The 281652-nt window shown below is 47.6% G+C and overlaps 13 protein-coding genes across 22 annotated transcripts; 6 read left to right on the forward strand and 7 right to left on the reverse strand.

Moving 5' to 3' along the window:
* Positions 1 to 8368: 8368 nt before the first annotated feature.
* On the forward strand, positions 8369 to 18577 carry FSCN1 (fascin actin-bundling protein 1). The gene is made up of 5 exons (XM_039560352.1): positions 8369 to 9263; positions 15874 to 16030; positions 16512 to 16633; positions 16891 to 17058; positions 17153 to 18577. Exons 1-5 carry the CDS (start codon positions 8441 to 8443, stop codon positions 17353 to 17355), a joined length of 1473 nt encoding a protein of 490 aa, XP_039416286.1. The 5' UTR covers positions 8369 to 8440; the 3' UTR covers positions 17356 to 18577.
* On the forward strand, positions 9270 to 15867 carry LOC120410796. The gene is given in 2 exon segments (XM_039560353.1): positions 9270 to 10559; positions 10561 to 15867. Coding segments are annotated over 2 exon segments (1137 nt in total). The 5' UTR covers positions 9270 to 10448; the 3' UTR covers positions 11587 to 15867.
* Positions 18578 to 20901: 2324 nt separating the features above from the next.
* Positions 20902 to 99003, reverse strand: RNF216 (ring finger protein 216). Of its 3 annotated transcripts, XM_039560345.1 has the most exons (19): positions 98897 to 98995; positions 98109 to 98220; positions 83888 to 83967; positions 83615 to 83743; positions 82376 to 82509; positions 80524 to 81387; positions 78900 to 78976; positions 75299 to 75401; positions 74277 to 74441; positions 73175 to 73289; positions 72754 to 72893; positions 71773 to 71823; positions 70671 to 70808; positions 69355 to 69503; positions 68830 to 68908; positions 35391 to 35488; positions 32840 to 33062; positions 24914 to 24983; positions 20902 to 24399 (listed from the first exon to the last, which is right to left on the reverse strand). In XM_039560345.1, the coding sequence occupies exons 4-19, from the start codon at positions 83679 to 83681 to the stop codon at positions 24080 to 24082; spliced, it is 2793 nt and encodes a 930-aa protein (XP_039416279.1). In that variant the 5' UTR covers positions 83682 to 83743; positions 83888 to 83967; positions 98109 to 98220; positions 98897 to 98995; the 3' UTR covers positions 20902 to 24079. The 3 variants fall into 3 exon arrangements, with proteins under 3 accessions (XP_039416279.1, XP_039416278.1, XP_039416280.1); XM_039560344.1 differs by lacking the exon at positions 83888 to 83967; XM_039560346.1 differs by lacking the exons at positions 83888 to 83967; positions 98109 to 98220 and having other exon boundaries at positions 98897 to 99003.
* Positions 99004 to 103552: 4549 nt separating this feature from the next.
* SMURF1 (SMAD specific E3 ubiquitin protein ligase 1) lies at positions 103553 to 145896 on the reverse strand. 4 transcript variants are annotated; one of them, XM_039560404.1, is made up of 18 exons: positions 145647 to 145896; positions 119546 to 119584; positions 119014 to 119122; positions 118065 to 118198; positions 117883 to 117948; positions 116977 to 117052; positions 116414 to 116652; positions 115565 to 115649; positions 113581 to 113727; positions 112271 to 112475; positions 111892 to 111995; positions 110340 to 110454; positions 109221 to 109399; positions 108271 to 108408; positions 107789 to 107909; positions 106136 to 106337; positions 105236 to 105311; positions 103553 to 104590 (listed from the first exon to the last, which is right to left on the reverse strand). In XM_039560404.1, exons 1-18 carry the CDS (start codon positions 145699 to 145701, stop codon positions 104491 to 104493), a joined length of 2190 nt encoding a protein of 729 aa, XP_039416338.1. In that variant the 5' UTR covers positions 145702 to 145896; the 3' UTR covers positions 103553 to 104490. The 4 variants fall into 4 exon arrangements, with proteins under 4 accessions (XP_039416338.1, XP_039416337.1, XP_039416336.1 ...); XM_039560403.1 differs by having other exon boundaries at positions 105236 to 105320; XM_039560402.1 differs by having other exon boundaries at positions 116414 to 116667.
* Positions 145897 to 149041: 3145 nt separating this feature from the next.
* KPNA7 (karyopherin subunit alpha 7) lies at positions 149042 to 156249 on the reverse strand. Its single transcript, XM_019281443.2, has 10 exons — positions 155662 to 156249; positions 154890 to 155027; positions 154298 to 154383; positions 153282 to 153550; positions 152701 to 152783; positions 151983 to 152246; positions 151391 to 151624; positions 150869 to 151051; positions 150274 to 150423; positions 149042 to 149253 (listed from the first exon to the last, which is right to left on the reverse strand). Exons 1-10 carry the CDS (start codon positions 155812 to 155814, stop codon positions 149173 to 149175), a joined length of 1641 nt encoding a protein of 546 aa, XP_019136988.2. The 5' UTR covers positions 155815 to 156249; the 3' UTR covers positions 149042 to 149172.
* Positions 156250 to 199291: 43042 nt separating this feature from the next.
* On the forward strand, positions 199292 to 214745 carry ARPC1A (actin related protein 2/3 complex subunit 1A). 2 transcript variants are annotated; one of them, XM_039560509.1, is made up of 10 exons: positions 199292 to 199430; positions 202667 to 202771; positions 203540 to 203644; positions 206110 to 206332; positions 208006 to 208113; positions 210995 to 211207; positions 211763 to 211838; positions 212016 to 212209; positions 213161 to 213251; positions 214350 to 214745. In XM_039560509.1, the coding sequence occupies exons 2-10, from the start codon at positions 202708 to 202710 to the stop codon at positions 214386 to 214388; spliced, it is 1113 nt and encodes a 370-aa protein (XP_039416443.1). In that variant the 5' UTR covers positions 199292 to 199430; positions 202667 to 202707; the 3' UTR covers positions 214389 to 214745. The 2 variants fall into 2 exon arrangements, with proteins under 2 accessions (XP_039416443.1, XP_039416442.1); XM_039560508.1 differs by having other exon boundaries at positions 202690 to 202771.
* Positions 214746 to 217502: 2757 nt separating this feature from the next.
* Positions 217503 to 224604, forward strand: ARPC1B (actin related protein 2/3 complex subunit 1B). The gene is made up of 10 exons (XM_039560597.1): positions 217503 to 217648; positions 220092 to 220165; positions 220866 to 220970; positions 221633 to 221855; positions 222163 to 222270; positions 222563 to 222769; positions 223305 to 223380; positions 223463 to 223659; positions 224066 to 224156; positions 224303 to 224604. Exons 2-10 carry the CDS (start codon positions 220102 to 220104, stop codon positions 224339 to 224341), a joined length of 1110 nt encoding a protein of 369 aa, XP_039416531.1. The 5' UTR covers positions 217503 to 217648; positions 220092 to 220101; the 3' UTR covers positions 224342 to 224604.
* A 1353-nt stretch (positions 224605 to 225957) lies between these two features.
* PDAP1 (PDGFA associated protein 1) lies at positions 225958 to 234349 on the reverse strand. The gene is made up of 6 exons (XM_039560122.1): positions 234252 to 234349; positions 230974 to 231065; positions 228996 to 229103; positions 228505 to 228626; positions 227451 to 227602; positions 225958 to 226800 (listed from the first exon to the last, which is right to left on the reverse strand). The coding sequence occupies exons 1-6, from the start codon at positions 234259 to 234261 to the stop codon at positions 226742 to 226744; spliced, it is 543 nt and encodes a 180-aa protein (XP_039416056.1). The 5' UTR covers positions 234262 to 234349; the 3' UTR covers positions 225958 to 226741.
* A 119-nt stretch (positions 234350 to 234468) lies between these two features.
* BUD31 (BUD31 homolog) lies at positions 234469 to 236690 on the forward strand. 3 transcript variants are annotated; one of them, XM_039560123.1, is made up of 5 exons: positions 234469 to 234570; positions 234976 to 235130; positions 235601 to 235723; positions 235950 to 236116; positions 236420 to 236690. In XM_039560123.1, exons 2-5 carry the CDS (start codon positions 235037 to 235039, stop codon positions 236468 to 236470), a joined length of 435 nt encoding a protein of 144 aa, XP_039416057.1. In that variant the 5' UTR covers positions 234469 to 234570; positions 234976 to 235036; the 3' UTR covers positions 236471 to 236690. The 3 variants fall into 3 exon arrangements, with proteins under 3 accessions (XP_039416057.1, XP_010390659.2, XP_010390660.2); XM_010392357.3 differs by lacking the exon at positions 234469 to 234570 and adding an exon at positions 234595 to 234876; XM_010392358.4 differs by lacking the exon at positions 234469 to 234570 and adding an exon at positions 234595 to 234853.
* Positions 236691 to 237125: 435 nt separating this feature from the next.
* Positions 237126 to 238156, reverse strand: LOC120410785 (pentatricopeptide repeat-containing protein 1, mitochondrial-like). Its single transcript, XM_039560125.1, has 3 exons — positions 237967 to 238156; positions 237679 to 237861; positions 237126 to 237459 (listed from the first exon to the last, which is right to left on the reverse strand). The coding sequence occupies exons 1-3, from the start codon at positions 238036 to 238038 to the stop codon at positions 237280 to 237282; spliced, it is 435 nt and encodes a 144-aa protein (XP_039416059.1). The 5' UTR covers positions 238039 to 238156; the 3' UTR covers positions 237126 to 237279.
* A 1311-nt stretch (positions 238157 to 239467) lies between these two features.
* Positions 239468 to 242014, reverse strand: LOC104684793 (pentatricopeptide repeat-containing protein 1, mitochondrial). Its single transcript, XM_010392359.3, has 4 exons — positions 241277 to 242014; positions 240600 to 240740; positions 240187 to 240405; positions 239468 to 239656 (listed from the first exon to the last, which is right to left on the reverse strand). Exons 1-4 carry the CDS (start codon positions 242012 to 242014, stop codon positions 239468 to 239470), a joined length of 1287 nt encoding a protein of 428 aa, XP_010390661.3.
* An 11-nt stretch (positions 242015 to 242025) lies between these two features.
* CPSF4 (cleavage and polyadenylation specific factor 4) lies at positions 242026 to 248871 on the forward strand. 2 transcript variants are annotated; one of them, XM_019281773.2, is made up of 8 exons: positions 242026 to 242301; positions 243243 to 243293; positions 243801 to 243953; positions 244723 to 244818; positions 244961 to 245054; positions 245752 to 245824; positions 246379 to 246471; positions 247657 to 248871. In XM_019281773.2, exons 1-8 carry the CDS (start codon positions 242199 to 242201, stop codon positions 247723 to 247725), a joined length of 732 nt encoding a protein of 243 aa, XP_019137318.2. In that variant the 5' UTR covers positions 242026 to 242198; the 3' UTR covers positions 247726 to 248871. The 2 variants fall into 2 exon arrangements, with proteins under 2 accessions (XP_019137318.2, XP_019137317.2); XM_019281772.2 differs by lacking the exon at positions 245752 to 245824.
* Positions 248872 to 249716: 845 nt separating this feature from the next.
* On the reverse strand, positions 249717 to 251461 carry ATP5MF (ATP synthase membrane subunit f). The gene is made up of 4 exons (XM_039560126.1): positions 251396 to 251461; positions 251199 to 251306; positions 250261 to 250377; positions 249717 to 249931 (listed from the first exon to the last, which is right to left on the reverse strand). The coding sequence occupies exons 1-4, from the start codon at positions 251409 to 251411 to the stop codon at positions 249903 to 249905; spliced, it is 270 nt and encodes an 89-aa protein (XP_039416060.1). The 5' UTR covers positions 251412 to 251461; the 3' UTR covers positions 249717 to 249902.
* Positions 251462 to 281652: the final 30191 nt, after the last annotated feature.

A 281652-nucleotide genomic window follows, 5' to 3' on the forward strand; every position in this document is an offset into this window, starting at 1 on the left:
CCACCGAGCCGGCCGTCCCGCTGCAGTGCGCAGCCGCGCTGCTGGGTGGTGCTGTTGGGATGCACACTGCGCGCAGCGCGGAGGGCACCGCGCACCGGCCCCGCGTGCACCCGCACCGCGCGCACCGGCCCCGCGCGCACCGGCCCCGCGCACCCGCACCGCGCGCACCCGCACCGCGCACCCGCACCGCGCGCACCCGCACCGCGCGCACCCGCACCGCGCGCACCGGCCCCGCGCGCACCGGCCCCGCGTGCACCCGCACCGCGCGCACCGGCACCGCGCGCACCGGCCCCGCGCACCCGCACCCCGCGCACCCGCACCCCGCGCACCCGCACCGCGCGCACCGGCCCCGCGCGCACCGGCCCCGCGCGCACCCGCACCCCGCGCACCCGCACCCCGCGCACCCGCACCGCGCGCGGCGGGACGCGGGACAGGGCACGCCGGGATCCGCGGTACGCCCGGGATCGTGCACACCAAAGTGAACGGAGCACATAGGATGGCGCATGCCCAGATGTACAGGGGATCGTGTACGCTGCGCACAGGATCAGGCAGCCATGAATCCACAAGGAACGTATGTCCTTAAGCTGCACGTGCCTGTCCCGGTATTTGTAAAAAAATCCTGTGCCAAGACAGGCTTGTTGAGCCCCGGAGTTCTGATTGTATCAACAACAAACAGAAAACTTGAGCAGATCAAGGAACCATCCCGATCTCCACCGGTTTCATTTGCATCTTAATACAAGCAGTCCCAATTCAGGAGACACTGAAAAGTCCAGTCCGGGTTTTCCCCCATTCCGTACGCCGGGAAAAATCCATTCCGGGTTTCCCCCCCCCTTCCATACACCGGGAAAAATCCATTCCGGGTTTTCCCCTCAGTCCATACACCGGGAAAAATCCATTCCGGGTTTTCCCCCCAGTCCATACACCGGGAAAAATCCATTCCGGGTTTTCCCCCCATTCCATACACCGGGAAAAATCCAGTCCGGGTTTTTCCCCCATTCCGTACTCTGCGAAAAATCCATTCCGGGTTTTTCCCCATTCCGTACTCCGGGAAAAATCCAGTCCGGGTTTTCCCCGTGCCGTGCTCCCTCCCCCTGCTTTTGCCCGATGATGAGAGCACAAATTGGGGCAATTTTTCTGTGCACGTGGGCTCACGGACACGGCACACAGGGTCATGGGCACCAAGATGCGCCCTGCCTGTGGGGTCACGCACACCAGTGCGCGTGCTGCACACAGGATCACGCACACCGCGTGTGAGAGCACGCACATGTGAGCCCCCCCAGCCCCAGCACCGGCCGCATGCCCAGAGCTGGGCCCCTGTGCCGAGGTTTTGGGTGTCAGGGCGGCGCCCGCATTCCTGCCGTCCCGCGGAACTCTCACAGCCAGCGTGGCCAGAGCTCCCCCAGCCCTGATCCCTCCTTGTGGTCATTCGCCCACGGACAAAGCCAGCCTGTCAGCACTGGGCGAGCAAAGGGAGCTGTGGGACAGCCGGAGATGAGGGGGTCAAAAGCCCCCCCCACCTCTCACTGCCACTGCTTTCACACCAGCAGCTTCCAAGTTTGCTGAGCTGGAGATCAGATCTGGCCCTTCTTTGCAGGGGACACAGGGAATCACGGAATCCATGCCCAATGGAATTACTCTCAACTCATCAAGGGGCTCCAGATTCTGGGACTTCCCCCCACCTTAGCCACCCCTCCTTGCAGATGCCACAGGAAGAACATCTTCAGCTTTCAGCCCAGATGTGGTTTTCCACAAATCAGATGGCAAGCACAGCTGGACTCCTGCTGCCGCAGTTTTTCCATGTGCAGAACTCCGTCCAGCCCCACTACAAGGATGCACAGGAAGCCCAGACACCGAAGGGAGATGGGCATGGATGTACATAAGGAGATATATGCAGGGCTGTGAGGACTCCTGGGCTGTCCAAGGGCCAATATCCTGGTCTGGGACAGCACTCCCTTCCCTCCTGCCTTCAAGCAGCCATTCCATCCCAGCAGGTCGGTTTGTGTCACTGGGACAAGCAGGGCTGGGGGCTGCAGACCCCCCTGTCCAAGGGGTTCTGCTGCTGGGAGAGTCTGCAATCCCATGAGAAAATGCAATGGGGAGCAAGGTACTGAGTCACCTGGGGACTCAGTTCAATTCCTTTCACCACTTCTCACATTTCTCAGTCCAGTGGCTCAACTATAGTCCCATTCCTCTCTGCATCCAATAAAAAAAAGAGAGGGACTACGGTGCCCCTGGACCAGCACCGACAGGAATCAAGAAGGGCCAGGTGGGAGGTGCAGGGCTAATCCCCAAAGGCCCCATTCCTAATCCTGACTAATGGACTCTTTTCACCATTGACAATGGAGTTATCCATCTGGAAGGGGATCTCTGGGCCCAGGAAGGCACAGCTGGTGGGGCCAGGGCTGGGCAGGGAGGTTTGACCCCTCCCCCCAGCCTGAAACTGCTGCTTCCAGCCCCTTCCCTGGCCAAAATCCCACCTTCCTCCTGCAGGCAAGGATGCACACTCTGCTGCTGCCCTGTAATGCCCCAATGTCTCCATCAAGGAGTCAAACAACTCCCTCACCTCCTCTCCAAGTCACAGGCTGTAAAAGCCCCCCCTGTCCCTCTCAGCCCTTTATAGGGATCCCACGGGACATCCCAGCTGGCTCCTATTACTGCTCCTATTACCAATACCTCATCCTTGAAGAGATGCTCCCCCTGCTCTGGGGGTGTTTGGGGGGAATCCCCTGGTCCTGCTGGGGCTTGACCTCAGTTTCTCTCCAGGCTGAGCTTCAGCCCCCTGACCCCACCAGAGGGGATTTGTGCACCTGTGGGTGCAGCCCCCGAGGGGGTCTTGGCACCAGTCCCCTGTGACAGCATCCTGCAATGTCCATGTCCCCTCTGAGTCCTGTGAGAAACTGGGGAGATGGCAAACACAAAACCACGAGCTGTCACCTCCTCCTCACCCCCTATCCACAGAGGCTTGATCAGAGTCTGCTCATCCCCGTTCCTGATGTCCCCCCTGCTGCACTCTGACTCATTTCCAAGCCTTCTCCATCCCTCTTACGTCCTCTTTGGGATGTGCTGTGCTCCATCTCAAGGTGAGGATGGAACCACAGCGTCGTGTTGGGTCCTGCCAGAGGTCGGGATCACCATCCCAGCCATGCTCAGACCAGATGCTGCAGATCCAGAGAGCAGCTGTCCCCTGGGAATTCAGGCAGTAAACGCCTGAACCTTCCCTGCCTTCCCTTCCTCTGCCCACCAAACCCTCTGGCAGTCCTGGATGAGGCTGTGAGCAGAGGCAGCATTGGACACAGTGCATGGACTGCAGTGGGAAACATGGATCCAGGCATGACCGAGTGAGGAAATCAGAGCAGAAAGGAGCTGTTGTCGCACGCTGAGTCACCTGCTCTGCCCGGCTGCCGACTGCCTGGGCCGGGCTATTTTGGAGCTGCGTGGGAGATGCTGATAACACACTTTCTTCTTCCCTGCAAACTCCTCTGTGCTGACTCTGCGCTGCAGCAGGGAATTAAAAGTGGGGACAGGCAACAGGGATGGCACTGGAGTCTTCCTCTGGGCCTCCTGCTTGAGGTTTCACAGCTACAAAAACCCGCAGAGCTCTCACATGCTCCGCTTGCAAACTGGGCAGCAAGGAATAAACATGTTCTAATTTTCTTTTTTCCTGTTTTTTTTTCTTCTTTTTTTTTTTTTTTAAAGGCTGGAAAGCATCCCTTGACAATTGATTATTTTGTCCCACAGAATGCCCTGTGTCTCTCATGTCCTGCTCCTGGGCACTTGCACAGGATTACAAGAGCCTTGTGTCCCAGCAGAGCCCCCGGGGACCAGGCAGGGCACAGGGTCCAGGACAAAGAGCATCATCCCCACTACAGAGGTTAATCACTGCTACACAAAAGGTCTTTTAAGCTTTCCTTCTCCTGCTGGATGAACCAAGCTCTGGCCTCCACCCCACCTCCGCAGGGTCCTTGGGGGAGACAGAGGAAGGGGCAGGTTTTCGCTTTAGTTTCTGGTAATGTGAAAACCACACCAGAAAACACCAGAAAATGAACTAGGGCGGGAAGAGAGGGACAAATTCCCAGTGCGGACTGTGTGCTCTCATCCACTTCCTTTCTTCATTTGCCAGTGTCCAACATCTAAACTGCTTGAAACAAGGTACTTCAAGCATTTCCATCCCTTTTTGCTCTCTGGATGCAATTAAATTATGCTAAGGGGATAAATCCAGCTAATAGAGCTGAGCAAGCCACATGACCAGTGCCATGACTGATCCTGATGTCCAGGAAACAGGAACTTGGCTGAGCCCCCATCACACTCCACCACTGTCCCTTGCTTCCCGAGCAAACCCCCTTGGGGCAGCATCCCATGGGAAAACATCCCTGGAGCTCGATCTGCCTCTCCAAGCCCCTCTCTTAGGGCTGCTCTTTGTTTTCCCTGGTGCTGCTGCGTTTTTTTTTTAAATACAGCCTAATACAATTTTAATGAGGCCGAGGCGCCTGCCAACTGTCGGGCGGGCCGTCGGAGAACCTCTGCAGAGCTGGCTGGTGGCATATGGCAGCGAGGCCGGGGCAGCCGGGCACCCCGGGGCGTCCCCGTGGCCCCCAGCAGCAGCAAGGGACAACTGGGGACCTGGGAAAATTCAGCCTCCAGCCAGGATGTTGAGTCTCCACCTGGGACTCGTAGTCCCTGATCTCTGGGTGGTTTTGGCAAAGCCCTTTATCCTGCTGGAGGACAGCTCGATGGCTGCATAAGGTCACCTCATCCTGCACAAGGGCTCCCGTTTTCACAAACCCCGTCCCACGTGGGATGGGCGTGGCTGAAGAGACGGTGACCACCAGCAGTGCATCCCTAATCTCTGCTGAACCACCCCTCCGTGGGGTGAGCGGGCATCTGCATTGTGGGGGGGCTTCCCAGGCCCTCCTTGGCCATCTCACAGCCACTGTCACCACCAAGTGGGACATCAAAACCCCCAGGATGGGCTTGTGTGTGCCATGGACACTGAACAGTGCGTGGGTGTCCCAGGGAAAACAGGTGACTGGTGTCCACTCTGCTGGGGGTGAAAACCGATGAGCAGCCCCCTCACAGTGAGGCCCCAAACTTGCTCCATCAAGGAAGGACAAGGAGGGCTTGGGCCAGGCTGGCGGCCGGGATGTGGCTTGAATCCAGGGGACAGATGTGTGCCAAGGGAGGGAGCAGCTTTGGACACCCTGTGCCACAACTGTGCCCAAGGGTCTGTGTACTCTGGAGGGCAGGAGGGGGACACACAGCCCAAAGCATCCCTGGCTGCTGTGCCCCGGGCTGGTGCTGCTGCCTCCACGCTGCCCCTTCACCTGGGGACATCTCCCACTGCCCTGGGATGGCTCCACTGCCCTCCTGGGAACACTCAGCTGGAACAACCCATTGCACCCTAAAACTCTTCGCCAGACACTGCCGTACCCTGCTTTTTCTGGCTCTGTCCCCTCTGAGCCCCTGTGCCTGCCCCTGGCACCGTGCCAGTGTGCCCTGCATCCCACCCTCCCTGCAGTGTGCAGCTCTGCCTTCCCAATATCGCAAGCTCAAATGAAAATCCCGGGATTGCTCACAAACGAAGCCTGGCTGCCACAAAAACTGTCCAGGCAAGCACGAAAATCTGAGGGTGTTTCTGTGCCTGAGGCAGGCAAGACAGGGGTCACTCCATGACCGGGACTCCTTTTCTCCTGGCTTTTCTCTTTTGGAGCTGGGATCTCTTTGAAGTCCCAGTGGATGAGTCCCACAGCCCCTACAAGAGGATGTGGCCACCTCATTCTGGAAAGCCCTTGTCATGGATGCCGTGTGCCAGGGATTGGGCCTCCTGCAGGAGCGGTGGTGGGAGGGCTGGGGGGATGACCTCAGAAGCATTTAGTCACGGTGGCTTGCAAAGATGATGGGAAATGCAACATACAGAGGGAAACCCAGCACCTTTCCTACCACTCCAGTGCGCCGGGACGCATGGATGCACTCGGGGAATGAGCTTTGGCTGCTGCACCCCCAAGTCAGGGGAGCACTGGGCACCCTTTGCCACCACAGTGACATGTGAGGAGGTCTCAGATGGTGTTTGGGGCTCTCCCATCCCCCAGGAGCACAGGGTGCAGGCAGGGTGGTTGCAGGCAGGGTGGGTGCCCACTCTGGAGGGACAAGATCTACTGAGCCAGGCAGTGCCATCCATCCAGGCAGTGCCATCCATCCACACAGTGCCACCATCCAGCAGTGTCACCCATCCATGCCACGCTGCTGGGCGGTGGGGAGAAAACAGGGTGGGTTTTTCTTTCTCTGCATAATTGCTTTTTTTTGTTGTCGTTGTTGCCGTTGTTGAGGAGAAAAGCTGTTTCTTTCCTGGCCTCATCACCATCTGCCCGTGGCGGCCGGGGAGGGCAGAGACCAGCAGCTGTGGGTCCGGGCAGCTGCTCAGCCTCACGGCCAGCTCTTAATGCAGGGGGCCTTTGAGCCAGAGCAGCAAAAGGGATTTACTGGATCTGCCTCACTGGAGCTTGGGGGGGACCTGTTTCCAACCCACTCAAGAGGCTGTGAGGTTGGCTCTGGTTGGCAATGGTCTGTCTGGACTTGCAGGGCTGGGCAGCAAGGATGAGCACAGAGCAGGGCTGGGCAGCAAGGGTAACCATAGAGCAGGTCTGGCCAAGACTTCCAGGAAAACAAAACCCATCCCAAGCTGGCAGGTTTGCCCTGGAGAGGTTGTGCCAGTGACCCCTGGGCAAGGGCGGGTGGTGCTGGCTGGGGGTGGAGCAGGGGCTCTAACCAGTACAGCCAGTGCAGAACCAGTGGAGCCTGAAGGGCCTTGGGACGTGGGGTGGGATGCCATCCTGCCTGGGGCTGATGAGCCTGGGGCAATTCTTTGTGCCAGCCCTGAGCACACACTGTTGTGCCCTCGAAGCCATGCCCACACTCAGCTCTTCACTTGTCCTGCTTCAGCTGGGACAGGCAGTTTAACTCCCTGATCCAGCTGAAAATCACCCCATCTGTCCTTCCCATCATCCCTCTTTCTCCAATTTTCTGATTCTGCACATCGCCCCAGCCAGCTCCCCCCAGTAAGCTCAGGGCTGTGCTTGAGCCAGCTTCAAATTGACCCCTGTGGCTGTGCTCCTGCTTATTGGTTTGTGTCCCTGTTACAGACACAAGAAGTGTCCCTGTCCCCAAGGAGCAGTGGGCAGCACCCTTGGGCAGCACAGGCAACCCTCTCCAGGCTGGACTCTTCCTGTCTCCAGGTCAGTCCTCCTGTAAGTGCCACCAGACCATGGCCTCACATGCACAGCAATGCTGCCCACCCACCCCCTGAGAAACAGCCTCAACATGCCCCTTTGTGCAGGAGTGCCCCTGTTTCTTCTTCTGGATTTGCTGAGGGAATTCAGTTCCCCAGGGCCAGGATGCTCCAGCCTCACTGGTGCCTGGCACAGGGCGCTGGGATGGCTCAGAGATGGCAGGAGGCCACAGCATCCGTCACCCTTCTCCCCATCTGTCCCACAGCCTTGTGGCATGGCCAACAACCCAGGAGGGACAGAGGGGTGCAGGGGGGTCTGACAATGTCTTGGAGCAGGATGGGGATGTGCAATCAGAGGGATTCTTGCAGTGCAGGAGAGGGACTTGCAGTTCAAATTGGTGTTGTGCAGTGCAAGGGGTGGTCTCATAATATGGGGGGTCCTGCAGTGCTTAGGGGGTCTTGCAATGTGTAGGACCCTGCAATTCAAGGAGGGGTCTTGTTTTACAGTGGGGGGTCTTGCTATGAGTGTTTGGGGGTTCTTCAATTCGAGGGGCCCCTTCCTGGAGGGATCTTTCCATGCTGGACTTGTGCTGGAGGAGGAGGTCCTGCAATTCATGGATGCTCCTGAAATGCATGGAGAAGTCTTGCCACGCCAAGGGGTCTTTCAGTGTATACAGGGTGGTCTTACATTTCAAGGGGACTCTTGCTGTGCTTGGAGCAGTCTTGTCATGAAGTGAGGACTTGCACTGTGTGGGGCCCCTGAAATGCAGGGAGGGGTCTTGCCATGCACTGGGGACTTGCGGGGGGGGGGGGGTGTCCCGTGATTCAAGGAGCCTCCTGAAATGCATGGAGGGATCCTGTTATACACTGGGAGTTTTGCAACGTGGGAGGATCCTGCAATTCATGAGGGCTTTTGTAATGCAGGGAAGGGTCCCCGCAAGCAGGGGAGTCCCGCGGGAGGGAAGTGGGGGTGATGTCCTGCGACTCGAGGGGGCTCTGGCTGCGCCTGGCGGGGTCCTGGCCTGCCTCGGGGCCCCGCGGCGATGCGGGGGGCGGGCGGGGGTCGCGGTGGGGGCGGCCCCGGCGGGCGGGGGGTGCGGGAGGCGGTGCCGCTGCCGCGGCGCTATAAAGGCGGCGGCGGCGGGGCGGGCGCGGCGGCGGCGGTCGGTGTCGTTCGCTCGGTGTCGGTCGCTCGGTGTCGGTCGGCGGCGGGGCAGGATGACGGCCAACGGGACGGCGGAGCCGGTGCAGATCCAGTTCGGGCTGATCAACTGCAGCAACCGGTACCTGACGGCGGAGGCGTTCGGGTTCAAGGTGAACGCCTCGGCCGCCAGCATGAAGAAGAAGCAGATCTGGACGCTGGAGCAGGACGGGGAGGACTCCAGCGCCGTCCTGCTCAAGAGCCACCTGGGCCGGTACCTGGCGGCCGACAAAGACGGGCGGGTGAGCTGCGACAGCGAGGAGCCGGGCCCCGACTGCCGGTTCCTGGTGCTGGCCCACGGCGACGGGCGGTGGTCGCTGCAGTCCGAGCCCCACCGCCGCTTCTTCGGCGGCACCGAGGACCGCCTCTCGTGTTTCGCTCCCGCCGTCTCTGCCGCCGAGAAGTGGAGCGTCCACCTGGCCATGCACCCCCAGGCCAACCTCTACAGCCTGGCCCGCAAGCGCTACGCGCACCTGGGGCCCCGCCGCGACGAGCTGGCCGTGGACCGCGACGTGCCGTGGGGCGTGGACGCGCTCATCACCCTCCTGTTCGTGGACCAGCGGTACAGCCTGCAGAGCTGCGACCACCGCCTGCTCCGCAGCGACGGCCGCCTGGTCCCCGCCGCCGAGCCCGGCACCGCTTTCACGCTGGAATTCCGCTGCGGAAAGGTGGCCTTTCGCGACGGGGAGGGCCGCTACCTGGCCCCCTCGGGGCCCAGCGGCACCCTCAAGGCGGGCAAGAGCGCCAAGGTGGGCAAGGACGAGCTCTTCGCCCTGGAGCAGAGCTGCCCGCAGGTCGTGCTGAGAGCCGGCAACGATAGGAATGTCTCCACCCGGCAAGGTACGAGGGGACGGGGACTGCGGGTGCGGGGAACGGGACACCTCGGCCGCCCGCCCCGGAGTCCAGGGGTGTATCCGCCTCGGGGTGCGCCCCTGCCTCCCTCGGGTATCAGCTTCCATCGGGCATCGCCCGCCCCCAGCAACCCCTTTCATCCCTCCGGCATCACTTCCCCTGCATCTCCTCAGAATCGCCGCCTCGGAGTGGCCCCCCCGCAGCACTGTCCCCCCCAACCCCCAACATCTGCTGCCTTCCTGCAGCAGCCACCCCACAGGCTGCCCCCTGCATTCCTCTGCCATCGCCCCCGTAGCGTCGTCCCCCCCCGCTCAAACCCCTTCTCACACCCCTCCCCTGGAGCCGCCATCTCCCCCGGGCACCCCCTGCACCCCTCAGCATGGCTGCCCGCGGTCCCTCCCCCAACGCCCCATCACGATCCCCCCGCATCCCTCCCACATCCCTTTCCCTTCCCCCTCCCGCATCCCTTCAGCATCGCCTGCCTGGGGGCCCCCATCCCTCCGGCACCCCCATCCCCGCACCATCGCCTCTGCAGGGCGCCCGGGGGGGGGCAGGGATGGCGAGGGGCCTGCCTTGGGGTGCAGGGATGGACGGGGAGGGGGCTGGGAGGGGGTGGATGGGGTCTTCCCTCGCCGTGAAGGAGGCAGGGCTGTTTCCCTCGCCTTCCTTCCTGTGGAGCTCATTGTTCGCCCAACAAAGCCTCCACCAACCTCCCCCTTGCCCGAGCACGGCTGAGCCATGTGCCCAGCGGAGCAGGGAGGCTGCGGGTCCCACCGGGGGCTCTGGTTCCCCTAGGGGCTGGAGTTCCCATGGGTCGGGGGCTGGGTGGCAGCGTTACATAAAGGGCTTTGCCAAAACACCCGCATCCTTCATCCACCCGCACAAAGGGAGCCGTCCCTCCGCACTCGCTGCACCGGCCCCGTCCCCTCCGCTCGCCGGAGGGGCCACGGTGCCACCCGCCTCGGGGACCCGGTCACATTCAGGGCTCCCCGGGCACGTGGCCGCCCGCTGCCCGCGGGTGCCCACCGAGCATCCCAGCCCCGCACCCAGGGGTCCGTGCTGGAAGATGGGGGGTCCCCGCTCTGCGATGCCGGCGGTGCCCGGTGTGTGCCGTGGGTGCCCCGGGGCTCATCGCCGGCGCGCCAGGTCAGGCCGGCGCACGCCGGGTGTGGGATGGGTACGAGCATGCAGCAAAGCCTGGAGGAACAGCGGGGAATTTTTTTTTGTGTGTATGTATTTCAAGGTTGCTGCTTAACCCTGATCCGTGCCCGGGCAGCTCCGTGCAGGGAGCTCCCTGCATTTCTCCTGTCCGAGGGCAAATCCTGCGCTGCAAAGCAGCCCCTTAAAAATCAATAATAAAATCTGCCAAGATGGGCAGTGGGGGTTGTTTTCCCAGGCATGGGGATTTGGGGAAGAGGAGGAGAGGATGGCGGGAGGCTGCCGCAGCGCCGTGGGGGAAGGGCTGCTGCAGCCCTTTGTCACCAGAGATGGGGAAACCAGATGTGGGGGGAGATGTGAGGGACGGAGTGGTGGCGGTGGGGGACCCCGTGGTGGGGGGGTGGCCCACGGAGCGGGTGGGAATGCTGCTGGCCGACCCTCCGCTTTGTCTAATTCGGAAGGGATGGGGGAGCAGGAAGGGGGGGAACAAATCTCCCCAGCAACAGAGGGCTCTGGGCTGTGCCCGGCCCCTTTCCAAGCAAAATACAGCGGGAAGGGCCGCGCTGGGGCTGCACATCCTCACTCGAGTCCGTTTTGGCTGGAGAAGCCGTTTCCACCCGGTTTATCCCTCCTGATGGCAGGGAAAGGCTGGGAGCTGCCGCTTTCTGGGGCTCATCCTCCCTTCTCCCATTGTGAAAGCGCCGTGTCCCAAGGTTGCCAAGAAGGCAGCAGAAACAGCCGTCGGAGGAAGCGGTTCCAGACAGCCCTTTCCCCGGCCGAGCTGATAAGGGCCATGCTGCTGGCAGATGCTCCCATGGTCACTGGGGATGGGGGATGTGGGATGCGGGCAGGGAGTGACTGTAGCTCGACACAGCCTCGTGGGAAAAGGCAGCTTGTTCCTGTGTGGAGTCAAGGAGGGAGCAGGGATGGCAGTGGCTGTCCCCCCTCTGCCCCATGGGAGGAGCAGAGATGGGTCCGTGGGGCTCTTCTGTGGTTCCCTTGGCTGGGATCCAGCTTTGGAACAGAATTGTCCCACCAGTGCCAGGTCAGCTCCTGGCTTGGAGTCTCCTCCCTGTCCCGGGGATGGCCGGTGTCAGCATCCCCTGCACACAGGGGACCACGCCACAAACACCCCCAGGGCAGGAAGGGATAACCCCAGGGGCTGGGGATATGCACCCCTCTTCTGCCTCCAGCCCTTCAGGACAGGATCCCCGGGCTCCCTGAGAGTTCCCATCTCCCCATCGCACCTCAAACGGAGCGGAGCCGGGTGCTGCCAGCAGCGAGCAGCCTCCTCCCCGCTTAATGGCTCCTTTCTAGCCCGGCTGCGGCAACAAAGGGCCCTTTGTGGGCGCGAGGGTCCCGGGGGCAGAGCGCTGGCGTCCTCCCCGCTGGGCCCCTGCCAGCCCCCCGCCCGCCCGAGGTGTGCCCCTGCCCCCCACCCGCATGGGGAGAGGATGGGCTGGCTCGGGAGTGAGGAATTCCAGGAAACGGGATCTGGGGAGGAGGGCGAGCGAGAGCAGCGGTGAAGGGAGCACGCCTGGACATGCCGCGTTGGCAGCGGGGAGCTCTGCCCTGGGGCCAGGAGCCCTCCCGGCATGGGCTGAGCCGGATTTCCCCCCCCCAGTTCATCGTGGTGCCACGGCAAGGCAGGGAGATGCGGCTCCAGGGCAGGGGGCAGGCTCGGATGCAGATTTTCCGTGCAGTGGCCTGCTGACACTTGGGGGATACCACAAAGCCACAGGAAATCCACAGGGAAGGAGGGGTGGGTTTTTCAGGAAGTTCATGTTTCACCCCTCCCCGTGACCCCTTCGCAGAGCTGCACCCCCAGCAGAGGAGCTGCTGGTTCCCCGTGCTCCAGGCTGTTGGATTTAGACAAAAACCTGTTTGGATTTCTGCGGGGGTGCAGTGTAAGCCCAGCTGAAGGGCAGGGAGGGGGCAGGAGGAGTCTCTGAGCACGTGTGCGGGTGCAGTGCTGGGTGGAGGTGCCAGAGCCCTGCAGGGAGCCCAGACCCGACCTGTGCTGGCAGTCCCATCCTGAAATCCTGCCCCGCTGCCCTGAGGGCCTGGGGACACTGCAGGGTGCTGCCGGCACTCCCGTGGAGGAATCCAGGCTCGGTTTTTTTGGACATAACCGTGGGGTTTTTGAAAGGAGAGTTGGAAGATGGGAAAGGTGCTCCTCTCCATGGAGCTCATCCCACTGGCTTCCCAGGATGGCTCATGGGAGATGTTCTGTCTGATTTGAGTGCACAGGGAAAGTTTTCTACATGCCTTGAATGCCCCCACGCTGTGTCTGCAGCCGCCCATGGTGTGGAGGTCAACACAGCTACAACAAAATCTGCTTCTTTAGAGGGAAGAGCTCAGCTCTGTGGGAAGTACAGGAAGGTGTGTGCCTGCTCTGGGATGGCCATAGGCCTCCTGGTACATCCACAGTCATGGCTGGAGAGCAGCCAAGGCTCCGGCATCAATCCTGCAAACCCACGAGCTTGGAAACCTCGGCAGCCGAGGACTCGGGGAGCCTTTTCCTGCTCTCTGAGGACCTCAAGCCCAGGGACTCGGCGTTAGAAAGCCCTGGGGAGACAACATGCCTCAGCCTTCCCAACCTCTGCGTTTTCCCCCAGATCCCTGTAGCAAAGCCACGTTGCAGACGGAGCTGGAGGACATCCCACGCTGGGAATTTTGGGGAGCACAGGCATACCTGCACCCCCCTCCCAAAGAGCCGCCATGTGCTCGCCCCCCTCCTGCCTCCAGCTGTAATTAGCAGCTTCGTCAAGGTCAGGAAGAGCAGTGCCAGCTCCAGACTGTAAATTTACCAAGAGCATTAATTAATCCATGATTGCAGTGGGAGCGGCTGCGGCTCCCTGCCACAGCCCGGGGCTGCCACAGCAGGGGGTGGCTGTGGGGACAGCCTGTCCTCCACCGCGGGGACATGGGGACATCTCTGTAGGACCCCGTGCTTCCTGCAGTTTCCCCCATCCCGCCCAGCTCCGAGCCCCCAACTTTCCCGCTCCAGCCCAGTTCCAGCCCTTTGAAGCCTCCTCCTGCCCCAGCCGTAGCCGCATTCCTTTGTGCTGAGTCGGTGTAACCCAACCCCGCGCTGCTTTTGAGGAGGGGGCGGTGGGAGACCCTCCTGCTGCCGGGTCCTTCCAGGCACCGGGGAAGCCAAAGCTCCGTGAAAGGTGAGGCTGGCAGAGAGGTGGAGGAGGCCGGTGGGTGCACTGTGCTCCGTGCTGGGGGTCTCTGGGGAGAGGGAATAGTGTTTGGAGGCTCCTGGCACTCCCTGTCCTGTCTCCAGCCTGGCCAGTCCTGCTCTGTGGCACACAGCATCCCCCTGGGCCCTGCAGGTCAGCGAGTTCTTCCCAGAAAAGTGCAGTGAGCGGAAGCACCACCCCCACTCCTCCCCCACAAACCACAGGGACCCACAGCTCTCGCAGGTTTGGGGGGCCCAGCGGTGCTGCCAGCCTTGAGGGATGGGCTGTGTCCCCCAGGGTCACCTCCCCACAGCCCAACCTCACTGTGAGCCCCTGCAGAGCCCCTCTCTCTGTTTTACAGCTCTGGATTGGGGCTGGAGCTGCCTGACGCCAGGATGCAAAATCAAAACCAAATGTTCCCACAACCGCCAGCTCAGCCCCCGGCAGTGCTGGGAGGCGGCGAGTGTGAGAGGGCTCTGGAGCCGAGGACGTGGCCAGTGGGGCTGGGCTGGTGGCCATCGGCACCCATTGGCCCCTGTGCTGCCCAAATACCCTGGGGAGAGAAGCACCAGGGTGGCTGAGTGTCCATCAGGAGAGTAATGGAATCACAGAATGGTTGGGTTGGGAGGGATCACGGGCAGGGACACCTTCCACTAGAATGGATTATTCCAAGCCCCATCCAACCTGACACTGATGAACCCTTCCAGGGATGGGAGCTGCAGAAGGCACTGGAGGGTGCCTGGAGAGAGGGGGGGGGATGCTGTGAGCAGAGTGGCAGCCATAGACCAGTTAGGATGTGGGAGATAAGATTATGGCCAACAAAACGAAGCCTTCAAAGCCTGATCCCTTTGGGAACAAAACCCGATCCTTTTGGGAAAGGTGAGAGATGGATATGCAAAGCAGAGGCTGCTCCTGGGCACTGGGATGGGGCCTGTTTGGAGACACAGATGGGTGATGTGGAGCCCCAGGGAGCTGTGTCTGCAGGACAGCTGGGTGCAGCTGGTGGGATGTCCTGGTGGCTTCCCAGAGCAGTGGGGCCACCAAAACTGCAGTCCCTGAAGCCCTTCCAGTGACTGTGTACAGCACTGAAATCCCAGCAGCCGAGAAACTGGATGCATTGTGGAGGTGTGAGGGGCTGAACACATGGCCAGCCGCCACCTCCTTCAGCTGCTCCTCATCAGACTCGTGCTCCAGAACCTTCCCCAGCTCCGCTTCCCTTCTCTGGACATGCTCCAGCACCTCCATGTCTTTACTTTAGTGAGGGGACCAGAACTAGACACAATGTGGACTTGAACCCTTTGCACTCGTGCAGCAGGGAAGGATGCAGGTGTGTTTGGCTCTGGAAAATTCATCCAGTTCCTCTGAACTCCCATTTCACTAAGCTCAGCAGTGGGGCTGAGCTCTGCTCTCCAGCTCCCTCCCCAAAACCCAGAGCTCCACCATTGGCTTTGGCTACAGCTTGTGGCTCGCATCCCCAAAGTGTTTTTAGGCTGAAATCCACCAGGCTGGAGAGCTCTGGAGCAGTTTTGGCCCCGCTAGCCCTGACTAAGCAGGTTTGCTCGGGCTCAGTGCCTGAGGTGGATGCACACATGGCTGGCGGTGGCCCAGGGCTGTGGCCAGTGGCCCCAGGACCAGCTGCATCCACCTCCAAGGGTAATGCTGTCTCTGGTCCCTTGGGCACAGGGATGGGCCATCCTGGCTGGCAGAGCTGGGGGACAGGCTGGTGCTGATGATTTTGGGGTGTCAGGGAAAGGCTTGGCTGCCCTAGGGCTTTCCTAAGCCTCCTGTCCCTGCACACCTCACTGCCCCAGCGAGACGTGACAATTGTGGATGAAAAACGGTGCCACGGTCCTTAAACACGCCATGAGCTGGGATTCATGGGTGCTGCAGCAGCCTCTGCTAATGGGTTGAGTAACCTGGCTGTCACCTTTGGGAAAAACTGTAGCCCTTTTCCTTATAAAACATCTACATTGGTCTTTGCTTCATTGTAATGGAGCTGCTGAGTCAGGAGTGGAAGCTCACGGCTGCCCAGCCCTTGTTTAGGGCCTTAACACCCAATATCCAAATGAAAACTTGGATTTGAACTCCAAATGCCAGAGGGGAGATCTGTGTGAGGGATTTGGGAGCCACCAAAGCTCACCCAGGAAGCAGGAGCCCCTCTCATTTGGGTTTCCTGGGCTGCCCTGCACCTGGACCTGCTGGAGGTGGGTTGTCGTCCCACCCCCCCATCTCCATCTGTCTCTGCTCTGTAGGGATGGACCTTTCAGCCAACCAGGACGAGGAGGGTGACCAGGAGACCTACCAGCTGGAGATCAACAAGGACACCAAGAAATGCGCCTTCCGGACCTACACCGGGAAGTACTGGACCCTCACCTCCAACGGGGGCATCCAGTCCACCGCCTCCACAAAGTGAGTCTCCTGTCCCCGGCAGCTCAGGGCAGTGCCTGGGCTTCAGAGAACCCTTTGCATCTCCCAGGGGAATTCAAGGGGGATTTTCCAGCGTGGGTGCTCACACCAAATGCTTCCCAGCAGAGGCAGTGCATTCCTGGGAAAGCCAGGGATGTGTCGGGGCTTGCCACCCACGATGCTCTGGAAGTCCCTGGGGCCACATAATCCTTCCCGGCTGGCTGGGGCTGTCGAAATGCTTTGCCCTGCAGTGCAACTCTGAGAGCCAGGCGGAAACCCCAGAAGTGCCTTTGGCTGCCTTGCCTGTCTCCTGCCTGTGGGGCGAGGGCTTCCCAGCAGGATGGCCACCACAACACGAGTCATCCTGCAAAAACAGATCGAATCGGGCTCTCCCGATCCAGCCGTGACCTTCCCAAGCCAGCAGGGTGGCAGTGGCAGGGTCCCTCTCTGTCACACCCCACTGACTGCCCTCTCTGCCCCACAGGAATGCGAGTTGCTACTTTGACATCGAGTGGTGCGACAAACGCATCACCCTGAAAGCTGCCAACGGCAAGTACGTGACAGCGAAGAAGAACGGGCAGCTGGCAGCCTCCATGGAGACAGCGGGTAAGGAACCCTTGGGCACACCACACCAGGACAGCAGGGGATGAAAAAAGCCTTCCCAGAGCCAGGCTCTTCTTCCAAGTGGTGTTCAGGCAATAAGTTCTCTTAGTGACTGATGTGCTGTGAGATGAGGGGACAGATGGGGTGGATGAGAAATGGGTGGGGGGCACAGCCCCTGCTCCTCACTGCTGCCTGCCAGCTTTGGGGTCTGGCTCTGTGCTCCCCCGGCTGCTCTCACAGCCCCTGTCCCCTCGGCGCAGGCGAGACGGAGCATTTCGTGATGAAGCTGATCAACAGACCCATCATTGTCCTGCGCGGCGAGCACGGCTTCATCGGCTGCCGCAAGGTCACCGGCACCCTGGACTCCAACCGCTCCTCCTACGATGTCTTCCAGCTGGAGTTCAACGACGGGGCCTACAACATCAAGGGTGAGTGCCCGGGGTGGCTGCAGGCTGGAGGGTGGTGGTGGCCTTTGGGGTCCCCATGCTGGCTCACGAGGCCACCGTGTCCCCTCTCCTGCAGATACCACTGGGAAGTACTGGATGGTGGGGAATGAGTCATCCGTCACCAGCAGCAGCGACACCCCTGTGGACTTCTTTTTTGAGTTCTGCGACTATAACAAAGTGGCCATCAAAATCAATGGCAAATACCTGAAGGGCGACCACGCTGGGGTGCTCAAGGCATCGGCTGACACCATCGACGCCTCCACCCTCTGGGAATATTAATGCACTTTAGGGTACCTCCCATTGCCAACTTCTCTTTCCCTTCCTGTCCTCTTTTCCTTTGGGTTCTGTTTCTCCTCTCTGTAACAGGATTTTCAGACTGGCTTGCCCTTCCCTCCTGCCATAGAGTTGGTGCGTTAAGTGGGAGGTGGGTGTCCATAAATCCCTGTAAGAACTGGAAAAGTGGTGGGGCTGCCTGCCTATAGCTTTGTAGAGGGGTCTGTCTCTATCCCCCCCATCCCTGCCTCCCTCCAGGTTTGCTGGGCTTGGAAACCTCTGTATTCCCCTCCTGGCCCCAAGCATCACCTTAGGTAGTTTACTTGCCTCTCCTCGATTTAAAAAAGGGAATAAGATCACCTCTGTGCTCGCTTCTGCCATATCAGCACTGGCACTGCCTCAGACTGTGCTGCCAGTGTCCCCCGGAGCATCCGTCCTGTCCTGCCCTGCTTCGACCAGGGGTGGAGTGATGCTGCTGGGCTCAGCTGGCTCCTCCTGGCCTGCCCCAGCAGCTTCTCTCCCCTCCTGGACTGTGGGGCAGGTTCATCCCCAGCTGAGCTGTAAGAGGTGACCTTGCATATCACAGCATCCCTGGGGATGGGGCTGGTGTGTGCCAGCACATCCCTGTGGAAGGGCCAGCAAGCTGCCCCTCCCCCAAACTCCTGGAAATGATTCTTTAGGGTGATCCTGTCTGGAAAGCCTCAGCCTTTCATCTCATGGAGCCCCGTGCTCCTCCTGTCCCTCCACCCCTCCTTGTGCTTCTGGCTCTGGAGGAACATCCCAGACCCTGATGGTGGGTCCAGCCTGCCCCGAGGCTGGTCCTGCTGCTGTGCCTGGAGGGGAGGGTGCGGGGGGACACAGAGCCAGCCCGTGCCAGGGTGGGGGCTTCATCCAGCCCATCTCCGGTGGGCTTCGGTCCCGGCAGGAGCCGGGCTGGCCGACGTGACTTCCCCGGGGCAGTGGCTGGAAGCATAAACTGCAGATTTTGGTTTACAGAATAGAAAAGTTCCTTAGCAAACTTTGCACAGTGATATTTGCTGAGTACCTTTGTTGTTGTTTTTCTCTCGTAAAATACTGGAACAGTGAAGTGAATCACTGAACACCTAATGCTGAATTAGGAAGCGCCCACTCCCGCGGGCACCCTGAGGGGGCAGCTCCCAGTCCCACCATCCCCAGGGCACCTGGGCTGGGCTCTCATGAATAGCAACCCTACTGGAAAAGGAAAAAAGAAAAAAAAGACCAAAACAGTATTTTTGTTAGTCTCTATTTATATATGCTCTCCATGGCACTGTGTGACCAGCTGTTGTCTGTACTAGGTCTGCATTAGAGTTTAACGCTGTCTGTAACGGGTGATGCTGTGTGTTCCTTAGGGTGTTGAAAGGCACTTTATCCTTTGGGGCCTTCCCAGGGCCGGTATCTGCTCCCTACAAACATACCAAGGAGCCTTTTCCCGCGTGGGCCCCCTCTGGAGAGGGGTAGTGCTGGTCCCACCCCACGCCAAGGGTGCTCTCGGCATCACTGCCGTGCCAAACCGGGGCCGGTCCCTACTGCCGGAGGCCAGGCAGGGGCTCATCAGCCTTAAAGCCATGAGGAGGGACTCCCCTCCACAGGAGCTTGGTGCTAAATTCAGCTGGGAGAGCGAGTGGCTGTCCCCAGGCAGGGGGACAACTCCAGGCGGGGGTCCCTCACGGGCACAGGGGAACCCGGCTGGGACTCTACCTCGGCTCTGTGCTCACATCCAGGGGTGCCCGTGCCCCCCGGCACCATGTGTCCCCCTGGGGACCAGGCTGCCCCTCGAAGGACCGAGTGTCTTGAAGCCCTGTGTGACCCTGTGACTTGACACACTCTCACTGGCCTTCACCCCCTCCCCGTGTCACCGCCTCCCCATCCCTGTCACGGTCCGAACCACGTAATTCCCGCTCTGGCTTCTCCCGTGTGACACTAGGTCAACATCTCTCCTGTTTCCTCTTACCGGGTGTCGTGACTCTCTGAAAACATCTCACTCTGAAAATTTAAGTTTTGGGTTTGTTCAGTTTTTTTTTATTATTATTATTTTTTTGTAAGTGCCATTTGTATAACTTAAAAAAAAAAATAGCTTCAAATGGAGAAAGATGACTTAAAAAAATAAAACCTGCATTCGGATTCAAACTGGTGTGTGGTCTGTTGGGGCTGCAATGGCCTTTTAATGAGGGAAGAGCCTGAGCGTGCAGAGTTGGGGTCGTGGAGCCTTTATCTGACAAAAGTTGAGCTGGTTCTGGAGGGTTGAGGAGCTGGTGGGGAAGGGAAAGGTGACCAAGATGCTCCAAAGAAGTGTAAAGGCAAAGGCACCTGGAGGCTGGGTCACTTCTGGAGATGCTCAGAGCAGCCTGAAGCCACCGAGCCCATGGGCACCTGGGGATGGCTGACCCATGGATGGGGCAGGACCACCTCAGCTGCAAACCAGCTGTGCCCCCACAGAGCTTTTTCTCTTGATTCAGGCATTTCATCTCCATAGGATGACCCAGGTGGGAGGGAAGAGCACTGGGATGGGAGGTCTGGGTGTATGGTTGGGTGGGGGTCAGCAGTCAGCCTGCTTTACTTGGGGATGTGGAAAAGGGAAAGATAAAGGACTAAAGTGGGGAGCGCAGCCCAACCCACGTCCTGCCAAAGGAGCCAGGATGTGCCCCCAGCCCTCTCAACAGCTGAAAGCAGCCCTGAAACTCAACCAACAGCACCTCCAGCACCTGCACCGAGAGCAGCCAGAGCTTCCCTGCCTGTCACCACCACAACCTGGCTGGGCACCGACAGGCTCCTGCCTGCCTTGAAAAATGTAAAGCTGTTTGGAAAAAGCAAAGTCTGGGAAAGGGGGGGCGCTCCCCCCAAGCACACATCCCAGGGGGACTGGGGGACAGCACTGCCTAGAGGGACCTTCACCATCAGATGGGGGAGGTTGAGCCCTGCAAGGGTCAAAGGAAGGAAGGAAGGATGCTCAAGTCCTGACTATAAACAGGGAGAAGTTGGGGCAGTGCAGGAAATGCTGAGCAGCTCCGATGGCCACGCTTGGCCTTGCTGTGACATCTGTGTGTGCATGAGCAAACCTGGCTGTGACACCAGACTGTGACACCCAGCCAGGGGAGCAGGCAGCTCTGCCAGCGGGTGCCCACCCAGGGAAGGGGCTCTGGAGCTGCAGAAGGACTCTCACCCTTCCCCCCTCTCCCCCAGCTGCCAACACACATTTCCTTTTCTCCCCTCAAGGCTGGATTCTGCATTTACCATCATTCACCACCACTCCAGCACGAGAGGAAATCCCCTCAGCCTTCCCCCCCCCATCCTAGTTCCCATTTAAAGGAGCAACTGGAAACCATTTTCTATCCCATCCAGTTTTTCCTCAGAAGCACATGGAACAGATTAAGCTGTTCCAGGAGGGTCAAATGGGTTTTTGCCTTACGACCTGGGGAGTTTTCACCGGCACAGGCTGGGATCTGGCCCCACTCCCTGGCATTTTCCCAGCACCAGGCTGGCACAGGCAGCAGATGGGAAGACAAGGTCTTGGCTGTAAGGAAAGCACACAGGTGAAAGCCAGAGTGCACAAATTTATTTACAAAAATTCAAATTACAATATAATACAGGAACTTTTTACACACAGAATATTAGAACTGTTTACTACCAGAATGTAAAGAAAAATATTTTTTGGTTTTTTTTCTCCTTTTTTTTTTTTTAATAAACCACCTATTTATTTTCAGCTATTGTTATACAAAGTTGCAGAACATGCACATCTTTACAGGTCTTTTTTTTTAATACAACGTTTTGCTAAGTGCAAATACTAAGTTTCTCTCTCCACCTTTAAGGCAAGTAAATGGGACACTGCAATTAGCTGTAAGAAGTACCTGTTATGGGATCAGCCTGGGCACAGCAACCTCCTTGTTGCCTTCAAAACCTTTTAACAAGCAGTTCCAAAGACTGGGCAGGAGGGAAAATGGGATGCAGGAGTTAAGAGACCAGGTCAAGGCTGGATTGGGTGGCTTGGTAAGTTTTGGGCTTTTTTTTTTTAAATAAATCAACACAGATTCAGAAACAATTTGAGATCTCCTGGGTTAGAGGGGAGAAGCAGCCATGTGCTTGGGCTGCAAATTTTTGGTGCAGTGGGTGTTTCCTTGGGGAGAGGAGCAGTGCTGGGAGTGCTGGGCAGGGTGCACCTGCACATCACAGACCAAGCACTGATTTATCTCCTCTTGGACACAAATAAGCCCTTGGCTTTGGTGGGGGACACAGGGAATCCTCTCTTCCCTCTATATCCTCCAGGCTCCTCCAGGGCCACAACAGCTGTGCCAGGGCAGCAGTGACCCCGATGGATCACGGTCACCAACCTCCCCTTGCCCCCTCTGCTGACACTTCTCCAGCCCCTCGCTCCACGTCCGCACTTCCCTCCACCAAGGCTCAGTTCTCCACGCCCACACATCCCTGGACATGCACAAAAAGATAGGACTGGACCACCATTTTTTGCTGGATGACCATCCTATTTCCTTCATAGTTTGGGCCACTGGTTCAGCAGCTGAGCTGTGCCCCGGCTGCTGCCCCCCCTCCACTGCCTGATCCTTCCTGCACTCACCGGGAAGGGCAAATACATGCCTTGGAGAGTCTGGAGGGCTCATCCAAACCAGCCCTTGAGCCCAGAAAATCTCACCTATTAAACAAACAGGATTCCATTTCCATAAGGGAAGCCACCACTGCTTCTTCTGACCTGGGTCTGTTTACTCAGCAGCTGTAACAAAGCCCTTCCTCCCCAAACCCTATGGGATTCCTGCTCCTGGCTGCAGGAATCGGGTGCTGCAAGGCAGGATTTAAACCTGGTCAAAGCCCAGCTGAGCAGCAAGTAATAAAGCTCCTGCAGCCCCCAGACTGCTGCCAGGAATAAACTAATTCAAAATAGAAAATTCCAGCAGCAAGGGAATAGCAGATGGTTATTAATGCTAGAGAGGCCACGGCACAGAGGAGCCAGAGTGCTCCACAGGGAACCTTCGACCCACAGGCAACAGGAAAAACACTCAGTTCCAAAAGGCATGGAAGTCCTCCTGTCTGGGAGACCTTCCTGGGGAGAACAGTCCCCAAATGCTGTCCCAGGCCCCTGTCCAGGAGCATCCCACCGATACCCTGTGTCCAGCGCTCCCTGCACACCCGAGGGGATCCGGGGTCCTGGAATGCTGCACGTGGGGCTTTGGCAGAAGCTGTGAGGTGGAGACAGGGAATTTTACCTGAAAAGAAAACAAATAAACCCACAAAACACCTGGATGCTGAAATACAGGGGGGAATAACAGGAGGGGGAAATGCACTCAGAGAGTTCCCAGCAGGACAGAACAGGATGAAGGCCAGAACAAAACATTTGGAGAACAACAACACAACTGGGCTGCTAAAAGCTAGCCCAACATTCCTGGGAAGAGGGGTTTTTTCCACTCCAACCATTTTCTTTTCTAGACAGGGCCTGTACCAGACAGCACAGCCCAAGGGCTGTGGAGAAAGGGCTTTGTGCCACCCTCCTCCCACAGCCCAGCACTGCACTCCCCACTTCTCACACGGAAGTTTTGCTTTTTCCCTCACTTCCTCAGCCCAGCAATACTCAAGTTTAACTTTTAACATGCTTTTCCAAAGCCAATTATGCTGACATACACATTTTCATGAGTTATTTGGTGCTGTGGAAGCAGCCGGCTTCCTGCAGCATGAGGCTACAGCTGCCCATTGGGTTGTGGGGGGTTTGGGTATGGGGGCTCCCAACTCGCTGCAGCTATGGGGAACATTCCCAATTTTCCTACCGCAGGACACATCACTGCCTACATGTCTATCTGGCTGTTTCCCAGGCAGCTTTTGCAATAAAGGGCACAGCTTTGGCTCCAGGTGGTTCCAGCAGCTGTCTGAGCACTGCCAGAAGCTGGGGGAGGTTTGGAACACCAGATGAGAACGGCAGGCAAAGGCCACATTTCAGAAGCTGAGGGGCACACACCTCTGGGGGGAAAAACGGAGCACTTCAAAGGGGGTGAGTTCAGTCCAGCCAAAGATTTGGATGCCCAAATCTCCTGCTACTTCCTAACACCCCCAGCCAGAACAGGGCTCTGGGCTTCCTACCAAGATCTTGGCAATAGGACAGCTGCTGCAGCCCCTCACTCTGCTTGGAGAGTGAGGAATACTAAAAATGCTACATTGACTTGCTTTTGAACAGTTAATTTCTGCTGGGAGGTGGCAGCAGGATACAGGGATGCTGGAGAACACAGGAACCCCGGCCCTGTGCCTCTCCACAGACAGGAGGGCTGGGGCAGCTGCCTTATGTTAACCTTGCTCCTGAAGGTCTTACTCGGATGCCAAGTGTCTCCTCCCTTCCCCCAAGACTCACTTTGCTGCTCTGGCCAGCAGGAAGGCAGGATTTTTGGAAATTCCCCAAGGAACAGCTGTATCCCTGTGATCCACAAAGTCTCACTTTTCCTCCCAACAGCTGCCTGAACAGGCTTTATCAAAACAAGCATCTGGATGCCCAGCACAGGGGGGAATTCCACCCCTGAGAAATGTAGCACCAAACCCTGTTGCAGCACAGGTTGAAATGTTGGATCACAAAGGTTTGGAGAAGCCCTAGAGAGGGTGCAGTGCAGGGACACGGAGTCCCCTGGCTGCTGGCTAAACCCCAGAGGGGCTGGAGTGGGGAAGGGGTGACGTTACGGGGTGGCTTTGCCCTGCAGTGCCTCTGCCAAGTGCTGCTGGGGGCAGGTCAGAACCGGTGCCGGGGCTGAGGGCCAAAGTGCATAGGCAGGTTGTGCTCCAGCTGCACGTTGATCTGGGGAAAGTCAAAGTTCACCCTCATGTTGGGCAGGGGGGGCACGTAGGGAGCGGGGATGGGGCCGATGTTGAGGGGGATGTTGTTGTACATGGGGCGCACGGGAGGGAGAGGGAACGGGGGGTGCACGAAGGGGTACGGGGGCATCCGGGGCTGGTGGAAGTTCTGAGGAACCGGTCTGGGGATGACTTCAATTCTCTGGATTTTCTCCACGGGCTTTTCCACGGGAGGGCCAATGCGCTTGAAGCTGTTCTCTGCACAGGGAGGAGAGCAAAGAACAGTCACCCCACAAACCAAACTCCCCAAGCTCAGTCCATGGTGTGACATTTGCCATCGGCATCCCCCATTCCCAGCACATTCCACAGCATCACTGCTGGCCCTTCCCTTGCTCCAGGAGCCACAGAACGCAGCGTGAGCTCTCCAGGCTGGCTCCTTTCACCAACACCATCCCACGAAGGGGAATATTTCCTTCAGTGGGATGTCAGGCAGCCCCTGTGCTCCCCAAGACACAGCTCAGAGGTTTTGCTGTCCCTCAGCCACTTTGCCAAGCAGAGAAGAGATATCCACAATAGCAGTGCCACATAAGAGCTGGACACAAATCTTGTGCCTGCTCACAATCCCAGCAGAAGTCTGTAGGCAACAGCACTTTAAAAACAGACCAGTTCCCAGGAGGAACAGAATCCAGTGAAGGTCCAGAGACCCATCAGTAGCTGGGAACCCTGTGCTGTCCCATCATCCATCCTCAGTCTGATCCTGACTGTGACTTACCCCCATTCTTCTTCCTTTGCTCCTCTTCAGCCTCCTTCTGAATCTCATGGATTATCTTCTCATCATCTTCCTAGAAATCAAGGAATACACCAAGAATCAGTGGGATAATTCCTGCTGCAGCAGCTTTCTGTTCTCTCAATGCTGCTTTTCTTTTCAGCACGTTTTCACGGGGAAAACCAAAAAAGATTAATTTGGCTGAATCATCTTCGTTTGGGGCTGGCCTAGATTTACCCAAAAGCAAAGCTGTGATGAGGGAACTGCAGCAGCACAAATAATCTGCACTCTATGGAGTATGACCAAGATGCTTGGATCAGCTTTCCAGGAAGATCAGCACTAAAATTCATTGACTTGATGGAAACCAGAGAACTGCGACCCAGCTCCACCCCTCTGAAGAGCTGTTAATCTTTTAAATGGCAATAGTCTATTAAATATTTACATTATACTAGCACTTGTAGAGTTTTTGACCCAACAGCTGGAATTAACACAACTTAAATCCTGGCTCTAGTAGCTAAATGGTGCCATTTAGATCTTATCTGTAACTCTGAGAAGGGCATAAATCGAAATATGTTTCTTTAATGTTTGCCTAGAGGTTATAGCAAGAATATTCAGAGCTGCTGCTCACTGAGAACACAAGGATAAGCCAGAAATTGAAATTGTTCTGCCTCTCATCAGCTTCAGTTCTCTTAACTCAAAAGAGCATCAGTGAGATCCAACGATGCAGTGAAGCCTCAGGTGAGTTTCTGCATGTCTGTGGGGATGAAACCAAATGTGGAGATTTCAGGGAGAGCAGCTAAACCTCCAGGACAGTGTTTGGAACCCCGAGCTCCAAAGTACCCCACAGGGCACAAGACTCTGCTTGTTTTAGTCACCCTAATTTCAGTACTGCCAAAACACAAATTTCTTCCTGAACACTCTTAACGTGAAAAATATCCCTTATTTTGAAGAGTGCTCTGGAACTAAATCCAAAATATGCTTCGTGCATGCAGCTACACTGGAAGCTTTTTAAGCTTCCCAGTCCCCAGCTGACAGTCCTGCACATGTAGAGCCTGGGAAGCTTGTGGAGAAGTCCCCTCCTCCACCACCAGATAAGGTTTCCCTGGGAGACTGAAGTTATCTTAATGTGCAGAAAGCCAAAAACTCAATACTTCCCTCCCTTTTATTATTCTGTGAGTCAATGGTTAAAATTAAGACTTTCCAGGACATGCCTTTTTTTTTTTCCTTTCCCAAGCAGGCTGCTTGCATGGACTGTTAATTACAGCCTATCTGTCTCCATAAAAGCTGCTGAAGAATGGCTCTTCTGAGCTTATATGGAATGCCTAACTACACCCCAAGTATCCATTTTCCCAGCTGGAAAACCACCTGGGCATGCTCCACAGGCAACCAAACATCCCCTGCTCTTTTGCTGCCCCAGCAGCACTCTCAAAGCTTGGTTTCAAAGTTTTAAGACTTCATTTGTTTTTCACTTCTCAGACTTTTTTTTTTTGGCAATGTTGTTGAAAATGGACACAGCCACCACACCCATTTTATTGCCACTTACTGGAAAAGATGCACCTGAAGGTTTATATGACAAGAAATATATTTCAAGCTCAGCTGAGCAAGATCACCTAGTACCTCCTTTCCTCACACAAAGGCATAAACCTCACCTTGAAGCCTAGAAATGTGGCCTTTAAGTTAACAAAATACTGTTACTTTAGTCTAAGTCTGTGATTACAGAGTAAACTCCTCCCTGAGAGGGTGGGGAGGCCCTGGCACAGGCTGCCCAGAGAAGCTGCGGCTGCTCCATCCCTCCAAGTGTCCAAGGCCAGGATGGGGCTTGGAGCAACCTGGGCTAGTGGAAGATGTCCCTGCCCATGGCAGGGGATGGAACAAGACGATCTTAAAAGTCCTTTCCAACAAAATCTATGATTAACCCTGTGAAATGGTGCTTCCCAGGGACACCCCCTTCCGGTCACCACTCCTGCTGCTGCAGCTCTGCTCAGTAGTGCACAAAACTGGACACATCAAACACAACTTTACCAGACCCTCCTGCAGCCAGGGCTGCTCCAGCCTCCCAGTTTAAACTGCAGCTGACCTCCCTCTCACGGGGCTGGACACATCCATCTGCCCCGGGGCTGGAGCCAGCTGCACTCGCCCGAGGTGATGCTGGATTCGATTACTGTGGCTCCCAGAGCGCCGGGGGAAACAGGGAACAGCAAACCCCATCTGCCAGACCTCCAAACTGACCCCTAGAGCTCCCTAGGACAACATAAAACCATCTCCCCAAAGTGCAGCAGCCACAGATCCCACTCAGCTTCAGCCCCCTGGGGATTTCAAGAGGAGCACAGCTCACAGCACACCCTGGATGCAAAAACCTGCCAGGAACAGACCTGGATCAGGATGATGAACTCCTGACTAGTTCTGAAACCACAAATCACAGCAGAGCCACAACAAACCACATCTCCAAGAACAGAACTTATCAGCCCTGTTGCTTCTCTGCTGATAAAAGTGTAATTTCCCATTTGAAGGTTAAGAAGTGCTTACACTTAATCCCACATACCAAGCCCTGGTTTGGAAATTTTTTTTGCACCATTGTCTGAAAGACGAGTATCCATTAATATCAAAAGAATAAAAACAACCTGCACAACAAGCACCTTCCTACTTAAGAGGCTGACATTAAATTTGGCAAGTGATGAATACACAGCACAGTTCAATACCTGCAGTATTTAGGAAAGACCCACATCCCAGATGGAACAAAAGAACTGATGATATGTAAACAGCAAGGTAATTTTTGGACGTTCTGAAAGAAAGCCGATGCTGCAAGTTCTGCCTAATACATATTGTGCAGGTCAGAAAAAAAACCCAAACCAAGAAGTCCTGGTGCTATTTTAGTGAATCTTGCAAAACACTTCTAATTCTTTGAGAGCAAAGGCTGTTTTTTAATACTATAGTAATTAGAGAGATGACAGATTCATCGAGGGGTAAAGCACCCACACCAAAAATTAAGATTTCATTAGCACACGTATGGCTGGTTTTGTGGTGAGAAACCTTTTAGCATCACATGGGGTGGAGGCTGCAGAAGGATTTCAAAAGCTTCTTGTGTCCGTTTCCCTGCGCGGGTTCAAGTCCCTTAATAAAGGATTAGATTATAATTTTAATGGCCTGTTCACAGGCTGTGTGGATTGAAGGCATTTATCTTGTCAAGTTAACAGTCATCTTCCTGTCAGCTGCCTTGCCTTCAGCAAGACAAAAAAAAAAAAAAAAAAAAAAAAAAAAAGAAATAAAGAAGAAAAAAGCAACCTCCCAACCCTAGGGGGGTGGGGGGGGGGTCTCAGCACTGGGCAGTTTTTTGAGCAAAGATGTAACTTGGCTTTTCTGCCAGAGAGGAAATGCAGGGCAACGCTACAACGTGGCCCTTCCCCACACTCTGCTGCATCACGGGAGAAGGGAGGTGGCCAAGTGGAAAATGCAAAGGATCTCTGAGATGCATTCACCCTTTTTATCTGCAGAAAGCAGACGTGGTCATTAACAGCAGCTGTGTTTTCAAGAGACAAAACAGGACCGAGCTTTGCCCCAGACCCAGCAGTGGGATGCTCTGTGCAGGAGCCATCCCATCCTGTAGCCAAGGAAAACAAATGCTCATCCCTGGCCAGTGTGGGAGCCTGCCCTTGCCATCCCCCAGCTGGGAAAGGATCTCGGCATTCTCCTTTCAGCCCTCTCCCATTGAATCCAGGGAATGCGGCGAGCACGGAGCCAATCACAGCAGAACGGATGGCTCGGCCGGCCTGTGGATGGATTAGCCAAGGAGCAGGGCTGGGTTGCTAAGAGAGGCACCTTTTCATGCCAGGGAGGCCTGTTACAACAATGCTGCTGCAGAGGAGCCTCACCCAGCATCCACACAGGGCCCTGCCACAAGCAGAAAGAGCTGCTGGAGAAACAAACTGCCCTTGGGAATGAGAAAACACAGCAGCAAAGGAGATAAAAGCTCAGCAAATCACACAGAGACAACCTCCCCCCAAATAAAACCTCCTCTGCCCAGAACAAAAGTGCCATCCAGGGAACTTTAGAAAGCTCTGTTTTTATCTCCTGCGCTTCTCGTTATCTTTAATTATTAAGTGTCACCGGGAAGCGGCTGCCACCTCCTGAAAAGAGGGAAAACAAGAATCCTGGTGACTATTTCTGGGCTCTGCAACCCCTCCCCTACTTTAGAAAGTGCTTCACCACCGTTGCCTCCCCCTTTCTGCCTCTTTACTGCTTTCTTTTTTCCACGTATGTGTGGCCGCAGCCGTTCCTAATAAACTTGAAATGATTTTTCACGACAGAGGCTTCCAAAGGACTAAGGGGTTTTGTTTCAAATCATTCCCAGATCAGCTGTGGAGAGCCTGAGCAAGAACAGGCATCGGCTGTCTCCAGCGTGCTCCTCCATGCAGCAGGAAGCAGGGATAAAAGCAGGCTGTGTTGTAACTGGAACAGGGCATCTGCAGTGCTGCAGGAAAAGGGGGGCCGGGATGGGGACGAAGCACACACTGGCGTTCAAGAAATGTAGAGTTATTTTAGCAACAGGCATTCCATATTGATGGCTTTCTGTGAATTCCCCGGATTAGCCATATGCTTATGATTGAGGCATTTTATAGCAGTCAAAAAAACCCCAAACCCACCACAAACCCCACATCCTAAATTTAGGGGGAGCTTCCCCCCCCCCTCCAAATCCTAAAGGCAGCACTGTGCACTTCATGCATTTCCTTGATGCATTTGAAGTTTTACACAGTCTTCTCTCAACATCATCTTTTTATAACACTGGAAGGAGGGATAATTGCAAACACCTCATGATGATTAGTCTGCTGCTTTGAACTTTAACGATGGGCCTTTGGGAGGGTTTTAAGAGTTTACTGAAAACATCTTAAAACTTTAAAGCCAAAAAAGCCCCTGTGCAATATTACTGATGGCCCAAAGATGAGTATTAAATTCAAAATAATACATTTGAGACCAGAACCTGGTTTACCAAAACAGCCGGAGTGCATTAACCATGTTGCATCCTGGGATTTCTAAGAACTGGATGAAATGCACACAAGCAGCCTTAGCTTTGCTACAGATATTTAGAAATCAGGGCAAACACAGCCCCTGCATCCCAGAGCCAATTCATAGAATCATAAAGTGTCCTGAGTTGGGAGGGATCCACAAGGATCATCAGTCCAACTCCTGGCCCTGCACAGACACCCCAACAATCCCACCCTGTGCCTCAGAGCATTGTCCAAACGCTCCTGGAGCTCTGGCAGCCTTGGGGCCGTGACCATTCCCAGGGGAGCCTGGTCAGTGCCTGACCACGCTCTGGGGGAAGAACCTTTTCCTGATATCCAACCTAAACCACCCTGACACAGCTCCAGCCATTCCCTCGGGTCCTGTCCCTGCTCACAGGGAGCAGAGACCGGAGCTGCCCCTGCGCTGCCCCTTGTGAGGAGCTGCAGCCCCGATGAGTCTCCCCTCAGTCTCCTCCAGCAGAACAAACCAAGTAGCCTCAACCACTCCTCATACAGCTTCCCCTCAAGGCCCTCCACCATCTCTTCTCTGAATGCTTTCTTTAAGCATTAAAGGATCCTTAAAGGAGCTTTATTCCCACTGCTCCTTCCTGAGCTTTGTCGCTGGCAATGTTGCATCAGCCCCTCCTGCAGAGCAGAGCCAGAGCCCATGTGGACTCTGGGACACGAGGATTTTTGGCCAAGCAGCTTCCTGGGAAGGGCTCCTGGAACCTCCTACAGGGGTGCAGAGCACCCGTTAGTTCCAGAAGAAATGCAGGGATTAAACAATTCCTGCCTAGCCCCCCTGGAAGCTGCTCACCACAGCCCAACTGCAGCTTGTCTCAGAGCCAGCAAATATTGCACCGATACTTTTAAATCGGACTCCAGCCTGATTACAGCTTAGGGACAAGATTTTAACTAACCTTTAATTATGGGAAATTTTGAAGCCTCTGCTTTACTCTCTCAAGATCATTTGAGACAGAGACTAACAGATGCTGCCATTCCTAGAGGACTGCCTTTAATTTGTTTTTAACCCAAGCTAATGAATAGGTTTACTTATACTTTCACAAGAATTGTTTCAGACTCAGAAAACATTAAACATTTGGAAAAGAACAAAGGTTCCCTATTTTAAAGAAACCTGAATTTTGCTGTAAATAATAGGGATTTAGATTCAAACCAGATCCTTCAAAGGTCATGCCTTGGATGGACATTATCCCTGGCAAAGGACAGAACACTACTGATGCAATGGTCTTTTGCTCTTTCAAATCTCCGTGTCAAGACTCAAATTCCTGTTCTGTCTTTACATCCACCAGGGTAACTCCTGTTTCCATGTCCCATATGAGAGCAAGATCACCGCAGAGGGGTTGGGTTGGTGTGCCTAAGCTCCTTATGAGGGAGGACTGTGCACACAGGTACCCACCATTTCAGCTTCAAGCCAACAGTTGAGTTTTGTGTTACTCTTGCACTGCAGCAAGGACAGTCACCCAGCTTCACCTCCCCAGCCCACCAGCACTCTACCATCCAAAAAATAATCAAATAATAAAAGAGCAGGCAGTGCCAGCTCTGTGCTGACAGTGGGAAATTTTTCTTTGCCACAACATTGGTTAATTAGAGAGGTGGAAAGGGCCTGGTGACAGTGGCCTCTTTGTGCTGCTTATTTATTTATTTATTTGAAAGTACAGTACGAGCTTTTTTTGAGAGGCCTCATGTTTTCTCTGGCTCTGAACAAGTGCCATCCCCCAGCACAATCAGCAGCCTGACGGGAACAACGGATGCCAGCGCTGCTGAGCCCTGAATTGCATCCTGCTGGAAAATGGGGAGGAGTGGGACAGGAATCCAGGAAACTCAGAACCAGGTGTCAGAAACGCTACAGGGGTGCCTGCATGGAGGTGTCTGTGTGTAGTTTAACAGCTCACATTGACAGGATAATGGAGGGAATAAAAGCAGGCAAGCAGAAGACTTGGAAGCTTATGCTGGTTGTGACATTGCTGGGAGATCCCCAAGAGTCTGGAGGTAGAAGGGAGAGATTTAGAGTAGCTTTTCCCTGGCTCTGTGCAGATGCAGGATTGTGCATATTCCCTGAAGAAAGGGGGGCTGGGAGCAGCCTGGAAAGCTGCAGAGACCCAAGACAAAGAACCACTAGGAAAAAGGAAGCTCAGGCAAGCCCTGGGAAGGCAGATCCACATTCATGTTGCTCTACAGCTTTGCTAAAATCAGGAAATTCAACTCCTGCTCCTTCCAACACTCCTGGATTTACAGTATTGAAGACCTCTATTTACAGAGATTTACTTGCTGCAGCAAGTTTTCCCAAGCCTGTCACAGATAGGAGCTGTATTAAATTACTACAGCTTCTCTCACAGCTCACTCCACGCTTCAGCTCTCCCTCTGCAGCTGTTGACAACAGCCCTGAGAATGGACCCAACTACAACTCTGGGCTTGCAGGCAGTTTTCTGATGGATGCATTTCTGTGACAGGATGCACAGCCAGCAGTCAGATCATCTGGGCATCAAAACCACAATTCCCCTTGCCTCCAGATGCCAAGCCATGCCAACACCATCTCAGCTGCAAAAGTAGGAATGAGTCCCAATAGTCCCAATGCTGGCTACTGTGCTTGGTGCCAGCACTTGCTCCCCACCAGCTCCTTCCACAAGCCTCGCTCTCCAGAACAGCACTCAGAGCACTTCCAGCCAAAGCCCTCATCTGACAGGAGCTGTTTTTCCCTAAAGCAACACCAGCTCCTTCCAAGCTGCGGTCAGATGTGACTCTGTGCTGTTGCAGGATCCCAGTGTGGTTTTTTAGCTGCCTTGGGAAAGGAAAAAAGTTGTGCTGGCTAAAACCATTTTCCCCCGGTGGAACGTGTGTATTTCAATGCACCGGTGTGGACGGTGATTGAAACTGGGGTGAGAATCATTCACAAAAATCCTTTGTTACTTACTGTGGGGTCTGTCCAGAGGGAGCACTTGGCACAGTCCTGGCAGGGTGCCCCAGGAGAGCGTGGGTGCTGGCAGAAGTGGTCGTAGCCATTGATGGCAGCCCGGCAGAGGTAGCACATCTGGGCGCCACAGCGGCACGACATGCGGTTACAGCCCTCCGACTTAATCAGGCCCGTCCCACACTTGTGGCATTTCCTAATCCGGGCAGCTGTCATCTTCTCCTCTCTGCAAGAAGAGGGAGAATTAGCAAAGGGGTCTTTGCACTCACCAGCATGTGGTAAAATTACTGTTACACTACCCCAGCGAGGCTTTAACCCCCTTCTCTTTCCTCTGACTCCATCCCCAAGTCCACCACTGTTCCAAGGAGATCTGGGCTCAGCTCCACTTGGAGCCAGCCCATGACAACTCAAGAACAAAATAAGTGAAAAAAGTCAATCACTGGCTGCATGCTGCAGCCCTGATCCTGGTTTCCATGAGAGCCAAAGCACCAGGCTCTGGCTTGGGAGGAATTTGAGATGCAAGTTCAAGGGCCAAAGGGCACATGGAAGCTTGAGTTGGCTGAAGGAAAATAAAGCCAAGGAAATAAAGTTCAGGAAAAGCAAACACTCGGCTGCCACCTCTAGCTTTTATGTTTGCCTGTTGCTCTGGCTACAAAGTTGCCATGACCATATATTTCTTTTCCAAGCCTGGCTGCTATGCTCCACATTTACTTGGTGTTTGTTAAATTTAAATCAGTAACTGAGAAACAATCACATTTCCCCACAGAGGCTTTTTCTTTTCTCTAAGATTCCCTACATATGTTTTCCAGAGGTTATTGCTTTAGGTTTAAGAGATGGGTTTTCATCTAACAGAGCACAAGTGGGAATCCAGGACAAAGCTCAATCCCTGCTCCCAAGGGACACCCTGGCAGTGACACACACTCCAGCGCAGGCTCAGCTCACAGCAAGACTATTTTGGCACAGAAATGAAGAAAAGCTCGGTCATTTAATTAAAAGACTTAAGAATATAAATTATCATCCTGAGGGCCAATTTTCTGACCACTGGAGATCACATTACACTTTAATTCACAACCTAGAAGTGAAATTTGATGACAGAAGAGCAGAGCCAGTGTGTTTTCATGGAGGGAAGCACAGTCCTCCTGGCACTGGGGAAGGATCATCCCTAGCCAGGCATCTCCACCCAGCTGCTTCAGTGCATCTGCAAAGTTCACATATGTTTGGGAGATGGCAGGGAGGTATTTTTGAGGACCACAGCAGCGAACCAGGCTACAGCACTGGCCCACAAACTGCTCCATCAGCACAGCCAGAGGAGCAGGGAGCAGTGAGGTGGGAACTTCCTGGCCTTGCAGACACCCAAGGTTCCCACACAGTTCTACACAGCACAACCTGCACCCAGGCATGTGGAGATGTGCTAAGAATAGACACAAAAACCCAACTTGAGAGTGACTTTCCTCGGAGCTGCAGCTGCTCTTCCCTCTGCCACTCAACAGGATGCTGTCAATGCAAATTTTTTTTTTGGAAACTTTGAGCAAGGCAGGAAGTTTGGCCTGAACTCCAGCTGTGCTTCCCTTTCCTTACGCAGGGCTTCAAAAGGAAGTTTTTATTGTATCAGGCAGTTATCTATCCACAGACACAATCTGCTGAACGTTTTGAAACTGGTATTTTTTTCCTTATTAGGGACACGACAACTCGTTCCTCCTCCCTCTCATCCCTCTTTCCTACAGGGAAAGGATCAGCGAAGAAAAGTCAAATCTGTAAAGATTTTGTTCTGAATTAGGGACTGTGGGATGAGCAAACAAGAGTCATTCAAATCCCAGTGGTGGAGCTTTCCAACCTCTACTCAAGCCAGACAGACTAAATCAGAGAGGAAAGGATTGGGCAGCATGTGCAAGTCCCACTTGGCTGCACCAGACATTTAGCTCCATGGATGAAAATTCCCTTGTTTCCTAAATGCAGAGGATTTTGTCATTTACTGTAGATAAGAGAGTAATCAAACTGCAAAAGATTTTAGGGTAACAGCCAGGATTTACATCTGCATATTTCAAAATGTGACTCCACTTTGTAACAATTCCTACAAACTGGTTAGAAACAGGCACAAGCTTCTGGAAGAAAACACATCCTCTCCCAAAAAGCACCAGCTGAGCAAACAGTGCAGGTCGCCACTCCAGATTTTCAAAGGGTAGTAACGACCTACTGTGACTCAATCCACTCTTCTGCCTCCATACACCACCTCCCTCCTCCCCCCAGCAATGCTAATGGGGGTTTCTCACCTCGGAGAAGGACCAGGTGCCAGCCTGCAGACACTGGGCCAGCCAGAGGAGCAGGCTGGGCTGGTGACAACTTTCCCACGTTCTCAAATTACCGGCTGGATTTGCTGCCAAGTATCTTTCACAGACAGAAATCCCATCCTGGGAGCTGTCTGACCCCTCAGCTCTGGCATCCCCAGGACCTTCCTGGGGAAGGTAGTGACAGCCAGCAGAAACTGAGGGACAATGTGCTGTGATTCCCAGTTCATCCACCTCCCTGTTTTCCCCGGCTGTGGAGCCTCACTTACATGGATGTCCTGTATTTGATGTCATCCTTCTCAGCCAGCTGCTCACAGGTGAGGTTCATGTGCTCCTTCCACAGCCCCTGGCACTTACGACAGGTTTCCTGATGAGGATAACAAACATTAAAGGAAGAAAAAAAAAAAAAAAAAAAAAGATCCAATACACCACTAACAGCTTCAAGAACTGTAAAAATTTCCCCATCAAGCTGCGGGTTCTCAGGCAAGGGTGGGGCTGGCAGTATGGTACAGTATCTACAGGTCTGTCCTCCACTGGAGGCCAAAGGCCACAGATAATGGAGCCAAGGGTCTTTCCAAAGCAAAAGAAAATGGATACAAAATGAATCTATAAATCCTAATTCACCTAAAACTCATGGGACAGCCACCAGGTTAACTGGTCACAATCCAGAGGAGACTGCAGTGGTGAAAATGTGGTGCCAAAGGACATCAAGTTCATCTTGGTTTCCTGACCAAAATCCTTCACCTTCATATAAAGGGCTATTGATGGAAACCTTGCAGTTACATCAAAACCTCAGCTTCACCAAGCGTACAAGCAAATATATATATAGTTTTGTAAAATCTCCCAAAATAAACAATTAAACAGCTGAAAAACAGAATGTGGACAAACATCCATAAAACTGAGGTGGAATGGTGGAGTATGAACAAATATTTACATACTGAATCAGAATATCTGGACTAAACTTAGAGCAAGCGGCTGAACTCTCTTGTTCTTGCAAACTTGTTAGCAACAAGGCTCTAATCCAGGACTGGTACAGCTGCATGGGGCAGGATTGGGAAGGGAGCTTGGACCGACACTGGGGACAGAGTTGCTTTTTTCGGTTGGCTGGCCAAAGAAAACAATTTTGTTTTGGGTCAAACAAGGGATTTTCCTTTAATTTGAGGAAGATTAAAAAACATCCAGATCAAACTTGAAAAAAGTACATGTTTTATGATCCAACTGTTTCATCTTCAGGATGGCTGGGGCTCAGGCTCTTAGATCCAACTTTCCCCCTGGCAGGAAAACCCATCTGGCTATGCAGCATCCTCTTCTCCTGAACAGCAGAAAAGGCCCCAAAAGATCTTTGCCCAGCCCTGGTCTCACTATCAGCAAAAGATGTCATCTGCAGAGACAGATCTTATTTGATTGCATTACCTTCATTTCATTTTAATGAAGAAATTGGATGTTTATGTGAGATACGATAGAAGAAAATGCTTCAAGATACACGTAGGCAGCAACACTCTTTTGATCGTGAATCAGACAAACAGGATGAAGGCCAAAGCTTCCAAGGAAGCCACCCTAGGAGGGGGATGCAAAATGGGGACTTGTTTGTATCTGTGCTCGCTGGGAGATGCCCAACTGCTCGTGCTTTCATCTGGAGAATGAAAGGCTCCTGGGCCTGGCTGGTGAGCCGGATGCGTTTGCAGACAGCGGGGAAAGGGCTGGAGCAAGCACGGAGCCAAGCGTGTGACTGCATCCCAAAAGCTCAGCAAAGGATTTTGTGATCACTCACCTTGCAAATGCACCCCTTGGCAGGCAGGCACTGGTTTTAAGGGGCAGTAAATGCCTCGCGTTCTATTGATTCTCATGAATCATTCATCACACCCTGTCTTTTCCCGCTAAAGCTGTTAAAACAGGCACCATTTTGTGTGTGCTTTTGGCAGGCCACATCTGGCTGTTGGCGGCACAGGAGGATCAGACTTGGAGCTGTTCACATACCTCCATGAGGACCCACCTTCCCCTCTATTCCCAACACACGGCCACATGCCATTCCGAGATCAAAAGTGCCTTAGGTTGGTTTTTTTTTTTTTTTTTTAATGTACACCAAGGGTTAAAAAGAGCCTTTGGAGCCCTGTTACACAGAACCACTTCCACATGCCAGCAACAGAGATTTAACAGCTTTTTGCCAGGAGGGTTGGCACACTTTCCAGCCAGGAGCCTGCTATTCCCAATTACTTAACTCCAGGAGCCTCCTCTGCTGCTGAAACGATGCCCTTCTGAAGCAGATGGTGCCACTTAGACCCTCGTCCCAGGTCATTCCCTTTTGCTCCTGCCTCCAGCCTGGTGGCTATTGGAAACAATGCTCCCCCCCCAGAGCCCAGGCTGCCGTTATTTGCCAAACAGTTGTCTCCTGCCCTCAGGAAAAGGGATTTCTGTGCAAGCAAGGAGGAAGGGAAGAGGCACGGCCATGTAGATTCCCGGGATGGCATGACAGGAGGTATCCGGTTCTCATGTGACAGCAGCACAGCGGGTGCCACTGCAGCTGTGCGCATTTCTGGCATCCCTTCCAAGTCGTGCTGTCCTCAAGGAGCTGCAAACCCACAGGCAGCTGTGCCTGTGCCAATGCACCCCATGAAGGGGACAGCCCCGTGGCTTCCCGACTCCCGAGTGTCACCTGGCACTGCCTCTAATTGAGCCACATCCTCTCCATGGGAGGCTTGGGAATATGCACCACACACCTGTCGTTAGCAGAACCTGTTGTAATTTTTCCCCTTATTCTACCCAAAACAATGGCACATTGTTGGATCCCTTCACACAGAACTGGGGAGGAAGCCCATGGTTCAGACAATGGCAACTGCTCCAGTACCACAACTGAGGTCACAGCCCTTGCCCAAGAAAAGTGACCTTTTTTAATTTCTACTGAGTCAAACTCGGCCCACTTGGCTGATAAGGGTTTTGCACATCTCACACAATGACAATTCTGAACTCTACAATTTCCACAAAGGGTTCTTTTACTTCAGAGCCAACCTTCGTTTGATAATGGAAGGTACCCTCCTGTGACCATATTAATTAACCTAAACAGGCTGTGCAATAGCTGATTTTTGCAACCAGCCAAGATTATTTCCATGGGAAGAACAGCACTTGGCACCAAGACTGGCTACAGCAATATAAGGCACCACCTAAATCCACACAAAGAGGGAACAAGTCCTTTCCAGCACTAAAATCATGTACTCCAAGTGTAGTGGCCAAAAAGCAACTTGGTCCACCAAAACAAAGATCCTTCCCAACTTCCTCAGCACTTGGTTCCTTAGCAAGCCCTGCTGTACTCAGGTAGGGGCACCTGTGTTTTAGCTTTAACAGTACTTCAGCTGAATGCATCATTTCTGGATGGTGTGAATTCCAGGTGTGAATTCCATGTGTTCTCCTCCCTTCTCCCAGCCCACTCCTCCTCACAGGCAGGTACAGCTAAGGCAGCTTACGCTTTAGGTGCTGAAGAAGCCTTGGCATCAGGAAACTGCTCCAAACCAGGCATGGAGACAGGAGATTAAGTATCTGCTGCCTGTTACATCTGCCCCAGCTTGGCAGGCAGCCTGGGACAGTCCATTACTGCCGCGCCGGGCCGAGGGAGGATGTGATGGAGAGGGTGTTTAATCGCACCCTGTAATCTCCTCACTGTACATCTGTTAGAGGCAGTGGCTCCGCTTCCTCTTGCTGCCCGCCAGGAAGCAGCCGGGATTAACACAAACATGTTTGGGTTCAGGAGGATCCTTTGTTCCCAGGGTCAGCAGTGGATGTGCAGCTTTCTGTGCTCAGGGCCAGCCTGGCCAAGGGTGGATGCTTTGCTTTTAGTGTGGGCAGCACAACCCTTCAACACCCTTGTTAATTGTCCCAGCACCTAATGAAGATGGCAGGGAGTGCGTTATGTGAATTTACCACCTTCCTCAGCACTTCTGCTGGTACTTCCAATAGATGCTACAGTTTTAAACACAGCCTAGAGTTTTTTTTCCTCACTCTATCATCAACTAAAAATAACTCCCTAAAGTCCATCCCACTCATCAGGGGGCAAAAATCCCAAGTAATCCAACTTTTCCTTGCCAGTCTCCACATTCTCTTGGCCACAGTCAGTGTTGTATGCACTGCTGGCAGTGTAACAGAAATCCCTTTTCCCGATTGCAACCTAAACAAATGCCACATGGACAAAAACATCAGATGATCCGCACAGATCCCAGTCCAACTGCCCACGGCATTCCCACGTGCCCCCTTGTGCCGTAGGAGTTTACACGGAGCCATTTACTGACTGAGCAAAACGCAGAGAGGGTGAGGGAAACTCGACTTAAACAACAACAGGCGATGGCCCTGGCTGTTGTCACTGCCCTCCGCTCCCAGTGGTGCCTCTGAGCCGGGCCCAGCGCTTCCCCCAGCTCTCCATATGCTGGGTAATTAAATCCTTGTGCCGCTGTGATTCCCTGCATCCCCCAGGAAGGGCGAGGCGCACACTCCAGCCAGCGGTCTCTCTGCTGATGGCACACGCGGGGATGTTGGCTGAGAGGGAGGTAAAGCAGCCTGGGACAGAGCCCCAGTGATTGATTCGCTGCTTCCTCCTGCTCTCTGACACCGCAACAGGCTGACCCCAGACAGGCTGAGTTTTACCCAAAAGCACATGTAAATGCAAGTGCCTCAGAACAGCACCTCAGGGCCAGTCCCTACTGCTGTGCTGCTTTAATTAAAGAGCTGCAATTCCCAACCAGATGAGTTAATGGGAAAACAAAGAACCACAGAATCTTCCTCTCCACAAAGTCTCACTGTCCATAAAGCTGCACTGACCTTAACTAAAAATGGATGCAGAAGTAGATGAATGAATACAACCTTTAAGCATGGATAAGCTGTCATGAACACACTCCTTCATGGCTGTTTCTGGGATTTCCTAGATGTTAAGCTGGGATAAAGAGGCTATAATCCAGCCCAAGACAATCCATTCGGGTGAGACCCTCCTTTAGAGATGTACAGACACCCAGCACGGGAAGGGGGCCCCCAACTCCATGGATCCCTGACTGCCCAGTGTAGGGAAACCTCCTTCCAGCGTGAATTGCTGTGGCAATATTCCAATCCTGGAGCCACACACAACAGGCATGATGGGCAGCAGGTACCAACCCCAAACACAAAATCCAGGCAGGGTGGAGAAAGGAATGCTGTGACTTGGATGGCTGATGGAGCAAGGGGCTGGGAGAACATCCGTGGGTTTGGAGCTCCCCCGGGAGCACAGCTGTTCCCCAGGCAGCGCTGCCGCTCAGCGGCGGCTGCTCACACGGCAGGGACAGAGAGCAGGAAGGGAAACCTGGGAAAAACTGAGGTTTCCTCTCCTGAGCACAGCCATGAGTCGTTTTGTGAGGGGAGAGGTCACAGGGAGAAATAAAGCAAAGGCACAAGCTTGGACTAGGCTGTAAGAATGTGCTGGGGTGTAAAAAGAGAGACTTAAAAGTGACCGGGAGTTAAAAGCTGGATAAAAGAAAACATGCATTTATATCCAACACCCAACAAGAACCATAGAACAGAATCATAGAATCATTAAGGTTGGAAAGGATTTCCATCAAGTCTAGTCTTTCAGAAGGGTGGTTAAAGCTTTGATATGGCCATATATTAAACTCCACAACAAAAAATGATGACCCAAACCAACATCTTCTGGTTTGCCTGTTCTTTTTAAATTGAGCATTATTTTAGTCCCTCCCCATCTCTAAGACACAGGACATACTCAATGCCCTTTTCCTCTCAGGCTGGTTCCCATGAAGGTTTGGGTCATCTGTGTCAAAATCCCAGAACCAGAAATATGTAGTAACTCCCCCTTCTTGCCTAAGTCAGTAGGACTATCTTGTATCTGTAAATTGGAAGTTTCTGAAACACACAGACCAAACCAAAATAAGCTTTTCTCTCCCCAAAGCTTGACTTTAAAAGGGAAGAACAGCTGCTGGTGTGGGTGAAGTGGTTAGAGACCTATGGAGCAAAAATATCTGCAGCTTCACACAAGAAGTGCTGCTCAGCATCACTATGACCCTGTGGCTGGCCACAGGTGGAAATAGCACTAGCACAAGAAATTGCTCCTTGATCTCACACTCAGGGTAACTAGAGTATGAGAAACAGTTCTTTCATGGAGAAAGGACATATTTAATTAGAACTTGAACAAAACTATGGGTTTTTTTTTATTCTCTGGAATGTTTATAAAGTAGGATGTTTGTTTCAAAGCTACTTTCTCTCAAGCTCCAGGGCTGTGAGAAATACATCAAAAGGTGCAGGCAGCAGGTTGGCTGCAGAAAAGAGCACTGGAGTATTTGCATCACACATTCATCGCACCAGGATGCCTTCCCCTGAGCTGAGCAACAAGTGTTTCTCACAAGCATAAGCTCTCCTCACCAAAATTAGGGTTTCTTTTCAAAAGCTCTGAGCAGGTTGGTATCACACACAGCAGCTCTCCAGCTCAGCACACTGAGAAATTTGGACACAGCCAGGGTGGACTGTGACATGCCCAGAGGTGGTCACCCACCAACCTGAGTCCACCTGCAGTGCAGGTAGAGGAAAACACTGCCTGGCCACTTTATAAAGCAGGTTAAATACAGCCTGGGACCTCACACTAAAGATGTTGGCTAAATCACTGCACCTGAGGTCGTATCACTCCTTCCCAGGGAAAAAGTTAAGAGAAACTCAGCACATGCTACTGGAAACACATCTGCAGCTGTCAAGCACAGCTTTGATATCTGTTGGACTGATTGCAGGTAACAGCTACTGCCTTCCCAGCCAAGGTAAATAATTAACTACCAGCAGAGGAGTTCAAAGCCTCAGCAGCTGTCCCTCCTGCTCTCCCCCAGTGCACATTCCCATAGAGCAGATCCAGGAGGTTATCCATGTAATCCTCTACACAATCTCACAGAAAAAGGGATGCTGCTTCCAGTGGCTGCGACACTAAGTGATAAAATCTGACTGTGGAACTGGCGGAAACAATAGAGACCTTGGGAGAGAAACGGATTTAGATTTCAAGACAAGCAGCTTGATTTTTAAAGGATAACTCCAGAAGGTCACGCCAGGGGTTGCACCCAAGGATGCCAAGAAGGTTAAGGCTAACAAAAGCAAGGTATCTTATTTGCAGAGGTACCTGCTAACGATGCATTGTGAGACTGAGAGGAGAAACAATTACTGAAGTTAATTTTGAAACTTCCCTCTTACACCACCACACGATAAACAAATTCCCCCATCACCCCACCCCAGACACAAACCCCTACCCTTTGAGTGGCAGAAACTGGAGAGAGCCTCTTCCAGACCTGTCCTATTTCTTTAGCGGTTTTCTCTCCCCCTACAGTTTCCCAGTTCTTATTGTAACACAAAAAGATCAGCAAGAAGAACTCTGTTAGAGATGTCCTCTCCTCCACCAAAAGTTGCATGGAGACCCAGGTTTACATAAAATACCTACAACCTTTTTTAAGGAATCTCTGAAATGTAACAATTTTGATGGTGATTTAACAGCATTAACACACTTTGTTTTCAATTTAGAGCCTTTTAAACTGCAATCTCTACCTACAAGAGAAGTTCACAGTCCAGATCATTACAACACCAGCAAGGGATGGGGGAAAGTGAACTGATGCTGGTAAATAGCTTTGGCCTGGGTACAAATCCACCCTCAGAAACTGGGCACGCACAGCTTGTGTTGCCTGGGAAATTAAACCCAAATGAGGGGAAATCCCCAAAGTAAGGTGTTCCTAGCTTTTAACAGGCCACAGTAAACCAAAAATAAATTAAAAAATGTTGGGGAACAGGCAAGGATCAAGAAAATAGAAAGCAAAGGGATACCTGGCCTCCTTGAAAACTCAGAAATTCAGATGATTTACTGCTTTAATGCCTGTGTGGTTTAGAGTTACTTCTTATCTGCTGCTCCCCACATGAGCACTGTGCAGACAGGACACATTTGCACCCCTGAACTGAACCGCAAGGCAGCCAGCCCTGTAACTGTAATATTTATAGCAACAATGTTCACCACAGAGGTATGAAAATGGCCCTGTGAACCGCTAACCTCCATCTTGCACCTTCACCAATGTGACACTGAGTCACCTGCAGCTCATTCACTGTGCTAAAACAAGGCAGTGGAGAAACCAGAACCCACGGCCCCACAGCAGCCTGCTGGAACTTCTAAAAAAGCCAAAACCACCAAGAAGTGTCACATGGTGAAAGAGTTCACACCTGAGCTCCACTACAGAAATGCACCGGATTTCTTCCTGTGGCATAAAAGCAATTATTTTGAAAAGGTACCTGAATCACAAGAGCAATAATAAGAATAACATATATCAAGCAAGTGAGGATACACCAAAACAAAGCAGAAAACTGATCAGGGAAATAGATGTGCCAACAACTTACTGATTCCTCTTCCACACCCCTGGGTGATGTTCCCATTCCCTCCCATACTTAAAGCACCCACCAGCTGGGCCTGGGTTTCTGTTGGTGCAGAAGTGGTGAAAAAACCCTCAAACCCACAATTTGTGGGTGGTTTTTAAAGTTCTGCTAAGGTTGTTTTGCCCTGCATGATGCAAAGTGAAGGCTGCAGGGAGCAAAGAGACACTGGGAAGGACCCACCAGCCCCACAAGGAGCAGGGCAGAAGGGATACAGTGACCCAAAGCCATTGAGCCAAGTGGCTGCTGACCCCCAGACCAGCCTAATCTTGACCAAAGCCAATCAAGCTGCCTTAACTCCCGTGGGGGGACGGGCAGGTTAATGGAGCCATGTCCTGCCAAACGATGGTAATTCAGGACACGTTTTGTCTTCTAAGTAGAGAAATTGTTTAACCTGTAATTTATTTTTCAGCTAAGTCATATAATCCCTTTCAATTCACTTTTTTATTAGTCGCGGAAAAAATGTGGGGCTTGGAAATGCTTTGGAGTAAGAGAAAAACCACCTCAGATCTGCAGACACTGAAGCTAAGCTGAGTTAGCAACTCCAAAGGGAGCCTCTGCACCTGCAGCAGCTCTGAACAACAGCTGGTAATGCAGCAAGACAAGCTGAGTTCCACACAGCCACATGAGACTGGGCAGGAGGCCTGGAACCCCTGCCAGGTTTGTGGGGTCCCAGAGCTGCGTGGGACATGGCCCTTCCCAACAGGAGTGAGATGGGAAGAGAACCCTGCAACCTTGGCATTGTGAAATCCCAAGCGAAAAGTTCCCTTTCTGCTAAGCTCGAAAACACCCATCGGAAAGACCGGTTCCCCTCTTCCCCTGCACAAGCACACAAGTTTAATTAAGCACGCTGTTCAACAATTTGCATGGCATGACTTGTCTACAAAACAGAGATGTTGCAAGCCTGTTATCTGTAAAAGCAGAAAACCCCTCAAAATCCCCAAAAAGCACAAGTCACCTCATCTCCAGGGATCCCTTTGAGACCCAGCTGATCCCCAAGCAGCAACAGTAGTTTCTGCCATGACCCAACTACAATGGCAAAACAAACTGGAATATTTCATGTTGTATTGCTGATGTCAATTCAGTTTTGAGAGGAGAATCCTGGCTGGTTCAGAGGGAAAGGCATCCTAACACCCCAGGCCACAGAGGAACAATGCTTCTGGTGCAGGACAGGGGTCCACTGGTCACTTTTACCTCACACAAACCATCTCCCTCCTCCTATTCCCATAGAGAAGGAAAAAATACAAGAACTGCAGGTACAGAGAGCTTTGGTACGGCTGGAGGTAGGTAAGGGTCAAAACTGGTGTTCTGGGGTTACATTATCCAAAGGGTGGATTATTCAGCTATGCTGTACATGCAGTTCCTCTGAAAGGATTAAGTCCAACACCCTCACAGGGATACAAGCCACAGACAAGAAAGCAGAGACACCCAAAGATTAAATCAACCATTTTAGCAGCACAAATGAAGTATTTAGACACAGACTGGTTTCGGCCATTTCCCCAGCCCCAGAGCAACTTCCAGATCCTGTTCTCATTTTCCCAGGATGTCTATTGTAAAGACAAGGAAAGGAAGGAAAAAAGAAAAAAAGCGTGATCACAAACACACCATCATTAAAAGAGTTGAAGAATATCCGGATGCTACTGAAAACCACTTCCAAACTGGTTCCCCAGTACATGGGGAAGCATTTAGCTCCAGCTGACCAGTTAGTGACCCCAGGGAAGAGGCTTTCCATGGCAGCAAACCCCACTGTCAGCCACTAAGGAATGGAAACACCTTTTTCCAAGAGAGAAGTCTCAACTGTACCCCTGCAACCGGACACTGTGATCTAGTGAGGGGTGGCTGGAATGAAACGGTTCCTGGGAGCATCACGAGAGACTCTCCTAACTAGCTACTATCGTTTTTTTGTCCTCATTTCAGAGCTCAAGTGCCACAAAAGAAGCAAAAATAAAGTGTCAGCCAATAGGTTCTGCATGGAAGAAACACGAGCTGCACCACTTAAAAAAGGCGCAGTTTAACTGAGTGCCAAACGAGCCATTTGCATTAACCTCGTGAAACAGGATATGAAGCACTTTTAGCAAGAAACAGGAGATTGACTTTACTAGAAAAATACTTTTAAGGTTCAAATTCATCAAACCATTTGTAGCCAGGGATGATTTGTAAAAGACATTATTGGCTGACAAAGCTGGCTTTTGGCTTTCCAAGCCATCAGCAATTACCACCCAGAGGAACATTGAGGGACACCAGTGCCAAGCATCAGGCACAGACATTAACTGGGGTAGAAAATGGCTCTTCAGGGTTCAGGAAGAAAACTACTCTGAGACATCCATAAGAAGCCAAGACATTACACTTGGTGTAAAGGAGACTGTAGAGAAGAAGTGTGTATTGTTCTCCTGTGCTTATCTAGACTCAGAGAATCAGAGTTATCTAAACTCAATCAGACACCGAAAACCATCTTGGGTTTGGACCAGATAAACCTCTCCCCATGAAATTACGGAGAGTCACAATTCCTAATTGCTGTCTTAAGCAACAAGACTCAAAAATCTATGGCACCCTTCAAACAAACAAACCCATCACCTCAGGGTCGATGTTGTAACTTAGTTTATTTTAGCCTAGAATTTACTATGTCGCAAATGCCATCCCCACCCGCTGGGATCTGGTAAGACCAGCCCCTTCCTCCTGCTCGACTTCTCTCTTCCACTTCTGACCCAGGATTTTATTGCAAAGGGAAACCAGAATTATTGGCCATAAAAGGAAAAGACCCATCTGTCACATTTCTGCGGAGGGGAGTCAACTAAGAGGAACTTCAGTGACTTCCTTAAAACTCCGGAAACACCAGAGGCCACTGCCGTCCCCCCTTATAAGGATTAAAGGGCTTTTCTCCCGCTTCCGTCAGGGATGCACGTGGGCACCGACACCAGACAGTGGAGGAGCACAGATGTCTCATTTTGAAGGAAGACAAAAGGGAAGGGAAAGAAAAAAAGCAGCAGAGAACAGGCAGTTTGGGGAGTTCAGCCCCAGGCTCCCATGCTCTGGGAGGGCACTGCAGATGCACCCTTTCCCTTGCTGACCCAATATGCTCCTTTGCATGCAATGCTACTGATGGATCTGCTCGAAAACAGTGCTTAACAAGCTGAAAATTTCATTTACATCAAGAATGCATTTGGCCTTTTAGTTGTGGCATGTTTATGTTTGCTTAACAAACCTCTGTTTCTTCCATTAGATACTATTCTGAATTCCTGACCTCAACTACAGGCAGGCTTAATCCAAAAGTAAGAGGAGTCAAAAGTTATTTCAGTCAGGAACATTAAATCAGCTTTATTTTTTTTTAAATGAAAAAGCATTCTTTTACATTTACACCACTAACCACAGCCACGCTTAAATTCACTCAACACAAAGATGAAGGCAAGATGCCCCTGCACTGACAATCGCTCACCAGCAGCACACTGGACCTTGTATTTCAGATATATCAACGAGAAAAGCTGACAGGACAACTTCATTTTTGTTTCACTTTCAAAATCACATAAAACAATGCAGCAGTATTGGGTGGAAACCACAAAACTGCTTATGAACCCAGAAGTAAAAGTTAACCTGAGCTTGTTTGTTAGGTCTGAACAGCACAATGGTGTTTGGGGAGAAAAGTCAGTGCGGTGCTCATAGGGCATCTTAAAATCCCAAAACATCACTTATTGTAGGGTTTGGGGTTTTTTTTTGGGGGGGGAGGGGGTGGGGGAAGTTTTTATTACTGAGGAAACTACATAGTTGGAACTTTATAATTTTAGGGTAAGCCAAGGAATCACTGCTTTGTAGTTGCAGTGGCTCCAAGTCTCTTCCTTACAGTGGTTCCCACATGCATGAATGGTGCATGCCCCCTTCCCAGCACCAGCCTCTTAAACCAAAAGAGTTCCAGTCAGAAAGGAACCAAACAATACTCAAGATGTTCTCTTCCCTTTTACACCAAAGGAAATACTGCTCTGTCCCACAGCAGACCTTAGAACAAACTGCTTCACTCTGGGCAAAGGCTCCCACTGATCTCCGGGAAGTCCTACTAGTAGAGCATATTCCAATATTTATCTTCGATTTCATTTATCCATGTTCAGGTACATGAGCTGAACCTTTGGTAACACATTCTACAACTCAGTACCTTTGTGAAAGGGTTTGGTGTGGTGGATTAAATGCTGCTCAGTAGCCAGAGAGAGACCCTCAACCCTCTCCTCTTTTTTTAAAAATATAAACATTCTTGCTTGACTTCCCAGCAGCACAAAGAGGATATATTATAACAGGAAACACAAAAACTTCACTTTTAGGTTTTGGCCACCAACGTAGAACCTCTTCCTTGGAAGAGCAGCTTTTCAGGGGTAGCTTAAAAAATACCTGAGCAGAGTCTCATTCCAGGACAGGAGAAAGTCCCCCTCCTCAAGGCACAGTAAACCACCAAAATAAATACAGGTCAGAGAAGCATCACCCAGCTCCAGGCTGCAAGCTTTCTTTGGGTGTATTGTTTAAAACAGTCTTGTTAAATCAGATCTTCACTACCTGCTGTTGGGCCACTTGGGTCCCACTGCTAAACCTGAGCCTGATGTTCCTTTGCCAGCAAGCCAGTGGCCTGTGTTACTTATCCCAACAACTTCCAGTGCCTATTTGTTTTATAAAGCAAAAACCTCAGCAGAGATCTTACTCAGAGGGGAAAAAAAAAAACCAACAAAAAACCCCCTAAGCAGGTATAACATCTGACTTTACTGTTCTTGAATGCAAAACCCCACAAGCCCTTTTTGACACGAGGCTCCTAAAAATAACTCATCTTTAAAAAAGTCCGGTTATTTTTATACAGTCACAAGAATCACTGGATTGCTTCTAATTATCCCATCCTTCCTTGGAATGTCTATTTGTGCTCAACACAACTGGCTGCGACACCAGCGGAATCATAACACCTCAAATTACAGGCAACTGGGTAAGTTTAGTTTCACCTTGTGAACAGTTTTGAGAGAGCAACAGTTAAAAAAAGCCCATTTTACTGTGGTCTTTGGAGTCTGTGTTAAAAAGGTGCCAGTTCAAAGTAGAAACAGATCTTATACTGGCCATGACTGCAAACAAAACCTGTCTCTAACAAGGATTCACAGCAGGATTAGAAATGTTCCACCTGAACAGGATCAGCAAGGAAATTCCTAAAAAGCCCCTACAGCAGGACTATTGGACTTCCCTGTCTTTCCTGTAAATACATCCTTACTGCCTCTGGCTTCCAGGGCACATTGACTTTGCTCCAGAGAGTGGTAACACAGAGGAATCTGCTCGAGGCACAACAGAAATATGGACAGTTGTCCATCTGCATGGTGCCTGACTGTACAGGCTGGCAGCTGGACCGTCATGGCAACCAGGCTATCACTGCACAGTCCCAGAGCCTCCCGTGGTGCAGTCAGCACTCAGCTGTTACTGGAACTCATTACTCCACGTCCAAATATTTGCATGGAAAACTTGCTGGACGCTTATTCATAGGAAGCCTGGCCCCTGCCTGATTTTCTTAATGCTCCTCAATACCCTGAGGGGAAGAGCATTTCCAGAATTAGTATCTACAGCCCCATCTTCTTCTCCCAAGCTGCATCTCAAAGCTAGAACTCACACCATATCATTCTGCTATTATTTAACACTGTTTTTTTCCCCCCACAGTCTTTCTGCTATTATTTCACACTATTTTTTTCTCCTTTAAAAATGTGATGCTTTTATCTGAAGAGTCATCCATTGCAATTTGTATTGTCATGGCAACAGGACTCCCTCCCCTGCCCAAAGCCCATCCCCAGGCTCATTGTGCTCATTACCAGACAGGCAGGCAGCACCCTGCATACAGATGAACCTCTCAACGTGGGCTGCTCTTGCTGCAGCTGGACCTGCTCAGCTCCTGCTATGGGGTTATGGTTGCACCAGAAGAAGGGAAGGAGTCTTGCTAAGTCAAATTTCCTCTATTCAAAGAAATAAGCTTTACTCAAGGCATTTTTGTAGCATGCACATTTTCATTGTGCTGATTAAAATGAAGAGACCCAGGTTCATAACCAGTCTGAGCAGTGCAATAAAAAAATAAGAATATTTAGTGCAGGTGTAAGAGGGTTTTGCTAAGGCAGCTTGGACATACTGATAAAGAAAAAGGGGAAGATCGCTCCACAAAGGAACACAGTCAAGAACAGGGCTCTGGAGCCCTCTTATGGCAGCTCGCTCTCAGCTCCCTCGCAGCAGAATTCCACGTACGCCTCACAGTGTCTGTGAGGACAAGGATGCAATGCCATTGAGACAGGGTGGGAAAGAACACCTTCTAGCTTTGACCACACAAATGTTAAAACCCCACACTTCCAGCTCCTCCAGTGGTCCTGCTCGGTGTGCAAAGACTGGACAAGCCCCATTTTTAAAGTGGGACAGAAGACACTGAGACCAACCTCCTCCAGAGCTAAAGTGCTGCTTCAGCAACAGAAGCACACAAGGAAAAAACCAAATTCACTGCTCCAGTGCTAACAGCTGCTCCACAGGGATGTCAGGCTGAGCAATGCCATGCAGGAAGGCCAGACGGGTTTCATATCAACCCTTTCTTGACTTCTCCACGTCAGTAAGTTCTGACAGAGCCACAGAGCTCAGTTCCAAAATCCCTACCTAGCAGCCACTCAGGGAGCACATGGCGAGGAGGGGGCTCACCTAACGTTGGGAAGAGCACAGCTGCTGGGCTCCGAAGGGGTTACAGAGATTCTACAGCAGGGAAATATTTATGGAGAAAAGATGCTGAGCTGTGCATGTTTCCCAGGCTGGAGATGGTTTTAATTTACCTCTTGCAAAGGCTGTGATTATTTGCTGCTGGTTTTTGTTGAAAGCAGCTATTCGAGGCTCACCTACTCCCTCTGGTGTCACAGCTCCGCAGCTGAGCCAGAACAAAACACTCCCCAAACCCACACAAACTACAAGGAATCCTGCTTTTTTCCCCCACTGGAAAAGAGGAAGCCATATTTATAAGCATTAGTGATTACCCTTCCCAGGCACAAAGCAGTCTTTGACTACAGCACGCTAAGGACAGTACAGACATCTCCTAGAGCTTAGAGCTACAGCCAGAAAGTTTCCTTCTCTTTTCTAGCTCTCCCCTTCAGAGACTGGTCTCTGCTGACTTTAGCTGAACTGCAGCATCCACCATGCTCCTCACTAGATTTTCCTACGTTGTTGGTCAGCATTGACGTGCCTGTGTTGAAGTATTAGTTTAGATCATTTTATGAGACATTTTAAAACTGGGAAAGTATCCTCACCATTACAACACTGGACTCAAGCACCCAATCCTCCTGGGACTAGCTGTACACTGGGGGAGGAAGCTGCATCTCACCAGCTTTCTCATACCACTCCATTAACGCCTTGAAACCTGCACAGCCCCACAGACAAAAGGGATCCAGTCTTTACCATGGTTAAAACTGCCACCTCCCAACCAGTGCTGCTTTCCCAGGCGTTTCCCAGATGCCAACCTGCTGCATGGTTCTTCTGCTTCTTTCTTCTCAAGCTGCTCCTCCTCTGCTTTGTCTTTTATGTTTCTTGTTTTCTTTCATTACTGAGCTGCCATACGATGCTGCTACAGCACCAAAACCAAACACAGCTCCTTACCCTCCCTTTTTCATTTGTAGCTGCTTCTCTCCCCATTCCACTTGGAAATCTTGCACCCTCTCCTGCATTGTCTGCCCCACACCTCTTCCCCAAGCTGGCAGCAGCTTACCCAGCCTGGCAGAATCCCCTCCTCAGCCCACATGAGCAAGGTTTCCAAGCTCTCCTCATAAAGCATCTACTCCACATTCTAGGATTAATACAGACCTTGAAGGGAACCATAAATATTTGCCTGGATTTTCTGTTAATCTTGCTCTGACATAGCTATTAGGATTACTGGAGTGTGGGTTGATAAGCAATGGGGTGAGTGCTGGAGTGTTTCGGGAGCTGACAGCAACATCTTGCTGTATTTCACTGATGTGGATGCCTTGGTGACCTGCACTAATCCACTTGGAAAATTACTAGGAGAGAACAAAGAGTCTTAAAATATGAAGCTGAGGGAGGTGGAGTGCTGCAAAGAGAAGTTTATTTCCAGACCAGCCTTTTCTAAATACATGCATAAACATCTGTATTCAGAGCTAAGTAGAGAATCACAGACAGAAATGAGCAGAGAATATCCCAGAGCAGGACCTCCCCACACACCCACATTCACATGCATTGGTCCAGCACGAGAGATCCAGGAGTGCTAATTTATAGCATGACCTTTCTCTCAGTACACACACACAAAAACAACTACCCTCAGCCTGAACAACAGCCATTTAACAAAGCACCATACAAAACAAAGACTGCTTTGCAGAGTTCAGGTCAAAAGCAGAGTTTTGGAAGCAGTGATAACCTACAGCTCTTTTCACACAGACCTCTTACACCTGAATATCAAAATGCTGCCCAGTTCCTCCACCAGCACAATTAGCATAAACCAGTGTAGTGTCAGTAGAAGTCCATCTAAACCTGTGCTGTTTGGAGGGCAAGGAGGAAGCTCCTTATGGATAGGGCAGGAATGCTGCTCCTCACACTGCTCTCTGTGGGCCAGGGACAGTCTGCACCATCACTGGTACTTTAACAGCTCTCTATAAATTCTTCTTTGAATTTGCACTGTGGCCTTTGAATCACATGTGTTCTGAGGTTGTCTCTCCCCTGGCAGCACTAATTAACACACCACAGGATTCCCAGGAGAGCGGTACCTACTGAATCCAGGCTCCCATTCCCCGCAGTTCCTCAGCTCCATGGCTGTCAGTCAGCCACATGTTCACACTTAGGCTGGCTCAGCCTGGCCAATCTAGCTGGATGACAGCTGGAAATGGTGGGGCTGCAGACTGTAATGACATTACAGCAATAGATTTCAACTCAGAATGAGCCAAAAGTGACCATTAAATAGGGTGTCCTGTAATAGCATCTATTCCCTTTATTCCATTTACAACTAAGTCTAAAGTCTCCCCCTTCCCAATCAGGATATCCAACTTGATCCAAAAGCTCCAAGATGACTCAAAGCACGGGTTGTCAGCCAGCTCTGCTTTTTAGACTTTTAATACTATCTTCTCATTATCTATTACATTTAAAATGTTACACACATCTCTGGAGGTGTACCCTGACAGACTCATCAAGTGATCTCAACATTTCTCCTTGAAGACTTAGCTTTAACATCTTACTGTCAGGCAGATTTCTAGACTGCAGAGAATAATTTGAAACTTCTTCTAAGGGTTTTCTACCTTCCTGTCAGTCTTGACTAAGAACCAGAACAAAACACTTGGTGTCACTAATGTCATAATATAAAGAAAATGTGATCTGACTCCATATGCCCAACATGTAAGTCCAAGGACTACAAGAGCTTTCCTGGTAATTGGCACTGCTTGCTTTCACTTTTCCATAGTGATGAGGTACTTCAGAAAAATGATCCAGTCCAAATTTTGGGATAGCATGTCATCAAACCCACGGAGAGCAGCAAGAAGGTTCACCGATACTGCAAAGGCACTCGGTGTAGAAAGCAATCTGGAGTAACACATGCAAGCAGATCACGGGAATTTTGCATATTCCTGACTAGCAGCTGTAATGATTCCATGTGGGAGACAAGTCAGAGGACTGTCAGAGGATCTCAGTCTGCTTTGGTACGGCTGTGCAGTTACACAATTCATTACACACAAGAACAGTCCACCCAATGCGCTGAGTAAATGCGTTTTAGTTTTACACAACCGAATCAGCCAGGCCAGCCTTTCCCCCACACCCTGGAGCTCCCCAGAGCCTCTAGGCTGTTTATCCAGTCTCACAGGCAAGGGAGAAATTAGAGAATGGTTGTGCAGGAACAGCAGGAGAGTGTGTATGTGCAGGCACACACAACACCCACACTAATACCAACACTCACTTTTGTAGATACTTCCTGGGTGCTGGAGATGGCAGATATCCCATTTCTCTTAAAAAAAAAACAACTGAAGAATAACCCCTGATTTCAGAATAACAGTTGATCGGTGTCTTAGCCATGGCAACTTGCCACCTATAAACGGATGCAGGCAAGGGATAACATGTCTCTTATTCAGCAGCTACTTCATTCCCATTTAACTTTCAGAGCTCACAGGAGGAAACAGAAAAGCCAACAGCTACAGCTAATGCACAGCAGCTCTCGCCTCATCAGGCCATCTCATTCCTGCTCACAGCTGGACCTTGAGGCTGCCCCTCGCAGCGACAGAGATTAGAGCCAACTGCAACATGAGAGCACTGCCACACACACAGCTGCTCCCAGGCATTTCCCCCTGGTATGAGCTGCCCTCATTGGGATTGAGATATCTGATTTATACCACACGTTCTAATTTATCTCCTTATGGAGGTAAGGCACAAGGAAAGTAATTGCAAGTGTCACAGCAATATGTGAGAGTTAAGTGTCAGACAAGGGACTTGATCCACATGTTTGGTGAGGACCCAGGCCTTCTACCTGGTCCTTAGGGGATTCCCTGCATTTTTCCATTACTTTTACTCATTTGCACACCTTAGGTTCACCATAGTGCTTGGACGAGGAAAAGGAAAGGAAATATATCACAGAATCGTTTGGGTTGGAAAGGACCTTAAAGCTCATCTCGTTGCACCCCCTGCCCTGGGCAGGGACACCTTCCACTATCCCAGGTTGGTCCAAGCCCCATCCAACCTGGCCTTGGACACTTCCAGGGATGGGGCAGCCACAGCTTCTCAGGGCAATTATAACTATACACAAGGCACTGCAGTGCTTGTTTTTAGAGATCGGGGTCAGCCTGGACTAGGGAAAGGGTGCTTTGCTTTCAGAGACCAGCTCAAACCAGCTGTGTTAAGCCTCCTGTGCCGAACACGGCCTAGTCTGGCAGATGGAGATGCTAAGTAAGACTCGTTAATCTGTTAGCACTTTCACCCACCCACCAAAATCCCAGTGGTCTGAAGTCATGGTTTTCTGACAAATCTAGAAATCTATAGCTTGTACAACAGCTGCAACCAGAATAAAGTTCCAGGAAGAAAAAAATGTTTCATTTAACTACATGGGTAGGTCAAAATTATTCAAGGGATCTCGGAGTAGAAGTAGTTTGTGTCTGAAAGTATCTGCATACTGGTTTGTGGTACAAAACTGGAGAAGGCAATTAATGACTCCTGCAAAGCACCTGTTCTTCACTCTGCACACCTGAAACACCACAAAGGGTTAAATGCACAAGATAATAAAACCCCCAGAAAAGGAGCTTTTCTTAAAAAACACCCCAGTTGTTACCTGTAGAGAGAACAGCTACAAAACCAACTCTTGTTCACATAACCTAATCTCATTATCCTCTACCCGAGACACAGAACAGTGAAGACCAAGGCTCCAAACAACAAATAAAGCTCAGAAGTTGGCAGGCCGTGTTGAGGGCTGCCTGGTGCTGTGCCTATCTCCATATCTAGAAAGGTTCAATGTGCTCATTCTGGGAGGCCAAGAAAAACTAAATATAGTAGCAGGCTACCAGCAAACACCCAACCTGGCACAGCTTCCAGCTACCTGAAAAATCCATCCCTCTCTCTGCAGCCACTCCAATAGCTGCGATCCTTTCCCTTGTTTGGGGAGAATGTGCTGTAAGGAGGCACTTTCAGGTTTTACTTACATGGATAATTGCACAAACAAACTAAGGGATGGAGGTAATGCAATAACAGCACGGATACTTCTCACTCAGGGGGATCATCTAGCTCTTTCAGATTGGGGTTTTTTATTAAGCCTGACGTCCGCTCGCAAATAGGAGGGAGCATCCTCCCCTCACGTGCCAGGAGCCAAGGCCTCGTACAGCAACTGCCTCTAAGAGCAGAGACACCATCCAAGAGCATCTGTTTTGTTTTAACCTCTGCCCTTAAAGGAGGACCCAGAAAGGAAAAAAACCCAAACCCTTTAAGCTGCAGACTGGCTTTGTTGATGTGTATGAGGCTTTCAATCAGAAAAAGCCTCGGGGAGAGCTGCTCACCTCTCGGCTTCTGAATGGCATCATGGATGTTGTGTTTCAAGCTGCAACCTTGAAGACAGACCCCAATTTTGACCAGGCTTTGAGATTTAGCTTAAAGGCATGCATGCTCCCTACACAAAAAATGAGGTCAAAGAAGCCTCTTTTGAAAAAATAAATAGAGCAATAAAGCATTCTTTCAGATTGGCTTCACAGGGGATAAATCACCGAGCAAATACAGCCATCTTATCTCGTTGGCAAATGGCACATTGCAGCATCCAGCTTCACGGGAAATGTGCTGCTTGGTCAGAGAGCAAACTGATTTCTCATTGTCTAGGAAAATGCTGCTCTTTACTTTTTACAAGACTTGTTTGTTTTTAAAAAAACCCCACATGATTTCTAAGCAGTGCCAAGCCTGCTTTGCCTCCTGCCTCTCGACGCTTTCCTGGATGCCTCAGGACTTCCTAGCAACCTCACAGCAGAAACACGATCCATCTCCTTTGACCAGGAGGACAACTTGTTTAAAATGGTATCCCAACAATATCCTGGCTGCCCTCCTGGCATTTCCCCCATGGATGAGATACAGCAACCATGGGATCCCATGAACAACAGAGTGACGGAGGTGAAGCAGGCAAGGCTCTCACAGCACATGGAGGTGAAACCTTTCCCAAACCTTCAATTATTAGCCTCTTTGTCCCTTCTAAAATCAAACACTGACACTAAGGACACCCAGTGAGGAACAAGAGCTCATGGGTGGTTACAGAACCATTGCTGGCTGTGGCATCCAGCAGCAGCAATGCCTGTTCAGCGTTGTGGCACTGATTTATGACAAGTGTACTTGCGTTTCCATTAGCCACAGCTCTCTCAGTTGACCCCTTGGCTTGGAGAAGCAGCCTCGACATTAAACTCCCATCAGCTTTCAGTCCTGCTGACCTCATCCCCAAAACTCGCTGCCATGTTTTACATCAGCCAGGGCCGATGCATTCCATTAACTCTCCCCGGGCTCGGGGAAACATCTGCTCTGTTTACACTGGTAGCAGCACAGAGACCACTTAAAGCATCACCTTTGCTCCCCCAGACCACAGTGGGAGGAGCAGCCACGCACGGGGCAGGCCCTGGACCTCCTGACCCCTCGCACTCCAACCTGGCCATTAGTTATTCAACAGGGCAGAGGTCACTTAAACCATCGAGGCACGGGAGAGATGTTGGGTAGCAGCAAAGAAGGTGGATTCCTCCAGGCCAGAAGTGCAGGTTTGAGTGGGGAATTCATGCTAACCCTAGCTGAAGATGAGCAGGCTGACTGGAAATAAGGATGGATGAAAGAATGTCAGAAAACGATTAAATTTTTTTAATCCTAATGGTTTTACAGACTGAAGCAGAGATTCAATGGATATGCATGGTTAATGGTCCATCTTAATCAAATGTGCATCTCCAAGATGCTGCTGAGTGCCAAAGCTACCTTCACATCCCTCCAGCTCCACAACCAGGGCAGGGGTCCCTGCAGGGTGGTTTGTCCCACATCAACAGGGAGGGACAGGATACCTTCCTGAAAGCAAAGCACAGTTCATCCAAAACAATCCTCCCAAAAGCACTCCAGGAACCACCATACACACCACAGCTTAGCAGCAGCCACCTGAGAGAGCCCGACAGCTCTGAAATACCTGCTCAGGCAGGGGATGCTTATCTTTCAGTGTATGTGCTGGAGGCTTAGGGCAAGTCTCCACCAGATCAAGGGGATGTTACTGCATGTTTTCCCAAGGATTTCTGACAGCTAAGACCTCCAAAAGGCAAACCCCAAACACTTGCTGCTGCTGTTGTTCCAGTGTTAGGTGTGCATTAAATTAACCCCTAATGCCTTCTGTTGCTGCTGGAAGCTTCCTTTACTATTAACCACCCAGCCAAGGCTACAGCTGCTAACAAGCCCATTAGGACACAAAAACATACAGCAGCCTTGGAATATCCAACAGCAACTGCCACAATAGAGGCAGAGCACACCACATACAGGGCATTCAGCAAGGACCATCAGCTTTTGTTACAATGAAGTCAGGAACAGGTTTTTCCCATCACTGATCATCTCACCAGCCCATGAATTTGCTGTACTTTAAATTTTTGCCCTTTGACAGAGCTTGGACTATGAACTTACACAAAAAGACCCTGACATTCACAGAGGGCTTAGACTATTCCAACACCCCAATAAACAGGCAACAAACCCCCAAACCACCCTTTAAAATTTTTTTAAGTTTGAAACTGCACACTAATGAAGCCTCGTTTGACTGGGGCTGTGCCATGCAATTCAGTTGACTTAACCCCACCAGTCCTGAATGCGATGACAGGTATTGGGGAGGGAAAAGAATAAAAACTGTATTTGCTCTTGATCTTCTGCAATACATTAGGGAAGAATAACAACCTGCACAAACACTCCCTGTTTTTCAGCTCATTCCCAGTGTCCAAAGTATCAGCAGGTCACAGCTTTGCCAATTCTACCACAAAGCTGAAACACTGACTTAAGAAAGGATTTTTATCTAGTCCCCTTTCAACCAAAAAGATGAAAATTCAGTCAAAGGGGAAGAAGCTGGCACTGAATGAGACAAACCAAATTGTCCCTTTCCGGTTCCTTAATTCACATGTTAGGGGACAACCACAGCTGGGAATTTCAATCTCTGGAGCAATTAAAGAAAATTAAATTCAGGGAATGGGGCCTTATGCACTCAAAGCTTCATTAACCCTCTTGCCTTTTAATTAAATACGTGCACATGAAATTTTGGACAGAGTAATTGCCTTACTGACAATGCTCAGTTTTAGTGGCAAATCAGTACTTGCCTTTTTTTAAAAAAAAAAAAAAAAAAAAAAGGACACTGGGATTGTAAACTCTAGACCTCTCCAGATTCACAATGGCTTTATTAAATAGGCAGTAATTTCTACTGTATCTCCAGCTCCCACTTCATGGGAATGTCTGCTCTCCCTCAAATGCACTAGCAAAGCTCTGCTTTGGGCTCGCTTCAAGATAACAGGCAGCCCCACCAACACCACAGATAAAACATGAGCCAGGATTTAAGAGCCCTACACTTATTATGATCAGTAAGAGAAATAAAGTTGGCGAGCTACAGCAGGATAGGTTTTAGAGCCCATGGAGAAGAGATTAGAGCAGCCAGCCTCTCTTTTAAATACTGCTCATCCTGACGAAAGGCTCAGGCAGGCGCCAAAGACGGTGTGTGACTAGGACAGTTTAAAGGATAATCTTTGAAAGGGGATATTGTCAATTCTGCCCAGCCTAAATATCAAGCTGGCTTTGTGTGAGTTACCATCTGACTCGTGAGGGAGTCACGCTGCTCCTGTGCTGGCCTCCCGCCTTCCTGGGAGTGTCAATGAAGCAGCCTTGAGCTCATGGGGATGCGCGACCGCCTGGCAGGGACCGAGCTCCGACTGTTTTGGTGCTTCCCCATACCCATTGAGAGCAGGGGCTCCCAGCTGATGCACGGGCAGGCAGTCACACATACTGGGACCAGCAGCACGGAGAGGGAAGACACACACACTCCCTTCGTTCTCTCCAAGGGACTTCTCGGGAATCTGCCACCTTGAGCCAGATATTTCACCCAGAGATATGCTCTCATCACTAGCAACCAAAGTTATGCCTCTGGGAGGGATTAGATTTCAGTCTGCCCATTTTCTCTGTGAGCATGTTTTTGGGAGAGGGACTTGTCTTTTGCCAGCACACACAGATCAATTCTGGGTTTGTATTTTACTGCTGACCTATGCATTTTAGCTGTTTTGACTATTCAATGCCGACGGTGTGCGTTTAGAGATGACCTTCTCTGACTGCCACTTACCATAAGAGTTGATACATTTTACAGTCAATGACACTCCCATTTTCACACGTACCCCCCTCTCAAGGGGAAAGCGAACACAACAGACAACCGTTCACACGAGGCCTCCAAGGAATGCCAGATTCCCAAGTGGATGCTTTGCCCAATTGAGTGAAGAGGCACAGCTCCATTAACCAGAAGCAGGCAATTCCTCATGCCCAATATTCACAGGTTAATTGCTGCATCCCTAAAATAATGTTCTGGTTTCATAGCAGCTGTATTCTCTCACATGGAGCAGAGTGAGCTGTTTGGTGCTGTAGGATGCCCTTGGTGCTGCCAAGGACAATCTGAATGCACCAAGCGTGACAGGCTCTTGCTGAATACAAAAATAAACGCAGCCACTTTGCTTCCTCAGCCTTTGACACCAGCAGGGGAAGGGGCTTCCTACTACAGCAACGAGGAGCACATGAATTTTGTGATGCTTGAAGTGATGCCATGCAGAACACAACCCATCACTCCATTTCTCTGCTGCTGGAAATTACAGGTCCATTAACCCTTCTCTGTGTGTGAGATGTTTCTCCCATCTGCACACAGCAAGTAAGCAAAGAGGATGTGCATGGTGAGTGTGCACAGGTGTGCTCCGGGGTGAAGGAGGCATTTCCAATGCAAACCTGCTCATATAAACAGTTCTGCTCTCCGGTTCTGATGCTATCATTTTATGATGACAACATTTCCTGACCCAGTTTCTATCTTGCTCCCCATTCCTCTCTACAAGTAATAATTAGTAATGTCAGTGTTCTGGCTGAATTGCTACAGTCCATTAATAATGCAAGAGCAGTAACAGAGAGAGGAGCAGAAGAAAAGAGGCTTGAAGGTTAAAAGCAACAAGAGAATGCATTTTGGGGGGCACTGGAAGAGGACAGGAGAAGAGGAGGAGAAATGCTGGCCTACTGAGATTATAAACCATACACTTCAAAACATATCATTCCTTTCAGGTGGAAGTGGTGCGTGAGTCAGTCATGGTTAATTAGAGGATAATATGCAAATAGGAATGACACACAGAGGTGATTTTTACTGAATTAGAAGTAAACTTGTGTTTCACCTTCCCTTTGCCCCTCTAAACTTGCTGCCCCACCACTTGGTGTTCCCTTTTCTCCGTTACTCATGTTTTGGAGGTCAATGGTATCCTGGGATCCCACACATGACACACACTGAAGTTTCCTCTCTGCAGAGAATTTCTGCAGAGACCAGCCTGTACCTGCCCCCCTACAGCCAAACCTTTAATGCCACTAATCCATCTGCTCCAGGCACACCTTAACCCCAGGCTCTGCTGAAGCTGTTTATGATATGTACTATGAACCTAAAATAGAGCTGGGTTTGAATAGGTAACCCAGCACATCCCTGGGCTTCCAAGGCCTGGGAATCTTCTCCAACTGACAGCAGCTCCCTTGACAGCGACAGCTTCACCCCCACCTAAGGCACACAATCCTCCCCATCCCACTGAATAAGCTGCTGGAACTGCATCCTTAACTGTATCACCTGGGAACTTGTTTCTTTCCTTTTATTTTCTCCTTCTGTTCCTGCTAAGTCCAGCATAGAACCAAAAGCAATAAAGGAGCTTCTAAGTTTGGTGATGATTCCTTGGCTGTTCTTATTGCTGAATGAAAACTCACATGAAGAGTGGAAGGGCTGAAGTGTCTCCTGCAAGCCAGGAAGGCAGCTTGTTTGGGTGGACTCTGGTCCAACATTGAAAAGCAGGGATCTTCTGAAGGAAGATTTTTAAGACAATTGAACTCACTCTGAAAGGTCTTCTCCTGGTTTTTGGCATTTACAGCTTCTTACATGGTACCAGGCCTTCTGTGACTTGATGATGTACAAACCAACACACATGCTCTTTCCTGAAATCACACATCACTCTCTCTCGAAATATATATTTCAATAAATCAAGCTTATCAATGTTATAATTTAACTGTAGCACAGCTCATTCTGACATTTCAGAAAACTACTCCAAAGTCCTTCAGCACAAAGGGCTCAGATGACTACCCAGAAAGCATAAAAAGCCAGCAGGTTCATTGAGATGAACTCATGGAAGAATGGCAAAGGAAGAAAAAAAAAAAAAGGAAAGATCAGCTTCAGAACTGCATGGTGTTCTGGGCCTTTCAAGTATCACTTCCTCTGTGGAGAGGAAGTGAAAGGAGCTGGAGGTTCTCAGATACAAACAGCTTCCCCTCCATGACAATGAGAGAAAATGATGGGTGTTTTTAAAAAGAAAAAAAAAAATAAAAAAGGAAAGCAGGCCAGCCCTGAACACACTGTGACCAAATTAGGAAATAAACTCCACTGACAGCCTCCAGAATGGCCATCGTCTGCAGCAGCCTTGTGTTAGCTCAGGAAGTCTGATGACTGTGTCATCTGCTGAAATCTGTTTATGTGCAAACAGAAAGGAGAAGCAAAACACCTCCCCACACTCCCTGCAGCAGGTTAGGCCATCTCAGGCTCTGGCCTGGAGGAGTCATCAGTGCCCTGACACAACGCTATTCCAAACCTCCGCTGCTGACTCACGCCCCTCCAAAGATACCTCTGCCCTGGAAGCACTAAGGTACAGCAAAATGAGGTGTAGGGGTTTTTTTGAGTGCATTTTTTAAGTGGTTAGCTGTGGTAGATGAAGCTGAGGTTAGAGATCAGTGATTACTACGACAGGAATGTGAGGGGGTGGAAAGAGAGGGAAGATACAGCTTCTTGAGTAAGGTCAGAACAATGTTTTTAATTTGGCTTGGTAACAACCTTTTCTCATCCCCTCCAATATCCATTTCCACTGCAGCAGCGAAATGATAACCCTGCTCCAACACTCTGCAAATACACTAGGCAGGGTTTTAAGCTTAAACTGCTGTGGAAGGGACCTGTACCCAGCTCACAGCAGTCCCAGGAACGCTCGGTGGCATTGCTACCTGTTATGGGGACAGACAAGTGACTGAGCAAAGTTGCTTCACTGTTTAAAAAACAAATTAATGGAGGAATCTGAGCTCTCTGGTCCATACAAAGATTTAGGGTTTTTCCCTGATGTTAGGGTGACCACATTACATTACTCCCACTCTTGTCTGCATGAGATGGAAGAAAACCTCATCCCTTTCATTTTCAAAAGGATTGAGGAGGAAAAGGCAATGCTGCCAGCTCATCTCAGCCTGCAGCAGGTCTCAGCCTCAGCCCGACTACAGCTTTCAGGGTCCTTCCAGCCCCAGGAATTTGGCTACGAGGCTACTCCACCAATTTTCCACATTCAAGGCAGCCAAGGGTCTTTCACACCCCACCCAGGATGCTCTTACCCAATTCCCCGTGGAATCCATCGCTCATCTCCAAAGACAGCCATCATAACCCAGAACTGACCATCACAGGCGTGCTGCTTCTATCAGTGTCCCCTTTGCCTAAATAGTTGTAGGCTCCCTGTGTCCAGGGGCAAAAGGCTAAACAAGATGCTGAAGCTTAAATTTCCATCTCCACATGAAGTTGTACTCAGTTTATTACTTCTGGACCTTTCCCCAGCAAAGGATAAAGCTACAAATGGAAGGTAGCACTGCTACCTCATATGGACCTGACACAGAGGCACTCACTGGTCAGTGAATAGCCTTTTCAACTGCCTCTTCACTGACTGGATATTGCTGTACACGGCAGAAAGCAAGCACAGGAGTAAGCTTTGTTGCTTGAAATTGCACTGACTTACACAGCCCATTTTTAAAGGGACTAGTCTGAGTTCCTGCTTTCAGCAGCTTTTTTTTTTTTCCCCTGCATGAGACAGATACCCCATTTAATCTGACCTCTTTCCTCAGGTCCATTTCCAGGCTGGGCCTCACCCTCTCCTCCTCTGTCAGACTCATTTATCAAGTGAAGCATTTCCACATACCACTGCATAAATAGACTTGACCTTGTTAAAGCAGCAGCAGCACCTGAGATCCCACTGATGGAGTCTCTCCAACCCCACAACAGCAATTAACTCAGCCCACTCCTACCCCTCTTTCCAGGTGGGGTATTCTCAGAGCTTCTACAGCCCCTTCCTACATGTCTCAAAGGGTGACAAGCTGGAAAACAGTGATTTGGTCTGATTATTGTGCCTCCTTCTCTGGAAAGGGGTGTTTAGGAGCAACTTACTGCTGGCACCACTCAATTCTTGTAACTGCCCCTGCCCAGTCCAAGCACACAGCAAGTCAAGATGTACGACGGTACCCCCAGCACATGGCTTTCCCTTGTTCCCCTTGCAGTTTCCTCCCAGGATAAGAAGCTTGCCCAGCATAAAGCTGGGGATGAGAAGATCTCCCGACTCTCAGCACCCCCCAAACAACACTGACCCTCCCCACCTCGATGGGATGGCCCACATGGTTTAGCGCACGTGCCCTTCCTCCACAGGACTGTACTTTTAAGGTTTTCTCTACCTCAAGCTCTCTCCTGTTATCTCCCTTTAGAACCCGGCAATAAAACCTACTGGGGTGTTATCGGCTGCCTACAATCACCTCAACTCCACCTTCGACCTTGGCCCCTCCTTCCGGCCCATCCCTTTACGGAGATAGGGAATGAGCCGCGCTCCGATAGCATCGCGCTCGCCCTGCCTGCGGCTCGGCACCGGCACCGCTGCTGCAGCCGAGCTTCAATGTCCTTTTATGGAAGAAAAATGAAAATCGCCTGCCCAGCCGTGGAGAGCCTGAGCCGGGCTGAGCCGAGCTGACAGACGGAAACTCGCCATTTGTTGTGGTTTTGGCACTGAGAGCGCCCAGCGGGGTCCCATGCGCGCTGCAAGTTTAAAAAGGGCGCAGCCGAGAGCTCTGGAGCAGGAGGTGTCAGGGATGCAGTGCTCAGGAGGAAGATGGCAGGGCCAGGAAAAGATGGCTTAGAGAGTTCTGCTGGCATGGACACGTGGGAGACAGGTCTCCAGATCAAAGTGGACACAGCCACGAGTGCTCCATTCCCAAGCCCTATCCCTGGAGGAGCCCTAAGCAACCTGGTCTAGTGGAAAGTGTCCCTGTCTATAGTGGAGGGAGAACATGAATGGTCTTTAAGGGCCCTTTCAACCCAAACCATTCTGTAATTCTATGAAGACATGTAGCAAGGTCATCCACACCACATTTCCTTTCCTTCTTTGTCCCAACAAATTTTCCTAAGAGACACAGAAGGACGGGATTTTAAGCACAGGACTTGGGACAGAAGGTCACTGCCACCAAGAAGAAATTAGAGAGGGGTTGGCCACAGCAAATGCTACCTTCAGCTCTGCTCTGCACTAAAGCTGTGGGGCTAAGCTCCAAGTAACCATCAAATCCAAATAAACAGGCTCAAGGAAAAACATACGGATAACAGCAATAAGAATGTCTGAACAGAGAATGAGATGGGGCCACGGGACTTTCAAAATGTTTGCACTGCTGTCAGGAAGCTGAATGAGACAGCAGACTTCAACAGCTGGGAAAACATGTTGCAAAACAAGGAGAATTAAGTAATTCTCCATATGTATATCCTACTCTGAGGCATTCTGGACAAGCTCAATTTCTCCAACCAGGACAATCTTTTTTTCCATGTTGCACATGCACCCTGCCAGCAACAAATCCCGATACAGTTTAAGCCTAAACCCACAGCACATCTGGAGTCGGGCAGGGCAGCTCTGGGCAGCATGGCCCAGCCTTTAGCACAGAAGTAATGGGCCCTGTGGTATGTGTTGGATGACATCCTTGGACAGCTATGTCATCCTGAACACATCCCCTGCTGCTGGGTGCTGGATTACACAAACACTTCCCCCTGCACTCTATAAAACACTCCTAACCGGATCATCGGTGCCTTGTTACCCACCTCTGAAACACAAGCAGCTGTGTGTGCCTTGCTGCACCAGGTACAGAGATCATGGGTGTCACAGTATCCCCCTCACCTCCTTCTGCAACTTCAGGTCTTGTTGATCAAGCAATAATTTATTTCAGCAAGACCACTCCTGTCAGAGCCATGCAAACCGCACAGCACGGCTCGCGCTTGTTACCAGCGCTGGCGGTGCCCTGCTAACAGCAGCCGTGTTCAGGCACAGCTCAGTGCAAGTTTAAACCTGTCTCACTTCCAACAGAAAATGAAGGCTAAAAGCAGCTGGGCGCATCTGTTCCTAGCCAGCACCTCCAAATCAATCCTGACATACAGAGCAGCTTAAAAAGGCGTGCCCTAAAATGCCAAGTCTTAGCGCTCCAAATTAAAACACGTGAGGATCGCTGGTGGCCAGAGAGCTTAAGCTGAAGATGAAAGGCAAAAGAGTGGAGATTTTATCCATGGGAGACAGGCACATCAATGCTCAAGGCAGCCCCCAAATCCACTGTGGATGCACAGGAATGGCAGCTGCCCAGGCTGAGGGCAATGCCATCCCACACCATGCAGCCACATGCCATCACCTCTTACACCCAGCCAGCACTGACCCAACTGGGTCCCATAAAGTAATAAAAATTCCATGCTATGGAGAGGAGTTTTAAGGAAAAGTCTTGGAAACGCAAGTCCCTGCAATGTGGCCTGGCTACGAAATGAGTGCTGGGGGTTTCAAGCTCTCTGCTGCTCCGTGCATGCATTATTTCCATGGCAACAGCAGCTTTCAGCTCCCCATCTCTTGCTGGCTGAAAGCCCTGCAGTGCTTTGTGCTGAGACTGCAAAGAAGGGAAACCATCTCCCTCTCCCACAACATGGCGCCAGGGACACGGCAGCAGCAGCTGGGAACAAAAGCCTTGTCTTCAGCATTGTGGGGTCTTGGGAGGAGGGAGGCTGAGCAGAGAGGATGGACTTCCTTTTCTGCTGGGAAAGAGCACTTCCCCCACCATGCAGAAGTGCACACTCACCTCCCAGCACTGCACAACTCAACCAGCCATGTGTGCCTTTCCTTGTTTCACCACAATTGCCAGTTTTGGGTTCCTCTGTAGCTCTGGGAGGAGAAATGTGCATCTTTAGAGATGAGAAACTTGAGCGCTGCTTCCATGCAGGGACCCCTCCAAGATGGAGGCTGAACAAGCCTGGCTCCATGTGCAGTCAGCAGCTTATTACAGAGCAAAACCTCAATACTCAGCCAAATCTGAGTGAAAGCTGCCTCTGCCCCAGCACCAGCTCAGACTGCACACACAGAGAACACACTGTAGGATGGCTCGGACATTTTTCCTTGGCTAACTAAGCTTTTCCTCCACCCTGCTGTTTGTCATATTAAGATTCAAGCCCTGGCCACCTTACCAGGAGCCAAACTTGACGCCACACAACTGGAGCCACAGTGGCCCTGGCAGATGGTGCCAGCTCATCTGCATGCTCCCCGTGCAGCTGGGCACTCACAGGAGGCAGGGCAGCTGCCTGACATACAGAGCAGCCACATTTTGGTCCCTTCAAGGTGCAAATGACTGAAACTACAGGTGATATGCACAAGCAGTGACCTGGGTATGTGTAGTGTTCTTACTGTTGAGCCCAGCACACAGCCAAAGTAAAGGCTTCCAGCTGGTTCACATCATTTGCTTTACAGCGTATCTGTAGCTGGCCCGAACACGAATGAAGCTCCCTGCAAGATTTAATGGAGAGCCTGAGGGTATCAACACAAACTCCCAAAGAAAGACAAAGGATGCAGGTGATGGAGCACAGGGATACAACAGGTCCACCATCTGGTCCTCTTCTCCCCGCCCTCAAAGAGCTCCGAGGTTTCGGGAGAGGCACATTTTGACCTTCCTCTTTCCAGACTTCCCCTTGCTTTAGGTTCAGCTGTGTGAGTGCAGTCCTTCCAACCAGGGAGAGACTCCTTCCAGCATCAGTCATCACCACCACTGAATCTGCCAGAGGCACTGCTAGCAAAGCCAATGCATCCTCTCCAACCTCTGTGGAGTTCCCTAGATTAGCCCTTTCCTCCCTTAGGGCAACCATTTCCTGCAAGCAAGAGAATTAACTGAAATTCTTCATTCTGGAGAGAGAGGAGATAGAGGGAGTATGAAGAACCACTGCAGATGATGCTGAGAGACACCACATCCTGCTATCCAAATTCCTCACCCTCAACTTCAAACCGTAAAGTCATTAAGGACTTCTAAGAAGAGCACAAAGCTACTCAGCAGATTTTCAGCTAATGAATCAACACGAGCTGTCCAGGAAAGCAGAAATCCAGCCCACTGGAATGCTGTAACCCCAGGGAGGGTGGAACAGGCAGTACGCTAGGAAGGAAATGAAACAGCAAAGCAGTAGGAAAGGAACGTTTCAGCACCAATCCCTCTTATCATGACTACTCTGCTGCATTACACATTTTAGGGAAAAAGCGACTTCAATTCATTTTGCCCATTGAAGGGTTCATGTTCTTCAAGCCCAAGTTCTGTTCTGTAGTGCTGACATATGTACATTTTGAAAACAACTCGGCTTTTGCAAAAACAGTTAGAAAAAAATTGAGATTTAAATGTGAATCAACATTGCCACCTAGTGCCTAGCAAACCTCCTTGCTCCAACGCTGGGACAATCCAGCGGCACCACATTCCCTTCCCAGCTGAGAAGGGTAGATGTTAACAAAACCTATCTGGAGGTCAGGATCTAAAATGGAATTGTGCATCTTTCATAAGCAGCTTTCTCCCCTCAAGAGTAAATTCAATTTTCACACCAGACTGCAGAGTTCAGCACTGGCAACTTCAACTTCTCCAGACAGCAGAATTTAACCTTCTATTAAACTTCTCAATACAGGCAAAAGGTGATACCACATCAATGCGAGAACCCAAAGTTCTGGCAGCTACAAGTGTAAGGTTAATGCCCTCAGGAGGAATTTCAGTGATTAGCAGGAATCTCAGATCTCATGAGAATTTACTGTTGTGGCTACAGTGATGCAAGAGGCCTTGTAGCTTCATGCCAAGCACTGATCCTGCCCTGCCGTGCTGGCACCAGAAGTAAGCAAGATCCTGCATCTGTTCACAAGACTGGGAAACATTCCTGTGCTTCTGTTTTTCCCCAGAACTGATGGGGCAGAAGCAGCAAGTTTTCCCCATTCCATCCCCCTACTTGGCCTGATGATTCTCATCAGGAACTGGGGAGAGCACAAAGATCTGCCCTTTGAATGGCTGACATTTCAGCCCACTCTTCCAACAAGTTTTTTTGTCACTTCCAACTGAACCTGTATTCAAGCTATCCCATAAAAGAAAAATGCAGATACCAATTCCCTCAAACATAGCATGTAAGGCTGCTCCAGCTCATTCTCCAGAAGTTTTATTAGATACAAGAGTAGAATTTGGTTTTGACCTACAAACACCCAGTGCCATGTTCAACCAGAACATTTCTGTATATGCAAGACAGCAACCTCTGGCACCCTTAGGCTTTTTAGCCAACACCTTCCAAGAAAAGACAGGACTCCTGCTTCTCTTTAATCAACAGTGCCCTGAAATTCACCTGTCCAGGAACCTAATCTTACAGAAGATCAGTAGGATCCAGCAAACACTTTGACTGCTGCCCTATGCAGATACTGCTGCTAGGAAGGATGAGCTGTCATCCCAGCTCTCCTGTCCAATACTCCAGAAGAGACCAAACGTGAAGTATCCCCTAATTACCTTTCTGCAGCGGGGATTGGGGCAGCTGAACCGCTTCACATCACTGTCCAGTAGAGCTGGGAAGTTACAGAAAGGACACCTGTAGCCCAAAACAAGATACCATTAATGCAGAGTGCCAAACATAGCTTTGCTGAAAGCTGATTTAGTCAAATAGCTGTGTGGAAGTTGCTAAGGCTGCCAACCCAATGCCTGTTGCCAGGATGTGCTGACTATTGCCTTTTTGCTCATATTTCTTCGATCACTTCCCTGTTTGCAATCAAAATATTATATGCTCAGCACTGCTTTTGACCATGTAATTTAGAGGATCAGCACAGAGCTGGCAAGCAAGTCTTGGGGGAGACAAGTCTATTGAATTTTAATCTGCTCCTAGTCAAAGGCAGAATAAAAACAGACCTGGGAAGGCAGAAGTCTGAATTTATAATCCAGCTCGTAAAAAGCTACCTATCTCAGAGTCAGCACAAACGTAGGGTTTCAGGGAACAATGTTCTAAAGCAGTAAATGCAGCATTCTTTGTGGGACACTCACCTGACGAGCTCATCTGCACAGGCAGCAGCCACCTCCTCCTCAGCTTTCCGCTCGTAGTATTTACAGAGGATGTTCTCTGGAAGCACTTTCTCCAGCTCACTGGTGGGGAAGGAACACGTGCAACTGCCTTCCATGCAGCTGAGCTCTGACTGGGGTTGGAAAGAGAGCTCAGGTTTAGTATGACACTAGCAAAAAGCAGCTCAGGATCCAGAACATTTTCAAGCAGATCAGTGCAGAGCCTTGCTCAGAGAAAGTAAGAGCTAAAGTCAGCAGATCTCAATGATTTGGGTCTTGTGAGTTTAAAAATCATCCAGTTCTAAACCCCTGCCATGGGCAGGGACACCTTCCACTATCCCAGGTTGGTCCAAGCCCTGTCCAGCTTGGCCTTGAACACTTCCAGGGATGAGACACCCCACAGCTTCTCTGGGTAACCTGGGCCAGTGCCTCATAACAAAAACATTTTTTCCAATCTCTCATCTAAATCTGTCTAAGATGACTGCCAGAGAATGGGTTTGCTATGGAAAGAACAAGCCTAATTAAACAAATCAGGCCTCAAACAAACACTGGGCAGGAAGATGCTGTTGCCAGCTGGGATCACAATTCACTCCAAGTCCACTGTGACCACATATTAGCCCTTTATTATTGTACAGTCTCTGCTGAGAACCAGCACTGACACGGTGCATTCTTTTCAATAAAGTCATATAAAATACAGCTGCCAGTTTATACATTTACACAAAATGGATCCCAGAGTACAACAGCATCCCACAGTTTGAGCATCATATCCTGAGGCAAAGGAGCACACACACTTCAGAGCAGATTAATGACTTGTTTATAGCTCAGCTAAGTACCAGGATAATTCCTAGCTACATCAGAGACTGAGGAGGTTAGTAGTGCCATAGAGGAACCAACCCCCAAATTAAGTTGGGATCACAGTGATATTATGAAGGACAAACACTCTTAGGTAGAAGACTGGCCATGTCAGAGATAAGTGTTCTTAATGAATAAGCCACTGGTTTATTTAGTAGAAAATAAAAGCAAACAAGTTATTCTGTTACTATGATCTTAAGAATCAAATTGCCAAGCATAGAGCAAACAAACAAACAAACAAAACACGTTAGTAACCCTGAAATCCTGTGCAAAGATCACATTGCGAGACTGATGGCGAGACTGACTTGGATTTCAGGACACCATTCCATTCAAATATTTCCTGGGAAGTGCAGTTACATCTGTTTTAAGCAACAACCCTACACAAACAGCAATGTCATCTCCCAACAGCAATTATCTATTTCCCCCTTGTCCAGTTGTGAAATCCTTACCTTCCCAGAGCCAAAAACTGCCTCCTGAGCATATTTAATTAGGCACTCCTTGCAGAACAAGTGACCATCTGCACACTGAGTCAACTCTTCAAAGGCAAACTCCCCGTAGCAGCAGCGGCACTCGATCATCTGCCCATCCTACAGCCACCAGAGGAACCAGCATCAAAACATCAATAGCTATAGCAACACACACACATACAACTGCAAGCCAGAAAAAATTGCCAGCATGAATCCTAAAAAACATCTAGAGTTATACACCATTCCATTAGATATTCTATTTGGTGGTCCAAATTCATTAAGTGCAACCAGAAACTCAGTTTTAAGTCACTTCATATCTACACGTCCTGCTTGACAGGTTCCAAAAAGCTACAGAACATGCAGTGATTAATAATTCTCAGCTCACAGGCAGAGCAGCATCTTGGGTTTGGGAAGCTGCAGTCACAGGGAAGCAGCTTGAGTGTACACACCACTCTCATGGGGAAAACCAAGATTCAGATCTGTTACCCTCTAAAGAACATTTACCATCTGTCTGGGCACCCTGTCTTTGACTCTTCACTGTGGAGGTGGAGAAGTTTGCCACTGCTAAAAAGTAAGCATAGCCCACTTTTCCAAAGTTTGAGGAGGAAATGAGCATTGAGACCAAAATGTAATACACAGCTGCTGAATTGTTCTCTACATTTTCTCTGAAGTGAACGCTGATTTTCAGGTTTCTAAAGAATTCTTTCTGCAAACAAGGAAGGCCTTCCCACTGGCCAAGCTCCAACAACAGTGGATCTGTTTTAAACAGCCATAATGGTGGGAGCAAGAGTAAACCTGATGCTATTCTATTGCAATGTTTGTTCTGAGCAATGAAGATACAAGCTGAATTACTACAGATCATTACATGCATCAATACTGTCTTGCTGGCCTCAGCTCCTGTCTACCTTTCCTAAAAGCCAGCCAACACACATTACACAGGTTTTGCCAGCTCAGCAAAAGCAGCAGAGTGAAATGCAGCTTCAGAAAAGCTCTGTTCTAGAGCTAAAAGGATCTGTGAAGTAGGAAGTGCAAAACAGTGTCTGTGCATAAGCTGAACTCAACTTATAATATTACAGATACTGACCTTCTGATATTGCTCCTCATTCATCTGCAGAGCCAGGAGGAAGTCTGCATGCTGCAAGAGAGACATGTGCATCTGTAATTACAGAATAGATGAAGAAATTTTCCAAACTCTCAGCTCATTTACATTATCTCAGGACTCACAAACCACTATAAAAGGCTCGCTGTCTGCTTGTAACATCACTCAGCCCATCCCTCCAATCCATTAAGCTATTTATGATTCAGCTAAAACAGATGGGAGAAGCAAAGGCAGCAAGAACAAAGAACCAAATTCTATACTGTGGAGGGCTGCTGGTTCAGATTTCCATGGGCAGAGATGATCTCACCCAATGGGCCCCTCCAGAGAACATGAGCTTTGTGTTTCAAAGGAGACCTTATCCATCTGCCTAAGAGACAAAGATCTTTAAGGAGCTACTTTAGAAAGAATTGTGGGCGCAGAGCTGTGAATTCAGTCTCTCCTCAGCCTAGGAGAGGAAGACAACACAGCAGTGGGTGTTGCAGGTTCTGCTTCAAAACACACAGGTCTCTGCTACAGGACAAACTGTTCTGGAGCCACAGGACTGCCAGCCTGGGAAGGCAGTGAGTGGACACACTGCCTTGGGCCTGGTCATTACTCACCACCAACACTGAGCTGCAATTACAAGCCCTAAAACAGCAGAGAAGCCTGCTAACAATTAGAGGAAAGAGTTAATTAGTGGAGTTTTCACCCCCTCATAGCAAAACACCCCATCCAGAATGGTGTTTGCACAAGCAGCAGCTGCATATTTAAGTAAATATGAAATTCTGTGCTTGGCTTCTTTCCTTTAAAATTGAGTTACTTGGGAAAAGACATATGCGTTAACAGGTAGGGAAGGGGAAAACACAGTTATTCAATATTTGGTTCAGCATTTGAATTTCTGTAAGAGACAGATTTTTCATGTTTAGGGCCAAAACCTCAACATTTGTTGAAGATTTGCACATGATCAAAGCAGCTCCTATCACTCACCTCTGCCATCTCTTTCACTTTCTGCTCATAGAATTCCTGCTCCAGTAGCACTGGTGGGAGAAGGGAGAGCTTGTCATAGGACCTCCAATGCCGTCTCTTGTTCTCCAGGAAGAACATGCGCTTCTCAATTTTCACATCCCCTGAAGCAGAAATAAAGGCTCAATAAAAAAGGGATGGAGCAGCCAGAACAAAGCTTAAATCCTTCCTCCACACACAACACCAGGTGCAGACTTTCAGCAGCTCACACAACACTTTACCAAGCAGAGGCACTAATGAAGAGCATCTCCAAAACAGATACCAGTGACAGAAACTCAGCTCTTTTGGGACCACATCCCTTTTAAGAGGAGTTTCTTTCTGCTGCAAGCCAGTTCTGCTTACAATAACGATGCAGAGAGCACCATACACACATCTTGGCATTTACCTTGCTCAAATTTGAAGTCTATGTATGAATATTGATTCATTTCTTTCCTCCTTTTTCGTTTCCCGCTGGTTTCAGGAGACAGCTCCTGCCACTTTTTGATAGCATCTGAAAAGGCCTAGAAAACAACATACAGGCTTAAATCCTGTGCCTGGAAGAAAGCAGGAGCACTCAATTCAAGCTGAAGCACAGTACAAGCATGGGCATAGGACTGATCCAAAACTGGAAAGCCAAACAGACCAAATAAAAGGAAATATGCATCTTTCCTTTGCTCACTTTGTTACTTTATGTACTCAAAGTAATTATTCCATAAAAACGAAATAGGTGAATGGTACTTCATAACAGCTCAGCTGTTAATATCAGAGTGGGCACCAGCTGTATTAAGCAGAGTTGGTTTGCCTTCTTTTTTTGTTGCTGGGTTTGGCTTTTTGTTTAAAAAGGTGAGATTCCAATACTCAGTGCTCAGTCAATCAAGTGAAGAGACAAGAAGTTTTGTTTTAGTTAAGTCCTGGAATAGTAAAGAATGAAGCTCAAGCAAGGGCATATTGGAGCAGATCTAAGTCAAAAACTTGAAGCCACACTAACATTCAGCTTGCTGATACTTAAAACAAGTGTCTTTGCATCTCCATGGCAGTGAAGCTCTTTTGTAATAAATACAGGACTCATGCCACAAGTCATAATAAGAACAAACAGGACAGCAATACTCAGGCTGCTTTTCAATTCCACGCAGCCAGTTAACCAGCAGCAGGAGTTAAATGTTTTAAGATTTAACTAAATGTCTAGGTTTTATTGGCAATTATACTGCACTTCAGTGGCGACGTACAGGAACACATCCCACTTTAATGCATCACCCACCATCAGCCAGCTCGTGTTTCCCCAGCTCCCCTATTAGGGAAAGTAAAAACTTCCTGCAGCATTCTGTCTGGCCAATAAATTTTGAAAATCTCTACTAAATGGATTAAAACTTCTTAAAAGGAAAGGAAGATTATTATAAAACCCATAACCACACAGCAGCAGGTGGTACAGTAAGGCCAAAGCCACCACAGTGGTCTCTGCAGACACGGGAGATAAGCCCAGGAAAGAAAACAGACTTGAACTGGAGCACCTTTCGTGTGATTGCATAGTGTCCCTTGAGCTCGTGCAGTGCCCACTTGATGTCCTGGCTGCTCAGCATTTTGAAGTCTGCCATGAGGAGATCAGCTGCCTGAATAAAGCACCGCTGGTCAAGGGGGGCAAGTTTGGAAAAGTCAAAGTAGTCCACTTTAGGCACCTAAGGAGAAAACGAAAAAGATTAAAAGGCTGCTATAAATACACACAGGAACACCACAAATGGCTCTCTCAGTGATCAGGACATTCTGCAAGACCACCCAAAACTCAGGTTATGTGTCACCCAGCTCTGAGCACCTTAGTACAGTGTGGCTGCAAAGCCTACTGGCCCAGGCACCTCTGCAGGTGATCTGCACAAGGTAAAATGTAGTTTAAAACCATTGTGTGTGGCTGCCTGAGACAGCAAGGAGAGAAAATATTTAGGTTACACTATGAAGAGTTAACAACTTTATTAGCTTGAGGTAGAAAGATACTTCCAAGAGTAGAAAGAGGTATTCAACATCTCTCAGGCCACAAAGAGCTATTTCAACATCCTCAAAGCAGCTCAGAGAGAATTTTTTGTTAAATGGATGTTTTAAAACACAAATAAAATCAAGCAGCTGTAGGGAGATTTGCAGTTAGGAGGCTGCAAGGCAATGCCTAAAGGCCTCACAAGAGATACCCGAGGGCCAAGGCTACTTCATGTGACAGAATAATTGTGGGATTCTTGTCTCAGTTATCAAAATGAACACTTGAGATGGGGCAGTGACAGGCAAGCAGGGCAGAGGGGCTCGCTGGAGGCAAAGGAGCAAACACTGCGCAGCTCTGGCACAGCCAAACAGGAAAGGCTTGGAAGTCATCTTGCAAGCAACTAATTATTGCTATTTAACACAGCCTTACACATACCCAGAGGCCTCTTGTGAGAGCAAGGCTCAGTCAAGCACTCTGCAAACACACACTAATCAAAGCAGACATCCCAAGGTCCACTCAGGCTGAACAGACTGCCCAGAGGCAGCAGGAGATGAAGATACTCTCACTTGCCTTTGTCTCATCTTGGCTGGCAAGCAGGCTGCTGCTGGGGTTTAAAACCACTCTGCCTTCCTTCTTTGGGTAATCTGGATTTTCCAGAAGGAAGTTACAAAGTCTGAAAAGATAAATATAGTTACTTCAGGGTTGGAGAGCTCAGGTTCATTTCTCGTTTGTCCAATTTTTAGTATCCTGTAATTATGAGGTCATAGTCAAAGCCTGCCCTGTAAGGACCAAAGGTGGTCCTAGGCTAGAGCAAGTAAATGACTGAGGATTAAGTAAAAAATAATCAGCTGTGTGGCTGCAGAAGGAAAAGCAAATAGGCTTGTCTTTCAACAATTAAATTTACATACATGAAGCTTGTATGGATGAGCTACTAATCATTTATGGAAAAAACAGTAGAAAAATCCCTACAAAACCCACGAAAGGGTGATGTCTTCCTGAACAAACTATTACTACAGATTCAGACTTGAATCAAAGCCTCCATTTTCAGTTTACCTTCACATTAAAGCAGCCAGAGCAAACTGGTTCAGTGGAAGGTGTCCCTGACCATGGCAGAGGGGCTGGAACTAGGTGACCTTTAATGGCCTTTCCAACCCAAACTATTCTGTGATTCCATGATTAAAGCAGAGACAAAAGCATGTTTAAGATGTGTGTCTACATCGAATACAAACTCTGAATACAGGTTTCATTGTAACAAAGCTTGCAATCACACCAGCATTACCCAAACTCCACTAGAAACTGGTCTGGTGAGAACAGCACTTAGAAAAGAATCACTAAAATTGATGAAAAATTGCCTAATAGCCTGTAAATGCAGCATACCTGAGGTCCTACCACAAACAGCCATAACTGTTAGGTAAATGTAGTTTAACGGAGTATTTTAGCTTAGAAAAGACTCAGCAAGGGGTTTCCAAATGCCCCATTGCTGGAGAGCCACAAACACTCCAGAAACCCTTCTGAAAGGGCAACCTGAATCAGGCTCCCACAGCTTTTTCTCAGCCCTCACCAAGCAGCTGTGCTGGCTGGAGCAAGTAACACAAGCTGTTCCTCAGTTTCCCCAGCTGCAGAATAAGATCCTTCTGAAAGCAGCCAGGACAAGCAATTAACATTTGTAAAACTATTGGAATGAGAAGGTGCTAGGCTGCAGCAAAGACATAATTGCAGCTAATTTACATTCCTGATGTCAGAAATCAGTCCCTAATTAAGAAATCTGAACTGGCTTGAAGCATTAACCCACTATCAAGGCACGATTACTTTAGCCCTGCTTTCACATTCAAAGCAGGGGCATTTCTTTTTGTTTAATCAGGTATTGACATATTGAGCCAGAAGCTTTTGACTGAGTGTGAATGCTCCAGCACACAAAAGCTGAATAGATGATACCCTGCTAAGAGGGGTCCCACATCTCATCTTTCACATCAGTTGAAAGTTTTAAGAAGATCATTTCACGGAAAACAACAAAATATCTTGGCACTGAGCATTTAATAGCTTCCAGCTCCCACCTCTGGCCATCCCTTTGGTAAAAGATAACTGTTTTAATCCAACAAAACAAACTTCAAGGAGCTCAGACCGTGGTTCTAAGAAAAGGGTTTCAGCTGGGGCACGGCCAGGGTACATTTGAACTATCCTGCATGTTGCCATTTCAACGCTGAGGATTTTGGGGGATGCTGACCTTCAGTGTGTGACAATTAGTTAAATGGGTCCCGGCGCACAGCACACCCACACTCACAGCACTGTTCATTAATATCTGCACCACAGGACACAGAGTTGGTTAAAAGCCTCATCCCTGCCCAAAACCAGCCACCCTTATTTATTATATTTCAAGCCTGATTTAGCTTGACACACCATGGAGATCAAAGAGACCCTGCCAGCGAGGCTGACCAGTGCTTTGACCCATTTGTTCTCACACAAAAGCTGCAGTGACAACTCAAAAGATAGTTTGGTTAAAGGAATAAAAATATGGAGAAGAAATCTTTATCATCCAGTAAGTGGGTAACGCACCGCTGAGCAGACACTGTAGCTGGCCTACAGGGAAGCCTGGAAGCACCTTTTCATCTCACTGGGTCTGTGGCACACAATGGGAGAGAAGAGATTTCGGGAGCAAAAAGGGAAGGAACACATTAAGACCGACAGAAGCCAATAGTGGGATTTAATTCCATCAGGCTTCTCTAAATCCCCACAGGACACAAACCCGAGTTTTTTCACACAGTCTGGGAGGGTCCTGCAGTCAGATGCACAACTTCAATAGCCCAACTGCTTGCAGGAATGGCTCTGTTTATCTTCTACATCCCCACCACAACCATCCACCTTGAGGTGCACCCAGTCCATGATGTGGGCACCCCAAAGCTGCTCCACCACTGCAGGGAAAGCACTTTTCAAAGTCCAGAAAGAAGTTCTAGTCTGTTGACTTTCTAATCAAGAAGCCTTTCTTTGGAGACCCGACTTCATAGCACAGGCAAACAGCAGAATAGGAAATCTATGCCCAGTGTATGGGATCATCCTTAGTTCCTGATCATTTAACTTATTTATGCCCCAATGACTAATTCTAAGCCTCACACACTTAAATGCTGCTTAATTAGTGCTCTAGTTAGCTGGAAAGGGCATTGGATTTAGACAAGTGAATACTCTGACAACCAACACCTATTCCTCATTCTTGTATCACACAGTAACCAGTTTGGACAAGCTGGAGATAACAGAGACAGTTGCAGAGAGAGAGAGAGAGGCCATCAAGCATCAGACATTAGTCACAAGTGATTTACTTCAAACCATCTCCTCTCGGTGCTGCTGGTGCCAGCACACGCAATGCTGCGCTGCCCAGCTCTACCCAGAAGGGCAGGGAGATGATGCCACTCAGCAATAAGGTTAATCACTTTTTTTTAAACTTTTGACTCCAACATGACTCCCAGAAATCTCCAGTATGATGAACATTAAGGTAGTCCTGAGCTGTTAATGCAGTTTGTAAAGCAAGTCCTCACATTGATTTTCCACTCCTTTTATTTCATTTTCTTGCTCATGTTTCTGCTCCGTTTGACCAAAATCAGTCCCTCAACACACCTCTAGAACCAATCCTACCAGCCCTTAAATGTCTTTGCTCTATTCTGTCACCCAAAAATGATGTGAGAGAATTCAAACAGCACCACTGCTACTTGAGCAGGTAAAGGTGATAAAAGTCAACATCATAACACTAAATAATGGACTCCAAGGCAGTGTTGGCTTTACCTGGAAGAATCCAAAACCCAGTGAAATGAAGGAAGGAATGATTTCTTCCAACTCAAAACTCACCAACTCACCTCCATACTATGTTTTACAGCAGTCATCTTAACACCTTAATCCTGACACTCTTTTTAAGAGCCCTAGTAATAGGTAACAAAATTATATGTAATTCTTTAAATAAGCAAATCATCTTAAAAGCAGAGAAGCTACAGCACAATAGAATTAGAAAGGACTTAAGAACAGCTCTATTAGAAGTACAAAAAGAAAGAATCTGTGCTCTTTGGCACTATCAAGGCAGTGCTGAGCCCCAGCCCAGATGTGATCCAGAGCAGTATCCCTGGCAGGTGGGGACATGGGAAAGTGCTGCAGTTTTATGACACACTGTAGTTCTTGGCTCTACACTTACACATTTAAGTCATAGCAGTTCTTGATGATGATTAATTCTTCAATATATTCCTTCTTCACATCTGGGAATCTTGCTTCCTAGAGGAGGAAAAGCTAAAGGTTATGTACGTATTAGAGGAGCTGTGTAACACACATAGCACCCAGGACAGGGATTTACAGGTAATTAACCAGCACAATCCTGAGACTTGGGGCAAAATGGTCAAGAGATCATTTATAGCCATCCAGCCTTGCTCCACAGGATGACTGCTAGCAGCTCTATCTCAAAGGAACAGTGAGGGTTGTGATGTGAAAAGCCAAGAGCACGTGGCCTAACGAGAGATTCAGGCTCTGTAGGAATGATCTACAACACAAGGAAAGTGAATGTTTACCTTCAGCATGCCCATCAAGGAGTTCCAGTTATGTGCTGAAATACAACATTCCAAAGCAAAAGGAAAAAAACCAACGAGTACACTCACCCAGTGAACCCAGACACACCAGAAATGAGACCAGAACAGACAACAAACCTTCACTAGCATTTCTGTGAAGGCTCTCCCAGTGTTTGCTGCTCTCTCTGGGGTTTCTGTACAAGCACTGCAACCAGTTGCAACCATGTGGTATTTTGTTTTGCAGGACTGGACTGGTCAGGGTTGTCAAGCAACCCTGACAATGCAAGAATAGCCTCTTACCCATCTCAAAGGCACTGATCAACAAGGTCTTACTCGGAAAGAACTGAATTATGTTAGATTGCTACTTAAAAAAATATTTTCCTCAACTCCACTTTTCCCAAGTAGAATTAGATACGTGATGTGGAAGGAAGACTTGGAGGGGATGGGGTGGTGGTAGAAGATACAGGCACATAAGAATATACTTGTTTGCAAGAAAAAATGTTCAATAAGACAGCAAGAGAGCCTTCCTCCCTGGCAATCAAGGGGAGGGGTGTGCAAACATTAGACACATGAATCATCCCATTTTTACTTAGCTTTGTTTATCATATATACACCATGCTGCCCAAGCTGCCGAATATACCAAAGGATAAGGAGTGTCCTCCCTGGGGGCTGTTGTTATAGCCAATGTCCCTCATGCTAAGCTTCACATATGGAGCACGTGGAGTTAACATACACAAGTCTTCATGCTGCGTATCTAGTTATTCCTTGGTGCTGCTGCTTGGAAATCCACACCACAAGGGCAACCACTACCCCTTGCCACCATGGTGGCCTTAACATGGGCACGGACCAAACTCCTTTAGGAGCTGAAAAGCAGCCCTGGCTCTCAGCCATGTCTCAAACTTCCCTACTCCTACTCCACCCTGTAGCATTCTGCCACTATTTGGTGTCTCAGCTTTGCTCATTTAGCTTTGTATCCAATCCTAAACCAGCTCTACAGCGTTGGGTTAGGAATCAACCAGATAAAACCAGAGTAGCAGATCCAAGAGGGCCTTTCAGGGAACAGACCCAGATTATTTCACCTCAAACCAACATTTTCCAAGACAGTTCATCACATGCTCCTCACCTGGTGCACGGCTGTCTCAGCCAAACAAAGAGGATTTGCAGCGGTGTGTTCTGAGCATGTGAAACTCTACACACCTTGAAAAACCTGTCTGAAAACACCATGCACACAGGAGGCAGAGGAGCCCTGGGAATACTTACTGTCTCTCTGATGAGCAGCGCAGTGAGGTCCTGCTCCTGCCCAGCAGCTCCCTGTTCTGGCACATCCCCTGAGCCAAGTTCGTGTGAGCCCTGTGCAGGGAAGGCGGGCCCCGGCTGCTCGTTGTCTCTCCCTGCCTGCTGACCCGATTCCTCAGGGGGATGTGCCGGCTGCGGGGAGGCACGGCCTGGAATCCCGTCCTGCTGCGGCTCTGGCCGGGGGAAGGCTGGCCCAGGAGCCTTCTCTCCATATGCCCTCAAAGATCCCGGGTCTGCCTCTGGCTGCCCTTGCTGGGGAGCACAACCCTTTGCTACAGCCTGTGGCTCATCTTCCAGTGGTGGGAAGTGCCGGGGTTCCAGCTGGCTGTTCTCCCGGATCTCCTCCTGCTCCATGGTAGTTTTAGCAGCTATTTCTTCAAGTTTCTGCTCTGGCTCCAAGTTCTCTCCTTGCCATTCCCGAGCTTCCATCTTTTCCTCCTGTTGAGGTGGAAGGTCTGCATTCTCCAGACTAATGGTTTCTGCATTATTAGCAGGCTGTGGACTCATCTTGATCAGTGGCAGCAAACTTGGGCCAGGCTCCTGGTTACTTGTAAGTTCAGAGCTGGGGCCATTCATCTCAGATGGTCCAGGCTGCTGGAGGGCAACGTCCACACTCTCATCCCTGCTTGGTCCAGCATTGCTCTTCTCCATGAGGTTATTCCCATCTCCCTCACAGCGCAGAGCTGAATCCTGCTTATCCTGCAGGTCTGTGCTCATCAAAGGCTCCACAGCACTTTTAGATCCTCCTTCTCCCACAGTGTTTGCCCCCTGCCATGGAGCAGCAGGTCTGATGACATTGGGACGCAGAGGCTGCTGTTGCTTTGGGGTCTGAAAAGGACACACACAGGAGAAAGTAGGAATTCTTGTCTGCATGTTAGAATCTTTGCTCCAGATACTTCTGCATCTAAGAAAACTTCTGATGGGAAACTGATAAACAGCCTGTTCAGCAAGCACAGATAAATAATAAAGCACAGAACTGCAACCCACATATCTGTGTCCTCAGCCTGTCCCCAGGTGATACAAGAACCTTTGGCAGAACTGGGGATGCACAGGACTTTCAAAATGGAATAATTTCCTAAGCTCACTTCAACTAAGCTAACCCACTTCCCTCCCAGTAAAACAGTCTGGGAAGGAACAACTAACTGATGACATATTTGTGTTCTCACCAATTTATTTAAACAGGCAGGAACCAAAGCTCAAAACATTAATCTCTGGCCTTGTTCTTGCCTCTGGCAGACAGACTGCTGTATGCCAACAGAGCCTGAGTGTTCTCTGCTGCTGTTTTCAACTAAGAAGCAGAAAGGTCAGCTTTGCAACCCATTTTCTCAGTGCTTCTGGTTAATTTAACAGTAAAGTGCAATATATTCTTAATACAAGACAAATATGAAATGCTACAAAAACATAAGTGCCTGCAACAGCCCAACATGAATACAAATAACAGAGGAATATAAAGCATACAAAGTACGCATATAAATCAAACAACGCATGGTTTGAAAACACCTTCAGTGGAAGATCAAGTCCTCTTGCAAAGCACTCCACCTTGCTGGATTCAGACAGACAACTTTATGGGAGCTACAACCTTCATCAAATAGAACTTAAACTACGCAGCGTAGTTTAACAGCCTGGTTCTCCCCTCCCATGCCCAAAATATGACTAAATTAAGCCAGAAAAATGCCATCATTTCACCATTATTTCAGACATCCTAAGTAGATTGCTGTAACCAGGCAGGACTCAAAGGAATGCATCAGGTATTTGCACAAGACTTGGCTATACAGGCCATGAATAAAGCACTGCAGCTACAAGAATGAAAACCTACCTCCGCTAAGATGACTACATCATCATCATCTTCCTCAGTCTGCTGCTTTTCTGGCATTTCCAGCAACAAAGGCAATTCTTCATCTGAGGAATCCGATATCATGATAAGACTTTCATCCCTGTGGTTTATCCAGTCTGCAGAACAGTGAGTAAAGTTAAAGTTAGCTGCTGGCTCAAGGTAAACAACTGGAATTACAGGGCACATATAGCACTGAAACATCTGAGAAAGCAATTTTCCCATTTGCACTGCAGGAAGAAGCATTCAGAGGTCACCAGTTCTTCTGCAAGGCATTGTTACAGCCACTCCTGTGTCCCTAAGCCTCCACCAAAACACCTGCACAGCTTCAGCTCATCACAACAGCACTGCAGGGACAGCCACTGACACTCACAAAGAATCTTCTACCCTGAACTCCAGCACAGTCAAGCTGCTGCAAAAGTTATTACAAACAAGGCATGTAGGGAATACTTCTCCAGAGAAATCCTGGACTTTCAGTATCTCAGGGACATTACATTTTCTTTGTCAATGTGCAGGGCATTCTAGCAGAGAGATAAGAGTCTCTGTGCAACTCATCCTCTTCTGAAAGAGTGGGACTTTGCAGGACTACCTTATGCAGGGCCGAGATAAGGCCTGTGGCTATTAGATGACAACCTTGTGCCTCAAGGTTTGTCAAGAATAAAATATAGATGCTAGTCAACACAGCTGCTGGAACACAGGAGAGATATTCGAGGCAGGAACAGAGGGTTTCTGTACTGCACAGAGAACATACAACTATGCTTTCCCTAAAATTAGACATGTTTCAGCTTATTTTTTAGCATGAGTGTTCATTTATCACCTTTCAGGCATAGAGAGAAAGCATCACTTTGAATGCCACTGTTGAGTGAGTGAATGGGTGCCAATGCATGCAGCCCTATGAGGGCACGAATTTAGGGGCAGCCTCTCTACTATGGGGTCCTCAGAAGGATGGATCCTCCTTGGATCTGCTGAAACACCTCTACACAGTGTTCCTAAGAAGTCAGCAATCTCCCTTGAGGCAGTACAACATGAGAAAGACAAGAGCCAAATATTTTGCATGCCTGCATAACATGTAAGAGTTTCTGTAGGTGGCTAAGTTAGTGTAACAGAGCAGTGTGTGACATGACAGAACAGACCTCCAGCAGCTCCCTAGAAGTTCTGTGAATCCTGCTGCTCAGGAGGAGTTTCACAAGAGTGTTTTGGAAACAGGCACAAATCAGTACTCACCCTTCCCTCTGTGATTGCTGAAGCTGTTCAAGTTAATCACTTCTTCATTCCCACCTCTCTCTGCCATTTTAAACAGCTGCACCCCAGAGTGTCAATGCCCCAGCATGGCAGTCAGGCTCACATGAGGAACTGGAAGATAAAATAAAACCACGAGGGAGTCAGGCAAACTCAGATTCACCCTAAAGGGGTTTTCCCAAGACTTAGCTGCTAGGGGTTCTCCTGGCTCTCCCAGCAGTCTCTCCACAGTATTTTTCTGTACACCTGTCTCAGTACCTGAAAGGAGATATGTTGTTATCTTGTGTTCCAAAAGTTACGGCAGTCGACTGAAGAGTGCAATCAGGCCTGAGAAATCTCTGGAGGAGACATGAGAATTCTTACAGCTATGCAACCACAGAAAAGGAAGAGAGATGCAATTCTATCCAAGCAGGACTCAAACCCTCCCAATAGGTGGATCTTCTCTTGTTTCCAACCAAAATCCAATGCACCAACGCACACAGTGGTGTCTCTGCCACCATCAGGTGGTGAGAAGGGCAAAATCCCCTTGCCTGCGCTGTCCCAGGGCATCCCCACATCAGCCTGCATCTCACACACCCCAGATGATGTCACTACAACCACCCCTGTTGCACTTAATGCCAGGGAAGTCACACACAGCCCTGAGGGGAACAGCCAACAGGGATACCACCACCCCAGCCTGAATTCCCTGCATGCTGCCAAGCTGAGGCACAACTTCAGAGCCACCAGAGATGCTCCAAGCTCACTTGCACAACCCCCACGTTATTGGCATGTCAGAAGGAAGCTGCACCCCAGGCAGGGCAGTGTCAGTGTGTGCTTTGTGCCTGCTCTGTGAACCAGCACAGGAACGAGTCACATTCCAGAGAGCACTTCCTTACCACCATCTGCTATTTTAAAGAAGAGATTTCCTTGATTTACAGCGAGGGTTTGGTACAAATTCCAGGAAACACCATCTGCTCTCACAGCAAAAGGAGAGCATGACAGGAATCAGGTGCCTTCACAGGACTGGGCTTTTTGGAACTAAACTTTGCTACCCCCACCTGTTCTCAGAGAGGCACAATTAATCGGCCAGAGGCTCCCAAACAGGATTAGGGGGCCAGAGGAATCACTGCAAACTAAACAGGAGGTTTCCATTTTATGCTCTGTCAGCTTATAGCTCTCAATTCCCACTATAACAGAGAGGCTGAACACATACAGGAACTCCAAGCAGAATTTGATCACTGGAAGGAGAAAGGAGGTTTTCTCATTGGAAAGTACTCTTACCACTCTCCTTATCACGGCACAGAGGAATCTGTACTATTAAATATTTACTGATGCAGTAGTTGGAAGAAAATGGTGGGTCTGCTATAAAATCCTGTTTGCTAGTACACGAGCAGTATAAATTCCCCCTCAGTAATTCTACTTAAACTCCTCTGCAGGGAACAGGATTTGCAGCTAGGACAGTAAAATGAAGAAATCAGTTCAGATGTACAAGATACAATAATAATATTTTAAATGTATCATTTAGCACTTTAAAAAGCCTAGCAGCATGGGCTCAGTGCCTGAAGGAACCTTCTTCAGAAGGAACCTCCAGCACAAAGATTTCAAGGTTTGGCTACAAACAGCCACACTCACCTGGTCCCTGCACTGCTGATGGTCCAAATTTGACTGGGAAATTGGGTGAGGGAACAGCAAGAGGCCTCTTCTAACTAGCATTACCACAAATATGCAACTATGCCTGTATTTGAGCCCTGATACCTCAGTAGCACATCCTATTTCCAGTAAGCAGCTCCGAGATTCTCATGGGCATACTGGTACTTTGAAAACACCTGAAAAGTAAGATTTTGGGGGTGTTTCCACTATGTTCTTCATTTTCTACCTTATAAGGAGAAATAAATCTTTCTTTATTTGCCAGAATGGCATGAAAGTGCTGTTCCAGCATCCCAGGCAGGTGCTGGAGCTGCAGCTCAGGAGTTGGGTCACTGTAAGTGCAAGCTTGTGGTGCAAACCCTGGCCTTTTTAAAAGGTCACATCCACATTATTACAGTTGTATTTTCCCTGGTACTCATGAATAGCAATCACCTAGTCCTGCATAGCACTTTTCCATCCTTAGCTGTCTGACTCCTTTAGCAAATAAAATCAATTCACACTTCTTGCCATTTAAAAGGTGGAGAAACAGAAGCAGGGATAGGCCCACCGTGGGCAAGGTCACTGAACAAACACGGCAAAGGATCGCTCTGAGACTGGCGGGGGAGGAACAAGGACATTTGTGAAAGCCACAAATCAGCCCTTGCAGCATCAAGTGGTGCAGACAGGGGCTGGACAGGTGTCTGCTCAGATCTGCTCCAAGCAAAGCTGAGTGGTTGGATATTTCTCCCCTCCAGGGACCCGTGGTGCATTAGCAGGGCTGGCTATATGAGGGTGGGGTGACACTGCAAATGCTCAGCACAGCCACCAAAAAAAAAAATCTTCTCCCAAATAGCTCAAATGGTGCTTTGTCCAATGCTGGTTAAATCCCAGCTGTTCACATCCAAGAATGATGGATAAGCCACAAGAATAAGGTGGTATTTTCTAGGGGCCACTCTGGTTTCTGTATGCATGCTTCAACATTCAGGAGTGAGAAGGAGGTACAGGGAATAACCTGAAATTAAATTTGGGATAGAAAAACTGTCTGCACTTCCATACAAGAAAGTGTGCACACATCACCAAAAGACTCAGTGTTTTAAAAGCAAGAATATAATAAATAGTATTAACTGTAATACACAGTCAAGGCAACAACAAAAAAACCCAAGCCTGGAAAGAACTGGCAATTCCTCCTACTTCAAAACAGACTGAATAAAAACCCCAAGCAGCTTAATAAAGCCCTGCTTTGAGGGTAAAAGCCAAGCTTCCACCAAGAGCTAGCAATTCATTTTGTCAATACTCAATACAGAGCTGAAGTTTAAACAAATATCCATAAGCATGGGCCAGTTCCATCTAGTGGCATGAATAAGACATTTATTCATGTTTATAGCACCAGGCTGCCAAGAATGTGAAGTAACAAGATCAAAGCCACCCTGGGGTCTTGCCCTACATAAACAACAATAAAAAAGCAAGGAAGACAGATGGAAAGAAGTTATTCCACACTACCTTAGTGATTTCAGTGCCTATCTACAGGCAAAGAATAAAGCTACCTACAAGCAAGCTCTAACATGCCCATCAGCTCTTCCACAATACAGCCAAGGATAGGAAACTAGAGCTGTTTGAATAGCAAAGCAGTCAGATGAACGTTTTGCAAGCTTTTTAGTTTTTCTTCTTTTCTTAAAAGGCTCCCACCTGCACTGCAACACATCAAGCTGGATTTGGGACTTGAATCCCTATAACAGTAGCCAGGTGACACAAAATTCTCATCATGACTTCTAAGACACCCACTGACTGTGCAGTGAAGACCCACCATGCTGTAGGATGTGGTCCCACCCAATTTCACCTCTATATTACTCCATATACTCATAACTCAGTCACAGAATATCCTGAGTTGGAAGGGACCCACAAGGATCAGAGTCCAACTCCTGGCCCTGCACAGGACGTCCCAACAATCCCACCCTGTGCCTGAGAGCATTGTCCAAATGCTCCTGGAGCTCTGGCAGCTTTGGGGCCGTGATCATTCCCAGGGGAGCCTGGGCAGTGCCCAACCACCCTCTGATACTGCACACCCACGTTGTTTCATTGTGCAGACAACAAAATCCTCCCCATCATGGTTTTTCCTACAGCAAATTGAGAGGAGAAGCAGCCATTAACAGATCTGCTACCAGGAAAACCAGAGTCCATCAGGGACTTGGGTTTAACAGTTCTCTGAACTGACAAGACCTCAGACTGACAGCTGAGGTCACAGGGACTTCCCGGACAAGCTCCTCAAACATGCAAAAATATCATCCACAATACCATTGCTTCCAACCACTACTATGAGGTAAGGGATCAGCTGCTACAAGGTGAAGCAGGTCTCAGGAGCACACAGAATGCTTACACAAGGATTTCCAAAACCCATTCAAAATCCTTTCAAACACCACATGACATATTTTTAGCTTAACCTAAAAATAGCCACCATTGGTGCTGTGCATATATTTAATTTCCTGATACATGAAGGCGTTTCTGGACTGCAGTAACTGGCACAGAACTCAAATCTGCTCCCTCCACCCCATATTTGTGCTGTGATGAGCATCTTCAGATGGTGCTGGAATTTAAACTGACAGTCAAGGGAAGACCCCCCCCCTTCTCAGCACAGTGTAATGTATTTTCCCCCCTCACTTACAGCATTTGAAATCTTGAACTCCCACATACTCAAGATGGGACTAGACTCAAAGTGCTCTTGTCTGGCTCCAGCTCAAGGCAACAGGACTAGACAGAAAGCAGGGGAGGTAGGAACTGAGATCCCAAATGAACAGGGGGGAGGGATAAAAAAAAAGAGCAACTTGAAAGAAACGTCAGCAACATCAAATCACTGTGTTTTAGCCTCTCCCCCACACAGAACACCACTGTTGCTCACCTACACTGACAGAAGAGCATCAACTCCCACTTTGTGCCTGCGGGCAGCAAACGTGTCTGCTGGTAGCCTGCGAGCAAGGTGAATTTCTGGCTCATTTCAAGCTCCTAAAACAAGCTACTTAAATAATGCAGGGCTTGTGACAACCAGCAAAATGAAAAGCTAAAAATTCAGTCCTTAAAAAAAATTTTAAAAGCATAGCAGAAAGGAAATAAACCAGACTGACTTACTGTCAAGCATTTCACTGAAACATTTCAAAGGGTTCATGATTTGCTGGGGGCTGCTCCTTGTAACAGGCACTGAGCAAAAGCAGGAGGAGTTTAGCAGTGGTTGATCGTGTTAAGCAGCATCATCCCAACTGAAAATTAGAAATCCCCTGATCATAAGCCCAACAAGAACTGCTGGACACAAACAAATCCTATTTGCTATGCACAAGGCAGCTACTGCCACTGCCTCACACCCTGCAAAGGGACAGAGCCAGAGGTCAACACGTGCGGCTGCAGCAGGGCTCCTGCCAGCAGGTTTGCACAGTTCCAAGCCTGGGAAAAGTGGAAAAAAACATTGATTCCAGCCCAAAAGCTTTACCCTGGCCTCTGAAGGCAGGAGTGTGTGGGCTGTGGCTCTCAGAAAAGACCACCTGGTTTCCAGCAGCACAACCTGCTACAGGTTTGTGGTGGCTGATGAACATACATTACAAGGGACAGAGAGTTTTCAGTAAGACAATTCCCTTGTACCACAAGAACCACTTCATGCTAGGGTGACCAAAAACGCTTCTCCCAGGAGGCAGTGTTCTGTTATGTTAATCTATCCCAGTTTGGATTCCCGGGTTGGCTGTCAGCCTCTACCCCCTAGTCACTCCCCCAGAGCTTCTCCATTGGTCCCCGTTCCCTGGTCCTGCCTTTTCCCTGCCCCCGGATAGAACTGTTAGCTTCGGGGTCATGTTGGTATTTGCCTCTGCAACCTTCGACAGTGCAGCAACAATAAATGCTCCTGGCAGAACACACACAAATGCCCTTCTCGACTCTTTGCTACCGACTGTAACACTGAACCCACCCGTGCGTCTGTGGGGGCACGCAGGACCCCACAGAGCCGGGCAGGGACAGCATTACAGGTTTGGCCAAAAGCTCCTCTCAGGAGCACAGACCTGGAGTAGACTTATGACAAGAGCATCCACACAGCTCTGCCACCAATTTTTGGACCCGTAGCATGTGCTGAAGAGAAACAGCAAACCAGAAGATAATTTAATAACAGAAACGGCTGATGAGTTATAAAGTATTCTTGAAGTGTTTCCCACATTAGCAGCTGGCTTGGTTTACCAAATTATTTTAAACATGTACACTCTCTGAGAAGGGGAAGACAGGATTCCTGAGATCTGAGAAAAATCAAGGAACAGAAGCTGAAGCGAACAATAAAGAGCCAGGTAACATTTCTGGGGCAGAAAGCCACAGAACTGGTTTCACCACACCAAAACATAAGACAATATAACACAAGAACTGTTTTGTGGCAAGTAAATCCAACCTGAATGTTCACCTCCCCTGACAGATAAGACACCCAACACACACAGTTCCAAAAGTATCCCACCAGAGAAGCCACTATTTCCAAAACCACACCAGCCTGCAACCGGCTCCAGCAGCTCCAGGGCAGGACATGAATAAGGATGGAAAAGAGGAATGAATCTGGCAGCAATCACAGCTTCCAGTTACCTCCCAAAAGTTCCCTGTTCCTCACCCTCTCTTACCCAAGGAGAAGAGCACCGAAGGGAATGATGTCCTTTCCTCCCAGGCTCAGCACTGGTAACTGCAGAGTCAGGAGTGTGACCAAGAGCACATCAGGAGATGCTCCAAAAAGAGAGGCTGCAGATTAACACAGGACAGGCTACATCTCTCTGTCACTGCTCCAGGCTAATGAAAATTGCTTACTCAGGAGCAATTAAGAGAGCAGATATTTAGGGATTACTTGGCTTCAAATCCCCAGCTAGATTTTTTCCCCATTTTCTAAGTCCACTCAGGACTTTACAGGAAATATCTTGGCTGTCTGTACATTACAAGACTTCTGATCAACCTTATTTGCAGTTCATTCCATCAAGGCCACAGTATCATAATTATTAATCATAACTGTTTGAAGTACCCAATCACAATTTTTATCTGAAACAGAAAGTACAAGAGGAAAAATGTGCCCCATTTTACCTAATTCACCTAACAGCTGGCCACATACATTGGCACCAGTTTTCTACCCCAAACCCACAAAGCATTTGCATTTCCCTAGCAAAATATCTGCTCTGTGAGCTACTCTCTAAAATGTAAGACTGTAAGCTCTAAAATGTAAGCTGTTTTGAAGCTGCATTCATTTTCCAAAACTGGGCAACTCAAAGAAAGTTTTTCATTCCTTTGAGCTATTCCCTGGTGACTGGCATCAAGGTCAACTGCTGGACACTTCAGTGTCTTCCCACAACCCCCATCAGTCCCTTTGCCAAATAACAAGGCTCCGTATCATCCCACCTCTCTGACCAGCACGAGACTCCTCGTTTTGATGCATGCAAAAATCCACTGTCTGCACAAGAGGTGAGAGGTAGAAAGCTTTGGATCTGTGATTTCCCACCCCCCCATCCAACTAAGTCCTGAAAAAAAAAATCTCAATCTACAACTTCTAGTTGGAAAGGAGAGTTAATGCCGTTACCTTGAGCAGCTCATTTTAAGAGTGAAGTGAAAATGAAGGCTTTGAGGGAAGAAGAGCCAACCCTGAACTTAGTTCCTGTAAAGGGCAGTACTCTGCCTGCCTCAGACTTCTGGCATGTGCAAGATCATCCAGTGTAATCCCTTAAATCCAAAACCTCCCTCCCACATCACAAACACAGGTGCCAGCTTGGCATTTCACGTTGATGCAACAATTCAGACACCAGCAGCTCAATGCTTGGCTAGAGACCTACACATAAACCCAGCCTTGCTCTGCTCACAGCCTATCTCCCCAACCATCATTTAAAAGAAGTGATTTGTTCTGATTTTGTGCTATAAGGGTGGGGATGAATGGAAGAGCATGTGAAACCACGTGATTTGCAGCTCTGTTGCTTCCGGAGTGAGTTTGACTTCTACTTTCTTTTCCCTGAACTCACATGTCCTTTCCCTTCCAGGTAAGGCCAGGGGCTGCTCTGAACAGCACCAAGATTCAGACACCAGTGGGTTTAAAGAGTGAGGCTCCACAAACCCCCAGGTGCTGCACATACCTGCCACAGCTCCACACAGCATTAATTGCAGCTGCCTTCTCTTTTCCATAAAGCCAGCAGCCACGTGGAAAAGAGCAGGAGAAATGCCCTGTGTGCCCCAGGATATACAGCAGAGTGCTCCTCTGGTACTTGTACTTTATAGATCCCTCCAGGAGAAACGACAGAGCATTTCCTCTCCAAATCCTTAGTAGTTTTCCTACCTTTTTTCTTTTCTTTTTTAAGGGATCCTGAATGCCACTTTAAAAAGCTTAACAGAACAAAGAAATCCAAGTGCAACCTTTTAAGTAGTTATCTAACAAGTTTGATGCACGTTTTCAGGAGCATTCAGGTTCCCATCTTAGCACTGTTTTCACTGGAGAGGAAACAGAAATAAGGGATTTAAGGTTGCTGGGACAGGCTATGGCACTGACATTCACACTGATGAGCAACCTGCAGCCTGCTCAGCTCACAGCCCTGTTTGCAGGGGCACTGACAGCAGGGAGAACCAGGCTGCACACAACCAGCAACCTGCTGTGAAAAGGAGCAGTGAGGGATAATTAAACCAAAACTAGAAGGGCTGCAAATCAGAAAGTCAGTTAGTTAGTAGCAGCCAGAGGACTTGAAAATCAGAAGGAACTGATAGGCTCTGATGGCATCCTGGATGTTGAGCAGCTGCCCATCAGACTGACTCTGGAAAACACCTAAGCTGCACTTGGGAAGCTGGGTTCCAGAAAAAATTACAAGCATAATGCACCACCAGGAAAAAATGTGGAAGGAAAGGGGGTATTTTTGTCTTTTATTTTAAATGTGACTTGAACTTATCACAAGAAACATTGCTTTCAAGCACAGCACACCTCACCTCATTCACAAAGCTGCTGACAACACAAAAGCTGAGACTTGACCTTGAGGGGGCCCACAAGGTGCAGCAGCCCACCTTGGCAAAAAAGAAGGTCTCTGTCAACCTGCACAGCACTTTCAGAACTATTGACTTAAATGCCTGCCACCAGCCCTTCCAGGAGTCAAACATCCCAGAGTGCGTGACTTCCAAAAAGAATGACTTCACAGGTCCCATATTCTGGTTACAACAGCCATGCCCTTTTTTAGGGTCACATTAAGCATATGCACTTGCCACAATTCCAAAGGTCAGTGGCCAGGAGCTGTGGCTTCATGTTCAGAAGGGTTTCACTGCAATACCTGGTAAGGATGGTCATGTTCCCATACCACAGCTTGCTTCCTCTTCTCACACTGAGCTCCTCCAGCATTTCTTACAGCTTTGAAAGGAAATGCCCTGGAAAATGTTTTTATAGGATTCAGTCAGATACCCTCCAGATAGCCACTTCCATGGTGGAATTGGGAGAACAGAATTAAGGCGGTAAAATAAACTCCAAGAAGGAGGAAGATCTTGAATTGCAGCCTAAGTTGACACTATGCAGGCACAGCTGATACCTGACTAATACTCAAACTACACGTGCTTCTAGTCCAAGATCAGGCACTGCCTTTGAGAGATGCTTTTACACAATCAATTAAGAGTTTAATATATACAAGAGTCAGTTTAGAGCCAGACTGGGCCAACAGGCCAAGCTCACAGTGATAAGCCTTAAATGGCTTTACCTACTGAGAGTAAAATACCAACAGAAACCTTGTAAGGCAGGCGCAACACCTGAGCAGCAAGTCCATGCTCTGCACCGATTTCTGCTGGAAAGAGTGAAAAATAAGCTGCCTCTTGCACCCAACAACTGCTGCAGGAGAAGCACTGTCATGGAAGAACTGCAATGACATCCTTACTGCTCCAGCACTGCAGATGACCAGTTACCAAAAGGTTTTCCAGCCAGCCTGCAACACCCTTTGTAAAACTGGGTTTAGTTTTGTTTACAGCCACGTGTAGCCTTGTGGCCAATTCCAGCCCAGCAAACTCTCAGCAGTGAAAATCCAGGGCAGCCTTCCAGGCTCATGACAGTTGTCCAGCCTGACTTCATCCATGTCACGTGGCAGTGGCCACTGTGGAGTTTGAGTATGTTAAAACAGCAGAAAAGCAAAGAGGCTGCATTTGAGGTAAGTACCACTGTATCAGAACAGAAAACAGTGAAATTCAGTTGTGGCTGGATTTAGAGATGCTCCACATCCAGCATGAGTCCCTTCTGAGACTACTGAAGTTCACAAATGAATGAATTATGAACTAAAAAGCAAGGAAAGAAGAGCTGCACATTAATTCTCCAGGTCCACAGTCCTGCAATTAATGAGACTGTTAGGTACCCACTAATCTCACCCCACAGCAAACAAACATTTCGCAGACACAGGACTACAAAAACCACCACAGCCAGGAGGTTACACAGGCTGCACCCAGAGCAGTTGCTACGGACAGACTGCTTCAGGCAGTGAATCCTGTGCCCACCCTTAGTCAACACACTTGTGTCCAACACTGGGTGAGTCCTCACAGTGGAACAGAAATCCTCTTCCTGGGTGTTGCAATATCAGACAGATTATTTAACCACCTGGGCTGGAGGGTCGGTAAGAACAGCCACAAGCTGCTAAATAAACACAAACACATTGAGCTGAGGAGCACTCTCCAGACACTGTGTCCAAGGCAGAGGTGCGTTCCAGCTGTTGTGAGCTGGTCTGTGCTAGTCCTGGCAGATCCAAGGGCACCTCCCAGCTGACACACAATGAAGCCTGCTCCACTACAAAAGGATTCTGCTTTAACAATCTACAGAGAGGGCATGAACTATTTACATTAGCCAAGTTACTGCTCCCAGGTCTTGCTCATCTGTAGCTGGAAATCCCAGCAGCACAGGAGGTATGAAAACACCCTACCCTGCTGGTTTCCTGAAAGGAAAAAAAAAGAGCTGCTTTTCCTGCCTCCCCATTATGCTGCTGCTGTCATCTCCTCAAATTGCATTTCAGCACATGACAGCAGAGCGGGGAGAGGAGGAAAGTCCTCAGCAGCACCATGGCTGTGCTGCAGGCAGCTGTCTGCACTGCTCTCCCTTCCCTCTGCCATCCCCCTGAAATGTCTTTGCCCAACAGAGCTTGTATTTGCCAGGGATACATGGGCCAGTCCTCCTTCCAAGACTGGCCTTCAAGGAAAAACGATCTGCAAGAAGCATCAGGGAGAGGTTTTCTTTCCCCCTCCATCACACGAAAATGCATCCTGTCTTTGGGATGGGATTTGGAAGCAGAAGTGTAAATCTGTTCCTCACTCTGTTTTTGCAAGGGCTGCAAAAAGCCAACCCCTGCCTGCCTTCCTCCAAGGAACAGCAGGAGCAGTGCCCACAGCTTGGTAAGAGCATGTCAGTCTGGATAAAGCAGTACAGGAGCCTTGTGCAAGGAGTGCTTTGGACAAAACGTATTACTTGAGGCCATTTTTCATCCTCATATTCCCCCAAAAAGAGATTCCAGCTAGCGCAGATCCTGACCACCTTGTACTGCAGAGCAGAACCATGTGATGCCTCTACAGATCCCATCCAAATGTTTCCCTGAATAATGCAAACAGTAGCTTGTCCTCCTTGCAGGGGAGAGCAGGCTGAGGGTGAGCAACACCACGCTTGGCCTCCAAGGCCAGCTGAAAACATTTCAGGTCACCCTGACACCCACACACACTCTCAGTTTTATTTCAGCTCATTAACTTTGCTTCTCATTACAAGGGGCAACCACAGCCTCCAAGACTCACCCTGGGAGTAGCTGGGCACCACCAGCATCAGCACAGGAGTGGGGCTCCCTAAAGCCAGCGAGAAAGCCACACATTTAATTTAAACTCCTGCTGACCTGGGTCAGAAATACTGTGAGGTGACATCGTGGCTTGGGGTAGCAGCTGCCCCACATTGAAATCTTTCCCTAAAGCCCAATGCTTTTCCCATTTAATCAGGCACTGACAGCTCCCCTCATGAACACAGGGAGGGAACCACAGTGGAGCTGGTAATTAGGAGAGAGGTGTCATTCAGAAGGAATATAATTTCCCATCCTCAGGAATTAAGCTTTCTCAAGGATCATTACGAATTTGAAACCACTGCAAGCCCTTAAGCACTGACCCAGAGGAAAAACATCACTCCTGAGACAGTCCAAAATAAACCTGAAATGCTATAAAAGTGACACGAAGGCTGCTGAGAATGAGATTATCCCAGCTCAGTGAGACATTCCTTATTATCTCTCATCTCAGTGCTTCGGCAAGGATAACTCATTCAAGCCACCAGGATGCTGCTAAGTGGCTTTTTCCCCCCCCTCTCTTTTTCCTGTTTTCTCTGCCTACCCCTCCCTGATTTCCCACTTGCAGTAACCTGCTTAAAAACAAAACCACTCTGGACTGATCTTGACCAGCCCCTTATTCAGCTCCATTTCAAACACAGGAACTCCCAGCCTGTACACAAATAACCTTATCTCCTGAGCTGCTACTGGGAGACAGCTGCTGTCCCCAGGCAGCTGTGTGCTTCACACCTTCTGCTGTATTTAAAAAGGCACCTATCCCACTGGGATAGAGCCTACTGAGAGTAATCCCAGTTACATGAAGCAGCTTGAAACTCCACCATCACTTCAGTAAACACACAGGCTTTGGAGACTATTAATGCCTCGTTTTTAAGTAGTTACAATGATGCCCAAATGCAGTAATTTAAAGGGAATCTTAAAATATATCCAGATCAAATCCATCTGCAAAAAAACCCAAAAAAAACAACCCCAAACTTCCAGTGAGAGGAATTAGTGGTGCAGCTCTGACTGTCCCAGAAAGAATGCAGCCAGTGGCAAGCCCCAGCACCGCCAGTGCTCAGACACAGTAAACCACTTGCAATGGCTTCAGAAAGATATAAATACAAATAAGACACCCATTCCAAATTAATGAATGGGAGCTTCTTCCAGCAGGCACAAAACAACACCCGAAGGGCTCCACATTACTTGCACTTGGGTTTGTGCTACTCCGGGTTGCTAATCAGCGCCTGGCCCCTGGGATATGCTTCCTGTCTCTCTCCAGCTGCGCCACAGGAATTGTGTGTTTGCCCCACCTATTTTTGCCACAGGACTTTTTAGTGATTTGTGTCCAATTTCAAAGCACAAGACTCGCCGGCGGCAGGAACGCCCACTGCATTCTCAGGCAGACAAAGCACTGGGCTACCCAGGAATTTCGACTTCCGAGGCAGCTCCTGAAACTCCAGCCCAGGAACAGGCCACCAGCCCCCTGCTGGAACCCAGACTGTACCTTCTCACCAGTAACACCTGCCCCAAGTGCTATTCTAGGAGCTGCTATTCCTGCCCTGACTGCCTGCAGGCAGGCCAACCAGAAGGAAAACATCCTAGGAAGCAAGAAAAAGAGATGGAAGAAAGCCTGTTACCACAATGCAGCACCTCCAAGCAGGCTGAATGTCTACAGATCTTCAGGAAATCTGTCTGAGTCCCTTCCCAAGTCTTGGTGTTCCAGGCACAAACTCCTGTCAAGATGATTGTTTATTAACATCCAGTCACACCATGAAGACACCCAGCACATGAAATCTATTAACGTGTTTACAGTTGCAGAAGGCCTGATGTAAGGCAGCAGAATTTTTGCACAGCATTCATCCTAGAAATTAAAAGCACATATTAAAGCTGTAAATCCCACAGTCCTGGAATTAAAAACTGCCCATGCAATCCTACTAGTCCTAAAGAAAATAGGTTCTATTACATGGTTTGAGCTGCACATTCCTACAGCCCTGTACCTGTTCAGGGATGTACCAGAACCTGCTCAAGATTTGGGTCTGCAGAATGATAGATCTCAGATTTCCTACCTCACCTTCCAAGTATGCTGCTGGAGGAAAAACCCTCATGCCATCCTCTCTGAAAGCAGCAAAGGCCAGTCTAAATGCCTGACGGGGGACACCTGCCTTTCCCTCCACTGCTACCACTGGAAAACAGCTCCAAAGTGCATCAGGTGGGTGAGCAGAGATTGTTAAGAAAGAGGAACCAACCTCCACAGAAACAGAATAAAGAAACAGAAATCTGCCCACAGGTCTTAGGACCAGGACTGGCTGTGCCTCTCAGCCACCAAGGCACTCAGTGATTGCCTCCAGAACTGCTGCCTGAAGCAAAGCAAGAGCCTGCTGTTCCACAGGGCAGGCAGGAAGCTGGGAAAGAAACACAAGAAGGAATGCTCTGAAAAGCACATGGACATCAAGCTTTAGTCCCTCAGCATTATACCTGGATGATGGAAATAAAAGTGCACAGCAGCAACATCAGCTTTCCTCTTTCAAAGCATCAGAGGTCTCAGGACAATGACCAAACTGTAAGAAACTGAACAGAAACCTCAACAACTAAACTTATTTGTAGGAAAACCACTGTTCTAAGTATCTGGCAGTAAGACTCTACAGTAAGGTATTGGAAGACACTCAAAGACAACGCTCCAGGTCATAAAGCACAGGTGAGATGAAAGGAAAAACCTCCCAGGCTGGACTCGCAGGTGCAAGCAGCCGTTATCCACCCAGGGTTCCAGCCAGCACAGCTGCAAAGACAGGGGACCCAGGAGGTGATGGCAACTCTTTACGCCAATCTACATTTTGCCCAGCCCAAAGCACTGCCCCGGGCGAGTTCACACTCATCTCTTCACACACACGCTGGAGTTCCCCACAGCTCTTCAGCCTCAGAAGACTTCGGTGGGATCCCGGCCTGCCTTCAACCATCTGGGGAACAAGGTCAGCTCCAGAAGCAGAAAAACCCATTACATAAACCCAGTGTACATTAACACTTCCAGGCTGTGCTCTGTCTGCCACGCGGAGCCGGCACTCGGATCAATAGCGAAGGGAAAGAGGAGGAGGAAGGGGAGTATCTCTTACACTGATCCCTCAGCTCCGAGGACAGCTGTGTTTGGGGTTTCTTTCCTGCAGCGGCTCCCACAGCAGATGCCTGAAATGTCGAGATGTCCCAACAGCACCGAGTGCTCCCACACTGAACAGGGGTCAGAAGAGAACAATCTTTTACCCTCCTCTCCCCACCAGCTCCGGCGCAGGGTTATCCCGCCTACAAACAGCATTAAGGAGCCCCCGGAGAGCAGCGCCTGTCCCCGGGTGCGGGGGGACACAGGGGTGGTACACGGAGGAGAAGGGACCCCCTGACCCCGGGGAGGGGGAGAAGGGACCGGCCCTAAGGGGATGGATGGGGGAGGGAAAGAACCCAGTCCTGAGGGAAGCTGGAGGGGGAGGGGGTGTCCCAGATCCTGAGGGAAAGCGAGGAGGAAGGACTCGGCCCTAAATCAAAGTGGAGGGGTACAGGGGGGACGGACACGGGAACGACGACACGGGGGACCCGTCCCTGAAGGGAAGCGCTGGGGGGGCGGGGGGGAACGACCCGTCCCTGCCGGGAAGAGAGAGAAGGACCAGCCATAAAGGGACGCGGGGGGAGAGGAACGGACGGAACGGACACCCGGCCCTGAGGGGACGCGGGGAGAGGAGAAGAACGACCCGTCCCTGAGGACAGGCCCCAGCCGGGAGAAGAGCCCGACCCCGCAGCGAGGGGTCCAGCGAGGCCCAGGGACTCCCCGGGGCGGCCCCTCTGTCCGTCTGGCGGCGGGGCTGCCCTGGCACCCACGGGCCCCGCGGGACGGAGGGGTCCCCCCGGCACTCACCGGCCCCGCGGGACGGAGGGGTCCCCCCGGCCCCGCTTCATTTAACCGCCGCTCCCGCCGCTTCCGCCCGGCCCGCGCCACGTGACCGCGCCGCCCCGCACCATAGAGAGCCAGCAAGGGAGAGACAGAGCGGCGCGGGGGGACGGGCGGGCCCGGCCCGGAGAACCTACCATAGAGAGAGGGGGCGGTCGGCCAGCGCCGCGCCACGCCCCCTGCCGGGCGGGCGGTGTTCCCGTGGGGAGGGGGCGGGTCCTGAGGGGGGGCGGGGGCAGGGGCTGCACGTGCGTGCGGTGCGGGGGCTGGGGGGGGGGGGCAGAACTTTTTGGGGTGCTCAGGAATGGGAGGGGCCGGGACCCCTGCACGGGACCCTTCCCGTCCCCCACAGCTCTGGGTACCCGTGGAGGTCAAGTGAGTGACAGGGAGACCCCAGGACACCGCGTTTCGCTCTCGGAAGCAGCTGGGGTCGTCCTGCAGTCATGGCAGAAAATTGAACTTGAGGGATTTAAGTGACTTGCCAAGCTGCCAGAAAAGGAGGCAGCCGATTCACTGAGCTCCGCAAGATTTCCTAAGAGAAATGGGAAAATTTAAATTGTGTTTTCGAGGGGTTCACGTCGTAGACAAGTCCTGGAGCAGCCCCTCTACAGCATAGCCCACCCACCGGAGCAGGGCGCAGGGATCCTCCTCTCTCAGCACCAAAATGAAAGCAGAAATCAGGGAAACGTCACAAAAAGTAGTTATTAGAGTAAACAGCAGTGCCAGTATTTAACAGGGCACTGAAGGACTGACACGATTTCCTGCTCCAAGTAATGAAATTGTTCAGTCCCTGCTGCTGGCTGACACGAGGGGCTGGTGACAGCAGCTCCCCAGCCATTTGTTCATATTGTGAAATTACTCAAAGAATAAAAAACAATTTATTTGTGCTCCTTCCTTTTTTAATTTTTTTTTTTAAACCAAATTATGGCCAGAGAAACCCCAGCTTCCAGCATCAGGGAGGGAAAGCACTGCTGCAGCACACACCAACACTGAGCACCATCCTCTGACTTGCTCCTGTCCTTCTCCACTTGCAAAAGAGCAGTAATTAGGGAAAAAAAAAATCAGGAAAGCAAGAATTCATCAACATGTGAATCTTTCTCCAGTTTTCATTAAGGGGGAGATTATAATTTCTTTCTGCAAATTGAGGGTTAGTAAAGTATCAGGACAAAATAATAAAGTAAGAAGGGAAAAAGATCAAGGGAATCAATCAGCTGAAGCAATGAATGAAGCAAAGTGTTCTCCCTGCAGAGGAGGACTTTCATCTGGGCAGTCCATATAGACCTCTTAAATTAGTTGCATTTCGATACTTTGTCCATTCTTTTCCTCTGATGCCCAAAAATATTTTAACAAACAAAACTGTGGCTACCAAGAGTTAAAGTTGTGAGTTTATTGCATATGTAACAAAAATGAACATGACCTCCTGGGTCCAGCCTACTATACAATCACTGTTTATTCCAGCTGGTTCCATAACCACATTAAATATAACTAGTATTTCTTTAAATACTTTGATTTAGACATAAAATGAAACATTAGTGTACAACTTTCACAAAATAAATCTGCAATAAAAACAGTGGGAAGAATAACAAGGATAGCAGCAATACTTAAACATGACATTACAAAATAATAAATTAAAAAAATACATTATAAAGTGGTTGAGGAACAACAATAACAACAAAAAAAAATTAACAGATTAAAACCAGATCCATACTGTGTTTCTGGGAACTTGCTGTGCCACACGGCCCTGAACCTGGGCACTGGCTCCAGAGGGCCCGGTGGCTGGATCAGTAATTTACAAAATCTGTTGGATTTTACAACCACCTCAACTTGAACTGAGGACAAACTGCTGAGCGAGCGCCAATCGCACCGTCTGGAGCTTCAAACAGCCTTTTTGGAGCAGGGTCTTGTCTAACATAATGCCCAAGTGAACACTCACACCCATCCAACAGTCTCGTTTCTTCCCGGTCGAACACACGAGCAGAGTGGTGGTTTCCTACATCCCTGAGCGTAGAGTATAGGCTGAGGAGCAGTATCAGGGCACTGCAGGGCTGTGCCGATGGATCAGCTGCGGGGTTTGCCGTTGGACAGGAACAACAGACACGCTGTACTTTGTATTTCCTTCAGGTCAGATCCAAGAGTATCCGCGCACAAGGTGGAACGTGGAATGACAAAATGAACACGGGACTCAATGGTATTCTTTGGGCAAGTTTGAGAAGTAACAACCAAGCTCAAGTGCTGGCAGACCGAGTGGGAATGGACACACAAATTCAGACAGCTGAGGTTATCCCAGACCTCTGAGAGCCACTGTTGGCATTTCGTCCTTTCCTGGCCTTGGAACTGGGCACAGGAACAAGCCACGGCTCCAAAGCCATCCTGCCTCGCTTCTTGCTGTTCCTCCATCCACCCAACCAGCTTTAAGGCCTGCCTCAAATGCATGTACAGAACAAGACAAAAAATGTCTTTGTCGTCACTGAAGTGGCACAAAATTGCAAAGACAACACGACGGGAGAGGTGGTGAAGCTGTTGAAAAGAGAACTGAAATAATTTAAAAGACAGTGCCCTATTCTCGTTACTGTCAGCACGGAGGAGGTACCTTGACAAGGGCTTTTAAATACAGCAAAAAACAGACGGACTTTTCAAAACAACAATCCTTGCCTATTCTTATTTTGTGCATTTAATAAAACACTGACCTAGCAAAGACATTAGGAACTATCTTATGTCAACTGGGTTGTTGACATAAAGCTACTTGACCTATAGATCTCCAAATCAGGGGCCTTTCCCTTCACCTTGCTTGGTTTGTACTGAGCCAGTTGTGCTGCAGGTGCGACAAGATTTTTATTAGGGGTGGGCTTTAGTATCTGGGTTTGGGTTTGGTTTATTTTTTTACACATTTTTAGTGAAAAATCCACATGAGACAGCATGCAAAGCTTTTGGGCAATAATCCATTTTGCATTTTTCCTATCTGACTGGTTTATTGCACATTCAAACATACTGAAAGGATTAAATACACTCTATGAACAGGTTTGACTTCGAAGCCATTTGGAAAATCCAGGGTTGTGGGGACTCTGCTACTCAGCCCGGGACCGTAGGGATGCTGTCTGCCAACTGTTGCACATCCCAACAACCAGAACTGCAGAAACTGGTCTCCAAGTGCCAAAAGATCCCTACAGAACATGGGGCTGAACATGCCTCTCCTGTACAGTCCTGCAGGATGAGCATCTTTAGCCACCCTGTGCAAATCTCACAATATGGTACAATTTTACACCTCCGATGCGACTCCTGACAACAAATCACAAGAATTATGGTCAATGGCAAAAAGAAAACCACAAACAAACAAAACAGAGAAAAATGCCAGGGTTTTGACAAGTGTCTACTTTCTGTCCTATCACAGTTTAAAGCTATTATCAAATTCAATTAAAAAAAAGACAAAATAGAAGTATTCCAGTAGACATCTCCTAAGGACAGTCTCTTACCCAGCTGAATTTCAATGCACTATTCTATAAACATCTGTTAAGTGTTTCAGTCATGAATCTCTCTAAAAATCAGGCTTCCAAAAGAAAAAAAAATCCTATACAATCAAGTCTGCTTAAAAGACATGTTTGATAGATAACTGGGTCCCTCTGAAGCCATGTTATTTGTTAAAATAGTCTCATCTTGGTGTGCAAACTGGAAAAATGTTAGTGATTCAGTGTCTTAGCTTACAATACGAGATGTAACCAAAAGTATGTATTCTATCACCATCTGTTAAAACCAGGTGGGGCAGGTGTTATGGTTCTTTGTCTCTTCTATGACACATCACTGATAACTCCCTCCGGAGGGATATCTTCTGCTAATGGGCCACCTAACCTCACTGCATGACTCATAAAATCACATCATCCCATTGTGAGATGTTCCGCCCAGGGGGGCAACCAAGCATTCCTGCCTGGATATAATCTGAAGTTTGGAACATCACAGGCAGCCCTGACCTACTGGATTCCCAGAGGACAAGAGCTACATAATCATCACTGGACCTTCAGAGGAAGACCAGACCCTTCTACAGGATCACAGCTTTGACAGAACCATAGGTACCACTTCAAAGAGGACTGCAGCCACCACTTAATCAGACTGCTCCCAGCACCCTGACCAACAGGGTGTCAGGTTGTATCCTGACTGTCAGGTTAAACCAGTGTTTCTGTATTATTGCCTTGTTATATATATTTATATATACTAGTAAAGAACTGTTATTCCTATTTCTCATATCTTTGCCTGAAAGCCCCTTAATTTCAAAATTATAATAATTTGGAGGGGAGGGGTTTACATTTTCCATTCCAAGGGAGGCTCCTGCCTTCCTTAGCAGACATCTGTCTTTCAAACCAAGACATTCAGGTATTGGATTTGCTTTTGTTTCCCCTGTGTTAGAGAACAAACCTTTTAATATTAGTTTCAGATATTGGAAAAAATAGCCTTATATGGCTCTCTGGAGAAATTTTCATCCCTATGGAACTGAAGGCATAAATTCTTCCAATAGCTTTCTGTAACATTGAGAATGTATTCCCTTTTTACCTCATCTCCAAATTTTACATTGTTCCCCTTTTACCCCAATCTCCAAATAAACCTTTCTCAAGGCCAAAAAATTTGAAGCAGGAGTTTGCTCTGTTAACTTGACTTTTAGTGATTTCCATGTGAGTCTTAGAATTTAAAGTCACACAAACACATCTTGGGTAAAACAGTGGCACAGAAATCACAGCTTTGGGATTGAATGGAATTTTATCCTGTCTCCTCCTCACAAGGCTTCTCTGCAAGGTACTTACATCTGAACAAACTATGGAAAGTAATTCTGCAAGAGGAAAGAATTGTTTTCATGTGCAAAACAAGTAGATTTCAGCCAGGAAAACCAAAAAGAAATCATACAATACCGTTTAAGCTGTCCCAGATTCCTTCACTTTTCTCAAGGTGGGCCACAGCTTCCACTGGGAGCTTCCTGCTAAGGCAGAACTTGGATTTCTTTACCTTTCAGTTAAGTGTTCATATGGAGGTATTTTCTGCTAGAAGTTTACTTTTTAAACAGATGTTTAAAATGTGCAATGCAAATTCTGGTGCCAGTCAGACACTCTGCACCTGCTGGACTCCACAAAGGCTCAAGCTTGATTTAAGACAGACTAACCAGGTGCACCTACCAGTTGCAAGTCCTCAGCAAATTAAGCTCATTCTCAAATACACTTTGATTCTCCTATTAAAAAAGCCCCACAGGTTGCTGACCCTATCACAATATGTGTTACAAATCTAGCAGAATATCCTGTGTAACCAAAGCCAAATGCTGAACTTGGCTGCATTTCATTTCAGGGAGGATGGAAGAAGAGGGAAGGGGTTATTGTAACAAAGGGGAGAAAATAGAGCTGGGAACCACCAAGAAAAGCCCCGACCCTCCCCCCCATATCCACCAGCGGTGGAAGGGAAACAGCCCCATCTCTAAGTTGTCAGAGTTCGGATGCTTCAGACAGCTTAGCAGGAAGTTCACAGCAAGCTTCTCCTAGCTTTTGATTTGGTGGTCCATGAGCTAGCATCTGTTTCCTTTGGTTGCTTTTTCACTCCACAGCAAACCCACACGTCTCTTCCACAGCTGTCAACAGCTTCTCATAAAGCTTCTCATATGACTCATAAGGCGGAATGTCGATCCGGTTAAAGCTGCAGGGAAAGTAACAGAACATTGATGGATCTGAAGTGCTTATTGGGGGAAAATTGTAAAGAAGCTACATATAGATAGAAATTGTAAAAACTCTCAGCTGCCTCATTGGCCAAAGCAGGCAAGAAGAAAAACAACTATTTCTACAGCAGGAATGCACAACTTAATAGGGCAGCGTTTGGCATGAAGAGGAGGAAGAGGCAGATGCAGGAGACTTGCAAATAAAAAGCAACACATCAGGCAGGCCCACTCCCTGCCCTGCCTGCAGACAGTCTGTGCTGCTGCTGACACCATTTCCTGCCTCTGATGGAGTGAGATTTCCGTGCAAGGGCTCAGGCTGTGCCTATACTGCACCAACAGCACGAGCTTCCAACATTTGACAACACTTCTTTGTAATAAAGAAATAAAGAAATAAACTTACAAATGTCTCACTACCCAGAATAATCACCTCTAGAATAGATGAAAACCACAGATAGTATAGAAGACAAATCAAGCTTTAAGAAAAGCAAATTCTTTTGCTGGCTGCAGACTGCAGATATGTCCAAGCTAACAGAGCACACTTGGAGTCATCCATGTGTATCACATGCCTAATCCCTACCCAGGACAAACAAGACAAAGGGAGAGGAAGCAGAGTGTTTCCATCTTACCAAGTGTGGGCTTTTGGAAGGTTGTCTGTGTTTGCATCTATTAAATGGATGGTAAACAGTCTGGGTCCTGCAGCGCCTGTAGAACCTTAGACAGACATTCTAGTTAATGCACTTCAACAAAACATCATTCACACACACATATTTTGCTGCTTATAAAAAGGCAAGAGAGGAAATTACACTTCCAGCTGCAAGCCTAAGTATGTCCTAGGCTAAATCTGTAGCGATATTACCAGCTGATGAAGGGATGGCAGAAGAGATAGAGCTGTTTGTGACAATCATTTTACAGACTGGTATTTTGGAAAGCTGCTAAATTTGATATTAATGAAGCTGCACCATCAAAAATGAAAATGCTTAAGTGCAAGAAGGTTTTCCTTGTAAAAGAGAACTAGTATTTTAATTCTGAACATCAATTTACTGTCAGCCAACAAATGCAATGTGATCAGGAGATCACAACAGCCAAGGACACTGCCATCTTTTTGATAAAAACCTGCAATTTTCAGAAATTTGCTCTAAAGCCTAATGGTTTGTTGCCAAACACTGAAGGGAATACAATTCTCACATAAAAAAGTTCTTTAGTCAGCCATTTATCTCCGTGCATGTTCACATGGAATGATTTGAACATCAGAGCAGAGAGCTGTAGGAGACTGACGAGCCAAAATTGACAGCAGTCAAAGCACTGCACAGTAACAGATGTACCAGCTTCCATCACTATCAGCAACAGCCAAAGTGCTCAGCAGCAGCTGAGCCGCTGACAAATGTAAAACTGCTCTCCGGCTCTAAAGTTTGCAAGTAATTGACTTATCCAGTAATATGCTGATATTTTACAAGGGGCCGGTAAATACCACACCACTTTTATCTCTTTCTCCAACCACAGATTAACTCAGCCTCCACATCAGTCACCTTGTAAAGCCTTGAAACCTTGAAGTGGGACACGCGTCGAGCCTGTCACAAACTGCAGCAGCCTTGCCCTTCTTTCTTCATCAAACGTTTCCACTGCTTGCCAGAACCACTTGACGATGTTGCTGTCAGCCATGCAGTGCTTTAGGCGGGTGTTGGACTTCCAGTCATTCAGGTCTATCTTATCCAGGCCTCCTATGATCAGCTGTTAAAAGATTGGAAAGTACTTTAAAGTCCAGCGTCATTTCACGTTTGCAGTTACAAAAACACATCCAACCACGTCACGAAGCCTGGCATTGTTTAGGTGCTTCACCCACCTTTTTGGTGTGAGGTAACATTCCAAAACAGTACAGAACTGGAAGTAAATCTCTCCAGTTTCACTGCAGTGAAACTGACCCCAAGCAGTGCTTTACCAGCATTAGAACTTTCACAAGCAACTAAGAGTCAGAAGCCCATGCAAGACTTGCTTTGTTAAATCTGTGCTCCCTGGAAGGTACAGCCTGTCTTTATGAGGGCACAGCACTGCTCTGGAATAAGGCATGTCCTCTGCTGTGGCACAGCATCATTGCCCTGCTGCAGGATTGTCCTATACCAGCCAATACCAGCTACAATGGAATCCTGCTCGGCTTATGGGAACATCTGAGTTGCTTTGTTGTTCCACAAAAAACTACAGAAACTTTTCATCTCTTTTTTCACCCCATTTGTGACAGTCTCTGACACAGACCAGACATATCACTTCAATCTCTTTTCCAGATGACACCAAGTTGCAAAATACTGTAAAAGGAAGTTGCTGCTGGCCATGCATTTAACCACCTCCTGTGGCAAAAACAAATAAATAGCACAGAGCAAACTTCACCCCTCAAAACACAACGTGTGTCATGTTCTAAATTTCCCATAATATTCCACACTGAGGATCCCATTTCTGAGAGCTGCCCTTTAGCAGCTGCCTTGTTGTGCCACCAAGACAGCACCCATTTACACTTGCTTACATCATTAGGGTAGTTGTGACTATTCTGACGTGGACAGTATTGAAATATTTAATGGATTTTTAATCTGCCTTTTTAAGCAAATGGAACGCAAGAACTTTGTGGGATTAATCAAAATGCATGACTGACTAGCACAAAGCTAGTGCTTTCAATACCACAAATGCTGAATATTCCACAGCTTGTCTTATTTTTTCTAAAACGTAAAACCAGAGGAAAAATTGCTCTTACAGGAATTATTTTAAGAGGTAGCCTTCTGCACCTCAGGATTTAACAAGAAGACAAATTAATTTCTTTTCTATATGCGCAACCCTTCTATTTCTGTAAACCAATCCTTGTGTGCACACAGAAACAGCCATGCATGAAAAGTCACTGGACAAAACAGATTCTGGGGTAAATAACTATTGCCAACAATTCCTCAAACTTGCAGTGTTTTCTCCTTCTCAGACCACCTGCCTTAAGCATTAGTCCTTGGATAGACACCATGGTGTATTTATCTTTCCTATTTAAGTAGCCTTCTCAATAATATCAACCCAAAGAATGTCTAGAATAAACCTAAAAAGGTTTGGTTAAACAAATCCTCAGCTTTCTGGTATGTAAAATGGAATTGCTTGTTTTGTTGACTGTGGATCAAACAAATGACAAAACAATAATCCATGTGGATAAAACATACCTCAAGTTCCTTCTGGTCAAAAGGCTTAAGGAGATGTTGAGGAATAAGTTCATTAAAACCTTTCTGCAGAGCTAGGAACTGCGCCTCTATTCCTCTCATGAACCGCCAGTTCACATACAACCTGTGGAGGAGGAAGGAAGAAGTCAGGGGTGATGAGCTGGACAGGACTGGGATTTTTACAGCAGACTTGGAAAATGCTGGTTTTACAGAGGACCTTGTTTTAACAGACACATTTTGTATTATGAAAGAAGTGCTTATCCATTCCTTTTTCCATCAACAGTTAACTATTGCACCATCAACAGAAAAAGAAAGTACCATTCAGAACTTCATCTTCCCAGGTCTTCCAGTGAAAACATTGATGTCATTTATGACTCAGGTGTTTCCACCCAAAAAAATTATTTCATTAGTTTCTCTATATACAAGAATTCAATTTACTACCCTCTTCCCACTACATTTAAAGGACATATTTCTGTTTGCAATACCTGACATATTCCTTCTTGTTCTCTTCTGTCACTGGAATATTCCTGCCATTTGGTTTGAGTTCATGCTGTAAAATCCTCCCAAAAGCGTTGTGTTCCACACAGAACGTATGGTCCAGAACTGGTGTGATATCGTTCTCTCTGCCAATGCACAGAGCATAAACTCAGTATTTTTGGTATTTTGTTAACTCTCAGTGGTGATGTTGACAGTTATTCGAACACCTAAGTAGTCTTCAGGCTAAACCTTAGTTACTACCTGCATTTCACACACTAGAGGAATATTGCCACCAATTTCTGTATGGTTTAGTTCATGTTGAAGAGCCTGATATGGGATATTCATCTAATTCTAGTAGAACTCAGGATACTGGATAAAACCCTATATACAGAAATACATACACACATAACATATACATATAGACCCAGCAAGAATCTGCTCTGCTGTCACGTATCTGTGAAGCACAGAAGAGACCACACATAGAGAACTTCATCATCAGTAACTTTAAATACAAATTCAAAACAGCATTTAGGAAAAGAAACTGAGATAATGCAAAGCAGTTCTGAAGAGTCCCAAAGCTACACTGAATGCTGGATCTTGTTCTGTAAGCATACGGAAGCCCAAATCACTCCCATTTATTTTCATTTTAATCAGAGTTGGGTTTCTTTTGAAGAAGGCTGTACTTCCCCTCAGAGCTCTGTCCTGAGTTTGAATTTTGATACTGTGATATTCTACCACACCCATGTGACCTTTAATGATTTAGTATTTTTATTGCAAGGAGAGTTTGCAATGAGAACTTTTCATCAAGTACCTTTGATACATTAAGAATAGTTTAATGACTTTGTACAGACTGCCACCATAAAGTTTTTTGCAAACTCTTTCTCTAAAGCATCTCACTATTGCCAACAAACTACCCCATTTTCTCTACAGCCAGACGATTGCTAAATTCAGTACTTACAAGATCCAGACTAAACTTTTGTGTAATTCTGGGTCAACAGATTCCAGATCGGAGAGCTGGATGGGTTTCCCCAGCAGCTGTTTGTAAAAGGGAACTGTGAACCCCCCGTTGATATAGTGTCCATGGAACACAGCCAAACCCATTATCCGACCAACAAAATGGAAATAAGACAAATGGTCCTGCAGGGAGAGACGAGAATCAGGCTTGGGAAGACACTGACATCTTGTGGCACCCTTGCTGGTTTGTTCAGTGTGAGTTACCTGCAACCCTCTGGGCAAGAGCAGCCACTGTTTTTCCTCACAAAATAACCAAAACCAAAGCATTTAATAATTAAAAACCTCAAAGAAGTCTCTGTGCATTACCTGATTAATAAATTGTATTCAAATCCTCTAGACCTCTGAAAGGGCAAAACTTGGAGAAAGAAAATCCCCATGAAACCTACAGAACCAAGAAGACGAGGATTCCAAACAAATTAGTTTATTCTTTGTTTAACCATCCAAGTGTATCTACTCTTGAGGAAGCAGTGTGCTTGTTTCCTTCATTTCTTTCATGTTCCTTTTAAACTAACTTTTGAAAACTGAGGTATAAGTCCTATGGTTGACATTCTTCCAATCCATCTCCCTCACCTTCCAGTGTAAATGTCAGGAAATGTCATGACAGGAAGAATTCCCTCTACTAATACAGAACTGCTGCTCCTTTTAGGGTCTGCATCAATACAAATCCTCCAGTAAGAAAAAAAGCAAGCACAGGAGCGTAGTGAGAAAGGGCAAGCAAGGGATACATCCCTGAAAGTCATGGGGTGGCACTGCTGGGAATGAAATGCTGTGTGCACAACCACCTGTGTTCACAGTGAAGATGAATTTCATCTGTCTTGTCTTCTCAGAATCACTGTGCAAACCAATCAGTACTGAGTCTCAAAGAAATCAGATATTTATCAAAGGATAACATGCTTTTAATTTCTGAACAAAACCCCTCTGCTTCATACTATGTCAATATAGGACAGTAACACTTCTTATTCTGATGTACCCTGGAGTTAGGCTCTTCTTGTGGAAGAACAGCTGTAAGAAACTGCAGAGGACATCTCTTAAGTAGGAATATTGCTGAGAAATTAGTACTTACAGGATTGATAGAAGAGTCTGGGTTGATTTGCAGCATGTAAATATTATCTGTGGAGTACTGGAAGAGTCCATAGTAGGGATTCAACATTTCATGGCATAGTAAATACAACCACTCTCTGCAAAAAAGAAAAAAAAAGAGTGCAATTTGCACTTAAGTTTTAGATAATACAATTATTGTGCTTGATCAGTTACAAAATACTTATTTCAAAATTAGACCATCTTGTGCTGCCCTCCCTTTGTAGACCAAAAAGGTGTGATTAAAACCCCACAGTGTCCTACTCCACTCAGGGCAGACTTGGTTTAGTTTAGAAGCACTGAATTAACATCAATTAGAGAAGCTACAGCAAGCTGTCAGACAATGCCCTCAACTAATTGAGTCTGAACAAGCCACACTTCCAAAAAAGTCCTGCCTTTGTACAGAGTTCAGCTATTTGGAGCCTACGAGATCTGCTTCTCTGCAACCTGTACAGTATAAGGAAATATTAAAAAAATCTGTTGATTAGAATCAGCTCAATCACTGGGGATCTTTAGAAAAGCTGTTTTTCTGCCAGCTCGGTGACTGCTTTCAGCAGAGGCCAGAATGAACAGAGACCAAGTGCATTAAAAGGAGGGGTTGGGTAAATTTTCTTGGTAACACACAAGGACAGGAGCAGAACTAGAGCTATTTGTGACCTCCCAAGTCACCATGATAAATACCCCTTTGTTGTTAAATTTGGACACCATTCCCAGGTCCAAAATATTCTGAGTGAACTATCAGTTGTAATGCTTAGAAGTGGAGCTGTACTGATGTGAGTCAGTTGCAACTAATGGGCAATTACGAAAGACATCAGGGCAACAGGATGTCAACAGTGGAGACACCCAAGGTTGCCTCGGATAAGGCAGCTCAGAATGTTCCAGCTTCTTTCCTTTGTCCAGGGATTGATCACTGAAAGATGCCTAAGTGGGGAGCTTCTGTGGATTTGAGAAATTTCTCTGTGAATTTACACAACTCTGAGCCACCACAAAGGTGAGCATTTTTTCAGTGATGCTACAATCAGCTCCTGAATTTCAGATCTGATGTGACCCACAGGGAATTATTGTCATTTTTAAGAGGGAGGCAAGTCCTCACTAAAATTTTAGCCTTTGTTTAGGATTAGTTCATCTCCACTCCTGCTCCAACAGATCACAGAACTCTCCTGAATGCGGCTGAGACATAACAAAAAGGAACCCCTACCCTCCTGCAATCCATTTGTGGGAAATCAGAGAAGTGTGTTTAACAAAACCATTCCTGTGATCTGGATGTGACTTCAGGGTCTATACACTCCCTGAGAGACCTCACAATTTGAGCTGATCACACTTTCATAACTTGTAGTGGCACAACTGTTAAATAACAAGCTTCCACTTTCCAACCTACCATAAAAAGAGTGAAGCTACACCCACTTGTCTATAAACTAGACCACAAATAATTAACGTATACCATTAACAGGTAACTTGAAAGGGAATGGTATCAACCATGGGGCACTTAAAGGACAACTTTACAGTTAAGAGGTGTCAGAAAACCCCCAAAATCTCACCTTGCTACTCCTCCATAGTCCAGGCCTTCCTCTCCTCGGAATTTCACCATAAGCCTCTTTTTCAAGTCCTTTGGCCTCATCTTCATTATCTGACGATAGGATTCCTGTATGTGCATTTGTACAATTAGATATCTTATTTCCTTCCTATAATTAAGGCTAATAAGATTTCTCTAATACTGTAAGATTTTTGCATTTCTGTAATACATACATTGTTACTGAACTATAGAAAACATGAGTCTGAGTGCTAATCTGAAGCAAATTCCAATGACTATTGTGTAATGTGGTGGGTGCTTGTGAAGCAAAGTTGTTATAATCACTGATCAGTTTTACTTTTCAGTGACAAAAGCTGCTGTAAGTAGTAAAAAAATCAATCCGATACCTCAAATATTTCCTCTCTGGATACTTCAATGCGACAGTGACCAGCCTGAGGTTGCTGAAGAGAGAGCTCGTGTCTAAGAACTTTCAACTTTTGTACCAAGTCTCTTTCATATCTCTGTGCAGGCAACTCCTCACCCTCTTCCAATGATCCCTCATTTGGAGCTGGCAGAGGCTGCTGGCTGGGCTCTTTTAGCTGGCATTGATGGCTTAGAGGAAAAAAGAACAATATTTATTCTGGACACATAACAATAAGGAATACGTAAAACAATGATGGAAGAAATTATTAAGCTTCTCTAAGAGGAACATGGAGTGAAATGTGTATTCAGCTGGGTACTTCTGTACCATCATTACACTAAATTCAAGGATGTAAGGAACACAGATACTTAAAGAGTTTCAGCATTTTTTAACTGTTATTATATGGCAAAGCACTGTGGAAGGCTCTGGAACATGATCACTGATTGCTGACTGAGCAGTAACTAAAGTTTGTGTGGTATTCTCCCACATGGAGACAACTTTCAGGAGTGCAACACTGAAAGAGACCTCTAATGGAACAAACAACAGCTTTATAAAGGGAACTGTCTAACAACTGCAACTGATTTTATTCCAGCTCCATGCAAAATGAGGCTGGGGACTCTTGACACAATAAAAATACTGCATCTGTGGTTGTTAAGAGAGAAAGATATACTTGCCCCAAATAGTTGCAGCTTCATACACTCAGTTATCCTTATCCATCAGTGCTTTATTCGGGTTGTGGAGCAATTATCTTTTAGATACAGAGATTACCCAGCTGGCTTCAAGCACAGGAAAAAGTCTGGTCTTGGGCACAAGCAGCACTGCCAGGCTGCTTCCAGGGTCAGTTCCATGACGATTCAGCTGCCTTTGTATGATGCAGAACTTGAGCTTACTAAATCTTGCTAAACCCAAACTGGCTGTGCACAGCACCAGTTGACCAGACTCCAGCTGGCTTTATGTTCCCATTGTCTGGAGCTCAAGGGAGTATGAAGTTAGTCCAGATCCAGCACAGCCAGCACAGAGCTAGAACTGCTCATCCAGACAGACATGAGCTGACTGCTGGGGAACCCCTGGCAGACCCTCTACCCCACACGCAGCAATTCCAGAACTGTGCAGAGCAGAGTAAAAACCCTTCCGAAGAGTCTCAGCAAAAAAACTTAAGATAAAACCAGCACTGAGAACCAATGCTTGGACCCTGACTACAGCACTGGCTGCATCTGTTCCCCAGTATCATTCAGGATTTCAGCCCCTCATGACTCCCAGACCTGACAGGAATTATTTATGAGGCAAAGCTCTTACTTCATGATGTGATGTAGTCGTGGATCTGTGAATTGTGTGGTTCTGTTGTTATGATCTACAAAATATATTCTTCCTGAAACTGTACTTCTGACTTCCCAGCCTGGAGGCAAAGGTCCCAGTTCATCACAATTCACACTGTTAAGGTCTCTAAAGTGAAAAACAAACAAGATGTTAATGCACATCACATCTGAAGCTAAGCAGCCAAACACTAATACACTTAAAAAAATTAAAATCACCTCTTTATTTAGGTTAAGGTTAGAATCCTGACTATTTGACTGAAAAAGCATTGAGATAAGGCTTTAGCAACACATTCACTCACCCCTTTCATCCTGGATAAAATTCAGGTATCACTCTAAGTGCTGCTAAAGGCAGTCACTAACTTCCAGGCAGTGTTTGAATTCAATACATAGAATGCATTTACACCTAAAAAGATTGAAAATACCTAAGGCTCCAGCCACCTAACAGAGGAAAACACTAAGAGTGGCAAGAAAAGGAAGAAAGGAAGGAAACCTGAAGGTTATTTTTTAGGCAGAAAACCCATTGTTAATTAAAGCATTCTTCAGACATTTGGCATGGATTCAGAGTTGAAGGCACCACTCTGTGCAATTCCTCACCTAAATCTAACCATGCAACATTTGTATAAATGAGTTAACTGAGAGGCTTTAGAAAGGTAGAAATGCTTTGAACACCGAAGATGCCTCAGTGTCACAGTGAGCATAAGCCAAGAGGACACACAGGCAGACAGACAAGCCCTTGCTAGGCTCCTTAAAGGAGATTATGGTTGGGACCATTTGCTGTGATCAGCTGTGCATCTGAAAGTCCTGCAGAGATCTGATTACAGCAGGTTCTAACCTACATCTTTGCCTCATGGCAAGGTTAGGCTTTTGCACCACAAGCTGGTAGCATGAAAGTCACCTTTAACTAAAATAGGTGTGACCTGTGACTCACAAGACACTGCTGCTCCTGAAACCCCGGTTCAAGGATTTGGGAAGAGAAGCAGCAGCACCTTTCATTAGGGTGACCAGCATCACTTGAAGAAGACACAAGGTTTTGGGCATGCAAGTCTGACATGACTGACACAAATGAACAATCACTGTCATTTCTTCTTCCAACAATACCAGCTAATCTAACATCAGCTGTTTTCTCTCTCTCTCAGCTTTATTTTTCATTTCCTTCCATACACTGAGCTTTTATCACCACTTTTGGCTGCACTACTTTATATCATTTTTCTAATATCCTGTATCACATCCCTCTATTATCCAGGCAGTGCAGCAGCTGAGAGTTACGAACTTCACTCTTGAATCTGGTGTGCAGGTGGCCCATGAAACAGCCCAGATTCAGAGCTGCTCAGGAAGAGCACCAGACCTTACTCACAAAGACCTGGATTAACTGCAGGTTAAGGTCTAAAGAGGCTTTACTAAATTAATCATGTGAAGGATTCAAATTTTCTAGCTGCAAATCACTGGCCTAAAGCATAAAAAACCTCAAACCATTTCAAGTTTAAAGATAACAAGTAATCTCTTTCAGTTATACATAACTGAGCACTAAATAAACAAAAGTTACAAGTTGAATAATCAAGAAACAATTATTTTAATAAAGTAGTCAGTTTTTTCTTCAATTTGCAGTCCAAATTGTTTTCATACAAAAAAAAATGTAGATAAGATTCAGAAATTCGTAGCTTCACCAAAAACAAAGTTACATCAACATTTTAGGAAGAATTTGTCAAACACGAGTTCCTGAAGGGCTACATATATTTTTGCTTTGTGTTTTACATGATTCACAAGTAAATAATTCTTTCTTTCAAAAAGAGTAACTCTTAATGTTTGGTGAAATGGTAACTAGAAACACCCCAAACTATTCCTCTGCTGGGAACTCTCCCTTTAAATTCAGACAGGCCATTTCATAGATTTTTGCTCTTATAAATCCAGCATCCTGCCACACATATACACATCAAACCCCCCGACTTTTAACTATAAATACATACCTTGGTATCCTTGGGTCGTGCCACGTGCTCACTCCAGTCTGTGTGTGCAAAAAATAAACCTGACCCTGTACCGTTGTTCTTTGCTCTATAAAAAAGGAAGGAAAATTATTTTAAATTACAAATCTTAAAAAAAATTCCAAATAAACAGTTTAAAGACATCAGAATATTTTCCTCCTAGGAGAAAGCACTGGAGCCATCACACTGATCTCTTGCAGCATGGCTTGTTTTGTCCTTGACAAAGTTACTCTGACTACACATTTCAACATTCTTTTGAAACTCACAGATCCATGCACCAGCATGTTTTAGTTCGTATTTTCATTGTTAGATTTTGAGACAATCCAAATCTCCAAACTAGATTTCTTTACTCCTAGATTTGGTGTGCTCTTTTCTGAGATTTAAATTCTCCTTAATCTCATCCTTCCTAATCTTCTGTACTATTGGTTTCTTTGTTGCTTTTATATATTTTCCTGATCTTTTCTCAAATGTGGGCTCAAACCTACACAACATGCCAAGGGGGAAGGAAAAAATAGCATTACTGCTCTAGTTTAAAGAGCTCTTTACATTCGTTCTCCCTAGATACACAGCCAAGATTAGCAGTGAATTTTCTGTAACAGCATCATACCACAACCTCATGTTTAATATACCATCAACCCCTCAGTGTATCCTGGCGTAGCCAGCTGCTAATTAGCCAATCTCAAACTCCCATCTGCACTTAGTTCCTTTTCCAAAATGCAACATGAGATGCACGTGGATGCTGCCTGTTCCAACACGCAAAACACCTCGATGTATTAAAAAGGGAGAATTTGGAAAAATGAACCCCTTTCAGTTTTACAGCTGTGGGTCACTCACCGTAGCCTTCAGGTAGCTCAGGTGACTGGTGGCCGTGGGGCCTGTTCTGAGGTGTCTGTACGTGAGCTCTGACCTCTGGCGTGCGGAGCCGCTGGGCCTGGAGCCTCTGGTCCTGGCTGGGAGACTCCAGGAAGCGGCAGCCGCCTCCTCCCGCCGCTCCCGTCGTGTCCGTGTACGGAGCCGGCTCCTCCATGAAGCAGCTCAGCGGCCTCCCCGGCCCAGAATCTTCATAAACCGTTCTGCAAATGGGGAAACTTCAAGAGTTTCCATCACAAGAGAAGTGAATGCAGAAATGACTGTTTCTCTCTCCCCACAACTTCAAGTAGTGCAACTTTTAACCCAAGAGGTGCCATTTTCTTAATGTTTTTATACCCACATTTCTCAGCACAGGTAACAAAAAAAAAAAAAAAATCAAGTCTTACCCAGTTTAGCCTATTTTCTTCAAGCAGTTGTCCAGTTACAACCTTACTACACGTCACATCGATACTTAAGTTTCTAATTAGTTACAGTCTTGCAACATATCAACCACTGTTCTAATTAAGTAAAAAGAAAACAGCCCTTACCCTTCATTTTCCAAAAGCCCTCTGCAGTCTACTACAGAACCTCCTGTGCCTATTCTGTCCCGAGTCTGTAAACTGACTGAAAGAAGAAAACACAAACTCAGGTCAATGAAAGAAAAACTGCATTCCTAAAAACAGCAACAAGCAAAAAAATCCACATTTATACAGGGTAAAATATTAAGGAAAGCACTATCCTACACACAAGAACACATCAATTACCAAAATTCCTTTTATTCTCTTAAAGCATTAATAATTTTTAAAAAGCTGAAGAGAAAACAGAGGGTCATCCCCTCAAAACTTGAGTTTATTTCTGTAAATATCAAACATGTCAGGTTCTACATCTGGGTTTCATGAGGATCCAGAAAGGGAAGTTGGAAAAAAATTGCTCACCACTAGATGTCATCGTAGGGCGAGAATTTGGAGTTTGCCAAATGTATTTATGTATCACTGAAAAGCTGGGGTTGGGTGGGGGCAGTAAAACGTGGGGTAAATTTGCTGTAAAATGAGCACGGCCTCATTGAAATTTGGAAATGGCTTGCCTGAGTCAAAGGTATCAAACCAGCAACTTGTAAAATGCCTTTTAACTCCTCCAGATCCTTTTCTAACACCTAAGGTTCTCTCTGCCTGTCACCTTGGCCAAATGCATCATTTCACAGTGACATTCACCCTTCCAGAGATGCAGTAGAAGCCTTGCCAGATGCATTCCCTGTTTTTAATGCTGTTTCCCGTCATCAACTGAGAGGAAACAAACTCCTGCATAGGAGTGCAATGAAAATTTTCAGGTTATGTAATTTAATCCCATTAAAATCAAAAGAAACAACACAGAACAGGCACAGAAGCAGCAACTAGAGGAGTTTTTCCCTATGGATATTTACCAAGCAGATGGAATTTAGCTGGGATCATTCTTACCCACTATTTGGCCTCGGACAGCATCGGTGTCTGTGGGGTTGAGTTTGCATAGATCCAAACGCTGGTCTGCAAAGGAGAATTGCAAAAATCAACCCTGGGAAGGGCTGGGTGGGAACACTATTCACTACTCAGGTACAGGGCATGGAGGGTTCCTGGTCACACCAGGGTGGAATTGCTCTTACATCCAGTATCTTTTAGCCTGCTGATGGCATTGGAGAGGAGTCGGACACACCCCAGGAAGCCAGCTCCCTGTTTCTTATGGATTTTTTTATGGTTCCATACACTGATGGTTATGGAATCTGTTTTCCCAACGTATCTAGAAAAATACATATTAAAAGACTAATTTTAGAAATAACAACCTCTTTTTACTTCACAGAACTGACGCTGTAATTGGTACAAATTCTGACACATTTTAGTACATCGGTCATGCCTCTTTATTATAAATACACAAGTGCTTATGCCCAAAATGCTGTTATTAATGAATTACTGCACAGTGATTTCACACAGCATGGGAAATTGATATTGCTGCAGCATGAATTTAACTACAGCCAGCCTCATTAAAAGCTAAGTAACAAGTCGATTAACGTACAAAACTTTAGAATTTATGGTTCTAATAATTTGAAGAAAATAAATCATTCCAACAAGGACAATTTTCTGTAAAAGCTGGATGGCACTGCTCCAGGAGAGCTCACTAAGCCCTTGTGCTGTGTACCTGCCACACAAATATCTACAGATTCAAACATCTAAAAGCAAAGTACCACTCTTTATTATTTCTTCTTGAAAAAAAATCAGTCTTCTGAGAAGGCAGGGTTAGATGGGATATTGGGAAGAAATTCTTCCCTGTGAGGGTGGGGCGGCCCTGGCACAGGTTGCCCAGAGAAGCTGTGGCTGTCCCATCCCTGGAAGCGCCCAAGGCCACGCTGGGAGCAACCTGATCTAGTGGAAGGTGTCCCTGGCAGGGAGTGGAACTGGATGATCTTTAAGGTTCCTTTCAACCAAACTGTCCTGAGATTCTAGGAAATGTGACTCTCTTGATAACACAAAATGAAGTTGCAGTGCCAACCCTGCACTATTTATTCACTAGATAAATCTCTAGAATACTGTTTACTTATGACCTTACAACCAACTCACAGATCATAATGCTGGTTCCATTTGGGGTCCAACGTGTTCTTCACAGTGTCAGTGGAATGGCACTGACCTGACCCATCCACAACTATTTTAGCAAATGGGTCAGGAAGTCCTGTGGAAAGAAAAAGGTGCTGTTGAACACAGTCCTTTGTTTTGCTACTTCCAAGACAATGCCATAGAAGCTCCCCCTCAAGAAAGGACAGCTGCCTTTATCCTAAAAGTATTTTAGTAAATCCTGTCTTTCAGGTGGATGCTCTTGGTACCCCCCAGCACAGAGCTGTGAACAGCAGCCTGCCTGTGGTTCCATCAGCCAGATTTTCAGCTGGAAATTTGTGAGCCCTCAGTGTTTCCAACCCTGAAGTCCACACAATCTACAGCTCAGAGTAATGTGTATTCCTGTAGTAATGCAGTGCTGCTCCGAGAAGGGAACCACAGAGCAAATGACACACACAGATGAGCCTCCACAGTAAAGCACCATCTCCAAATAAATCTGATTAATCCAGAGCAGAAAGTTACACAATTAGGACATACTTACTGAAGAAATCTTTCTTTGCGAGATTCTTGGCACATAATACTGCAAAACAAAAAAGTAGATAAAGAAATCTTAAAACAGTAAAAAAAAAAGCTTTCTGGTAATCATATCAGCTAAAATAATACCTGATCATGATTCATAAAAAAACCACCTAAATACTAAATGCGAGCATTGTTTTCTTTATATGGGATTGGAATATTTACATATAAATTTGGCTTTATATTTGCTGCTTTAATTCTATTGTTAGAACACACAGAAGATTTAATGAACATCCCTTAGCATTAAAACCTCCTAATTTTCTTTACTTCATGTTTACACAAATGCTAAACCAGATTTTTGTTGTTGTTTCAGAATCCATCCATTTTAGAACAAGGCTAAACATTTTCTGAAGAAAGAACAGTTCTGGGATTCCTGGAAGAGACCTCTTCATTAAGTCCCATCAAATGCAGTGCAACCTCCTGCTCCTTGCACACAAAGTAGGGGATACATGGTGAAACAAAGCATGGGAGGAATTCTGCAACAGCAGAAGCAATCTGTAAATACACAAAGGTTTGGGGATAAGTATGACAGGGCCTCACTCAGGAGAAAAAAAAATATGCTTGAAAAAAAACCTGCATCAAGATGTTTTCCTTTGAAATGGCCACAAATGAGACATCATTTCCCTCTCTCCAATTCTACTCACCAGCACAGCAGTTTAAGAAAAAATTAGATCAGGAAACTCGCATCAATCTCCATTTCTAACAGGTCTATTACCAGCTACAAGTCTAATTTTGCTTTTCCATAAGGACTGCTCAGTAGGATCTCAGCAATCCAAGTTGTTTAGTATCCATTAAACTCTTCTAACAGGCCAGGAAAAACAACTCCAGAGCCAAAGAGGAAAATATTAGAGCTCTAACTTATCTCAAACTAAGATCCAAGAGAGGAAGGTAACGATGAAAGACCTAATTACTTTTGAGGGAGTCTCTTTCCCCAGTGGGAAAAAAAGAGATCTTTCAGCAGGAGAATGCAGGCTCAGAAGATAATCAATGGCCTATTCCCCAGGTATGGACCATTTCCCCTTCTCATCTCCATCTCCCCTCCTTCCTGACTTAACTTCAGTCTCACTGTAATTCTATACTGGGGAAAGGGAAGGTGCAAAGGAACAAATACTTTTATTTATTTATTTTTATATACTTCTACTAGAATTCCACCTCTCAGTTCCAGAGAAACATTCCCTACCTAACACAAGCTGCAGAGTAAAAACTGTTTCACCTCCCCTGTCAAGCAAACAGACCAAAGAAATCCACTATTTAACCCAGAATCTTATGGAAAAAAATACACAAATCCTCCGTCTTAGTAATAATTAAAGCAGCCGCACCAGGAAAGTATTTTTAGAACGGATTAAAAATTACTTATTTCTTACACTGGCAAACTGTATAATCAGAGAAAGCTTCTCTCGTATTTTTTTTTTTTAAGCAGCTGACCAAAAAGAGAAGTGTGCAGGACTATGGCAATTCAATTTGAAACAACACAGGATTAGAGAATCACCATCCGCTGCTCTATGGAAGCACGAAAGAGCAACCTTTAATTTCCTCTTCCTGTTGTGAGTGTTTCAGAGGAAAAATGACCCAAAAAAGAGAGACTAAGTACAAATAAAATCAGAACCTGAGCATGCTAGTACCAGCCAAAAGGAATTCTGAAGTTCCTGTGAGATTTCAAAAATAAAATAACTCTACTTTGCCATCCCCAATTTTAAGAATAATTTATTGAGCTGGAGAAGGATGACATCTGTAACTTTCTGCATATGGTCTGTACATATAATTATTACCTTTATTCTATATTTCAGATGTGCTTTCAAAATAGCAGCATACATTTCTAAAGTTATTATTGAAGAATTATATATTTCATTTAACTCTTTTCCCTCTGCCCCAGCCTTTGTGTCTACAGTAGATGAGCACAGCTGCCAATTTTCCACTCACAGCCTGTGAAACCCTCAATTTTAGGTTGCAAAAATTATTACTCTTTCTTGTAAGAAAAATATTGGCACAAAAGCTAATAGCTGAAATAAACCTTTATGGAGCAATCTCCAAAATGAGGCTGCCCGAGATGGACCATTGGCTCTGTTCCACTATTTGCATGTTAAACCCACTAGAGCAAAAAATATTTGCAAGAGCTGTATCACTTAAAAGCCACAGATTTCTAAATTCCAGTAAAAAAACAGGTGGCAAAGGTCAGCAATGGGAGACTTGGATATGAAACCACGCCAGCAGCAGAGGAGACAGCCCCTCCCTGCTGTGCAAAGCTGGGAATGTGCCACATTTCCTTCTTAAACACATTGTCTCCAACAGGAGAGGACCTGATGGCTGCTACTATCAACCCAAAATTAATGGCCTTGGGTAGGTTTAGCTACAAAGGCTTTAAAAAGTTACTCATTTCATCCCTGGTTCAGAGGGGGTTTAGGAGAACGAGACAGACCCTAAACTGCAAACCTGGCACTGAGGTGCTCTTTGCCCAGGACTTGCCCAAATCCCCTCTTTGCCCATTTTCGCAAGTGCTTTTTCCTTTGGTTTTTCTTTCTTTTAAACAAGGAAGGCTCTGGGCTTGTCAGCAGGAGTGATCTCTGTGCATTTGTTGCAACATTACAAAAGGTACTAATTCTCCTGACTTGGGTATTTACATTCTGCCTCCTCAAAGTCAACCAACTTGTTTCAGCCTGACACAGGATTTGTTTATGCTCCGCTCCTGATTGTTGCACAGCTCTGAAGAACTTCTTTTTTTAATACAAGAGATCCCAAACAACACTGAAACAATGTCTTTACATCTAGATTATAATATTTATAAAGGGATGGGAATGTTTTTTTAAGTACCTGACATTACTGAGATAATTTCAAAGGCCAAATTAGCCAGCTGGGTCAAGTGCTAGTGTGAAAGCATATTTGGCAGGAGGTGAAGAAAGGATGAGCTTTAGACAAAGTCAGTATTCACCCTGGGGATGTAACTTGAGTGAGCTGAGAGGTTTCTCTGCCAGGCCCTGGTTGTCCACCCCGCTTCCAAACAGAAATGAATCATCTGTTGTGGTTCAGGAGGTGCCGCAGGAGCAGGACGGGTGTAGTGAGGAGAGCACGGAGTGGCACCAGTGTCTCAACAACCCAGCTGAGAATTGCATCAGAAAGCTGCTAATTCACCCCGAGACACCATCCTGCAGCAAGGGCAGCACTTGCAGGGAGGCACAGAAAAACAGTCTGGGAGAGGAACCATTTCAAACATTCCCAAGTAAACAGAGCCTGACTCTGCATCAGCACCAGATTTATTCCCATAAACCACAGAATGTCTCCATTTGGAAGGGACCCATAAGGATCACAGAGTCCAACTCCCAACATACCCCATCCCATAGCACACTGCTAAGATGCTACAAGTGTTTCCAGCTGCACAGTGTACAAACGACACAGTTTCCTGCAGGGAAAAAGTAAAGTAAATAAGGCAAGTGATGAAAATATTCCATAGGCCCAGCCTGTACGAATGCAAAACAGCAGGCAAATGTGCACCTGGGACAGCATTCATTCACACTTTGCAAGTTAAAGGTAGGAGCCTCCATGCTCAAATTAAGGACCTTTACATGTGGATATGATCTGAGCTAACCACGGCCTTCAATTTAGCATCCAAGTTAATTTTGGAGACAAGACAAACCAGCAATGTGTCCACATCTTCCTTAGGAAAGGCGGGTGGGGAGGAGGACACAGTGAACCGTGCTGGCAAATATACCTTTCGGCCATCTCTGGCCGTCCCTTGGATATGCCAGGTTAATTATTTATGCTTGCACAAACAGGCAGCCAGATTCCAGGATACATTTGTTTTACTTTGTGACAGAAGATAAACACAGGCCAGCAGGCTGATGGCGTAGAAAGGACTTCACTTAATATTTCCTTCTGTGTAGACCATCTTTAATTGTTAAGAGAGATGCAGCACAATCATTACAAGCACCACAGGCTGGTTGGTTTGTTCTAAGATAGAAGCAGAGAAGAACAATGAGGCTTTGGAAGAGAAAGTAATAAAGATCTTGACATAAAATGAAAGTAAAGTTACTGCACACAATTGGAAAATGAAAAAGGCTGCAAAGCAGGTCAAATTTGAGGCATCCAAGTAATGGAAATATCTCTGCTAATGCTTCAAAGTCTGCACAGGTTTTGACTTGTGAAGCTGGTAGGCTGTGTTGGAGGTGCCCCTGCAGGACAGTCCCCTGTGTGTGCCAGCTCACAGGGTGGTTTCCATAGCAGAAATCCCACCATTCTGAGTAACAGTTTTGGGAAGGCTACATGGCAAAAATAATATGCATTAAGTGGAAAAAAACCTCCCCCAAAATAGGAGAAAAAAGCAAACATCAGCTATTCACCACATGCTGCTCCAACACCCCAAAGCTCATGGCCCACAATTAAAATCTTTAGTGAATCTGTTATGTGAAATCATGTCTCGTCCAAACAGTTCCATGGATTTTGTGGAAAATACTCTGAATACCACAAGCCACCCCTTCTGAAACGCCCTGAGGAATGACTGCTTACAGTTGTGTTCTCTGCACATAACCTGAAATGAGACTTTACTGCAGATAAGGTCTGGTTTTATTTCTACTACCAGACAACCCGCTAAGGTTTTACATGTCTGGCTTTTTTAAGAGTGACAATCATTTATATGTGGTGGGGTACAAAAAAATGGGTTTATGGGAAAGGAAAGATGGCTGAAGTGTGTAAAAATGCAGCTTCTCTACAGCTAGCCACATCACTGAACTGAAATACACCACTTTATTCACAAAGTGCACTTTAAATTGTCACCACAAAGGCCAAGGTTTCTATTCTAGTAATTTTTTTGTTTGCTTTAGGAATACTTTTGGTCTTTCTCTTCATCTGCTTGAGACTGAAATGCATAAATCCAGACTGCTTTAACTTCTCTGTAACCGAACCCGAACTGCTGCAGCGCCTGCGAGCACAAAGAGATAAACAAACCCACAGCCTTCCCTTACATTTGCCAAATAAGCCAATTAGCTGTATGGAACTAATTTCATCCTGACATGCACCCTGAGTGGCCTTCACTAACGATCTCAGCATTGTGGTGCCAATGAGATTTGCAATCTGAGACACAAATCAACCAAAAACCCCCGAGACCCCTCCGACTTCAGGCCCTGCATTCATGCCCTGACACTGGAAGGCTCTGCCTGAACTCATGCTAAACCAGACCTTGACTACCAGATTAAAGCAAGGCTTCATTATAAAACCCTCAGTTCTCAAAGAGTCGCTAGAGTTGATACACGAAGCCTTTTTGTGGCCCTTTTGTGTAGGCTGCAGTAAAAATCAAAGCCTCTTTTCAAGGCATGATCTCCTCGTGGGTTGGAACTTGGCTTTGTGTAGCCAGTTGCAAACACTAGACAACTTTGAAGAGATCTTCAAAAAACCACACACCCAGAAAAAGCCATTTTTATTAGTCCATTAACATGTCATTAAAGTATCTACTTAGCCAGGAATCAAAATTCCATCCTACCTAAGCAGAAACCAGTCACGAATGAGAGGCAGTTCTCCTACTGCAAACAAAACCGAGTTGACAAAACACAAGAGTTTCATCTCCATTCCTAAGAATTACTCAAACTGAAAAATTCTCCAACAATAAGTCTTCACATACAACCAGCAAGAGCTGACTTAGCCCTCAATAATATAAATCATTGAAAAACGCAGCACAGGGCTATTGGAAGAACAAGACTCATTAAATACCCTGTTAACTGAGACTGTGCAATACAAGACCAGTAAAGCAAGTTTAAAAATTAACTGACTGAGATGTAAAACTTAGAGAAACACTGAAGAGTTATGGAATCAGCTGAAGAACTTTGCAGGGATAAAAAAGGGAGATCAATAGGAAGCTGAATTAATGCTGACATACAGAATATGAGAAAGGCACACAAATCAGAGGTGGGAATAAGCTTATCAATTATTCCTCATACCAACTTTTCTCTCTCTTATTCCCCCTCTGCTCACCCCTAACAAATACCCGACATAAAGGTTACCTCTCAGATTACATCTTTCATTAAATCCCAGCTATTGCCTCAGTTTTCTTACGACTTTGTGATGTCTCCCTCTAATCCAGGCCAAGACCCTTGTCATACTCTCCACACAGTTCCCTACTTCCTAGATAGACATAAACCCCAAGTATCCCCAATTGCTGGAGTCTTACAGACACACCCTCAGCTCTGAAAGCAGAAGCTGGCCATGGCGTTTATCTGTCCTATGTGCCACTCAAATTGTACTTCCATGGTTGCTTTTTTTTTTAAAGTTTACTTTTTAGGACAAACCTTTCATAGACTGCTGCATTACCACCTTCAGCTAATTGTTCTTCTTGGCCCTGCAGTGGTTGCTCAGCTGTAGGAAATACAGCCAGACATGCTGGGGCAAGAGCGAGACCCTCACTGGTGACACCTCCTCTGTCACTAAGATGCCCCTGAAGTTCTGTCTTCCCTCACATCCCTTCCAATTTCTCTTTGCTGACTGTCTCCAAACATGTCCAAAGCACAACCATTTTGTGTGAGAACTGGAATTTAAGAGCTAAGTCAGTTATTACTATCACCATTTTACAGCCATTCCCAAAAACACCCCATCAATTACACAGTTTTACCAGGAAATACATTAACAGAACATAAGGTCATTTATACCCACTGTATGGTTTCTAAAACTCAGTCCTCCTACCCCACCAATACATCTGCCAGGACCACAGCCAAGCAGGATAATAATTTTGTAAGGGGAGATTTCCCAAATTCAGTCAAGTTTTTGCTTTTTTAAAGTGTTCACAAATGGTCTCCTGATTCCCTGAAAACAAAGAATACACTCAGGCTTCAGCTACAGCATCAGCTTCTGTACGCACTAGTAAGATACAGGAATATCTGTAAAAACCTCAGAATTGCTGTTAAAAACACACAGAATAATATGCTGTTCTCAGGGCAAATACAACCTCTTAGGTGAGAGCTGAAGAAACAATTTCAATGAAAAAATTCCTGCTGGAAATACAAAATGGACTTTTCATTTACTCTACACTTCACTGTGCAAGTTGTAGTTGCTGGGATCAACACAGCTTTGGAATTCTTCCCTTATTCAATCTTTTGCATCTCTAACCACGTGCATTTGCATTGAATAATTCATATTTCCAAGCAAGTGGTGTCTATCCAGACAGACTTATCTGCATGCCTTGCACATTCTTGTGTTCACACTTTGGATCAGACACAACGTGAGCTGTGCGACATCATCACCAAAATAAAAGTTTAAAACACACCAGGAAACTATGTGGCTCAATTTTCCTAAATTGCATTAAAACTAAGGAATAAATTCATGCTGAAATCTCAATACTTCACTTTTATAGTTACCCAAGCACTGCAGAAGCATCTGGAAAAAAATTCCTAAAGCATGAAAAACACGTTCCTCCACCCACATGCACTCATAACTCGGATTCCAAACTGAATTTTACTAAGATCACAAAAAATATTTTGTACTTTTAACACCATGGAGGTTTCAAAGCATCTTTTTCAAATCCCTACAAATGTCAGCACCTAACAGGACCATGTTCTCATCCCAACATTGCTCACAACAGGTCCCAGGCGGAACTGAGGGTTGAGCTCAAGCCCAGTCCTAATCCCAGAGTCCCAGTAACAAAACGTCCTTTCTAGAAATCCTGTCCAAATGTTCAGAGGTATGAATTTGCTTCTCTGGAAAATGTGAGGTGAACAACAGCAAATTAAAAATCAAATACAGAAAATAAACCCTGAACATTCCAGATATTGCTGAGGCATAAATTAGGTATGAAATAGTTGACGCTCCTGTAGCGGAGAACAGTGCCTGTGCTCAGTCAGCATTTCAGGGAGGCGTGTTTCATTTAAGGTGTCTCTGATCTCCACTTTTGCAAGTTCAAGTTATAAAGCCTTGAACGCCTTATTTTCATTACCAAAAAGAAGCCTAGAAGGACTCTCGTGCAGCTGATCATTTGCTTACTAATTCAGTACATAAAAGGCTTTTCCAATAAATATTATGTTGAATATAAAACACAGAAATTTAGATTCTCCTTCTTTCCAGGTATTCTCTATGGGGCTACCCAGACCACTACTACAACTGTATGTTTTATAAGCAGTTTGTGAGATTCAAGTTACAAGTATGTTTCTCCACTAACAGCAGCTTTCTTCCCCCACAAAACACTGTCCAATTAATGGACTTCGAGCTTTTACAAGCCATTCATTTCCTAATTCCGTGAGGAAAACCTGCACAACTGCTCTCTGCTGGTTTATAACGGAGGAGAAAGTGCAGAACAAGAGACCAAAACCAGAATCAACACATTTGCGGGTGCTTAACTGAGCACTACAATTCGTAGAATGCACAAGCACTCACACCAATTAAACCAGACCCAGCCTTGGGGTCCTGTCCACGGAGCAAAACAGTTTTGAAATGTCAGGAACACAACACACAACTTTGTACTTTCTAACCCAGTACTATCTCCCGCTCAATATATAAATATTGCCTTGCCTCAGAATATCTGCTTGTTATGCAGAAAGCAGAAAGGAGTCCGACCTGCTGCTACAGAACATGTAAAACCTGTGAAAGAAGAAACCTTGGTACAGAAAATCTTGGCAAAGTCTGAGTAGATACAGCCAAGCAACAGTTCAAAAGAAACACTGAATTTTTGTCAAACAGTAAAAGGTCTACAACTTCCAAGCCAAAACGAAGCAGATTTCTCAGTTTAAGACATAAAACATATGTTTTGTATCTCTAAAGAGTGGCTGATATTTACATTCCTTCACATACAGGTAGTGTCAGTATTTCAACAAAGCAATTTGAATGTAAAGCACTATTGTAAAGAAGGAAAAAAATGTAATTTAACACATTCTCAATCTCAATTTAAAACTGAGATTTGTTTTTCCAGACAAAACCAGTATTTGACTTCTTTGATATCTTACTGCAATTAAATAAGGTATAAAATCAACTTTACAGGAACAAAGTTTCCAATGGGGGTATTTTAATAAACAGTACAAAATTAATGTCTGGTTTTCATCAAGTGCTAAGTAGATTGCTCAAAAGCAAGAACATTGTTATTTAAAAAATGAATGGCGTTAAGTTATGTGTAAGTTGTAAACTATTACTTCATCCCATGGGGGCTTAAATGTATCAGCAAAAGACTTGTAGTTAAACAATCCACACAACGTTGCCTTGGTGCTCAATATACAGCTTTGGCTCTGGACTGCTCAACTCAGTGTTAAACTGAAGCTTCCTTGTGAACCAAGAGCAGGAAGCTGGCAAGAGAATCACTTCAGTGACCCAGGAAGCTGCTGATGTTGAGATTAACTTCCAGCAAAATGAAGGGGGGAAAAACCCCCTGTTTTAAAAACACCGAAAATACAAACCAACAAATTTTGCCAGAGAAATTTTTACAAGTTGTAAATAAAAGTATAAAAACACTGATGACCACTGTGGTCACAATATTCAAGAATCCACGTTTCTTCATTCACATTGAAACACTGAATGAAGAATATTCAATTCAGAAATTCCACAGGAAAATTTAGCCTACAGGCTACTATGTACATAGAAAGAAGAAACCTTGGAACAGTGCACCGGGCCTAACTTGTTTCAGAATAACCCAGACTCATTTTGCATTTCTTTAATAACTGGAAATCTTGTAACAAGCAGTTGCTCAAAATCTATTGCAAAGAATAACACTTACCAAGCACCTCTTCTGGCACTTCTAACTTCAGTAACTGCTACCAGAACAAATTCCAGCAGGTACTGGATGACTTTTCAAGAGGCACAGTCAATACCCCAAATTTTTTTGTAAATAAATGAAAAGCATTCCTTCTTTCAAGTAAGGCATCAGCACCGTATGACTGCTTTACCACCACATACCTCAGGTTAACAAATGCCTCAGAAATTTTCCCTGATTTCCAGCACATCTCGCTGTTTTCCATGCTTGGATTTTAACTGAGGTATGCCGAGTACTTTTTGGCATGTTTGGATAGAAACATAAAAAGCCTCAAGTCTTGTCATGAAAAACTTTTCAAAGGCATGGGCCTTGCTGCCAAAGAAACTTTTTCATGCTCTTACAGCTTTTTCCTTCCTTACTCTCAGATCTGCTGTTTGCTTTGTGGTGAGGATGGTAACAAACACATGAGATGGAGCAGCTCTTTCTGAACTGACCCAGAGCGAGCTCTAACTTAGAAATCAAGGCAGTGAAAGTCCATATTCAGTGAAGAGGTAAGGGAGTAAAAAGGCCCAGAGCCATGAGTTCATTTTGTTCTAGGCTACTTAGAGAGTGGCCAGCCAAAAACGGAACCAGCTGGAATTCATTCTGAAGTACTTCTTTCTTCCCAGAGCTCCCTGGGCTGTCGTTATCAACCTGAGGATAACAAACATATGGATCATCAAGATGGAGTTGGTGCTGGAAAGAAGTGGCAGAGCCTAATGGCCCATAATAAATGAAGTCTTGATCCTAACTTGGATCTTAGTGCTGAGGTATGAATGCTTTTAATGTCTTAGGGGGAAAACTGCCCACACTAGATGGAATTAAACATTCCACTAACTTCTCTTCTTGATGGTTTCCTTGTTACCAGCTCTTGCACACATCTATTTTCATCTTCATTACCATTCCGTATTCAAATTATATCCATCAGATTCCAGATGATTCAAGAGGCATATGCAAAAAAATGGGAAAAATGACACCTTGACCATCCAGGTAAAATTTTAAAAAATAATTCAGGCTGATTAAGTGCTGAGCTACAGAATGGAACAACTACTTTAATTTTCTATACAGAAGCTAAAATAAAGGTGCAAAGTTTAAAAACAGGAAGATAGAAGAAAAATTGTGTTTGCCCAAATTAAATTCTTGGCATCATTTCTCATTTTGAATAAGGTACATTAGCTGTTTTACAATATTGTTTTTAACTCCTGGAAATCTTTCCAACCTCCAGCTTGTTTTGTGATTATTCAGCCCGTTATAATCCCTTTCAACATCTGCCCAAGAGGCTACAAATCTCTCTCCACTGTCTTTATGTCTATTTTTTCATTTGTTCACAGAACTCAGCTCAAACCCTTCTTGTTTACAAATGAAAAACCCAAGGAAGCCCCAAACACCCATGTTTGTGGAGGGCACCGATGCTAAAAGGTGAGCAGCCACCTGGACACCTGCCAGGGACTCAGCCCGTCTGGGCTTATTAGCCCGGGCCTTGTGCCAGCCCTGCTGAACCCAGGGGGAACGTGGGGAGGTGACAGCGGTGGCACTGGGGAAGGAGGGGGGCTGCAAGTGGATATGCAGGAATTAGGAAGCTGTGGCAGAGGCGAAGGAGAACGGGACAGAAACGAGGCTTGTTCCAAAAAAAGACTGCAATTACAGAGGTATTAATAGCTTTGTGAAGCCAAATTTTTACCATTCATTCACCTACTTTTGTTCTTTTATTAACCCCAGGACTGAATCATTGTTTCCTTCTACAGGACATTCGTCCAGCTGTCACAGGGAAAACATCCCTATGTAACAAACTTTCCAAGGAATTAGTATGAAAGCTTTTACGCAGAGGAAGAAAATCTGATTGAATAACCAGCCCCATTTAAAAACTACAATGAGAGAATGATGTGTAAGAGACTTTTTTTGGTGCAGCCATTGTTACAGGATAAGTCTTGTCTACAAGAAGCACGTAGATACACTCCCTCCAATCCACCTAATCACCTATTAGTCACACAAGTAAATCCCCAAAAGCACTTTGGCCCGGGCCATGCAAACGCTGGATGAACTGAGTTACATCAGTTCTCATCTGATTTCCTGGCAATGAGCTGCACGTGACTGCTGCTGTGCCTGAGGAAATGTGGGTCAATCCATGTGCATCCCGGTGCTGAATGTGCACGCTCTCGAGGGACATGCAGCTCTGTGACTCAGGAGCACCGGGCTGGCAGGAAGGAGATCAGTGCTTCTCCATGCTGGGGCATTCACACAGCACTGCTCATCCTCTGGAATGGGATCTCAGAGAGGTCCAGAACGCCCTCAGCAAAATACTCCATCCGAAATGTTCAAATGATGTAGAAGGCTGTCAGGCACATGGCACGGCGGCAGCCACTAAAAGGAAACGTCTTCCTTCAGAAGTAATTAATCACCCATCATGTTTGGGTACAAACAGCCAGATCTAACAGCCGTGTGTCTCTCAGCTGAGCAGCAGCGAGATGGACAGCCAAACACTGCTGCTGCTTTGGAGCTGGGGGCCTGCAGATGGAGCAGGATTCCTCCCAGGATATGCCCTAGCTGAATGTGGTTAACCAATAACCTCATGGTAGCACCCCCTTCTTCCAAACCTGATCTCCAATTAGTATCAAAGTTCAGCGGATCCCTGTTATATTCGTGTTATTGCTCTCTTACACAAGCAAAGCCACCCTCTTCACTTTAGGTATTTTAAGCAAAATGTCTCATTCTTGCATGACCTAAGGGAGGCACAAAACTGGGAGCTGAATGGCACCAAACAAGACTCCATGAAAAGAAGGCTTTTATTCTGAATAAAGCTGTATCAGCCTATGTGTTACTCCCTTGTTCTAATCATATAGGCCAGCATCTATTTAAACTGCCAAGCTAATGACTTCAAATTTGATCAATAGTCTCTGTTTATTCAGCCAAGTGCTACTGACAGTCACCAGGGATGAACAACAAAACAAACATACTGGTCAGAGCCAATCCCTGGTTGAGCAAGAAAATCCAATCCATGATGGCAAATACCCTTCGATTGGATCGGGAGGTGGGGAGGGAGGTCTGTCACCCACGGACATGGACACAGCCCCTCTCCTCTGTGCCTACAAAACATTTATCCACATTATTCTGCTAACAGCCAGCTCGTGAGCTGAGTGAACTCAAGCAGAATTAACATCACAGATACAGGGCGGCTCCAACTCTTATCGTGTGCCATTGTAGCTATGCTAAAATATTTCCATTTGTTGTCAGATTAACCATGGCAGGACATGACAACAACAAGAGGATGTCACTAAGCCTTTGGACCATAAGCAGTGACTTCCCTCGTTGTCACCTTATCCACTACAGAAGGAAATTTCCTTTGGAGAAGCTTCAAGAAGGACTCAAATCATCTTCTTGAAACCAGGACAAAAAAGTCCTTGACTGAATCCCCAGCCAAAGGATGCTAGGAATGTTTTAGTTGCAGACTGGCTGCAGAGAGCAAAAGAAAAATAGAGTTTAGAATGAAAACAGATAAGTAGAGCATGCGTAGCATTCTAGCACAGATTTTTCTTTCAAAACAAATAAACATTTTCATTGCAAAATCAGTTTCTCAACAGTGGCTTAACAACAATATATGTGGACCTTCCTCCCATGGGCAATTTTTAACAACTTGCAAGCTACTCACTAAAGGAACCTCCCTTTCAAATCCCAAGTGAATCCGCAGTCACAAAGACTGGGATCTGGGTGAAAATGTTTTAGTGCATTATTCCGACCAGGACGTTTGGTCATAATTTTCTCAACATTATACATTCATCACTTTGCCTGTCAACAGCACCTGTTTGCTATTTTCCTTGTACAAAATGTCAGGGTCCATTACATCAATAAATTACAATCCCACTATTGCTCTGAGATACCTTGATCAAAGGTATTACATAAATAAACTGGAGCTTGAAGGAAAAAATACGATGCCTCTTCCTATACAACCTTAATGCATATTCAGACACAGGATTTTATGCAAGTGACACCAGTCAGTCGCAGGATCCTGCAAAAAGAAATATGAAGAAAGTTCTCTTAAACAAAAAGTTCTTTATCAAACTACTATATTAGCACATCCAAAGCCCAGAATTTAATATCTAAAAAACCCAATACATGAGGACAGCTGGTTCACTCAAAGCCTAAGACATTTGCTTTCCACTTTAAATTGATTAAATAGATTGAATACATTACATTTCGCATGGATGGTTAACAGTGCTAATATTCCAGACAAAATGAAATGCTGTATGAGGAAAATTCTCACTAGGGCTACCTCCCCCTGGACATATTCCTTGCTCTAACAGTAATTTAGTATAACGGAGGCCTAACAATTTCACTGAACAAGATTACAAAAACAGCTCTTCACAGTTCATGGCACCGAAGCTCTCAGAAATATCTGTTTCTTCACTACCATCTCCACACAGGGAATGCACTTGAAAAACAGGCTGACACTTGCTTTGTGGGAATCATAAAATAACATAATGTTGGTTGCTTTGTTTTTATGAAGAAAGTGCTTCTTGTTTATCAAATAGTCGAGATATTAAAAGCCAGCCTTTTATTTGCATTCATATCACTGAGAGGACTCACACACCTCAGAATCAGATACTGTCCAAGCGCTGAATGACAAACTACTGATAAACCCAAAAGAGAGCAAATTTTAATAAAAAATTTTCACGAGAGAAGAACCTTTAAACACCATTTCACTCCTTACTCCAATAAGCTATGTGGCACTAATTTGAAGTGATAGTGCTGTTCTTTTAATTAAAAAATGCCAGTAGGAGGTTGATGCAGTGGCTGGTGCTAGAAGCGACGTGCTCGCAGGGCGCAGCTGAAGCTTTGTGTCAGGAATTAAGGCACAATTTCAGCTGGGTGAAAAGGCAAAACAAAACCCTTAAATCCAAACAAACATATAGGGAGTGTTATTACAGGTGCTTGATAAAGTCATCTGGATGTTTGCCTCAGAGAATGTTGTTAAATTCTGGGGAGGAAAAAAAAAAAAACCAACAAAACCCCCAAACACTCTCACTAGTTCATGAATTTTGGTTTACCTATAGGTGTGTGGGACTTAATTCATATATGTCCCTCCCCTTCCTACCTCAGAGCACCTCTCTCACTTTCCCAGGTTTCTCCTTCCACATCTCCTGCGCACACGGCTGGGACCAGGACCACTCTGCCAGACCAAGGGAGGGTGGATTTGCTCTCTCAACCTCCTCATCTCCATGAGTCTTGAGCCCTGGTATGCTTAATGTCGCTGCCTTTATCAAATTTGACTGAAGTCAGATGAAAAGCCAAAAATTAGTTAGAGGAGAATGACAGGTGAGATCCCTTTTCAGCCTGGTAATTTTTCAGTCTGGAAAAAAAGATTAAGCTTGTCCCACAAGTTTATCCATTAGCCTGATGGTCAAATAAGGCAGCACTTTGTCCTGAAATGTGTAGACAGCTTCCACATTCCAGGTTTCACTGCTGATTTGTGAAACACCAAAAGGCTAAAAAATTAATCTAGAAGAAATCCTCACTAAAGTATTTGCTGGATCATTTCCCCCTCTGTCTTGCAACATCTTAATTCCAACAGCCCAGAGGAGGCCAGCAACCACATCCAGGGCATAAAAGAAGAGCTCTAAATCGGCATCTGGGAACATGGCAATCCTTAAAACTGGTGGCTGCTCCTCCTGATACAGCCTCCCTGGGGAAGGAACATCCCAGAAACAAGCAGGACATTTTGCCTTTACTTGGCATATGGAGCAGCAAAGAGAAGTCAGTTTATCCAAAAGCTTCTGGTATATTTACTCACCACTCCTACAATGACTATTTCAATCACGTTTACACTACCAGCATCATCTCAAACATCACAGATAAATCTGTTTTCTTCGGCTGTTTCAAAGTCTGTTTTCTTTCTGCACACTTGTAGGATTTACATCCCAAGGCAATGAGAAAAAAACCTGTTACTACTTTCCAACTGGGCTTTATTTTCTTTTTGCTCCCCCCTTTCTATCAAAAATAGCTCTCATCTACGTTCTAGTTCAATTTGGAAGTAGCACATGCAGACTTGATAAGCATCCTGCAAAGGAAATGCCTTGAATTGCAGACTACTTACAACACATTTTCCCAAGCAACTTTTTATAAATCCCATTTGATGGCTGGTTTGCTAATTTCTATTGAAGCTTATCAAAACATTATTTGTAACAAGTCAAATTACTTCTGTAATTGCACAAATAAAAAAATTATAAAAGAAATGACTGTGACTGGCAGTCCAAGCCAAGCTGCTGGGTTATAGCGAAGTGTTATTTATCCTGTTACCAGACAGACCTGGAACTCCAAGGAGGTATTTAATTTGAAACTAGAGAACACAAACCAGAAAAGCACCTATTTACATGTTTCTTCTGTTTGCCAAAGTCTCCCTCTAGATCTCCTTCCAGGACTGGTGACAGCACAATTATTGGAGCTGATTCCATTACTCTCAGCAGATCCAGGGGTTACAGGCCAGTATCGGGCTGCCTGGCTGTCTCAGATACAGCTCGATAAATGAGCACAGACACATTAATTAATATGTCTTGAAAGAAGTCTATTAACATTAAATTCCCTAAAATTCTTGGAAAGAAGGAATAAAAGATGTAGGTGTTCCCATTATGGCACATTAGCTGTACACATAGCATACTATTTTTAGTTAATTATTGCCCAATATGCAGAAGTCACTCTTACAAAGAGCCAGACACTTATTCCTACAGCCTGGGCTTTTCCAGAGGCAAATTTAATGTTGAATTATTGAATGAATGACGAGATCTCTGGGAAAAGATGCAGAGGCAGAGATTTAAATCCAAGTGTGGTTACATCACAGAACTTGGTTATATCACACAATTACCAAGTTGTATAAAGTCATTAAAGCCTGAGTTCAGCACTGAAGCCCTTCTCTGACTCCAGAACATTCAGAGGCTGATGGACCATGCTGAGTTTCACAGCTGAACTGCTCTCTGGCACTTACTGGCTTCCCTAACTTCACTTCTGCCTTTTAACCTCATCTCACCTTATTTCGCCACTCATCTGTGCAACGGGGTCCTCAGCAGAAGTATTTTCACTCTGGTTAAAAACAATTTCAGGGATGGGTTAAATGCATCAGCCAATCACAGCATAAAAACGCTTTACGAAAGGGATAGCTGGGAGATGAAAAATTAGATACACAGCAATTCCCTGCCAATTCCAAAAGCCACAACATTTCAGGCATTATTTTATTTTTCACCAAGCCATTTCTGCTCTTTCTGATCTGCTCAGTAGGGTATTTACAGACACATGAGATATGAACATGCCCACTGCAGTACTTAATGTGGCCATTACCTGTCTGCAGATGTTTTTAAGAAAGAGCTACAAGAGACACTGCTTGGAATTCCCTGGAATATAAAGCACTGAAGTAAGTATCACTTCAAGAGCCCAGAAAATGTACCCAATTTCTCTTTCAAAGGCTGACATCAGACCTTTAGCTTACGCTCACCCACTCAACTGCAAACCCAAAGTTTACCAAATGTAACAGATTCTCTTGCTGTTAACATTAAAGAAGCCTTTCAACAACGAGGTATCTGCTAATTAGACTTACACCTGTAAAATACGACATTTTAAATCTGAGTTAAAGTGAAGTCCCCACATGCTTATAAAAATGTCTGCACATGGGAAAGGAACCAAAACACATCAGCTGCAAGGATGAAGAACAAGGATTCCCTGGAAAGTGCATCAATCACTGCAAGTCTGAATCAAATTGAAATTCCCCATTTTTCTAAATTCTGCACTTGTGCAGTCAAAAAATTATGTTAAAGCAAAAATACAATCCATACACCCAGTTCATTTTCAGTCTGGAGTTTTTGGGGTTTTTTTCCCTTTTGCTCTTCAGGAAAACAGAACACATGTATTTTTAAAGATGTTTCCTTTCCAATAAACTTTTCAGGTCATACACCCCATGTACTAAAGAATGTGAAAACACTGACCACTGGGATTGAATGTTCTGCTGTAATGTCCGGTTGGCTTTGGGGGTGCAACACAGACCAAATCTGGCAAGTGACGAAGAAAAGTCAGGGCCGTTAAAAAAGAAAGTCTGGACTGATGTGAGGAGTTGCCAAAATAAATAAATTATTTTCCAGTATAAATAAGAAAGGCAACTATCTTCAGAGTTTTAACCTCTATTTTCAGGAGAAAAATACAAAGGAGAGCTTTTAATATTGTCCTGGAAACATCAGGGAGATAACTTAGAAGCCTAGAATTTAACACATGCAAATTAAATTTGCTATTTTGTGACATAAACAAGATATGGAAACTTTAAACTGATAAATACATAACCATATTATTTTAGCCTAATTATTAGAGGAAATGGGCAGATATTTAAGGAAAATAAAACTGTGAACATATTAAAAGGTCAAAGAAAATGCTATTTTTCCTAATTCACTCATCCAAAAATACCATTTTACTCCAAATAATGAAAACTTTCTAGAAAGGTCTCATCAGCTTGAGGAAAAAAGACTGAATCCTATCAAAAAATACTTGTTTTTCTGCTACTGGTTACCTATGAAAGCAAAAACTCCTGCAAGAGAAGGATAATACCAGGTTACCTATGAAAGAAAAAGAAATAAATTTCATTTTCTTCAGCAGAGCTTCTTCATAACGGGTTGGGAAAGAAACATCCACCATTCAAAAAAACCAGCCATGGGTAAAACTGAACATTAGTGAGGACATTCAGGGACACTCAGCACTCCTGGAGTACAACAGGCAGTGTAGTGGTCAATAATCCTTGAAGTCGATAGTGTGGTTTAACACTGCCCTTCATTCCTAAACTGCTGTACAGCCTCAGGAATCAGGACCCCAAGGGTAAAATGGGAAGCTGTTACAAACATCCAGTTCCACAGGATTTTCCATCGTTTCTTACAGTTTAGGATTATGAGCTTAACCCATTTGAACTGCTCCATCACACAACAGCCAAGGCGCAGGGCCGGTGCTCACCAGGCAGCGCTGCCGGAGCCGCTGCTGTGCCAAGGACAATTCCCTCCGGCTGTGGCGAGGTGAGCACAGCTGGAACAGCTGCCTGCAGCACTGCGAGCTCACTGCAGGATTGTGCATTATTCTTCCATTACTCCCAAACAATAATGGATTGTTTTACACACAAACAGACGAACAAACCTTCCATTTAAATACTTTCTGTTAAATTGTATTAGTATGCGGAATAGTGCCCATATCCTCCCAAAAAAAACCCAGGGAAGAGGATTTTTCCAGGGGAGGGGAAGACGAGTAAAGCAGGCTCTGCCAGCTTTATCTATCGATGCTGGGAATTGGGTAGCCTTGGGGATTTTTGCCTGCTGTGCTTAGTGTCCTTGACAACAAGCCAGTTAGAATTTTGGCCTTTAACTTGACAAAAATGACTTACTGAAGAGGAAGGCATCAAGCTATTAGAGCCCTGTGGAGAGATTCTTTCTGAAACAGCATGGATGCTTACTCTGCCAATTCAACTAGAGCATCATCAGATTTATCATCTTATACCCCCAAATATTCACCACGTAGCTGACAGTTCACAAGAGAGTATGACAAAGAAAAAGTTTCATCATTTCTGCTGTGTTCTCCTATTATATTTTATGACTTTCCCAGACATGGAAAACTGTAAACTATCCCCAGGGATCCCCTCTCACAAATTACTGAATTTCCCCTTAAACATATGTGAAACAAAGTTTAAAAACATGTAGCATCTTAACGCTAATGGACGTACTGACTCACTTAGCAAAGATACACGCAGCTCTCTTCTTTTATTACATTAATACTTATATAAATAATTTTAAATTGCGATATACACACTTGCTGTGCCATTTAAGAAATCACTAATGTCTCTTCTGATTTTCTCTCCCAAAAAATGGCATGCACATACCTGAGCTTTTCAATGTTTAGCACCTTAGTCTAAATCCTAGAGGTAGACTTACACAGTGAAGCTGAATTTGCACTGAAGCACCTGAAGTGCGAGCACAGGTTTTCTTCTGCCAGCTTTCTCATGGCAGGTGACAAATTTTTGGCAATGAGGGTCAGCAGACCAGGAAGGAGATAACATCATGAGTTATTGCAGCAGTGTTGCAGGAACTCATTTGTAAGCACCTGGAACATCACGATGTGAGAGCAGCAGCTTCCTCACCACCAGCCATAATACAAGCGTTCCATGTCAACTACCTGCATGCTTAACTGCAGGTTTGCCAGCAGACATGGTAGAGAATGTGAAATGATCTAAAGGTGAAAACAGCTGGATGTGGATCAACCATGGTGCTGTCCTCACAAAGGTATCCTGGGATGGCAAAGCATGAACGACCATAGTAAGACCTCAGTGAAGACATTCCCCAAAAGCTGAGCGGATCCACAACACAACGGTTGTCAACCTCGAGACTCAAGATCGCATTGACTCCTTTCTGCCCCAACAGCTGTCGGTACAGGAAAGAAAAAACCATTTGCAGCAAGAGTTTATTTCACTCTGGAAGAATAAATCAGCATCTGCTTCCATGAAAAACATGAAAAATATCAAAACTTTCAGTGATATTCCAGACTTAAGTTCTTCTCATAGCAATACTTTGACTATATAATAACAGAAAAACGTAACAACAAAAAAGATTCCATTCCGAACTTAGGGAAAAAGATGGCAGATGGAACATCTCTTCCAGCCTTTTTTTTTTTTAATTTTTCTCTTTACGCAAGTCTTACATGAATTGCTCTGCTGGGTACAGACCTAAACTTCACACCCAGCCAACTGATTTAACCACAACTTGTCCAAACCACTCGGCTCTATCCCACTGCCTCCACCAAGACAGCCCAAACCAACACGGATGGCAGTGAGTAGCTGACTCAAGAACCATAAATAGCAGCAAGTAATCCAACCAGACTGATCCAGCTCCAAGCGTGGCAACTGGACTGGCTTCAAGGTGGGCAGCAATCCAGGTAAACCTCCAAAAACCACACACATGGATGGTACCTCCATGATGTACTTCTCCATTCTGTGAATCCATCAAGCAAACCTCCAGCCAGCTCAGAAACTGAAGGGGCTCACTGATCTTTACTTACAGTGGCAATTTTAGCAGCCTTGGGGCTGCCGTCAGTAAAGTTCCTCTACCCAGCACACAGAAAATCACGGTGTAAGAATAACTTCCTCACTGAGAAATTCCACACTGCTTGTATTTCCCAGAAATTGATGATTAATTGTGAAACACACACAGAAAGGATGATGCTACAAAATTTTAGAAATATTATAAAGCTGTTTCAAGAAATGGATGAGAAAACTGTTCTCAGACTGGTGGGCAGTATGGAATAAAAAAGAAATCATGAACTGCACAACCACATGCCAAATTGCATTTCTTTATATGAAGACATTCAATTTGACAAAAGAAAGTTTCAAGTCAGGAATAAAGTAGTTATTGTTTCTACTTTCCTCGCCTGAGGGGGATATTCAAACAAACTCGTTTTGGTGATTTAATTTACTTCCACCAGGACAATGGTGCTGGCACAGCTTTGACTTACTGGGAGAAGCAAAAAAGGAGACTTGGTCCCCATAGCCTGCCCAGAGGAAAAGGCTGCTCTTTGGATTCCCACTCTGGCAGCCCAAAAATGTCAGCTGGCCAACTGCAAAGGCTGTGCTCTCCACTTCCTCCTGTGAAAGCAAGATTTTATTTTTTTTTAATGTCCCCAGAGTTACATGCCCTGAGCCTCTTTGCCATCCCGATCCATAGGGCTCCGAACAGACACAAATTTGCCTTCAAGAAAATGCTGCTGCTTCCCAAGGCAAATGGGGATGTGAGGCAGAGGGAGATTAAGTGCCTCGCTCAGCATCACACAGGAAATCTGTGGCCAAGCTCCACGCTGAGCTCCAGCCCCGCGCTCCAATCACAGTCGGGCCTCTGCTCCCAGCAGACGTGGAGAAGAGAAAATCCTTACGAGAAGAAAATAACGAGACACGGATTTCGACACACTCCCAGACTACCACACTAAATAAATTTGGAGCTACCCAATTGCTGCTTCCCACCATGTCCCCCATGGCACAAAGCTGGCTCAAATATTAAATACCAACTGCAAGGGGGGCTGGGATGAGCAGCCAGCTCTTCCTGCCTTCCTGCCCCAGCACTCTTCACCTGGAACTGGTGGTCCTGATGCCCAACCACAAAGCTATAGCCAGCCCATGATGTATTTACCATGTCTGATTGAGAGATCCCTACACAGATTCATTGTTCCTGAACATGGGACAGGAAAGTGTCCAGGTCACCAATATTAGTGTTGCTATTGATCAGTCAGTTAACTCTGCTGCACTGATCGATACATTACTCATGAAAGGGAAGCAAAACATCCTGACATTTGGGACATGCTTTAGTCTGTGCCTTTGTAACAATCCTAAGTGAACATTGCTCTAATGACAACACAACATTTTATCTTCTACTTGAAGTCACTGTATTCTTTTATGGATTCTTTAAATTACAAACGCAGGAAGTCCCAAAGCCACCCATTTACCGGCTACCAAGTGGCCAGACTTCGTGGCTGGGGCTTCCCTAAACTGGCTGACTACACTGAGCTGCAAGTCTATGCAGGATACTGGTCTTTATCACTTCTTCCCTCTTCCCCTTTCTTTGCCACTGCTAAGCACAGCCACCTTCCCTACAGGAATCAAATTCGTCACCTACAAATCCCCTCTGGCTCTTCCCTCACCTCACAGCAACCACCTGCTTCATCATCGTCTTCCTCACTCTTCCCCGATGCTTTTAACACCACACTTTCTTACTCCTCACACCTGGGAGGATTCTCACTTCCATCCACTTTCCAAAACTGCCACCACAAGCAGCCCAGCACCTTCCCAGGCCAGGTTTTCCAAGGAGGATTTGAGGACTCTGAACCACAGCGAAAGGAGGTGTTTGGAGAAGATTATTTGGATCCTCCTGTTACACCAGCTCTGGCTTCTCTGCTAAAGAAACTGTTTTGCCATCAGTCCTCAACACGGCCATCTGACCATGGACGTGAGATCCTCCCCCTTCCTGCTCCAGCTAGGAAGTGATCCATAAAGTTTAACTTTCCTCAGTTCCATGATTGCCCCAGAAGCCAGCCAGCTTTTAACACCTCTGCTGAAAAAGCCAGAACCAATGAAACCAGAACCCAACTTGCAGCTTTTTTTGGTAGAAAAGTTCCATGTTTAGTCCATTTCTTCACGGCCTTTCCAGTTCCATCTGCAACCTTTGCCTACAAGCTACCTGGAACAGGGTGTCTCCGATACCCAGCACAATGAGACTGCAGTTTTCACCAGCACTTGTGGGTGATATAAGTGTGAGCAAGGCATGTGTAAGCCTTGGAGATGATGAACCCTTTGGAACTTCCCCAGGGAGCAGCAGCAAATAAAGGTTTCAGAGAAGCACATGGGTAAAAAAGGGACACGTGCTCCATGAAGGTCTCCTGGCCTGTGGATCGTGTTCCTCCTTGACCCAGCAGACCCCGAGCATATTTGGCAAGGACATGCACTCACAGGATCACTTTATTTTTCCATCCTTGTGTTGGCAATTCCGCCACTGCTGTGCTGCCCTGATGACAACACAGATAGGAAGAGACCACAGATTTAACAGGAAGTTTTCTCTTACTTTGCCTAGAACTGTTCCAAGGGGCAAGAGACAAGGCCAGAGGCCAGAGTATCTCTGGCTCTTGCATCACCAGATGGGGTGAAGGTTTTAGTGGAAATAAGAGGAGAAACTGAGATATGACAGGAAATTAGCATATTTGAGATCCACAGGCCACAAAGTCATTTTAACCTGTCATGCAACTCACTGTTATATTGAGGTTTTTAGTATTTCTGCACAGGATACATTATTTGCCATTTTACTTCATTACAATTTGCATCAGGCTAGGACTGACATCATTCTGTATAGGCTGGGAGATCACTTCTGGTAATCATGAGAAGATCAAGAACTTTTACATATATTCACATAAGTAACCCTGACACTCTGTTAACACAAATACCTTTCCAACAGATGAGGAAAAAAATTATGTCTTTTAAAAAATCACAAGAGATTCAACCACTCTTCCCTTCCCATTCACCCAGTGATGCTCACAGGCATCCTCAGCCTAAGTGGTATTTAGACTGCTATTTTCAGTACTGCAAAACTTAAATGGTGCCTAATCACAGGAAACACAATGCAGGTAGTAAATTATAACAAATGAGGTCCTCTGTCTTGATTTAAATGTGCTCAAATCTCCCAGTAGCCAAAGAGATGAGAAAACAACAGCCAGGCTGGCTGCAGCTATTTGAAACAGGTAAGTCAGCACCCCAGTCCCAGCCAAGCCAAGAACTTGGCATTGCCCAACAATTCCGGAGCTAAATCTCTCCCAGAGCAATTTATTTGTTGATTAAATACAGCAATTTTTGTCACACCACCCAGGTTTCCTGCTTGTAAAAACAGAAGATGTGTTTGAGCAAGCAGGAGATTTCTTCAATACAGTTAAAAAATGGGGAGTAATAAAAACTAAATCTACCAAGTTGCTCAATAAACTGAAACTTCAGTCTCTTCCAGGAAACATTCCCAGCTCGGAGAGAAGACTAGTGTATGCTAAAAGTAAAAAAGCATTTTGCTGCAGCATTCAGCCTTTAAAATTAAACCCAACAGCTTCTCTCTGTTATTTAAATGATCTCCTCCAGCTCAGAAGGGCTATGACCATGGCCTAAGTTACTTAACTCACATTTTTATTGACTGACTTGCATAAAAATAAGCCACATTAAGGACTGAGCTGACATTTGGTATACATCACCACAAAACTCATTTCAGATCAAACATAATTCATACAACCTAAAAATATTTCCAGCCTTCTCCCATCCAAGAAAAGGATTTTCAGATTTACATTATCCTCACAAACTTTGGTCTTCTGAAGCACAAGCAGTGCAGAATCAAAGGATTAAAAGAACACCAGGAGTTTTATTTTTTGATGATCTGCCTCTGAGTGTGCTTTGTGCCAGGAGCAAGTTAACCTGTAACTGCAGCTTAACCAGCACCGTTTTCTCATTATTTGCCAATGTTTTATGCACCCACACACAGAGGATCCCTCTCCAAGGATCAATTCCGGTCACCCAGAGCAGCACTGTGGCTGCTCCAGCCCAAGTGACCTTCAAGCATCCACCTGTTGCCTTGAAAGACTGGATTGGACCTTATTTTTTAATAATTCACACAGCAGCCTCAACAAGCAGAAACTGCATCTCTTCCCGTTAAAGAAGAAGGCTCGGCATTGACCGGAGCAGCTTCCAAAAGACTTAATCCAGATCTTTCAGGGTCCAACATAAATTGGTTTATCCATCCATGAACCCTCCAGAGGCCTCACACAGAGGCAGGACAGACACAGCTCTGGGTGTCACCTCCTGCACGGGGAAGGAACTTCCAGAGTTGAATGCCACGATGTGCCAGATGAGAGCAAGTTGTGAAGAAGGAGAGAAATTTTCAAAAAACCACGCTAAAAAAAACCCCAGCTAAAAGCAACTAAATGGGTATTTTCTCATTAGCAACTGATTTATCCTCCTCGGCACACAGAAGGTTGGGGGGGTTGTTAATTAAAGTGAAGTAAGGCAAATTATGAAAGGCTTTGCTGAAAGCCAGTCTGTGGGAGAGGTGGCCCTGGGAATTCTCCTGGGAAAGGTGGAGAGGAGACCCCATGAAGGGGTAGGGTGGTCTGATGGGATGGAAGGCGGGAGCACAGGGATACCCCCACGGGGGAGGGAACAGAGGAAACCCTGGGAAAGGGCTGGGAAGGGGGAAAGGTGTCACAGGGATGCCCACAGACAGGGAAGGTGCAGAAGAGACCCCAGGAAGGGGCTGGGAGGGGGGAAGGGGTGTCACAGGAACCCCCACACACTGGGAAGGTGCAGAAGAGACCCCACAAATGGGTAGAGTGCAGGGGAGAGTTATCAACAGGGACCCCCAATCGGGAAGCGTGCAGAAAGGACCCCATGAAGGGTCAGGGTGCTGGAATGGGTGGTGAGTGTCACCCTCCATGGGGGAAGGTGCAGGAAAGACCCCAGGAAGGTGCAGCGTGCCCTGACCTGCTGGAAAACGAGGAGGAGACAGTGACAAATCCCCGCTCTTCTCAAATTTATGTCACCCCAAGGGGGCTCAAGCACCCCACGCCGGAGGGGCGGGAAAAAATATAAATAAACAAAAGCGCAAAGAGGCTCCGTCGGGCCACAGAGGTGGAAGCGGAACAGAAAAACGGTGGATAAAAGTTAAGTAACGCTGGGAGCTCGGGCCCGGCCGCCCCTCCCCTCACAGCCAGGCCGGGGAGGGGGCGAAGGCGCCAGGGGAGGGGAGGGGAGGGGAGGGGACCCCGGGCCCAGCCGTGGATGTGCGGCCACACACACACAGTACCGCCGCCGCCCCGTTACCTGTGAGGCGGATCTTGATGCTGGATCCGTTCCGGCGGGTACCGGGATTCGACATCGCGCCTGGAGGAGGAGGAGAAGGAGGAGGCGGCGGCGGCGCCGAGCTCAACCGGCGGCCTCGCTCAGCCCCGCCATGCGAGCCCGCCCGCTCCTCACGATACCGGGGATCCCCGGGCCCGCGTTCCGGCGGCCGCCGCAGGCTCGGCGCCCTCTGTCCCCTCAGCCGCCGCCTCAGCCGCCGACGCGCCCGCCCGGCCCGGCCCGGCCGCGGGAGAACCGAGGCCGCGCCCCCGCCACGCCCCCGCGCACGGCGGAGGGCGGTGACGTCAGCGCGCAGAGCGGAGTGGCCGCGTCCGGACGCCATGAGGAGAAGGTCGGGGGAGGGAAGGGCGGGGGTGGCGCATGCCCAGGAGGACTCGGGGGAGCGCCCCCTGGCGAGGGGAAGAGGGTGGGGGAATAGGGGGGAATTAGGAATAGGGTGGGATGGGGGAATAGGAGCGAATAGGGGGGAATAGGGGGAATTAGGGAATAAGGGTGGGATGGGGGAATAGGAGCGAATAGGGGGAATAGGGGGAATAGGGGGAATTAGGGAATAGGGTGGGATGGGGAATAGGGGAATTAGGGAATAGGGGTGGGATGGGAGAATGGGGGAATAGGAGTGAATAGGGGGGAAGAGGGGGAATTAGGGAATAGGGGTGGGATGGGGGAATAGGGGGAATTAGGGAATATGGGTGGGATGGGGGAATGGGGGAATAGGAGCGAATGGGGGAATAAGGGGAATGGGGGTGCCTGGAAAGTGGCATAGGGGGGCATAGGGGTGGAATGGGGAATAGGGGTGGCTAGGGATGTCTGGGGGGGAAAAGGGGCGAATAGGGGGTGAGTAGGTGTTCTCAGGGGTGGAACGGGGGGGACATGCTGGGTAGCATGGGGCCGATGGGGTGCCTGGGGTTGGCATAGGGGTGAATAGGGGCTGTCACGGTGGAATGGAGGGTGTATGGGAGGGGACATGCTGGGAGACATGGAGGGAGCACAGAGGTGCCTGTAGGTGGCATTGTAGGTAGCACAGGGGTGTAGAGGGGTCTTAATTTGGGACAAACGGGCGACTACGGGCAGTGGGAGTGCCTTTTTCATCTCCAGAAATGCAGCAGCATCTTCTCACTCTGTAACTCCCTGATAGGAGAGTGCAGCCAGGTGGGGAATGGTCTCTTCTCCCAAGTAACAACACAAAGGAAACAGCCCCAAATTGTGCCAGAGTTGGATGTTAGGAACGATTACTTTGCTGAAGGAGTGGTCAAGCACTGACAGGGCTAGCTAGGGAGTCCCCACTCCTGAGAGTGTTCAAAGAAGGAGTAGAGGTGGCACTTAAGGGCTAGTGGGCTGATAGAGGCCAGTGGATGATCTTGGAGGTGTTTTCCAGCCTGAATGATCCTCCACCTGCTCTTCTGGGGCCACGACAGGGGAGGCTTTAATTAGAAAAATGGCTTTGTTGTGCAGCTCTGGAGGGAGGTTGAGCTGCCCTGAGGAAGCACAGCAGCATCTCACCCTCACTGGTGCCCCTGGGTGCCCCATCCCATCCCACTGGAAGAAGGGGATGCCTCCAATGCCCCAGAGCCAAAAGTGCCATGGTGGCTGGTGCCTGTGCCAGGAGAGCTGGGGCTGGCAGGGAGCAGGGGAGGGCAGCTCCCCTGGGCCAGGCAAGCAGCTGCCTGCAGGTCGCTCACACACCCACACAGCAGCCTTGGTGATCCTTCAGGCACTGGGCCCAGCTCTCCAGCTGCCAGGGAGACAGCAGGCACATCCCAACCCTCTGTTTGAGAGGGGCACACTGTCCTGGCCCCTGCCTTCAGGACAACATTTTATTTTAAGTTACAGACACAAGGATGGAAAGGAGCAGCTCTGGGCCCCTGGCTCTGTGTAACACCACCAACCACAGGTTTATGTTCACCACATGCAGGAAAAGGGGAAATCTTTTTGATTCTTTTCTCTTTTTATCCTGCTTTTTTCATCAGAGCAGCTGTAAGAGGCAGGCCTGCCTGGCCCTGGGAAAAGGCACCTGGGATGGTCCACACAGAACCACAACCCAAAATTAGGGCAGCAACCCAGGGCCCAGCTCTGTGGCTCTGTTTACTCTGAGGAAACAGATTCGTTTTACCCAGGGAAATGTGGCCCACAGAGCCCAGCCAGCACCAGCCCTGTTACTCCACCAGTCCCTGGTTCAGGTGCACGCTAAGGCAGTGCTGTATCGTGTTTTTAAGTCCACAGCCCTGGATGCAAGGAGCACTTTGCATTTCATCAGATCCCAGCATTTTAATAATAAATAAATGAGACTCAGCCCTGGTACCCACAACTGGGGCTGCACAGCTCCTCCCAGAGCATAGTTTCTATGCTACCAAAGCCCTGTTCCCTGGGTGGCCTACAGGAAAAAAATGCATAAATCCTCTGATGAACAGATCCAGGGCAGAGGAAGAGTCTCTGCTTCCTGAAGAGATGATTTTCCCTTCAGATTAAGCTGCCTGTCACACCACCTCCCACTGCACCTGTGGAAGAAAAGCCCTGAGCCCACCCAGGGTCATTTTGAAGAGTCAAACCCCCCAAAGCAGAGAGAGAAAGCCACTCCCTCACCCTGCCTTAAGCAAAGCTTTTGAGATGCTTCAAGACCTGGGGAGCAAAGGGTTGGAGAAGAGTCTGCTGGGAATTACCACCACTGCAAGGATGGAGCAGTAGCCAGCAGCTTGCTGTAAACCTACAGCACAAAAAACCTTTGGGCCATGTAATAAACTCCATCCTCACCTTCTGCTGGAGACCACAGTTGGAGGGCTTGGAGAGAAGAAGGACAAGAGCCAGGGACACACCATGGAAACTTGAAACACAGGTCCTTGGAATGAAAGAGCAGAGCCAGATCGATGGATGGCAAGAGGGAAGCTGCAGCAGACATGAATCATTGCTCCTGCACTGCCTCCAACAACTTTCTTTCCAAAGGGACCAGCATTTACTCAGCAGCTCCCACATGCACACCCCAATGCTTCCAAGTGAAGTGACACACAGCAAGGACACTGACCCACCTACCCCTGGCTCAGTTCCTTCTCTGCTGGAAGCACCTCCTTTCCCAGAGCAGTGAGGGTGCCTGCAGAAGGGTGAAACACTTCTCAAATAGTTTCAGAGCTATTTCAGCCACTCCAAGTCAAGCCTAGCAGTTTCAGCACATGGGTTTGGTGGTAGGATGGTGCTCTCCAGCAGTTTAATATACTTAGACGGAAGTTTTTACCCAGAAAATGTGCCCAGGGGCTCCAACACATTCCTTCAAGGCCTTAAGATACTATTGGAAAAAAAACCAAGCCCTATCATTTGCAAGAGCAGCTTAAAGGAGGGGGAAAATAATTAAAGGCAAGAGGCACAAAGCCAAAAGTGCAATTTATTGAAAAGTTTCAGAAGTAAAAAGGCTCAGCATCTCTGCTCCTCATGGTTTGGATGTCTGAGCTCTTCCAAGGCACCTCCACCCACCAGCTTAGAGCTGTGTCATGCTTCATCTTCAGAAGTTGAAGTCTTGCTTCTCCACTGAGAAATCATACAGCCCATCTTGGCCAGTCTGGGGCTCCAGGTCTGTATTCTCCTAGGAGGAGAATGATAGCAATCAGTCACAGGGTCTGCATTTGAATGATGCCTAACCTTTTTACAGCAGCTCTGTTTTAGTCTGGTTTTCAAAATGCAGCTGTTGAGCTCAGCTTGACTCTCACAGAACCCCTGGAGACCAGGCCAAGTGTTCCTGCTCCTTGCAGCACCCCAGAGCTGCAGTGTCCCTGCAGCCCACACACAAAAGCAGCCAAGCCTTTGGGCTCAGACACCATAGGAAGAAGAGGAAAAAAAAAGTGGCTGCAGTGGTAGGACTCACTAAAATTAAATGGCCTGCTTGGAACAGCAACAAGCCAGGACTGCTTAGGGAGATGTTCTCCTGGCATCCAGCCCCTCCAGCAGGAGCTGGTGTGGAGAATTTCCTCCACACCCACTTGCACGCCACAGACCCTGCTCTGGCAAAGGACTAAACCAGACCTTTGCCCCCTGCTGCAGCTCACACCCAAACTGAGCCACAGCTCCAAGGTCTGCCAGACCTCTAAGCCTCTTCCCTGATGTTTTCCCATCTGCAAGTCTAAGGCTAGGACTGAACATGACATCTGTGACAGTCATTGGACTCTTGCAGCTCCTAGCTGGTGTCCTATCTTCTTTTTCCATAGATTCCTTACCATGAGAAGGGTCAAGTAATCCAAATGCAACCTGAGCACTGTTATCAGCTGAGTAGGAGGCTGCCATTCATAGTGACAAGCCAGCTCAGCTCCGAAGGAGGAAACTTCTCCACATTTGGTATTCATATCAGTAACTGCAGTAGCTCCAGCTGATGCCAGTTTAAATTCCAGCAGCAAGATGCTATCAAGGCATCCATGTCTATTGTGCAGCTCCTTGGCTGACAACTTGGAGCTTCCACAGACCTTTAAAAGCAGCTGAAAGAAGCTGCAAGGACTTCTGGTCATGTGGAGGTCTCCTCCAAAAACCTCTTCCAGTATCCTTAAACTCTGTGCTTCATTCCAGTGCGTAAAGCTTCATATTTTCAGCTGAGAAGCAGCAAGGGCTCACATACCTCACCAGAAAAGTATTTCTCTATGATGTCCAGGGCAGCTCTGTAGACCATATCATTCTCATGGTTTTGCAAGTCTTCAATTTTCTCCAGACCACCAAGTTCTTCAACCAGCAGACACAACTTCTCTGTCTCTCCCAGCTTCTCAGCTGCCTGTAACATTGGAAAATCAGGCAGGAAAACAACCATCAGTAACAGGTCTGAGATGGTCTTTACTGTAATTACAACCCTGATCTACAAGTCAAAGGATCACAGTCCCTGAATTTATCAGGTCCCTACCCAATGCCAGGGATATGACTGGGGTGCCTGTGGAATACCAGTCCCTGCTGGGGACTGCCAACCAAACCAGTGAGCAGAGGATGAGGAGCAACACTTTGGGAACTTAATCTTGCCAAGCCCTTTAGACAACCTAAGGGTATCCAAGGACAATTTAGACAGTATGAAGTCTCTCTTACTCCAAAAATCAACAGTCATTGTTCTAACCACACAGTATGAGCATTTGGCTCAATCCTTGCTGCTCTTAGGGAGCAAGAAGTCAAAAAATAAGATCTTATCAGGATGAGATTAAAAAATAGCATCCAGGATGAACAGATCTCACCAGGAAGAGCTTTGAAATGGTCTCCAGGATAGTCAGGATGGTTTTGCTGTCTTTGGCCAAGAGCAGGTTGAGCAGAGGTTTGAGGATCCCAGAACGGACGAGTTCCACCACCTGATCCACCGTTCCTCCAGTCATGAAGTTGGCCACTACCCACACACCCTCCTTCTGAGCCTTGAAGTCACCCTGGAAAAGCAGCACAGCAAAGGCATTCCCAAGCTTTAGTATCCCTCTAGGATCAGTGTGAGGTGAGGATAACCATCTCCCTTACACTCAGCTTGGGCTGACCCCTTTCCCAGCCCTTTGGGTGATGCATGGACACATGGCAGAGCTGCCAAGAGCAGCTCCAGGATGTGTCTCCATGCAGGTTACTGACAAGTCAGGATGCTCAGGCTGTCCCAAGGATCTCAACAGCTCTGAAACAGCCTGCTCAGGTGGCTCTGGGGCTGAGTGCTTCACTAATGAGCCATCCCAGGCCACCTGAACCCCACATTCCTCCCGCAGGAGCACAGTGCCATCCCTTACCTTGTTGAGCAGCTCCACCAAAGGTGGCAATAAACCACAGGTGATGATCTGTTGGATCTGCTGGCAAGGCCCTGCTGCAATGTTGCTGAGGGTCCACGCTGCTTCCTTCTGGATCACTGGTTTCATGTGCCTCAGCAGCCGGGGCAGGACAGTCAGGACACCAGCGTCTATTGCTTCCTGGGTCTGCTGGTCCGTGCCTGTGACCACATTCCCGATGGCACGGAGAGCTGGAGTCTAGACAGAGATTAGAGGAGATGAGGAAAGTCCTTACCTTGAGGGATACATGTCAGAAAGCCCAGCAAGATCCCTCACTAAGTGCTTGATCCTTCACACAAGGAGGGCATTGTGGGTGATGGCTGTTTATTTACAGCCCCATCATTCCCCATTTGCTCTAAGCAGCTTGAGAGTCTCTATCCAGCCTCCAGCAACAGCAAGCAGAACAGAGCAGTGGCTTGACAAGCAGGCAGTCAATTCTGCAGGCTGAGGGGACAGCACACCACAGCTGCCACATAGAACAAGGGCATGTCCTTCCCTCTTCTCAGACATTTCTAACTAAGGGACCAGAGGGTGGAGATTGCTAATTGTCCCCTACCACAACATTCATATCTGGGCTGTCCATGAGCTCCACAAGCCTTGGGAGAATCCCTGTGTCCACCACAACTTGGATGCGATCATTGCAGCCATCAGTCAGGTAGGAAACAGCCCAGCAGGAGTCAGAGATGATTTCCTTGTCCTCATGCTGCAGGAGGAAGACAAGGACTGGCAGAATCTTCTTCACAGCATCCAAGGGAGGGCAGGGGTTCTTGTTCCTGCACAGGTTTGATAGTGTCCAGGTGATGTTCCTCAGGAACCCAACCTGAAACACAAAGCAGGTGTGAGATCCTCACTGCCCCCAAGAGTTTCTCAGTCCATGTTATCCTGTGAAGGTTCTCATACACCAGGGACAGAGAATAGTGGGGCAGGAACCATTGCAGAAGGGCAGAGAAACCACAAAGCAGCAGGAGGAAGTTTGAAGGGCAAGTTCAGCCCTTCCACATGCATATGCAAGCCTGCCTTGCACCAGTTTCATGTTATTCCTAGCCTGAGATAGTCAGAGCTGAGTAAGAAAGCCAAGAATGGAAGAAATCCCATTGACTTGGAGTGCCTGCTTGGCATCCCCAGCCTTGTGCATAGGCAGGGCCACAAAAGCAGTTTAGAGCAGGGTCTCATTCAATTATACAAAGAGTTTGTTGTGCACAAGGCAGCCAGTGGACTCACCCATCACCCAAGGGATTAAGAGCTGTTAAGTCAAGAAAGTGAAGGTTATTTACTGGAGTTGCAGGTGACACCAGAGCCAGCAAGGGAGGAATCACATTGCGAGCAATAAGAGCATCCCTGTAGAGAGGACCATCGCCTGGGCAGATAAAAAGGGTCAGTCATTGCATCTGCTTGAGTCACAAGACAGTGAACATCAAACAGCAATCAGACCTGCAGGGCCAGGGCTGGGTGACCCACCAGCCACACACCACTAGGCATTTCCAGATGGGAAAGATTTACTGGGCAGACTGGAGTGCCAGCAGGCCAACCAGGCATGACCCATTCTGTTCTCTCTATGGTGACATTAGTGGGTTAAACCACCCCAGCAGAACAGAGTCTTGCCCTTGGCTTTGGCCAAAATCATCTTGCAGAGCCAACATAGGATCTCAAAGGCTGCCAGGCCACACCAAGGGGATGAAGGGTTATGGGGTTCAATAGGGGCAGCAGCTTGGAGACAAAGCTGCAGGGACCGGAGCACCAATGCTTTATCTCCCCAACAGAATCACAGAATATTCCAAGTTGGAAGGGGCCCACAAGGATCATCAAGTCCCTGGCTCAGTCAGGGACCTCCAAATGCCCCTCCAGGTCCCCTCACCTGCAATGTTACCCAGGGCCCACACTGACTGCTCGCTGATGTGCATGTGTGGGGAGGACAGCAGGGAGATGAAGGCTGGGATGGCCCCTCCTTCCACCACGGCCCTGGTGTGCTCTGAGGTGCCAGAGGCGATGTTGGTCAGTGCCCAGGCTGCCTCAAACTGCAGGGCAGCGTTGTCAGCACGGCCCAGGAATTCCACCATCCTGGGGATGATCCCCAGCTCGATGATCTGATTGATGGGGGGGTCCTTGTGCCTGGACAGCAGCTTCCTGTAAGCGAGGACACAGCACAGCCAGCCATGAGGAACCCTGCATGGTGCCACCACAGCCCATAGGCCTGTGGCCAAACACAAGGTTGTGGCTTGCAGGGGAAGCACTGATGGTTCAGCATCCCACCACAACAAACCCTCAGCAGAAGGGCTGCCATAAAAAGGGAAGAGTCAGCTAAACATAATGAAGCAACAGCAGGGTGTCTGCTGGAAGTAAAGCCTAGACATCCTCACAGCCATACTCACTGGGGATGGTGCTGGTCCCAGATCACTGGTACAATAGCTGGAGCCAGCCAAGGAAGCACAAGCAGGGATGCAGCCTCTCCTGGACCCTCAGGAGACATCCCCTCTGCCAGGTGGGTGATGAAGGCACTCTATGATCCTTCATGTCCCCAACCCTTGTAGGGACAGCCCCTGCTCAGCTCTGACCCTTTACAGAGCCAGGCTCTCCCATCCTTATTCTGCCCAAACATTTGGCACTCAGTTTCTTGTGGGATCCAACGTGATCCCTGGCACAGCACAGGCACAGCAAGGAGGGGCACAGCCAACCCCCTGGTTGGGTTCACACAGGACTGTGAGCCAAGCACAGCACACAGGGCACAGAACAGGCACCAGCTGAGATTCCCACGGGCAGTTTGTGTTACCAGGCTCCTTCTCCCTTTCCCATCTCTCTAGAGATCTCCTCAAACAGGAACTTGCAGCCTTTTGCCCCCAGGCCCCAGCACAGCTCCAGCAGCTGGGTGCATACCTGGTGGCCTGGGTGGCGAGCAGCTGCAGCTCAGTGTCATCCCCATTCACAGCTTCCACGATCTCCTCCAAGGACGGCTGAATAATCTGTGTCACAAGGAATGATTCTGAGTCAGACGGGGAGCTGGGACTCCCTCCGGTTTAATCTCGGCAGTCAATCAGCTGTCTAGACCCGACTCAGTCACCACTTCATATCTAAGAGGTGTCTATTCTTTATGCAACACAGTTTCGAGATGAGGCAGAGGAAGAAAATCCACAAAAGCCTTCAAGGCAACTACTGCTTGTAATCAAGCACTGAGAGTCACTGACACCATAATGGGCCTTCGAGCTCAGTAATTACCCCTGGCTGTGCAGGAAGCCAGACAGGAGCAGCTCCCAGCAAGCCAGAGCACCAGCCTGTTCTACCTGCCATCAAGGGAGGCCAGCAGGACATCACCAAGAAAAATTGCACAGACAAAGACCAGGTAGTCTGAAACACTCCCCAGTACTGGGCATGGAGATCAGGAATGGCACCAACTACTTAACCCAGGCCACCCCAGCTGGAGTTGGTAGTGGCCCAAGGTGGGGATGATTCCAGCTGCACTGACACTCACCTCATATGCTCCACCTTGTCCCAGAGAAGGATTCTCCTCCTTCACATGAATGGAAATGTTCCTGCGCTTCAGGATCTGCTCATCCTTCTTGGCCTTTCTCAGCTCGATGCTCACCTCCACCCTCTGCCTCCGCAGGGTCTGGGGGGAAGAAGGGCACCATCCCACCCGTGTCTGCAGCGCCCCATTTCCCAGGGAGTTCATCCCCCACCATCTGCCCCACATTTCCCACGGGAGGAGTGCAGAGCCAGCACCTCCTCACTAAGGCCTGAAGGGTAATGTAGGAGATGGGATAGAGGAAACCTCTCCCTCCGTGCCTCCCAAGGACATGGGCTGCTGGATGAACCAGCAACCAGTGGGTGTTTTTAAAAGTTGATTTGCTGAACCTGAAAGGCAAACCTTCATCTCCTCTACTGGCTTAAATCAAGCTGACAGATCCCACATCTGACATCCCATACCAGCTCCAACTCCGCAGGGATAACTGCTGTGGAGAGCTCAGCAGGCTGGGGCTGAGCCATTTCCCTCCCAAAGCCACCCACCCAAAACTCACATCCTCCTTGCCTGTGCCACCACACTCCTTGCAGCCCAGCCAGCCCCACACCACATCACAAAAGCCACCCAAACATTCCAGCTGAAAGGATCCAGAGCCATTCCCCTGCTCCCTAACACAGGTAGATTTGGGACCATGAACCTTGAGAAGCCTCTCCATCAGCTCCTGCCAATGGTGGGCTCTGCTGGGGTCCCAAAGTGCTGGCACAGGCAGGTGGGTACTCACAGTTTCATCCTTGCCCTTGTTCTTGAACAACTTCATGTGCTGGCTGTGCTTCCTGACTGGCATCTTGGCAGAGTTGAGAGAGGTGCTGAACACCCTCGTGTGCTCTTGGGGGTCAGGACAGAGCGGCATCAGGTCACAGCTGCCCAGCAGCATCCCCTGCCAGCCACTGAGGGGGCTGGGACGCCCCACTCCCACCAGCAGCCTGGGCCACTCATTTCCACCCCACACTCCCAGCAAGGGAGACACTGGAGATCCCCTGCCCCAAGCAGGGCTTGGTAGGATCCTCACACACTTCAGCTGAGCCACTGAACTAAATACAAGCACAAACTACCACTTAATATCAGGCTACAGAAATTACAGCTGCTGCTGCAGTCCCAGGAGGAAACAAGACACAGACTCCCCACGGTCACAGGAACATCCACTTCCTCCAGCCCGGATCCTTGGGCTTTTACATTTCCTTTGACGCACAACCCAAGCCTAGCAAGGCCTCTTGCCTCCAAAAGGAGCAGCTCAAGGTCTGATTTAAGGACACACAACCACATCCAAGCCTCTCTCACTCTACCACAGAGCCCAGCCTGGCTTCCTCCACCAGCATCCCCAGCTAGGAAAGACACATGGTCATGTGCAGGGACATGAAGTGACCAAGGTCAGTTGATAAAAAAGAGTTCTGGAAACCCAGGAATTAGTACAGACTGCCAGGTGAACATGAAATAGGGACAGGTAAAAATAATTTCTAAGCACCTCCTGGTAAAAGCCAGAGATATACACACAAATAAACAAAGAACTGGCCTTCAGAAAGCTTTTGTCAGAAAAACAAGGCTTCCAGCCAGCATTAAGGGAGATATTTTCAGAGCAGACACCATCATGGGACCCCTAAATGCAGGTTGTGCATCAACACACTCAGGGGCTGATCCCACACAGATGGTGCCTCCTCTCCTCCCCTCCAGGCTTACAGCCAACACCTGCAGCTCAGAGCAGCCTCCAAGGGCTCCCTCACACCATTGCTTTAAGTTCAAGGTTTTGGTGTTTTTTTTCATCCTATCTCTCCCTGTTTCCTGTCCCAGTAACCAAGGCCAGGCAGCAGTAGCTCTTATCCCATCCATCCAGCTGCAGACCTCCTCCAGCTTCCAGAAGGACCAGGCTGAGCCACCTCTTGGCTCAATCCAACATCCCCCATAGCCTTAATCCCAACACTCAGACCTCAAGGGCTGCTCCAGCCTCCCCTCCTCTGTTCCCCCAACAGAGCCACACATCCCAAAAAGCCTCTTCTTTTGGGGAGCTTTCTCCACCACACCCACTGACCCCAGCCAAGCAGCAGACCCAGCATAGCCCCAAAGAGCCAGGAGGGCCTAGTCAGCAGCCTCATTGTGGGATAGATAAAAACCACCCAGTACCCCAAAGGGGAAGGGAAACACTTACCCCCAACTCTGCCTCATACCCCACCACCCTCCACTGCCTCTTTTATTTCCCCCATGGGGCCACGTACCCCCCAGCTCCCCTCCCTGATTGGCTCTTCCCAGGACAGCCCCTCGTTACCTGCACCTGCTCTGTCACCTGGATGCACTGGAGGAGGATGGATGGTGGTGGCTGCCTTCTTGTCTGGACTACCACTCACCCTCCAGATCTCTTCCATATGTTTATGCTTTGCCAGATTTGGCCTTGTTTCTTGGCCAAGACCCTTTGTGGGTCATGCCGGCCTGTAGCTGTACAGTGTCCTGGCCTGTGGGGGACAGTCTGGGCTCTGCCACTCCATCACTGTGCAGGGCACAGGCAGTCTGGGGGTGCCCCTTTTTTTTGTCTGGGTAGCTTGTGGGTGGTGCTGCAGGCCAGGAGAGCACCTCCTTTGGTCAGCAGGGCCCCGGACCACACAGCCAGGCAGCATCAGCTGCACAGAGGTTGCAAGTGAGCCAAGACTGGATTAAGCAACTTGGAGCATCGTCAGGCACTGAGCTGCTGGCTGGCACAGGAGGGAGGCGGCGAGGAGAGAAACCCAACAGGAATCCATTATCTCCATGAGTCCTTTAGCTTTTGGCCAGGAGCTGCTGTGTTCTGTGCCCATGGCAGTCTCCACCAGCTTCATTTATGGAGCCCTTGCCCCAGTCCTGCTCTTGCTGCTCTGGCCAACAGGGAGAGCAGCTCCCTGACGCCCAAATAACCACTGTGGCAGGGCTTGACTGCAGCACTGTGGGCAGTTTTGGGGACTCTGAGGTGCTGAAGACATCCTGGCTTGGCACCTGCTCCACACTATCACCCTTTTTAGCAAAGCCCCATAAAATCCTCTTGGTGTGTGCAGGGGTGCCAGCCTGGTCCAACCAACAGGGAAGGGAGGAGCAGTGTTTCCCAAATGGGTAGGGAGAGCAACAATTAAAATATTTAATTAAAACTTGACTTTAAACTACTTGACATCTTTTTCTACTAGGGAGATGGGGAGGAAAGACTCTGAGAGCTTCAGGAAGCTGATGCTGGGATGCCGATGGGAACAGCACTCACCACTGAGGTCTGCACCCTCCAGACCCCTGGGCCTCTGCACCTTCCAGCTGGGCACACAGAGCCATTCCAATCCAAATTTTAGGAATTCGGGGAACAACTTGTATTGCCCAGCATGGAAATACCTGTGGAGACATGCTGTGCAATACGCTGCTCTAAGTCCTGGATTCAAGTCCTGGGGTCACACCAGTTCTGCATTTCAAGGCAAATAAAATGAGTTGTACACAGCTTTATGTGGAAGGTGATAGGGGAGGTTTGAGAAAAAACCTTCAGATAAATCTGTTGTTTGTAGGCATTAAAAAGCCAGTTGTGCTAATCCTGGCTGCTGTGATTTTAAGCTTCAAGTGCCACTGGTTGCATTATCTTGTTTCTTGGCTGCTTGAGACATGAAAATTACATTTCAATTACTTTTTAATTCAACTTAATCTGGTGCAAAAGTTAGCGTGCACCCTCTAATTTTGTTTTCTGAGAGGTTTGTTTCCACTAATTCCTAATCAGCCAACACTAAATCAAAACAGGCCTGGCTCAAGCTGAAATAGATGAGTCCTTGCGACCTTGCCAAGCAATTTAATTAAATTGGCTTAAAATCATACCCCAAGGTAAGTGGGGGCAGCCTCTGGCACAGGCCAGCCCCCAGGTTTTGGTCCCCTGCCTGGAGAGCTCTCACCCAAGGTGCTGCAGGATGTGAATATGAAACAAAGCTGGGAGAAGTTCATGGTTATCCTGGGCTGCTCTTTTTCTCCCTGCTCCTTCCATTCCCTCTCCACCTGCCAAGCACAATCAGCCCCTTCCTGTTCAGTTCCCTGTCACCTCCAGCGCATGGAGGGAGAGGATGGGGAGAGAAAAACACATATAATGGATGAACATCCCCCTCCTTGTCCTTCACTCTAGTCCCTGATGTCATGAGAGGTGGCACTGCCACGCAATCGACCCCAGGAGCAGGCTGAGGATGAGGGGAGTGGATTTGAACCCATGCTGAGGACATGGAGAGATCAATATTTGCCAAATGGGGAAGTGAACAACCACTGGAGGAAAAAAAGTTTTGGGTTTCAGCATATAAGAAGGTATCACAGCTAATGGAGAGGAAAGGAGATAAAACCCTAAATCTACATGACAGTGTCCCCTGAGCTCAGCCTTGTGTGCTCAAGCTGAAAATCCACATTGTGACAGGTATGAGAAGCTATGGTTTCAGTATAGGGGTTTTTTTGAGGCTGTTGTCCCCCACTCTGTCACCCTTCACCCCACCACTGCACCTCAGTGAAGCTCTGACTGGGGTAGATTTGAAAACACCAATTTTAAGCCCTGAGAGAAAAGCCCTGGTTTCCCCTCCTGTGTTTTTCATGTTTCTTGCATAGATTTATCCTCACTGCATGTGGAGAAAGGTACTGGACAAGAAAGGTGTCAGCGTGTGGCGTCTCTGTGGCGGGGTGAGATGAGGCAGGAACATCCTGGGATCCATCCTGGGGTGCTGGATCCAACCACAGCAGCTGGTTGGATCAACCCCTCTGTGAGAGGAGAGCCTCAGCTGGCAGAGGGGAAGCAGAGGCAGGGGTCCCTGCCAGCCCCTGAGCGGATGCTCTCACACAGCGTCCTCTCTGTCAGCAACAATGTAGTTCCATTAAATGAACATCAACGAATTAATTTTACTTATTAGTTACGCTAACCAAGGAAATATCCCTGTAGGTCCCTGAAACAGCTGATGATGTAACTACTGGTGGATTATAGAATCATGGAATATCCTGAGCTGGAGGGGACCCACAAGGATCATCAGTCCAACTCCTGGCCCTGCCCAGGAAACCCCAACAAACCCACCTTGTGCCTGGGAGCATTGTCCAAGTGCTCCTGGAGCTCTGGCAGCTTTGGGGCTGTGACCACTCCCTGGGGAGCCTGCTCAGTGCCCAACCACCCTCTGGGGGAAGGACCTTTTCCTGATATCCAGCCTAAATCTCCCTGACGCAGCTTCATGCCTTCATTCCCAAGCGTGGCAGGGATGGAGCCTGGAAATTCCTCCTTTTTCAGTTGGGATCCATCCTCCTGGCACACAATCCACGAGGGAGGCGGTGCTAACTCCACAGACTGCACTGGTCCCTCCTGGAGTGGCAGAGGTTGGGCAGCTTGTGACCTCCCCAGCAGCAGCCACCAGCTTGTTGTCAGAGCTATTGTTGGTGCAGCCACCACAAGCGGGAGCTGGGATCGGAGCTGCTTTGTGCCAGGAACGGAACAGGCATGGAATAATGACAGCCCCCATCTGCTACAGTCTGTCTAATCAGGACATGCAGAAGGTGGGAGAAAGGATTTATTGTTACCTCAGCCTTACTGCTGAGCCAGAGGCAAAGCTGAGCACTGCAGCTGGATTTTCTGCGGCTGAAGGTGCAGTCTGTTGTTTCCTGTAATTTAGTGGAGCAGCCTCAAAAATGTGGTCCTGCTTTTCTGCCTCTGTTCCTCTGCAGCCAGGGAGCCATGGGGATGTGTCAGTTCAGAGAATCATGAAATTGGTTGGGTTGGAAGGCACCTAAAGCTCATCTCATTCCAACCCCCTGCCATGGGCAGGGACACTTTCCACTATCCCAGGTTGCTCCAAGCCCTGTCCAACCTGGCCTGGAACACTTCCAGGGATCCAGGGACAGCCACAGCTTCTCTGGGCAACCTGTGCCAGGGCCTCCCCACCCTCACAGGGAGCAATTCTTTCCCAATATCCCATCTAACCCTGCCCTCTGGCAGTTTGAAGCCATTCCCTCTTGTCCTGTCCCTCCACGCCCTTGCCCAAAGTCCCTCTCCAGCTCTCTTGGAGCCCCTTTAGGCACTTAGGGTCTCTAAGGTCTCTCTGGAGTCTTCTTCAGGCTGAACAGCTCTGTTAGCCCATCTCCATGGGAGAGAAAAGAAGGAGGAAAAAGAGGAGGAGGAAACAAGTACAGTTTTCCATCATTTCAGTTGAAACAGCTCCTGCCGTGGCTGTGGGACTGTGTGGTGGTTTTCAAGGCAAATTGTTCTTCAGGTCCTTTTTCCAGCCAAGAAACGGGATCACTCTGAAATGTAGGCACTGGGAAAAAAAGGAGAAGAGTCATATTGACATTATACACAAGAGATCTATATTTATTGATAAAGAGGCCTGGGAGAGCTGGGAATTCCCTGGGAATTAAGGGAAAGGGAATTTGTGTGCAGGAAGACAGCTTGCGAAGTGTAATACCAACTGATTATCCCATCAGCTGGGCTGGGAGCTCCTGCTGAGCTATCAGAGAGCAATGGGAAGGAGAACAGCAGCAGGGCTGTGTGAGTTGTGGGAGCTCATTCCCCCTTTCCAAAGGCAGCTGTTAATGTCCATTTGGCTCCACTGTAAGCGGATGCCCCAGAAAACCAGGACAGCCCTGGAGCGCCTGTAACTCCACACCAGGCTGAACGTTAAGGAACTAATTTTAACTTCTGAGCATCCTCCTTTCTGCCAGCCACGGAGGGATTAGAGTAACAGTTTTTGAAATTATTTAAAAATAACATCAGACTTAATCAGAGTTATTTATTAAATCCATTATCCTCTGTCAGTTATGAGACACTGATTCAGCTACAGAAACTATAATCACCTATGGCCAAAAATCTTACCTTTTTTTTCCTTAGCCTGGCCCAGTAATAATTAGTCCTTTAGTCCCTGACCCTGTAATTCAAGGAACTGAAACAGAGAAATCTATAGTGCATTTAGGGTTGAGGCACAACAGAGTGATGAAGAAAGCTTGGAATTAATCAAAAACCCACATCATTTTGTATAAATCATGCATGGCCCACAGCATGTACCAGGAGAAAAGCTAAGGTACTCTCTAAAGGAGTGGAGTGCCTTGTAAACCATGCAGGGAAGAGAAACTCCGTGAAAACACCAGGAAAACCATATAAATCATGGGGTCTTGAGCCTCTGGACGCCTCTTTGCTGTCAGGGAGTCCAAGTGCATCTTAATTAGAGGAGGAGATGAGCTTTCCTGCTGCCAGACAGCTCACCTTGCTCCAGCACCTCCGATTATCCCAGCTGAGGACAGCATTTCAATAGAAATTAGTGTCTTTGTTTAAAATGTGTATTTCGGGGCCTGCCTTTGAAAGCCATGCTTAGGAAATGCTAAAAAGAGGATTGGACATGCATATTCCACCTGATCCAAGAGCTGCAGATAATTTTTGCTAAGCCTGGAGGTGATGTTCATCTCTGTTGCAACTTCTTCACATCTCACACACACTGATTTAGGAATGAGCTTTTGGGGAGCCCCCGGTAATTCCATCTCCTTGTGCCACCTGCTTCCTGCCACTCATCTGCTCTGAGGGCTGTCCTGGAAATGTGACAGTAATTTTATGTAAAAATGTAAACCAAATTCTGCGTGACCCACCCATGGCCTGGGCTGATCCCACAGCGTGGGCAGCAGAGAGGGGGAATGTGCACCTTGGCTTCACTTTCTGAGACCCCACTTGGGACAGTACTTCCAGCTCTGGGGCATCCATCATCACAAGGATGAGGAGCTGCTGGAGTGAGTCCAGGGGATGCCACAGAGATGCTCCAAGGGCTGCTCTGCAGCCAGGCTGGGAAAGATGGGGGTATTCACCTGGAGAGGAGACTCCAGGGAGACCATAGAACCCCTTCCAGTGCCTAAAAGAGCTCCAAGAGAGCTGGAGAGGACTTTGGGGAAGGGATGGAGGGACAGGACAAGGGGAAATGGCTTCCCACTGCCAGAGGGCAGGGTTAGATGGGATATTGGGAAGGAATTGTTCCCTGTGAGGGTGGTGAGGCCCTGGCACAGGGTGCCCAGAGAAGCTGTGGCTGTCCCTGGATCCCTGGAAGTGTTCCAGGCCAGGTCGAACAGGGCTTGGAGCAACCTGGGATAGTGGAAAGTGTCCCTGCCCATGGCAGGGGGTTGGAATGAGATGAGCTTTAGGCGCCTTCCAACCAAACCATTCCATGACTCTCAGATTCTATAATTCCTTGCATTGAGTGCCACAACTGAAAATGTGAGCACTGAAGTTGGATACCAGGAAGACAGACTTGAACTTTGCTCTCCTGTGTGTACCCTTCCCTGAAGCTTTTGATCACAATGCACAGATTGTCTCCTGCAGGATTCGTGACTCACTGAGCACCTGGTGGGATTTGAAAGGCCTTGGCATTGTCCCCATCAGACCCTCTGTGCCCCACGAGCAGCAATCTGCCCTTGTTTGGTTAGAGCCTCGTTGTGTCTCCGTAGAGACAACATCCCTGCAGCCCTCACAGGAATACACTGATCCTCCCCAAGCAAGCACAGACAACAGCTGAGAATGAGGTTGCAGCTTTCATTATTTTCTAAATGACTAATAAATGCAAAACCATCTTGCAGTCTCCTGAGGCAGATCTTTATATAACCCTGTGATCCTTCAGCAGGGCTTTCCGATCTGGATTCCATTCCTCCCTGAACCACCAGAGATCAGTTTGCTCCTGCTGCTGAAATGCAACCCCAAAATGCAGCATCCAAACTGAGTTCCTTGTTATTCCAAGGCTTGTCACAACAGCACAAAGGCTGAGGCTCTACAGTAAGCAGCCATAAACAGTTTTGTACTCCCTGTTCCTTACCTTGTCCTCCTCCATTTACAACCTCCTTCTTTTTAATTGGGAATGTCACTACGAACACCTGGGCCGCGGTGTTTAGCCTGGGATCCCTGGCAGCACTGAGGGAGAGACAAGAGCCTTTCTTATGTGTGGTCTGTATTGGATAGGTGGAATGTAGGTAAGTATATGCAGGAAGTTCTTCCCTGCGAAGGTGAGGAGGCCCTGGCACAGGGTGCCCAGAGAAGCTGTGGCTGCCCCATCCCTGGAAGTGTCCAAGGCCAGGTTGGATGGGGCTTGGACCAACCTGGGATAGTGGAAAGTGTCCCTGCCCGTGGCAGGGGGTAGAACGAGATGAGCTTTAAGGTCCTTCCAAGACAAACCATTCTGGGATTCTACATGGGCTGACCTGCCCTTATCTGAAGGCCATTTTCCAACCTGAAACAGAATTATGCTCCACATCCCTTCAGGCAAGAGGGCTGGACTCTCAGTCTCACTTTAACATGATGAAGGAATCTCTGTCAGGGCAAGAAACTGAGCCCACACCAAAGGCAAACATCCTGCTTAGCAGACAACTCCCTCTACGATCCGTGGTCTACAGGGCTTGCTGTGCACTGCTATCGGGACACGTCACTCCACAATCTCTCCTCTATTCTCTGAGGGAACCTTCCAACCCCCCTTCCCAGATAATGTAATCACAAAGGGACATGGCTGGGTGAAGCAGCTGCAGCCCAGCCCAGGCTGTCCCAGCAGGTTTTGAGCGTGGTGATGTGCTGGAACAGAGTGTGGCCAGAGAGATACAGGACAGGGCCTGGGCTATGGACACTGCTACAACATGTCATTAAACTCAGCAAGAGGCACCCTTGGAAGCAGAAAGCAGATTGGCTGAGTCCTGGCCCTTGCTGATGTGTCCATGGGCTGAGTGGGCCAGCAGCTATTTCAGGTTTGCCATTCTGCCTTGGATCACTGAGTGGAGAGATCCAATTGCTGCCTTTTCAGGTCTCTCCTCCTGTGTGGTCAAAACATTTATTTTTTCATGTTACACATGAGCTAACAGGTCAGAACCCGTTATTTATTTGATGCATTTCACGTCCTTCTCTAAGATGTTGGGCTGAGAACTGTTTACAATCTCCATTCACAGATTCAAGGTTTGAAATAATTACCTTCAAAAGCCCAGAAAATATGACTTGCTCCGGAGAGATTCCTGAGGAGGTAATCACAGTTCTCAGCATTCAGGACTCCAGCTGGCCATGGTTTCTGTGGTATTATTCTGCTCCTGACGGGGCATGCTGAGTTTCTAGAATCAGATTTTCAGGGTGAATAGTCAGTTACAAATTCAAGAGGTGGGTGTAACACGAACTCTCTAATTTTCACCTCAAAGCAGTTGTTTATCTGAATCTTCCTGCTTGGAAACTCAATCCCAAGCGTGTTCACCCACAACACCCACAATGGCAATCCTGGCAGGCTAACCACATCCCAAACGCTCCAGCTGAGGCAAATATAGCAGAGAAATACTTAGGGCTGATACAGGAGCTGTTGTCTTTCATGTCTTTCAGGGCAGTTCATACCCACTGAGTGACTGAAACACGCAGGACGGTAACACAACAACAGCTTTATCCTTTCTGCTTGCAGCAAACACACAGGGTTTATTCATCATAAACATGGGGCACAGAAATGATTTTAAAATGAAACTTCAGTTCCATCACCAGTGTGGCTACTCCTGCCAAGGGTTCAGCCTGAGTTTTGCCTGCCAAAGATCAGGTCTGATGAAATCTGCTGTTCCACCTTGGCAAGAAAATACGGCCAAGATTGTGACTTTGCACAGAAGTTTCTTTAGATGGTCTTTCTATTTCAGCCTCTTGTCCCTACCCCCCTAGAAGCCGAGTTTATAGAACACCCTACGAGGAAAGACAAGAAATTGCCATGAAACAAAGCATTATTTGATGTCTCCTGAGGGATTAAAGCTTCCCAGTCAGGCTCCCAGCGTTATCACCCCACTGGACTTACAGATAAGTAATGTGTTGTCTCTTTTAAAATGTAATCACTGGTTCAGGACCTTTGGACAGCTCTGAAAGAGCCTGGCCAGCCCTTGCAAACACACACCTTCCAGGACCTTGGGTTTAACCTGGTAGGTACCGGCTGTGTGCGGTGGCTGGGAAGAGGTGTGGGATGGAGAGCAGGAAGGACCATGTGGCAGCAATGGGAGGCAGAGGCAGAGAGAGAAAAGGATGGTGCCTGCAGGTGTGTGTGGAGCCCATCTGGATTTATATTCACTGTTTTATGTCAGGTAGACTTGAACTCACAGGTATTTTAACCATAAGTTTATTAAATTCCACATGGCCTTGAGGAAATGAGATCTCAGAGTTTTAACTCATCCCCAGCTGTTGGCATGGCCTTACCCCTTCCTTGACTTTTGGGTCTACATTTACACCTAAGCTTTTAAAAAGGTCACTCCTGGCTTTAGACTGAAAGATCAGAACAAAATAGACTTTCTGTAGGTACATTGTCTGCCAAAACATGGGCTGACACTGGGCGGCCAAGCCTGAAGTTATAAGTCGTCATCATGTCCTGCCTCAATTTCCCCAGCTATGAAAGGATGGTGAGGTATAAAGAATTTAAAGTTCCAGAAGAGTCTGAGACCTGCACCTAAGAAACACTGTTTGATGCAAGTATGAGCTATTTTGTTTCATACACTTATTTTCTGTCGGTGTTTGGTTTAACATTTCATTGATCTGTTTCAGGGACCCCGTCAGTCCCTGTGTTTCAGGGAGGTGACAGATTAAGTGCAGACCTGAGCCAGGCCTCAAATATACATTGCAAATCCAGGCATCCAAACCCAGCCAGCCTACAGATTTAGCTGTGTAGATTGAGAGGGGAAATGATTGCTGAGCTGTTACATTCCTTATCTCTACCTGATCAAAGCGGAAATGGATGGAGGAAATTTCTCCTTCCTGCTTTGTGGGTGAAATTCACCCCAGAGCAGCAGATTGCAGCTGAGGGTGTCACACCAGGATCTTTTGGAGCCGGGAAACTGGTTTCCAAGGGCACAGCCCTGCTGCCTTGGAGTCCTTGCACACATATTTTTAGCCCATCGAGGTTTTCAGGAGGATGGTGGAGAAATGAGATCACCAGGACGGCCAGGGCCATCGCTGCATCCGACCAGTGCCAAGCTGCCCTAACTGCAGCCCAAGCAGAGGTCTCTAAACCCAGACCGTGGTGGCCAGAAGTCCGTTCCCCAGCCAGGAGCTTCTCCCACTGTGCCCAGCCTGACTCCTGAGCAGGCTGAGTCACTGGGCTGGCGCCCAGCATTGCTTGGGGCTGCAGAGGTGGGATGGAGAGCAGCCCTCGGCCTGGGCAGTGTGTCCCTGCTTCCAAAGAAAGCCACAGCACAGCCCCTGTTCCCTTTAATCACAGGAATGATGAAATCAGCTTCGCCTCTGCAGGGAGCAGCGAGTTGAGCAGGTAGGGCTGGTCCCCGGGGGCACATCTTTGGGTGCTGGACACGGACACAGCGCTCACCATCAGCTGTTGCCTTGGCAGCTCTAAAGCTGCTGCAGATGTGTGGGTGGGGGAAGGAAAACTGCCTGGAGTGTGGGACACAGTCTGCTCCCAGCACAGGACAGGTCCCAAAAAATGCAAAGCCTTGGGACATGAGTCATGTCCTTGAACTCCCCCACTCCCTCCTCTGGAACGGCTTTGCCACAACTCATGTTGTGACAAGAGTGAAAACCACCACGAGCCATGGGAAATGGACGTGCTGTGGACTCTCCTGGTAGTTTTCGATGGCTGAGGGCAGGAGGTGATGAACCAGGTCCTCCCTTTCAGTTTCCTCTGAACCCCCATCCAAAAACTGCCCTCACCAGAATTGGTCTAACAGTTTTCAGGAAAAAAAAGATGGGAGAAAAGCCCCCTGTTCTCAGCCATGGGCAGGTTCCCAGTGGCCTGGCACTGGATAGTGAGGAAGGCTGAAGAGAAAGTGAGAATATTCTCCCTATTTTTTTCCACTCAATCTCTTGTTTTCTGACCTCTCTTAGGAGCTACCACCCATATTTGGGATCTTCCTTCTGCTGCAGGTTCCTATTGAACTGGAAGGTATCACTGGTGTGAAGAAAACACCACCACAGGAAATTCCAGGTTTCTTCAATCTGCTTCTCAACAATGTGGGAAGCACTGCTGTCCTTCTCTTTTCCTTCTAGTTTTACCTTCTACCCAAAACGTAGAAGAAGAAGAAGGTAGAGAAGCCAAAATGACCGATGGTTATAAGGAAGAGAGTGTGGATGACACAGACCCCATACAGCTCCTGGCTCTGCCTGGGAAAGAGAAATCTGAGGCCATGAACAAGCCCTGGGACAGATTTTTCCTTCTGGGTGAAGAGAAAGGGTTTCCTTGTTAAAAGCAAATGGCAAAATACCAGAATGTTTGAGTTCTTTCCTTTCTTTGCCCTCTCTACAAATTAATTCCCTGCATCTCTTTTTGCCCATTCATAAACAGGAATCTTGATCTGTGGCTGCAATGAATCCACACTCACACAGAGCTCTGGGCCTCCCAGGTGGTCTGGAAACGGGAATAAATAGCAGTGGGAGGAATAATCACAGTGTTTGCAGAGAGCACGGAGATTCCTGAGAGAATAGTGCTGTAGAGCAGCCTCAGGGATCCTCAGCCAGGTGGGATTTCCCAGAACTTTATATCCTGCCACCTGCACAACCAAAGCATAGTAAAAAGTGTTTTATCTGTATAAAATACTGTGAAGAGCAGGTTATCCAAATAATGAAGGAGACATAAGCATCAATAATCAGGGAGGGAGACCCGGTCTTTTTTGTCATGATAGCAATGAGGAAAGTTGTTTGGCATCAACTAGAAAGAATTCCACCATGCTGATGCCTCTCCTCTCCTCTCCTCTCCTCTCCTCTCCTCTCCTCTCCTCTCCTCTCCTCTCCTCTCCTCTCCTCTCCTCTCCTCTCCTCTCCTCTCCTCTCCTCTCCTCTCCTCTCCTCTCCTCTCCTCTCCTCTCCTCTCCTCTCTCTCCTCTCCTCTCCTCTCCTCTCCTCTCCTCTCCTCTCCTCTCCTCTCCTCTCCTCTCCTCTCCTCTCCTCTCCTCTCCTCTCCTCTCCTCTCCTCTCCTCTCCTCTCCTCTCCTCTCCTCTCCTCTCTTTCCTCTTTCCTCTTTCCTCTTTTTCTTTTTCATCTCCCCTCAGACTCCACTGTGGGGCTCAGTAAAACAATTCTGAATTTAAAGACATGAATAGCAGCTACATTTGGCCATGCAGCAGAAATCCTGTTATTCAAGCCTTGTGGGATTCCTTCGGCGGTTTCCTATTCCTCCTTCCAGCTTCCTCAATGCCAGACCTCTGGATTGTCAAGTCCCAGCTTGTCCCCGCGTGCCTGTTTCCTCCTCCACAACTTCTCCCCCCAGGCTCTCTCTAGGCTCTCTCTATCCCACACACATTCCTAGCCTGTCTTATGCTGCCCTCTATCCTTGGAATAACCTTCCTCCTACTCCAAGCAACAAACCTCATTCATCTTTCCCAGCTTTCTGCCTGCAGATCCCAGTGTTGCCCAACCATTCCCCTGTGGGTCTCTCAATCCTGGAATACCCCGAACCCTCTTTCCTAGAACACTGAAGTACTAAGCCCTGCAGTGCACTCTGCATTTGGTGTTCCTTCTTGGAACTGGGATTAGCCAGACTCCCGCCTGCCCCAAATCCACACGGCAGGACCCCTGTGGAGACCCTCTGGCAGGGCTGAACCTGAATGGAATTCCTGCTCACAGCAGTAATTCAGCTTTTCGTGGGAGCTGACTGACAGAAAATCTATTCCCCGGCTTGGTTTGGATGGTGAGGGGTCATTGTGCTCAAAGCCCAAGGCTTCAGCATTGAGCATCCTGCTGATTTTTGCAGAAATCCCTGGAAGATCAAGTCATCCAGATGAATCCTCTTCTGGAGACCCTTAATAGTGCTAAAAATAGGAGGAAGAACAATTCCTTCCATTCGTAAGTACCAGCCCTTCACTGGTAGGTCACTGTAGAGCATACAAAGATCTTCCCTCAAAAAAAAAAAAAACCCAAAACTATCTTAAAATGCTTCCTCAAACAGTAAAGTTAATTTCTATTTACTAACACTTACCACCGAGCATTATTGGTTCCTATTTTCTTGAACTGAGTTTGTCACTTTCGTTTTGCCTTCCTATTTTTAGATGTCAAATTTTTATATGTCAATTAAAAAATACTTTTGAACAGCCCCTCAAATCAATGCCCTTTCAACTGATCACTGCTGCAAAGATTCAAAATGCAGATTATTTTTAATTTTACAGATTTTTTTCAGATTATTTTGCAGATTTTCTGCAGTTTATTTTTAATGTTGAAGTTCTCAGTGAACATGTAAAACATTGGGGGTTTCAGCTGCAGCCTCATTCCTGTTTCTGTGTGCTACATACTTCTGCCATATGCTGCAGAGAAAGGAGGATTTCTTTAAGCTCTAATACAGAATCCAAGAAGAAAGAGGGTTTTTTATAGATCTGATCTTTGAAAAGATTAAATTTCCTCTCACTGACTTGCAAATTTGCCCCTACAGGCAACGCTGTCTGTCCCTGATGAACACTCAGAACCTCTCAGCTACTTTCTGTTTTCCTACAGATATTGCAATCTTGATTAACAGACTCATCTTTTATTTTCTCATCCAGGGCAAATTTATCTGAATTCACTGTGGTGGCACAGGGAGGCTGGCTGGGGCTAACACTGGGAGTTGTAAGTAAGCAGATAATTCTCTATATTAACTTCACTTTGGATTTTTTCTTGTGTTGAATGGACCCTGTTTTGATTAAATCAGACACGAGCAAATCTGAAATGAATTCTGTGAACTGGAGGGATCTGCACTGCTGTAAATTGAACCAAACTCTGTCTCTTCTTCCACAGTGAAGTTACATGTTTTAGATGATGACAAATTTATTTCCTCTTTCTTTACTTGCCTGTGAGACTCTGTGCACACAAAAAGGACACGATGCCTCCCCCAAAAGCTGTACACTTTTCACTCCACGATTATATTCCAACCATTGCTAACACTCATCAGCACAACACTGTAATTGTCTTGCAACCAAGACCCTAAAAATAGCTCTGCAGGGAAGGTGCATTGTTCTGTGCTTGCACATGTGCATCCAACACTAAACTGAGAGCCACAAATCCCAGCTCTCAAGGTAAAAAGACCCCACCACGTTTCCTGACTAAAGCCCTTCAACACACAGAAAAAGGAGAGAGGAAACATATGGACCAGTCATTCTTTAATGTGGGATTGTCTGCATCCCTCTGACTTTCAATCATCCCAGATTTGCATCACACCCAGGAACCATATGTTGGATTTGCCTCTGTGGACAGTTCAAGGCCAAGGCAAGCTGAGGTTGTTTCCTGGCAGGTTTCAGCCTCTTCCAGCCTGGCATGGCCAGACCTTTGCTGGGCAGGCAGCAGCACTGACCAAGGTCCTCCTGCACCTTGGCTGGAGCTCTGCAGGCAGAAGGGATTGTGGGTCCTCCCCAAAGTCACTTGGACGAACTAAAACTGACAATAAAGGTGGTTTGAGTCAACCTAAACTTGCCTGAAGAACTCACATGATGCAGCTCACAGCAGAGTTATATGGAAAGAAGACCCCAGTTCAGAGGGGAGGATGAAAATGCCCAGGCAGGACCTTCTGCAAGGTCTGGTGACTTGGTATCCCTCTGGGGATTTTGGAGTGAACTGATGCAGTGAGGTCTAGAGGAGGATGAGTCTTGTGGAGATCAAAAGCCAAACTATGTTAGAGCCTGGCAGAAGGCATGGACAGAGTGATTACAGGGTACAGACCACCTTCTCCAGAGCTCTTCCCTGAAACAAAGGGCAGTGTAAGGATGCAATTCACAGGACAACCTTACAAATCATGCATTGGCAATTCAAAGGATGCTCAGAAGCAGAATGAGTTATTCTGGAAAGCTGTTCCTGAACCCAACAATGACATAACTGGACAAGAATTTTCTGCCTCTCTTTCACTTCCTGCTAAAATATCTGTACTAAAACTTGTGTCAGTGGGAACACTGTGGAGGTTAAAGGCATGTTCTGGGAGAATCACTGAAGGATGCTGTGGTTCTTGCTGCACTCACAGGACTTCCAAAGGATATTGGTGAAATACTGCTTTCACTGATATCAAAAGCCAATTCTCGCTGACATCCCTAGAGCTGTGACTTTTCAATCTCTGGCTGCCGGATACATCTGGATATGTTCCTCTCTCTGTCCCATGTCTGCAGAAGTCACATGTCATTTCCCAGGAATGAGCCAAGAGATATTATAATTTCTTCCTTGAATTTACTGGTACAGCATTTTGTGTGTGTTAATCACTGCCTTTAGTGCTCATATCCCTGCTCAATCCTCTGTTTCTAGGATAAAAAAAACCTATTCACCAGAACTGAGCTTGGTCAGAGATTGAAATAGGTTCTCTGCAGTGGGGGGTTGTTACTAATTATCCAGGAAGAAGAGGATTGCAAGTGACTTTTCCTTAGGCAGGCCAGAGTGAGAAAGGAAAGCTGTCTTCCCCTTGTCTTGATCAATGCATGGTGAGGTCTGCCTTGATCTGGCAGGGCTGCCATGAAGGTAAAAGTGATAATTTTCAAACTGGAGTGTTGAGCTGCTTCATGCTAATTGCTTGAATCTCCTCAGGACAGGGAAGACAACCAGGACAAGCTTTTCAATACCGTTTAAAAGGTTTGGGTGCTCAATCCTTACTTGTGGCTGCTATGTCAAAATCTCCTGGGCAGCCTGAGCAACTCATCCCACAAAGGGCTTTTTTTTTCAGTGAAACATTCCAAACATGCTCAGGAATTGAAACCTAGACAAACACTCAGTCTCCAGTCCAAAACCTGCTTGTTATGCCTTGTTTGGACTGATTACAATTGTGTAATCATCTCTTGGTCTGTCTCTTGCTGCAGAAAATTCTGCTTGTGCTCAATCCTAATTCTTAGCACTGAGCGCTTCAAGGTGTGATCACAGCAAAAAACACAGAAGGTGGGGAAGAGCCACTTCTCACTGGAAGCCTGGAGGAACATCAGTGAAAGTGGAAATACAGCAAACAGGATGCTGGCCCCCTGGCCCGAGCTTCCTGTAGGAATAAAATTCAGCTTCTTCAACCTGAGGATAAATAAGCGACTGAGGAGCATCTAGGACAGCCTGAAGATTTGTTCAATTTTGTGTGAACTGAAGCCTGAAGATAAAATATCTGCTCCAGAGCAAATGAGCGTGAGGTAGGAGTGTCTGGTTAACATTCAGCAGCCTGGAGTTTGCAGGACTTCAGACGAGCTGTAACGGGGTTTGTTTGAAGCCTGAAAACTGACAGATCTGAAAGCTGTGGCAGAGACCACGGGTTAAAACCTGCTTGTCTCGCATACATGTGTAATCTCAAGGAGCAGCTTTTGTGAGGAGAAGACTTGACCCTTTCTCTAGTTTTGACACATATTTTCCTTTTTAATATCATTTTGAAGAGTATCTGTTGCTGAGCAGAGCTTATTTGGAATATCTGCTGGCTTCTGAAACTATCATTATAAGCAGGACTTGAGCTACAGAGAGATCAAACAGTCTTCAGCTGCTGAACTTCCAGTGCCCTTTCCAGCAGCTGTTGGTATTTTACAGCTCCCAGGATTTATACATTGCAAACAAGTCTTTTGTACAAAGCAGATATGATTTTCATATGCCACAAAGACAAGCAGTCCCAAATCATGGCTCACAAGTAACACACTGCAAGATTCTCTGGCGTGTTTGGAGCTGTGCACTCTCCCTGCTCCGGGCAGAATGGGGGAGGAAAGCACAGTGCTGGTCTGATGGGACCTGGCTGCTCAAATCTCAGTGGGCTGGAAAATTATTTTAGATGTTTGACACCATGGTATGGATTAAGAATTCCCTTGTGGGGGTCTGTGTCTCTTCTGCCCAGTGTCCTTTGATGTCCTGGGCTCTGGTCCAGAAGAAGAGACCTCTGACTAGGGATGCCATGGAGAAATTCAAGCAGAAGCCAAGGAGGAGCAGGCAGAGGTGGACAACATGGACCTGGGTTGAAATCTCACGCTTGGGGACAGCAAACGAGGACAAAGCCAGTGTACTACGAGCTCAGCCAGTTCACCGAGATTGGAAAAGCTGCTAAAACCTGGCTCTTTTTTCTGGGAAATATAGAATGACCTTAGACAACACACTGATCTTTTTTTAATGAACAGATGTGCTATTGAGAGTCAGAGCTGGCATCCACAGCTGCCACAGGGCAGTGGGCCTAGCAGATGGCTGAGCTGTCAGCTAAGTTCTTGATCCTGCTTTGTCCAACAGCTCTGCCTTGCCGGTGAGTTTGGAGCCACGGTGGAGCACAGGCACAGACCCTCCAGAGCTTATGGGAGCCCAGGGGCAGCAGCACCTTGTTTGAGGTGTGTATTATTGCTCTGCTCCAGCCAGCCAGCCCTGCTGAAGTGTCTGTGTGTGAAGGGATGGAGCTGAGAGCTGCTTCCCTTCTGTCCTTCCCAGTCTGTTCCCAGCAGGGCTGGTCTGCAACCATTTTGCTGAGTATGCAAAAAGGAATGGGGACAATGAGGGATTTGCTCCATGTTATTTAGATTAACATGTTCACCTTCCCTCCAATAGTGGCTGACAAAGTTACTCAGCTCGTGGGTCTGCAGCCTGGAGAGTTCCAGAGGGGTCATCACCAGGCCCAGGGGAAAAGCAGGGAACAAGCTGGAGTGGAAGTGCATCCTCTCAGCATCATAGTGCCAGAATGGAGGATTTGGCAAGCAGGTCACTGATGGCCATCAAAGGCTGCCACTGTAACATCCTCTGGGCAAATCACTCAACCTCCTCAAGCCAGAGGGAGGAGAAGGGGAACATCGGCACAGCCAGTGCAAAGCAGTTCTGTTTCTGCCATGCCCCTTCTCTAACCCTGTGTAAGCTGGAACATGCACTTAGCAAGGTCAGAGATGAGCCCAAGCCCTCTGCATGAATAGATCACCCCAAACTTCCATAGGTTTTTCATGTACAGCGACACTGGGAGAAGTACAAGCTTGTCCCAAATTAATGTGTCCCTTTTGCCATAAAGGCAGAGGGTGGCTCTGCCATACAGAAACGTGCATCTCAGAAATCCTTTCCAGTGACAATTAGTTAAAAACACTGATTACGCAATTGTCTGACCAGTGACACCACAGTTGAGCGTTTTAATGCACAAAGAACAGCAAGGCTGTTCCATGACTCCCCAACATGTTGCCACTGGCTTTGATTAACAATATAATCCTTACAGAAAATCCAAAAAGGAACAAACCCCCCAAAATTAATGGCTTGTTTCTAGTAACACAGAGCTACAGGAAAGCTACCTAAAAGGCACATCAACCAAAGATTAAATCAATTTTTGCTTCCCTTGCTTGCATGTTGCTGAAGAGCCAGAGCCCTGCAGCTCACTGCAGCCTGTCTCGCCTTTCCTGGTGGCTGTGCCTCGCCTCTCTGCTGTGCTGTCACACAGCCATGCTAATGCTTAGCAGCAGGAACAGTATTTAAGCATATTAGCAAACTCCACCAGTTATTCATATACTTCACTGCACAGACACACTGACAGAACATGATCAGAGCATGAATCACAGGCCCTTTGGTCTATCCTTTTTACACTCAGCAACTATTTCCTTTCTTTGCTACCAAGCAGGTTTTTGAAAGTGACATTTGACTATGCCAAAATATATTCTGATTGTGCTTGGTTATAGCACATTGTCCTCTCCGTCAGTGTATCAAAGTATGAGCCTAAAAGGTAAAAATATAATCTCTCCACAACACGCTTTCCTTTGGCAGTGCTGCAGAATCATTTATTCAGGGCAAATGGGTTTTCCACAGAAAGGACCCCCTGTGAGGACTGAGACTCTAAGGATTGCTTTAATGCTATTCCCATGCCAGCATTAACTCATATCCTTTCCCTGTACCCATAGGGAGGATTTGTGCCTCTCCCTGCACAGGTTAACAATCATAAATCTGCTTTCTCATGCACTACCAGGCTGTTCTCTTGCTGTATCTGAACTGGTCATGCCTTTCCTCCCCTGCTCCTTTCCAGTGTGACACAGCATCACAGGGTGGTAACAGAAGAACAAGGATCCCACCAAGCAGTGATGGATTTGCTCCAGAAATCCAGCGTGTCCTGCTCTGAATCCTCCTTAAAGCAGAGGAGGCTGCAGGTAGAGTGAACATCAGGGTACAATCTATTCTGTCAGCTCGATGTGTCGGTGCACAAATGTCACTGGTTCTGGTGCCCAGCGCTTCCCCATCATTCTTTTGTGGAAAGGATAAAGCCTGTCACTGTAACACTCCCTTCATCCAGGTAACAGCCTGTGTCTGCCCCTGTATCCTTCCTTCCATGCTGAAAGACAATCTTGCTCTGACCTTGAAATTTCTGCCCCTCCAGCATGAGAGGCAGACGGTGTGTGCCGTGTTCATGCACTCCAGGAAGGCACCACAAGCACTGCTCCAGAAACATTCCTGCACAGATGGGAGCATGAGTGCAGTCCTGGATTAATGACAGGCTACATAATCTCCCCCTGGCAGTCAGTGGCCTTCTGCTGCCCAGACAAATGTCAGGTTTCGATCAACCAGAAAAACCCGCTGCCTACCAGGACTGTCAACAGCTCAGCCCAGCACTTTGCTGTTGAGAGGTGAATGGGAGAGATGGGGAAACTGCTTTTCAGATATTGAGCTATCAAATGAATGCAGGGTTGCATCTTGCATCTACTCCCTGGTTGTGGAATTCCATCCTGGGCTTTGCTAAACTGATAAAGCAGCACCAGCATAAAAGGGGAGACTGACTCTTGAGATGCAGTCCAGCACCCAGAGAATGTGATGTTTCTTTCTGAGGCTGCTGTCACAGCACTTCCATTAACTCTCAGGAGTGCTAGAAACAGGACAGGAAAGCTCCAGAGAATCCTGTTAGTATTTTGCCTTGAAAGACACAAATGAAGATGGGAAATACATTACAGGGGAAGGCTTGTGTTACTTTTCTCTGTATCCAAAGCTAATGCCAGTTGATATGGGGCTATGATTCCAGCTGGGAAATGCAAATGACTTTATAAACCAGAAGGTTTTCTCTCTCCAGCATTGGTAACTCCTGTTAGTTCTTTCACTCCACTCCTCTTTGTCTCATTCCAGGAGCAGCTGGACTAACTGATGGTTGCTTTGCACAGCACATCCCTGCATTTCACCCACTGCATTGTTCCAAATGGATTCAAACAGTCTGGTACAGCAATCCTCAGCAAAGCACACAGTGCCTTCTGCACAAGCTGGCGCTGGCTGAGCAGATCCTCATTCAGGAATGAAAGAGGTTGGGTGATCCCTTCACAGGTTGCCTTGTGCCCAAGGGGATGTTAGGCTGAGAGACACTTCCAAGCGCCAGGGCCAGAGACAGGATGTCTAATAAACCTATCATTTTGTGAGAGAAGCACAAAGAATTAGGAAATACACAACCTGGAACTAGACAAATCGGCACCATTTTTTTATTGGGCTGTATTGCCTCCTGCAACCACAGAAACAGGGAGTTGCAGAAGGGGAAGAACAACATGAGTTTTCACCTATGACATATATAAAAAAGTGGAAGGGCAAGTAATGGAAAGCAGTGAACAGCAAACAAATGTGCTGTGAATAGGCAGTTACTCATGTTGTTTGAATTCCAACACCATTACTGAATGCACATCTTCTACCTGCAGATGTCAGAGGTCTGCTTCCTGTGCAGGGATCCTGTCCCTGATGGGAAATCACAGAGGGAGTGGGTAGAAATGCCTGCTTCCATTGCTTCTGCTTCCCTCTCCAAGAACTTCCACAGGTGTAGGAATATGCACAGGCTTCCTTACAGCAGTATTTCAGTGCCTGTAGGCCTGGGAAGCTACACCGGAGAAGGTCATAGGCAGTGATGAGAATTCTGCACTGCTGTGACTTGAGTTCTTATATCATTATACCTGTCTTTCCATGTTAGAAACCAAAACCTGAATCCCAGCTTAATCTCTCCAGGGTTTGTGGACAATAAGAAGGCACCAGAGTTGCTGCTTGGCTGTCCTGACCTGGGGGAAAAGGAGTGCAGAACTGGCTATAAAAGGGTACTGTCTACTCCTACCAAACTGGGCTGACTAAACTGATGGCAGTTATGACTCAGGATGCCTTCGGTGTAGATAGAGCTGCAGAGTCTGAGTTTCTACAGCAACCCACTTCCTCATGCATATAATGTTCTCTCTTAAACATGCTCCTGAAACTGACTTTTAATCAGACAGTTCAGTTAATAAAATGCAAATGAAGTGCACCTCCAGCTATGCGATAAATCTCACTTGCTCTTTACTATTCCTTAGTCAGGCAAAAATCCTACTAACTGATCATTTATCCAATTTAAGACTGGAAAGTAAAATGGAGAGAGATTGTTGTAGTCGTCTAATATTAGCAGCATGCGTCATTAATTTTGCACATATGTTTTTGTCATAACATAATGAAAGTAGCTATTGTAACAGCCACACAGAAGGGAGCATTCTGTTCTTTCCAAGAACCTAAAATCTGCATTTCCCAACCTTTATAATAATTACACAATAGTCATCACTCCTCCAACCTACTCTATCCTTAGATTTCAACTTATGGATGGAGATCACTGCCTCAATATTACTTTAAAGCCAACAACCACAAGATTACTACCATTATTTTTCATTGCTACTAAAACTATTTAGTGCATTTCCTGTCGCAGGACAGTACAAGGTGTATTTTGGTTTTATCAAGGACAAAACCTTCACCCCTGCAGTTGTTTCTAAGCACCACTCATTCTGTTTGCCACAGGCTTGGCCTGATGGCAATTCACAGGAATGGCCACAAGTTTCTGCAGCTGCTTTTCTGGGAGGAATTAAACATTAGGGTGAGGAAAATACACTGAGGTTGTCCTGTTCTGCAGAATTAAACAGTGGCAATTACAGGCACTGAGAACCTTGGGATGTCTGGGCAGGAAAGATAAGGGCTGGGAGAAAAAAATAACAGCCATGTTCACTTAGAGACACTGAAAAAGTCAGTGACTTTCTTGTTAATTACTGATAGGGCAAGGGGCCTGAATAATTTGTTTCCAAATCAATGCCAGAAAAGTTAGTAAATGGAGAAAATCCTGAAATCTGAGTCTAAGCCTGCTGCCTCTAAGGAGTGGAAAAAGAATGTCTTCAAAATTCAAGGCCTGGACTTCCCACTTCTCAAACCAGCACAGAGAGGAGGGGTGAGGATATAAGCATGGGAATACAAGATTTCACTATTCATTAATATTTAAAAGCTGAAACAAAGATGTTTGGTTCACTTCTCTTAAGCAGGACCACACTGCCATCACAAAGGGGCAGTTCCAGCTCAGAGTCTCTTCACTTAGGCCCAGGATGGATGAATCAGTTGGGTTTATGGTAAGAGAGGAAAGAAAGTGCTGACCAAGACATAAAAGTTAAAGTGAAACAAAAATTTTAAAGCCAATTTTCCACATATAGGTGAATCAAAATCTGCCTTTTTATCTGGGTACACACCTTCCCAGCTCCAGTGTGAGCCAAATGAACCTCCACAGCCTTAGAAAGTAAAAGCTTTCAAAGGGTTCTAGTCCCATTTGGACTGGTGTGAATCTAGATCACGATAAGAATCATTCTGCATTTATATCAGTTCAGAATTTGGCATACAGTCCTGACTTCTGTGCTGGCACACAGATCTGCTCCTGTGCTCCATAACAACCTTTTCTAGGAGCTGTATTACTCACACCAGAGATATGAAACTCTGTACTAAACAGGCATTTCAGGAAACACCAGGGCTCCCACTGGTATGCAAAACCCACTAGGATCTGATAATAAAATGACCACCTCAGGGCTTTCGGGAACCATTAAAATAGAAAAGGCTTGTTTTGGGAACCTCATTGCTTGAACTCCATAATTCCAGGTGAAGCTGCTGCTGAATGTGGCCCAGCAGAAGAAGGAAATGTAACTGAAGGAATGGAAGGTGAAAAGCATCATGCCAAAGACTTGGGAGCTCAGAGAACACACAAAAGAGCAGAGGAGCTGACAAGCCACCTTCAGCCAGGAGAAGGATGACCTCTCCATCCAGCTGCAGGCTGTTATCCATAGGGGATGGTTAAAGGCTCAGGATTCATTGAGGCAGGGCATCAGCTCCCTCAGGTGACTCATAAAAGGCTCCTTTTCAGAATATGGAATGAATAAAGAGCACATGGGGATGATGCATGAGCTTCACAGGCAGCTTGACTGTAACTCAAATAAAGTCCTTAGATAACAAAGGAGACTGAAAAGCCTGCTGGTGAAAGCAAAGGAGCTGCTGTCACAAGTCCCAAGTTCTGTCCCTGGTCCACCACTGATATTCAGTGTGAGCCACAGCAAGTTGGGGTGGCGCCTTTTTGAAGTGCAAACTCTTCTTTAGGAACCTGTGTGAGTACAAGCAGAGTTTTTGATGCTTAACTTTAAGAAGCTGTGGCTTCTTCTGTGAGATCAACTGTAACACAGGTATGTTAAGGGAATCTTACTAGCAGCCTTTCATAGGATGAACACTGGATTCCCACCTCTTCATTAGGAACAAGGGAACTTGTTGGATGCTGAGGAATGCCTGGCCCAAATGATGAAATGAAGGAGGGACCTCCTGAGGCAGCCCCTGGATGTGAAGGAGATGACAGGAGGGCCAGCAAGTGGATGCTGGAGGATTAGCTCAGCCATTTGAAATGGCACTTGGAAGGGCTGGAGGATATCCTGGAAAGAAAAGTGGGTATGAAGCTGGAGAATATCCTGAGAAAGAAAAGTGGGTATGAAGCATAACAGGAGGTTTTTTCTGCCTTATTCTTCAGGGAAATGAACCCAGCCAACCATTACAGCTCTTCCATTCAGAGCACCTTTTGGGATGCTCAGATTTACTCATCTCATCTCCCCCACAGTTTCTTATACTGTCTTCCAGCATCTCATACAACCTGGGATGGATTTAATTATTCACTTCACCCTCCCACCTGATAGCAATAGTCATTTCACAGGAATTTTTAGGGATCTCTCTACATAAAGACATTGTATTTCCTTGACATTCTTTATTAACTAGACCCACTTTTACATAATGATGCTGGTAGGCCTCTGCTTATAACATGTCTCCCTCTGCAGCCGTGTAACTCTTTTCTATCCAGCCCTGGGGAATGATTCTCCCTCTCCGGCACCTGAATTGTTTTTTATTTAATGTAATTGGAGAAGTTTTAAATCTGCACCAGAGCAGCCATGTGGCTGTCTGCTGCTTCTTCTGAAGTCAGTGTTAACTTCCACAGGATGTTAAACTCACAGATGCCTCATATGCTTCAGAATTTATTAAACGAGTCTCAGATTCCTTCTAAAGAAGCACAAGTTTCCAGTGACATTTTGTCCTGCTGCTGCTAACGGCTTGTGTGATCCACAAAATCCTTTTCCTGTCTGCAGGCATTAGACCACAGGGTTCAAACTTAGATGTCTCTGCTTGGAATGACTCAGTCACTAAATGCCAAAAGGAGAAAAGGGCTTTGGAGGGAGTTCATCAGGCAGAAATAACCATTTCATTTTTCTTTATTCTCTCCCATTCTCATTCTCCCGGTCTGAGGAAAGGAAAAAGCCCCATTGTCTACTTGGATCAATGCTGTGAGACTCCAGCATGCTGCACAAACAGGAAGAGGTCGTGTTCTTCTAGGTATTAATTCATAGCAGCACAGAGAAGTGTTGCCAATTTGTGCCACTGCCCAAAAGAGCTGTGTGAATTCTGAGGGCGAGCAGGATGCTTTGGGAAGAGTCACTGCTGGACCGAGCTCTCGTGGGCCCATTGAAAACCACACATGAAGCTTGTGCTGCCCTCCAGAAGCACCTCAGATAAATTCTTTGGGTTTTCAGTCTGTTGCCAGGGCAGGGTTTAGCTTCTCACCCAACTCTGTGCACTAGTCTTGGCCTCTCCCTTCTTGGAAAACTGAGGAGAACAAGGTGAGGAGAACAAGGACAGGGGAACAAGGTGAACCACCTGCCCAAGAACAGCAGCCAACCTGCCACTCGAATACCTGAGGTGAGGTGCAGTTGCCATGTCTCTATTTTAGTGTCTCTATTTTAGATGACCCTCTTTGGTCTGGTTTCAACATGTTGGGCCCTTCTGATAAACATCATCTATGTGTTTGCTGTGGCTGCCCCATCCCTGGACTGTTCAAGGCCAGCTTGGATGGGGCTTGGAGCAACCTGGGATAGTGGAAGGTGTCCCTGTCATGGCAGGGGCATGGAATGGGATGGTCTTTAAGTTCCTTCCAACGCAATCATTCCATAATTCTATGATTTTATGTTTGTTACAAAGTCTTTTTTCACACTTATTCCCCTTTTTTCAACTAGCTGTAGGACAACTCTGAACAAGAAAAGAAAATCCATGGCAGGATGAAAAAGGCTCATCCTAAAGCAGAGCATGACCTCAAAGTGACAACTGCCAACCTCATGAGATGAAATGAGCTAAACTTAGAAGATGTTCTAAGGAATTTTCATGGTTTAATGTGTCAGTTGGAATGGAATTTCCCAGGGTACAAAATCCTACTGGGTGCAGTTGTGCTACGTCACAGCTCTGACAGCATCAGATGCAGCTGAAAAGTCCCTTGACCATAAATTCACTGGGAAAATTCACAGTTATACCCAGATTTCTTCAGCATTAACCCAATGACAAGCACAAGTACAGTTCAGTAATTCAGGCGGGCAGAATCAGAAATACAAGATTTTGTTTCCTAAGTCTTTCTCTGACTCATTGTCTGATATTTGTAATTCATCTTCCACACTCACCCACATATGAAATGTGTATAATAACCAGGAAGTTATGAGGCCTAAATGATTCATGTTTATGTAAGGCCTTCTGATCCTCAGATAAAAACTGTTTTAGAATTTCAAAATATTACCACAAATTAGAACTTTATTTTAGTGTCACTATTGACTACTTCAGTGATGGGTCTGCCAGCACTGCTCTGAGAAACCTCCCCTTAGAAATTACCTTTCTGAAACACAAATATCCAGCTCTATATTATCCAAACCACTAATTTACCTAGTTAATGAACTAAGTAGCAAAGGCAATGTGTACAGTCATTAATACACACTGCAAGCTTTGCTAATTCAAATTCTCCACAGGGAGTACAAGATCCTTGTACTTCAGAGCAAGGCCACCAGGACACTTAAGTGACAGAAGAAAAATTAAGTGGTTTAGTCCTTCAGAGCTGCAAACAGCCTCAGCTTCCCAGGCTGCTTGAGCCTTTCTGTGCAGACCACTTAATGATGGGGTAAGAGGAGCTTCCACAAAGGAAAAAGGGACTTAAATGCTCTGCCAGTCCCACTAAGGAGACAGGACACTAAATCTCAGCTGTTCACTACAGAGCAGAAACACTGATTTGGCTAAATTCATTTGCTGTAACATCCTACCTTTGCCACCCCACAATAGACAGCTCGTGCAGCTTTGACTTTTTGATTAGACTGAGTTGGCATAAAAGATTAATACAGCCCTTTAAACCTACCCTGTTAATATGGAGTCTGGAGCCTATCACTCCTAAAAACCTTAAATAACAGAACCAGCTGAGATCTAGTACTTCTTTTTCCCTAGGCAGATGCTGATGTTTTTTTCTACAGCAGATTCTGACTTCTCTATGAGCTTGTGAAACCCCTGGGCTTGGAAACATTTGCCTTTTAGCTTCCAGTTACTAAACAGTTCAGCCAGCTCTGAATCCAGCTTGTCTTGTGTATTATCCACGCACTGGAAACTCTACTGTGAAGTCTAGGGAACTCTGTGTTCACTGCAGATCTCCTGCCATGCTGCTCTGACCAGGAGAAAGGTGATGTGCTCCAGGATCCCCCTCAGGCAGTCAGCAAAGTTGTCTGAAAGACCTTTCCATGGACTCTACTTTCCTCCAAGGTACTGTCCCTCTCACTCTGGAAGGAAAGGTGATAAATCAAACAAGAAATGAGGCCACAGTTCACAGGATGCAGTGTTACCATTCTGAATTAAAATATTTATTTCATCCAAGTATTTCAGTGTTCAAATATTAAACACTCAGCATTTCAACAAAAGCATGACACACAAACCTAGATTGCAGCTATTTCTATGAACAAGCCTCTATTTTCCTCAAGTAACCAAATCAGCTTGATTATATTCCTGAAGGCCAAATTCCAGCATCATGCAGGAAGCCAACCATCAGCTGTCTGTTGAAACACCTGGCCAGGCATTCCTGCTTTTTTGGCTCAGTATTCCCAGCTGTAGATCTCTCCCAGGAAATAAAATCCAGTTGAGCTGACAAACATACAGAGAAGGGAGTGAAAAAAGTAAGATTCTTGTTCATATTCCCACAAATTTCTCACACATCTCCTGCTCAGAGACACTGCTGTGCTCGTGTGTGTACTTCAGTCACTCCAGATAGTGAAGAGCTGGAAGAAGACCTGGAAGCTGAGGTTATATTTGAATAGAATGCTCTGAACATGTTCTAATCACTATTACAAATTGATAGCATCAATAATAAAGAACATTTCCATTTCAATTCACTTTAGAAATGTGAGCTAATTAATTCTCATCCCTATCAGGAGATAGGTCCATGTTGTCAGACACCTTGCAAGTGGGAAAGCATGTAGAGGAGCTTGTCCAGTGGCACAGAAAGCAGCAAGGTCTGTTCAAGCAGGGCAGGGCCACAGGAAGAACACAGTTGCCATGGCTGAGATGGCAGAGCTCACAGAGATGTTCCAAAGTGAAAGCAAAGCTGGAGATGGGCAAACAGCTCATGAAAGCAGAAAAGGGTAATCTCAGTGTAAGCATGGATTCTCTGCAGAAATCCAGGGGGAGAGACCAGCAGGGAATTCCTCACCAAACCAATGCAACCACAGGTGCAGCCATGAGTGCAAGGCAGAATTCAGCACTCCAGTGGGAGCTGCTGATGCCAGGAAGCAGCTGTTGGCAGCTGATGCTGAACACTGCCCATCCTGGCTGATGGAGCAGGCATCCCCCTCACAAAGGTCAGGACACTGCGCTCCCCCAGGCTACTACAGTCATCCCAGTGCAATTGCCAACTGGAATAAACTGAGTTTGCCAGGGAGGGAGGATATCTGGGCCCCTGAGGCCTTACTCAGCATCATATGACTGACCTCTCTCTTCCAGCTGAACTCCCATGCTCATGTTCACCAGCTGGAAGATAACCTGGCTGAGGCCAGTGCCCAGCTGGCTGCAGTGGAGGAGAGCCAAGCTGAAAATAAAGCCATCAGGCTCCAAGGTAAATTCCTTGACAGCTTTGTGCAATGTTACTTCCCTCGGATCCTTCTCTTCCCCTACATTTCATCCAGCTCTGGCAGCCCTGCCCTGTCTCCTCTCGCAGATCTGCCCAATCCATCTCTCTCACTCCAGTCATATTGAATTAGTTCCTCTCCTGCTTCTTTATGCAGTTGTTGCACAGCCAAAACGAGCCAGCTGAGTTGGGAGTACCAGGACTCAGAGCAGGCTTAACCAGATTGTCCAGTAAAGATTTCTCTCACTTTGCAAGCAGATGACTTGAGGAGGCTGCTGGATGAGGAGTCCAAGATGCTGGGGAGCAGCAGTTGCCTGCAGCGCCTGCTGCTGTCATGGGTCATGCACTGCCTGCTCCTTTGAACGTTCTCCACTTCAGAGTAACAAATCTGTTCTGTTAGCCCTCACAAAGAAGAACTTCCTCATACAAGTTATTCTCTGGGCTTGTCACCAGCTGCACTTGGAGGGGATGTGGGGTACATGAGCCCTGTATGGATTTGGAAATAAGATATGGAGTCTCCCATGAGTTGGCAGCAGAGCAGAATACACACAACCTCCTGATTCTCAGTCCAATGTCCATTTGGTGGATTGTGCAGCAGTTTATTTGCAGAGATCACATAAATCTGGCTCAAAATATATCAACATTTCATCTCCCTGTCTGACACCTGTGTCTTGGAAATTTCTGCTTATCTCCAAAGAGTAATTCTAGTGCTGCACCTGTATATCACCAGTCTGGCAAGGATTCTGTGTTCAGAACAATCACCAAATGGGTTTACTGTCATAATTCTTTGAAACACTGTTTGAGAGAAAACAGGGATGGTGACAAGCCAAGTTCTGTTTTCAGTTGTATGAGCTCAATTCAATTCACTGCAATACAGCAGAAACCAGGTAAGGAAGAAAAACTTGGCTCCTGAACAGGAAGATATTTTGAAAGCTGAGATGTTTCTAGATGGTCCAGAGCTGAGTGGTTCAAGTGGAGCTGGTGCTACTTTGAGTGCTGCATGGCTGCTGTGGGAGCCCAGCCAACACCGAGCAGGATTTGGACCTGATGAAAAAACAGCTGGAGGAAGAGGAGAAAAGCAAAGCTGAGCTGCATTGCCTGGTTTCTAAACTCAACACTGAAGTCACAGTCTGGAGGACCAAATAGAGGATTGATGCCACTGAGAGAACCAAAGAGCTGGAGGAAACCAAGTGAGCACTCAGCTTTCAGGGAGTCTGGGGCTTAGGGCAGTCTCGTTATTTAGTTTGGCTGCTGAGTCACAGCTTATGGATGTGGTCTGTTGGGATGTAATTTGGTAAGAGAGAGAGAAAGCAAAGGGCTCCAGCCAAGAGAAGGAAAATAATACTTGCAATAACAGAGACTATTGAGACCTAACACGGGTATACTGATAACAGAAAACAAACCTTTCTGATAAAGGCTTGAATTTGTGTAGCCTTTTTTAAATTCAACAGGACTTTACTCTTCCATTAGCCCTACAAAAGCCACTATAAATTCCTAAGGATAAAGCAAGCACCAAAGTTTTTATAGTCTGTTGTCTGAGACTGCTGTCAAGATACCATCTTTTCCCTGGTGAAAACAGTGATGGTGCTCAGGAAGTGAGGGCTGCTGATTCCACCACTCTTCAACTCCATGAGCTACTCACCAGGATATTTCCTGCCATCTTTACTTCAGGACAAAGTTGGCTGTGAGGCTCCAGAAGCAGAGGAGACAGTGGGATCAGTCCAAGCCTGGGCTGCCAACATGGAGAAAACTAAGCAGAGGCTTCAGAATGAAGTGGAGGAACTCACTGTTGACTTGAGAAGGCAAGAAATCCAGCTACCCAGGATTGTACTCAGCCTGACCACCAAGATCTAAGACCTGGTACCAGAGGCTCTGGGAGTCTTTCTGTTAACTCAGGTCGGCTTTGATCCAGTCCCTTATTTCTTAAGGTCTCTCTATTAAACGTCAAGCAATCTGTATGGCCATGAGAAGCAAGGATAAGACTTCTCACATCAAGAGAAAACCCAGATGAGAGCCACAGCTAATTCCTGGGAGCACACAGCATGCTTCTTATAAGCTCATTAGCTGACTTCCAGAAACAAGAGTACAGCTTAAGCAAAAGCCCTTCTTTACTGTAAGGCAAGGTATTCATCTTCCTTTAAAGGATAATGATATCCTGCTTTGAACTTTTCAGTGTTGCAGTACTGCTGGGTTGGCCACTGGTTATTAACCACCAAACTCAAAGCAGACCTAAACAACACAGTTTAAGCACCAGATCCTTCATTAAATTAGTATTTCCACTCTTGCTCATGTTGGTGTAAGATCATGAATAGTAGTGCAACTGTGGGATATTTGAATAAAAATGTTACTTAAAATAGGCACAAAGGCTGCTCCAAATCCATTGAAGTCCTTGGGTACCTGCCAATGCCTGCAGTTGGGTTTAGAACAGATCCCAAGAGCCGAAAATCCCACATACAGCATTGCATTACTGGGCTGAAAAAATCTGTTTCCCCATGCCTTTCTTTAATGAAGCAGTTCTTTAATCTATGGTTCCTGTGGTGTACTTGTCACCATGGTATCTGAACACATGTGTGGATCATAAGGATATGTAGAATATTTGTGATTAAAAGCTCCTAGGAAAGAAAAGTGTACCTTTATTCTTTCCCTTCATGGCAAGCAGTTAAACAGAGTCTAAAATAGTCATGAATAACATCTTGTTTGTAACTGAATCTGCTTTGAAATAGAAAAAGTGACACTGATCAACCCAGGCAATTACCAACAGCACATCTGCACAAGGAACATCTGAAGTGGAAAACATTAGCTCCACAGCAGCATCATTATAACCACAGGAGCAAGGAAGACTATCACACTGATGGGAACTGGGTGATCTTGTTAAATTCCTAATGGTGAGGAAAGACAGCCTCATAAACATTTTAATCATCCATTCAGAGTGACCAAGAGAAACAGTGCCAGTCTTTAGAATGGCTGCCAATTTAACTGTGACTGGCTGGCAGGACATGCAGAGAAGTGAAGTGTGAAAAAACTTGTGTCCAGTGAATGCTTGGCTTTATTTTTCCAGGCCAGTGCTGCTTGTGCTGCTCTGGACAAGAGGCATAGAGCCTTTGGTAAGATGCTAAAGGAATGGCAAAAAAAGGGCAAAGAGCTGCTGCAGGTGGAAGTAAAGTCACAGAAAGAATGTACACAACTGAAAATGTAGAGCTTAAGGCTGCCTATGAAGAATCCTTGGAGCACCTGGAATCTATGAAGAAAGAGAACAAGGCCCTTCAGGTTAAGTACTGGTTTGACGTACAACAATTCTGTATGTCATAAGCCCCTTGATTCCTACTGAATGGTCTCTTGGGATTATTCCAGCACCAATTCCACTTTCCTTATTTCTAGCAGTGCTTTCAGTGTCTGAGGACATTAATTTGGTGCAATGAAAGAGAGGCTGCAGTGCCAGTTCTGGCTACCAGCATCCTCTAATTCTGAAAAATTCACTTGGGGGGCTGTTAACAACAGCCAGCTTTACCGTGGGAAGATGACATTCCCTTTAACCTCCGTGGAGAGGATTCAGCATCTCCAGCAATCAGTTCAGAGCCAGTCAGTCAGATTCCTCTCTGTCTCCCTCTTTGCATCCCTTCTCCATCCTGGCTGTTCAGTGATAGCAGTTCCCTCCCCTTTTTTTTCACACTTCTGTAAATTACAAAATTTGATTTCTGACAGGATGCTGGAAGGTGACACTGTAAACTGTAAACATTTAAAAGATTCTACAGCCTGCTGTCTTTGTGGCCAAAAGAAAACAGTGATGGACACTCTGGCACACACCCAGTGTTTCCTGGACTTTCCCCCCAGCTCTTTGCTTCAGCCTCCATCAGCTGGCAGAGAGCCCCTCTGCTGCAGGGAGATGATGTGGTGTCCTGTTCCCATTTTGTGAGAGCAACCATCTGAAAGGGGGAGAGGGGAAGGCTGGATAAAAACTGTGAAAAAATTCTCTTTATTTAGTGGGCTTCATTCTTCCACCTCTGTGAACACATGCAGCTAGCAGGGCTCACTCAGAAATCCAGGATAATATTTAGCAATGAAAGAAAAGGGCAGCTGATATAAAGTGACTGAAACCATTTCATGCTATTTCCAGTGAAAGGATCTGTCTGGTGCATTTGGTAAAGATCATAGTCCTGAAATAAACCTATCACAAGAAATATCTGTTTTCTTCCCTAAGGGAAATTAAGCATCTAATCAATCAGCTGAGGAAGGGAGGGAAGAACACTCAGGAGCTGCAAACGGTGAGGCTGGAGATTGAGAAGGACAAACTGCAGGTGGCACTGGAGGAAGCAGAGTCTTCCTTGGAGGTATCAATGCTGCAGATGTGAGAGATTCCTGCCAGCCTGGTGCTTGCTGCCCACATACCACCAGATGGATTTTGTATGTATAACTGGATGGATTTTGTATGTATAATCACGTAGACCATAATTACATTATGTACATAATAAGGCTGCAGCACGGAGGTTTTAAGTTAGACGTTAGGAAAGTATGATAATCATTAAGGGGAATTACTCCTTGGACCAGATTGTCTGGAGGTTACAGGCTCTGTTACTGGAAGTTGAGTGCAGTCTGGTCTCACATCAAGTGGGACTCATTTGGCAGGAGGTGATCCAGTTTTTATGCAGTACATTTTTAGGATGACCTCTTGAAATCTCTCCAGCCCTGTTTTAAAAGAAGGTATTCTTGAATAGCTTGGTACAAAGTCCTGGTATCTCAGTTTTAACAGGTTTGAAAAGTTACTATATTTTTATTACTTGGTGGGCAATAATTTGATACAAGGGCTGGATCAGACTCAAGATAACAGACTGCTGTACCATATGCTTCACTGGAGTCCACAGAAACACTCACCAGCATGCAACTGAGTCTCTGCAGGCGAGTCTGGAGACTGAAGTGGAGTGCTGAAGACCTCTGCCTGGAAGTGATGGACACTAACCTGACCAGAATGGAAATGCAGCTGGATTGTGCCAGCAGGAACAACAGTTGAGCTTGTCTGGACCTGAATAAACTGCAAGAGCACGGCCAGGTAAACCAGAGAGGCTGGATGCCGCTCCTGGATGGAAAATAACACCAGTTCTGTTTTATACTTCAGCAACAAAGCAGTAGATTATGTACTCTTGTTTAGACAGAAATGTTGAACACGCTGAGAATTTATATTCAAAAGCCCTGACTCTCACACCAATTTCAATCTGCAGTAGTTTCAACAAATCTTATACAACACAAGCATTACTATCAGCTTTTGTCAAATTGAAAACCCAAGAACTATTTATATGTAATTAAACCAAAAAAGTTCTGTGTTTAAGAGAAGTTGTGATTGTTGTTTGAATAGGATAGCCAAGAAATGGACTGGAAACTAACAGAGACGTAAAACTAGAGAGCTTCCTTCAGCTCTTCATTGCTAAAATAAAAGTAAGTAAGAAAATTAGTAAAAAGCTGTCTCTTTGTTGGAATAAAGTGATACAACTGCTGCCAAAAATCCAATTCTAGTAACTTAAAGACTAACAACAAAGATTCTATCTTCCCATACACATCAATACACACAGAGACACACACACACACTCAAACCTAACCTGTCCTCAGTTACATCAGCCTCAATCAGAAACAATTTTCTTAAAGTCAGTGTGGCTACAATGACAGGCAACCAAGATGCTGAGAGAGCTGGGGTTTTCATGAGGTTTGGTTTTAAGGTTCGCTTTTTCAAAAAAATAAATCTGGCATCACCTTAAAGAACAGCTTTGCAGAGAGACCCTCTACAACTTTCAGCATCCTCTCTCTCCATTGTTTACATTAATCTTTCATCTGCTTTCAGGACCTTTGGATCCAAAGGGATGAGGATGCTCGCCAGCACAAGGAGCTGCAGGAGCTGTACGTGCTGCCTCTGCCCACCTCAGAGAGAGCTGGAAGAAGTGCAGGCTGACCTGGAGGGCAGTGAGCACTCTGGAAAACTCTAGGAGCAGGCAGAGGTCATGGAGAAGGCATGATGAACTCAGTGTCCATGCACAGAGAAAATACAACTATTTATGCATCAGAGTTTATGTGCGTGTGGTTTAACATTAAATCTTAACTCTGGGTAAGAAATGCAGGATTAGGCCAATAATGGATAAATACCAGTGGTCCATAAGGCAAGTCTGATAACTCTATGGTACATGAACAGCTCAGTCTTTAAAGATATTACACCAATGACAGGATTTTCACAAAAGCACCATCCTGGCCCAGCTTTGCTCCTAGCAAGGCTTATGGAAAGATTTTTAGCAAATTTGGTGGAACAGTAAAGACACTGCTGAGGGAAAACCCACCCTAAAATGGACAGCATAAAATTCTGCCTCCGTTGAAACCACAGTTTTACAGTTGTTTCCATGGTGCTCAGATTTCTTCCATGGACTGTAGCCCTCAGTGAGATCCACTGTAGTGAAATGTGAAGCCTCTTTGCAATTACAGACTGCAGTATGAAATAACATACCTGCCACTTCAGTTTGTGCACAGATTTATGAAGCCACTTTAACATTCACCATTAGAGTCTGCAGTGCTTTTCCATCAAGACCACCCATGATAACATTTCCAAGGAGAAGAGTGTAACTTCTGGAAAGGACTGATAATCCAAGAAGCACTTCTCAGCTGCAATTACGGTACATTGGTTATAAAAACTGAGTCGTAAACGTGGCTTTTATTCAAGCAGGATAAAAAATACAACCAATACATTCCCCTCCAATTGACCAATAATAAAAGGATATGTTTTAAGCAGGTGAGCTGCTATCTCCATACTAAATTGGGGGTTTAAAACTTATTTGTTTTATAAAACCCACATAGCACTGAACTTGTGCAGCATTCTGGAACACAATGGCACATTTACATGATGTTGTTTTGCTGAAGAGCAGTCTGTGTTACTAGAATGCAATTTTTCTATTAAAGCCTTTGTAGCTCTCTTCCATAGAGCGTTTTTATTATTATTATTATTATTTTTACAGCAGCAACAACAACAGTCCTCCAATGATTCAGATCAGTAAGCAATAAGTGCTAAATAAGCTGTGGGGCTCATATTTTCCATGAGATAAAAAGACACATCCATATCATAAACTGTGGAGCAGAAGCTATGTTTGTTGAGAAAGCAATTAAATACAGCTTGAGTTGGGTCTAAAGCCAGCTGCTGATATTGCAGCAGAGCTTTGAAATAAATAATACTGGAATATAAACTCATATCCCACAGAAATTCAGAAAAATGGACGCAGACTTCAGGTCTTGGTAAACAACAGGGTCTGTTTCTGTCTCAGTGGTGTAACATTTTATCATTCACAAATCATCTCTTTGGCAGCTGATTGGAAGAGAGGAGCAGATAAGAAAGATGTTTTGGGTCTCTAAGAATTCTTTCTGCCCTCTAAAATCAGTTTGTTTACTATTAAATGAAAGCTGGGGCCTGACCTTCAACACATTACTAATGAGCACAAGGCAATCATCAGTGAGCACTGAGCAGGTGATGAGGGAGCAAAGAAAGCTGTGGTTGATGTAAGTCACCTCCCCACATTTCTGCCCTTTATGGTGGTAGCTGGAAACTTTCAGGTATGTATTCCATTATTTCTCTCCAGTGCTGATTTGAAAGCAGTGTTAATAACAGATGTCAGCACTTGCATTGCTTTTTATGATCCTGAAAGGCAGAATGCATGTTAGCTCTCTGATTGCAGCCTGACAGAATTAATCCACAAAAGAAGAAATACACTTTCACTCTGCCTCCCTGGTAATCTGCATCACAGATGGCACCCTGAGGAATTCCTCCATTTCCTCTTGATTTGTCCTTTCTTTCACTTATTACACAACTCCACTCCTCACACCTATGAGCCCTCCAACAAAGAGTAGGCTGGGTTCCCTCTCCAGCGAGTCAGTAGCATTCGGAATTGGCAGAGGGGAGCAGAGCTGCCAGCACTGAGCAGATTGCTCCTTTGGCACTGTGCTGACAACTGGCACTTCCCAAATATCACAGCTAGCTGGGGATTTAATGCACAGCATTTCCTCCCAGACTGACACTGAGCCTTCTGCCACCTTTGTGCTTTCTGTTACTGTGTGCTCAATGTCTTCACCCTCCACCTACAGCACATGTTCAGCCACCTTCTTTCCACTGGAGGGTGGAAACAAAAGCCTGAAGTGTCATTAGAATCTAAACTATTGATTTAATAACAGGTGGGGATGACACCTTTGACTAGTTCAGTTGTTCAAAACAAGCGCCCCACCACCTGGTTTATGGTTCAATCTAGACTTGTCCAAAATGTCAGGGATTAATTCCAATTATTTCAGTGAACTCTAGAGCCAGCCTTCAGAAAGGCAGCCTGTGATACACAATAAAATTAAAGAAATGGCAAAATTCCTCAGAAGGTAACGCACAGATTTCAAATCTACATATCCTGGCTTTCCATGATCTGTATAAATAGCTGTGCTCTCAATCTGTTTCATACCTTCCTCACAGGCTTCCTGTGTGGCAAAAGATCTGTGTCAGGAGCAGGATCATTATGTGCACCTGGAAAAGATTAAGAACAACTATTAAATTGCAATAAAAGACCTGTAAGTCAAGATGGAATAGGCAAAACAGTTAGCCCAGAGAGGAGGGGGGGAAAAAAACCCCATTATGGAACGCCAGGGTAAGAAAAACATGTACAAATATATTAGAAAGATTATTCCAACAGAGCAGCTATGAAACTCTGTTCTGCACCTGAGCTTCCACATTCAGCACAAATACCTGAAAAGGAATATTTTCATTTAACAACCAGGATGTCCCAAAGGGAATGCACTAATTCAAGGAAATCCAGACTAGGCAGAAAAGCTGCATGTGGAATACTCTGAACCCACTGAAGCACAAGGGAATTTCAGCACTTTGCACCCCGTGCAGAACTCATCTATCAGAATCTTTATGGTGCCTGAATGCAGCAGTAACAAGCCACTGCTTTCAGCAGCTGATCTACACCCACAAAGGAGAATTTGGAAGGTGTGCTGTCATCAGCAGCACGACCTGCTTTTTATTTTTCAACTGCAACAAAACTCTAGAGCATGAACAACTTCAAATTCCTGGGTAGATACCATCATCCTATTTCTGACCCTCACAATGGCACATCAATTGTCCTTCTGCTCCTCTTCAGATGAAGGAACTGGAAACAGAGCCAGACGCCAAACAGAAACACTGTGTGGAGACTGAAAATTCTGCACAAGAACAAGAGATCTCCAAAGGAGATGGTCTTCCACACAAAATGGCTACAAAACCAACCAGATGGGAAAGATGCAGAAAAACTGTAAATGAGGAAGCTGTAGCTCTTCCTTGCTCCAGTTCATTGTTTCATCACTTGGGATTTTGACTGGATGAATCTGACAGGTCCCTTCCAGCTTGAGGTGTTCTGTGATCACACAATGGCACCTGGTACACACCAGGGGTATTTTCCCTCTCCAAAACACATGCTGCAGGAAGCACATGTTCAGTTCATACTCACAGCATCCCTACACATGTGGACCTTCGTAGACCTTTGCAGACCTTTTGAGACAGTCACTGGAATGCATGCATCGCTCTCTACAAAGGATTGTTCTCCTCTGCTTCTGTGCAGCCACTTCCTGTCCTCAAACACAGTCTCTGATGTGTGCACAGACATGAACACACAATATATTAAATACTTATTAACTGCCACTCTTCAGGGTCATGCCCATTCTCCTCACTTTGGTGTCATCATGCACAAATTTCAGGCATGTTCCAGGTCAATTTTTTCCAGTGCAAAGATTTCTCTTATTAAATCAAACAGTTTCTGGTACAGGAACAGAGCCTGGCCAATTAAAGGAAGTCCATACACGAACTAGAAGATGCAGAGGAGAGGGAGATGGGATGGCTGCATTGGCTCTAAACAAACTGCACACCAGGCACTGTGTCTCAAGCTTTGGTTCCTGGGGAGGTTATCCAAGGCCTCCATCCTCTTCCTCTCTGTCAGTGGCTCAGGGAAGCTGGAGCTCACGTGTTTGAATCCACCTGCCATGAATTTATTAGAGCAGAAAAGGGTGTGGGATGGAGATGAGGAAAACATAGGTGTGTTCTCAACACCAGCTGACTCATGCAGCTCCCTGTGAAATGGAACAGAGATATTCCTCAAGTCTCTTTAGGCACAGAGGTATTTCTGGAACACCTAATGGATAGTACACATATGTTTTCACTAATGGTAAAACAGAAAGGGAAAAGGAGAAGCATCCTTCTGCTCCTCAAATGGATGCACAGTAAGGGCTAAATCTGTTCTTAAGGGCACCAAAACTGCACAGCCAGGACCACTCTTAGGAAAAGCCCCCCTCATCCTGGCACAATTCCCCAGGATAGTTCTGTACACTCCAGCAGGGAAGACAAGGAGCAAATCTACACAAAGCAAATACCCAATTCCTACACCCTCTCCTTCCTCTGGGTCAAAAACAAGAGCTAGCATCTCAGTGTTTCTAAAAGTGATTTCTTCCCACAGCAAGAGGTTTGATGGGCCTGTGCCTAAACACTGTAGCATTTCTACCTTCTTTCTTAAGAAGGTTTTGAAAGGTAAAGAAGGTATTAAGGCAACACCACTTCAATGTCCTCTTTTCTTCCAGAGTACTGTTCCAAAGAGCTGCCCACTGAAACATTGCTATAGCATGAAAAAAGACCCAACAGGTTTGAGATATCAAAGTGGCCTGCAGGAGAATTATAAGACAGAAAAAGTGTGAAAGAATCTGCAGACAAAAGAATTATCTGTGTGTCAGACCCAAAACCTTGCAAATAATACCTCCCTGGTATATCTGGAATGATGGAACACATCCAACACTATGTGAAGGATCTGTGCTAACAGAGATTTAGGATTTTTCAAGTCAAGGATAGGAGATGTGATCCAGGTCATCTCTTGCAATTCCTCTCATCAGTAGCCTTTATTCATAGTCTTATTAAGGCTTATTGTATGGGGAAAAACTTGTATTTTTCACAGTGAGAAAGCAGTACATCATATTCTGCTCAAACTTCAAATGCAAGGCATAGCAGGGTGCTGCAACAGGAGGGTAGAGAGCACAGAAAGAGCAAATTCAAGCGAGCTGAGAGGCAAAAACAGCTCCTGTGGCAATGCACACCTAGCATGCACTCAAAGCATGACCTTTCATCACCAATTAATTACCTGTTTGTGTATCTAACAGCCTGCTTCTGGAAGATCTCTCTTTGACTAGCTGCTACCCTGCAGCTGAATGAGGATGTCTCAGCTTAAATCTTTTTCATATATATCTTAAGGTCAGATTGCATCTAAACCACTTTCACTAACATCAGTTCAGCCTTGCTTGTGAGGCTTTAATCTCAAAAGCATCGGCATCCTTCCTGGATTAGCACAGCGCAATTGTATCAGCAGGAACAGTGGTGGAAAATTCTTCGGGAAGCTTTATTGGAGACAGGGTCTTAGCTTTTAATGCTTAAAACCTCTGCAGAGTTCCTCATTTAGATGCTCTCCCTCCATCTGGTCAAAGTCATTTTGTAAACATAAAACCGTACTTAAAACGTAATTTCGTTGCTGTTGCGTAACTCTACTCGGCCTAGTTGTGTGTCTTTAATCCCTGCATCTGAGTAAGTTTTATTGTTAAGCCAATTAGGGCTGCACTGATTACACATCTCGCAGCCACTGAGCCACAGGACCACTGACAGAGGCCATCGACTCTCACCTCCTTCCTGAATACAAGACCTTGTATTGCACTTTTGCCATCCTGACAAATATTTCGGATCCATTCTTAAAACTTCTAAGAGCAGCCCTACATCCTGTCAAATCAGTTCCTAACGCAGGGCTTCACTACTTCAAAGGAGTCACTGGCAATTTTTTACCTAGATCTGCCTTGTTGTTATCTTAGCTTATGACTTCTCACCCTACCCTGTGGACATAAGAGAACAAATTGTTCCTTTCCTGAGAGCAGCAGCCTTTTATCTATTCCAAGACTACACACATCTTCCCTCAGTTTTCTGTCCTCTCAACAGGCACGGCTGAAGTCATGTGTTCAAAGACCCTGATCATTATTGCCACCTTTTTCTCCAAATCATCCACTTTTCTCTGGTGCACAGGTCTCTAATGCTCCTCTAATGCAGCTCGCAGAGCAGGATTCCTCTGTGTGTGTTACTTGGATTTTCTTACCCACATGGACCTGTGTGGTGTTTACCTCATCTGCAAAAAGATATTTTTTGTTCCTGTTCAGCTTTTGACCCTCAGCAGCCCCTCCACCCTTCCCTGCCTGCAACACAGCCAGCTGCCCTATTCTTAGTGGTGTAGCTCTGAAGCTGATGGTGTTGAAGTGAACAGCAGTGCACCTGCTGTTTAACCACATCCCATTTTTTCCAAAGAGCTCCCATTTTGAATCCTGGTTCAGCCACTGTGTTTATTCTGAACTTGATCTCAGCTCCAGAGGCAGTAATTGCATTATTTCATCATAGATGAGTAATGCACAGGTAATTCCTTGTACAAGCACTGATACTAAGTACTTCTTCTCTCAACCAGTTTTGCAACTCCTTTAGAGCAGTATCACCTAGACTGGTTTCCCAGTTTATTATTAGAATATCCTGCAAGCCAGTGTCAGAAGCTCTACTAAAAATCAAGATATATGACATACATTGCTTCGCCCTTATCTGCAATCCTTGTTATGCTGCCAGAAGAGGAAATTAGATTGGCTCAATTCATTCCTGACAAAGCCATACTGGCCAGCATTCACCTTCTTTTTTTTCCTTTGAGATGCTTATAAACTGTTTATTTTCCCTCAGATTTGAAATTAAACTCGGTACTCTATTGCTCCCCAGTATATCCGGGAGCCACTTATCTCTCCCCATTCTCCCAGACTTTTTTGTTTGTTGTTGTTGTACTTGAGCTCACAAAATCTCAAGAGTTTGAAGGAGACAAACCATGGGATCTCAAAGAGAAGGCAATTCCTTCAGGGAATTAAGGGCAGGGCAAATTATTGCTAGTGCACTTATTTTGATATTCCACCCCCCAATCACAGAATCATAGATTGGTTTGGGTTGAAAGGGACCTTAAAGATCATCCAGTTCTACCCCTCTGCCATGGGCAGGGACATTGTCCACTATCCCAGGTTGCTCTAAGCCCCAACCAACCTGGTCTTGGACACTTCCAGCTTCCCTGGGCAACCTGTGCCAGGGCCTCCCCACCCTCACAGGGAACAATGCCTTCCCAGTATCCCATCTAATCCTGACCTCTGGCAGCGGGAAGCCATTCCCTCTTGTCCTGTTCCTCCATGCCCTTGCCCAAAGTCCCCCTCCAGCTCTCTTGGAGCCCCTTTAGGCCTTGGAAGGGGCTTTAAGGTCTCGTTGGAGGCTTCTTTTCTCCAGACTGAACACCCCCAGCTTTCCCAGCCTGGCTCCAGCGCAGCCCTGTCCCCCCCAATAGCCTGTTGGCCTGTATCGGGGATAGTGTGGCCAGTAGGACCAGGGCAGTGATCATTCCCTGTACTTGGCGTTGGTGACGTAGTGCCTTGAGTGCTGCGCTCAGTTTTGGGTACCTCACTTCAAAAAGGACACTGAGGTGCTGGAGCGTGTCCAGAGGAGGGCAAAAGGCTCACGAAAGGTCTAGAAAACCTTATGAGGCATGGCTGACGGAACTGGGTTTGGTTAGTCTCGAGGAGACCCATGGGGGACCTCAACGTGGATTTATTTGCTCTTGTAGTTGTGGCGTTTTGTCTCCATTATACTGGTGATACCTCACTTGCAGTACATGTTCTTTGTGATGTACTCTGTAGGATGGGTTTTGAGTGTTGCTGGTTGGGACCTCGATCTGGTGTATGTGTCCAGTATTGTAGCACCTCTGTATTTTGGGAGTCACCTACTGGGAACAATTAATAATCACACCTTTGCTTTTTTCTCCTAGGAGAAACAACCAGAGGGGGAGAGATACCTTCCTTTTTTTCCGTCTTTTTTTCCTTCCTTGTCCTCCAGGCTGACTACAGTAGTAGACCTGAAAGGGGAGTGTATTGAGGTGCGATCCAGTCTTTTCTACCGTGCCTGCAGTGAGAGGACTGAAAGAAATGGCCTTAAGCTGAGGCACTGGAGAGTCAGGTTCGATGTCGGAAACTTTTTTCACTGTTTGGGTGGTCAGACATTGGAACAGCTTGCCCAGGTAGGTGATGGCCTCGCCACCCCGGAGGCGTTTAAGAGGCGGCTGGGTGATGTGGTTTAGGGGGTCACAGTGGCGGGGGTAGATTGACAGACGGATTTTATGACCTTAAAGGTCACTCCTTACCGGGTCAATTCCTTAATTCCCAGAGCCTCCCGCCCCGCCCTGAGGGGCCGCGCAGGCGCCGCTCCGCCCTTTGTGTGGGGAGGCGCTGGCGGCGCAGGCGCGGAGCGCGTTTCCTGCCGCCCGTGTCAGAGCCGGGCCCGCTCGGCCTCTCCCGCCGCCGGAGCGGAGTCGCGTTGACTGCCCAGAGTCCGCGAGTCCCGCTCCGCCCCCGCCGCCTCAGGTGAGTCCCGGCCACGGCAGCGATGGGCGGTGGGCGGGGACAGCCTGCGGACCCGCCGGCGTGAGGGGAGGGCGAGGGGGAGGCACCGCAGCATCGCTGCCCCGAGGGGCTGGGGACGTCCTGCTGAGGGTGAGGCGATGGGCACCGCTCACCCCATCGCCCTGAAGGGCCGGGAAGAGGCGGGGACGAGGAGGTGCCCCCCATATCCCCCGCCGTGCCCCCCCCCCCCCCCCCCATATCCCCCGCTGTACCCCCTACAGCCTCCGCGTATCCCCCGCCGTGCCCCTGTGTTGGCAGGGCCGCAGCCCACAATCCATCCCCATCCGGCGGCTTTATCCTGCTAACGGTGTCCTGTGGCAGAAGGTGCCCGAGAGGAGTCACCCCCCCCCGGGAAATCTGCGCTGAGTGACTTGGGAGGGAGTGACAGTGGTAGGAGGCTGTCCTTAATCACAGGTGCTTCGCTTCCAGGTGTTTGGAAGTGGTGTAGGTGCTCTGAGACTAGGCAAGGACTAAAAAGATCCCTTTCTCGCTGTCACACACATACACACATTCCATCTCCACTTCTGAGTCCATATCCTGGCTGGTTCCTTGTCCACGGATGAGCTTCCACCACATATTTCTCACTCCACTGAGAGGTGACAGCAGCCGAGTCCTGTACATCCCAACCTCGATCCTTTCAGGCCTTGTACTGAATGAACTCCTGCTCTGCATAGGTGCAAGATTTCCCTTTTTTTTCTTCATTTTAAAATATTTTTTTGAAACTCCAAGTCGGTTGCTTTCCATTTGAAATAAAACTCAGAGAGAGTTGCATTAAGTACTTGTTAACAAAGTCATACCAGTATCTTTCCCATGTGAGATTCTGAGGTTGTATGACAGGAAGGCTTTGAGGTTATTAATTTGTCAAAAATTGTAAAGCCAGTGGCATTTTCCCTAGTGAAATATGAGTTGGATTTTGTCTGTGTATTAGTAAGGAATAATATAACTGGAAAAAATATAACTGGAAAACTTCTTTAAGATTTATCTTCCCAAAGAAAATATCACTGTACCTATGAGGACACAGAAATAGCACTGCTTTTTGAGGTTATCATCACTATTGTCTTTTGTAGGTTTGTAACCAAACCAAAATGGAAAACGGTCACTTGTAGCCAGTTATGGAGCTCAAGTAACTGAATCAATGGGAAGGAATGGATCATACAACTTTGGGATGGTTTTGGGAATAGCTAAGTAAAAATACCTGAATAGGAGTTAGGATGAGACTGTATTTTATATGTAATGCCAATCTGTGAATAAAATACCACAGTTGTATTAGGAAGTGTTTCAAAATAGCTGCATTCCTTGGGGAGAGGAGACTGGATATTTTTACATTTTATTTCGGAGAGAGTAGCAAAGGCTGAGCATTCCTTGTTGGTGGAGCAGCTCTTGAACTTTTCCTGTATATGGAAATGTGCTGCTACTGAATGTTGGCATGAGCTAAAGCAAGATCCTAGAAAAAGCACTTTGCAGTTGTGTTTTGCTTATATTCACATGTGGAATCTCAAGTGATGGATGTCCAAGGGCAGAGGTAACCCAGATTATGTCAACATTTTCTCATTAACAAAAAATAATTAATTATTTTGCCTAGGACTGTGTGTATTTAATACTTTGTTTGATTGGTATGTGGTTATTATAAGAACCATTGAAATCATGATGGTTAAAATTGTGAGCTGGACCTAAAGCTCATATTGTTAAAAGTTGTATTTGAAGTACATTTGAAATGCAACTGTAATTCGCCTATTTTTAGAATAACAGTACTTGATTTCCTTAAACAAAAAAATAAAATAAAAACTCTCTCCAGTTACTTGCGTTGGTGAAATACTGTCTCACCTATGCTCCAAGATTCAGCACTTCCAAGATATTTGTAAAACTGTTGGTGTGATGGTAATTCCTGAGGCTCCGTAAGAGCGTACTCATCCTTCTTTCACTCCTGAGTTTCTGTTGGATTTGATATTCATTTCCTGTTTGCTTCCAAATTCCTACCTTGTCCTGAAGTCTCCACCCTCTGCTAACATGGCCATACTTGGGTATGTTGTAATTCCAGGCTATAATGGGTGTGGATGTCTTGGAATGACATCATGGAGATAGTTCTTTTAAGATGGATATGTGGGGGTAAAAATGCTTTGATCCATCAGGCAGTAGTAAATTGCTGTGAAAATTAGTGAAATATATTAAAGGAATTGACAAATCCAAGTTGGATGTATTGAACTGTGCACATTTTTATTATTACAGGTGACCATGAGTTCTTATGATATTATCTTCCATCCATTTATGCTGCCCTGGTTAATACAGGACATAGAATACTATATTTTAATACCTAAAATATTTTAATACCTAAAATAGTTTAATGTTTAAACTCTTTTAATTTCAAAAATACACTATTCGATGTCCTGTATTAACCAAGGGCAGCATAAATGGATGGAAGATAACATAATAAAAACATTGTAAACAGCTTTGTCTGTGGATGGATGTGCCTTTAATTGGAGATGTTCAGCACTGTCTCTTTTAACAGCCATAAGTTAAAAGAAAAAAGTAGGAATTTAGCTTTTTTTAAGCAAAATACTCACAAACTACAGTGATGCAGCTTGTTCTTGTAGTGTTTGAGTCTCATGGGGCAAAAGCCCTGACTATCAAACAGTTCAGTGCTAGAATTAATTTGAAGAAATTACAAATTAGTTAATTACTAATCTTAATAATTTTTCCCTAGGATGCATATAAATGGTTCATGCATATAATGTCAAATAATACATCAGTAGATCACAGTTACACATCAGTTTGGCCTACTGAAAGATTTTGTTGTACTGGATACAAGTCAGGATTTAGAATCAGTTCACTGAGCTTTGTCCTAGATATTTATTTTTTAAATTATTCTATTTCCATAGTAAAATTAATAGATTTATTAGATTTCTTGAGGACCTGCTCTCTTGTCTGTGAGGATACACAAAGAAGCAAGTGTATCTGGCTTTTAGGGCAGTTGCACTTAGCTAAAGTAAGCAGGACAATGAAAATCCATCATCCTACTGAAAATATCTGGGGGTGTGACACAGGCATCTCTTGAGCAGCCCTAACATATTTATTAAGTTGTGGTCTGTAAATAAATTGTAAAACCGCACTGAAGGATGCTTGGTAAATGTTGAAGGCTAACTTTGTTTTATTACTTCTCTCATTTTGAAGCATTTTGTTTTCAATTTTACATCTTTCAGCCTTTTCACTTTTTACAACATAGGAATCTCTTTAACTCGGAATGTCTCTACATCAGTTCCTGCTGGAGCCAATCACCTGCCATGCCTGGAACAGAGACCGTACTCGTAAGTAATAGGTTCATTTTCATTTTTAATTTTGTTTTTTCAATTGCTATTTTCTTTCTGCTGACAGTTTTTGATCTGGTGATGTTCTGGGTCACATTCAGGGAAGGTATGGTCAGATACGTAGTTCTACCTATTAAATGTTCCACTTACGATCCAAAAAGCACGTCTTCCAAATCGGAGCTTTTCTAAACCTGTTGCTGGAACTCTGTCATAGGAGGTAATTGAGTCTTCTGCTGTTCCACAGAGCTTTGCCTCTTGGCCAAGTTTTCTGTGTTGTGGATTGTTGTGTTCCAAATGTGTTGTCTTCCTGTGCAGAGTACTCATGACCGTGGTATGTGTACCAATATCAAACTGCCAGAGGGCAGGGTTAGATGGGATATTGGGACGGAATTCTTCCCTGTGAGGGTGGTGAGGCCCTGGCACAGGGTGCCCAGAAAAGCTGTGGCTGCCCCTGGATCCCTGGAAGTGTCCAAGGCCAGGCTGGACAGGGCTTGGAACAACCTGAGATAGTGGAAGGTGTCCCTGCCCACGGCAGGGGTTTGGAACTGGACGATCTTTAAGGTCCCTTCCATCCCAAACCATTCCATGATTCTATGTCCATAATTTTTGGAGATTTTCCAGGGATTTTGTCCCTTTTTTTAACGAAGCCCATGTCATGCTCTCAAATTTGCAAATAGAGGTTTTTAGATGTGGAAGGTCTTTCCAAATATAGCATTTGGTATTAAAAAACCTTCTGTACAATTGGATTGTTTTATTTCTTCTTTCAAGAGATTGCCATTAGCCCTAATAACCATGAAGTGCACATCTACAAGAAGAGTGGGAACCAGTGGGTGAAGGCTCACGAGCTGAAGGAACACAATGGACACATTACAGGTGAGATTGTGCTGAGCCAGACATGAAGTTTTCCAACCTCCTCTGTTTTCCCCAGTTGAGATTCTGAGCAGGAAATCTGCAAGCATTGAGTAAATAGATCTTTTTATAGGTTGGCATTCCCACTTAGAGAGAGCCTTGCAGCAGTTTTCTGAACTGCATGCAGTGAATGTTAGAAAGAAAAGCCCTATCTCATTTCCAGACATTTCAGTGGAGTTACTGAGCCATTTTTTCTTATCTATGGCTTATTTTTCATCTATAATGACATAATGAGAACACATTTTCAGTCTGCTGAAGTAATCTGGTTGTGTCACAGTGATGCATGCTGCTCCCTTTCAAGTGCCAGTACTAAAATTTCATCAAGTATATGACTGCAGCATTGCTTTGTGGTTTCCAACAACAATAAATACCCTTTTTTAGGGACTGTATAAACATTGAAGTGGCCAGTCCTGGACTTAGACCCAGTGAGCACATTTATTGCAGGCCCAGAGTATCTGTATATCCACAATGAAAATAAAGAAGAGCTGCCACGATGAGTTATATAAAATAACAAGGTGTTATTTTAAAAAATGTGATTATCCTGTGGCAGTCTTTTGTATTATGGGGGATTTTTTTTCATGGTGATATTTTTAAAAGGGCTTTATTATTTAAGAAAATGAAAACAATTAATACAAGCACTTGCCCAAAGCAGCAAATTCTGTTCTCAGCTCACTAATGGGCAGAAGTATCTGCGCAGCAGCATTTTGTAGCAACAATTTTTGCTGTCCAAGAGCACAACTGTCCCTGCTCCTTCGTGAAGAGTTGCTTAGGCTGCATTTACAAAGGAAGTGTTTCCCTCAAAGACATTTCTTTGCATTTTACTTGTACCTGTTAGCATTAGAAGCCAAATATTCATGACTTGGGAAAAGAGCTCTCTCTGCTTTCCTGCACGGTGTGTACCTTTGGAGTACAAAACACTGTGGTGGTTGTAAAGAGTGGAGTTAAGCTATGGTTACACACAGGAGATCCACTGATCAAACTGCTTGTAACCCCTGACAGGAGTGAGTCAGCTGCTGCCACTCCAGCCCCTGATCACAGGGGACAAGGTCCTTCTCTTGACTAAGGTTTGTGGTGAGCTGCCTCTGCTCACTCACAGGAAGAGCTTTATTCTCTCTCTTGGCTTAGTTTTCGGCTAAACTAAAAATCTAAACTTGGAATAGATCAGAACAGGTGGGAGGAGATGGGTGAACAAGAGAAGGAAAGAGAGGCAGGATGGTCCCTCTTTCAAAGGCAGTGCTAGAACTTCTGTAACTGTGGTTTCAGGCTACTAAGCTCTGCACTTTTTAAGCATAAACCTGTTTCGAGGTAACACTATATGAACAATATAACATTAGTACACATTCTTTCCATCGCTTTTATCCATTTTCAGTTTGTGAGCTTAAGAGATGTTTTTAATACTGAATGTAGTAATGGAAAACCACTGACATATAATTGGTGGCAGGAGAGTTGAGGATTGCAATCTGCATCTCAAAGGATGCTAGAGAAAAGATGAAAAATAATGTTCCCATAAGACTTTCCAATTGGCAAAGGCATCCTTCGTTGCCTAGGAGGGGAAAAAAGCAATGGCAGCCTTATCAAAGATTTTATTTTATTCTTTGAACTTGAGTTTTTTCTTTTGGTAAACCTTTCTCATGACACAGGTTAAATAGGCACGGAAAAACTGTAAGGATTGTGTCAGTACATAAAGATTGATAACATCTAACCAAAAAAACCCTGTTATCTAAACTTTAGATCATGTCTGCAGTCTGGCAGCAAGCACACAACGTTGCTAGATGTTGTGCAGTTTTAGAATTGCTGGGTTTCAGCTGTTGAGAGGGATCTTGCTGAAGTCAAGAGGTTTGGAGGGTGCTGGTGGACGGGCCTTGGCCAGTCTGCAGAGCTCCACCTGTTGGCCAGCCCACGGAGCTGCCTCAGGCAGCAATCCCTGGGATCTGGGAATTTGGGATCTGCAGGTTTGATGAAAGCTAAAGGGAGAAACAGGTATTCCTAACAGCTTGAAATGGCTCCTGGAGAATAAGAGATGAGGGGGAATAACATAACAGTAATAACTGTCTCAGTGATCAGTTCATCAGGAACTGCAGTGACAGGACAAGGAAGAATGGCTTCAGACTGAAAGAGGGGAAATTTAGGTTACATATATGGAAAAATTATTCCCTGTGAGGGTATCGAGGCCCTGGCACAGGTTGCCCAGAGAAGCTGTGGCTGCCCTATCCCTGGAAGTGTTCAAGGCCAGGTTAGACAGGGAGCAACCTGGGATAGTGAACAGGAGTTGGCACAGAGTTGGAGCTGGATGATCTTTAAGCTCCTTTCCACCCCAGACCATTCTGTGATTCTGTGACAGAAGGCTGTGAGGTGATCTCTTGTTTTGCCTTAATGTAAAGCAAACAACATGAGGGGAAAGGTAATTCCTGTGAACTCTTCACTTGCAGGTATTGACTGGGCTCCCAAAAGCGACCGCATTGTGACGTGTGGCGCCGACCGCAATGCCTACGTGTGGAGCCAGAAGGACGGCGTGTGGAAACCCACCCTCGTCATCCTGAGGATCAACCGTGCCGCCACCTTTGTCAAGTGGTCTCCCTTGGAGAACAAATTTGCAGTGGGAAGTGGAGCTCGACTCATATCTGTGTGCTACTTTGAGTCTGAAAATGACTGGTGAGCTGTTTTTATATCTTTATGGTCTGCACGGGAAAGCTGAGCCTGGTGTTACCAGCTGAGCTGGTAACTGGGTTACTATTTTGCTAATTCCTAAAATATTAAAGGAATGTAGAGGGATGGCCTCATCAGTTCTTTTGTGGACTTTATTGTTTTGGGAAAAAGGTTCCCTCTCCTCCTCACTCTGGTGTAGCACCTAAAGGCCTTTGATTTTGCCTATTTTCAGGCAGTTCAAGTTGGCGTGGATGTGTTCTGCCTGACTGTCATAAACATATGTTGCTCTTCTAAAAGTGCAAGAATTTCTGCAGAGTAAAGATTTCTTTACTACAACTGTATGTTTGAAAAAAGATAAATATTTCCTTCCCCCACCTCGTGCCAGAATGAATGAAGAAATCTTCACTCAAGTCTTTCTTCCATATCTATTATTTTGGGCCATTTCTTGTCATTAGAGGCTTGAGTCTGTCACATCTCCAGGGTGGTCTGTTAGAAGATGTCTGAGCTTGCCATTGACCTGTTCTGTGTTTTGTTATGTATTTTTATCACAGTTTATAGATTTCACACAGGAATATCACAAAATATTTCCACCATTAAGATTTTTCTCGTTTTGGCATCTAAACGCTTCTGATCTTCTCCCTTTGTAGCTGCACATGTTGGAACTACGTTTGCTGTATCATCTGTAGGTGAAATCAGTGTGTGGAGTATCTCTCACTTTGGGTTACATAAACAGGCACAAAACCACAGGTGTCCTGTGTGCAGTCTGCCATGTGGAGATGAAAAACAATGACACCATCTGCAAAATACATTTTAAAGATTTTTTTGGACCTTTATGCTTTCGAGCATATTTACTTATCAATAGTTTTCTCTGCCTCACTTGTCTGCAAAAGAATCAAAACTCCATATGCTAAAGAAAGATAATTTTAAAAATGTGAGCCTTAAAACTTGTGCCTGATGGAAGTAAAATAAAAGAAAAATCACCGTCATCCCAAAGGCCATCAAGTGAATAATAGATTTCATTACTATTTTGTAAATAGTTCAGATAAACTAAATCTGCTGAGACATATTTAGGCCACTATTGATGCATTCAGCAGCAGGACCACTTTGCACTGCACTGCAGATAATTGAGATGGATGCACTGGTTGGATCACTGGCAGTCCCCCCATTTTCTTGTTGTGTTTTATAGTTAGTGTATTATTAAACAGTAGAAAAGTCAATAGGCAAGAGATGTGACTGTAAAACTTGTTAGAAGGAGCTGGAGAAGGACTTGTACTTGGTGATCCATGAAAATAGGGCTGCTTAGCTCAGTGTCACAGTCACAGCTGACCTTGTGTTCACTGGGGGAAAGAGACCTGGCAATTCCTGTGCAAAATTCACATCAAGGAGTTCCATCTGGTGCATTATAAAAATTAGTTTGAAGGGGAATAGGACTTAGCTGAGGAGATACATATTTAATGAGTTTGTTCATAGTATTTCAAAGTTTAATTGAGCTAACCATAAAGTTCACAGATTGCACAAGAGAACATGAAACATTTGTAGATGAAGTTTTTCCAAAACTGATGTGTTTAGTCGTTGACAAGGAGAGAGCTTTTTGAGGAGTGCTTCATGGATTTCTGGGAATCAGGTAAAATATGTCCATATAAACTTTTAAATCTTTCTTTGGTTTGTTTTTATTTTAGGTGGGTGAGCAAACACATTAAAAAGCCCATTCGTTCCACTGTCCTCAGCCTGGACTGGCACCCCAACAATGTCCTGCTGGCTGCAGGATCCTGTGACTTCAAGTGCAGGTGAGAGAAACGAAAATACCTGTCTACAGTTTGGGTTACTGGATCAAATCAGTAGCTTGAGCATGTTGGTCAGCCATTTGCACTTGCTGTTAGAATAAAAGATGGCTCATTGTGTTGGTACCAAAGAAAGATGTCTAGCTCAAGAATGTTGGCTTTGATGCTGCTGTGTCCTGACTTTGGACTGCCAACATGGATCTGCTGCTGAATTCACACCTGAATTTAGGGAATTGGTGGGTTCCTTCCCAGCATTACACAGCAGTGTGTACTGAGGCTGAGAGCTGGTCATTAGGCTGAAGTTGGATTAGCAGGTGTCATCTTGTGGAACACCAACACTGCCAGTTAGAGGTTAAAAAGCAATATCCTAATGGTGCAGTCCCAAAATTCAGAGTATCTGGCCATTTCCAAAGGTGTTACCCCATCTTTTTGTTCCCTAACTTCCTTGTTTCCTCTCCTTTGCCTGTGCTGGCCCTAAAGCTCTCACACCTTTGTGGGGAGCAGAGTCAAGAAATTGATGCATCTGCAACTCAACACAATAAAAGAGAATTTTTGAAGATCATTAAAAAAAAAAGCTGTTTAAAGCAGACTGGTGTGAGAGATGGATGGGGCAGACTTTGAAACTAATTGTGAAATTACAGCATGAGGGATGGGCCCTGCAAACTGCTCTGTGCTGAGTGATTGGGGTCACTGCAGGGAAGTCTGCATGGGGAGTCTGCAGGGCCTGACTTGAATCCACATTGACTTAATCACTTGTACCTTGAATGGTAATGAAAGCTTCTTTTCTTAAATTCTTTATGTAATAGGGCAATTTTTAAGCTTCAAAGTGTGTACTAAAAATGACTAAGGAGGAGTTGGAGGGGGAGGTGGGACTGACTATTACAGTCCTTATTTCAGAATGAAAGCCTTGCATCTAAACCGCATCCTTTGATAGCTTTTCATGTAAGGAAAGATGTTAAATGGAACCTGGGAAGGAGGGGAGAGTTGTCTCCCCTTTCCTGCCTTATTTCCAGTTTTAATTACATAAACTGTATGTATTCAGTTCCTTTCACAAAAAAGGTGATGTGAAACAGAAGCAGCTACTTTTCTCCTTACAGAAGTAGCCACTTTTCACATGCGGAAATTTTTTAATTTGGGTTCATAGAGGACCTCAGGACTTTGACATTAGGTCACCTGGAATATGTGTGTGTGTGTCCAACCCAAACCATTCTGGGATTCTAGGATTCTTTCTCTTCCCCAAAACCATGAAAAACTATTCTCTTTTGTGAATGATGAGTACAGATCTCTGGAATTCCAGTTCTCCCTTCTGTTCCATATTAAAAAAAATAAAGATACCTGAAGTGGGCACCTGTTCTGATGGAAATTAGGAAATGGATCTGCCAGAGCCGCTGCCATGTAATAAGCAGCTAAGTGGGAAACATTTTGGGGAAAGAATGGAGGGCAAGAGGCTGCAAATTGCTGGGTGTTTTTTGGTGGTTGGCCAAGATAAATGAGCTCCCCTTACATTTATCTGAAATATATATGTATCTATAGCTATGAACACCACATAAGTATGATTTCATGTTCTAGGCTGTGGGAATGAAAGTAATTTCCCAAAGTTCTTTGAAGGCTGGGGCCTTCAAGCTGAGGTGATTTTGGTTTTAAAAGACAGGGAGACTTTAATAAGGGAAAAGACTTCTTGTATTTTTTTTTAACTAACAGTTAAATTCAAGGTCTTCCCTACTTAGGTATGATTTTCCTGCTTTGTGTCAAAGGCTGTTGCTTTAAACATCTTGTCCTATTTCCATACATTAAGAGAACCATCCTTTTAGGTGGCTCTATAAAATTCAGTTTTTTAAAGGTTTTCATTAGATTATATTTAAACTGATAAAGCCAAATATATTTCCATACTTAATTCCCTGAAAATCTGTACCTAATATAGCTGCAGTTAAACCCTTCTCATTGCAAATGAGCAGCTTTATTGAGATAAGCACTTTGGAAGTGCTTACCCCACACATACAAAAGATACAAAAAACAAGGAGAGGGGAGCTACATTTCCTTAAACTCACTATAAAATAATTCCTGTTTGTGTGTGACTGCAACCATGAATATTTGATCATAGTTTTTCATTTATACTGATTTTTTTTTCTCTGGTAGTAGCATGGTGTAGCTGCCTTGCTCCTCCTGTTCAATGGACTCAAATCCTATGGTTGTGACGTCCCATTAAATTCCATGGTAACAGTCAAGAACACCATATTGTGGCATGTCTGAATCATGCAGAAGGAATGTGATGAAAGGGGGAGGCTTTCTGTTTAAACATATCTTGAAAATTGTAGTGCTGGGAAAAAAAAAACCCTATAAAAACACTGCAGTATTTCAGGTTTTCACGGCATTTTTGCAAAAATGAGCCGGAAGAAGGTGGCTCAGAGCCCCTTTGCTGGCATTAGAACATCACATTTCTTTCTTTGAAATCCTGCTAAAATGGGAATGTTCTTAAAAAGTGGGTAATTTTGTAGGTGTTTGTATTAGCTTCTAATTATACAGTGCCATTCCTGGGTTTTCTCTAACTGAAGGATTGACTCCGGAGAGCTGTTAGCACCACAAAAAGATGAAAGGGAAATCTTGGCACGGGGAAAAATGCACTGACAACGTGTATTTTTGTGCCATCTTCTGGAAAAAAAGGGAGAGGACTACAAGAACAGCATTTATGAGAAACCTGTGTGCTTTACACCCTTTGTACTGCTGCTTTCTCTCTGCACACTGCTGCTTCCAGGCTTGTTTAAAGACACCAAAATACTTTATTTTGGGAGAATCGGGACGCATCTCTCCGCTTCCAACATGAAATGCATCCCATGCTCCCAGGAGCTTTGTTCTCTCTTTGTTCATGCTAGAATCTTTTTATTTGCAGGGTGTTCTCTGCTTACATTAAGGAAGTGGATGAAAAGCCAGCCAGCACACCCTGGGGGTCCAAGATGCCTTTTGGGCAGCTGATGTCGGAATTCGGGGGCGCGGGCAGCGGAGGGTGGGTGCACAGCGTGAGCTTCTCCGCCAGCGGCAACCGCCTGGCCTGGGTCAGTCATGACAGCACTGTGTCAGTGGCTGATGCCTCCAAAAACATGATGTGAGTATCCCCTTGATGGTATTATTAGCCTGATGATCCTAAAGGTCTTTTCCAACCTTAATGATTCTGTGATTCTGTGTGGAATACCGTGCTCGCAAGCATGTGCCTCTCTTGCCTGTTTTACTGTAGATTCCAGGAGTCTCTTTGAAGCTTATATAAATGTAAATATTCTCTAAATAAGGTTGGTTCTGGGAATTTTAGATTATATCATTTAAATTCTTTGTAAGAATCCTTCAGTGAGGGTATAGCCAGTTTGTTTTGGGGGAAAAAAGAGTCATTTGGGAAAAAAAGGTATATTCAGTAACTGGGGAAACAATATTTCCAATACAAAATATTCCAAACAATATTCCCAATTCAAATGTCATAGTTCTTCCAGCACACTTACATTAGACTAAAACTTTTTATTACAAATTACAACCTTCTGGTGTCACCACAGGACAGCCAAGCTACCCTGACTTTTCCAGTAATCCTTGGATGGGAATGGTGCCTATTTTTTGTTAGAGCCGAAAATGAGAGGTTTCAATGAATCCCTCTAACAAATGTTCTTGTGCTCAGGGTTTCACAGCTGAAAACAGAGTTCCTCCCACTCCTGAGCGTGTCCTTTGTCTCTGAGAACAGCGTGGTGGCAGCTGTAAGTGTCTGCTGTTTCCTCCTTGTAGAGCTTTGTCGTGTTTTGGAGGGGGAGGAAACCCCGTATTTTGCACAGCTAATAGTAACAATAAAGCTCTGCCCCAGGGTCAGTGTTTGCATTTGGAAGGGCAGGGTGGGAATGCTGAGCTGGTGTTTCCTAACGGGTGTTTGGTTGCAGGGCCACGACTGCTGCCCGATGCTCTTCAACTGTGACGACCGTGGCTTGCTGACCTTCGTTTCCAAACTCGACATTCCCAAACAGAGCATCCAGCGCAATATCTCCGCCATGGAACGCTTCCGGAACATGGATAAAAGAGCCACCACGGAAGATCGTAACACCACCCTGGAGACCCTGCACCAAAACAGTATAACGTGAGTGTCCTGCTGCCAGCATGAGGACAGGGAATGTTCTCCATGGCCAGTGGGTTTCTCAGGATGTCCTGCAAAACCCTCAGATTTGCTGTACCAGAAGGGTGTAACTCTTATCCCTTTTTCCTGGCGGTCTTTCCCTAACAGCTCTCTCTGTTTCTGGGATTTACGTGGGTGCTGGTGAAGTTAATCATTGACATGGCTACAGCTGTTTGCTCGTGGTTAATGTGTTGTGTACCTTGGACACTGCTTATCTTATCAAATAAGTGCATAGTTCCCAAGAGGCTGCTGGCACTGTGCAAAATCCAGTCAGCAGAATCCACCTGAAACAGGAATTCACATCCCAGCTTCCTATTTCAGATGTTAGTGCCTTGTGTATTTATTTACTGTATTTATTTCAGTTTGTTTTCAAAGTGAAAGAGGGGAAATTTAGGTTAGATATACAGAAAAATCCTTCCCTCTGAGGCTGGGAAGGAGGCCAGGTTGCCCAGGGAAGCTGTGGCTGCCCCATCCCTGGAAGTGTCCAAGGCCAGGTTGGATAGGGCTTGGAACAACCTGGGATAGTGGAAGGTGTCCCTGCCCATGGCAGGGGGGTGGGACTGGATGAGCTTTAAGGTCCTTTCCATCCCAAACCATTCCATGATTCTGTTAGTCAAAAGGATTGATTCAGGTTAATTGGGTAAAATATCTTTCCATTTAAAAAATTATGTGATCCCAAAGGATGTTAAGCAATTTCTCTTTATTTAAGGAAAGCATTTAGTCTCACCAAGCCCTTAAAGAGCTTCCAGCATCCTTTTCTTTGCTTATTTTTCTGAGGCATTCTACCAAGAATCTAGTGTAGGCTCTGGTATAGTCATGTCTCCATCTGAAAGAGTAGGAGTAGAATTCAACCCAAATTTCCCAGTTTTCTGGCTCTCTGGAATGGGTGTTGGAGCTCTCATTCTCTGTTTGCAGCCAAGTGTCTATTTATGAGATAGACAAACGGGATTGTCGGAAATTCTGCACCACCGGCATCGATGGAGCAATGACCATCTGGGATTTTAAGGTAAAAATGTGCTTTTACTACCATGTTTATGTGAACTAGCTGGGGTGGTGGGGTTCTTCTTTTGATCTCTTGAGTATCAACTCCTGGGGCTCAGCCTCAAGCCAGGTTTTATTAGCAGCAGGAAATCCAGACTGGAATATACAAAACCATTAGTGAAGTCAATAAGAAAAACAGATCCAAGAATCAGCATAAATGCAGATGCAGTTTTTTTAGCAGATGGTGCTAATACAGACTTACTTTTTAAATTGAATTACTTAATGTCCCTGTAGGAATCCCCTTAATTCTTTCCTTCTCCAGCCTCAGCCACAGTTGGGCTGGAATAATTCGTACAACACAACCCTCTTCCTCTTCCTGCTCCCATCCCTTGGGACTCTGCTCATTGTCCTGCTGCAGAACATGGTCCTGTCCTCTCAGAATTAACTTAGCCAAGGAGTAAGAAGTTGCCTCTAACAGCTGGAAAATACAATATTGAAAATCCTAGAAGAATGTAATAATTTCTATGCTTGCTTTGCTCAGGCCTGGCCAACAGAGGTCCCTGTTGGTCTTCCCAAAACTGGGATATGGGATCTGATTTAGGGAAGGAATAGATTGTCTCTGTTCTGTGGTCCCAGAGTGCTCTGGTGGAGACAGGAGCCAAACATGAAGTTGAGGTGATCTCTAAGCTGCTTTAGTTCAGTCTCAGGTCTGTATCACTGGTCTGCACATGCCTGAGTTTGAAAGGAATGACCATTGGGGTCTCTGTCTCTTGAATTAGGAAGAAATCCTTTAAGAAGAAATTCTTCCCTGTGAGGGTGGGGAGGCCCTGGCACAGGTTGCCCAGGGAAGCTGTGGCTGTTCCTTCCCTGGAAGCGTCCTAGGCCAGGTTGGACAGGGATTGGAGCAACCTGGGATAGTGGAAGGTGTCCCTGCCCATGGCAGGAGGTTGGAACTGCATGATTTTCAAGGTCCCTTCCAACCCAAATCGTTCTGGGATTCTGTGACTGAGTCTAATTTCAAGTACTCATGGTTTTTACTTGGTTTTTTTAGCATTTACACTGAATTATTTAACCCAAGCTACTGCAGCAGATTGTGATCAAGATTTTTTTTCTCTCCTTCAAGACTTTAGAGTCCTCCATCCAAGGGCTACGAATCATGTAAAGATGGATTTCCATGATCTAGCAGGACAAACTGCTTGACAGAATGCAGCTCCCACATCTGCACGAACCTGAAAAGGGAGGAGGAGGAGGAAGGTGAAATATTTGGAAACACAGAGAAAATACAGCTTGGCAGATTTTCTTTTGAATCTAAATTTGGTGAATTGTGTTGGTTTCAAAATCAGCTGTGATTGTTCTTTTTTTTTTTTTTTTTGGTTGGTTGTTTCATTCCATTCTTTACCAAAGCTGCTCCTTAAGTAGTTTATTGCAGGAAGTTATGAATCACTAACTTAAAAGGGGAATTTTATGTAAATTGTCTGCTAGAAATAATAATAATAATAATAAAAAAGAGAAAAACTGATTCTTTGTTTTGACGCTTGTTGGCAGTGATTAAAAAAGGGATGTTAAGGATATTGGGAGAGAGACAGAGTGGGGAAGACCCTGCACTGATATTTTATGGCCTTAAAACAGGAAAAGTTCATCTTAACTGAAAGGTTTTCAAAGTTGACAGATGAAGACCCCGAGTTCTGATGATCTGGGTGTGAGGATTAGATGAGCTTCTTCCAGGAGGATTGTTCCCTTGAAGTGATGATTTTGGAGGATGAATGATTTTATCCTACTACTCTTCATTCTGTCTGCCTTGCATTTAATCCATAATAACAGCAAATTGATTTTTATTGTCTGCTCAGTGAGTCACAGTTTTCCAAAGGTGAATGACCAGAATTATTTGTAGTTGCCTTTGGGTTTGGTCCCAAGCCTGCTCCCAGGGCAGTGCCCGGGGGACAGGATGTAAGGCTCTGTGTGGAAAGTGAGACAAAAATCTGTTGAGCCTGGGGAAGACAAATTAAAAGCAAATCACTTTGTAAGTCTGTGAAGCTGCAAGGCTTGGGAATCACCATCTCTGGAGGTGTTCATGGATGTGGCACTCTGTGCTCTGGTCTGGTTGACAAGGTGGGGATTGGCCACAGGTTGGATTTGGTGGACTTGGAGATCTTTTCCACCCTCAGTGATTCTGGGATTCTGTGTCCTGTTAGAGCTGAGCTCTCGGGCTGTAAAACCCTGTATGTGTAATGACTGGTGGGCAAATGAAGTTCCAACCAGAGGTGTCAATGTAGTCTGGCTTCTGTGCTGATCCTTTGTCTCCAGGTACCTTTTGCAGTTCAGCTCTGAGCCTCAGGAGCTCATGGAGGCATTTGCACACAACTTACTTTATTCACAGGGTGTAGTTTCTCCTCCCTGTGTTGCTGCCTTGCTGTGCTCCGAGGGGATTAGCTGGCTCATGGCATTGCTTTACAAGGCCTTACGTTGTTATTTCTGCCAAAAATGCAGAAGTGTCTTAGAAAAAACCCGATGACTAAATTTACCACTTCCTCTGGAACCCAGAGTTGCTTCATACCCTGCTCGTTTCTCAGCTCGGGGGGGCTGGAAGGGGAGGGTGGAAGATCAGCTCGGAGTGGCACACCTGTGCTCACATCCTTTGTGTCCAGTGTGAGTGGGAATTCCTGAGCATGGTGAGGGCATCAGCACTGGGCTCTTGGCACATGTTTGTGGAGCTGGGATTAGTATTTTCCCTCTGGAAGGGATGTTCTCAGCTATCCCAGGGCTAGCTGCTGGCTGTGTGTGCTGATGTTGCACACTGCCTCATAGGCTCTTGGGGCTGAGCAATGGGGCTCTGCACAAGCAGGAATGCCAGGGAATGCTCACTGGAGCCTGCCTGAAACACACTCCACCCAGAGAATCACTGTGGTTCATCACCCACCCTGCCCCACCCGCAGAGAAAACATCACCAGAAGTGTCCCCATGTTCCCAGTGCCTGTGCAGTGGGACAGTTCCTCTACAGCCTTCTTGAGGATGTGACGTGCTATGGGGGCAGGAGGATCTTCCCACTTCTGAAACAGAAGCAAAAGCTGGTAAAGGGTTTGGGCAAACATGAGCTGGGTCTGGCAGAGGCTCAGCAGGGCTGAGCCTCTATCGCTGACCTCCACGGTGCCAGATTGCCCCCCCCTGTGCTGTCAAGCCTTGGAGAGCCCCAAGTAATATTCAAAAGCAGTGGAGGCAGCTTGTGGCACTCCTTAGCACAGGCTCAGGCTGGAGCAGCCTGGAGATGGGAGCGATGAGGATAGGGGATGGCAGGTGAGGGACAGGGGTCACACTGTCCTCTCCCTTCCCTTAGTAATGTACCCCAAATCCTCCTGCAGAAGTTAAAACCAGCCCACAGTTCATTTCCATCCCTACCCGGGTGCCATCTCAGGATCTCCCTGTGTCTGCAGGGATCAGAGCAACTCACATGAAATGAAGCACAGCTATGGATGAGGACCATGAGCGAGGGGCTGCCTGCTCTGTGGCAACACCCCCCCCCCCCCCTTCACCTGCAGCTGACCCCTCGCGTGGGGATCGATTCTGCAGCTCAGCCAATACCAGGTTATTGTATCCAAATCCTGCAGCTGAGAAGAGATCCTGCCCTCCCTGTACGGACCCCAGCATGCTGCTGTGCCAGTGCTGTGACATCACTCAGAGAGGGAAGGGGTGAGTGCATCCCGGCGAGAATGGGATAAAATTTAGTTGCTCTGAAGTAGGAGGGGTGGTTGTCTGGTGCGTGGGGACACAGGCATGGTGACCGCAGCCAGCCTGGGACTGGGGCCCACTGGGCTCTGTGGGATGCAGGAACCAGCAGCAGCTGCTGCCGAGGGCAGCCGGATCCAGGCTCCGCGGGGTCCTGCGGATCTCCCCGGCCGTGGGAGGCGATGCTGACGGGCATCTCGCCCCGCGTGGGCTCCAGGCACGGCTGTTCCCTGGTGGGGGCCAGCACTGGCATCGGGGGAGTCCCCATCCCTCCGAAACGCATCGGGAGCCGGGGGTGAACAAGACTCCCGCTGCCAAGGGAGACGACGGGAATCCTTCCCTTCTGTTCTCCTGGCTGTGCTCTTCCCTGGAGCACCCAGGGCGAGTTGCCCACGTCCCACCGAGCGGCCGGGAGCACCCCGGGGCCGGGGGCCCGTCCACGTGCGGCGATGCTGGAGCGGCCTGGCCCGCAGGCACAGGGGCAGGGCGGCCGCAGAGCTGCTTTGCGCTCCCCCAACGCCCACGTAAGGAAGTGGTTGCATTTCTCGGAGAGGAAAAGGGAAGTCAGGCTGCCTCGGCGGGGCAGGCACAGCTCCCGCCGCTCGCTCCGGGCTCCGTTCGTGTCGACTGCCCAGAGTCCATGAACGAGCCCCGCCGTCCAGGAACCGAGCCCAGCCCGCCCTGCCCGCGCTGCCCAGCAAGGTAAGGCAGCTCTGCTACCCCCGCCAGGACCTGGGGCTGTCCCATGGGGCTGTGGCTGTCACCGCTCCTGGCGCTCACACCCTGCTCCAGGGTTCGGGGGGTATCCCCGAGCTGGGGTCAGGGGGGTGCAGGCAGCCCCTTGCCCCGTGCGAGTTTCACTGTCGCTGCGTTTTGGATGTTTTGGGGTTTTCTCCCAGCCTCGGCAGCAAGTTTGAGGGTTTTTTCTCTTGCCGGCGTTCTGACAGCTCTGGCGGGGTGGAAAGAGTCCTCCTGTGGGGGTCCCGTCGGGGTTGGTGCCGGCAGAGGCAGAGCTGCCGCAATCTGTCCTCTCCTCCTCGGGAATCAGCTGCTTCCCGCTTTGCCCGGCGCGAGGAAGAGGAGGGTCAGAGCGCCCTCCGTCTGCTCTGGGACGGGGGTGTCCCCCCAGGGCCAGGCTGGCTCATGGGGTACCCCCCACCAACACTGGGGCCTGAGGACGGGTGTCCCCAACCTGGCTGGCAGGAGCAGGGAGGGTGACACCTTCGGATGCCACAGGGAGCAGAGAGGCTTCCGGGGGTCGGTGTTGGGGTCTTGGTGGTGCAGGGGTCCACCACAGTGTCTGGGGAGAGTTTCAGGGGGTCCCAGCTCCCAGTGGGATCCTCACTGGATGCAAACCCACCTCCTGCCACCCCGCCAGGCTCGTAAAAACCCAAACTCCAGCTCCTCTGGTGTGTGGGTTCCTCCCGGGACTGGGAGGAGCCCCCGGCACTCGCTCTGCCAAGGTCTGGTTATCTCCTCCGAGGATGTTTCCGAACTGCTCGGACTGGCCTGGGAGATAACGGAGCTGCTCCAGCTCCCAATCCCGCCCTGTCTGGCCCTCGGAAAATTCCCATTTTCCTCCCTCAAGAGCCCCTGGGTTGGGGGGGAAGGGGGGTAACCACAGCTCCTCTGATGATCTTCCCAGCTGGGGAAGGGGCTGCCGAGCCCCCGTGGATCACTCCAGGGCGGGAGCAGGATTCAGCCAGCGGAACAGCAGCAGGGAACTGGCTGCAAAGGGGCTGTGGGGGAAATGAAACAACACCCGCTGCAGGCAGCGGCCAAGGCCCTCACAGCCCTCACTCCTTCCCGTGTCTGGCAAAGGCTTCCGGCCCTGGCACGGCAGCTGAACTCATCCCTTCAGAGTGGCACTCAGCAAGGGAGCAGCAGGACCCCCAGGAAGGAGGATTTATGCCTCTGAGCCCCCAAACCACCTGGAAAAAGAAAAAGCATTGCTGTTTTCTTAGTGTCGAATCCGGAAAGCACCTCGGTGCATCCTGCCTCCCATCCCTCCTCCAGGGAGCCCTTTCAGCCGGGTCCCCATTTCAGCCAAATCCCTTTTTCACACATTTTTGCTCTCCTTATCTCTTGCAATGCCAATAGCAGTGTCCCTGTCACTGATGATTTTGTCTGTCCTTCGGGTGCTGCTCCATCCACAGGGCTCAGGGCAGAGGCTCGTGGTGGCAGCAGCTTTGTATCCTCCTTGGGACACCCTGTGCCGTATCCCAGGAGGATCGGTGGGGCTGGGATAGGGCAGCTGCCTCCTCATCCATGCCCATGCCCTTGGCCAGGGGATGTGTGATAGCAGGGCTCGTGCCCTGCATCAGCACTGGAATTTCTCCACATGCAGAAGGCAGGTGATGGAGCTCCTCGGATTTTCTTTTCCCCAGCCCAGGGACGGAGCTTTACTAGGAGGGACTTTTTTCCTTCCCCTGTAGCGTTTTAACTGCCAAAGAAAACGGGACGTGTTCAGGGAGTTCCCAAAATAGCCGAGAGCGGGCTGTGAGTAATCCCCGTCTGCCACTCCCTGGCGAGGTGTTTCCCTACATCCCTGTGGTCCCTCGGCCCGATGGCCAAGGGGCTGTGACGCTGCTCGGAGCCCTTCCCGGTCCCGTGGCACCTGGAGCGGGCTTGGGGCAAACTGCTCCATCCCATGACACCGGAGCAGTTGGGGACCAGCAGGAATGGTGGGAGCTCAGCCAGGAGAAGGGATTAGTCCTGAGGGCTGAGCACTGATGGGATGGAGGTGCCTCCATGGGGCTTTGGCTCTTCCTAAATGAGGGACGGGGAAGGGGCAAGTGGATCTGGCCCTGCTGGGGTGGAGAGAGGAGGTGCTTCCCGTGGTGGGACCCCAGGGATGCACATGGGGCTGCTGGCACTAGGATCCTGGTGTTCCCAGCCAGCTCCTGCCCAGCAAGCTCCAGCCAGCTAGAGCAGGATGACAGCAGGGTTTAGAAGTTCCTGGAAATGGGCAGTTTCTGAGCTTGGAAATCCTCAGGGAAACCCTCTCCCCGGCAGAGGAGGGATGCAGAGGGCTGCAACACAGGGCTGATGGGGAGGATCACTCTGTGAGGCTGGGAGCTGGGATCTTGTCCCTGTGGCTGCAGCAGGATGTCATGACAGCCTGGGGGTCTCTCCCTGTCCCCAGCCCGTGAGCCATGGCCTACCACAGCTTCCTGCTGGAGCCCATCAGCTGCCATGCCTGGAACAAGGACCGCACCCGTAAGTACGGCTGGGGCACCCCGAAATTCCCAAGGACATCCCGAGGCACTATCCTGGCTAAACATCCCTGTGGTGGGTGGTGCTCTCGGGACAGGGCAGTGCTGGCTTGGGGCTGGGTTTGGAGAAGCAGATCCTGCCACGGGCAAATTTGGGGGCTGGGACAGCACATATCCCCCGTGTCCCCTGGTCCACCTGCCGGGACAGAGCCTGGCACAGGGGTGCCAGCACAGCGTCCGGCCCCGAGGCACCGGCAGGGGAGGGACGGACACGGAGCAGAGCCGGGTGATTCACGGCCGATGGCATTTCCCGACCACGGCCCGGGGGATGTGGGAGAACAAAAAGGGCTTTCTCTGCTGCGGCCGGAGCGCCGGGCAGGCGGGGCGGAATGGATTTGGGAGCTGTGCACCCGCAGCCGTCCTATTCCATCCTATCCCATCCTGTCCTGTCCCATCCCACCAGCTCCATGGGACCGCACTGTAGGGAAGGGAAGACACTGGGCTGTGGGGTGCTCCCTTGCCACAGGGACAATTTGCAGCATCAGGACAGTGCAGGACCAGGGCTGGGGGGCTTGGTGGGACCCCGCCAGGCAGCTGGGGCTCAGTGAGGACCTGGAGCCCAGGAAGGGGTGGGTGGGTGCTGGTTGGCCCTGCGGAGCCTGTGACCCAGGGGAGGGCTTTGACCCGGCCACTGTCACTCCCAGAGATCGCCCTGTGCCCCAACAACCACGAGGTTCACATCTACCGCAAGGATGGGGCCAAGTGGAGCAAAGTCCATGAGCTGAAGGAGCACAACGGGCAGGTGACAGGTGAGTCCCAGCTGGCAGAGGGGACAGGGACACAGAGGGTGGGTGGCCCTGTCCCAGAGCTGCTCCCAGCCCCGCTCGTGGCACTGGCACCCTCTGGATGGGAGTTGTGCAGGGGTGGAGGAGAATGGAGCAGGTTGTGTCCAGCTGAAGGCAGCCAGGGGTGAGATGGAGAGGGATGAGGTGGAGGGAGGGAGGAAGGGAGGGATGGGAAGGGAGAGGGATGGATGGATGGATGGATGGATGGATGGATGGATGGATGGATGGATGGATGGGAGAAATGGGGTGAGATGTATTGGGGTAATGTGGGATGAATGGGAAGGGAAGGGATGGTGTAGGGTGGAATGAGAGGAATGGATGGATGATGGATATATGGGAGAGATGGGTTGGGATGGGATGGAACAGTGTAGGAGGCATGGGAATGGGTGGGGTGGATTGAGATGGATGGATGAGAGAGATGGGGTGGGATGGGTTGACATGGAATGCTTTGAGGTGGGAGGGATGGGAAGGGATGGTGTGGGGCAAAGAGGAGCTGTGGAGCAGAGACCACCCAGAACAACCACACCTTCAGACATCCCCCAGCTCCGAGTGCCACGCCCCCATTCCCATTCCCATTCCCTTTCCCGTGGCTCCCTGGGCCACCATCACCCCACTCTGCCTTCCAGGCATTGACTGGGCCCCTGAGAGCAACCGGCTGGTGACATGTGGCACTGACCGCAACGCCTACGTGTGGACCCTGAAGGGCAACGTCTGGAAGCCCACCCTGGTCATCCTGCGCATCAACCGCGCCGCCCGCTGCGTCAAGTGGTCCCCCAAGGAGAACAAGTTCGCCGTGGGCAGCGGCTCCCGCCTCATCTCCATCTGCTACTTTGAGCAGGAGAATGACTGGTGAGGCTCTGGCACGGCCTCAGTGGGTCTGTCCTGGGGGAACAGGAGGGGGCATGGATGGATGGATGCATGCATGCATGGATGGGAGATGGATTGGGAGATAAGAGACTGGAGGAGCTGGAAGTGGAGACAGATGGGAAAATGGAGGGATTGACTCCCCATGCCCAAGCTCCTACTGCAGAATAGTGACCCAGGGCAGCTCCTGGGGCATTTGGAACCTTGACCAACCTCAGCCAGCCCCCCAAAATCGCAGGGGGCTCTGAGGGTGGTGATGCTGCCCCTCTGCTGCCAAACCCTCTCCACACAGGTGGGTTTGCAAGCACATCAAGAAGCCCATCCGCTCGACAGTGCTCAGCCTCGACTGGCACCCCAACAACGTCCTCCTGGCCGCTGGCTCCTGCGACTTCAAGTGCAGGTGAGGAGCAGGGGGTGAATGACCGGGGGGCCTGAGGCAGGGGGACCCTCAAGGATGGGTTGGGGGCCCAGCTTCACCTCGGGTGCTGTTTGGAGCAGGGAATGGAGCACAGGGGAGATGCAGGGAGGTCTGGGGACCATCCCAGGGATACAGCACACAGGGGAGGCAGGGGGACACTCCACGGGCTCTGCCAGGAAACTGAGTCACACAACTGAGGTAAGGGGCAGGGATGAAGGTGGTGCAAGTCCTGCATCCGGGGACACATGACAAGCCAAGGCTCTTCCCCTCCCAGGATCTTCTCAGCCTACATCAAGGAGGTGGAGGAGAGGCCCAGCCCCACGCCCTGGGGCTCCAAGATGCCCTTTGGGGAGCTGATGTTCGAGTCGAGCAGCAGCTGTGGGTGGGTGCACAGCATCTGCTTCTCGGCCAGCGGCTCCCGCGTGGCCTGGGTGAGCCATGACAGCACCCTGTGCCTGGCCGACGCCGGCAAGAAGATGGCGTAAGCACGGAGGGCTGGAGACAGGAGGGGGCTTGGGGGGACTGGGGGAGGCTGTGCTGGGGGTGGCAGCAGGGGTTGACCCCCAAACTGACACGGGGATGGAGGTGTTCGGGTTGGGTTGGGCTGAGAGCCATCCCAGAGTGTTCCTGCATGTGGGTGGGGGAGATGGAAGGGTTCAGCTTCAGGAGCTGGGATAGCCCTAGAGCATCCCTGGAGCATCCCTGGGTATCTCTGAGCATCCCTGAGTATTCCCTGAGCATCTCTTTACCTGGGTGGGGGAAGTAGAGGGGTCCAGCCTCAGGAGCTGGCATAGCCCTGGAGCAGCCCTGGGTATCTCTGACCATCCCTGGATACTCCCTGAGCATCCCTGTACGTGGGTGTGGGACATAGAGGGCTCAGCCCCAGGAGCTGGGGAACCCCTGGAGCAATCCCCAGATCACCATGGGTGGAGGAGGTGGTGGCTCCCACCCATGTGATGAGCTGTGCCAGTCTCAGCACCGAGGCTGAAGCTCAGCTCGTTGCTCACACCTCACAGTGTTGCCTCCCTGTGCACCGAGACCCTCCCCCTGCTCGCTGTCACCTTCATCACTGAGAACAGCCTGGTGGCCGCGGTGAGTCCGGGCGGGGGCACGGGGTGGGTGCTGTGGCTGAAGCTGGCCAGAGGGAGCTGAGCAGGTTGGGGTTGTTCCCCAGGGCCATGACTGCTGCCCGATGCTGTTCACCTATGAGGAGAGCCAGGGCACCCTGACCTTTGGGGGGAAGCTGGACGTCCCCAAGCAGAGCTCCCAGCGCGGCCTCACCGCCCGCGAGCGCTTCCAGAACCTGGACAAGAAAGCGAGCTCGGACACGGCCAATGCCACCCTGGACACCCTGCACAAGAACAGCATCAGGTGTGGGCTGGGGACAAGGGCGGGGAGGGACAGGCTTGGGGTCATCTCTGGGGCTGCTTGGGGCTGATGATCCCTGAGCATCCCCTGGGTGTGCTGCTGTCCAGCCCAGGAGCTTGGACAGCCCTGGAGCATCCTTGCATATCCCCAGAATGTCCCTGAGCATCCCTGCAAGTGGGAGGGAGAGACTGAGGTGCCAGCACCAGGAGCTGCGACAGCCCTGGGTGTCCCTGAGCTTCCCTGGGTACTCCCAAGCATCCCTGGGTATCCCCAGTGCCTTCCTGCACATGGGTGGGAAAGATGAAGGGGTCCAGCCCCACTCCCACCCATGGCTGCCAGGCAGCTCCAAGGGCTCTGAGGGCTCAGCAGCGACCTGGGACTGATTCCCACTCCCTCTTTGCACCCACAGCCAGATCTCAGTGCTGACGGGTGGGAAGGACAAGTGCTCCCAGTTCTGCACCACGGGGATGGACGGTGGCATGAGCATCTGGGATGTCAAGGTAAGGAATCCTCAAGGAGGCCCTGGGCTGGGAGTACCCAGCATTGAACCATCTTCCCTCCCAGTTCCCCACCTTTCAGCTTCCCAACCACCTCCGGTTTCTTTGGGACGCAACAAACTGATAAACACCTTCCTGTTTTGTTTCAGAGCCTGGAGTCAGCGCTGAAGGATCTCAAGATCAAATGAAGGAGCCATCCAGGAAGGGCATCCACGCTTCCAGCTGCCCCTGCTCTGCCCCCTGCCTGCTGCTCTCTGCCACTCCCCCCCCCGTGCCACATGACTGGGCCACACTGCCACCAGTGCCTGTCCCCGCTGCCAGCCAGCCCTGGTGGCTGTTTCCAGACAAAGAAAACCATTTTTCTTACTATTTTTTTTACCATCCTTCCCGATGCTGGTCATACATTGCTTGGAGAAATAGCAAATAAAGGATTTTCCTTGATAAATCAAAACTTGTTTTTTGCACTTTTTTAGAGCAAGTTCAGTGCAAACACAGTTGTGATCAGGGAAGATCACGGTGCTGCGCCACATCTCACCACAGGTGGTCACGTCCTCTCTGCCACCAGTGCTGAGGGTGAATTGGGATCGTGGGGATAAGGGGAATGTCACTTCCCCATTCCCTGCTTTAGCATTATGTCAAACCAGGATTGGTGTTAGGGAAAAGGGAGTGGAGAGGATGGAGGTAGCCAGGGAGCACAGGTTTCCTATTGTCTGAGTCTCCCTGGTAAAGTCCTGTCAGGTGGGCAATTCCCAAACCTGGAGCCAGCTCACAGACCTTGGGCTGCCGAACTAATCCTGCCCCTTTCCAGCCAGTTACCACAGGAGCAGATCAGTCCCAATACCGCCCACGGCCTGGGAAGGGAGCACTGGCTGGCAGAGGGACAGTGACATTTAAGTTCTGCTCCAGCCCTCAGTTAGTGGGAGGTGTTACTCTGAGATTTTCCCACCTATTTCCATCTGTTTACAAGCCCCAACCTCTCCCCCTGTGACTCCTGCCCTGCTCCATCCCAGGCATCAGCCCAAAAACTCCCCCTGTCCTGCCCCATCCACCTCCCTCTGCTCCAAGGATCACCCAAACCTCCCGTGTCAGGCTGTCCACCCCATCAGTTCTTCCCTCTCAGAGCTGACAGCACAGGCACCTCTCCTGGTAGCACTTGCTCATCCTTCCACAGCTCCCTGAGGATATTTCCTATCCCAAATCTAGGCTTGGTCTGAGCTGTGGCTTGAGCCAGCAGCTCACAGTGACATTCCCTGGGGCACAGTCCTGTGTCACACCCTCGTGCCAAAGTCCCTGCAGCCAGGCATGGACAGGGTGACACACAACAAATCCCCTTTTTCATCCTTCCTCTCCACAGCTGTAACCCCCTCTCCCAGTGACTTCCACTGCTCCAAGCCCTGGGGCCATATCTCCTCCAGCCTTTGGGGGAGTGAGTCTGGGAAGCACTGGTGTCCCTGAACAGGCTGGCAGCAGGACTCCCAGACCCCTGGGGCACAGCAGGCTGGAGCATGTCCCCTCCAGAGACATCTGAGATGGGGTGACAGTTCGGTGACTGCCCTTCTGACACAGAGACTAGGCCAGACAGTGGCCTGAGGGTAATTGTTTCCTCCACCCTGGTAAACAGATTGTGCAAGACATCCATCAGAATCAGCAGGAAAAGCTTTTCCCTTCAGGCTGTGTGTGCTGATGGAGCTCCTGAACCCTGAACCAAACTCCACACCACAACCAGCAGCCCCCAAGCTGCAGCTGTGCCTCCCCCAGGACCCCCCCCAGCTGTGCCCTTCACACACACACGAGGCCACAGCAGTTCTGATAACTTACAGTTTAATCAGCCAAATATACAAGTTCTCTTGGTGGTTTTTAAACTTGATCAAGTTTGTTTTTTTCTTTTGTTTTTTTTTCCATCTGGATCTGACACAATAAATGTTGTTTTTCTCCTTTAAACAAAGGATGATGTGGTTAAAAACTGGCACTATCCCTAATAAGGAGGAGAAAAAGAAAATGAAGAGGAGGGAAAAGGGGAGACTGGCTGCAAGAAAGGAGGGATGAATCCGGGAAGGAACGGCACTCCAGAAGTCCATGAAGTCAGGCTCCCAGCTTATACTGCAACACCCTGCAGCACAACTTGATGGGCTCTTTGCCAACTGGATTCCTCAGATACATTATCCTTTGGGATTTCATACCAAGTCAGTTCCCCACCCCATGCCCCACCCCACAACGACCCCACAATCTATTTTCTTGCAATCTAGTATTTGAAGCACCTCCCCTCCCACACAGCTCCCTCCCACCCTGCCCTCCCCACCGTCTACGAGTTCTTGATCCTAAAAACAGCAAAAACATTCATGTTTCCGAACTGTTACAGGGAATTGCTGTCCAGCACAGCTCTGCACTGCAGAGAGCAGCTGCCCCTAACCCCAAATGGAAATCTGTGCCAGGATGAGGACAAACACATCGTCAGTGTCTCTTGGAGGTGGAGGTGAGGTCGATGCTGCAGGACGCTCTGCGTGGCATCGATGGAAGGCGACACGGCAGAGCTCCTGGCAGGACCAGGCACAGTTCCCTGGCGTTTCCTCCTCTTGCATGGCCTGTGCTTACTTGTTAAGGGATAGTGACTGCAGTCTTTTACCTGCCATGGCTGCTTCGTCTTTTGCTGGGGAGGAAAACAACAGTTTCATCATTTCATGCTCAGGAACTGGGGGTGGATTGGCAGCCCCGGGGATCAAAATCCTGCCAGTTGGGTAATGGAAAAAATCCCACCCTTCCCACCAATTTCTCAGAGGTAAGAGGCACAGCTCCTCTAGTATGCTCCCTTCTATCCCTGGCCTTTCTCCAGGTGTCCACAAATGAACTGATACCCAAATTTCTCTGTGGAAGCCACCAAGGAGCTGTGTTCAGACTTCTGGTTCACACCTCCCAGGGAAAGGCCAGGAAGGGAAGGAGTGCTGTGTGAACTCCCTGGGCAGTTCAGATCCCCACATGCAAAGCAGATAAATCACCCAGCACAAGGAGCCTGCCAAACCCCTAAACTGGAGCCAGAATTGCCTGGGAAGCAGGGGACAAGATGGATATGAAGAGCAATTCCCTTCTCTCCTCCCCTGCTCCAGTGCCCAAGTACTTGTTTATAAAGCAAGACTTTTATGAGAGGGAAACAGCTGAGCCCGGTTCTGCTGAAGGGAGTTGATGACACTCAGCAACACCGCACAGGCTCAGATGAGGCATGTGTGGCATGTGGCATTGTGCCTCTTGGCACTGCAGCCATGGCATGGAGAGGTAGGAGAATATGATTAATTATTCTCTAACCTTTTCTTTCTTCTTCTTTCTTTCTGGCAGCTTCTTCCCTTTGCTTCCGAATGATGGCTAGTCGGGCAAGGTCTGCCTTGGCTTGCTCTGTTTTCCCAGCTAGGTGCATTTTCATGTATCTTTCTTTTGCCTTTTGCTTCTCTATTTCCTCTCTGTACAAGAGAAACACAACAATCACCAGAGTATCCAGGAAGCACACAGGAACAGGCAGAGTGGGGCTTTCCAACCAGGAAAAATCCCCAAACTGGGGGTCCTTCACCAGTTTTCCAGCACAGGTTCTGTCTGTTTTCAGGGTTTGAACAGAGATGAGGAGAGAGATTATTTCTACCTTGCTTCAGCTAAATAAGGACATGGACACACAAGGAGGTCAAATAAATTAGCCCCACACCACAACAACTGTGACATGTTTTTCCCAGCCTTACCCTCAAAGGTGTCCTTCTGCTGAAGCAATCAATGCCAAATAAAAAAGCTTCCATCTTTCCTTCCAAACCTCACCATTGCTAATTGAAACCAGAAGATTAAACTTTGGTTTTCAGGTTATTCATCTGCCCAGACAAAATTTCACCACGAAATCTGGAAAACCAGTACCTGTCAGCAGGGCACCTTCTGCAGCAAGACTGAAGTGGATCCAAGGTGACCTCTGGTTAATGGATTTCTGTTCTGATTTTTGGCATAAAACTTCAGGAAAGGAACGGCCTAAATCCCTTTCACAGCAGTATGATTTCAGGATTTCAGTTAGGTCTGATTTTTGGCATAAAACCTTAGGAAAGGAATGGCCTAAATCCCTTTCTCTCAGTGCCCCACAGCAGGCTGCCTGGCTCCAGGATGGCCACAGCTGTTCCCAGAGGACAGACAACTCCTGTGAAGTTTCTAAGGAGCCCCATTTTGAAGCACAGTGAGCCCAGTTTGGTGCTGTTCAGTGCCTGCTTTAGGCAGCAACACACTTTAAGGGCCTCCCTGAAACACTGACACAGAGCAGGGGAAACACCTCCCTGCACCAAGCTGCTGCCAGCAGCGAGGCTGAAATTCCAGGGACGCAGCAGGGAACACTCACCTCTCTCGTCGTGAGAGCTCCTTGGGTCCATCCAGGTCCAGCTGAGTGACTTTTTTGGTTGTCTGAATGACACGGTTGGGGTTCTCTATGTCTATCAACCCCTCCACTCCTTTGCGCTTTTGCTGTGGGTAAAGAACAAGAGGGAGGTTAAGGAGCTCTCACACTCAGCTCTGGGTTGCACCAAGAGCTCTCCAAACACACTGCAAAGCACCCCAAAAGCTCAAGTCAAGATTTTAATACCAGCCAGTAAAACCATTTAGGAACCAAGGCACCTTCAGCCTTTTTAAAAATCTTCTTGCCTTTGTATTTCATTTGTAAATATGCACGAGTTTTCATTCTGAGGGCAGAACGCTTTCAAGTGAGGGCTTTTTGGCTTCTAAAAATAGTTCCGTAAAAAATGTACTCTAGGTAGCTCTGCTCAGAATCCAGAGCATGCATCTCCCCCCTGACCCAAGAATTAGGGGCATTAAATGCCCTGAGAATGCCAGTACCTGATAATCCTCATCATCTTCATCACTCTCATCTGAATCTAAAGATTTCTTCTCCTTTTTGGGGTCTCCTGTTGCTCCTTCGCCTCCTTCTTCTTGTTCCTCCTCTTCCTACAAAATCAGAGGAAATTAGAGGCAATGTATGTCACTAAAAATCCCAAATCCAGCTCTTAAATGAGATTTTGGAGGGACGAGTGACAGCTCTGAGCACTGGCGTTCCTGATGTGGCCCTTGGGCCACCAAGGCAGTCTGGCTGTCACAGAATGAGAGTTCCTCTGCAACAGCATCACCTCCAAAGAACTCTGCTGTTCCCTCCAACAGGAAAATCCCTGCGAAGGACACAACTGGCACTTTACTTTCCCCAAATGAAAGCTCTCCAGGAGAATTTTGGCCTGGGTTTCCAGTGCACAGTATTTCAGAGATTGGAAACTACATGGATGCAGCTTAGAGATGGATTCCATCCTGGATCTGAATAAATAAAAACAACTAGAGAAGGAGCAAACTGACAACCATCAACCAGAACATTATTATCCAAGGAATTACAGCCTTTTTAGCAGAGCTTCCACCAGTCAGGAGCCTGGGAATTAATTTCTAAATCATCAGAAGAACCAATATGGGTATGAATAGCTTGTTTTACACTACCAACATCCCTCAAGCAACCAGCAAAGTGGATGAGCAAGGAACAGTAAGAGGAGTAATTTTGTTAATTGTGGGGGGTTTTTTTAAGCTGTCCTTAATAAACCAGTATTAGCTGTAACCATCTGTGTAATCATCACTATGTGATATGGATTACCACAAAAAATAAATCCTTCTCAAAGTGCAGTTCTCTGGTTTGCTATGAAACAAGACAGGCATTTCAAGTGGGTCCTGCTTTTCTGTTCCATTTCCAATCAGTATTTTTATTAACAACATGGAAGCAGAGAACAGACACACAGTTTGTGAATGACATCACACTGGTAGGAGTTGGAATTATTTTGGAAAACAGGATGAGACTCATAAGTGGTTTCAGAATTTGGAAATATGGAATGAAACCAAGAAGGTGGAATCAGAAACTAACCAAGGGGAGCTACACTTTGGAAGAAGAAATCCAACACAAAGCTGGAATATGTGGCTAAACAGCAAACCAAACAATCATCTCGAATTCCAGCTGGGCAAAACATTAAAAAGGACTCAATGCTATGGCTCAGAACTGCTTGAGAGAGTCATCTCAGAGGTATTCATCAGGACTTCCTACATGGGGTGTAATTATCCTCCTGTGGTCAGTGCTCTGAGGCCTCAGCTGGAATTGTGTATTTGGGCTGAGGTAGCACTTTAGAAAGTCACAGAAAAATATTAGAGTGTCACCAGAGCTGTGGTAATTTGGGAATAAAGAGAGCAAGAGCTGCAAAAAGCAGCCAAGGCTTTCATGACAGCAGTCAGCTCACAGTGGAAGTTGGGGGAGCTGTTACAGTCCAACGCTGGGGCACAGAAACGCACCCAAAAGAGGCCCCACACCAGAAAACTCTGTTATCTCTCCCTGCAAGTCAGAGGCAAACAAGAAAATCATGTGTCCAGGAAGAAGTCAAAGGAGTTTGGTCCCTAAATCTACAGTAGAATGAGGGAAAATACAATAATTTCAACGTACAGTAGCATGTCAAGATGTGGCCCTTGCTCTCCAAAGCCAAGCTGCAGAACAAATGAGCTGACACTCATGGAGACTGGGATGATGAAATATGGAGAGAAAAGATCTCCAGAGCTACTGTGTCATGAGCTCCTGTCCCTTAACTTTCAAAGGCTGCCATGGGTGGTCTCCCAGGCCTCAGGAACCAGACTGGGTGACATCTTGGAGTCTCCCCAGCTGGAGATATTCAGGATCCATACTGTGATCATGGCTGGAATGATCTGCAACACTTGGCTAAGCTGCCATTGCTCCTGAACAGTGAATAACCAGGCTGGATAAAACAGGAGTTAGGACAGAACACACAAAGGAGCAAACACATACCCTTGCCTTTTGCTTTTCTGCTTGGAGCTGGGCATCAATCTCCTCAGGACTGGTGTACTGCCTTGCTCGGCCTTTGTGGCCTCCTTTTCTACCTGCACAAAATAATAAAATTAATACATGGTTTAGTGGTAACTTCCAGAAAGGTCTGTTCCTCCTGCAGCACTCTCTGGATTTTAGGTGTGGATAGGACAAACCAAAATAGGTCCTCTGATAGAACCTAAACAACAAAACCCCACATTGAACTTGGTGAAATGCTCCAAGACTTTTAGGTAAGACACACAGAGAATTGGGATTATTGATACCACCCCTCCCTGCCTGTGCTCATGGCCTCTACAATTCCCTTCCCAGGCTGGCAAGGGGTGCTCAGTCCCACAGCAGATCCCAGTTTCCTGCACAGGAGGAATCACAGTGTGTTCCTGTGGTTACAACCAACATTCCGACAAGCTTGGCTCCTTAACCCCTCCCACTGTGCCAGGGGAAAATAGGAAGCTAATTGGACAAAAGCCTTGGGAATCACAATGGGAGCTGAAGAAGTACTAAAAGGAGCCTCCATGTTTTACTGCTTTATGAGGAAAAATAGGAAGCTCTAGGAAGCAGGAAGGGGAGTCACCGTGGCTGGCACTGCCCCAAGTTCCAAATTCTGTTGATCAGTGAACTGCTGAAGCCACTAATGCTCCCTTCAAGCCACTGCTCTGGTGATGTTCTTCCAGCCCAAAGAACTGGGAAGCAAGTTGAATACAGCCAATCCACAGCCTTGAGTGAGGGAGCTTGGCAAAAAGCAAACAACTCTGGCAAGGCAGCTCTCTGCTGCCACAGGAGTCCTGCAAGTCCAATGGAAGGAGCAGGAAACACTGGATCTCCCTCATCCTCCCCTTCACCTGCCAAGGACAATGGGAACCTTACAGTGATGGGGAGGGATTGAGGGATTGTCCCTCCTTCCTTGGCACTGTGGGATCCATGGGAGATCTGCCACTGCTCTCTCACTGTGCTGTTGGACTGGGAGGCACTGGGAGCCTTAGAGATCCAACATTTTCTGACCAATTTTCCTGCTTCAGCACAAACTCTCATATGCCTTAGTTCTGTCCCAAAACCCCACTGTGAAGCTTTACAGAAACTCCTGAAATATTTTTCCAAGAGAAATGGGGAACTGCAGAGACCAAATTCTTCTTCCTGGATTCAGCTGGGGAAGCTCATGGACTCTCAAACCCTAAGCACAATTCAAAGCTTTGGTGCAGCCAGACAGGTGTTTTCCGTTTGTCTGTTCCCAGCCATCCCACGTGGGAACACTGACACCCTCTGGAAGGAGATCTGCCACTGGAATGCTCCTGGGGAGACATTACCTCACTGCCCAGCACATGACATCACTCCAAATGGAACAACAGTGACATCTGTGACACACCAACCCCCAAATAACCAAAGCCTGCTGTGCTCCCAGCCCGGCCAGGGCCAGGCTCCTCATCCAGCTGCTCCAGAATTCCACACTGGGCTCAGGACCAAGGAACACAAACCACTCATTACTGCAAATAAACAGTGGTGATAAGGGGCAGAAGCAACTAAAGAGAAAATATTTTACATTAAAAGCCTAAAAAGAAGCAAATGGAAGAATGAAGCTGATGGAAGCCCAGCAAGGGCTCAGCACAGTGCAGGGATGGGGCTCTGCTCCCACAGAGAGATCAAACCTCACATCAGACATGGGGAGCTGCTCCTACACCTGCCACTGACCAGCTCTGTGCCTCAGTCTCACCATCTGTAAAACAGGGATAATGGTTCTTTTGCACCTCTGTGAAGCACTTTTAAAACAGAATCACCTGCAGCAAAGCCCAGTGGTGCCCAGGCAGGCCCACGTTCAAACACATCTGTCTTTGGCTTTCAACAGCCTAATTAAGGAATTTAGATGAAAGAGAACGGAATGATGCTGATGGAATCTCTTCTTTTTAAAATCAAAGTATTAGGGGGAAAAAAAGGAAATTAATCAGAAATAATCCTGTAAAAAAATTTATTAGTAGCTGATTAATGCCCCTCCCTTTTATATTAACAGTGAGTGCCAAAATCCACTCTTCTGCCAACAATCCAACAACTCCCACTGACTTAGGGAGAGAACGACCAAAGACCTCTCTTCTTACAAAAAGCCAAAGGTTTGAATCAAACACTGAAATCTGTACAATAAAATAAAGAGCAGGAAATCCTGAAGTTAGAGGGCATTTAAATATGAAAAACGGGGTTATAAGCCCCCACAGTTCCCTGCCTTCACAAAAACCATGTGGAAGCTTCAGCCCCATCTCCCATCACTGTGCAAATGGACCCAAAATGAAGTGGTTAAATAAAATCTAAGCAAGGAATCAGTTTGGTGGTAAAGGCTGGGAAATGCTGATGAAATAAAGCAGAGCAAACTGCAGGGAAGAGGAACGAGAAAGGGCTGGTTTTCAACGTGTGTGACCGAGGTTTGCAAGAGCCAATTATGCAGATGGTGCATATGGAGAAGGTTCTGGGTGGATCCCGCTGAGCCGTGACAGCCCGGCAGTGCCTCATCCCCGCTCCTGAATCACACGAGGAGCAAGTCGGTGCCCGCTCCGGAACACCCAAACGCGGCGCTGCCGGAGCCACATCAAAGGAGCCGCGTTTGGAGCCCCTGGACCACCCCTGGGGCGGGACCCCCCTGCGCGGCCGCTCGGATCTCCCGGGGCGGGATGGCCGCCAGCCCCCGGTGCCCCTCGTGGGGCTGGACCCACCTCCCCGGGGCTCCGTGAGCCCCACGCCCCTGTCCCGGGAGAACCGGCCGCGGTTCCCGTTCCAGCGGGAGCACATGGAGCCAAGCCCGGTCCCACGGGAGGGACCGGCAGCCCCCGGCCCGGACACCCCCGTGGCTGCCGCGCTGTCACGGCACTTGGGGAGCACAGAACGGGCCCCCGGCTCTGCGAGGAGCGTGGGGAAGGCGCCGTCTCCTGGGGGGCGGGGAGGGGGCGAGGCAGCCCCGGAGCCCCCGAGAACAGAGCGGGGGGGAAGAGAACCCGAGAGCCCCCAGAGCCCAAACACGGCCGCGGGGGCAGCGCGGGGACCGCCCTCTGCCGCCGGTAAGGGGGAAAGGGACCCCCGCAGGCTCCCCCAAGGCCGGGGAGAGAACGGAGCCCCCGCGGCATCTTTACAGCCGGGGGCGAACACGAGCCCTGCCCGCGCCGGGGCGGCCCACACACCCCCTCAGCCCCTTCCTCTCTGTCCCCCGTGTCCTCCCACCGCCGTTCCCCGCGGGGGAACCCCCGGCCCGGCCTGGCCCCCACCACCTTTCGGCATCGCGGCGATGGCGGCGCGGCCCCCCCGGCCCGAGCGGCGCCCGGAACCGGAACCGGAACCGCCCCCACCCGCAGGGCCCCGCCGCTGGGCTGCCCGCAGCGCCGCCGCTCCCGCCGCCCGCGCCGTCCCTCCCGGTGCTCCCGCAGCGCGGAGCGGGGCCGGGGCCGGTTCCTTCCCGGCGGTTTCTCGCCTCTCTCGGGGGTGCGGCGGGGCGGGCTCCGGTCAGGCAGCGCGCAGGGCAGCCCAGGAGGCGGCGCGGCTGCGAGAGGCCCCCGGGTGACGGCGGCGGCGGCGCGACGGGAGCGGGCGGTGAGCGGGGCTGGGACCGGGACGGGGAGCGGGACAGAGACCGGGATCAGGGTCGGGACCAGGACAAGCACAGGGACCGGGATCAGGACAGGAATTGGAACCAGGATCTGCGGCCTTCTTTCACCCCGCCAGCCACGGGTTCCGCTGTGGGGCTGCCGGGGCCGGGCCGGGCGGCCTCGCCCCAGTGTCCCAGGGAGCTGAGCGGAGTTGTCACCTCGGGGGAGGAGCGGCTGCCGCGCTTTGCCGAGGAGAAAAACTGACTTATCGTGCAGCAGTCGCCGAGGTTTCCACTCTTTCACGAGCTCTGTAAAGCTCATTTTTATCCTTGAAGTGGAAAACGGGAAGGGGGCACAGAAACCTTAGGAGAAATATATCTGACCGCTGTTTTCCTTTCGTTTTTTCTAGTGATTCTGAGGGAGTGCTAGAGTGGTTCCCCTTGCCTTTCGCCCCCTTCGTTCCCGAGGCAATGCCCAAAGTGAAGAGGAGCAGGAAGCCTCCCCCGGATGGCTGGGAGCTGATCGAGCCCACGCTGGACGAGCTGGATCAGAAGATGAGAGAAGGTGAGTGGGTGTTCTCTGGGATGGGACCCCAAAACAAGCTCACAAGAGCTGCTTCGTGAATACAGGTGGACCTTTTCTGTGTCTGTGCCTCCAGTGGTGCTGCAGGTTGATCCTGGGCCATGGTAGTCCCTATTTTTGGGGTGTACACAGGTTATGGAGCACAGAGCTTTGCTTACAGCTGGTTTTGGGATGAAGCTCATGGGTGTGTGGAGGAACTGGTAGTTCCTGTCTGTGTTGCTGCTGTGGGCATGAAGTCACCCACCATCCCAGTGTGGGTCATGTCATCCCACTGCCATTGGTTTGAGATCCTTAAGGAGCTGTTCCAGGTTAGGTCCCTCTCATTTGAGTCTCCTCCCATTAATCTCGGTCTTATCTCTGTCATGTGTTGAGTTATGAACGTTCTTGGAACAGTTCACTGCAAAGGGGTTGAGGGAAGCACTTGGTCACCTGGTGTTTGTGTTCCCTCCCAGCGGAGACGGAGCCACACGAAGGGAAGAGGAAAGTGGAGTCCCTCTGGCCCATCTTCAGGATCCACCACCAGAAAACACGTTACATCTTTGATCTCTTCTATAAGAGGAAAGCAATCAGCAGAGGTGAGGAGGGCAGGGGCTTTACCTGGGGCAGGGGAAAACTGGAGTGAGTGAGGTGTTTACCTGTGGATGCTGCTGAACTGGGAGTTGGTGGGATCAGGTTTCTGGGGAAGGAGGATGGAGGGAAGGCTTGGCAGCAGCCTGGCTGTACTTGCTGGTTACTACAGCTGGTAACTCCTGATAGTGAGACTTGTGACAGTTGCTGGTGACAGTGTCTGCTCCTCCCCAGAGCTCTATGAATACTGCATCAAGGAGGGCTATGCTGACAAAAACCTGATTGCCAAGTGGAAGAAGCAGGGCTATGAGAACCTCTGCTGCCTGCGCTGCATTCAGACTCGGGACACCAACTTTGGGACCAACTGCATCTGCAGAGTCCCCAAAAGCAAGCTGGAAGTGGTGAGTCTCCAGCTTGTTCCTCTGCTCTGCAGTAGCTATTGTGACTTCTCCCAGCTCAGTGACAGCAGAGGGGGTAGTGCTGTTCTTCCTGGTGATTTCCCCTACCTTTGCTGATAGGGTTGGTATCTAGCTGGTTCTAAAGCTGCTGTCAGCTTTGGCATTCATTTAAAGTTGTTTAAGTATGGGAAATAACACCAAACAGTGGAAAACCTTCCCACCTAGAGCCCTTCCCTGCCTCGAGGTCTGATCCTGCTGCTCTGGCTGGGGCTAGGCTGAAACACCCTCCTCATGTTTGTTTTTCAGGGCAGAATCATTGAGTGCACTCACTGTGGATGCAGAGGCTGCTCTGGTTGAAGCCTTTTGCCATCAGACTTGTTTATTGAACTCTGAGGGACATCCTCCTCCTCCTCCTTCTCAATGGACTATGAGTGCAATTTCACTTTCTGTGATGGGATACTTCTGTATAATAATTAAAGCAGCAGCATAATCACCTGGATCGTGAATAAATGAGGGGTGCTTTGGAGTAGGGTTTTGTGTAGCCATTTATTTTAAAATAAAGTTTGCCTTCCTGACAGAGTGGTGTGATCTGGTGAAACACTCCTGTGCCCCTTTTCTCCTGTTAGATCTGTTCTGGGTGCTTGAAGGTTGTTCTGCACGTTGTGAGCTGCTCTGGGGTTTTTCCTCAACTAGGTCCATTTAAAAGGCTGTGTGGAAAGGAAATACAGTTCCCAAATGTCCTGTCTGAGCTCTTCCCTGACCACGTGCAGATGGAAGCTGAATTTCACTGGAATTCTCTGCTGGAATTAATGCACAGATCCCTTCAGGAATGCCAGCAGTCTAGAGTCTTACAGGTCACATGTGAAATGACAGAACACAGGACAGAGACAAAACCAGCACCGAGCTAAACCCCTGTTAAATCTGATTTTGCTTCTTCCTTGTTTTGCGCAGGGTTTGCTAAACTACAGCCCACCTAATCCTTGGCAGTTGAAGGAAATTCACTGAAAACGTATTTGCTCCTCCTTAAAACAAAAGGAAATATTTTATTAAGTAGCTATTGCAAGAAGTTTGCAACTGGGGGTTGGGGAAATATGAAGCAGCTTTACTACAAGCCACTTTAAAGAAGCAAGTCATGCATCTTCCTTGTGCTAGAAAAACTTGAAACTTCAGCATCCTGCTCCCTTTTCCTGCACAGCCTCTGCCTCGCTGTCCTGCCCACCAGGCTTTGCTGTCCTGTACTTGGCCCAGGGGTGGGGCGTCTCCTCTCCAGCCATAACTTTTAACCACCGGTAGTAGTAGCCACGGAAACCATCAATCTTCTCCAGGTATGGGTTTTTGTACTTATACTGCAAAGAGAAATCCAACAAAACAAGTTTCTATTAGATCAGAGCTCACTTGGGCACCAGCCTGCAGGAGCTACAAGATGCTACTGAAGAAACAGCAATCAAGTAACCATCAGCCAGACCAGACAAACCCAAAGGACACCCAGGCAGACATTTATGATTCCCCTCCCTTGTTGGTGTCCTTTGTGATGCCTTCACACCCTGTCAGTCCTGGCTCCTTACCCTGTCAAATTTGGGAGGGTACCGTGCTGCGAACTCCAGCTGCCGGATGATCACTTCATTGGGAGGCACCTGGTTATTCCTCATGTCCCGCAGGATCTCCGTGAGGTAACTGTAATCCAGCTGCCTCACAGCAGCAGCAATGAGGGTGCTGTAGATGTATTTGTTGGGAGTTATTCCAGACCTCTGCAAAGAACAAATGCTACAGTTAAAGAAGTTTATCTGCTGACTAGTGCAGGACTCACAGAAGGAAAAGGCAGGCACTTTTTACACAAGGAGCACAACTCTCACCATGGGACCTGTGAAGCAGCTTGTGCAGTGCCAGCACAGGTGCAGGGCAGACCAGCTACTCTGGAGCTCCATGTTTTTGGGGAGAACAAAACCACTGACCACGAAAACCTCAGCAGGTCTTTCAAAAGCATTAACCTTTCACTTTGCCTCTTCCTGCAGCTCAGACCCCAAGCAGCAGCAGATTTTTCTTGATTACCTTCAAATCTGAGAGCAGCTGCAGTCCATCCTGCTGTTTGTGGCAGGCAATTGCCAAGTTACAAAATGTCTGGAGATTAGGTGACAGTCCCCTCTTCACCAGAGCTGGCAGCACGCTCTGCAAGATACAAGTGTTGGCATCACTTCCCAAAAAAATCTCACTGTAGCTTTCCAAATAGGGAGCTGGACGTGCTAGAACAGAATCCAGAAATACTTAGAAATTAACCCAAGCACCACCTTGTGGAAACAGTGTGAGATCCCAGTTTCTATTGTGGACAGGGAAATGGGTCTCAGTAAAACACAGGAGGCCTGAGACCAGGAGGTGGTGATAGGGCTGGTTCTGAGGTTTTTCTCTCACCTTTGCTCCCTCCAGGTCTCCCTGTTTACTTCTCTTCCTCATTAAAGTGTTAAAGAAGGTCACATCTACTTTTACTTTATGATGATCCAACAGTGCCAGCAAAGAGGACTCTGAGGGGCTCTGGGGTTCCACAAGCTCAGCCAGTAATGTGAACGTTTTGATGTTGGGCTCTGCATTGTCCTCTTTCATTTTGTTCAAGAATCCCTCCACATCCCCCATCAAAGCCAGTCTATGGGATGGCGTGGCCACTGTCCCCAAGGAAACTACGGCTGTGTCAGGCATCCTGGAATCCAACAAGTTGGGCAGGTTGCAGAAAGGCAGCTTCTGTCTTGGGTGTGCCTGTTCCTGCTCCATCTCACTCCAGGCTCGCCTCATCAAGGCTCCAGCCCTGCTGTGAGTGACGCTGGGGCTGTCAGGAACAGCTGGTTCTGCTTCAGCCCGAGCCACATCTTTATTTTGTTGCTGGATCCATTCCTTGGGCTGCACTGAACTCTCCTGAAATAATTGTTTTTCCATAGCTTCCACATCCAGCTGGACAGCAGCACTCTCTGATGCCTTCTTCCTCTGATTTTTCACCTTTTCCTTCCGCCTGCCAGGTGGCAGCTGTAGCTGAGGTGAGTTCTCAGGGGGACTGAGCAGAAGTTTAGAGGCCGTGGCAGGATCGCCGATCCCACAGTCTCTGGCCGCACGCAGCATCAGGTTGTAGGTGTGGCTGTCAGCCTTTATTCCCAGCTTATTCATTTGTTTCCAAACCTGAAGAGGGGAAGATGGATATTAAATACTAAGACCATCTCTAACAGCCTGTAAGCACATCTGTGTGAGAAGGACAGTGACCTTGAGCTGGAGAGCCCTGTGAGATGATCCAGGGCTATTTACCAGCATATGAGATGTCCTGAGCAATGTCCAGTTTTCAGAACTTGCGCTAGGAGGAGCTGAACTCCTCCCATTTCACCACCCTGCTACCTTCCATGTGTTCAAGTTATGGTTACAGCACAGCAGCACTTCCCCCCCCTCTCCTAGAACATGAGGACAAACCTGCAAGGCCAATCGGAAGCCGTTCTCTCTGTCTTTTATGCAGCTCATGAGAAGGAAGCTGAAGGTCTCAGCTGTGAGGACATGGCCCTTCTGCACAATTTCCTGAAAAGAGCAGAGAGAGTATTAAATCTCCCAGTTACACTGTGTGGTGAAGCTCAAATACCACTGTCATCTTCTGGGGATAGAGGTAACAAAGCATAGGGTGAGCTCCAAATGTTTGAGCAGAAGGATTGCTCTGGGAGAGAGCCCTGATGGGAACCTGGGGCAGGAACAGCAACCTTTTTAGATATTTTTGGAAGGGCCCTGCTGACAAGAGCTGCTGTAAAGAGCTCTAAAAAGAGCCAGGTCTTCAAAACAAGGAAGGGACACAAATGGTATCTGTGAACTCCACGAAAACTCTGGTAAGCTTTTGACATACCTTATCAATTTTAAAGCCAAAGCTGCCTCCTTTCAGGTAATTAAGCTTAAAGTTTGGTATGTACAATTTCACTGTATGACGATAAGCATCAATGAAATATAAACACATGATCTGTAATTATCTCTGCTGGAAATGAAATTAAAACCTGATGCAACATGACAACTTCCAGGAGCCATAACCCCAACAGATTACAGGGAAAAAGCAACCTATTTACCTTGAGTACATCCACGCACATCCTGAGGTCTGAGCAGAGGGCACAGACCTTCAGCAGGGCATGGTAGGTGATGAGGTTCAGCTCCTCGTTTTTGCTCTGCAGCTGCTGCCGCAGTTTCAGGGCGCTCTGCAGCCCCGAGTCCTTCCATGGAGACTCAGCACAGGCATTGAACAGGGCTGTGTAAGTGGCCTCTGTGGGGATTAACCCTCGTTTTTTCATCTAGAGGAAGAGAAGAAGGATTTGAACTGGCTTTTTTGCAAAAGGACATCTTGAATTTTTTAACTTGTTTTTAAGAGTTTTAGGCTAAGAAGGTGCCAACACTAACTTGAAGGCATTTTGGAGACAAAGTAACATAGTGAATGCTTGAAGTAGTTTTAGCTTAGAAAATGTTTTGAAAGAGAAGTTAAACCTACATCATTGTAGAGCCTGAATGCCTTTTTCACGTAGCCAACCCTGCCACAGCCGCCAATGAGAACGGTGTAATTGCTTTCTTCTGGCTGGACACGCTCCTCCTTCAGCATCTGCACCTCAAACAGCTCCAGAGCCTCTGCCAGCTACAAGGATGAGAAAAATCCATCACAAGGCAGAAGAAAACCAATTACAATGGATATTAATATATGCAGCTATGGGCAGATTGCAGTGCAAGTCCTACAAAGTGTGGGGTTCCTCACAAGAAGGCTGGAGAGGGTCTTCGGACAAGGGCATGTGGTAATAGGACAAGGTGGGGTGGCTTTAAGCTGACAGAAGGAGATTTAGGTTAGATATTGGGAAGAAATACTTCACTGTGAGGGAAGTGGGGCATTAGCACAGGGTGCCCATAGAAGCTGTGGCTGCCCACATCCCTGGAAGTGTCCAAGGCCAGGCTGGACAGGGCTTGGAGCAACCTGGGATAGTGGAAGGTGTCCCTGCCCATGGCAGGGGATGGAACTGGATGATCTTTAAGGTCCCTTCCAACCCAAACAGCTCTATTATGATTCTACAAGAAATTATTATTTTAATTCTTTCTGTAAAGATACCAAGTGATAGACATTGGTCAGAGCTGCATCTTTCAACAGTGCTATTCAAAACAAGAGAAAAGCTGGGCTCAAACCTTGTCCTCTTTGATGAGGGCCTTGCACCGTAGGAAGTACCAGTATGGGGTGTTCTTAGGCCCACGTCGAGGTTTTCTTTCTGGTTCTTCTTCTCCTTCTTCTTGAAACTTCAAATCCCGAAAGCGCGCTGTGGTTTTGTGGTAATATTTTCTAGAGGAAAATTTATCGGATAGCGTCCCGAACTCCACGCCTTCATCATCATCATCATCATCCTTCTGCTCCTCGGTAGCTCCAGCGGAGCTGCCAGCACTGATCTCTCTCGGGTCGCTGCCGGGCAGTTTGCAGGAAGCCTGGCAGGAGCTGCACGTTCTCCAGCCCGGCAGCGAGCCCTGGCCTGGGGGCCGGGGCAGGAGCGGCGCCCGGCCGGATCCAACCCCGGGGGCTGCGCACCGCGCCCGCAGCAGAGCAGGGGAGGCGTAGCGGCACCAGCGGGGGACGAGGAGCCGCAGGGAGCCCATGATGTGCCCGCTGCCCCCGGAAGCGAGCGGGTGCGGAACGGGACCGGGACCGGGACCGGGATCGGGATCGGGATCCGGCCCCGCGCCGGCACCATCCCCCGTCACCCCCCGACCCGCGGCGCCTGCGCGCAAGGAAGGGGCGCGTCCTCGGCGGAGCCGGCGGTCTCTGATTGGCGGGTGCGCGCGCGCTGCCCGCCGGGCGGAGGCGCCCCGGGCGCTGATTGGCCGGGCCGCGCGCACTGCCCGCCGGGCGGCCGTGCCCGCCGTGGGTCCCGTCATTCCGCGGGCGGGCGGCGCGGGGCGGCCACGGGGCTGCCGCCGCCGCCTCCCCTCACTGCAGGCGCTGCCGGCGCGGAGCGGAGCGGGCCGGGCCGGGCCCGCCCGGGCCCGCCCGCCCGCCGCCACCAACACCGCCACCATTCCGCCCCTACCTTCCCGTTGCCGGCGGCCCCCAGCTGCCACCATGCAAGAGCTCATAGCCAGCGTGGACCACATCACGTTCGACCTGGAGCTGGCCGTGGAGCAGCAGCTGGGGGCACAGCCGCTCCCCTTCCCTGGCATGGACAGTGCGTGTGGGCTCTCTCCTCTGCGGGGTGCTCGGGCCGGGGCTGGGCCCCTCGTCCTGGGGCGGGGGCCATGGGGCCGAGGAGGGTGGGCTGGGCAGGACTGCGGTGGCTGGGAGGTTTTCAGGGATCTGAGCGTCGTCCTCAGGTTTTATCCATAGATCCACCCAACTTCCGCTTTCCCCGTGAGGTTTGTGTCTTAACCCAGATGTTTTTCTTTTCTACTTAGTGAAATCAGTAGCTACTACCCAGCCAGGCTGGAAAATTAAACTTGAGGTGTTACCGTGAATAAACGTAGCTCTCCTGCAAAGTATTTTATATTTCCTTTTTCATTCACTTTTAGCAGATGAGGCATTTCGATGACAAGAGTCATCCTCTTGAGGTATATCCGTGGCTGGCTCTAAATATTTTCATTCTGTCTGACACAGACTCAGGAGACTCGTAGTTTTCTGAATTTTTCTGGCTGGGCTACTAAACTTGTGTTTGACTTCCTGTTGGCCAGGATCAGTAAGGAATAACATGCTAATGGTTGTTTCAGGCAGTTCTGGTAAAAAATACTACAAGACTGTTAATGTCATGACTATAAATGCAGGGTTCAGGAGTTGAACTTCAATGATCCCTGTAGGTCCCGTCCAACTCAGGATATTCTGTGATATGACTGACTTAACAGCAGAGGAAAACCCAGCTGAGAACTTAAATTGCTGAAAAGCAAAACAAGCACCTCCAAATCTCTGCAAATTCCTTTTCATGTCCCTCAAGAAGAAGACAGTTATTTTTGAGTGCCAGGCTTTGACAAGGAACTCCTGCAGGAAAGTAAATTCCCCAAACCAAAATATTACTTTTCTCTTGATGTTGGAGATCATTTTCTTTCTAGGACAGAAATATTGTAAAAGTTGCCATAGAGGTTTGTTAAAGCAAATAATGTTTCCTTGTTCTCTCCACAGAGTCGGGCGCAGCTGTCTGTGAGTTTTTTTTAAAGGCAGCATGTGGAAAAGGCAAGTTGTATGGAATACTGGAAAAGGCAATTATTCTCACAGGGTGGAGGGGTGAAAATAGATTTTCTAGCACTGTTTATAGTGTTCTTGTTTTGTAAAGCTGAGGCTAACCTAGACAGAGGATAAAACTGAAGGATGTCGGAATATCTGCAGCAATTGGGAAATAATGGCATTTTTTAAGGAAGTTGGGAAGTGAATAAGCAAAGCTTCTGTTAAAGGAAGGTTTGAACTTGCCACAAGCAGACTTTGCTGTGGATCTGCCTCTTAGTTGATGTGGTTTTTAGTTGCCAGGATTAAGAGCTGGAGACTTTGTTGTGAAGCTCATTAGAGGGTATCACAAGACTGTTTTGGAGCTCCCCGTTTTGCTGTTATCATTTAAGGCTGAAATCATAAGTGATGTTTTCTGAAACCCCTCTTGTAGAGGGGAACAAGGTGTTGCTGTTACCCGACATGACACATTTTAATTGTTCTTTTTTCCCTTCTCCTTGCCCCATCCACCCTTCACAGGAGGCATGTGCCCGTTCCGACACATCAGTGGGGAAAAGACAGTTGTTTGTAAACACTGGCTACGAGGACTGTGCAAAAAGGGAGACCAGTGCGAGTTCCTGCACGAATATGACATGACCAAGATGCCCGAGTGTTACTTCTACTCCAAATTTGGTAAGTAGCTCCTGCTGAACCGATCCTTGCTGGTGTGGGAGGCTGAAGAAGATCCTGGTGCATCCCTCTCATCCATCCTCGGAGCGTTACATTCTTCTGTGTCTGATGTTAGATTGACATTTTTCCAGATCTGCTTCACCTGATTATCCACATAAATTTATGGTGTATTGTAGATGTCTTCACTTGAGAGCTTGTCCCTTGCACGAAGAGGGGGGAAACAGCTGTTTTTACTGCTTTTTTTTGCCTTAAGCTCATTTTTTTGGGTATGACATGAGTAGGCAGAGCAGCTGGTCTTTGCATGACTCTGGTTTTGGGGAGCTGATGAGCAGCAGAGGGCATGGGAGTGCAAAACTTTTATGCACTTGCTTTCCAGCTCTGGAGATCTGGACATAATGAGGCAACTTGCTGCCAGAAACTTACAGTCTTGTAGGTTTCCTTGGATTGAGGTTAGTGTGCAGTTCGTAGTTTCTCCACACTTCTGGTGCACCAAATGTTTGGGGTTTGTTACCATGACTGCTCTTTCAAATTTAGTTCCCCCACTGTTTTAAAAAACAAAAATAATCCAGTCTGGTTGAACTTAGCTCACCAGGGATGAGTCCTTGGAGCTCTTTAAGGAGGTTAATAAGGCAGGCAGTTAGACTGTTGTGCCTGAACTTAAAAATGTTGGTAACAGCTCTCTGGGAGCTACATGATCCAGGTAATGTTTTAAGAGTCATTTTGATCTCAAACCTGCACAGTTGACTGGGAAGTGTGTTTGCCTTTGGTACAGGGGAATGCAGTAACAAGGAATGCCCATTTTTGCACATCGACCCGGAATCTAAGATCAAAGACTGTCCCTGGTATGACAGAGGCTTCTGTAAACACGGTATGTACCTCCCACAGTCGCTGCTTCTGTGGCTGGAGATCAAGGGCAGGGTGTTGCTGTTGTCTCTTTGCATGACCTGCTGGTGGATGTGCTGCTGGGATATGGATATGTGGAGTGTGAACTGCTGAGCTTTGTGTTGCAGGTCCCCTCTGCAGACATCGGCACACTCGGAGAGTCATTTGTGTGAATTACCTGGTAGGATTCTGTCCAGAGGGGCCTGCCTGTAAATTCATGCAGTGAGTATGCTCCAGGCCTGCCCTGCAGCCTTGTTTGTTTCCCTTGTGATCTGCTACATGTCAAATGAGGGTGCTCCCGTGCTTCCCAATGGTTTGGAGATTTGCCGGTGTTCAGTTGGGCCAAATTTTTACCGATTTGAGGATTGAGAAAGTATTTACAAGAGCATTTAGTGACAGGACAAGGGGGAATGATTTCAGACTGAAAGTGAGTAGGTTTAGATTAGACATTAGAAAAAAATTCTTCCCTGTGGAGGTGGGGAGGCCCTGGCACAGGTTGCCCAGAGAAGCTGTGCCTGCCTCATCCCTGAAAGTGTCCAAGGCCAGGCTGAATGGGGCTTAGGGGAGCCTGGTGTAGAGGAAGCTGTCCCTGCTTATGGCAGGGGGTTGAACTGTATGAGCTTTGAGATCCCTTCCAACCCAAACCATTCTATGATATGGGCCAGGGCCTCTCCAGGGAGCTCCCAGTAAGACTGGCATGGTGATTAGATGCCATCAGTGCAGTGGAATCACATGGATTTATATTCCAGAAAGCAGAGGGATATGCTACACACATGCAAAGAGAAATGGGGAGGTCTGTTTCCTGTGAGCCAGATTTAACTGGCTGAATGTTTTGTTGTTTGGAGTTACTTGACTGAGCTGATGACAAAATGCTGGCATATGATTTGAGAATCAATTTTCTTGTTTCCTTCTAAACCAGCCCTCGGTTTGAACTGCCAATGGGAACCACAGAGCAACCACCACTGCCTCAGCCAACACAAACACAGCAAAAGGTACCCAGATCCCCTGCCTCCCCACACAGCCACCCTCAAACCTCTCCCACAGTGCTTTAAAATAGAATTGATTGTCTAGTGGTCAAAACTGGGCACTCAGGCTCTTGAGTCTGGACAAGAGAATTAAGCAGTGAGCAACCCTGAGTGCCATTATAGTGGTGAAAGCCCCACAATTGTTCCAACTTCACATGGAGATCATGTCACAGAACACTCCCACGCTACACAGAAGCACATCATATGTGGTTGTGCTGCAGTCTGCCAGGTTTTGTAATCAGGTTGACATCCCTCCGTGATGGCAATGATATTTTAGCAGCCTAAACCTACTCTTCAAATCTGCTTTCCAGAGAAAAACAGGATCACTGGGCTTTGTAAGGCTCAGTGCTTGATTTCTTCTCTCTGGTGCTCCAGCTGGCAGAGCACCCACACACAGATTTGGAAGAAAATTGATCATTTGACATATGGGGTGCTCTTTTACCTTCTTAACAAAACAACAGCCACAAAGATCTTTATTCTGGATGCACTTAACGAGTCAGAACTCTTCTCCTACCCAACAGAGGACACCCCAAGTCATTGGAGTCATGCAGTCTCAAAATAACAACAGTGGGAACAGAGGACCCCGGCCGTTGGAGCAGGTCACCTGCTACAAGGTAATGCAGAGGGGAGGGCTAAGGAGGGAAAGGCTTTTTCACAGTGTAGAGGGGTTCATGAATTCTGAGCTTTGCTCAGTAGACATTGTGTGGTGCCTGGATACAGCTGTGGGAATTGGCCGTGAGTTCTGAGGTCACTGCCTTGCTAGTCCTGGAGTTGCTGTGACAATGACAAATTCTGTAGGACTCTGCTGTCTGCTAATGAACAGGAAACCCTGCCCCAAAGACTGGAAGGAGACTGTCAAGCTGCATATTTCAAAAATAAGAGTAATTTTTTTGTCTCATAAGCTAATTTGCTTATACTGGTGGGTGTAGATTATTCTCCCCTGTTAGCCTGGAAGGTCCTTGAAAGTAACAGAAATTAGGTTTGCAAAGCCTGCTCAGTATTTGAGTTGTAAATGCACCCTGTGGTGTCAAACCAAGGAATGAGTTGTTCACCTTGGTTGCTCATTGAGGAGCACCAGGAAAATTCAGACACCATCAACTTTCCATCTCTGTATTTTTCCACAAAAGCCCCTATCACTAGAAAAGGACAAAATCTTCCTGTCCCATTAGCCCTGACAGTTACAACATTTTACATGTTAGCTCTGAGCCTTGTGCTTGTTTGGGTGAAAATTGCTGTGATTGGACATTGGGGATATTAAATAGCTGAATCCATTCCACTGAAAACCTTTAATAGCTGCCTGTTATTTTATCTGCAAGTAAATTACAGATCTGGAGAAGGCTGTTGCACCAGATACTGGCATTTCTCTGTGTTTGAGTAGTTTTAAGATGCAAAGTCATGAATCTGTGACTTTCTCAAGTTCAGAGGTGCTTTTCTGTGTTTAATTCAGGATAGCTGACCAGGAGACTCCCCATGGATATGGTGCCTATCAGATGGAGTAGTCCTAGAAGCCTCAAATGTTGAAATCCTCCTTGTGTGCTGAGTGTTCTCTCCTTTGAAATGCCTTAGAATAACATGGCATCAGGTTACTCCCAGCATAGAAGCAGCTTTTGCTCCAAGAAGTGGTAGCAGCCCATAAATCCTGTCCCTCCTGACACCCTGTTCCACTTCACCTGCTAAATGCTGCATCTTCCATGTGTGGAAAAGCTTCCAAATGGCAGCAGTTGCTGGGTGCCTTAATGAAGGTGGCTAGAAGGAAAAAGCTGGAACTCTGCAATAATTCCTGTCTCTTTCTCTTTCAGTGTGGTGAAAAAGGTCATTATGCCAACAGATGCACCAAAGGACACTTGGCCTTTCTCAGTGGACAGTGAAGGTGCAGCAGGAAGGTGCAAGGGAGCTGTTACCACTGAGGAAAGGTTTCTGCCTAGCACAATGTCTGGAGCTATTAATCAGGTTGTTTTTTTAATGCCATTACTGAAAGAACTGGTCAGAGGCTGGCTGCTGCTAAGCAACATTTTTGTAATTGTCCCCAACTTTTTTAAGTTTTAACCTTTTTAAAATCGATTTTGGCCTCCGCCTGTTTTCATTGAGCCCTGATGAAAGGTAGATCTAAAAGCCTGTAGATAAACCAAGCCCTTACTGGTGCAGCACTCCATGTAAACACATCTTAGGCCAGTGTTTCTCTAAAGTATTTTCCTTCTGCTACTTCTCTTTGGAGAATCTGCAGCATTTCAGCCCTGCTTGTGGAAGCAGGAAGACTGACTGGGAAAACTTAACACTTACAATGCCTTCTCCTCAGTGAGGAAGCAGGGATTCTGCTGTCCTGTAGCTTTTCAAAAGCAAAGTCCTGTTTCCAGGTCAGCCTGGTGAGCTTGTCCTGGTGGCTGACATAACCCCTCACGTACATCAGGCAGTAAAACCCATGTCCACTTGCTTTGTTTCTGTGCTTCTTGCTGTACTGAAGGTTAGAAATCAGTCTTCTGGGAGAGAACGGATCAAGGGGAGAATAAATTGGCATCTCTCTGGTTAGCCAGACAATAAGGAACAATAATTATAGGAAAGCTGCATCTGTGCTCAGTTCCCACTTGCAGAAAGGAGGGAAATGAGCATGTCTTGGAGTAGGAATAGAAGAGCCTTGTCTCAGCCCCCATCATCCAGCTCACACTGAGCAGGTATTCCCACACTGTGGAGACCAGGAAGTGGACCTGTATATTCTTATGGAACATTGCTTTTAAAAGTGTTGGTAGAGATTCCTTCTGAGAGCAGTTTTTGTTTTCAACCCAAACCCCATTTATTTTGAGATGACTATTTCAAAAGGGCCAATGACAAAATGTGAATTAAAAGAAAAAAATTGCCCACAATGTGAGCCTTATTGATTCTACCCCATCTCTTCATTTGCTGCCTGCCTTTATACTTTGTTTTTATTGAAATGTACTGATGGCAAAAGCTGGCTGTGAATTTACTTTTCTTGAAGAACAAGGTAATGTGGCTGGATTAAGAGAAGTGACCAGAGCCTGTGTTGGTGTCAATGACTGCAGTTATTTCACTGTGGAAGTTTCAAGTCTGTAGTCACAGACCATCACTTTCATGACACTTTGTGCCCCCCTCAGACTGAGCTGTGTGATCTGTGTGCAACTGGGCATGTGGGAAGGGAACTAAAACACTCCAGTGTCTCACCACCTTCCCCACTGAGTTCAGTTTTTGGGCTTCAGTACCAGTTTTCCAACACTGAAAGCCTTCCTGTAAACACTGAAGCTCTTGGGAGGTTTGTGTCCTTCAGGAAGTGTTTTTCACTCTCCGTGCTGTTCAGACAAGGATGGTTCAGGTCAGCCCTGCAGTGCCCAGCTCCAGGTGCTGGTGTGACATCGGGGTGTGAGGAAGCTCAGAGCTGGGGCCAAACCCACAGATGCTCCTTTAAGCTGCATTTAAGTCAAGAAGAAAGTTTTCCTTTGGTTTATTTTGATGGATTTGAAGTCTGAAGCTCATTCCCTCCTAGCTTTGGCAATGAAAGGAGGTAGAGTTTTGGTGGAAATTTTGGGTTATCTGAGGCAGTGACAGAAGGAGAGTGCAGATCTGTCTCACCTCAGACAGTGCTCTGCAATGGTGGAAAACTGCCCCAATACCTTCAGGCCCTGGTGACAGCCTGACTGAGAACCAGAAACACCAACAGGCCCAAAGCTCAGAAATTCTTTCAAATCAAAACACATCCTCTCAGCCCCTTGTCCAGCCTGCCCATAATGGCCAGGAAGCAATCCAATGCTTTTATTTTTATCAAACTAATCAGTTGCAACAGTTCCCCCAGTTCATAATACAACCCAAGGAGCAGCTGCTTTCCCTGTGAACTTACCCTGAGGGGTGAAACTCTCAGAAGACAAATTTATTTGCACAGTACAATTAACAATTCAATTAGGAGAGTGTCAGCTCAGGAAATGTAAAGTGTGTGCACTTTATTATTGGTCACAAGAGTACAGATTTAATATCTATAGTTCTAATGTCTTCTGTCAGGCCAGCTGTGCCAGGAGCTGCACCTCCACCTTCTGATGGTGTTTCAGTGGTACTTCCTCCTGCGGTCATGCTCTGCAGCAAAGCACAGCAAGTTAATTCTGCTGAACTCAAAAGAAAAAAACCCCACCACACCTGAAATTAGAGGCAAGACAGCACTCTAATAAAAAAAACCCCTGAGCATGTATTTTCTACGTGCTGTCAGGTCAGACAGGCACCAAGGTCTAAACTTCCTTCATTACCAAGAAAAGACTCAGTAAGCATCAAGTTTTCTATGGTTACAAGAAGTTTGTTTGCCAACAATCTTGCATTTTATTTCTAAAAGCAGCAGCAGGTAATTGCTTCTATTCCCCAGGCAACCTTCCAAGGTCCCCTGCACACACTCAGCCATGGTTTTTACTTACTCACGTGACTGTAGCTCCACACGTAGCTGAGGACAACATACCCAGCCAGCAGCATGGAGATACCCCCGATGCCCCCCTTCCTCACATTGATGTATTTGTTGTAGTATCTGTTGTAACCTGTGGAGGAGGAAAGTGTTCAGAGCAGCCAGATGAGCTGTGTGTTACCCTGTGTGAGAAAGAAGCAGCCTGGATTCACAGAACTTCAGGAAATTGTTTCTTATGAAACATCTGAAGGTCTCAGAAGCAAATCTGAGAGGAGGGAACCTGTGTGTTAGTTGAGCAAGGTGATCTCAAGTTAACAGCTCTAAGCCTTAAAAAAAAAAAAAATAAAAGGGAAAAAAACCCATTTTCCCCTAAGTATTATTGTGACTTTCATGAGCTCAAGCTGCTTTGGAACTATGTAAGTCTTCCATGTATTACAAACATACACATGTGTATTATCAAATGCAGACAGTTGCATTTGACATTGTGTTTAAATATACCTGAATGAGATCTCTGCCTATAGCAAAGGACAGTGGTCCCAAGTGATCCATAAGAGCCCTGTTTCCTTTTTTACCATCTGTAGGGATCAACTGCTTTTAAACTATTTTTTATTTACTTGTGATCTTGGGAAACCCCGAGATTTTCAGCCAATGGGTTCAGGACTAAGGGCACCCCATTTCTCCTTTGTACAAGAAAAAATACTGAGAACAAACATCAGCTGGATAAAACCCACACGAGAAATAAGTTTACAGATGCAAAAACGAGATGTTACAACAGAAACTGCTCTGGGAAGGCAAAACTCGTCATGGAGCAGCCCCTGCGCTGCCAGACGCCCCCACCCCCCGGCAACATCCACTGCGGCAGCCAGGGGCTCTTGTGTGCTGCTCTCCCTGCCTCCGTCAGGAGAACGGATCCAGGGCCCCGCACCTTCCGGGCCTCCCCCGCAGCCTCCTCACCTCTTTGCACAGCGCCCATAATGCCGCCGGGGGTGAAGTCCCTCATGGCCAGCCAGCTGCCCAGCTGGCCCAGCTTCACGTCCATCAGCTTGGTGTCCTTAAGGAGAACTGCGGCAGGGAGAGGGAGAGAAGCCGGTCAGCACGGGGCTGAGGGAGGGAGGAGGGCACCACGGTCACCTTGATCTCTCCGCACTCACCCGGCGGCTGCGCCATCTTGATGTGCCCGGAAGGAACGGGCCGCAGGGGCTCATGGGAGGAGGGAAGGGCGGGTACCCGGATGGCGGGTGGGGCGGGGCCAGCGCCATGTTGGGTGTGTCCAGCGCCATGTTGGGTGTGTCACGACGCCATGTTGGGTGTGTCACGCCCCCCTCAGGAGGGACCGTGGGCGCCCCGGTGTCGCCTTGAGCCCATCCAGCCCGTCCTAGTGACGGGACAAGGAGTAATGGGTACACATTGGAAGCAGGGGAAATTTCGGTTAGATATACAGAAAAAATTTCTCCCTGTGAGGGTGGTGAGGCCCTGGCACAGGCTGCCCAGAGAAGCTGTGGCTGCCCCATCCCTGGAAGTGTCCAAGGCCAGGCTGTACAGGGCTTGGAGCAACCTGGGATGGTGGAAGGTGTCCCTGCCCATGGCAGGACATGGAATGAGATGATCTTTAAGGTCCTTCAATCCCTTAACAGTCCATGATTCTGTGATCTCCTCTCTGGGGGCTGCACACGCTGCCCCGGATGCCACAGGTGCTGCCAGCCTGGGAGGGAACTGGGGCACCTGAGGGATTTGTCCTTCATTTCTAGTCCAGCAGGTCCCTTCAGCAGCTGGGCCCCTCCTCAAGGGATGGTAAACAACTCCTGAGCACGTCCTTCAATCCCCCAGGGCAGCGCCTCGCACCGTCCCACGTTATGGGGTGTCAGGTGCCCTCCTCGCAGTGCTTCAGATTGTGAGAAAATATAGAAAAATTCACAAGTTGTCATCAGCATCTTCACACGTCTCTATCAGCAATCTTGCTGATGTCCCACAAATGAACCTTTTCCAGTGTGTTCTTAAGTTGCAACTCTAACATGGTAAATATGCGCTCACAGACAGTATATACTGCAACATACATTTAAATTATTGTCATTTATTGTACTGTATGAGGTCCCTTTTCCATGCCCACTGAGGGCTTTTCCCTGTGGGAATATGATGTGTTCTACTACAGCTCCTCTGGAAGGGTGTCAAAGGCAAAAGGAGAGGCTGGGTTGGGGTATGTAAATAAACCCACATAACCAGAGTGGTGGAGCAGTTAATGTGCAGATAAAGACAAATTTTGCCTTACTGTAACAGGAATCACAGAATATCCAGAGTTGGAAGAGACCCACAGGGATCATCCAGTCCAGCTCCCGGCTCTGCACAGACACCCCAACAATCCCACCCTGTGCCTGAGGGTGTTGTCCAAACGCTCCTGGAGCTCTGGCAGCCTTGGGGCCGTGACCATTCCCTGGGGAGCCTGGGCAGTGCCTGACCACCCTCTGGGGGAAGAACCTTTCCCTGATATCCCACCTAACCCTCACCTGACCCAAGTCCAGCTGTTCCTTTGGGTCCTGTCCCTGCTCACGAGCAGAGATTGGAGCTGCCCATGTGCTGCCACTCGCGAGGAGCTGCAGCCCCGATGAGTCTCCCCTCAGGCTCCTCCAGCAGAACAAACCAAGTGACCTCAACCACTTCTTGTTTGGCTTCTCCCCTAGACCTTTCCCCATTTTCATAGCCCTCCTTTTGATTGCTTTTTATCTTGTATTGTGGTGCCCAAAACTGCACCCAGAACTTGAGGTGAGACTGCACCAACTCACAGTAGAACGGGAAAGGGCCACCCAGATTTATTTCCTGTTCTCCAGAGCCCTTCTGGGGCGCTCAGGCCCACCCTGAGCACACCTGCAGCCCTGGGTGGTGGCACCAGGTGGGACTCCAGCAGGTGTCACTCGCAGGCAGCGGCTGCGGCTGATGGTCCCCGTGTAGTGACCTCTAGAGGCTTCAAATCCTCTCGTGCAGGTTCATAGCAGTGTCAGGGTTTGTTGTTGTTTATTGTGCTGAAGCTGAAAAGCAAAATGCTGCAGAGGTAAACAGGGAGCAGCCGTTCCCCCGCTGCTCCTGACAGGTCAAATAGCACCCCGGGATTCCTGGATATGAAAGCTCCATCCCACAGAGGACTGGTAGAGGGGATCAGAGATGCAAACTAAATTAAGGATGCTGAAAGGAGCCCATAGGGCTCCTACATAAACACTAATCTCTGCAGCTTTTATTTCTCCTAGGTTGCAGAGTCTTATTCCACACTCCTCCCTCCTGCCACTGCAGAATTCTTGAAATCTGCAGGGTTGTGTTACCTGGTATTAAATGAGGTGAGGGACCTGTGCTGTCGCAAGATATATGGAACTGTGTCACACATCAGAGGCTGATCCCCGTGTCTAGCTTCACCCTCTATTTTACCAAAATCAATTTATTTACATTGAATAGTTCTATAACATAACAAAACAATGAAAAAAAAAAGCAGAATTAATACATTGCTGCCTGATTTTTAAAGTTTTTTTTTTCCTCATTAACAAAAAGTAAGATTAGGAAAATACAGTGTGTCTGATCACCTGAAGAAAGGATTCCAAATTTAGACCCTGTTAAATGAGTTTTAAATCCTCTTATTAAATTATCCTTTATTTTATTATTGGACTTTACCGGTAACTGTCATTTTATGGCTGAAGTGTCCCCTGATGAACTACTATGTGCCCTTTTTACAGTACTTGCAGAAAATCATGTTCCAAACTTGCTTCCCTCGTTCTTGCAAGGCAACCTATTGTTTTAAATAGGATTACTCATGCAAGGCAGATTAATTCACCTACAGGAAGAAAGCCAGTGGCGGGGGCCTCGTTTTAAGGAGTTCCCTGCAGAGCAGAAGAGTACATAAAGCTGCTCAAACTGCTTATAGCAAGATCTGGAGAAATTTGGATTGTTAGGGTAAGAATGGAAATCCTTAATGAGGATCTTTCTGCAATGCAATTAGAGGGAGCAGTGACTCAAGCCTTGGCCTGAACTGCCCATGCTGGCAGGCTGAGAGGAACAGGGCTGTTCTCATTATGCCACCTTAACCTGACCCAGCAGGAAGAGTGAAATGGTACAGATGTGCAGGAGGTTTTGCTGCACATTTCCTTCCTTTGACCTGTGCTGCTGTCCAAAACTCAGGGTCTTGTTGGTTGATCCAGATGGGAGGAGGAATGACAAAGAAAGATGTTTCTGATGTATTTCTGTTTGCTTTCAAGAATTCTCGCAGCCCTTCTTTCCTGACCAGAGAAGAACTCACACACTGAGAACCAGTTGCCTTGCTTAGAGCTCCAGACCTGCTCCAGGCAGCAATGTGACCCCAAATCTTTGTATTCATTCCAGGTCTTATATCAATGATTGTTCAGGGTCTTTGAAGTTTCCGTTCTCTGCTTGTTTCCATACTCTGTCTTTCTGTCTCTTCCTCCACCTGAGCCATAGCATCCACACATAACCTTCTTTCCTTTTAATATCCTACTCCAAACTGTCCTCCCAGAGCCTTCAGGTTCTTGAGCAATCTTGTATTGTGGGTGGAAATAGACTTAATGTCTCCTTCAGCTACCCTAAATAAAGGAATGCAGTTAAACATACCAATTTCAAGAAGGTTTAACCCAACCTCTAAAAATAAAAGCCTAATGGAGTGTTGCCCTGAGGTTTTCATCTTAGTGAAGACCTCTCTAGAAAATGCTGTGAAGTTTGTAAGTAATGGCATAGAAATAATAGAAGTAGAAATAGAAATAAGTTCAAAAAACACAGAGTGTTTTGCAAAAGACATCAATGGATACAAAAGAGATTTCCTTTCTCCACTAACAAGGGTAACACATAATGTTGCAGCTTTCAGTCCAAAGATTCAGTTGTGGCCCGAAAAGTTAAGTCACACTTCATTTGAGTTGCTGAAAAGGAGAAGTAAAAAGCAGAACAGCCTCCCTCAGAGGTTGGGATCATTTTTCCTGTTCCATGTGCCACCCTTTGAAGACTCAGGGTCTCCCCTAGGTGGTCAGTGGTCCTGTAGGAATATACAGACACAGTGTCTGTAGCTCTGTGAGGTAGCACAGAGTGGCCTTCAAGAAGGTCAAGAAACGAGGATTCACCTAAATGATCCCATGCCCACTGAAAGAGATGACGAAGCACCCAGTGCTTTTAATAAAGGACCAGACCTTCAGTGGTTTGTAGACCAGATACAGTTCTGAAACATGTGGTTTGGCACAGGATGCCTCTTGGCTCCAAAGCACTCATTTCAATCTGATGAATTCCTACCAGCACAGGTTCAGGAGCTGCAGCCATCAAGGAGAAGGAGAAATCAGGGGCTACCAGCACTTGCAGAAGCTCAACAGAGAGATGCACGTTCTATCAGCCAGTAATTTGGAGAAAAGCTATGGCCCCAGGCTGCTTCATCCAGTCAGTTATTTTTTTAATTGTATGAACAGTTTGGTGTGGTGAGAGCAGAGCAGCTGCTGAGGTCTCAGCCTCATTCATCTAAAATTGTGCTTGCAGTGGAAACCAGACTCCAGCGTTGAAGAGGATAAGAAAAGAGTGTGGAGTCTGAAATCTCTTCCGTGGCCAGACTTCCTCGGGAAAATGGTGAATTGCCTTGCAGAGATAATAATACCTAGGGATTGACATGGCAAAAGCAGTTGAGAGAATGAACCTGTGATTGCAAGCAGATTGCTTGTTCTGTGTTATTACAGAGCCATTTTCCTTCATCAACCTCAAAACACTTTGCAGAGGAGATCACTTACCAATGATTAATAGTTTAGCATGTACATAGTTCTTTTCTCCTTCACAGCACTTGAGTGTTGATGCATCTTCATGCGTCTCTGATAAAATGTGTACATTAATGTCATTATTATCTTTTCAAGTGGTGAAATTTGAGCCCTGGGTTTAGGACTGGGGAGGGGGAATTCCTCCCTCCTCCTTTGGTCCGATCTTGCTGGCCTTTGCTTGTATCTGGTGTCAGTTGCAAAAGTACCTTATTTTATTATTCTTTGATCAGCCCGGTGGTTAGCTAAATATATACCTGTGGGGAGATAATTACATGCTATCAGTAGTAAAATGTACTAAAATAATGTACGTTAATTAAAACACTTGCAAAACCAAAGCAGGAATTTTCACAGAGATAAATCTGCTGCAGCAACAGCTGTATCTGAGGCTGCTTCCCAGAGACAAACATGAAAATAAAACCATGGACCAGTAAAACCCAGTTTCTTCATGCTAAAAAGAGGAAAGACATGTACCCAGTGGGAATGGCACAGTGGTATCAGTCCAGAAGGGCAGGGTGATCTGCCTTCATTAGTGGGGGAAGATTGGTGTGAAGAATCCCATCTATCCATGTGTCTGTTTGCCCAAGTGTCAGTGGCCCAGCAGGAGGGATGTACAAATGGGCTTCATATTATCAGGGGAGGATTTGGAGACGAATTAAATGATGTGACAGAGGCTTAAAAAAAATCACCTTGTTACCATCTTCAAATTCACTGCCAGTTCTTCCAGCACAATCCTTGTATTTCTCCTCTCTTCCCACATTTATGGCTGATGAAAATAAATGTGGAAATTGTCTCTCTAACCTTCCCAGCTGAAGCAGCCGATGGCTGTTCTTCCTTTCCTACTTTGTTTCTTGGAAGAAGCTTAGTTGCTGACATTGAACCTTACTCAGACCAAAGGCACTGGTGGCTTTGGGACATTACTACCTCCACAGTCCTGTGGCACCTGTTGATGTTGTTTCCTGCAGATCCCAGACCACAGCCAGTCTCAACTCAGCACATCTTCCCATTGAGAACTGGAAGGGCTTGTATCCCAGGCTTTCTCTTCCCAAAAGCTGCAGTCACTTCACCTGTGACAGCAAGGAGATGTGAGGCTGAAGCAAATGTTAAGGAGCCAAGAAGCACAGCTGTGCCACTGAGACCTCAGGTTTGTACCAGTGGGTGAGCTGAGTGTCTTCTTGGAAGACACAAAGGAATCAGAAAGTTTGTGGGGCTGCAGTGGGAGAGTCACAGCTCAAGCCAGTTGTGTCTCACCACATGTAGCCCAGGCCTTCCTACTTGCACATATGGAGAGTTAGATCAAGGATCTTTCTCTAATTCATACGTGCAGTTGCCATTTGGATTCACGGCTGTGTTGATCACTTGGTGAATGAGTTGGTGCTGCTCCATCTATCCCCCCTTTTCTTAGTGCTCTATGGATGCACATGTGTTTGTTTGCATCATTCTCTCCTGGCACATATCCCCGTGGTTTTGTTGTTGTACGTCCTCACAAAAGCGATCCTTTGCACTCCCTCCCCAACCTGCACCAGATCAAATTCTAGCTTTTTCCTAGGCAGTGAAAGTGGCATAACTGATCTAATCAGGCTTGCCCCATGGCCATGTTATCCTATATGCTCCTAAAGCCAGGGTGAGAGGGAGATTCCTCTCTAAAGATCAGCGAAGTGTCGGGTGGGATTTCAGCCATGAGACTCTGACATACAAGCAGGGCACATGGGCACCCCTGTTCCCTCTGTTTCACAGTGCGGACTGGGAGGGATCACAGGGGACCAGGACAGGGGAGCCAAGCAGCAGCAGGAAGCATTTAAATGTATTTCATTTCAGGGTGACCTTTAACAGGTGTGGATTTACTGATGGGGAGGGGAGAGGGAAGTAAGCGAGGGATTAAAGGGACTTTACCCTCCCTCCACTTTAAGCACCAGCTTGCACAACATTCCAGGACTGTGAGATGCAATTTGTGGCTGTGTGGCTTTATATCTTCTGCCTCCTGGGTGCTGGGCAGGTTGTGGCTGCCCCTGGGCTTTAGTATGGCTAGGGATTCAGTGGAAGGCATTGTACTGGCAGGTGCCTCAGATATAAACCTGGGAAGCAGGGTGGGGGGGGAAAAATCCCCCTCTTCTCTGCAAGAATTGGCATTTAACCTTTAGTGGAAGTGCACAGTTCAGGCAAACACAAGGTGTGTGATATATTCCCTGGGTGACTTTGCCTGGAGATGTTCTCTTCTTGATCCACTGCTGATGTGTGCTGTTGAAAAGCTGCTTTCCTCTAACCCAGTGCCTGCTGCAGTTCAGTGATGGATTAAAGCAACTCTCCATTTTCCTTATCCCTCTCCGGGGGGAGTTGTAAAGTTTAATTAATTACATTTTGTAAAACATTATGAGATTCGTGGATGATAAATGCTACACAAATGTAGAGTATTTTTTAATGAGCACTGTATGACGGCTGCAACAAAACGCTTGTTTAATCAAACTGATCTGAGCTGCAAAAAAAATCCTCACCCTGCTGCTATCAAACAGGAATCAAGTACTCTGCCTTTCATGGGCTATTGGTTTTGAGGATCCCAAGGCATTTTTCAAAACTTTAGCAAAATAAAAAGGCAAGGAGTGTATTTGTGTCTATGTATTTTATAGATCTTTCCCTTTATGTGTGCAGTTTAGATTATGTAACAAACCACTTGGCAACAGGGAAGGGAAAGATCAGTTAATGGTGTGGCTGGATGTCATGGCGGTGTGACAGGGTGTGTGTACCTGCCTCAGTTTTACCTGGCCACATCAGGCATCACACTTCTGGCACTGTATATTTTGTGGTTTAGATGTTTTCCAGTTTTAGTCAAGTGAAATCATCCAGGCTGCAGCACCTTCCTAAGCAAACGAGGATAAGATGAAGCCTGGGGATGTTGGTCTTCGTTGCACGCTGCAATGTAAATCTACCCAGGGAGCTAGAGGTAGTTTCCATACTGGAAACTGGAGCCTGGTGTAAGGGCAAGCAGGATGCTATTTCTTTTTCTGGAACTCAGTCAGGAAAAGAAAGAGTAATTTCTCAGGCTAAAGGACCAGTCTTGGGCTACTCAGTGGGTAGAGCTTCAGCCATACACTTCTTGCAGAAAGTGCCTTCTGCTGTTACTGGAATGCTGAAGCGTCAGATCACCAGTGAACAGAGGATATATGACTTGATGCAGCACTTAGAGCAGAGCCTGGAAGGAGCAATCTAAGATTTCCATCCTGTGATGACACAGCCCAGTCCCACAGCCTTTGGGATCCAAGAATGCTCCCAGCAGAGGTTATTATGGCTTGTGGCACTGGTGTTGCGGGACTGAAGTGATGGCAGCAGCCAGGTCCTCTGTACTTCATACCCAGTTTCCTTAAAGATGCTGTTTTCCAAAATTTGCCTTTTCTGGACCTTTTATAATCTCTGCTGCTTTTGGCCAGATGGATTTTTCCTTAAGGGGAGAAGAACAGGAGGAGAATGGCCTTGATAGAGATATTGTCTGGCTGTGCTGGGAAGGAAAACGAAGACAGAAGAAATGAGCTGTTGAACCCATGGTGTTATGAGAGGGATGAGTGAGATATTTTAGGGAATAACCAACCAATTGGCCAATCTCACAAGCAATTTGTCTTTCCTCATTAAAAGGCAACACCATAGTGGGAGAAATGTAGAGCCATTCTTCAGAAGATTTATTGCCCTGTAGCATCTGCTCGAGAAAACTCTAAGTGCTGAGTAGAGCAGGAAATTGGAAGTAGATTGCGCAACCTGCAGTTCCACAAAGTTGTTGGATCTTCTGTGGAAAGAAAGTGCTGGGATTTCAGAGCTGGCTCTAGCTTGTAAGGCTTGCTCAGTCCTGGGAGAGAAACCAGTGTAGGTTTGGTTAGAGCTGATAGAGGCTTTCTTATTTACTGGTCTAGCTAATAAGAGCATCCCGAAGTGCTGCTTTAGCTGGAACAGATGGAAATACTTCCCAGTGCTGTGATGGATCTAAATGTGCCTATGATTAGTGAACCAAATACATTGATAGGAGCTACTGGAGTTCACTGGACCTCTGACAAGAGAGGGGTGCCTGTGTTCCCTGCTGTGAACATATCTCTTTACAGCGCTCTGTATGTACAGCATTTTCTCAGAAACCAGCCTCAGGGACAATTATACATTAATAGCTACTTCTTTCAGAAGCAGCCAGCCCTGCTCCTGAGAAACAGCTATTTTCAGGCAGTCTTGTTCCTGTGGAACTGCTATTTTTAGTGAGTTCTATTTCTGAGGCCAAAAAAAGAAGAAGAAGCCATTTCTGTATCCCTCCACCATGGCCCAGACCCACTGGCTGTGGTTGACTTGCATTTTGCAATAAACATTTCCTCTTTACATCTCAGTAGCCTGAAGAAAGTGGTTCTCCAGCCATTACAGAAAGCAGCAATCTGAGCTGGGGATAATTATACAGGAAGGGCTTGTGGGAGGCAAAGCTGTGCTCACATACTATAGATTCCATTAGAAGGAGTAGGGAGATGTAATGGGGCTCTCCTGGGAGATGCAGGACTTTTAGATACCTAATTTGGAAGTCCGTTCTGGTATCCATTTTCAACATCCCAAGAGTAATGATTAACTGTACTCCAGGTTTCTCTGAATCAGTTTGTAGCTGTAGTAAATATGGGCTGAACATGATAACGTCACTGGTGCTCTGGGTAAATGACCTGAGGCAAGAGGAGCTCAGGGTCTGTGGCCGTTAACTCACTGTGCACCCTCATCTGGCAGCAACTGCGACTCAGGAATCTGCCATGAAGATAAAAGAGGCTCTGTCAGAGCTGAGGAATGTGGCATTTTGCAATATAAGTATCTCATATGCTGAAGGCCCCATAAATGCACCCCAGCAGTGTGTTGTGTTCTCATTCCTGCAGCATCTCAACAGCCGGGACCCGGAGATCTTCCGTATGTTTTTGTGGCCGTGGCCTTTCAAGGGGCATTTGGTAGATGCAACCACATGAAAATTCCAGTAATACCTTTGTGTTATTCGTGGGTTTAATGCAAACGCTTCACACAAGGGTGAAGTGAGTCTCACCATGCTGAATCTGTTCTGAATTTGAGCAGTGCCTGTGCAAAGTTCATCTCAGGTGTGTTGTGATCTCTTCCCTACAGCTGCTTCTGCCTCTGATCAGTGTGTGGCTGAACGTAAAGGTTTAAATTAATTTTGTTGCCCAGAGAAGCTGTGGCTGCCCCATCCCTGGAAGTGTTGAACGCCAGGCTGGATGGGGCTTGGAGAAACCTGGGATAGTGGAAGGTGACCCTGCCCATGGCAGGGGCTGAAACGAGATAAACTTAAGGTCCCTCCCAACCCAAACCATTCCATGATTCTATGAACAGTGACATCAGCAAAGAACATAGACTGGAACCATGGCTTGCAGGATTGTAGGCACTGGTAGATCTCTTCTTGGCAGGGTGTTGCTTTCTGGATTCAGCAGAATCAGCAACTTGAGTCTTTGTACAGGGTCACAGCAGTACTGAAAATACCCCGCCCATCCTTGCTCCAGCACCGTTTGCTGAGGGGCTGCTCTCAGAAGACTCTGGGCTCTGTGTGTGTGGTCTGAAGGTCACTCTTTCTCGGGAAGAGGCTCTTCTTTCCTATCTGAATGAGAAGGGGAGGCTGTTGGCAGTTCAGCCTTGTAAGCAGTTTCCCTTGTCTTTTGTGCAGGCAATACTGATGAACTTGGTCTCTAAGTGAAGATTATTTATCTCGTTTTTAACCCTCTGCAGGAAAGGAACTCAGTTGTGTTTGTCCTGCAAAACCAGACATTCCTCCCGCCCCTCTTTTTATAAAATATTCCTCCTATCCTCCCATCTCCAGGAAAAGTCATTATCTCTGGACTGTTTCTTGAAACCCAATTGCCTTTATATTCTGGTCATAAGCTGAGCATTGTTCAAAGCACGAGTGAATCGTGGCTGCTTTTATCACAATGAGAGCCCATTATTGGCACTTTTCCCTTTTTACTGCTTCACTAGAGAAAGGCAGGCGAAAAATGGGACAGAAATCTAGGAAATGAAGGGTAATTTACAGTTCACAAAGGAGCAGTAAAAATTAATTAGCTGTCTGAGGATCCGTTCCGACCTGGGCCGTGGAGTTTGTGCCAGCTCCTTGCATTGCATAAACTGGCTGTGTTGTGCTAGGCTGCTGAGATCAGGCTTGTGCTGTGAAATTAAGGCTCGTTGCTGAGGTAGAAGTCCTTCAGGGCATGCAAAATGTGTATGCACACCTAATTTGGTGTGCGAAAGAGACATGATGGTGCATACAACTCGGGTCATTACATGCTCAACTGGCTACTTAAGTTGTTCACTATTAGTTGTCACAGTAACTGCTCATGTAAATTACTGATGCAGTTATTCACATAATTTAGCACTGGGCTCCTTTGGAAATCCAGGCCTAATTCCTCCTCTTTTTCCAGGATGATGTCTGCAGAAATGAAACACACTTTACACACCATACCCATATGGTCCAAGTCCAAAAGGGGACAGAGCCCCAGAGGGATCAGAGAAGTGACAAGACACTGTCCCAGCTGGGCTCTGGGCCAGTTTGGTCCTTCTGTGGGATGCAGGAACTGAGCAACTCCAGCATCTTGCCAATCATGTTGCCAGCCCTCCAGTCAAGCCTGAGATCCCCACCTGGAGAAAGAACTTCACAAATCAGAAATGTCCTAATTTGGATCCTTTTTTGGTACATAATTTTCAAAACTGTAATTTCCATTTGAGAACTATTTGTCCTGATCCTGAGCGTCAGCTGAACTCTTTTTTTTTTTTTCCCTGTAGTTTAATTTAGGCAGCAGATGCCATCAGAATGTTAATGCCTTCTTAATTCTCACCTACATGCTTTTATTCTTATTAATTTGTTATCTGGGGCTTTAATATTCTATTTTTTTCCTGCTTTGATCAGTTGAAATAATTTGATGGCAGCATTTCAACAGGGCTTGCACTGGGGAAGTGTGTAATGGTGCATCACCAATGTGTGTTGCTGTGTATCCTGCAGTGTGCTCAGCTGTTGTACTGCCAGAGCAGGAATCATGTGATGGTTTTAGGTGATTATAGATGAGGCCTTACTTATCCCTGCTGTGAACAACTAGAGAGGGAACAAGCTTTAAGGGCAGTTTCCCTGCTTCAGGATTTTGCCCGCTGCAATCAAGGGTTGGCAATCCAGGAGTGTAATCCCTGTGAAAGTGCAACTGAGCTTGCATCCAGCGTGCTTGGACGGCTGCCTGGCCACAGCGGCTGCTTTCAGTCAGCACCCTTAAACCACTGCTATGGGGAGGCCAAGGAGGTGTCCCCACACCATTCCCTGTTCCCAGCTCGGGGACTCAGGGATGGCGTTTCCTGTGTGAGAGCCATGGGGAGTGGGCAAGGATCATTCCCAGCTGGAGGATGGCACCTCCCAGAACCAAGGGGCAGAGAAGTGGAGGTGGGTGGGTTCTTTGGTGCTCTCCAGGCGATGCCAGATCCAACTGCTCAGGAATGTCTCTGTCACTTGGGTGCAGGGAGGGAGCCGGTTTGGCTTCTGAGACAGATTTAGTGAATGTTACCTAGGAAAGGGTGTTCCAATCTGTCTAGAAGTAACAAAAATAAAGTTAAGGAGTGATAGAGAGAATGAACAGTTTTACTAATTTAATCAAAACACTTCTGAAAAGAAGAGGAAGGGAAGTGCCCAAATCCCAGACAGTTTTTCAGTCAGTGTGGTTCCCTCCCTCCTGGCAGCAGAGAGAGGAGAAGCCTCAGCAAACCTTATTGGCTGCTTTGGTGCAGCCTCAATAGGCAAAGAAGCCCTTTTGCCCATTAGAGGTTGGGAATGACCCAAAATTTACCTACAATGGGGTAAATGAGTAAAGGGAGAAGGGAACTATTTGACCCTTTACCTATGACAAAACTCTGCTCTTAAAGCACTCAGACGTGGGTTTGGGGTGGGCAGCAGGAAGGTTCTTTGATCACGACTGAAAGATACAGTGAAGTTTTTCTAGAGAGACTGTTCCCATTGTGAGAGAAAAGACAGAAGAGAAGGAAAGGGATGAGGATGAATCAACATTTAACTGTGTGGCTTCTCAAGCCCAGTTTCTACAGCGTGTTCCCACATGTGCATGCTTAGTGCTCCCAATTGGCTTTTTCACGCCTTAACTCTTCAGTATGTCCTAGCAAACCTAGATCTGTGGGTTTGCAAATACACCTTTTCCTAATGCCACTGCCTCAGTTTTGGGAGAAATGAATAAGGATGTGATTCTGTGTTCTTGTTATTGCTTGTTATTCGGGGAATGAAATATAGAATGATAGAATCGTAGAATGGTTTGGATTGGAAGGTACCTTATTGGAACAGTCATCATGTTCCAGTCCTTGCCATGGGCAGGGACACCTTCCACTAGACCAGGTTGCTCCAAGCCCTGTCCAACCTGATCTTGGACACTTCCAGGGATGGAGCAGCCACAGCTTCTCTGGGCAGCCTGTGCCAAGGCTTCACATATGTCTTGGGTTTTCCCTTTTCTGGGAAAAGCATGGGACCAGGTTCCATTTTATCCCTACAATACCATTTGCAGATACCAGAGGGTCAGACCAAAGATCTCTTTTCACTGAATATTACCTACGACATGAGGGGTGCAGGAAGTTGCCAAAATCACATGGTTGGCTTTTAAAAGGATTTTAAGGAAGTTTTTAAAGGTCATGTTTGTGTTCAAGTGAGCAGTGGCTGCTTTTGCACTCCCAGATATGTGTGAGCAGAGTCCCACTCCAGATGTGCCTTGTGTAGACTGTTCTGAATAACTGGCTGCTCTGTGTGGAGCCTTACACTGGATCTGTGCTCCAAGCCAGGCAGATTCCAGCCAGTACCATGTGCTTGGAAGTTCCGATGGAGTTTACTGGAAGTTCACTGGAGCACAGTGACTGCAGACCAGAGCTCGCTCATGTCCAGGCAGCTTGAAGGGTGACTGAAATGGTAACAATCTTGTGAAGGAAAACCTCTGCATTCAGACCAAAGGCTGCGTAAGGCAGGCTTGGGTAACAGCTGTATCCAGCAGTTTGGTTGGAAAAATCTGAGCAGGGTGAAACTGTGGCTTTCATTTGGGCAGATGGAGTCCATCTGTTGATGGGATCAGGGATGGGACAGCATCCTCTGGAAAGCTGGGATTAAGATACACAAGCGGTGCATGCAAATTAGGCATCAGATTATGCACATGAGAAGCACAACGATCTTCTGGTATTTTGGTTGGCTTCCAGGTTCGGATTTGGAGTCCTTTATTTCTGGTGCATGAAGGCAGCAGCTGATGTGCTGAGCCTCAAAAGATGCCTCTGCCTGCAATGTCCGGATTCCAGCAGGACCCAAAGAAATGGCAGCACACACCCAGCTCAGGCTGTTCCCCTTCCCTCTGTACTCCTTCCACGGGACAGTGGATCCTTCTGCAAACCATTCCCAGCTTGGATAGAGGTGCCAAAGGACCTTGCGCAGGCTCTGCCCTGCCCATCACCCTGGCCAGGCAGGCCCATTAAGAGGTGACAGCTTTCTGGCTGCTGTGAGGTGCTGCATGACACATTGGGTATTGTGTGTAGGACTTGAAGAGGTCGGTGAGAGCTATCTGAGTCATTCATTACCCGCTGAAGTAGGTGAGTGACCGCTGTTGTCCTTATCCTTTTAGAGAAGGATGCTCAAGCACAAACAGGTCGGGATATTTAGTGAAAGTCCCGAAGGAGGAAGTATCACAGCTCAGAAATAGTGCTTGGTCCCATGCTCAGACAATTATTCTTCACTTGTTTCTCTCTGAAAATCATGTACTAGGCATTAGTGTTATTAAGGCTGGTCAGCTCATGCTGCATAAACACCATAATGTGAATTTAGTCTTTTCTGCTGTTTTTTGGTAGTCCGTGAATCAATCCCGGTTCACCAAACAGCTCCCACTGCGTCTGCATGATGAGCTTCCTCTCTTGGTGTTCTGTGTGCTTGGTTCATTCACATGGGTTTTTTTTTATGATTCTTGTTCAGAGGAACAAGTCTCTTTTTAAGAACAAAGAAACCCTAAGTATTTGCTGCTAGCATTCCCTGGGGCTGCATGGAAGGATTTGTTCTTTAGGCTTCCTGAATGGTTTCTTTGGTTTGCAGGACCTCTCACACCAGCCCTAAACAATGTTGTTATTTGTGTCATTATTGCATCCAGACACTGGCTTGCGCACCAGTGGTGCAGGTGCTGGACAAACACCAAGCAGCTGGGTGGTCCTTGTCCCAAGGAATTTAGGAGATCAAGGTTTGCAATGTGATGCAAGTTGGATCTGTCTTCATCCTTCTGGCTCCAGTGCCTTGTGAGAGGTAAATAGTAGAAAGAACAGAGTGAGAAGGTCTGAGATGTGTGTCTGAGGTAATCCCAGGAAAATGGGGAATAGAGGAATTAATATACATACACTGGAAATATGTATAAATGAGGGATTTGAAGAGACCTTCTGTCTGTTTGGGAACAACTAGAATTCTTGATAAATAAGACTCAGCAATTCATGTGGCAACTAGGGTGGTCCTGATTTTTAACCAATAAAAGAATCAGCCTCTTGATCCCCGGCTTTTCTGCAGTATCTGTTTCTTTTTCTTCATCCTTTTCCCAGCCAAATCCTCCAATATACCCAGTAAAGCCTGTTCCTTTCCCAGCTGGCTGCATCTCAGCAGGCAGAATCTGTGGCCCTCTCCCATTTCAGGCCTGTTTGACCTTGCCTTGTAACCAGATGTTTCACTGGAGAACATACACTTGGGAGAGCCTGGGTTGCACTCAGCTGCCTCGGTCAAGAGGCTGTAAACAAAACCAGCCCAAGAAAAACAAACCTTTTCTAAACTGAGTTGGCCAAGGATGGAGCTGAATCCAGAGATGCAGATGGCCATTAGCATGTTGATGAGGCTGCAGAGAGAAGCTCATCTGCCATCCCTGATCTTCCACCATGGGTTTCACTCAGATAAGGAATTATTTTTTTGGAGATTACAAATATTGTTCCCATGATTTCCAGGAGTTTGGAGATACCTGACACACTGACCCCTTCCAATGCCACCAAAGGTGCTTTGTACTGTCTGCAGCTGTCCATTCATTTGAGTGAGCTTTTGGCCAAGAGTATTTAGAAAGTGGTGGCTTGGTGGTCTGAAAGTCTCAGAAGAAGGACTCACAAGAACACCATAGCAAAATGAGGCATTTGGGACATCCTTTCTTCTGAGAGGCATGTTGGGATTATTTCCCTGGCTTTTTCAGACAGGTTCTCTGCAGAAATGGTTCTGTCTTCCTCACTTGATCAGGAGAAGATGTGAGGAATGTATTCAGGGGTTAAAGCTACAGCAGGAGTTTAGATTGTCAGAATGTCTTCTTTGGATTTGGGAAGTGGCCAACCCTTGGAGCTCCCATTTTGCACAAGATACAGTGGGATGCTCATTAGCTGAGGTGTGGGGAGACCTTCACTTGCAAAGGTGAACACCATGGGGTCCCCTCATCCTGTAGTGAGATGCAGTTTGGTTTGGACCTGGTGTTCAGATCTGAGAAGGCCTTTTTCCACTTGAGTTGTGTTTGGCCAGGTTAGAGAATGGAGGCAAGATTTGCCCCATCGTCTCTGAATGGAATCTGTTCCTGATCCATAGCCATTCTCCAGTGAAAGGGTGTATTAAGCCGAGTTGATATCTCTGGGAGAGGGATTGCTTGGCACATGGATCCCCGCTGTACCAGAGGATGGGTGCCTGTGACTGAGCACTGTACACACAGAATTCTGTTGATATCCACATCAATGAATTCTCCTCCACAAGGGTCAGGCTTGCCTGTCCCCAAACATATGCTACGACTCAGCAGACATCCACCACTGTGTTATTTATCCAATATTCAGTATTTTTTCAGAGGAAAATTTGCCATCTCCTTCGCCTGTTTGTGTACTACTCCACTTTCTACAGCCAAGTACCAGCTTGCTGTAGGAAATATCGAGGTTATGTGGCTACAACCCATGGACAGTTTCTCCTCTGGTCCATCTCTGGCCCCATAAATCATTTTTAATAACCAGAGTGCTCTTAATGCACTTCTAAAGTGGGCTAGATCTGTTTAACCTAATCTGAGTATTAAAGCTGGTCACAGTGATATCTGAGCACCTGTGACTTCCTCAGACCAGCTAGAATTCAGGACTGAGAAGCCAGTGGCTTTTCCTGTCCATGCTATACTGACACATCCCTTGTGATTGATGCCTTCCAGAAATGGCATTAGGGTCAGTTACACCAAGGTAAGAAGTGATAAATGAGGCCACAGGGCAGATATTCCTTTCAGATTCCCAAATAAAAGGGTTTTCAAACTCTCCAGACCTTGGCTTCAGCATCTCAGGGAGCCATTCTTCTTTTGTAAGAAACTCTGGGGGTTGCATTGCTCAGCCAGCTGGGCACAAGGAGAGAGCTGGAAAGAGGAAGGGATCTGCTAACACTATTTTGCCCTCTGTGCTTAGATCGACACTTCGCTATGTTTCAAACATCCGCTTCATCATTCCTGCTGTCCAATATCCCACTATGGCCCCAGCAAGAGCTATTTTAATCCCTCATCATTCATCAGGAGGCCCCTTCCTGTTCCCTTTCTATCTGCTCCCACAAGCATGTGTGTGCATCTCTCCACCGAGAAATCCCCTGGGGTGGCTGTTGTCAGAAAGGTCACCCAGGGATATTCACAAACAGCAGGTGTAAAATTAACAACTGGTGCAATTCCAATCATCTAGCAGGAAGGAAAACATTGGACAATAGGTAGAGCCAGGGTAAAGTTTCCAGCTGAAGGCTCATTGCCTGATATAGGATGGCAGACTGGTGGGCTGGGAACTCTCCTAGGAATGTGAAACTGATAGGGTATTAGCAGCCCCCCTGCCCCTCCAACACAATTGTTTTCAGCTTGCTCAAAAATATTTGGAAATGTTACCAAGCGGGACGTGTGGGCGAGAAGGCATCCTCCAGCCAATCAGCCGGGGAGATTCCAGCCCTCCCCTTGAATTTCAAGCTTTTGTTTTCCCTGATGGAAGGGAAGGTGAATCCTCCATGATTCATTTAGGGATCTTAAAGCATTTTGGATGAGTTCCTGCAGCACACTAACAAGTGGTGCTCTCAAGGATTGCGGAAATTGCAGAGAGGTGGCGAGAGAGATCGGTGGATATATGATCAATACTGATTCTGACACCTTATCATTTTTGTTAGTGGAACTGATTTTAGCTGCATGAAACAATGGGAGTTTCACTCAGTAATGGCATCTGGATGGCACAAATCTTCTGGAGGCGTGAATGGAATGGTCGATCCTGTTAGACCTTGACTAATGTCAGCAACCAGAACGGTGGATTGAGTTGAGGAGCACAGGAGTAAGATTTACTGTGCTGTGGATGTATCCAAGGAAAGTTGGCAGCACTGAACACAGGGAAGACAATGGGGAATGGCAAAGAAATTTGAGAAGTTTGGTTTAAACTGTGGTGAGACGAGGTGTTCTGCAAGTGTTGAAGTGAGTGCTGTAGCTGTTCCCAGCATGGAGAGTTTGGATAGAGGTTTTACCTAACACATGGCCTTTCCTCTGCTGGAGTTCAGCATGGAGTTCTGGCCTATATGGAGTAAAAGTAAATTATGGGGTTGCTGCACCTCACAAGCTCATTGGTGCCTACAGCTCTGTGGCTTTTTCGGTCTCTTCTGCCACTCTTCTTCCCCACCCTCAAAGCTCTCAGTGTGACGCGACACCAGGAATCCTTTGGCAGAATGTTACCACACCAGAACTTGTAGGCTCCTGTTCAGCTCACACAGTGTCCATCCTCTGTGTAAAACGTTTGGTACAAGCTCTGTCCACCACAGCACAATTAGTGCTGGAAAAGTTCTCTCACGGGTCTCCGAGCCTACATCGGGATCCCGTTGCACTCGCTTAGCTGGGATCGCGCACGTGGACTGTGCTGACAAAGGGTGCTGGGCTGAGAGGGGCCTGATAAGGCAGTGTAACCCTGACAATACGTTGTCAGCAGCGCTGCCATCGCCAGCGAGAGCAGGGGGAGGACTGAAATTCTCCCGTTCAATTGGGCGAATTTGATACCTTCTCGTTCTTGTGTCCTCGTGGCTCGGCCACTTGACATTTCTAAACATTCTCAAGCAAGTTCACTGGAAAACTATCCCATGTCAGGAGCTGGTGATGTCAAGGCTAATAACAGTCCTGGGGTCAAATCCTTCTGATCCTTCAGGCAAGGACCTCAAGATTTGGCTCCAAGTCAACAACAAGGTTTGTCACGTCAACGATGGCTTATTATGAATCCCAGCGCAAGCCTTTCCCAAACAAAGTGCTTTCGTTTGGTTTTCCATGCAGCAAAAGGTTAGCAGTTTCCAAAGGCAGGTTCTCACTTCTCTGTGCGGAGTGGAGAGCAAAACCAGTGAGCTTGGAACGGGCAACAGCACTTTGCCTTAAAGCAGGAGACGGTGGTAAATCATTATCTGGGCAATTCTCTTCCTGTCTGGAATGGTACAAGATGATTGTTTTCATCTCTGGAGGTACTGGGGCTTTTTTCTCTGTCCCCGTCCATCATTTGGATGTAACAATATCACTGGGCTGCCTTTGTTAATGTTACAATGGACCTCAGAAAGCCGAAGGAGCCATACTGGGAAATGCACGGCTGGATGTCGGGGAAGGAGATAGCAGGGATCATCGTACTGGCTCACACTCATGCTGCACTGAAAAAAGGAATTGTAAATTGACATTCCCTTGGCTATTACTTTATAATCCTGGCACTGTGTTGAGAATGATGCCACTGGAATGGTGTCCAAAATGATAATTATAACCACTTCCTATTTTTAATTTCCTCTTAATAAGGGACACAGTGGTCATCATCCTAACAATAATGATTCTGCTCTGCCCTTCCAGATGTCAGAGCATTATAAAGTGTGGATTAACAAACACTGATGTCTCTCTACAGACCTTTCTTGTGAACTGAAAACTTGGGTGCTCCCCAGCCGACACACATACCCCAGCAGGTACGAACGTGAGCACTATGGGAAATGCTGGACTTGCTTTGCTGTTGGCCTCATTTTGCAAGGGGGTATTTGAATCATGGAGAAATAAAGTGACTTGCTCCATGTCCCTTGGTGAGTCAGTGGCAAAGAACAGATTCAGCTATTCACCTCTCCCCATTTTTCTCTGTCAAATGGCATTTTTTTGGCTGTATTTTAGGACACATTTGATATGAGGTTCCTAAATATGTAAGCTGGTGTTGAGAATTGCTGAGTCCTCACTAGTTGCCCTCCAGGCAGTACCCAAACAAGATATCCATGGGGAAAGCTGTCTTGTCTTGAATATCAGCAACCACTAATGGTTATTTCTCTTTATAGACTCGTCTATGTTTTTGAGGTGGACTCCAGTTTTGCACACTCATCCAAGCTGATGCACACAGATTTAGCACAAGGCAATAAGCACAACAGATAGACCCAATTTCCAAAAGGTGACTATTTCACAGCTATTTCCCTCCTAAAAACCTACCTGGTGATAAGAAGTGCTTTGGCTGGGAGGGTTTGAACTCTGGTCATCAAAACTCTTAGCTAAGAGAAAACTGGTCCATGTGGTTGGCTGAGTGACCCTGTCATTCCAAAAAACTCCTGACTCCAGAGAGAATGGATTGCTCATTTTGCAAAGCACTTATCTCCTGCTGGCTTCTAGGAAGTTTATGTAGGATCTTTCTCCATTGAAGGTCAGATTTCATGCATCTCCTGAGGTCCTAGAACCAGCGTGCTTCTGAACGAGAAGCAGAAAGGAGAAGACTATCAGAGGTTAGGAACATCTGAGCAAAGCAGCCCTTTATGGCTCAGACAGCAATTCCAATTATCCAGCACTTAGGCATTGGGAAGATTCAGATAAGAGGTCTCAGATTTAGCTCCTTTCTTCTCTTTGTAAGTTAATGTACCACTTTTCTTCATTTTTTTAAGCAGACAATCAAATCTGTAATAGCAAATTTCAAGTTAAAAGGAAAAGATTGTCTCTGCAGAGAATGGAAAGAACCATTTTGGTTCTAGGGTGAGTTTTGTGATCCACCTGAAGCATGGGTAGCTGTCATTGCACACACATTAAACAGAAGCTGGTGAGCTTGTTGCAGGAGTGGCTGGATAGAATTCTATGAGTTTTTTTATAAAATTATTTGAGTGCACAATACATACCAAACCGAGTTGCTGTTATGCTTCAATCAGGCTATTTATACACTGTGACAGTGCAGGAACCTCCTTTTTGACTTCTGCCTTAAATTTGAAAAGAGTCAATTGAAAATCATGTAGTTCCTGCAATCCTCTGAAAACCTTCACAAAAGCTCTGCTCTGGAGCCCCATCCATTTCTTCTCCATTGCAAGGGGCCAGATTTCCCAAGGAAGAGGTGCCATCACCAAGCTGAAAGGAGCTGTCTCCCTTCCTTCCCTGGAGTATTTGTACAGGTCAGTCCCTCTCATCTCCTGACAGATTCCTCATGGGAGAGCTTCCCACTTTTCCATCTCTTCTCACTCCACAGCTGCCCACAAACAGCTTCTCAGTCATCTGAATGCTTGTAGATCAGTACCATACAGCAAAGCTCTATGGAGCATGTGCAACCTATACACTAATCCAACAGCACCATGTGAAGGCTCATATTTATTTTCTGGGATAGATAATCATCACCTTTTGAAGAGCTTCTTCCTGAACACCTTGCTTCTAGAAGGCCATCAGTCCAATCCAACTCTGATTCTACCAAGAGCTATGGTTCAGAACCTTGTTATCCTTCTGAGTGGTGCCTGTGTCTTTCTCACCGCTTCTGGCTACTTCTGGTCACCTCGATATGTCAGCAAAATCTGCAGAGTCCTGGCAGCTGGTGTGAAGGTTAGACAGCAGCAAAGCTCTGCTTCTCAGAGCCTTTTCTATCTGTCAGAGCTGATGGAATCTCTCCCCTTGCTTGCCCTTTGCATTACACTATGGAGTGGACAGGAGCAATCCTCTGGATCTAACAGTCTCCCTACCCTTCTTTTCCTGCACAAGTTAACTCCCAGCCCTTGCTGCTTCTGCTCCAGCCCCCTTCTGAGCGTGCTCTCATTAAGACCCCAGAGGGAGGAGGTGATGCTCTGAAATTGTCTTAATTGCTCTTGTTTATGCTGGTTACGATGGCAATAAGTTGCCATGCAGAGGAGGCTTTATTCAGATGTGCAGGTTCTCCATTGTTCCGTACTCTGAAGGATTGTCTGTAGGCAGCTCCAAGTCATTTACAACAATAGATTAATATGAAGATCAGTAATCCTGGGTGACTCACAGTCACACACATGCGATACCCGCCAATCGCTGTGACCTGCCACCGGATTTAAAGGAAAGGTTGAATGTTGCTGGCATGTTCTTGCAGGATGCTGAGGAGCTAATGCTTTGCACTTGCACAGCTTCTGCTCTCCAGGAGCTTCCCAAACATGAATGGAGGATGCTCTCTTTCTAGGGCAGGCAATGACTCTTATACTTGCTGGAAAGCAGGGAACTGGGTCAGAGTGTGTCTTTGGTCCACTGTAAGTTAACATGTGCCAAAGTTTAATCATGGGTCAGGAATCCTGAGTTTTAGTCCCTGATCTATCTTCCAGGCACTCTATCACCCAGGCCCTGAGGAGCATCTTTTGTGCATGTTGTGTGCTGCTTGTGCTGTGTCTCATTTATCACCCTTGGACAGCTTTGCCTCACAGGTTCCTCTCCAGACCTCTGCAGTTCCGTGTCTGGATCTTCATTTAGCAGACACCCACTGGAGACAATGCTGAGACACCTCAGCAGTGGGTTTGTCCCTTCTGTCCCACTATTCACACTTAGAGCCTGTGCTGGCCCCAATTGCACTGGATTGGGGGCACTTTGCTTTCCATTCTTACTTTCCTGGATAATCCCAGCCTGCATCCCATTCTACCTCACTGATCCATCCCTTGATTCAAGAGGTATGTGTGCCATCTTTTCCCCTAAATCCTTGTCTCAGGGATATATGACACCTATATTCTGTCATTCACCCTGGACCCACCATTCTCCTTCCATGTGCCAGGCACTCCATACATCCCCTGTCTCCCTCATCCATCACTCTCCCTGCTGTCCGGGACACATCATTCCCCTATCTTTCCTTTCCCCCATGCTGGGTGAAACAGGAGATGCCCGCTCCTATTTTTTCCCTGTTTGGGAGATACATTATTTAACAGCAGGGAACACAGGCAGAGCTGTGAGGGAGGGTTGTGCTTGAAGGGATTAACAACTGTCATCAACCTGCTCTTGACTCTAAAGTCCATTACACAGCCGGGTCAAGCTGTTGAAACTCCTCACCAGATTCCTATTTGCTGCCTATTTTCAGTTCTTGGATGCTGACAACAGCCCCGTAATTTCCAGTGTCAGGTTTGGTTCTCCATGTTACCATATTGCATGAACTCCAGCAGACAGACAAGTGCAGAAATTCTTTCCAGCTGAGTGTGAAAAATTGCCTCGCTCAGTCCATAAGTAATGTGCCTCTTTGAGTTGGGCTAATTTTCCTCCCTGTATAAAACAGTGAGGTTTCTGCATAATTCTGTGCATTACAAAAACACCAGCTCTCAAGGGCTCCATGGTGGGCCAGGCCCCAAGTGTGTTACTGAGCAATTACTGAGTCTTCACCTGCCTCAAGCTGAATAAAACCTTGAGGGAGCAGCTCAGGACCTGACCCCTGCTTTTCAATATTCATACAAACAGGGGTGAGTTTTATTGGGTCAGCAAAGGGCTGATTCAGGATTGTGTCTTATGATACCAAAAGAAGGTGCCTGGAATGGACTAGAGAGACTTTTTTTCCATAAATATGTATTTCATGTAGAAATATAACTTATATAAGTGGTTAGAAGTTCTGTGTAATTAGTAACCCTCACTGGATTTCTCTTCCACAAACTTTTCCAGGTTCTTAAGTTTATATATATTTTTAGCCTTTTCAACATCCTGTGGCAAGGAGTTCCTCAGCTTAACCACATCTCCTTTCTTTTGAACCTGAGATCCCCCCATTCCTGGGAGGTTTTGAACCACCCACCTTTCACAGTGGTACACATTCACAAAGGTCCGGAATTAATCATATATTTAGCTTTAATTTGTTTTCTAATATCTCCATCCATTTGAATCCACCATCTGCTGTGAATCTGCCCTGCAGCGTAGTCACCATTCTGGAAGGAGAAACACAGAAGAACTTGAAACTCTTGGAGTGAAATAGTGCAAAGCACCTGCGTGAGGTAGCAGTGGTCACCTCTGAAACCGCTCCCTTGGAGTCACCACGTGTTGCCATCACTAGACGGTGACATCTCCCAAGCTTTGGAGCAGCCTTGGCTGCAGATCCAGAAGAGGGCAATGGTGACACATCCTCACCGAGGCTCTGAGCACCAAATCCATTGAGGACAGCCACTGCAGGAACGAAGCCAATAGCCAGACCACCGTGGCTAGTGGATCTGCCTGTTCCTGGCTGTTTCGTGGCAAGCAGATTGAAGTGGGAGGCAGCTTTCAGCTACTGTCTCAGGTCAGATGGGACTGTCAGTCAATCGTTAATTATGACTCTTCTTCTTACTAATTTCTCTAACTTCTATCACCATGGCAGCTAACTGCCGTGGAAAGACTCAGCCAGAAAAAGGAGAAGACAACCCAACTTTTCATAGCAAGGGAACAGGAACGAGCTACAGAGGAAGGGGGGTGGAGGAAGAGATCTGTAAATTGTTTTCCAGGAGAGTCTAACACAATGTTCTGAACCCTAAAATGGCTTTTGTTGGAAGGAACCTTGAAGATCATCCTGTTCCAACCTCCCTTCCATAGGCAGTGACACCTTCCACTAGACCAGTCTGCTCCAATCCCTGTCCAACCTGGCCTTGGACACTTCCAGGGATGGGGCAGCCGCAGCTTCTCTGGGCAACCTGTGCCAGGGCCTCCCCACCCTCACAGGGAAGAATTTCTTCCCAATATCCCATCTAACCTTGCTCTCTGGCAGTTTGAAGTAATTCCCTTCTTTTCCTATTATCACATCTGCTCTGCCCTGACCTGGTCAGCTGATCAGTTTTCATCTTTGGTGATGGCTGTGTGTCCAGAAAGGGCAAGAGGAGGAAAAATTTGACAGCACTTCGAGCTCTAATTAATTTTTAAACTTCCTCCCTTTCTGCTTATTTTGTAGCTTTTGTCCTGGTGCTGAATGTGTTCTTTTCCCCATGTGTCACTTCCAGAGGAGTACTGTGGAGATGAAATGCCAGTTGGTCATCGCAGGGCATTTCACCTGTGGGGGCTGGATGGAAATTCACAGGCTGAGGCCATACAGGGCCCAGGGACAACTGGTGACTTCTGTCACTGCAGCAGCTCTCAGGAACACGGTGACACAGTGCCTGAGTACATCAGTAGCATGGGCAGAGCAGGTTGCGTGGGATCAATAAAACAACAGCCATTTTGTTGCTGTTTTGCAGCAACACCACAAAATTCTTGTTGAAATCACTGTCTGGCCCATTCAGCAACTTTCATTTCTGATTAAACTCTCCAGCCTGTGGGTATCTTCTCTCACACCTGTCTTACCATTTCCATTTACAAGGGCTTAATTTAGAAACCCATTGTACCTGGGCCTGCACAGACCAAGCTAATTTATTTTACATAATGCCTCAGCACTTTAGGGAAACAGACCTATGCTAAGTCCATCCTGGAGGGAAGGATGGACTTGTGCTTCAGGTTTTGGGTTAAGTTCCAGGAGAAGCAGACCCTGTTCTGACAGTGTTCACAGATCTCCCGAGACCTTTATCAAATCACTTATCCTGCTTTGAACCTAACCTTTGAGTCTGGAAAATAATCAATACAACACTTTCCTTAGCTCTGGTTTTAGGATAAACATAGTATTTAGATGGCATCAAAGTCCTTGTGTTCTGTGCTTTAGAAGTAGAATAAACAGCTGATTTTTGTGCTGGGGGGACTTCAGTGCTTAAGTGCAAGACAAGGACAACAGGCAGGTGCAACTCTGCTGAGGAGGAATGAAACAAGGCAGAGCTGACAAGCAAATAGACCCTGGGCATTGCTGCTGTCAGCTTTTCCATCGGCATCTCATCAGGGACATGCAGGGAGAGAACGAATCACTCCGTGGGCGTTCACAGGAAGCGGCCCCCGAGCGCGAGGGAGTGGCACGGGACAACGGTGGTTTGAGAATCCATGTGGGTGATCTTCCCAGCAAACCTGGGGGACAGGAGACTCCGTGATATGCCTGAAGGAGGCACAAACAGCCCCCGCCTCCTTGGCAGAGGACTCAGCTGGCAAGATCTGATGTTTTTGTTCACTTGAGGCTTTTGTTTGTTCACTAAATGCCCCTGGACGTTGCTTTTCAAGTCTATTCCTTCTCTGTCGTTGTCACTGCCACAGCAACAGGTGAGTTGGAGAAGTTATACATGGGGAAGATGAGTTGCACTGAGGAAATTGCTCAAATCCTTTGCAGACCCCACTGGAGCCAGTGATCTGAAGACAGGTGCCCTCCACCCACAGAGCTGTGAGCATGGATGAACCATCCAGTAGCTATGTGCCCTCCAGAGCTCTCAAGTCAAGCTCTTCCCCACAAAACAGCAGTGGAGGAAGCTCCAGAAGTATTGCTTCTTTCTTTCAGGGCTGCCACACTCACTGACGTCCTCGCTGAGCCTCTTGCGGCAGCAGGCTGCTAATCAAAAACTCTGCTGCTGCTAATCAAAAACTCTTTGCTCGCCACATTGGCATCATTCTGGGAAGCCAACAGAGTGCAGAGATGCTCAATTCCTCCCCCTCCACACACCTTCCATTGTCTTCAGGACTGACAGCTCTGATGTGGAGCAGTGATAAAAGCCAGCTGATGCTGTCAGGGCCTGGTACAATTGCACCGCAGGGAAAAAGGCGACTGGCTCTGACTCATCGTAGCCGCCTGGAGCTCAGGATGTCTCGCACACGTGCTGTCTCCTGGCACGGCTCATCACACAGCAGTGCACCTCTGGATGCTCCCCTCTGAGGCGGGATTGACCAGAGGACTTGAGACGGGCCAGGACTGGTGGCCAACTGGATGGCAAATCATCCTTTGAGATGCTAGAAAAACTCACAGGGATAAAAAAATACTTTTCTGTAGAATCATAGCATATCCTGAGTTGGGAGGGACCCACAAGGATCATCAGTCCAACTCCTGGCCCTGCACAGACACCCCAACAATCCCACCCTGTGCCTGGGAGCATTGTCCAAATGCTCCTGGAGCTCTGGCAGCCTTGGAGCTGTGACCATTCCCAGGGGAGCCTGGGCAGTGCCTGATCACCCTCTGGGGGAAGAACCTTTTCCTGATCTCCAGCCTAAACCTCCCTGACACAGCTCCAGCCATTCCCTGGGTCCTGTCTCTGGTTGCAGAGAGCAGAGATTGGAGATGCCCCTGTGCTGCCCCTCCAGAGGAGCTGCAGCCCCTGATGAGATCTAGCCTCTGCTGAAGCCTTTGGGTAAGGATCAATAAAGGTGGTTGTTTGGATGTTCCTCTGCTTGACCTGTGTTCAGGGGTGTTTAGCAAAGCATTTGTGCAACTCCTGAGTGGCAATCTATGAAATAACACCTCTCCTTCAGCCCTTCACATTCCCATCCTTACGGAATGGGCTGAGTTGCAGTTGAATTTCTGGAAGGCTCCAAAATGCAAGGGATCCAAACTTAAAAACACCTCAGGAGTGCCAAGCCAAGCCAGGAAGGACATTCAAAGAGGGGAAATTGGGCTGTGATGTGAACTTCTAAGTGACCTTGAGTAAACTGGCTCTGTGCTGCCCATCCTGCCCAGGTCAGCAGCTGAAATTTCCATTACTGAAAGTAGAAATTCAGGGGTCATTTCTGTTTCATTTCTCACTTTTTCCCAAACATGACATTGAATGAGAGGCATTAGGAGTTCCTCCTATAAATAGGATCACCCCTGTCAAAGCTGGTTAAGTCATACCCAGTGTCAAGCCCATAAACAAGGTGCCTCTCATGCACTGTCTGGAGGGTGCAGAGGGGGTACAGGGAAGTTTGACAGCTCCCTGTTTGACCAGTTTGCACTGGGACATCAGCTGTTTTCAAGGCAACAAACATAATCATCCCCAGCTCCCATATGGAGGATTTGTGGAAGTGGTGCAGAGGCAGAGTAGTTGAGGACCACTGCTCTCTGTTGTAGCAGAAGTGAAGCCTCCCAGCTCCCAACCTCACAGGTGCTGGGCCCTCCATGGCTGCTGTCACAGCTGGGGTTAAACACTCTGATTTCTTCTCTTCCTTCAAAGTCTTTCCCCAGTTCTATCCTAGAAATCTGGGATGACCTGGAAACCCTGCGCTTTCACTTGTCTGTTTCCCCTGGAGGGAGCTGCAGTTTCCTCTTCCTTTAGAGCTTCCCAGTTCTTCTTTAGCTCCAGGAGAAGCAGCACTTCCAGTGACATCCGTGACAAAGAGGCTTTGCTACATGGGAAGTCAGCTGGGGCATGGCAGTGAAGCCAGAGACACAAAGCAAAGAAGCATCTTTGAAACAAGAGACTTGTAAGTGTCCCCCCATGCCAGCTGCAGGGACATCTGGATGGAGCTGGCTTGGCAGAGCTGCAGGGTCACCAGGGTTGTTCATGGCCGTGGTGGCTCCAGAGAAAGCACCTCAGGATAGCGGGAGCTGATGGAGGTACCTGAGGCTCCTTCACTTTCCTCCTCCCCCATGGGAGCTTCTTTCCACCTCTTCACCAAACTTTGTGCTGCTCTGAGACTGGGGGCTGCTCTGATGAAGTGATGCAAGTGAATATGTCTTTAAAAAAAAAAAATTAAAAACACCCCAGATAATTTCCGTGGTCTCATTTCCCCATAGATCCACAAGCAGTTGCATCAGTACAGCTGAGGGGGTGGAAAACTGAAGTGGGGGCAGAAAGGAACAAAAACTTTCTAAGTCAGCTTTGAAAATGTTCAGTAACTATATGGAGACCTACAGCCTCTTGTCCCCTCCAGACGTGAAGAGCTGTCTGGTGCTCATGTGTGGAGACATAGCCAGGGAGCAGAGATGATTTGTTTGAAGCTGAACTGAGAGCAGCTTAGCAGGGGAGGAATCGCTACTTGTTCTGAGATAGGCTAATTATATTCTGTGTCCTTGGAAGCCAATCCTTCCCTACTCTGCTTGCATAATAGAGATCCTATAGCTTTGTACAGAAGCACCAGGGTTCCCTCCCATCTCCGCTGCACACAGCAGCCTGTCCCACTGCCAGTCTCCACCCCAGAAGGATCTGGATGTCAGTCCTGCATTCCCTGGAGGGCTGCTGAAACACTTTGGATTCCTGGGAGATGGAAACCCTTCTAAAAACGCAGGGTAGAGTTACTCTAATTCCTTGCTGTTGGGGATCAAGCTGAAGCCTGCTGCTTAATGGGGGATAAGTGGATGTAATGCAGTCAGTCAATAACTTTATGCACACACGCAGAGCCCTTTGGATTACTGATTTCCAAAAGGCAGAGTCTCCCTCACAAACCCTGCACCACACTGAGTCAGCCCTGAGCCTTTTGACTTTGTATTTCCTTCTTCACCTGCACTTTTATTCTTCCTCCCCTTATTCATTTTTTTCCCCACTTATTCATTTTTTCTCCCCCTGAGAAGTTTTCAGCTTGTCAAATGACTCTCCCTCTCCCTGTCTCTTTTCTCTTTGCCTTTTGCAGTGGGAGGAAAGGTAATAATAAAAGGAGCAGTTTTCAAATAAGAAGCCCCACGTGTTACCTGGGAACTGTCTCTCAGCATCCAAATACCTGCTGGGACAGAGAGTGGTGAGTCCCCGCTGCTGTTTTGTACCCACCAGACACTGTTTGTGTTTCGTCACATGTTCCTGTCAGGTCTGTCACTTGGTACAAGCAGGACTGACTGGGCCCTTGTAAAGCAGGATTTCCCTTTACACCTCCCTACTAAGCCCTCCTCACTCCTTCCCTTCCTCCTCACAGGGAAAACTGCTGCTCTGGCTGCTGCCATGGTAGTTCCCAGGCTGGAGGAACAGGTTTGAGAGTGTTTGTGCTCTTTGCCTCATTGCTCTGAAACTCTGCTCCTCTTCAGGAGCCCTTTATCCCTGCCTTATGTCTCACTGGGGAGGGAAGGCTGAGATGAAGGAGTCGCTGAACCTCTCTCTGTCTTCAGTCCCTGCTCAGCTTCAGGCTGAACCCTTCACAAGTCCAGCACTTTTTATGGCCTTACTGAACTGCTCCTAAAAGGAGAAATTTGCAGGAGAAGGAACTCCAGACCAAGAAATTCCTGTAAGACCAAAGGATCTGAAATGGCTCCCTTGGGCCCCACAGATGGGGAGGTAGAAGAGGGAATGGCCCATGCTGCTGCACTTATCCCAACCCTCTCTGGTCCTCCCCAGGCTCTCAGCTAAAAGGCTCATCTGACTTTTATGGGGCTGGAGAGACCAAGCAAACAAAGCCTCAGGGTTTAGTCAGCGCCAGTGGATACAGCACGTGCCTTTTCCTTCTCTCCCCTCCTTTCTTTCCTGCTGACAGCTTTCCCGAACTCATGTGGTGTCTGCTCGGCTCGGGAGCTTCTCCTCAGGAATGAGCCTCAGGACTGGGGCAGGAGAGCATTTCTTACCATCCTGAGCGGAGGCTGCTTTCTCTTTCACCTCCAGGACTTCTCAATACCTACTGGGCTCCAAGGAAGCTGAGAAAGGCAGGGAAAGAAGGGGAGGGGTGCTGGAAGTGTCTTGGAGCATGAAG

The sequence above is a fragment of the Corvus cornix genome, chromosome 14 (genome assembly GCF_000738735.6).
Source record: "Corvus cornix cornix isolate S_Up_H32 chromosome 14, ASM73873v5, whole genome shotgun sequence".
Taxonomy (NCBI): Eukaryota; Metazoa; Chordata; class Aves; order Passeriformes; family Corvidae; genus Corvus; species Corvus cornix.

Excerpts from the sequence above, each read along its gene's own strand:
- ATP5MF (XM_039560126.1), bottom strand. Across the intron at positions 250,378-251,198 it reads TATGGGCGCTGTGCAAAGAG|GTTACAACAGATACTACAAC; the intron begins GTGAGGAGGCTG and ends CCTCCTCCACAG. Across the intron at positions 249,932-250,260 it reads GTGGAGCTACAGTCACGTGA|AGCATGACCGCAGGAGGAAG; the intron begins GTAAGTAAAAAC and ends GCTTTGCTGCAG.
- SMURF1 (XM_039560401.1), bottom strand. The coding sequence starts at position 145,701 with ATGTCGAATCCCGGTACCCGCCGGAACGGATCCAGCATCAAGATCCGC. Across the intron at positions 116,668-116,976 it reads GGGCTTTTGGAAAATGAAGG|TTTCCCCATTTGCAGAACGG; the intron begins GTAAGGGCTGTT and ends AAACTCTTGAAG. Across the intron at positions 104,591-105,235 it reads CTTCCAAAAGCCCACACTTG|CTTTAACCGGATCGACATTC; the intron begins GTAAGATGGAAA and ends CTTTCCCTGCAG.
- CPSF4 (XM_019281772.2), top strand. The coding sequence starts at position 242,199 with ATGCAAGAGCTCATAGCCAGCGTGGACCACATCACGTTCGACCTGGAG. Across the intron at positions 245,055-246,378 it reads CCTGCCTGTAAATTCATGCA|AGGACACCCCAAGTCATTGG; the intron begins GTGAGTATGCTC and ends CCTACCCAACAG. Across the intron at positions 246,472-247,656 it reads AGCAGGTCACCTGCTACAAG|TGTGGTGAAAAAGGTCATTA; the intron begins GTAATGCAGAGG and ends TTTCTCTTTCAG.
- BUD31 (XM_039560123.1), top strand. The coding sequence starts at position 235,037 with ATGCCCAAAGTGAAGAGGAGCAGGAAGCCTCCCCCGGATGGCTGGGAG. Across the intron at positions 235,131-235,600 it reads GGATCAGAAGATGAGAGAAG|CGGAGACGGAGCCACACGAA; the intron begins GTGAGTGGGTGT and ends GTTCCCTCCCAG. Across the intron at positions 236,117-236,419 it reads CCAAAAGCAAGCTGGAAGTG|GGCAGAATCATTGAGTGCAC; the intron begins GTGAGTCTCCAG and ends TTTGTTTTTCAG.
- LOC120410785 (XM_039560125.1), bottom strand. The coding sequence starts at position 238,038 with ATGGAGCTCCAGAGTAGCTGGTCTGCCCTGCACCTGTGCTGGCACTGC. Across the intron at positions 237,862-237,966 it reads GCTGCTTCACAGGTCCCATG|AGGTCTGGAATAACTCCCAA; the intron begins GTGAGAGTTGTG and ends TGTTCTTTGCAG. Across the intron at positions 237,460-237,678 it reads ACCCTCCCAAATTTGACAGG|TATAAGTACAAAAACCCATA; the intron begins GTAAGGAGCCAG and ends TTCTCTTTGCAG.
- PDAP1 (XM_039560122.1), bottom strand. Across the intron at positions 229,104-230,973 it reads CAGAAAAGCAAAAGGCAAGG|GAAGAGGAGGAACAAGAAGA; the intron begins GTATGTGTTTGC and ends CTGATTTTGTAG. Across the intron at positions 228,627-228,995 it reads AAGATGATGAGGATTATCAG|CAAAAGCGCAAAGGAGTGGA; the intron begins GTACTGGCATTC and ends CTTTACCCACAG.
- LOC104684793 (XM_010392359.3), bottom strand. The coding sequence starts at position 242,014 with ATGACGGGACCCACGGCGGGCACGGCCGCCCGGCGGGCAGTGCGCGCG. Across the intron at positions 240,741-241,276 it reads CCCTCATCAAAGAGGACAAG|CTGGCAGAGGCTCTGGAGCT; the intron begins GTTTGAGCCCAG and ends TCATCCTTGTAG. Across the intron at positions 240,406-240,599 it reads CATTCAGGCTCTACAATGAT|ATGAAAAAACGAGGGTTAAT; the intron begins GTAGGTTTAACT and ends CTCTTCCTCTAG.
- FSCN1 (XM_039560352.1), top strand. The coding sequence starts at position 8,441 with ATGACGGCCAACGGGACGGCGGAGCCGGTGCAGATCCAGTTCGGGCTG. Across the intron at positions 9,264-15,873 it reads GAATGTCTCCACCCGGCAAG|GGATGGACCTTTCAGCCAAC; the intron begins GTACGAGGGGAC and ends TCTGCTCTGTAG. Across the intron at positions 16,634-16,890 it reads AGCCTCCATGGAGACAGCGG|GCGAGACGGAGCATTTCGTG; the intron begins GTAAGGAACCCT and ends CCCTCGGCGCAG.
- ARPC1A (XM_039560509.1), top strand. The coding sequence starts at position 202,708 with ATGTCTCTACATCAGTTCCTGCTGGAGCCAATCACCTGCCATGCCTGG. Across the intron at positions 203,645-206,109 it reads ACACAATGGACACATTACAG|GTATTGACTGGGCTCCCAAA; the intron begins GTGAGATTGTGC and ends CTTCACTTGCAG. Across the intron at positions 212,210-213,160 it reads CTGCACCAAAACAGTATAAC|CCAAGTGTCTATTTATGAGA; the intron begins GTGAGTGTCCTG and ends CTCTGTTTGCAG.
- ARPC1B (XM_039560597.1), top strand. The coding sequence starts at position 220,102 with ATGGCCTACCACAGCTTCCTGCTGGAGCCCATCAGCTGCCATGCCTGG. Across the intron at positions 220,166-220,865 it reads CTGGAACAAGGACCGCACCC|AGATCGCCCTGTGCCCCAAC; the intron begins GTAAGTACGGCT and ends TGTCACTCCCAG. Across the intron at positions 224,157-224,302 it reads TGAGCATCTGGGATGTCAAG|AGCCTGGAGTCAGCGCTGAA; the intron begins GTAAGGAATCCT and ends GTTTTGTTTCAG.
- RNF216 (XM_039560346.1), bottom strand. The coding sequence starts at position 83,681 with ATGGCAGAGAGAGGTGGGAATGAAGAAGTGATTAACTTGAACAGCTTC. Across the intron at positions 81,388-82,375 it reads ATGTAGTCATCTTAGCGGAG|ACCCCAAAGCAACAGCAGCC; the intron begins GTAGGTTTTCAT and ends TGTCCTTTTCAG. Across the intron at positions 78,977-80,523 it reads CGCTGCTCATCAGAGAGACA|GAAGCAAGATTCCCAGATGT; the intron begins GTAAGTATTCCC and ends TTCCTCCTCTAG.
- KPNA7 (XM_019281443.2), bottom strand. The coding sequence starts at position 155,814 with ATGCTGCTGGGCAGCTGTGACCTGATGCCGCTCTGTCCTGACCCCCAA. Across the intron at positions 155,028-155,661 it reads ACAAGGGCAAGGATGAAACT|ACCCTGCGGAGGCAGAGGGT; the intron begins GTGAGTACCCAC and ends TCTTCCCCCCAG. Across the intron at positions 154,384-154,889 it reads GACAAGGTGGAGCATATGAG|ATTATTCAGCCGTCCTTGGA; the intron begins GTGAGTGTCAGT and ends CTTGTGACACAG.